General features: G+C 39.2%; 4 protein-coding genes across 4 annotated transcripts in view; 1 reads left to right on the forward strand and 3 right to left on the reverse strand.

The window, feature by feature from the left end:
* Positions 1–68,878, reverse strand: part of snd1 (staphylococcal nuclease and tudor domain containing 1) — a 219,096-nt gene extending 150,218 nt beyond the window's left edge. Inside the window, exons 1-13 of the mRNA XM_079817701.1 lie at positions 68,604–68,878; positions 65,494–65,643; positions 62,334–62,454; positions 62,080–62,161; positions 58,216–58,376; positions 51,523–51,614; positions 50,939–51,097; positions 48,787–48,893; positions 48,347–48,437; positions 39,629–39,733; positions 20,926–21,027; positions 5,524–5,630; positions 24–134 (exon numbers count right to left, since the gene is read on the reverse strand). Coding sequence (XP_079673827.1) covers positions 24–134; positions 5,524–5,630; positions 20,926–21,027; positions 39,629–39,733; positions 48,347–48,437; positions 48,787–48,893; positions 50,939–51,097; positions 51,523–51,614; positions 58,216–58,376; positions 62,080–62,161; positions 62,334–62,454; positions 65,494–65,643; positions 68,604–68,681 — 1,466 coding nt within the window. The 5' untranslated portion in view covers positions 68,682–68,878. The remainder of the gene's footprint in view (positions 1–23; positions 135–5,523; positions 5,631–20,925; positions 21,028–39,628; positions 39,734–48,346; positions 48,438–48,786; positions 48,894–50,938; positions 51,098–51,522; positions 51,615–58,215; positions 58,377–62,079; positions 62,162–62,333; positions 62,455–65,493; positions 65,644–68,603) is intronic.
* Positions 68,879–73,913: 5,035 nt separating this feature from the next.
* On the forward strand, positions 73,914–77,022 carry pax4 (paired box 4; the record flags this gene model as incomplete). Its single annotated transcript, XM_079817454.1, has 7 exons — positions 73,914–73,947; positions 74,372–74,505; positions 74,589–74,804; positions 75,239–75,329; positions 76,521–76,637; positions 76,732–76,814; positions 76,939–77,022. 7 exons carry the CDS (start codon positions 73,914–73,916, stop codon positions 77,020–77,022), a joined length of 759 nt encoding a protein of 252 aa, XP_079673580.1.
* Positions 77,023–82,826: 5,804 nt separating this feature from the next.
* Positions 82,827–110,017, reverse strand: hgfa (hepatocyte growth factor a). The gene is made up of 18 exons (XM_079816960.1): positions 109,860–110,017; positions 102,320–102,464; positions 101,881–101,993; positions 101,336–101,450; positions 97,466–97,608; positions 97,196–97,316; positions 97,004–97,122; positions 96,416–96,581; positions 94,905–95,038; positions 94,075–94,168; positions 91,231–91,367; positions 88,159–88,191; positions 87,535–87,643; positions 87,065–87,139; positions 86,236–86,373; positions 86,044–86,150; positions 84,604–84,746; positions 82,827–84,509 (listed from the first exon to the last, which is right to left on the reverse strand). Exons 1-18 carry the CDS (start codon positions 109,921–109,923, stop codon positions 84,327–84,329), a joined length of 2,139 nt encoding a protein of 712 aa, XP_079673086.1. The 5' UTR covers positions 109,924–110,017; the 3' UTR covers positions 82,827–84,326.
* Positions 110,018–135,552: 25,535 nt separating this feature from the next.
* Positions 135,553–237,265, reverse strand: cacna2d1a (calcium channel, voltage-dependent, alpha 2/delta subunit 1a). Its single transcript, XM_079817221.1, has 38 exons — positions 236,879–237,265; positions 212,004–212,085; positions 210,817–210,933; positions 187,839–187,898; positions 182,559–182,594; positions 182,322–182,451; positions 177,373–177,504; positions 175,991–176,060; positions 175,814–175,864; positions 174,060–174,159; positions 173,235–173,393; positions 172,578–172,682; positions 165,382–165,460; positions 165,251–165,300; positions 165,080–165,166; positions 164,921–164,992; positions 164,718–164,798; positions 164,109–164,183; positions 163,592–163,663; positions 161,796–161,867; positions 161,220–161,281; positions 160,772–160,848; positions 155,663–155,723; positions 155,459–155,559; positions 152,734–152,815; positions 152,193–152,258; positions 152,004–152,113; positions 151,858–151,929; positions 150,528–150,595; positions 149,942–149,980; positions 149,377–149,448; positions 147,539–147,691; positions 146,737–146,789; positions 146,302–146,357; positions 145,844–145,970; positions 145,338–145,450; positions 142,819–142,901; positions 135,553–140,415 (listed from the first exon to the last, which is right to left on the reverse strand). Exons 1-38 carry the CDS (start codon positions 236,974–236,976, stop codon positions 140,299–140,301), a joined length of 3,240 nt encoding a protein of 1,079 aa, XP_079673347.1. The 5' UTR covers positions 236,977–237,265; the 3' UTR covers positions 135,553–140,298.
* Positions 237,266–268,875: the final 31,610 nt, after the last annotated feature.

Here is a 268,875-nt window from a genome sequence, read left to right on the forward strand (position 1 = left end):
TTTATTTTAGTGTTCTGGCTTACCTTGCCTCTGCCGCCAGAAGCTCATCATAATGGGAAGATCTTTGATCGTCGTCCTGTCTGTATCTGATCACTGTGGCAAGACCTTTACTGACCAGAGCCTCAGCAATGTTTCTATAGAGAGATCAAAACAGAATCGGATATTGGTATGAAATTAATCATTAAGAAAGGGCACATTAAATCAAATCAAATGACAGTGAAGATATGATAGTCACACAAATGCTGTTCTTTTGAACCTTTTATTCAAAGACTATATAACAACCAATAACAACAACATCATATCAAATAAATAAATAAATAGAATAACTAACCAACCAACTAACTATATACATTTACACAAATAAATATCTAAGGTGAAAAATAAAATAAGCAAAAATATTTATAAAACTACATTAGTCAAACTATTTAATTAAAGCAAGCGACAGGGGATGTGATGCAGTGACTGTTATGCCAGTGTATGAATAGCTAAGGCTGGATAAAAATATTGATAATGTAATTTTCAGTTTGTTTGAATAGTTTGTTCATCCTGCAGATATCATTGTGTTCTGCTGAAATCATATTTTACTTCAGTTATGAGTTCACTGACTGGTTGAACATTTGAAATTAACATTTCAAAAAGATGAGTTACCGATGAGTTAAATACTGCCATGTATAATGTACAGAATATTTTTTCTTGTGTAAACAAAATGGATGTAATAACTGAAATGCATCCATACAAATCAATCAAATCGAAAGCTCACTCAGATTCAATGTGGGACTGGTTGTGCTAAGGGTCCCAACACACACGTTTGCGTTTTTTGGGGACCCTTAGCACAACCAGTCCCACACACATACATACATACATACATATATATATACAGGGAGTGCAGAATTAATAGGCACGTTGATTTTCTGATCATATTTTTTTTCCAGGCACATTTGACCAATTCCAAACCACAGTAATCCTAATAACTACTATTGATTTAGTATTTTATAATGTATAAGTGATATATAATTGTTCATGAAGGCTGGAAATGAAAATCACCTTATATTCAGGTGTGCAGAATTATTAGGCATGTTTTCTTTTACAGATAAATTGAGCCAAAAAAGAGATTTAACTCAGACTGAAAAGTCAAAAAGTATTAAATGCCCATGAGAAGGATGCAATACTAATGCAATACTAGACATTGCAGTTAAGGCATGACCATTGGACAGTGAAATGCTCGTTGGGTCAGCAGGATCTGACAAAAACAGGTGGTGAAGAAAAGACACCTGTCAACTGCAAAAGAATTAAGAATTAAGGTGAAGAATTAAGGGTGAAACCATCAGGAACCCTTTAGTCTCCAGCGCCATCATTTTCCAGAGCTGCAACCTACCTGGAGTCTCCAGAAGTGCAAGGTGTCAGGATCTCAGAGACTTCAGTTAGGTAAAGAATCCTAAAAAATGACCCCCACTAGATAAGAATCACAAGCTGAAGTGTTGTAAAATACATGAAGGTTTTTTTATAGGCTTTATGGACAGATAGGTTGAGAGTGACTCTTGAAGGACTAGCACCACATCCTCTAGTACCACTGTTTGAAGAATTCATCTTCCAGAATCTGGCAGTACGTTTTGGGAGTTCATTTTTAGTCCATCTCTGCAAAACGGACTTCAGGATGGACTAAAATGAACTCCCAAAACGTACTGCCAGATTCTGGAAGATGAATTCTTCAAACAGTGGTACTAGAGGATGTGGTGCTGGTCCTTCAAGAGTCATTCTCAACCTATAAAACCTATAAAGCCTATAAAAAAGCAGGCTTCATGTATTTTACAACACTTCAGCTTATGATTCTTATCTAGTGGGGGTCATTTTTTAGGATTCTTTACCTAACTGAAGTCTCTGAGATCCTGACACCTTGCACTTCTGGAGACTCCAGGTAGGTTGCAGCTCTGGAAAATGGTGGCGCTGGAGACTAAAGGGTTCCTGATGGTTTCACCCTTAATTCTTCACCTTAATTCTTAATTCTTTTGCAGTTAACAGGTGTCTTTTCTTCACCACCTGTTTTTGTCAGATCCTGCTGACCCAACGAGCATTTCACTGTCCAATGGTCATGCCTTAACTGCAATGTCTAGTATTGCATTAGTATTGCATCCTTCTCATGGGCATTTAATACTTTTTGACTTTTCAGTCTGAGTTAAATCTCTTTTTTGGCTCAATTTATCTGTAAAAGAAAACATGCCTAATAATTCTGCACACCTGAATATAAGGTGATTTTCATTTCCAGCCTTCATGAACAATTATATATCACTTATACATTATTAAATACTAAATTAATAGTAGTTATTAGGATTACTGTGGTTTGGAATTGGTCAAATGTGCCTGGAAAAAAATATGATCAGAAAATCAACGTGCCTAATAATTCTGCACTCCCTGTACATATACACATACATATACACATACATATTTATTTAGAAACTGGTTGAGACTTATTTCTAATCGTATTAACTCCCTTAGTTGAAAATTGAGCTAGTGCATATTTTTCTTTTTGAGGGAGATAGTCTATATTATATAGATTGTAATTTGCACATTGTTTGAAGGAGAGCGTTGAGTAAGATTGAGTAAGGCCTAATTTGCAGAAGTGAACCATAATTGATGACAACAAACGAGACTGGTGCCCTGCAAGCAAAGTGGCAAATGCATTTCTCATTGCCATTTTTCAACACAGATATTGCCTTCGGCGAGCAGCTCCCATTCCCATATTGCAGGGCAAAGCAAACATGCAACAGCCATTGTGTTTCAAGTTTTGGTAATAAAACCAAAAGGGCAAGACATGAATAAAAAAGTGGTGCCTTTTCTGGAGTTGTAGGAGAGTGGTAAACAATTTCTGCTATTACTCAATAGGGTCCTCAGTTTGATAACACAAACGTACCACAGTTCAGAGGCTAAAAACACAATGAGAAAAAAAAAAAAAACACTAACAATGGCTGTTTAGGTCAAGTATAAAAACCAAAAAACATGTACACTTACAAAACAAAACACTAAAACGGCAAGCCATTATAAACATACTTTGAACGTTAGTCCTATTTCACCAAGCTCTCAAAAATCAAATGTTTACTAAAAAGTAACCTATTGCATCAGGCCAACAGACTGTGTGCTGCCATGAATTTTTACAGATCTACGACCAGTTCAGGCTCCTAAAATATTAATGGCACTATGGGAAAATCTGGAAAGAGCCGATTCCAAATCAGCGAATAGTCAAGAAGCGGCAAAGCAGCTGAGCCCTCAGGCGATATGACCACCTGTTACCCACAATGCTCTAACGCCAAGCACTGGGGCACGGTTGGGTAATCACAGCCTGAGGCGCAGTACCACCCCAGATTCATGTGCCTGGCCTCACTTACCCTAACAAGGGACAATGTGCTCACACATCCACATCACATGGGTGAACAAGAATCATTTGAGATCATAGAAGAGTCATAAAGAGTAATAAAGCATACGTCAGTCCTGATTTTGAAGGTGAATGTGATTGTTAGAGAGAGTTTAGAAACATACAGCTTTCATTTGTTTCCTTTTCTCTCTTTTTTTTTCTTGGCAACACTATTTTACAGTGTCCTGTACTGTACTGTAGTAATAACAGTAAATTATGCATAATTACATGCAACTAACCTCACTCAAACCCTAATCCTACCATAACCCTATAGTAAGTACATGTAGTTAGTTATTTAAAATTACTCAGTATTAAATGTATAAATTATATAATTACACTAACAATGACACCTTAAAATAAAGTATAACTCATGTTTCTTTTGCTGTTGGTTGTTGAAAAAGACAGCGCACATTTGAAAAGCAACAGCAACTGTGTGAGGAATAGACTGACATTTAAAGTCATTATTTAATCAGTCTGAATGATTAATGAACAGATCAGACTGATTTGGTTCTCAAGTTCAACTCAAAAGACTATATCCAGACGCAGCAGTTTACAGCTCACTGGAGGGGAAGATATTCAGTGAATAATGACTTAATTTTTGGTTAGTTCCCACACAATCATCTTCATATTACTTGAAATGTAGCACATGAGTTACATTAGCATTAAAAGGTTTGGGGTCAGTACGTTTTTTTATGAACTTTCCACAAAAATGAGCAGCACAACCGTTTTCAACATTGATAAGAATTGTTTCTTGAGCAGCATTCAGCATATTAGAATGATTTCTGAAGGATCATGTGACACTGAAGACTGCAGTAATGATGCTGAAAATTCAGCTTCGCAATTACAGGAATGAAAACTACATATTAAAACAAAAGTTGATTTTAATGGTATTTAACTATTTTTGATTTTAAAAATGCAGTTTTGGTGAATAGTAGTGCATATGGACCAATTTAAGATGCTTTATCAAGTTCTATAAAAGGTACAGTGTTTTCAAAAATAGGTCAAAAAGCAGACTTTGGTATTGTAGGGCTGGGCAATATGACCAAAATCTCAAATCAAGGTATAAGTCATCTCATATCCCGATAACAATATATATCACAATATAGTACCGTTTCAGTAAATTCAATCAATTAATAGTTTAGATGGCTATATATTGACCACATGGAAAGGACTATTTCTGTTTTTACATTTTTAAAGGATATACTCAAAAATGTACCCATTCATATGTGATCATTTTTCTCCCTTTATTTAGAAGTGTTTGTCACTGAATCATTCATTTTATAAGATTTATTCACAAACGCTGATTCATCCAATAACGAAACAAGTCGTGATGAATGAGACATTATCTTCGCGAGTCTTGGTTATATGTAGTGCCGCAGGCAAAAGCCTGCTGTAACGTTTTACTCTATGGTTTATTTTTAGCATTTTTGACGATTTTTTTATCGAAACCGAAATTCATAACCTCTAACTGACGTAATTTTCCCATGTCGGTTGTTACGGCTTTTAATCCTGTTAATACTTTCCCCTTAAAAACATACCGCACGTGTGGTTACATGACTCCGCACCGTCCATTCAATGGCAAGGAAGCAATAGAGGCGAACTCAAACACTGAGTCAACACACGCAGACAGCGTCCTCACGAAAGTGTCAACTGTATGCGTTTAAAGGCTTGCCAGTTCGAACATTCAAGTGATTTTACAACATTTATTAACATCGATATGAAAAAGTGTTTTCTGTGACACAGAGAGCCGAGTCACGTTGCGTCTCTGACAATGCACAAGCCCTGAAGCAAGATCACTTTTACTTGCGTCTTCACTAAACTGTGTCAATTGTATACGTTTTAAGGCTTGCCAGTTTGGACATTCAAGTGATTTTAGACCATCGGATGTGTATTATATCGAGCTACTGTGCTGATGTACTGTGACACACAAACACAGACTCTCACGTTTTTTGCCTGCATCCTCGTCATTGTGAGTAAGATTGCAGTCATCCAAATGATGACAAAAGTATTGCCGTAAACAATATGAAACGGTATACTTTTTATTTCGACCATCCGATTTATATCGTCATATCACACAAACCTATTGTATAGATTTAGTAACTGGCTAGTGTACTCACATTCCTCCAATGGTGACTGTAGCACAGGTGCGCTCTGGGAAAGCCGGGACGCCGCCCGTTTCCAAGGCAGTAGTGGCAGCTCTGATGTAATCGACTGTGACATTAACCTGCAAATATACAAAACAAAATGGTTAAATCTTTTTGTCAATGTAGGGCCAAGAAACACTGCCTACATACACACACAAACTTTTATAAGGCTATCAAGGGCTCGGCTATTGAGATAAATTGACCACTGAAGCTACACGTGAGGACACGGAGAACTGCACTGTAACCCTGTTTTATGATGTCGCATTAAACATGACAGAATTACGCCAAGAAAGAGCAACACATCAAATTCTGAATTTGATATCTTTGTACAGGATTGCAAATCAAGCGAAAAGCTGGCTGTAAAGGGAAAAAAAATGGATTACAGGCCTTTCAGGGTGGACAAATTGTGTTAGGGCATCTAGCGAGGGGTTTGTGTGTGCGCGTGTACAAGCATGACTGTGGGCTACTTTCCAAGGTCACCCTGAGTCAGTGTGAATCATGTCAGGCTTGACCATAGATCTCCCCAGAGGAAGCCAGACCAAACAAGGAAACTGTTTATCACGAAGTGAGAAAGAGGCGGGGACCGGTAACTATTTCGCTCGACGGCAATAAGTGGAAAAGGAGAGGATAACGAAACCTGATTATTTCACACCAAACTGCTTTAGGTTAAGAAAATCGACTCCATTTGTGTCAAACTCTCTCTCTCTCTGAGGTCATGGGATCAACCCGGAGGGGCCAGCGTATGCGGTGTATCCTTGTTAGCTTTGAGCAAATAAAGAAGCCGCGTTGAGATATTCAGAGATGGGAGACTGTGATCCAGCCAATTCAGTTCAATCAGTTCAGAGCAAACAGAGGGTTGGAAGCTAATCTGAAATAGTAAGCCGGATCTCCCATCTGTCTTGACATGCAGGGGGGAAGATCAGTCATTAATCGGGATGGCACCAATAACAACTCAAGGACGAAGACTTCACATGACTGACTGCCCTACCCATGGTCCTCTTGGAGTGTGTGGATTGATTGCATACTGTTACAGAATACACGACCATAATTCATTAGTGCATGTGTGTTAAGTTGTCCTACAGAAGTTGAGCACCACTAATGTGTCAAAGCACTTTCCTACAACCTAAAGGTCCCCATATAGAGGATGAAGAGAGTGAAGAAAGTTAAGGCCCTGATATACTTCAAGTGAAATCGAACAAACCAGTGTGACTTTTCAAACAAAATCTGGCCAAAAGAACTTTGGCAAGCTGGTTTGAACTCCCAAAGCAAACAAAGCGAATTGTCCGGAAAAAAAAGTTACGGAAAGTCATAAAAAGTCAGAGTTACGAAAAAGAATGTGAATCTCAAATCTTACATATTTGAGATATTCAACACACATCACATGAAACTAAACCATACCCAATCAGAAAGCGAGCTGATGGAAGTCTCAAGCCCTATTCACACTGCCAGCGACTCTGTTGCTGTATGTCACTAGTGTCTGTACTATGAGACACTTGTGGGCGTTCCCAGTGCTGTCACTCTAATGTTATTGGTAGACTGCACATCTTGCCATATCTATAGAAAATGCAATCACAAGTGATATATAAAGCCAAGATATCATTCTAATTTGACAAGGAATTAGACTTAAAAGAATTAAAAGTAACATTCTACTGTTGGAGAGTAGTGTTATATAAACCACAGCAGTGCTCTGCTCAGTGCATTAAATCTTTAACTATATTAACAAATTAAAGGTGCACTATGTAACTTTTCCGTCCACTAGAGGTCGCCTATTCAAAACAAAAGGCGTAGCTTGATGACGCTAAGTTTGAGCGCAGAATCTTGGGAGTTTTAGTCTTCACCCTCACAGTCGGTGGAAAAGAATCGGGATAATCATGTTCATGGATGCGATTATTAACGTTACTGTAGTATGAAGCAGAGCAGGACCGAGTGTTGTGGAAGCTGAGCAAGGCCGCTGGAGCGATTGTTGATAGGATGAAGGTAACACACGCCTCGGCGAGCAGTGGGACTTTTATTATGCCACAGTCGCCATTTCCTCTTTTCCGATCATGAGTATGAGAATGCAGCTCTGTTTATCATATTAGATACATTTGAGTGTGTTGAAAATGATGCTATGACATTAATATGACACGTGTTGCACACTGCAGTAAGAAAAGCCAAGGGTAACGCAGATATGACGCACTTGACAGGCGACAGGAATTCGCACAATTTACAAATAGTTGGAAACATTTGGGATATTTTACTGCAAAAATTTTACATATTACAGTTTTAAACTCACTCATACCAGTCAAAAATGACTAAAACATCATTCGAATTTGACAATTAATTATCTTCTCCCTAATAATCATATACATTTTATAACAATGAGGGGAAAACTGTAATATGAACTGCAGCAGTGCTAAACTGCTCACTGCATCATAATTAACAGCACAAACTATCAATGTATGAATCAAACTCACTAAGACTGCCGTCAGTTTCTTTTCCACGCATTATTTTATTATATCCCTTTATGTGGGTGCAGTCAAATCATATAAATCATTAAATCATATATGAAATCGCTCCGGAACTGTCCTGTCTGTCTTGCCTGCACTCGAGACGGTGACATGAGCTCCACTGACAGTCTTCACTCCTATTGGTTGTCACTCACAAAATGCACTTCTAATTTGCATAAAGTTGACATTTTTGAACTTTTTGTCACGTCTCCCGCCACTTGACACACCTAGATACTGCCACTCGTGTCGGCAGAAATCACTAGCGCTCCATTGAAATGATGGGATCATGCCGCTTTGTGGTCCAACATTGTTTGTTTACTTTAAAGTCACATTTGATGCAAGATATTTTTGCAAAATTTCCTGTGTTCACAGGTGGTACAAGTGAATGGAATCGGTTAGTGTGTGGTATGTTTCTGATCACATCGCGGCACTCCACAAACTAGAGGAACAAAACGGCTAAATCTATGATTTCTTATCGTCATATTTGTGGCCTCACATTTTGAAAATCTTTTAGTGTGGCCCCAGCTTAATCGATTGACAGCACTAATCTACATTTATTTATATATGCACATGTGTGTGTGCGCGTTACAGTTTGTATAAGTTACCCCAAATTTTCAATTAGTTCCCTTTAATACCCATAATTCCTGGAATAGACTGATAATCGGCCTGACAAATTTTTTTACCATTATTCACGCTTGTCACTTTAAATTAGTAATAGATTCTTGAATACTGACTAACGCTAAATTGCAGCCTTTAGTTTGGCAATTGCATTCTATGCAGTAATTTTCCATCATGAAAATTCAGCTTTTTCCATTCTCATAAATCGAAATAGACCTTCAGACCAAGCACACAAAAAAATGGAATTTAATTTGATTAGTCTCGAATAACAAACAAATTTGACGGCAAGCAAGGCTGATGAGTGTATTTTTGCAACTCTTTAATGCTTTCAAACCAAACTGTGTTTTAGAACAAGCATGACCTGAGGGTACCTGGTCAGGAGATGTGAAAAACATCTATTTTGCTTATACAACTTCAAAACACTTTGGTCAAAAATAATGAGACTGGTCTCTTTTAATGTGGCATCCAGAGTGTTAAGTAAAGCAACTCTCCATGTACTATTTGAAATGACTCCATATACAGTGAGGAAAATAAGTATTTGAACACCCTGCTATTTTGCAAGTTCTCCACCTTAGAAATCATGGAGGGGTCTGAAATTGTCATCGTAGGTGCATGTCCACTGTGAAAGACAATCTAAAAAAAAAAAAAAAAGAAAAAAAAGAAAAAAAAAAAAAAGAGAGAAATCACAATGTATGATTTTTTAACTATTTATTTGTATGATACAGCTGCAAATAAGTATTTGAACACCTGAGAAAATCAATGTTAATATTTGGTACAGTAGCCTTTGTTTGCAATTACAGAGGTCAAACGTTTCCTGTAGTTTTTCACCAGGTTTGCACACACTGCAGGAGGGATTTTGGCCCACTCCTCCACACAGATCTTCTCTAGATCAGTCAGGTTTCTGGCCTGTCGCTGAGAAACACGGAGTTTGAGCTCCCTCCAAAGATTCTCTATTGGGTTTAGGTCTGGAGACTGGCTAGGCCACACCAGAACCTTGATATGCTTCTTACAGAACCACTCCTTGGTTATCCTGGCTGTGTGCTTCGGGTCGTTGTCATGTTGGAAGACCCAGCCTCGACCCATCTTCAATGCTCTGAGGGAAGGAGGTTGTTCCCCAAAATCTCGCAATACATGGCCCCGGTCATCCTCTCCTTCATACAGTGCAGTTGCCCTGTCCCATGTGCAAAAAAAAACCCCCAAAGCATGATGCTACCACCCCCATGCTTCACAGTAGGGATGGTACTCAACTTTATTTATATAGCGCTTTTATCCTAAATCATTCTACTCATCATTCTTCTTCCTCCAAACACGTTTAGTGGAATGACCAAAAAGTTCTATTTTGGTCTCATCTGACCACATGACTTTCTCCCATGGCTCCTCTGGATCATCCAAATGGTCATTGGCAAACTTAAGACGGGCCTGGACACGTGCTGGTTTAAGTAGGTGAACCTTCCGTGCCATGCATGATTTCAAACCATGACGTCTTATTGTATTACCAACAGTAACCTTGGAAACGGTGGTCCCAGCTCTTTTCAGGTCATTGACCAGCTCCTCCCGTGTAGTTCTCGGCTGATTTCTCACCTTTCTTAGGATCATTGAGACCTCACGAGGTGAGATCTTGCATGGAGCCCCAGTCTGAGGGAGATTGACAGTCATGTTTAGCTTCTTCCATTTTCTAATGATTGCTCCAACAGTGGACCTTTTTTCACCAAGCTGCTTGGCAATTTCCCCGTAGCCCTTTCCAGCCTTGTGGAGGTGTACAATTTTGTCTCTAGTGTCTTTGGACAGCTCTTTGGTCTTGGCCATGTTAGTAGTGGGATTCTTACTGATTGTATGGTGTGGACAGGTGTCTTTATGCAGCTAACAACCTCAAACAGGTGCATCTAATTTAGGATAATAAATGGAGTGGAGGTGGACATTTTAAAGGCAGACTAACAGGTCTTTGAGGGTCAGAATTCTAGCTGATAGACGGGTGTTCAAATACTTATTTGCAGCTGTATCATACAAATAAATAGTTAAAAAAAATCATACATTGTGATTTCTGGATTTTTTTTTTTTGATTATGTCTCTCACAGTGGACATGCACCTACGATGACAATTTCCGAACCCTCCATGATTTCTAAGTGGGAGAACTTGCAAAATAGCAGGGTGTTCAAATACTTATTTTCCTCACTGTATATATTTGTATTGCAGTAGTATATTGATTATATTATAATAAAACAATTACTAATTCTGCATAACGTTATAGGACACTTAAACATTTAATATGTTGCTGAAAGTGCTATTCTTTAAAGCTTAGCTAGCAAAACTAAAGTTAACTTTTCTGAATTCTTACCCAGCTACAAATGGTAAACAGCTGCCACTAGCAGCAACGGTGGTGCTCACATTAAGACAAATGCATTGTGGTTCTGTTCTACATAATATAATGTGAATGTAGAGTCACCAAAACAGAAGGAAGAGCAACTGCACAGCAATACTAAACTGTTGAAATAAGATAATTGTTTCAAGTTACAAGCTCTGAACTAATTCCTAAAGTTGTACATCTCCACTTCTGGAATTCAATCCATTTATCCCTCCTATTCATTTGCCTCAAAATGACAATGCAACTCAGTCTAATGGACATAATGGAAGTTCATTAGGTGGGGAAAACCTGTGGACACTCATTTTCTTACCCCGGGAGTTTAGTGCTTCATCAACAAATAAAGCACAAAATAATTGCATTCATCCCCTACTTCTACTTTCTCCGGTTCCCTCTCTGAACGGCAGAGACAGCTCTGCACCATTGGGCAGGAGTAATGAGCTTGGTTGAACGACAACATGCCCTTCTTAAGAAACACAAAGCGCAAACGATTCCCGCTCATTCAGAGGAGCAAAAGTGCTTATTTAGAAACAAAATGAATGAGGGAAGAAAGAAGTGGCCATTTGGGAAGCAGATGACAGATTAAATGGGCTTTTAGAGTCATGCCTGAGTAGAAAGATCTGACCAAAGGACAACAGCAATGAAGGGTTTGAAAGAAGCCCAGACAGAACCAGGAGGAAGAGGATGAAGAAGACAGAAATGGTGCTAATGGCAAAGCATCCGTCAAAACAAGAGACAGATCCACTGAAACATCTCAGGGAAACGCAAAGAGATTGAGCTGGTCCGTGTACAGCAAATGAACAGATGCTTTCACACTTGGTTTGACTGCTTTGTCCAAACCAGAGATGGATTCGCCCCCTCCCCTAATGGACTCTTTACACATTGTACTTTAGGGTCCAAACGGTGAAATGTTTGAATCATCAGCGGGAATACCACAGTGAGTAATTCAATCATGACTCAGGAAGAGGAGAAGCAATCTTCACTGGGTTTTTATTTTTGTCAGATTGATTTATTAGTATGATTTTGAAAGTCAGATTTATCATCAAAACATAAATAGAAAAGCATGCATGTTTGTCTGCCACATATGCATATTGCACATATTGCAAGAAACGCAAAGCATGTGAACTGCTCTCTGAACGCAGATTTTCTGAAGACAAGCAGGTATGACTGTGTGTGACTTGGAATATGTAAAAGATGCACTAATAACTAAGAAATTCAGAACTGGTTATATATAAATAAAAAATAAATTAAAAAAAACATTCTGCAACCAATGTCATCCAGAATGAATGACAATGAGTCGGTTCTTCAAATAAAATGACGACGATGACGATAAAAATGTACACATTTTATTTTCAAATATTTTTATTATCAGCATTATTGTAGCATTAAATATTATATAGCAAGTGTATTATACAGTTGCTTATTTCACAATTGTATTGTTATTGAATATAAAAAATGCATCATTGTCATTATCAGTATCATTAGTAAATAAATGTATTGATGTTTATTATATTAATTCTATTACTACAACAACACAATTGATTATATTACTGTTATTAAATGATTATTAATAATGAATCATTAATCATTGCTATTATTTTATCATTGTATATACATTTTGCATTTTTATTGTTGTGGTATAATGATCATTTATTATGTCAAAGTAAAACTAAAACAATGAATAAAATATTATATTCTATATCTATTTATTAAAATAACATTTTAAAAATCCTACATGTACTGTGCTAGGCAAACTGGAACTGGTCACAACACTTGGATATTGTTGCCCTACTGTTTCTTCTATTGCCTTCTTCATTTGTAAGTCGCTTTGGATAAAAGCGTCTGCTAAATGATTAAATGTAAATGCATGCTTGACAATTGTTATAAATGCCAAAAAAGCTTTTATACCAACCAAACTTGGATCGCAAACGGACAGTTCCACACCAAAAGCTCTAGTGTGAATGCATCTAAAGTGTACATTCGCATCTGAGATGTGCACAGTCAAACCTGCTCTCTGCAAGCTTAAGTCCCTGTGAGTGGAATCTAATGCGGTGAAGGTAGGTGTAGTCAGGAAACTCTGTAATACATATTTAATGGATTAAAAGTGAGCTGCTAGTCTCACATGCCACTGTAATTCCCTCTAAAGCAGAAGCCAAAGTGGAGAGAAAAAAAAAAAAAGACGAACGAAGTCTGCACAGCTCTGCATCAATGTGCATCAGGGAAACATGTGAAAACTCAGCACGTCCTCTTGTATACAAATTAATAAACTAATAAACGAAACAGAACTTATGAAACACACCTGCATAAACACAGGCAAACACTTAACACTGACATTCCACACAGTCACTGCCTCTTGTTCACACCTCACACATACAAAAACTCACAACACGCACACATAACAGGAGGCACTTTGAGCGGGCAGGATTATCCAAACGTGCTCTTTCCTGATAAGTGGATTAATGCAACATTTTCATTTGACTTTTTCGCTGAGGCAGAGACCCTCTACAGAGGCGCTACTTAGAAAGTTAGCCAAATCTAGCTTTGGATTATGTCACAGGGAAGTTCTGTTTCAATACCGAGGAGAGAAAATGCACTTCTGCGCAGATTTTCTTCCATTACCCACTGCTAGTGAATGCCACTCATTCTCTCCCTCCTTTCAAAAGAGAACACGATCTGAAATGGACGCCTCGCTCCAAGTTTTTCTGTTGTGACTCGCAGGGGCTTGGATGGAGCTTCTCTACCTCCTTTCCTTTCATCTTCTATTGTTCACTGCACTGTTGAACTCCGATATTGATCACATACTGGCTGAGAGTTTAAAAAGTTGACCTTTTCGAGGGCCTCTTTTTGAAGACTACAGTCATGTTAAAGTGACGGAAGATAAAAGCAACATTGACAAATCCATCAGAATCAGCTCAAGCTCTCAAACAAAAGTCAGGTACTACTTAACCCTCGTGACAAGCTGCCCTCTCAGAAACAAAATGGTACAAAAGTTGTCACTGGGATGGTACCCTTTCAAAAATGTGAACTCTTTGGGTACCAATATGTATCTTTAAATGTACTAATATGCACCCTTTATGGTTAAATAATGTACAACATTGTACCTTTTGATAGGGTGCCCCAGTGACAGATTTTGTACCATTTTTTTCTGTGAGTGTGGGATGCAGCATGTGGAGAACAAATGGCATCTTAAATGCCAGAAAAACTGAAAATTAAAAGGTTCTGTGCATAAAATCGTCCCTGCTGCCCTGATCTGGCATATATGAGCCATTAGATTTCTATTTTTCCAGCAACAAACAATCAGTCTTTAACAGTGGCCCTATTTTATAGTTATGAACTTCTATAATTGCACAGATTTCATTTCTCTTTTAAACAGTTGGAACATAAAATTTTCCACGGCGGTTGCCAGGGCAGCAGGGGAGATGCTAAAACATGGCATGCCTCAGTACAAGGCCTCATTCTCACACCACATTGTGTCCTAGCAACAAGTAAAGAAAGCAGACAAAATCCTGTTAACGGGTGAATGCGTTATTTAAAAATGCATTGCTGTAACCACTATCAAACCATTATTCACAATAGTGATCAATATGCGTTTCGATGACCACTGCTTCTGCATCTGGTTTCAACCTCAATTTCATCTAATAAAACAGGAATATTTACTTTACAGAAATACGTAGATGCTACTTTTGACTCTGAAGATCAAAGATGATTAATTCTATACACTATTAATTTAAGTCAAAGCACTTCTGTGACACTTAATGAGCCAAAATTGAATAATTGCCACACTCATATCTTCTTGAGCTGGATCAATTCTGAATGAATTCAAACATTCCCACACTGTTTGCATTAATATGCAAGCAAGCATCTTATCACACAGAGCGCTGTATAAATCCAACTATCTGTTGACTACCGCTGAGTGCATACACGGGAAATGCAAAAATCTGATCTGAGATTAAACTCGTTGCTTTCCATTTCCCATCTCTAGTGTCAGAATATTTGAAGGATTCCAGGTCAGTGAACCAGACTTCTGTAAAAAGAACAGGCAATAAAAAATTGGTTTCTAGGAGCTGCCTTATGATCATGCAAGGACAATATAAAGCTGCATTAGTAATCCACGCATCTGGTGATCATTTATGAGAAAATGGCTGTGTGTGAAATGTGCTGTCATATTTCTTTTGTGTTAAATCAAATGGGCCTAGCAGGCTTTTACGTTATTCTGCAAAAACACTGAATTGTTTGGGTGAGAAAAGTCATGGACAGACAATGTGCAGCAACACAATCTCTATCATACTTTAATGAGTCCCAATATTGCCCATTTTCAGAACATACCACACCAGTTTATAGCCTGCTGTTCCAATTAAAACTGCAACTTGTGATACAAAATATTATTTTTATGAGTGACAGATGTAAACACTGTTTTAGTTACTTCAAAATATTTGTATATATATATATATATCCTGCTTTTGTGTGAGTGATTCATTAATGCATGTTTGTCCAGTGGCATCATGAACTACCAGCTTTTTAGTGCATTCAATCTAGGTTTAATTTGAATCCAAAAATATTCTATTTTTCATTGTTTCTTCATAACGCTGATTCAAAAATTTCCATAAAAATGATATACATGTATATTTTATTAAAAACTATAATTATCAGATACAAAATAGTTTAATGATACGTCATGCATTAACTAATTGAACATTAAGTGATAATCAAAATAAATACAGTATATGCAATTAATTATCGATTGCCAACTACATAGAGTCAAACCAAAATGTATTCAGACACCTTCAACATTCTCACATTATCAGTTTATTCGCTATAGTTTAGAAAATGGTAATAAAATGTGACAAGTACTCAAATTCAAATTCATCTTTATAATGTCAAATAACTTTGATAGAAAGGTATGTAATGGATTACAATCAACCAATCAGCTGTCAGCTGTTAAGTACACAATTCAACCATACCAATTTAGGTCAACCAATTACCAAGCAATGCTTCTTTTTGCTCAGTCTTTTTGCTTCTTCATATCAGCTCGTTCCTTAGGTTGTTTTCTTCAAAATGAGACTATTTTCACATGTCTATGTGCAAGCATGGCCAAACGACACTGTAATGTCATCGATGTCCAGATCAAAACATGTGATGCAGACAAATACGCTTATCATCCTTAGTTTTATCATCTTTGTTAGCCGCGTCATCACGTATGTCGTCATCCCGTATTGCGTCATACATCAAAAAAGCTGAGTATCTCAGCTCTCTATAGACATGTCGATCATGCTTCTAGACCAATCAGAGCCCGAGATCTCCCTTTACAAAGTTGAGGAGGCGGAGTCTTTCTTTTGGATTTCCCAGCAGCAGGCTTAAATCAATGCAGATGAGTAGGAGGTTATTGGATAGTTTGGACAGATTCATCTCGTTAACTTTTTTTTGGGAGGAGATAAAGAAAATTATTTTTCCCCTGTTTAATGCCAACTAGTGGAATCAACAGAATTTGATTCAGAACTTTCTGAAGGGATGTAGACCAAACTGAAAAAAATGATAGATTTTCAAATAACAAATTATAAAATAAATCAAAATATGACTTTATATACGTTTATCATAAAATTGTGAAATGTATGTGGGTTGCGAACGTCTTGGCGAGAATCCTAGTAAACATAGTTGGTTATATCTTAAAGGTCCCGTTCTTCGTGTTTTTTTGAAGCTTTGATTGTGTTTACAGTGTGCAATATAACATGTGTTCATGTTTCGCGTGTAAAAAACACAGTATTTTTCACACAATGTACTTATCTGTGTACCGCTGTTTTCACTGTCCTAAAAACGGCTGGTGATTTCCCTGTTCTATAAAGTCCCTCCTTCAGAAATACGTAACGAGTTCTGATTGTGCCAGCGCTTACCGTGTTGTAATTCGACCACAGCTTAGCGCACGTGCCAGCAGTTCCTGTGTTGTGATTCGACAGCAGCTTAGCGCACGTTGGAAAGGTCACGCCTCTTAACGTAGAGATGTATGCGTTCAATAATCTCTACAGCGTCCCTGGGAAAGCCAAACAAAGGTGATTTGACTCCTGGATGAAAATAACAGCGTCTCGACGACATGGCGATAAACACACTCAACGCAACAGTTCCTTTTCTCCACGCGACCGTCCGCTTCTCCACGTGGGACAGCAACAAGACCACGCCCCCTTTTTCGCGTTTCTTTGTGGGCGGAGGTTAGTCTGTTCTACTGCTCTACTGACGTAATTATAGCAGGAAGTACCAGGATGTAGTCCAAGCCAGCCGTTCGCTGTAGGCTTTGAAAGGGAACTTCTGTTAAATAAAATATCTCGCTTGGCATTGAACTTTGAGCTTTATAATTTTACAGGTATTATTTATGCTCTAACAGCAACATTACACACTAACTAAAGTTTGAACAATGGGATCATGCGGAATGGGACCTTTAAGTGAATGTAGACAGTTGAGAAGAAATAAAAATTGACCAGAAAACTACTGTTAGACTTATCTGGCTATGACCAGACCAAGCTCAATTTAATATTGAACACTGATCTGGGGAGTCTGCTCTGTATTTTCTACTGCACAAGAGGCGTGATAAACGAGCATAATTCAAATGACTGTACACAATTGGATAGTCCTTCAACCAATCAGACCACAAGAGGCGTGATCAATGGGCAACGACCCATCGCTTCTCTCTCCGTAATAGTGTCAAACCTGCCAATAGCGCGCCAGGATAAGCCAGTCTGTGATTGGTTCCCGCAAAAGTGTAAAAGCAGCAGTAGAATTGAATGTACAGGTTTCCAGACTGAGTTGCAGGGTGAAATCAAATCGCCGGCAGATCAGCCTGGGTCTACCCAGTCTACGGTTAGACCTAACCGATGGTATCATACGGTATCAGACTCGTGCTGGAAAAAGTTGTATCGCTGCAGTCTTAATGTATACACTGCCCAGCTGTTTGGATTTAAATAGGCAAACGCTTAAGAGTTAGGGCTGCAGCTATCGATTCTTTTTGTAACCGATTAATCTAGCACTTAATCGATCGATTAATCGGATAAAAAAATTCCTTGTTTTTAAACAACCAAAACAAATAATGCATAACGAAAATGAAGAGGAAAAGCAAATTAATTTATTAATATGCACAACAGGTTTCATACTGTAATCTAGCCCTGACATCAAAGTAAATATCTTATGTAGATTTCTACACCTGCAGCATTTACCATTAGGCTACTAACAAATAATATATCATTTCTGGGGTGAGCCTATGCGCTATGGTAACCTAGCAACCTGTGTGTTTGTGTGTGTGTGTGCGTGAGGCTTCATTGCAGTTTGGTACAGCAGAAATACATGCATTCATTTTCAATAGAACGCTGCATTTGGCTTGCATCACTTGCATAGCTGTGTATTTTAGGTGAAGCATCCGTTCGAAAAATCGCGTCACAACATCACGTCCTGGTGTATAAAGTGAACGCATGCTGAAATTATTGTTGCGTGGCTACATAAAAGTGATGCATTGCCACGATTGGTCTGACTGGCGCGAGACAGAGGAGGGTGCATGTGTGTGTGTGTGTGTTACTGATTTTCTACTATTAAAGTTGTAATTTTTCCAACAAATGCAAAAAGTGCATTTCTTTGTGATTTTAAAATACTTGAAGGAAACGGTTCACTTTCAGCTGTTATTGTCTATGGAGCAGATTTATGTTTGTTGTACATCAGATACAGATACATTAACACAGTAGTAGACCTACATTACATTTATTTGGATGCATTAATGAGAGAGTGATTGTGTGTGAATTACTCATTCCGTCTCTATTCATTATGAAGCTGTGGTTTGTAATTACTTCAAATGTATTCAAATGTATGCCTATAACGGTTGAGTTGAGTTTCTAAGCTACTTTAGTGACTTTACTTTAGTCACAGGACGGCGTTGACACTGCGATCTTCCCGCGAAAAGAGGCCAGCCTTCAGGGCGCGTGCTCGTTGTCAAAGACGCGACACGGCTCAACTCTCCGTGTCACAGAAAAAAGCTGAGCACTGAACGGATAAGTTTTCCGTATTGTTGTTTTTGAATAGTGCACAATCGCTTCAATGTTCAAACTGGCAAGGCTTTAAAAGCATTTACTTGACAAACTTTATGAGGACTAAAGTGAAAGCGATCTGGCTTCGGGGCTTGCGCGCGCCGTGTGAGAGTGTGTGTGTGAGAGTGTGTGTGTGAGAGTGTGTGTGTGAGAGTGTGTGTGTGAGAGTGTGTGTGTGAGAGTGTGTGTGTGAGAGTGTGTGTGTGAGAGTGTGTGTGTGAGAGTGTGTGTGTGAGAGTGTGTGTGTGAGAGTGTGTGTGTGAGAGTGTGTGTGTGAGAGTGTGTGTGTGAGAGTGTGTGTGTGAGAGTGTGTGTGTGAGAGTGTGTGTGTGAGAGTGTGTGTGTGAGAGTGTGTGTGTGAGAGTGTGTGTGTGAGAGTGTGTGTGTGAGAGTGTGTGTGTGAGAGTGTGTGTGTGAGAGTGTGTGTGTGAGAGTGTGTGTGTGAGAGTGTGTGTGTGAGAGTGTGTGTGTGAGAGTGTGTGTGTGAGAGTGTGTGTGTGAGAGTGTGTGTGTGAGAGTGTGTGTGTGAGAGTGTGTGTGTGAGAGTGTGTGTGTGAGAGTGTGTGTGTGAGAGTGTGTGTGTGAGAGTGTGTGTGTGAGAGTGTGTGTGTGAGAGTGTGTGTGTGTGAGAGTGTGTGTGTGAGAGTGTGTGTGTGTGAGAGTGTGTGTGTGAGAGTGTGTGTGTGTGTGTGAGAGTGTGTGTGTGAGAGTGTGTGTGTGTGAGAGTGTGTGTGTGAGAGTGTGTGTGTGAGAGTGTGTGTGTGAGAGTGTGTGTGTGAGAGTGTGTGTGTGGCAGCTATAAGAACGGTAATCAACTTACATAGCGTAAAACATGCAGTTACTATAGTTTATATTCTAGATGCCCAGAATCACTAAATTCAAAATGTATCACGCGCTATGGTGTGCTTCCTGAACACACAGTATAGTGCGCGTCATAGGAATTTAACAAGGCTTCGAGGCAGAATTTTTGCCTCGAGTAATTTTTGTAATCGAGTTAATCGAGTAACTCGATGAATCGTTTCAGCCCTATTAAGAGTCTATGCTTGGTTCATTATTGCAGTGATTATGATGTTTCTAGCATGTTATATGTTTGGTAACAGTTCTTCTAACCATAATTGATGAAGTGTTCATTTCTTAAACAACCATGTAAGAAGCATGGCCATATTCCAGAATGACAATGTCAAGCCGCATCAGGCTTCACATGGTTGGTTGGGTGGGAGGGAGCATGAAGAATCATTTTCACACATGAACTGGCACCTCTGAGTCCAGACCTTAAATTCATTGAAAGTCTTTGGGATGTGCTGGAGAATTTACAGAGCGCTGGACTCTTGCATTGTCAATACAAGAATCTTGACCAAAATTTGATGCACCTCTTGATGCAAACAAATGTTGTGATATTTCCATCCAGAAAAGCATCGATTTTTGCTGCTTTAACCAACAGTTCTTTAAGATTTTCAGGTAGGTCTAACAGGTAAATATACAGAGACTGGATACTGATAGAATATTGTGGTGAATAAGTATTGCAAATATATTGTATGACTGCAACAGCCCTAGTGTGCACATTTGTGTGTAAATGCGTAAAAACAAATCTCATGTCAATGCCCTGTGTTTTGCCATTCTTTGTTTTCCTCCAAAAAAAAAAAAATCTTTTGTGGTTCTATGAATACAGTTGATATGTTCAAGGTCGGCGTGTTCAATGTGCTTAGTGACTCCAAACAGAATACAGAACCTCAGAAAGAAAACAACTCCGCTTCCATATGCAATGGACAGAAAAACACATGGAAATAACATTTTTATTCAGAAAGCATGAGGCATAAATGTCTGTTTGGGCAAGAATGTCACGGTCTCTTACCTTTTTGCCAATGAGCTTCTTTCTTAAGAATTCCCGTGCCTCAAACATGTAAGGAATGTCGTAGAGTGGACGGAAACGCTTGTCTTTGTCCTTGTTCTTCTCCTGTAGAGTCAGATAGAATAGGCAAAGAGAGAGAGAGAGAAGGACAGACAGACAAAGAAAAGTCAATATCACATAACAAATGAAAAATAGCCTTTCGTCCCAAACTGGCACAACATTTAATCACTTCCTCAGAGTCTCATATAATTCCTTCCAAAATGAGGTTCAGAGCTTCCTGTCTTCCTCCCCCTCACCATCTCTTTCCAATTTTACCATTCTCTTAATACCTAATATCCTTCCTTTTCCTATATACCCAAGCTAATGTGTCAGGATTGGTAGATGACACGTCTCATTGTCTAGATCTCTTGGTGTGCCAGGTATGTGACTCCACAAGCTATACGAGATGCTCTCACTGCCACACACATTGATATACTAGAAATAGAACCTCATTTACATTTTTCATAAGAATGGAAAAAAAGGCTTATTTTCCCAGAGAAATGCCAAAGAACACTCAATAATCCAGCCTCCTGTATCGCAGCTGAGGCCATGACAGCATGAATTAACACACAACACTACATTCAGAGCCACTCTGCATAAAATAGGTGAAAAAAAAAAAGTGTTGTGAGTAGGGCTGGGCGATATGGCTGAAAACTGTATCACAATACAAGTTTCATAACGGTCAATATCGATAATTATTGATATTTTAATTACCCATTTAAAATAAGGTCCAGGAGAAGTATATTACATTTAAACATTTTTATTTTAAACTTAACCTTCCTCTGATTATAGTCCCCTCAGTTATAAAGGCAGAAATGTGAACACAACCATGGAAAACACTAAAATAATTAAAATGTAAACATAAGTCTAATATCACAATGAACACTTAATTATCTCTTAACATTAAGGTGCAGTGCCTCCGTTATTTCTTTGTACCGTTTAGATGCTGTCATAAGGCACTGATGCAGAGTACCTCTCCATATCGTTTCAAAGAATAGCACAGCGGCGATCGCGTTGAGAATAAACATGTCCCCAAACGGACGAGGCTCGTGCGCAGTCAGCCGGAGGCTCGCGCTGCAGAGCCAGACGAAAGTGTAAAGACTTAAATAAGTTTGGTCTGACTAAGGTCAGACTTAAAAAATCCAAAAAACTGCCATACTGGCAAACTGACTTGTTTTCCTGTTTTATCAACAATTTCCTCGCTCGCTGCGGCACTCATTTTCCACTTATCACTCCACCTCGGTTCTGTTACTGAAGAATCCAACATGAGACAACGATATGGCGCAACCAAAATGATAGTTACATGATTGGCTGTTAGTGTGTCACTCCCTACATTGCTAGGTTACCAGAGTGTGAGTGCCTTTGTTCATGCAACCAAACTTGCTTCGCAACCTCTGGTTTCTTCCGACCAAAAAAAAAAAAAATAATAATAAAACATTTTTTATTGATAGCAATTATCACGATACATATCGTTATCATTTTATCGCCCAGCCCTAGTTGTGGGAAGGAAACCTAAAATGGCTCCATCTTTTTTTCTTTTTTTTTATTAATCAGTAACAAAACCAGTGTTTCGCTCATGCTTTGGACTGATTCAGTTCTCAACTTGAAATGACTGATTCAATGATCAAGTCACAACTGTTAACAGCCTATTTGAGAGAAGTTTTGGTCAAACAAACAATACGGTTTTGTTTTGGTCGAACAAACCATTTCATTGCTTTGAAAGTCGTTTGGGACACTGAAAGCTCTGCTTCCATTTATTGTAACTAGGGATGTAACTATCCCCTCATGTCATGATTCGATACATATGATACTGAACTCACAATACAATATTATTGTGATACACCAAGACATAAGTTAAAAGTTTAACAAAAAATGTACTGTTGATTAAAATGCTAAATTTAGTATTACATTGTGGGTGTTTATGGGTGGAAATAGGCTTGGACTTGGTGCTGGTAACATTGCACAGGACAATGGTGACCCCAGAATAAAATTCTGAAGCTAAAAATACAGAATTATTTTAGAATATGCTTGCACTCTGTCACTGACTAGATATATTTAAAATAATGTAGGCCACTTTTTACTGCTAACAAGACATTTGGTATTATCAGGACCCACAAATATTCCCCTGTTGCATTATAATACATTATATTCAACAATATATAGTAGTTTAATGTAGTACTGACACAAACTCTGTAAACTTAAATTTTCCTCACATAGTAACTATTCACAATACATAGTCACCATCCATGATAGAAACCACTGGATGAATCAAAATATCTTATGTCTGACTGAGTTTTGTGGGGCATAAAATAAGAGGGTGAACAATTTACAATTTTATTTTTCAGTGAACTATCCCTTTAAAAATCATGTGTTGATATTGCTCTACGGCTACTGAATTTTTCGGAATTGGCTCAATCCAGGCAATAACTTGCTTGAAGGAAAAACATAAGAGCAGAAATAAACTAGAGAGAGACTACTAACAACACAGCCCGGATGAGGCATAGCTTGTGGGGAAGATGGGAGAGATCGTATTGTTAACCTCAAGGACCAAATCTTACGGCAAATAAAAGCATATTGACTTTAAAAAGCATAAATCTCAGCGACTTTTAAATCCTCACGCTCTGATTCCAGCGAACAGTTTTCTGTGCTGCAAATAACTCACCTAAAACCACATCATCTGCACCCACGTGGTCTAATATTTGGTATAAAATAAAACCGTATCGACCACCCACTTCTAAAAGCTAGACGTCGCATTTAATGCGCAGAGACATCTTTCAGGACGGCTAAAGAACTGTGCCGATGGAATATAATACAGACAGAAACCCCTGACGGTGAAAGAGAGGACAACCCATTTTGAGCCTGTCTATAAATATCCACAGCAATTCCTCCCCCAAGCAAAAAAAGCAGAGGGAGGCCATGCAGTCGTGTGTTAAGAGTGTTTTTGTGTAAGTGTTGGTAAGAGCGAGCGTTCAGGGTTTTGCTAGTTGATCATGAATGTCAGCAAGCATGTTACATACACAAATACAGCAATCTGTGCAGAGCAGACTGAAATCGTACAATATTTGACCCGTGTGATGGGGTTAATGTACTTTAAGCTGTAACCTGCAAACACCGTATGTCACTGATAACACTCAGAATTTTAAAAAAAAAATGACCCTGGGAGTCTTAAACTATGAACAAGTTCAATGTATTCATCTCATTATGTCCACTAGGCAGCTGTAACGCTGATGAATAGCAAAATCAGCAAACGACAAAAAGCTCTGTGTCGATAGTCAAGATAAAAAGCCTTTGTCATTGTATCGAGCAACTGAAGTGCGTTCTGCGAAGACACGGAAGGCTGGTTACTGAACCGTGTGAGGAGAAATGAGGATTTCTGTGCCTGGCTGACATGCCGATGTTTGCCTGTTACAGGCTCCTAAAAATGACGGTTTGGCTGCATGCAGTGAGCGCAAGAACGGTTTCATTCTGCAAAGGCTAACAGGACAGAACATGACCTGTGCAACCATCAGTCAGGTTCAATAAGCAAAACAATCATCTGTTGCTACATTAGGGCAAACTGACAAACTGAACTAGTACTACACTTAAAAGTTTAGTTACTCACCCTAATGTTGTTTAAAATCTTTTCAGACCTCTTTCAGATTGTCTTTTCAAAATTTAGACTGGTGCTGTTGATCTATAAAAATAGCTACAGGTCCGCACAAAGTTGAAGGGGTACTTCAGTGCAGGGAAGATGAATGTGTATTTAAACTGGGTCATTTATGTGGTAGAAATGTGAAATTATTTTTGAATTTGGTTCCTTCTAGACTGAGAAAAGACAGAAAATGTATTTGTCTCATGTGGATGAAAGACAACAACTCCCAGAATGCACATGCTTCGCTGCCCTATGAGGCCACTCCCAAAGCCACGGCTACCGGTGATCCCTTTCCCCACCATTACACCACCACCACCGTCGTTTTGATTTTCATGCTAATACAAAAATTTCGTTCAGTTAGAGAATAAACACTACATTTAAAAACTGAATGTGTCTTTTCAATAAAGTGTGAGTGATCCGAACGAAAGTCACGGCACAGACGCAGTAGGAGTCAGATTTCATTCATCACGAGAGCTGAGGTAAGTGCGGCAGACATTCTCGGTGCGTGTCCAGTCTGGCGCATTTTCAGATCATGCCTATGGAAGCTAAACTTTCATAGGAATTAATTGAAAAGTTGAAACACTCGCCTTGCTCCGCACCGCTCCGTTATTAATGCCCGAGCAGAGCAGCCGGGCGCATTTACATTCTGAGTGTGAGATCCCTCCCCTGTGGGCGGGTTGATAACATGCAGAACCAGCTCCTTCAACTGGCTGTAGTCTATAGCCTCTGGACAAAAAATCCTCAGATGATGCAAAATGACAATATTTGCGTCATCGGAGGATTTTTTCCAGAAATAAAATGCATAATTATCTCGTCTCAGCGGGATATGAGGGGGAAAAGTACCATAATTTGAATATACCACGGGTTTCTACTGATACAAAGCCTAATGCTAATTGCTGAAGTAACCCTTTAAGTCTGACAATCTTCTCTCAAAAATCAATGACGCATAAAAATCACTGACACAAATCTTGACCTGAATATGTGTAAATGAAGCAGTGAAGCGGTTTTAAAATATGACTGTCACAATCATTAAGTCTCTTAAATTACCAGATTTACGACATCACATTTAGTTTAGGTTGTAAAATATCATATGGTACAACGGTGCAAAAAATGTACATTTATGAGTTAAAGTTGCAGGATATTCATTATAAAATTATAGTTATAAATATTAATTATAAAAAAATATATTTAAAAGAATCTTATTGACCCTAGCACTGCTTCAGAAGACTTATAGAATATAGTGCACACATCATATAAATATACTTTTATGGTGCTTTTTTTAACTGTACAATTCCAGTATCCATTAAAAAAAAAGTAGCATGTGGAATGACTGCAATGATGTGTTATCTAAGAGCGGCTTGTCATTCAACACACCTTAGCTCCTGATGTTTAAATCACACACAGCTCTCTCACACATTTCTTTGTCTCGTACCTATATGCACCACTCGCACTTTTATTCCTGATTCTCTCTCTCTTTTTCTCATCAGCCAATCTCATTATCTTCAGGTGATAAATGGCCCAAGGATTGGATGTGACTGTGAAGCAGAGAGAGAGTGAAGAGCTCTCTCCACCGTCAGGCCTGACAGTCCCGAGTCCTCATAGAAGCTCCTCTATCAGGAAACAACCAATTACAACCTCAACAAATACAGTGGTGGGTTGACATATAAGGCCAAAACCTGGAAATGAGCATTAGCACTTTCAGTTCCATTGTCCTGAAGTCAATGGGTTTTTGGTTAAACGCTTGAAATAAGGTCTGTGGTGAACACAAACTCAAGATATTTTCACTTTTATTCTACTTTTTTTTTTTTTTTTAACAAGAGGGTATTCAATTTGATAAAGTTTTACTTGTCTTTTAAAAGGCAGTTACTAACAAGCGGCTAAATGGGACTACAGAGGTTGTCTTGGGCATAAAATGTCATCAGCCAAAGACGTAAACTCTCACTAGTCCGCTTTCACAGCCTTGATGTGTTTATAGATCACGCTGTAGCAAACAATTATAACTGGAACTTTCAAGACTGAAAGAGTTGCCGGAAGCTTAGCGATGATGACGTTCGATTATAACCCAGGTTAGTTTGTGACTTCTGCCGATTGTATTTATGCTTCAAAACTTCATAAAAGTTGTTCTTTTGTGAAGATTATAACGATGAACAAAATGTGTAAGAATCATAAACTAATTGTTCATCACAGACCTTATTTTCTTCAATAACCCAAAAGCTAATGGAACAATCCTATTGGGTTTTGTCAAGGAAACCAGGGTGATGCTAACTTTCGGGTTGGCTTACCAAAAAAATTCTGCAGCACACTATACTGCTTAACGAGAAGCCAGCTACTGCTTGCCACAGGGAACTAAAACACACATTAAAATGATTTTTTTTACGCAAAAAAGTAAATGGTCAATTTACTTATATTTCATTATATTCTGATATTCTGATATTTTGTTTTACCCATTTCTGTCAATATAATAAAAGTTAAAAGGAATCTTGTGGGAAAAAAATCAAATAAAAATTGGTTAACTAGCTTTTTAACAAAAACACAGCCCCTTTAAATAATTTTTAAATGATTCATGATCATTTCATGTTTTTAGACAATTAAGTCTTTGTTCAGAATGATATGCAAGCACATCCATTTACGCAATTAGGAAATATTAAATGTGGGAGCAGTTATGTAAAAAACTAAAGTGGAAAAATAAAGCGTTAAAGCTCCATTTTGCACTTAATTTGTTTATTTTGATGTTCTAGATGTCATTTTGCACATGTAAATTGTTAATTAAGCACACCCTTTTAGATTTCCATTTGATTGCCATTAACGCCAGATAAGACTCAGAGAACTTCACTTAAGTAAAAGATGTGTTGTTCAATTTAAGCATTAGAGAAGTTTGAGTGACACCTTATTTACTAAGAACGAACAGGGAGCCTGCATATTGAATGTGTCATTTTCTGGCTTTAAATTGATGTGAAAATAATTACAATATATGTCACTCATTAATCTTAGGTTTATTGTAATGCATTTCAATGTATTCATTGAAAACAACTGATTAATTGTCAATAACAAATTAGGCATGGAGAGTACAGTTTTGGGGTTGCCGTACCTGTCGATGGTAGTGTAGTAACGCTGACCAGCAGAGCCCAACATACCATAGTTAGGTTTGGGATCATTTTACTTTAAACACAATAGGGTTAATTGCAAACATTGCGATTGTGTTTTAAAATACAAAACAATGAGCACCATGATAGGCTACCATTTAAAAAAGACGCAGTCAGCGGTCTATGAGAGAGTATATGAAACTATACAGCCAACAATAACCACCATTTAAAATAAAATGATCCCACTCACTGCACTCGCTTTATTTTATCAAATTATCAATCACATCGATTCATTTTACAACCCAACTCCTAGCCTTTTATTTAGACTAACAAAAACATTTAATTTGGGTGAGGAAGCTGGCATTTTGAGTGGCTTTTGCACATCCTGGCATGCGAGTGATTATAGTTTGTCCCAGGTACCTTTTTTCCCAGGAACTCTTTTCCCCCACAGACCTGCTGCTGTCTGGGTTTCTATCGTGGTCTAAAGTACCGTGAAGATTAGTCCGGTGACGTAGGACTGTGCGCGACTTTCCAAAGCCCACTGGATTTCGTCCTCCACAAATACATTTTATAAAGCCTGAACCTCGTCGTCGGTCGTATTTTTTAAACTCCATTGTTGATTTGAATAGCAAATGACTCTTACTTTTAGGTGGAAATAAAATGCTGCGTGAGCTCAACCAATCAGCATGTTCAGCGCCCAAGTCCCACCCCTGAAAGTTCCTGAACTTTGAAAAAGTACTTCCTCCCAAGCAGGGCCGTTTTGAGGGGGAAATCTGTACCTGGAACTTTTAGACACCGGTTCCTGCGGTCGAAACACAGAGTACCACCCTCAAAGTCCCTAGTTCCTGGGGAAAGTTCCCACGGTGTAAACGTGGCTTATGTGTCACTGCAGCAGACACGTCTTAAAGTATTAGGTTAATGATTAATGGATTAATTGATCGCTAATTTAAAATGATGATCGAACATGGGAATTGTCGTAAATTGAAAACCCAAATTCCTTTAACTTCAACCATACTAAACTAAACAAGTAAAACATCAGAACAGATAAAGCGGTCCTATTCAGCTATGAAAAATTGCATGAAAAGCAAAAGCCTACTTTTAAACATGAGTCAAACATTTCTTTATTGTCAAGACACAAGGACCTTGGACGACGCAAAAAAACGTGGTAACAATTATTGACTGGTACACATCAAGAGCATAACTGAAGAGAAAACCTTTCAGCCTCTCGCATAATAGCGCATAAGTCTAGCACGAGAGTTGGAATTGGCGTATTATGACCCTCAGCAGTAGTCACGGAAGTCACAATGAGCAATTTAAACTCATGCAACTGTGTCAGAGATGCCTTAGGAAAGAAAAAAAATTCAGCATTTAAGACTGAAATTACAATGACCTCTTAAAATAAATTAGCGGTGACGAACAACAGTGACGCATGGAGAAACAGAATGAAATGAGTGAGGACACAAAGAGGGAAAAAAAAAATGGGACAACCAACAATAGAGATGATCTTTGGAAGCACATGTATTAAAATATAGTTAGGTAAGCTCTGGGCTATTGTGAAATGTTATCATATATATATAAAAAACATTTCCGCTGCAATACATTTTAAAATTTTATTTAATCCTGTAAAGACAAAGCTGAATTTTCAGCATTACTCCAGTCAGAAATCACTCCAACATACTGATTTAACTTTTTTCAGGTTTCTTCTAAAAGAACAGATATATAGTATTTAATTATTTATTTTTTTGTTTTTGGTGCATGGTACTTCATGTCTGACCTTGCCCTAGGGCACCCATGTGAGTCACGCTTAACTTGTATTGAACCCAGAACATTCCATTTAAAAAAAATAAAATTTTGGTTTACAACATCCATGGGTCATTACTCTCAAATGATTGGAAGGAACTTCGCTAGAATTCCAAGAGTCAAGTGATCCTGAGGCAAAGCAGAGTTGTCTGCGAGAAAAAGCCTGACCAACCATGTGTGAGATGAGCCATGGAACCATACAGTGACCCCAGACAGAGGCCACAGGACACACATACACACACAAACACATGCTTTCAGCATGCAGGCACACACACACACTATGAAAAGACACAATGTGGCATTCAAACGCACTCAGAGCACAAACACACTGAGCAAGGTGACAGCAAATGACACGGAAGAGTCATTCAATGACCGATACATTGTATATTGCTATTCCTGTAGGGAACACAGGGGTATGGCGGCTTTGGTTTTAAACCCAGATGTCAACATTTTCCCAGCAGTCCCCTCACACACACACACATACATACAATGGGAGTGAGGATGACTCATTGAGCTGCTCTGACATAACTCCTCCCCCTCCACATCCTTGTGAGTGCTCCTAAAACGGCTGACACCACCACGCAGCTGGAAATAGCTCGCCATGGCGCAAAAAATAAGCCTCCATCTGGCCAAGAGAGGAAGGGGGGAAATGAATGAGGAAAAGAAATTAGGCATGGCACATGAAGTCACATTTCTCTCAAAGGGATAGTTCACCAAGTCAAAAATGGCGTGATGACGTAAATGCAAAAACACTAATGGTTCGGCGTAGTAACCAAATGCGGTATTGCTTGAATGCAAATATTAGTGAATAATAGGAACAATATGACCAGACTCTTACTTCATTAAATAAGAAACTATTTCATCATAACGATACATCACAAAAGTTTTGTATTTTATTTTTGTTATTAAAAATAAGAACAAAAGCAGCCAATCACAAACAATAGGACAAATATAATTAAAGTCACCATTAAATCAAAAATAACAATTCTTAAAATTTTTATGGAATATTGCAGTGTTTATTATAAATTATTATATATCATCTGCACACATTATTTCTTAGAAATGTACACTATATTGCCAAAAGTATTTGGACACCCCTCCAAATCATTGAATTCAGGTGTTCCAATCACTTCCATGACCACAGGTGTATAAAAATCAAGCACCTAGGCATGCAGACTGCTTCTACAAACATTTGTGAAAGAATGAGTCGCTCTCAGGAGGTCAGTGAATTTAAGCGTGGTACTGTGATAGGTTGCCACCTGTGCAATAAGACAATACCTGAAATTTCCTCACTTCAAATCAGCAATGTAAAAATAAAAAATAAACAGCAGGGGTCAGAGCATGCTGAGGCGTACAGTGCGCAGAAGTATTCAACTTTCTGCAGTCAACAGCTACAGACCCCCAAACTTTGTGTGGCCTTCAGATTAGCTCAAGAACAGTGCGTAGAGAGCTTCATGGAATGGGTTTCCATGGCTGAGCAGGTGCATCCAAGCCTTATATCAAGTGCAATGCAAAGCATCAGATGCAGTGGTGTAAAGCACGCCGCCACTGGACTCTAGAGCGAGAGTCTGGGTTTGGCGGTTGCCAGGAGAACGGTACTTGTCTGACTGCATTGTGCCAAGTGTAAAGTTTGGTGGAGGGGGGTTATGGTGTGGGGTTGTTTTTCAGGGGTTGGGCTTGGCCCCCTAGTTCCAGTGAAAGGAACTCTTAATGCTTCAGCATACCAAGACATTTTGGACAATTTCATGCTCTCAACTTTGTGGAAACGTTTGGGGACGACCCCTTACCGTTCCAACATGGCCTGTAAAGTCATGGATGAGCGAGTGTGGTGTGGAGGAACTTGACTGGCCTGCACAGAGTCCTGACCTCAACCCAATAGAACACCTTGGGATGAATTAGAGCGGAGACTGTGAGCCAGGCCTCCTCGTCCAACATCAGTGCCTGACCTCACAAATGCGCTTCTAGATGTTAGAGCTGCAAAGGGTGGGCCAACTCCATATTAAATCCTACGGATTAAGAATGGGATGTCATTAAAGTTCATGTGCATGTAAAGTCAGGCGCCCCAAAACTTGCCAATAGTGTATGTGCCTTCGTAATATTTATTCAAAATAACTTCACCTCCAACTTGCAGCAACATCTTTTCTCTTTGTCTTTTGCCGTTTGATTAACATTAAATGACAGACAGCAGCAGGTATATTAGACTGCTGTCAATTTAAAAATTAATGCATGGCTCTATATGTATACTGACACACATTTCATTTTCACCCAACTGTTTACATTCACTGAAGACATAACTGACCATTTACGTGAATATTCTGTACTATGGGCATTTTGACAATCGAGTGTGCGTGCAATTGACTATTTAAGAGCAATAAGCCACGATCAAGATCATATGCTGTCTGAAAGAGGCGCCTTTCTGTGTGTACCAGATTCTTTTCGTCACACGGTTTTTATGCATCTTCAACGACCATATACATGTTCTATTGCAAAACGCTTTTGCTGCTATTGAGGTGTGATGCGGGTAAGGTTAGGGACAGGTTTGGTGGTATGATTCGGTTTAAGAGTGATATAAACTCAATTGCGTGAAAAAAAGTCAGAACATTTTTAAACTTTCGACAGTCATATGTGAAATATTATAGGTTTAAATAGTTCACGCTGAAACTGTAGATGTAATGAATTATGTAATGAGAATGTTCATTCTCTTATTCCATAGATTTTGCCCGTTTTCCTCCACTTACCACTGTTTTTCATACCACAATGCGCGCGCATCTGCAAGTGATGCAACTGTGACGTCTGCTCCCAAATGGTCAATAGGATAAAGCAATTACGTAGCCACAGGAAGGTCCCAACATTAAGTGACAAGAGCGAGAGTGAGCGAGAGAGCGAGAGAGAGAAACACTAGGCAGCAGCTGTCAGAGTTCATCTTCGTGTTGGTCAACACATCTGGCCCTAAATCCCCCCAAAGCCCTCACAGCAAGAGAAAGAGAGAGAGAACAGTACAGACAAATACACACAGATCCCCGGGCTGGCCTGAGGTCAGGTTTGTCTCTTTGAGTTGAAGTATTTGTACGGCATGGCGCCCTGCGCTGAACTGAGGAATAGAGAGTGTTTAAAAATCAGGACAAGAGAGAGCGTGAGAAACAGATGGCTAGAAAGAAGGTAGAACTGCCACACCGTGACACCAGACGTGATGCGATAAAGCGACAAGCAATGAAAGCTCTTTCATGTTAATGTGAGTTTTTGTCCTAAGCAAGCGGAAAGCAACAGGACATTTTGTCAGTTACTTGGTTTCTATTTATGTAACGTTGGCTGGGCGGCCCTGTGTATATTGTATATTAAACTTCAAATATGTTCTGATTGGCCATTAGGTGCCTACACACTAGAGGAAGCTTTGACGGAGTATTTGATGGATGAGAATGTGCAAGAGCCGGGGCAATTTTGAAACCGAGCGGGAATAAGGTGAACTGAAAATTTAGATGCACAAATGGACCCAGACTTTGGTTTGCAGCTGACAATGTCACTTTGGCAAACCCTTGCATTTGTCCTCTGCATGAGATGCACAATCCCTGTTAAAATAAATGGATTTGGTACAACAAAAGGTACACACAATTAGCATAAAATGGCTAACAGATACAATCGATCACATTTACTATTGCTCTGTTATATTTCACGGGCGAAATCCAGTCACTCTGATAGGAATCTGCACAATCGGGAGTCTCGTCTGAGAGCGGAAACACAGATTTTGCTCATGTTCAAGTTGGTCATGCGAATTCACTGAAAGGCTGCTTGGTTTGAAAGTGACTTCTGTGTGAGCGTTGCTTCATACATCGCTACACAATTGACAATGGACCTTTTTTTACCTGAGAAATTTTGCTAATGTGACCGCACCCTTAAAGTGGGCATGTAATGTATATAAACATGTTGTGAACTGTCAAAACTCTTACATTTGCCTCTGAATGTGTGTGAGAAGCCCACAGAGGGCTGACAATGTGCACGTGCACAAACAAAGTCATTACGGAGAACCATTTTGATAAACGCAATCAAAAGAGTAACTGATAAAAATGACTGCAGCTGTTCTGAAACCATCGTACAGCTGTTGTTTGAACATACGCAGTTTAAATTAATTACGATACCAATTTAAAAGTTGTTGCGTGCTAAACTATTGGAGACTTGTGTGCCAAAATTGATTTGTTTGATGAAAAGATTACCAGAGATCTCGTTAGTTAGGTAACATCATGTCAAGGTTAATGTAGCATTAGATTAGGAAGGAAAAATATAGGTAGCCGTCCCTTTTCGATTGCAAAGAAACAGATCTTGAATGACTATCGACACATTTGCAGAGGGTCATCATGTTAAATGAGGTGAATAAAACAAAACACGAGCATTACCAACTTCATTTTAACCCTAGGATGATTCCTCAGAACACTACATAAACCATTTGCAGAATTTAATAGAAACAATCATAACCTGATCTCCATCAGGCCCCTTAGAACCAAGATTACACTAGACTATTAAAGAAGTTGAATTGTTTGATACACAACTAGTGTTGTCACGCCACTGGAATTTTTAACTTTGATATGATGCCTTGAAATGTTTTTTATATTTGATATCAAAATTGCCATAGACCTTTTTATCATCATCATCTCATTGTTTTTTTTTTTAATCTGGGTAACTGTTGCAATAGCTTTCAAACAGCACAGGGAGGCTTTATTTGAAACTTTGAACTAAATTTACAAAGTAAAATAATTGCAAACGATAGCACAAATAAATAGAATAGAATAAAGAGAAATGAAATAAACATTAACAGTTTTTCAGTTGTGTCTAACAGTAGTATTCTGAAAAGACATACTACAGAAATTAAAGGAATCAAATGTAAAACAACAAGTAAGAATCAAATACAGATTAACACTTACAATTAAAGTTACAAGTTATTCAATCAAGAGCAGTGAGGGATTTTCTGTCTTATTCTTTGATTAACATGACAGACAGCAGCAGGTATATTAGGATGCTGTCACTTTAAGAGCTTATGCACAAATGCAATATACTGTCATATGTTTACTTTCCCAACTATTTACGTTCCAAAACTGACTGTGTTTGCCTGAATACTCGTCAACATTTACAATTTTGAGTGTACTTTAAGCGCAATAAGCCATGAAAAACAACTCAATTTGGTACTCGCGAGCTGTTTGAGAGGTGGCTTTATATGTGCGGCACTTGTATGGTGCGCATGCTTTTGGTGTGAGCGCAAAACCTGCTGGAATGAGTAAAATAATGTTTAATACAAGAACTATTCAACTGGTGCAAATGAGACAAGTGAGTGACAGAGTGCATGTGTTGTTGGAAAGAATAGAGATTAGTGTATTAATACTGCAGAAAAGGAGTAATGGAAGAGTTTCAGAATCGATACATATTGAAATATCAATATTTTTAACAACACTACTCCTTACTGACTTTTATTCAGACCATAGAAATAAAGGGTCAAAGGTCAGATTTGCCATGCCAGCATCAATATTGATGAAACCTCACATTCAAGGGCAGCATGACCACAATGACAGTAATGCTTTACTAGAGGCACAACTTTGCACTCCTCTCTCTCCCTCGCTCTTTCACCCTCGTCAAAGTGCGCAGCCGAGCAGGGAAAACATACTGCAAGAACATCTGGTGCAGAGTTGCACTACAGAAGATACAGTCAGTAAACTGAACAGGAGTGCTTGTTTCAAAAGAGGAAGTACCTCCAACACATCAATACCTTTACAACATGGCTGTGCCCGGAAAAATGCTACCATCGCAGAGAGTATAAAAGGGAGAAGGCAACATCCGAATCCTTTCTACCAAGATGCCTTTATCTGGTCGGTTTTTAAAGGATAAATGTATCCTCTCAGCTGCCTATGGTAAAACTGCATCTGATTGAGAAGTTGAAATGAGTGCATTTCTATCCATTTAAAAGTAAAAAAAAAAAAAAAAAATACATAACACTTATTTTATAACTGGAAATAAGCAATATAGTCACTACATATAAGGGCTGGGCGGTATATCGAGTTTGTGCGTAATATCGTTTTTTTTTTTTAAACTATATGGAAGGAGGCAATCGTTTATATCGATATACAGTAGTTTGATAGGAGCACATCTGAAATATAGAAGAGGACGCCGAGTGAGGTGCTGCGCGGAAAAAAGCATTATCCACTTTGTCCTAAACATAACACATGCTTCATATTAAGGACTACAAAATAACTGGCAAGATATAGTTAACGCGTATAGGTTTAAAGTGGCTTGCCCCGTCCGATGCTCTGACAAAGATCCTTGTGGTGTTTAAAGCACTTGAGACGTTTCACAGGTATATTCTCCATCTCCATCAGAAAGTAAATGTTAGTAAATATTTAAATTTTTCTGTCAGGAGAGGTGAATCTCCGCTACAGTTCACAGACTTCCGTGAACAAGCACCTCCACGCGCAAGCGCGCCAAACAGGGAGCGTAACAAAGAATAGGAGTGAAATAATTCCGACTAAAATATATACATTGTGAAAATATTTGTTGCTGGACAACAAATGTGCCATATGTAGGGTTTTAAACCTACAAGTAAGTGTATTTTTATGATAGCAGTAACTGTGGTGAATGTAGTAATGGGGTAATCGAATGCTGCTAATATAATAGTCAGTCCTTTTTACTTTTATTTATTTTCATTTTTAGTTTAGTGAATGTAAAAAAAAATCATTATTTATGCTTTTAAATTGTAATGTTACAATGTTAGAGTGTAATGTGATTTTATTTTATTGCACATAATGGCTATATAACATTGCCTGCATGGTTACATTCACTGTATTTATTTTCATAGACTTCAATATTAACATTGTTTGTAGGACAATTTTTTTAAAGGCCCCCTGAAATCCAAATGGAAGGTTTTTAGCTTTTAGTATGACTATGTTAGCCTTAAGGTTATGAATAAGCTGGTGTGTTCCAAAACAATGACAAAATTCCCATTTACGAAATATAAGCATTAAAAACGTACAGTCTCTCACTTCTGTTAAAATGGATCACAGATTTTGATGACATCATCGCAGACCTCACCATCTCATCAAATCTTCTGTCCAATCAAATGGTCATTAGAATCTGAAGCACCCGCCCCCTACACTATAAATAGATGCTGAAGCAGTGGCTGAAATCGGTCAGCTGTTCACACATTTACTATTTTCTATATGGTGAATGGCACATAGCGCACTATACATGCGATAGGAAACGATTCAGACATTGTAAATATGCTTTCAGTTGAGGCGAATGAATGAATCTGGTTTCACGTTAGTTTCACGTGCACCGCCGCAGTGCACAGTCTAGACCAGAGCCGTTGACTAGAGACACAAGACGAGAGAGCAGCGCGGATCATATGCGCGAGTTGGCGCATACAACAAAACATATCGAACCCATTTAAATTCTGCACAGAATGCTGCATTTCAAAGCGATATGGAGGAGATTATGATAAATGGTTCGAGATTAGGGGGGAAACTCTGGCTTTACCAAACAGAAAGGCTCTAGTCAAACTGTGATGCTAACGAAACGCTATTGGCGGTTTCAAAAAAGGGGAGGAGCTGCTAACAGCTTGAGCCGTTTCAGTGGAAATTACGTCAACACATTGAATAATGCTGCGCGCTTCAAGGCACTTCAGTGGGCCTTTAAATACAGATTTTTTTCCAATACCGATATATATACCGTATTTTGCCACTCAACCAAGAAATACAGAGATATGATTGTTTTGGCAATATCGCCTAGCCTACTACACATGCTTAAATATCTTTAAAGCTTAAATTAATTTAGTTTTTAGATCATTCAATATGTTATGCCATTGTGGAAGCTGGTCTGAAACTAGTTCCGTTAAGAGATGCACAAAATGCTGCTGTTAAGTCACTGACTACCTGTGGAGCGAGGCAGATGCCATAGGTGCCAGACACATGCATGCAACCAAACACTGCCGTTTGATTACCACGGCATTATGATAATTACATCATGCTGCTTGATACACTAGCACACCACCATCTGATCTGCCTTCTGTAGAACGAAAAGACTAATAAAACAGGATTTACATTCTCAGAGGGAAATGTAAATGGTGCTCTGTCTGTGCCAAACTCACCACTAAATAAAATGATGCGTGGAAAAGAAACTATCGGCAGTCTTAGTGCGTTTGATTCATACATTGATAGTTGGTGTTGTTAATTATATGACGAAGTGAGCAATTTAGCACTGCTGCAGTTCATATTACAGTTTCCCCTGTATTACGTTGATTATTAAGAACAAGAATATTGATTATTTGTTAAACTTAAATTACGTTTTAGTCATTTGACAGTATGAGTGAGTTTAATTTGTTGATCAATCGTTAATATAGTTAATGATTTAATGCACTGCTGTGGTTTATATAACAATACTCTCCAACAGCAGAATGTTCCTTTTAATTATTTTATTTCTAATTAGAATAATATCCTAGTTTTATATATCACTTGCATTTTCTAAAGAAATGGCCAGACGTGCAGCCTACCAATAACATTAGAGTGACAGCACTGGGAACGCCCACAAGCGTCTCACAGCACAGAGACTAGCGACATACAATGAAAAAGTCGCTGGCGGTGTGAATGGGGCTGTTCATCTTCAAAACCCAAACATTTTATCTTTTGAAGAATGTTGGTAATCAAACAAATTTGGTTACCATTGACTATCATTGTATCAAGAAAAAAAAAATAATAATTTCTCAAAACATTTGTACGTTCTACAGAAGTTACATAGGTTTAGAACAACATCAGAGTGAGCACTGCACAATTTTCATTTTTGAACCATCCCTTTAAAACAATAGTGATATTTGCCTTAAACACATTTAAAAGAGATTATGAAAGCAGAAATGCTGAAAACTGAACAAAGAAACCGTCTGAAATGGCACTAACATTTGGTTGACACAGAAGATACTATAAACCCAAAAGATAATTTTTCGGTCTCTGTCTAAATCAAGCTTTCAGGATTCTCTTTTCGAGAAAAATTAACTTGTCAAAATATTAAAAATCTAAAGAAATCCATTTTTAAAAGCTCTCTGGTTCGTCTCATGCCTCCGAAGCACGTATGAGATCTAAATACATCCGTAATCTTTATTGTTTTGTAATCATCTCTGATCTGATTAAAGCCATCTTTAAGCTGCCAGGATAGAAACACGCTGTGATCCGAATGCTCGCAGCAGCCCCGTATCCATAGATACAGACCCACAGCGCCGCATTCCAGCTCCCTGTTTACATGTGCATGACAAATTGCGACTCTCTGAAAGCCTCCTTTAAAAATAATCACAAACTTCATAAAAGATTTCAAACATATTGCCGCATCTATCAAAAGTACAAGAACACAACAAAAACGTGCATGCAACTGTAGTGTGCTATTTAAAGTCCTCCCTAATAAACCGCATGTCTAATTTGCTAAATCAACACCGAGGCTCTTTTTTTTACCAACATGGTGAATCATCGCGTCTTATTACAGGAGGTCAGGGGTCAGGAAGAGTGTGGCTAATTGCAGCGAGATCTTTACTCTCCAATTTTAACCGCTTTTAGTTGAACAAACAAGCTTTCTGATATGCACACACTTAGCCTAGACAAAGCACCCATTACACATCAACTCTCATTAACAGCATTAATGGGCGTTTCTGAACGTTTGATAACTGCAAAAATGTGCACGCATATGCAGCCCCGCCAGATGATGCTTCCATATTAATTTGTTAACATCCAGCAAATCAAAAGTGAGCATTTGAGAATTGCATTGGATTGAGTGGACGCGCATGACGTTAATAGATGAGGAAGAGAGATTCGGCGAGAGTGTGTGCTCATTATGGGAGTAGATCTATAGGGCTTTTGGCTGCAGTGCAGCACTGGTGTGTCAGATCAAGTGGAGGGGAGGAAGGCCGGTGGGCTTCTGTCTCTCTAGCTCCCCCTGGTGTCCAATAAAGACATTGCTCTGAGATCTGAGTGTGAAAGATGCATGAAGGGAGGAGATTGGCGCTTTTAAGAAATGGAGGAGAAAGCAAAAAACCATCACATCAGCACTTTGCAAACAGCGCAACAGACAGCCGGCACCCTGTGGATTCAGTAATGGCCTTAGTGACAGGGATATCCAAGGACAGACATGCATTAACTCGTACCTCGCCTTCTAGCCTTGGGGGCCTGATACTGGACAGGTGGATGGTCTTACACTCCCCAGAGTTCAACTTCACCACGATGGCATCTGCGTTCACGATTTGCATGACCTGTACAGAAGAGGGCAAAAAGAAAATTAAATAATGCAGAGAAAGAGAAAGACAAAGGTCAAGTTAGCAATGAAAATTCTGGCAAGTTTGACATTGATATTTTCAAGAACCAACAACGTTTGATACTACCGATGTTCAACCTCCACTATTGACCTCATATTTGAATATTTTATATTTTATTCTCCATATTTTATGTATTTGTCCATTTTGAAGCATGCCAGGCATGGCAAACTATTTTAGGAACAAAAAAAAAAAAAAAACATGAGAACACTGCCATTTTGGAACCACTGATTGTTCAAAGTCTTGCGCAACCGTGACTTTACTCCAAGTTTGAACACACTTTGTATAAAGTGGCCTTAACTACTACGTGCTAACATTTAATAATTTTAATAAATTACCTGCATGTAATTATATCTGTAATTAATTTCTGTAGTTACATTAATAAAGACACTTCCCTGAAAACAAACCCTACCCTTAAACTTACCCATACCACCACACCTGACCCTAACTTTACACGTATCCCACCACAATACCAGCAAAAGTGTTTAGCAATACAATATGAACACAGTAAGTACATTGCATGTACATGGTAGTTAATGCCGCCTAATATAAAGTGGGACCCATAGTTTCTACGGACACTACGACAGTTGTAAAATAACGTCACACTCTCGCTAAGCTGAACAGCCAATCAGATCGCTTTCTCTCACCAGTGTGCTCCGCCATTGATTCAACATGCTCAAATCTGCCGAAAAGCCAACAATAGGGGGCTGAATATAGTGCCAATGTTTTAGAACACAATACAAAAACTGGGGTCCGTTCTTGGTACGTGGATTACTCAGTTTACTCGGGATTTCATTGTTGACGATTTGACATGATCCAGGATTGGGTTCTTCAAAGTTCATCCTGGAGTTGCTGTCATAGCAACAGGTCAGTAATCTCAAACCTGCTTGGGAGCAGGCTTATTTCATGTAAATAGAATTAGATTGCATCTTTAAGCGGAGGTGATTGGCTACTTAAAGTCGTCTGTCCCAGCCACTGCTACTTTCTTACTAGAGTATCTTAATAAAACGGGGAAATTTTTTTTAAATAAAAATGATTTAAAAATAAATGTGCAAATAATATTATAATGTTGTGTAGTCTATCATAATATAGACACAGACAGCTTTACTTGAGAGATTTATACGTGAGGGAATAATTACCTAATATGTTTTATTGGAGTCTTACACACAATTACAGTAAGTTAGTCTAAGCCGTGCATTAATTGCCAGCTATCATGGGAGTGACTTGATGGAGTGTAGGAGATGCAGATAATTTGTACAAAAACAACATGCTGCCTGCTGTGCCATTAGAAAAATGTTCTTGACCCTTAAACTAATGCTGTTACGTATAAAAAAAACTATTATAACTTTGTCATTTTGGTTGCTTAACCGTTTCCTTATAAAGATCCTAAAATTTGTCACGTTTTTCGTCAGGTATGCGATTTAATATAATGTCATTACGAAAAAAATAAATAAAATAATGATAATAATAAATGATGTCATTACGTTGTTGTCTTGGCGCCAGCCAATCACTGCATTGCTGATAATGTTTGAGTATCGATATATCTGACCTTACCAATTGAACAAGAACGCGCAGTAATCTCTGAAAACTTTATCCAGATATTTGAATTAGGGGTGTTCGATTACAGGTTTTTTGGAGTCGACTCCGATTCCCACTGCAGGAGTCTATGGAATCGACTCCATTTACTTTATATCAAAAAAGGGTCACAAATATGACAATTACAGTTGATACACACTAAATTTATTTCCACCCCAATATGAAGCCTTAAAATCCCCTTATTAAAACCGCACACTTTTAGCATGATCGTCCAAATTAGTCCAATTTAGTGATGACTTGAGTGGTTAGCAATGTTGCTACCTAGCTGTTGCCGATACCTAATTTTACAATAAGTCACAAAAAAAAGCTGTTATCAAGTGATGCCATTAAACGCACGTGATCATTATCTTAAAAGGTGAGTTAGATACTAAAATACATAAAATAATGTACACATTGTTGATGTGTTTATTCTTGATGCAAGGTTTTTTTTATGATTTATGGTTACTTTAATGATTATGAACACAAGGTTAACCATGGAAAACCAAATCTATATTTATTGCATTAATATACCATTAATTAAACTAAAGCTGGCATGGAGGAAGCCTATGTATAATTACAAACTAAAGTCACTCTGACTGTTATCTATTTCTAAAGTAAGCTACATGTAGGATAAATGTGTGAAAGTTTCTGCGACAGCTCTCTGACGCGGTGTATTACGTCAGTGTCCGAATTCCCTGCTTCATTTAATTCACTCCTTGCTTATATAGTGCACTCAACTGTCATGCACTTTATAGGCAATTAGAAAATCAGTAAACAAGTGAGCATTTTCGGACACAGCAACAGAGTCGACACAGAGAATCGATTCCTGTGCTGGAGTCGACCCCGACTCTGGGGCTATTCAGAGTCGAGGAATCGACTCTTTTGGAGTCGACTCCCTATCACTCATTTGAATTAAATCCACAAATCCGTTTGAAGAACCAAATTAGCCAGAGATCAGTTATGACGATTAGAAGATCTGGCATCTGTCAAACCATCTCCGATGTATTAAGCGAGGTATGAAGAATGGACCCCTGGGCTGAAAGAAAGATGCTCAATGACAGCCTGCCATTGGCTGACTTGGTGGACTTAAAAACAACTGCCAGCCAAAACTGAAAAAGACTTTGAAACATTGCAATGGCACATCGGCAGCAATTAAAGCAGTGCATTTGTAACATTCACCACCTCCTTTTTCACACTCAAACTGCCTGCAGTGCTCGATAGTCTTTACAAAAATTATTTAAAATGGGACTATGATGTTTCCCCAGGCTGTTTATTCATCAAATATTTGTCAGCCACCCTAATATTCAGGAGTGTTATCGAGAGAGCGCACGAGTAGGTGTAAAAAAGAACGAGAGGTGGCGACCAAGCTCCGCTTGGAGGACGGGAGAGACTCACTTGTTGCCAGAGAAACGTTACTGTACCCCGCCACGAGCCTTCTGCGGTACAAAAGCAAACAGCTGCAAACAAAACACTTCTCCCACACTCTGTTCTCAAAAGAACATCCCTCCTCTCTCTGATTCTCTCATCCTGCCACCATTACTTCACCATTTCACTCACATAAGACAATGAAAGCGAGCCGACAGGGAAGACAATGGAGCTGAGAGAAAGAGGATGGGAACTGTCCATTATTTTGTTTAGAGGAAAATGGACAGGAAGAGGATTAAATCGAGCCCAATTTACAATTAAATTGGGCATATGAGCATTCCCCTAAAATAAGAAGAAAGTGATGCGCGACCGAACAGAAGTTGGCTCCAAGATGCTAGGGTCCATCCAAAAGAAGGGCAACATGATTGATGAAAAAATTATACAAATTATTCAGAAACATCCATGTGATTCTCTCCCCAAAGTGAGGTGAAGAGACTCCTGAGGTTAAAACTGGCATGTGCCACCTTTGACATCCAGGTTGTGTGACAGAATCATGTTACAATACATCTGAGAGGAATCATGTGTTACATGTGCAGGCTGCATCCGTTGCATACGTGGACTATCCGAAAATGTCACAGAAGCTCTGATGTTTAGAATCACATCTGAGTATATATCCGATGTCATTTTATATGATCATCAAGAGTTATTTAATAGCGGAGTCAGTGATGTGGAAGACGACGGGGTAATGGATCATATATAACCAGACCTGAACAGGCAGAGGAATGACTCGAAAACACATGCATTATCTGATCTGAGCAAATGAAGACAAAATTACAGTCTTCAGAGGGACATGAACAGGGGGGGAAAATGATATGAGCAGATTTATGGCACAGACTGACAGATAGTCAGGCTTTGAACTGACTCTTCAGCGTGGAAATTAAACAGATCATTTGCAAAGGCAATCGGCTCGGCAGTGATACGGAAGAGAATGTCACAGTCTATGTATGTCTGTGCTGCTTATGTGTTCCTTATTTTTCTGTGTGGTAGTAGTTGAGCTGAACTGGAAACAGTAAGGAGAACATTTTGCCGTTTCATTAGCAGTCACACATGCAAGGCACTTCACCGCAAGCTGCCAACAGGGATCTACAGCCCAGATTCATGACTCACTCTGGTACTGCAGCCCATTGACCATGACAGGGAGCCACTGCCACCTACAGATCATGACTAGAACTACATAAGGAGACTAGTAACCAGTAAACATTGCTACAAATGTGTTTTATTTTCTTCACAGTGCTTCTTTGTACTGCATTTTGCCTATACTGCTCATTTATTTAACATTTTCAACATCAAACCGTCAAAAAATAAATGGTATTTTTGATAAATGACATATGCATACATGCGTACTGAATGATTATAAACTAGTGTTCAAAAGTTGAGTCGGAAAATATGTTTTTGGAAGAATTCTCTTATGCTGATCAAGGCAATAACTTTTCTATTTTAATACATTCAAAAATGCAAAGCTGAATTTTCAGCATCATTACTCCAGTCTTCAGTGTCACATGATCCTTCAGAAATCATGGTTATTTGCTACTCAAGAAACATTAAAAAACTGTTTGGCTGATTAATGTTTTTTTAAACCGTAATACTCTGAGGATTCTTTGATAAATAGAAAGTGAATTTTTTTTTTTATCTTTTGTGACATTATAAAAGTCTTTAGTCACTTTTGATCAATTTAATGCAGTCAACATAAATAAAAGTATTGCTTTCTATAAAAAAAACTATTTTACTGACACTTAACCTTTGAATGGTAGTGTACATGCTATTTACAATGGAGCTCTATGGAATGGATGGGTAACATGGTAATACTGCATTTAAAAAAATATTATTTGGTATTATTTTGGGCTGAAAATATTATCATAAATTGCAATTTTTGTAAATAAAACTACATATGGTTAAAGGTGACAGTTTCAAATGTAACAATTCTTTTAATAGAAAAATATAACAAATATTATTGTTAATTATTATTATATATATTATTATTATTAAACTCTTTCTGAAATCAGAGGGACAGGAAATGCAAACCAATTACAACTAGACCTGTATACAAATTCAGAAACAGCTTACAAACACTTGCCATTCTGCCTTTGTCAGTAGCTTTTCTGTTGTCTCTCTCTCCCTCTCTCTCTCTCTCTCTCACACACACACACACACACACACACACACACACACACACACACACACACACACACACACACACACACACACTTAAACACACACTCGCACACAATTTCAAAGTAGATCTTCTTTCTCTCCCGGCTCAGAGAGATCTGAGGCAAGCTAAAGCTCATATAAATGTTTTATTCCTCACTTCTGGTATTTTCTGACTCAGGCAAAAACACACTTTTGTGTCTGCGGATTTTGAAACTAATTCTGTAAGCAGATTGGAGAGCAACACCTTTACATAACCAAAAGGCCAAGCATGAATATTTTAAAGGTCTTGAAGTTCAGTGAAACAACCTTACTTTAAGGAGAATGAAGAAACTTTCAGCAAAAGCACAGTTGCTGACTTAGGAGAGAGAGCGCACAGTGTCAACATTTCAATTAAGTCCAGATGGCAGCGGTTTAAACGAAGTAAACAAACCTTACTGATGTGTAATATCAGTTACTGCAAAAGATAACCTTATACATTCTTCTTTGATCTTAAATGTCAACATGAAACGGCATTCATAACCAATTTTACCGGCATAACGCGATGTATTTCCAAATTAAACAGAACATTCAAAAGGGTTTGACTTTATCCATTGGGAATTGATTAGATTGTGAGATTTGAGCATATTTTCTTTTAAACAGCAAATTCCAAATAGTATTATTGTAGTCTACTAACACTTTTTTTGCCACCTGCATGACATAAGAGTAAAAAACATTTTTGACCGCAAAATTTTGAAAGGTAATCTATTAAGAAAGAAAAGCGGGTCAATTTCATGTTCAATTTAGAGTCTCTTTCAGGCTCAACTGTTTTTTTAACAATCAAAACTTGAAAAAAGCAAATAACCCTTAAAGTTATCATCATGCCTTATTATTTCCTTGCGCATTCTATGCCAGGGATGCGAAAGCAGATATTCAGCTGTAATTTAGCAGGGGAGCGCTGAAGACTGCAGCTGAACAGAACCGCTGAGACGGCCCAAGGCTGACTTTACAGAGTATGCAAAATGAAATGAAACACCTGAGACCTGAAAGGCCTGCCTCGCTGACAGACACAATAGAGAACAGGGCGTCAGGGAGACGAGTGTGTCAACCGCACTCAGCACTTTAAGAGACTGCGGTGCTCAAATATTCTTCAGATGCCCTGTTATAAAGGAGTTTGTAGAACAGATGGAGACGGTCATTTGTTATGTTGGGACTCAGCTGGTGAAATGTCAAGCTTTGCTGGTGTGGAATCGTCAACCTAAACTCTGCAGACTTCTCACGTTATATTTAGACGCTCCAAGCGAAACAAGCCTATGTCTAGAGATCAAGAGTTTGGCTGGAGAGCCCGAGGGCTGATTTTAGATCAACAGGTTTCAGTGACCTTCAGCGAGAAACATCAGAAGCACTTTTGAAGAGTTCAGAACTGCAACACCATCTATACGAGAAATTAGCAGTGTAATGTTCAGATCAGATTTGTTAAGATCCATCACGGCTTGTTTTGTGGGTCAATGGCAAGAAAAGGTAAAGAATAGTTCAAATGTAGGTTAAAACACGAGCCAAGTTCTTAGAATTGTACTCTTTGTATTTATGTCAGTTTCATATGGTTTTGAAAAAATAGCTTCAATTTCATGACTTAAATCTCATGTGTAGCCATCAAGTAAAAAGTAATTATGAATTATTAATAAACAAACATGCAAATTAAATTTTTTACAACTAAAACTAACCTTGCTCTGTCAAAAAAAAAACATCACTTTTTCACATATATTTGAAGAGACTTATTGACCCTGACAGTCGTAAGGGTCTGCAGGGATGATTTTTTTCCTGAACATGTATGCATTTTGGTTACTCCACATGACTTTGATTTGATTTCAATATTTTAAAGCAGTGTTTCCCAACCAGGGTGCCGTCTGACGGGACCCGGGGTGCCGTGTAAAAGTCCTTCAAATATTTGTTTTTTTTTTTCTTCAAATTTTTCAAATAGTTCTCTCTTTTGTAAACTTTGTTCAATGCATGCGAGTGCTGCCGTATGTTCGAATATGCCCAGTCATTTTCGCCGTCATCACCCGGGTGTAGTGCCAGAAGACGCGAATGAGAAGTCGCGCGTTCTGTGAGAAAATGTGTCTCTGTGCACTCATCCGAAAGCGCGCACACGTCTCACAGCGCGTCTCACTCATCCGAAAGCGCGCACACGTCTCACAGCGCGCAAATATTGAGTTCTCTTTCAAGTCTTGCTCTTGAACAGACAAATTCAGACAAAAAGTATGTCAACATGTCCATCTTTATTCTAGCAGACATAGTCTGTATATGCCTTAAGTAAACTTAATATAGTCGAGAAAGGCGACGGATATCCGAGCATTAGGTCTTAAAGGGGCAGTAGCCTTTACTGCTGTCTGTTTCATGTCAAACAACAAAAGACAAGGACATCACTCACTGCTCTTGATTGAACAGCTTTTGAAAGTTTAATAGGATTAATCTTTATTTATACACTCAAATATGCAATGTTATTTTGCATTTGATCAATTTCTGTACCTGAAAACTAATGTTAGACGTACCTGAAAAACATAGTTTATTTTATTAGTATCTTTGCTCTATAGTATTTATTTGTGCTACTGCTAGTATTTAAATTATTTGTTCTTATTATTTTCTTTATTTTTATTTGACAGTACTCCTTTTTTCCCTGAACATAGCAAATACTGAACCGTACCGAAACTGTGAACCTAAAACCGAACCGTGAGCAATCTGTACCGTTACACCCCTAGCATAACGTATACAAGGGGGTGCCACAAAATGGAGAACATTTTCAAAGGGTGCCATGACTGAAAAAAGGTTGGGAAACACTGTTTTAAAGGGTTACTTCATCCAAAATAATTACAATTCTGTCATCATTCTTACCCTCATGTCGTTCCAACCCCATAAGACTTCCGTTCATCTTCGGAACACAAGTGAAGATATTTTTAATAAAATCTGAGCCATTTCTGTACTCTCCTTTGATAGCTATGCAACTACCACTTAGATGCTTCAAAAAGCTCAGAGATCGTAAAACTAATCCATATGAATTGAGCAGTTAAGTCCAAGTTTTCTGAAGAGACACGATCACTTTATATGATGAACAGCTTGAATTTAGGCTTTAATTCACATATAAACAAAGTCTTACGGGTTTGGAATAATATGAGGGTGAGCCATATTTTGGCTTACATCCAAGTGTAATGGATGTATCGAAAAAAGAAAAACGAAGGGCTTTCAATTAGCTTTTTGTCTTCATTTTGATTTCCATTATTTTGATGTCATGAATTTTAAAATGATCAATAATCTGGACATATAAAAAAGGGGCATTGTGTCATTGGTCCTTGTATCGTGATTCTGAGGTTTGTTATCAAGTTTGCACAGATCGAAATACTTCCAAACTAAATGAGAACAAAATCTTACCTTTGCTACAAACTGTCTGTCCTTCTGGTCCAGATTGGCTGTGGGAGCAACATAGTCTTTCCATATTCTCACTTTACGCTCTTTCGCTGATCTGCAGGGTTTTAGAGAGACAGAGAGAGATAAGGCATTTCAACAAAATGAAGCACTGCACTTAATTGGAATAAAGACAAAACCTTGTATGCTCCTGTTATATTTCATTGTGATTGTGTCTTACGCTTCAGTAAGCTAGCAGGTGGGCATAAGGGCAGGTGTTCTTGAACGGCTGTGATAAGTTGCCACATTTGCTAAACTATTCTGCTGAAACATGAAGTAAGAGCAGCCCGAGACGGTCTAAAGCATTTAACAAGCTGCTCTGTCTGATCCAGCAGCCGAAAATGTCAGGCGTATTTGAAATGTATAGCAAACTAGGGCAGACAACTGTCCAACTGAGAGGCACTGACCGTTCTGCTGCTCGGAGTTTCTCAGCACCCTGCGTGTACACAGCCATGGACCAGTCCACGCAACGTGCAAAGCCTTCCTTCAACAGCAACTCTGTGATGTTCCCATTCTGTAATGACCACACACAAACACAGGAATACAAATTACAAAGAAATATTAGAAACCGAGAAAAGAGAAAGAGAGGGGGGAGGGAACACAGACTGACAGAGTGAAGCTTGTGCGCTATTTACTGATGTTATTTTGTAGTTTATTGCTCATGAGTAAAATATCCTTACACATTGTGTGAAATATACCACAGATTGTGTCTGATACTTTGATCAAGAAGAACTATGACATGAAGATGCTTTATATCTGGGGAACTGATGTATCGCATTAAAATTAATTACATGAAAGACCATTCTTGGCATTGAAGGCCCCTCACAACAAAGGTGCATATATTAAGTCTAGACCTGTAGATACATAGTATTTACTGATTACAGCCTTTGTAGAGCTGCACGATTAATCGTTAAAAGATCGCAATCTCGATTCAAACACCCATGCGATCTTATTTCTAAATGACAATGATTCTGCCATGTCCATTACCATGGCTGTTTCATGCAAGTGCGCATATTTTTCCGCTGCCCATGTTAACGAATAAGAGAGTTGGCTGTCACGCTTCCAATGTAAACACTCGTATTCATTGATATGGGTTGTGAAAACACGCGGCTCATGCTCCGCTGATGCTTGTGACGTGAAACAGGCTTTTAAAAAAAAAGGCTTTAGGGACTTTGGTTTACCATTTAAAGAACTATCATTGCACTGCAACATTCAAATCTACGTTTGTGCTACCGCTGATCCAGGGAGAGAGCAGCTGCCATTTAAAATGTACAGATAAGCAGCTTCACAGTCTTCTCAACCACACATTTGGTTATTTATGCGTTACTTACATTTAAATAGCAGGGGGACAAATGTGTACTGGGATAAAAGTTTATGGTTTGGGTATGAACATTGATATCTAGCGATCAAAATAGAGAAAATCACCTTTTTGAAAGTGTTTTGACACTTGTATGTACACTGTAAAAAAAAAATCAGGTCTCCAATTTTAGTTGGCCAAATTGAATTTCAATTAGGCCAACTGAAAAATTTAGATGTGATCGGTCACCAAAAAATTTTCAATTGGAGACCTGAATTTTTTCTCATCGTCATCGCTTATTACGCCAGGAGGTGGTGACGAGACGGTTTTAAAAAAGTGTCATTAAATCATTCATTCAAGAGATTCATTCACAAACGCTGATTCATCCAATAATGAATGAGTCATGACTCCATTCAATTTTTTTTTTTTATCATTTCTTTCAAGTTAATGTATTTTTTTTAATCGACTGAAGCAATGACCATTTTGTCAGAACCTCTAGTAAATTATGTTATTTCGTTTAGTTGTCTAAAGTTGTTTCTTCAGAATTGTGGGAGAATCACAATCTCAATTTGAAACAAAATATCATGATTCTCAATTTATCCAGAATCGTGCAGCTCTATGTTTACTGTATTATTTACATGGAAAAAAAGTATTGGTATTTTTGTTCATTTTCAAAAGTTCAAAAAGCCTTATATTGTTGTTAGATATCTGTTTTGATCCATTTTTATTTTGTTATTTTGCTTGTAATGTTTCTAGTTTTTTAATGTTCTAACTGACTTGTCTTGAACAATTACTTAAGAACTTGAACCAATGTTTACTTAGCATTTACTTTTTTAATTGGTATTACTTATGCTGCTGTATCAAAATTGGTACGCATCCTTTCCCTTAATTACTTAGTTTTGACAGTCACTGTCATTGCAGTTTGTGTGTGGAATGTTAAAAAACTGTATGCTGGCTGAAAACCTTAAAATATTGATTGCATTTATATCAGGTAATGTCCTGAAAGCAAAAAGCAACAGAGTGAAGGCAAAACTAACATGTACCCACAAAACAAAGCAACCCAAAAAAACAAATACAAAACAACCTCTCTCTGTATTGTGTGCATGAGTTTTCCACCTGCAATAAGATGTCCATCTCACACATTTTAAATTTTGGATCTAGCATAAATGAACGCCAACAAAGCTCTATGGTCTATGCTAGGGTTCAACCGCAGTTATTAAAAATCTATCAAAAAGCTGGTCTGGGATGACGTGGCTTCATACCGGATGCAGGATGGTACCCAGGATGACCTGGTTGGGGCAGGACTCCAAAATGATCTGCACGTCTCTCTGTAGAAGTCGTGACTCCGTGAAGAACTTTGCCTCTGCTGCGAAGGGCTCAGGGATCTCACTGCCATCTGCCTCCCGTTTAAACGTAGGACACTGGTGATACAGATTTTTTCTCATATGCATTACAGGAATTATACATCGTCTGAAATCTATTGGGACATTAAAAAAAACCCAGAAAACAATGTACAATCATACTTTACAAAGGAGGCAAACCCTTTCTTGAAAAGCCACTGAGTGGAAACTCTAGTTCTACCACTAACACACTTAATTTAGCACAGCTATGGAGTTCATTTTTTCATGATTAGTGAGATTAAACAGTAAGATGGTCTACTGAATTCATGGAACAGGTCTGGTAAAAAAAAAGCCTAGAGGGAATCGCTTAGGGCTAACCATCAAGAGATACATAGAGAAGAAGTAATGAGAAAATGAAAAATCCTGGGATATAGTGGTCTCAGGGGTGCTGCCTAAAGAAATTGGCTCTTATTCATAGCGTTACATATAGAAGGATTGAAGCTCACCTTGACTCCAGACAGCATGACTGTCACCAGATAGTGGTCGGGAAGAAGTAGTGCTCGAACCATGCAGCCATCACGCACATGTTCAATAATGGCTGTGGGTTTAAGAAAGAGGGAGAAAGAGAGTTAATTAAGGAAAAAACTTTAAATGACCATGGTTCCCGCTGCTGTTTTACACAAAATGAAAACCGTTTCAAAGGGCTCAGTAATATATTTTGAATGGTTTTGAGTCTATTATACCCACCAAGGCTGCATGCCTTTGATCAAAAATCCAGTAAAACAGTAATATTTAGATATATTGAAATTTAAAATATAAAATAACTTTTCACATGATATGGCATTACATGGTTTTGCTGGGCACCATGGTAAGGACTTTATCTACTGGCCCGGTCAGGATGAGGCCAGTGGTTAAAATTTTTACTTGCCCTGCCAAAATTTTCAAAAAAAAATAAAATAATTATAAATAGGCCTAGTTATTGTCTTCATGGTTTTTGACCCATAACCTTAATAAATAAGGTTGTGACACCAACAACTATTAGCCTAACTCACTGTCCATAATAAAATAAGAACAAATAATCAAATTATTAACAATAGCACAAATAAATTAGAACAAACATACAAATAAAATAAACACTACTTTTCATGTTTTTCAGGTAAGGCTAACAGTAATTTTCAGGTAGAGAAAATTAATAATCAAATGTAAAATAGCAATGCATAGCCCTCACTGTATAAATTAAATATAGATTAATCCTTAATAAAGTTGCAACATTTATTCAGTCAAGAGCAGAGCGATTTTTTTGTATTGTCCTTTGTAGTTTGATTAACATTAAAACAAAAGCTGCGTTTCCACGGCAGGAACTTTCCCCAGGAACTAGGGACTTTGGGGTGGTACTCTTTGTTTCTCTGTGCATTTTAAGGACAGCAGTTCTAGGACCCTAGCAATGATTTAGTTGTTTAATTGATTAAGTTTAAATGATATATTGTCCTAACCAACCACTAGCCCTAAACCTACCCATTGGTAACCCTGTTGAAATATTTAAACTAATTTAAGTAATTAAGTTTAAAATGGCCGTGCCTGATGTTTTGTTAAAAATAAGTTATAAAAAGTTTTAATCAGGTCTCCTCTGTTGGAGTACAGTTGGCTAGATGGTGCTGTCACAAAAATCTAGGGGCCTAGAAAAAAAAATCCTGAAACTGCGGCAGTCCTAAAAGTGCAGCCTCCGGTATTGCAGACAGATGATATTGGTTTCGACCGCAGGGACCAGGGTCTAAATGAAGTTCCAGGTAAAAATTTCTCCCTAAGAAAGTCCCTGCTCGTACTTTTTCAAAGTTCAGGAACGTTTGGGGGTGGGACTTGGGTGCTGAACAGGCTAATTGGTTGAGATCATGCAGCATTTTAATTGGTTGACTCCACGCAGCATTTTATTTTAACCACCATTTTAAGTCTGTTGCGGTGCGTGTAGTAAGAATTGTTTGCCATTCGAATCAACAATGGAGTTTAAAAAATATAAGACAGATGGACCAACGACGAGGTTCAGGCTTTATTAAGCTTATATACGGAGGACGAAATCCAGCAGGAACTGGAAAGTCAACTTTAGAGTAGATTGCGATGGAAACACAGACAGCAACTGGGGGTGTGCACAAATAGTCAAATATTTTATCTGTAATTAATATTCAAAAAATGTAAATACTATTGAAATTACACTACGCTGCTTTGCTAGCCATAAATACTGAAACGCACAGCTATAACTAAATCCACTTGGTGGCGCTGTAGAGCATTTTAACAAGTTAATTGTATTTGATCACAATCTGTCGTCTGTCGTCTGCCTCGCACTGGAATTACTAGTTTGGAATTACTTCGATTAAAATTCTCAAACAAAATGGAGTTACTTTTGATCAAATGAATTAACGAAACTGAGCTATCATATCACCACCACCACACACACTGAGAAAATCCAAACACTAGGTGAATGAGGAAAGACAGCTGTCCATCACTGCATTCACGAGTGCAGGTAAGGAGTGAGCCGAGAAGGTACCTTATCAGATAGCAAAATGATTGAGACATGCTTCCTTCGAGTTTCGTAGAGGGAGACGAGAAGCACCGTAAGAAACTTTTCTTAGCACACCGTTATCTTTGTGTCTCTGCTACGTCTGTCAGCAGAGCACGTTCTCTCACCCCAAGCATGTGGATATTATTGATTTTCTCATCATGAACATGCGAAACAATATAAAATACAATAACCACATGCTGACGGGAGTGTATACAGGTGCTGGTCATATACAGGGAGTGCAGAATTATTAGGCACGTTGATTTTCTGATCATATTTTTTTTCCAGGCACATTTGACCAATTCCAAACCACAGTAATCCTAATAACTACTATTGATTTAGTATTTAATAATGTATAAGTGATATATAATTGTTCATGAAGGCTGGAAATGAAAATCACCTTATATTCAGGTGTGCAGAATTATTAGGCATGTTTTCTTTTACAGATAAATTGAGCCAAAAAAGATTTAACTTTTTTAATTTTAGTCCATCCTGAAGTCCGTTTTGCAGAGATGGACTAAAATGAACTCCCAAAACGTACTGCCAGATTCTGGAAGATGAATTCTTCAAACAGTGGTACTAGAGGATGTGGTGCTGGTCCTTCAAGAGTCATTCTCAACCTATCTGTCCATAAAGCCTATAAAAAAAACCTTTGTGTATTTTACAACACTTCAGCTTATGATTCTTATCTAGTGGGGGTCATTTTTTAGGATTCTTTACCTAACTGAAGTCTCTGAGATCCTGACACCTTGCACTTCTGGAGACTCCAGGTAGGTTGCAGCTCTGTAAAATGGTGGCGCTGGAGACTAAAGGGTTCCTGATGGTTTCACCCTTAATTCTTCACCTTAATTCTTAATTCTTTTGCAGTTAACAGGTGTCTTTTCTTCACCACCTGTTTTTATCAGATCCTGCTGACCCAACGAGCATTTCACTGTCCAATGGTCACGCCTTAACTGCAATGTCTAGTATTGCATCCTTCTCATGGGCATTTAATACTTTTTGACTTTTCAGTCTGAGTTAAATCTCTTTTTTGGCTCAATTTATCTGTAAAAGAAAACATGCCTAATAATTCTGCACACCTGAATATAAGGTGATTTTCATTTCCAGCCTTCATGAACAATTATATATCACTTATACATTATTAAATACTAAATCAATAGTAGTTATTAGGATTACTGTGGTTTGGAATTGGTCAAATGTGCCTGGAAAAAAAATATGATCAGAAAATCAACGTGCCTAATAATTCTGCACTCCCTGTAATTAGAATATCATCAAAAAGTTTATTTATTACACTAATTCCATTCAAAAAGTGAAACTTGTATATTATATTCATTCATTACACACAGACTGATATATTTCAAATGTTTATTTCTTTTAATTTTGACGATCATAACTGACAACTAAGGAAAATCCCAAATTCAGTATCTCAGAAAATTAGAATATTACTTAAGGCCAATACAAAGAAAGGATTTTTAGAAATCTTGGCCAACTGAAAAGTATGAACATGAAAAGTATGAGCATGTACAGCACTCAATACTTAGTTGGGGCTCCTTTTGCCTGAATTACTGCAGCAATGCGGCGTGGCATGGAGTCGATCAGTCTGTGGCACTGCTCAGGTGTTACGAGAGCCCAGGTTGCTCTGATAGTGGCCTTCAGCTCTTCTGCATTGTTATGTCTGGCCTATCGCATCTTCCTCTTCACAATACCCCATAGATTTTCTATGGGGTTAAGGTCAGGCGAGTTTGCTGGCCAATTAAGAACAGGGATACCATGGTCCTTAAACCAGGTACTGGTTGCTTTGGCACTGTGTGCAGGTGCCAAGTCCTGTTGGAAAACGAAATCTGCATCTCCATAAAGTTGGTCAGCAGCAGGAAGCATGAAGTGCTCTAAAACTTCCTGGTATACGGCTGCGTTGACCTTGGACCTCAGAAAACACAGTGGACCAACACCAGATGATGACATGGCACCCCAAACCATCACTGACTGTGGTAACTTTACACTGGACCTCAAGCAACGTGGACTGTGCCTCTCCTCTCTTCCTCCAGACTCTGGGACCCTGATTTCCAAAGGAAATGCAAAGTTTACTTTAATCAGAGAACATAACTTTGGACCACTCAGCAGCAGTCCAGTCCTTTTGGTCTTTAGCCCAGGCGAGACGCTTCTGACATTGTCTGTTGTTCAAGAGCTTGACACAAGGAATGCGACAGCTGAAACCCATGTCTTGAATACTTCCGTGCGTAGTGGTTCTTGAAGCACTGACTCCAGCCCACTCTTTGTGAATCTCCCCCACATTTTTGAATGGGTTTTGTTTCACAATCCTCTCCAGGGTGCGGTTATCCCTATTGCTTGTACACTTTTTTCTACCACATCTTTTCCTTCCCTTCACCTCTCTATTAATGTGCTTGGACACAGAGCTCTGTGAACAGCCAGCCTTTTTTGCAATGACCTTTTGTGTCTTGCCCTCCTTGTGCAAGGTGTCAATGGTCGTCTTTTGGACAACTGTCAAGTCAGCAGTCTTCCCCATGATTGTGTAGCCTACAGAACTAGACTGAGAGACCATTTAAAAGGCCTTTGCAGGTGTTTTTAGTTAATTAGCTGATTAGAGTGTGGCACCAGGTGTCAATATTTAACCTTTTCACAATATTCTAATTTTATGAGAGACTGAATTTGGGATTTTCCTTAGTTGTCAGTTATAATCATCAAATTAAAAAGAAATAAACAATTGAAATATATCAGTCTGTGTGTAATGAATGAATATAATATACAAGTTTCACTTTTTGAATGGAATTGAAGTGAAATAAATCAACTTTTTGATGATATTCTAATTATATGACCAGCACCTGTATGTACGTTCTGTACGATAACTGCCGCGCTCTGCTTTATTAGCGTTTTTTCCTGTAAGCACTTCTTGAGCTTATAATGCTTTTGTTCTTTATATTTTTTGTTTACAATTATTGTTTAATGTTTTGAACTAAAAGAAAACCTTAAGATATAAAAGTTAACTTCTTGTGTATATTACCTAATCATAAGCTGGTTCAGAAATGGTGTTAAACATCATTTAAAAAAAAAATGTTTGAATATGTTTATGAGCCCAAATATTTGAATACAATATTTTTGAAAAATGCCCATCCCTAACAGCAACAGGTCTGGGGGGGGGGGGGGGGGGGGGGGGGGAATACTGGGACAAATTGTTCCCGGGTAATTTCGGTGGAAACACATCAAAAGAAAGCAGCAGGTTTATTAGACTACGGTCACTTTAAGAGCTAATGCACGGATCCAATATACTGTCACACGCGTTTTATTTATCAATTGTTTGTTCACTGAAGATATAACAGATATATATATATATATATATATATATATATATTTTGTGCCGCCTTGCACTTGAATATTTAAATTGGCAAGGCATAAAAAAAACATGCAAATGATAAACTTTCATGATGCAGTACTGTCCTGATCAGGTAAGCGACAGTTGCGTCAACTCTCCCAAGTGACGTTTATGTTGGCATCGGGCCATCGGGTAGTCCTTATTGTCGAGCCCTGTTTTTACAATAACTGTCACATGACCCTCCGGAAATCATTCTAATATAGAAAATATTTTTCATTGAAAACAATAATTTTACAAACAAACAAATATTTTAAATGTCCTCAATGTCTCTTTTGGTCAATTTAATACATCCCTACTGAACAAAAGTAGGCTATACATTTGGGCCTGAAAAACACCATTATGAACTATTCTAATATTTAAAACCAAGACAACTCATCATGTTAATGATTTGATTGTTGATTCTAACTTCGTTTTTTCCAATTCAAATTGTCAGCCCACTTCACAGAAAGTTCACGTGGTGTCACGGCATGTGGGAAGCTGACAGTATGTAAACAGGCCTCTCTAGTTCTGCATAGTCTCTTGAAGAGAACAACAAATTGGCACATTTAAAACTCACTTGGCATTACTGCACAGCGAGGGCCGTGAAACAATTCACTAAGAAGGTGGATCACAACCACTCTGGAACGGGTCATGTGGCCAAGTGTGTTTAAATTCAATATTACGAACAATGTTGCAACTTTGACTTCTGATTAGCATCTAATAAGCTTGTTAGTGGCAAGGGGAAATGGTGCACATTTCTATAGCATTTAATGACTCAGTTGTTCATTTGCAGCGAGCTGGCTAGCCCTCTAATGGAGGTTAACTCTCATCAGGGTTAGTATTCATTTTAAATAGGAGAAAAGAGCTGTGTGCAGGGCTGTGAAGAGAAAAAAAGGCATCTGGAAGAGACAATCCAGAAAGCATTGTTAGAGTTTTTAATTTTAGCTTTTGTCTGAAACCGTTAAACTGTTGCCATAATTGCCAAAATAAATAAATGACAAAAAAGTAATCTGATTATGTAACTTGTGTTACTTGTAATGCTTCTAATATATACTTTTGGTAACCCTTTACAAAGTTGTATTAGTTAACAAAGATACAGCTGTACGACCTTGCTTCACTCATTCAAATCAGTTTGAGGGGGGTTTTATTAGTAAATCTGCATTTTTGAATTTAAAATTGGAACTTGATCTTGAACACTAGTGATGTTTGCCCCAGCATTTGTGTGTACTGGCCTTCAAGAGCACAATATGGAATCTGCAAACCAAGCTTAGCACATCTTACCATTGACTGGTTTCTGGTGGAGGGAGTCGACAAAGTTGCGAGGGTTTTCGATGGTATACTTCAAATCTCGAATGGTGTGTGAGCCTCCACCCTCAGACCACAGACCCTTTTTAGCAGACTTGGCTTGGTCCTCCAAATCACATAGTCTTGCCTGGTCAGGACTGAAACAGAGAAGCGCGCAAAGTCCAGTAAATATCAAATTACAGCCCACAGAGTTTACCACAAGAGTTTGGAGAACTAAAAATAAGACGAGATCATTTTAGTCGGCCTTTCTTTCCTCTCTGGACTTCAATGCCCAGAGCAACAGATGCAGAGGTCTTTCACGGAGAGCAGCCCCTTTCCGAGGCCTTGATAAGCGCTTCAAATGAGTTTGTTCATTATCAAAAGCCAACACATGTTTCAATTAATCCCTCTGTTGTTCTAAAAGCCATCATTATCTTTAAGGGGAATTAAACAGTTTGACCATGGTAGACACTCATCAGTTTTTTTAATAAGGCTCTATCAGTTTAAGTAGTGCTGGCCTTAATAATGAACAGACTTAAAGAGGTAAGACAGACAGACAGACAGAACAAGAGAGGGATGAATCAGAATCTATGATGAAAACAAGGGGTTTTTTAGTGGACGAAAAAATGTGGGTGGTGAAAGTCAATTAATTAAAGGCTCAGTTTGACCAGAGACTGTGTCAATGATGTATCAGCTCCTGCTTTAATGTCTTGGCTCAGACAACAAACTATGAAATTAACGAGTTTTGATGTCAAGATTGCAGACGCTGAATATTAAAACATACAATGATGATTTAGTCTCCAATTTATTCATGTCTTACTGAAACTAGATGAAAAGGCAAGATTCAAAGTGCCTTTTATATATATCAGACATGCTGAAGAGCATGCTTGCTGAATTTGTAATAGGCGTTTCGCTGTAGTGAGATTATTTTAATGCATGCAAGCTTAGAATTTTCCTAAAAAACCACCTACACTTAATATAGGATATGGATACGCAATGCCGTCTCTCTGCATACCTTTGGAAAAGAACTTGGATCTTTGACTTTGTAAGAGTGGTTGTATAGGCCTTTATATTATGCCACTTCTCTACTGCATGGTACGGCTCACTTTTTGGCACTTCTCCACTGTATCCACGATACTAAAATGTGACGTGTAGATCACTGCAGATCACTGATTGGTCAGACAGAATCGTCACTACCAGCGTCATTTGCGACGAGACACCCGCTAAAACCGAACTTCGTCTAGCAGTGTAAAACATTCACATGCCGAGAATGAAGAACACCATTCAATCTATATGCTCCATTGCTCCCGTGTTGTGCGTTCGTTTGTGTCGCATTTATGATGCCACGGCAGTAGAGACGGTGAAACTATAACAATCAGTCTATAATTCCACCTACTTTGAAGCATACTAAACTGCAGTGGAAAAGCAAACCGAGCCAAAATAAAGATGTTGCCAGTATTGTCACTGTGTAGATAAATGAAGATCTGCTCAATTTACTCAAAAACCTGGTCTAAAGTCAATAGTGTGGTGTTTTTTTTGTTATTTAAAGGGTGTGTTTGTAATATGCACCTATAGGTGGGTGCACAACACGCGTACACTCGGCTTATTACACATAGTATTACAAATAACAGGATTCCCCTCTGGAGAAGCGTTCAGTCTTTCCGCTCGCAAATGTGTAAATAGTGAATCCGCCATGGTGCCAGAGCAACTGGCTTTTAAAGGGAATGGGAGATGAGACTCTGATTGGTTTAATGCACGTTATGCCCAAAAAACACCCATGACTCAATACGAGACTAGGTACAACCCTTTTGGGCATGCACCTGGCGCGCCTACTGTTTTTCCGTCGTTAAACTAGCAAAAGTGGATTCAGACATGCCCTAAGTGCACCTGCACCATGCGCTTCAGACCATGCCCTCAGATCGTTCAAACAAGGGCCTCTAATGTGAGCAAGCGTTTACTAATCTCACTAGCTACATGTTTTTATTGAAGTAAGTGTTAAAGAATTGCATTTCATTCTGGTGCGAAAGGGCCTTTACATTTGTCCCAAAAAAATTTAACTTTGTCATTACTTTTTTTTTTTTTTAAATGCCCTGTCCAGGTGAGAAAAAGTTACACAACGCATTACTTTTCTTAAAAAGTAAACAAGTAACGCAATTAGTTACTTTTTTACCGGAGTAACGCAATATTGCAATGCATTACTTTACAAAGTAACTTTCCCCAACACTGTTGTCTACAATATAATACTATCCACTCATTACACTCAAGCCCAGAGGATGTGACATGTTTAAGATATAAAAATCTACTTGGGCCTGGAAATATTCCTTTATTTAAAAAACTTCAGCTTCTGATACATTCATCAAGTATAAGAACAAATTGAAGTAAGTGTATGAAAGCAATGTGATCATTAATTTGTACACTCTGTACTCGCAATTGATATTTAATGGGATGTATAAACTTCTAATTCAAATGCTCTTTAAAGTGGTGTTTGTATTCTATTCAAGCATTTCTTTAATAAAAAAGGTGGTCAGACTCTGAAGTATACAAATACAGTAGGCTTGCACACTCCCCTTTAAATCATGAAATATGCCGGAATACATATTTGCTAAACGTCCTTTAAATATGTAAATTTCTCACACAATTGATTTGCTCTTCATCTAATAAGTTATAATAGTCAACCCAGTTCCTTTCAAACTATTTAGTTTCCAGGCAGACTGATAAAAAACCTGTAGACACCAACTCCAGGAAGTTGTGTTGCAGTCAGGCAATTTCATTGGACCTGGTGAAAACGTTTCCGTTTTTATGTGCAATATGCACAGCAAATGGTTACTATACAGACTGCGAGCAGCCCATAGGAGACTAGGACACTGCCACGTCTAATGGACACAAACACAAATCTAACAAGATTCAAACCAGACATCTGGGTCCGTCATCCTGCTTTTTCTGATATGCAAAACGACGATCCACAGGACAGATGTTAATAGCAGACTCTTGTTTAAAACCTCACTCATGTAGTAACAGGCAAGGCTGGTAGAGCAAATGTCAAAGAAAAGTCGCCTTCTGCCTACTAAATGACAAGCCCAGAGCTCCAATTATCCAAGCCTTCATAAATTTTAACTAGGAGAAATAAGAGGCTGCCAAATCTTAGCAGCCATCTTGAGCGGTCTTTGTCTTGGAAAGTTTTATTTTCTTTCATCTTTTCAAAAGAGAAAGTAAGAACGTGTCAGAGGGAAAGGAGTGGGCATCCTTCCCAGCTCAGCTGTGCCTAATTGAGTGCTGGTGGGCAGAGCACGGCCCAGGTTTAAACACGACTCCTTTGGAGATTATGATAGCCGATCCAGTGGGCTGTGATGGGCCACAGCAGGCCTGGCTAATGAGAAGGCTGTTCAGGGGCTGTGGAGAGACCAGCGGGGCTAACACCACCGTCTCCTGCGGGGAAAATGAGGCTAAAGCAAACCGATTCCACTGGCAATTGTTCAGGGCCATTTCACAGAGTGGCCCGCATACGCATCATTAAGTCCCAAAAGCTTAGGACAATATTACATCGCAGCTAGCCAGAGGGAGAAGGGCAGATAGACGAGACGTGTAAAGAGCAGGTGTGACCAGAAGAGGGAGTGAGAGATCAAATGGAGAAATATCAAAAGGGTTTGATAAAGCCAGAGAGTGTCTAATGCCACTTCATTAAAGGCAAACACTGCCCCCTGCAGGACTAATAAGGACAAATAAACCACTGTGACAACACAAACGATCTCAGCCAAAGGGGAAAACACAGCTAGCCTTGTGAAGGCTTTGACAATAGGTGCAAGAACCGTACTGACACCAGTAGTTTGACGCATGGGGAAAGAAAGTACGCAGGTGTCTTACTTGTTTCCTCTGATGCCTTCTCTGCGAACTGTGGCAAGACCCTCGGTCACCAGGGACTCTGCGATATTTTCTCCTGATGGGTCTTTGGAGAGATCAAACCCAGAAGAGACATGTTACTATAACAATGCTACAGTCAACACATCAAGGCAATTCAAGTATACCAAACGCTCTCGTAATTTGGAAAAATCACAATACATTTTTAGATCAGCACTGCTGCAGTGAGATTCTTCATTGTTAACAAGCACACTACTCACCTTTTCCCAGGTACACCATGCCGTATTCTCTGCCTTGAGGGGTTTTATTCTCCACGGTGAAGCAGACTTCTTTGCCGATTACCTTTTTACGCATAAACTCTCGTGCCTGGAAAGCCCATGGCTGCAAAGAACACACACACAAAGCTATTTACAGACATTCAGCACTGGAGGACGTGCATTAGCAACTAAAGAGTCGCTTTTCACTCTAGCAGGAATTTTAACAAATTTATAAATCACCTACGGGGGAAAAAAGTGGGATATAATGAAGTGTATAATGGACTTACTAAGGAAAAATGTCACTTCAGTGATTTTATGCACAGCATGAAGCGGAACGCACATACTAATAAAAGCATTGGTTGAAAACATCAAGTGACAAATACAAATGTATTTGAAATGGGCAAAAGAATAAACATACACTTGTCTGATGCACGTTCTTATGACAATCTGCGCACACCCTTTTCTTTAAAAGTCTGGGGTCGGTGAAACTCACAATGGTTGCATTTATTTGCTCAAAGTATACGGGGGGGGAAAAAGTAATTTTGTGACTTTTTTATTTTTCCTGTGATGGCAAAGCTGAATTTTCAGCATCAGTGTCACATGATCCTTCAGAAATCATTCTGATATGCTGATTTGGTGCTTAAACATTTATCATCAATTTATTTTTAAGGAAAAAATACTTTTTCAGCATTCTTTGACAAATAGAACAGCCTTTATTTGAAACAGAACATTTACATTATAAATGTCTTTAGTGTTTCTTTTTGTCAATTTCATGTATCCTTGCTGAATAAAAGTTCATTTATTTTCTTTTTTTTACTTGTTACTACATTTACTAAATCAAGGGTCCACAGCCGTTCTTCCAATTAATGTTTGATCACAAATACTTTGTTAAAAAGTTAAAACATGGGTAAAAACATTAACGCCAAGCACCCTTAAACGAAATCAGGTGCACTTTCACTTGATATTGTAATATCAAAACGGATTTGGCAAAAGCTCTAGTGTATTTGTTTCTCCACTCTGGAGAACGTCAAATGTTTATTTACAGTGCGTTTTTGCAGTGATGAGAAGTGTAGCCAATCACAGACATGTTTGTTGATCTCTTGAATGCAATGGTGTAAAGTGTAGTCACGATGCAAATAAGAGATTCATTGTGAAATGCAGTCAGCTTTATTGATAACAGAACTTTGTGAGATTGCGATGAACTGAGATGTGTGACATCTCTCTAGTGATTATAAAGGAAGCCATCATTGCATGCTTTCGAGGATATATATAATCCATTGAATAAAAGTTTTGTTTTGCTGCTAAGGAGGACCGACGGCCAATTACATGCTGCAAAATTTCTGAAGTGACAGTGATAACCAAAACACGGGACAAAAAAATGGCATGTCAAAAGAGATACGCATTAAGCACTGTAAATTAAGAGTAATAGATAAATAATAAATAAAAATAAAAAAATAAATAAATAAATAAATAAATAATATATATATATATATATGTTTGAAATTATATTACAATATTTTGTAAAAGTAATGACTTGTAAATTATCTTAAATATCTCACTGTACATTGCTATACTTGTTTATACATTCAGTGATTTTATTCACAATGTCCATCTGACAGTAAAATTAAAATGTGAATTTTTAGTAAACTTGAAACTAAATTCAGGAGGTAAATATTTAATAATCCATCCGACAGTAAAATTAATGTATGAGGACTCTGCAAAGCCATTAACATAACGGATTAAAACATGCAGAAATCTCTTTTAACAATGAAAAGTCATATATTCTGTAAAAAATAAAAAAATTCTGCCAGGACATTATCCAGTAATTTTACGGAAATTTCCGTTAACCCTTAAAGCACAAACGAATGCAAAGTGTAATTCAAAATACAGGTAAAACACCTGCAAAAAAACAATCCGCCAAATTCCTTCATATTTAAAGAGTACATTGTGCCCTATTTTTACTAACTTTTTTTTTTTTTTACAGTTTAGACAAATATGCATGTGCAACCACAACGCACATAGCTCTAATCTAATATAAACATCAAAATGTAGTAGGTTTCTATTAACATCGAAGGCGATGCGTTTAATATGTAGCTCTGTTTGACATTTTGTATCGGGGGTCCCTGCTCCATGTGTCGATCTCTTAAGGAGTCCTTGTCCAGAAAAACATTGAAGACCCCTGTACTAAATTAATTCCTAAATGCATTTCCAAAGTCATGAGACTTGACTTTGCCTCATAATTCACTCAACAAAACAAAAAAACTGATTTGTGCTTGTCATTCTAAAAAGCAGTCAAAACTTGTCATTAAAATAATTTTAATAATAAAAATAGCCACGGTGGCTTTAACTTGCAATTTACATAAATTTCCCCAAAAGCTATGATTTATTTATTTATGATGTAACGCTATATCAACAGCAATGGCTATATTCATGCCAAACAAAAGAATTATGATTACAATATCACTTCAATGCATTGTTTACAATAATTTAACCATTTTTTCTTAAAAACAATCAACATACAAAAACATGCATGTATGCCAATAACAACAACAGTAATAATAACATAACATGGAATCTTTCAATTTAACATATGATAGAAATTCTAAAACTATTCCAGGAGAAACCTTTTCTAAAATGTCCATTAATATATTTTGTGAATAAACACTGTCTAAAATCATTTAAAAATGGACATTCTATTAAAATGTGTTTTACACTCAAGACTTGATTACACCCAAAAAAAAAAAAAAAAAAAAAAAAACGTTTCTCTTCCCCTTTCAATAAATATGAATGAGTGAGTTTTAAGTGACCAATTCGACATCTCGTGTATATACAACCTGGTCATATCTATTTACAAAATAATTAACTCCTTGATTTAGCATTCGTTCCATTCCATTTCACAAAGATGTGATTGTTTTTGTTTTTTGTGTGTGCGCTCTTGAACTCAATGTAAGGTTGCACGAAAAATTGTTTTCACAATTTAATTTTGTGTAGGAAACATAGCTAATAAATTAGCATACTGGGAAACATTTTTATTTGGTTCACTGCATAGCCAAAACTTCCCTATATGAGAAAAAATAAATAAGCAAAACAACTATGTATCGACACGTTAAAATAAAAAAATTCAAAATTAAGGCCAGCCGCTTTGTGCAGGGATGAGGTTTACCTCATCTGGTGTGTCCTTGGTGTCTGGTTGTCCCTGAATGGCGCGACGGGCCATAGCTCCGGCTCGGACGTTACTCAGGTTGATCTGCCGTTCTGGAGGGGGTCCTCCTCGTGGCTGACCCCTAACAATGACAGCACAACCAGACAAGACCTGCCAAGGAAATGCATCAATGTGAGTACATACATTTTTCATAAATAGTTTATCATTGCAGACATGTCAATGATGATGAGAGTTGTAATTGTGCATTCATTGGCCATGCATGATACAAACAATCAATCCGCGAGTCAAACACTGAACACCTGAGGGATCTGATCAAGGCCCCAATTCCTGCTTGTTTGTGTTTGGCCAACAGTTGCCCAACCATTATTACACCCACAAAACAAAGATAACATCAGTAAAACAATCACCACTGTGTTAATCACAACATGACGCCTCAGCTTTAGCAGCACCAAATACAACTTAAAAACGAATGGCCCCCAGAGGAGAACAATCACTTGTGTATTCACATTAGCATTTGAATCAGTGCTTGCCTCATCACGCTTACTTTTTGCCTTAAAGGAGTAGTTCAATTTAAAATGTACTCACCCTCAAGCCATCCTAGGTCTGATGAACACAATAGGAGTTAGGCCTATATTAATAAATATTCTGACACTTCCAAGCTTAATAAATGGCAATGACGGGGGTCCATTGAGTTAGATATTTTACTTAAAAGTTTTAAAAATTGATATTTTTCTTACAAAACCCAATCGATTCACTTCAGAAGGCCTTTATTAACCCCCGGGAGCCGTGTGGAGTATGTTTATTATGAATGGATGTGCTTTTTTTTTGGCTTCAAAGTTTGTTTGTGTTCATCAGAAAGAAGAAAGTCATATACACCTAGGATGTCTTGAGGGTGAGTAAATCATGGGGGTAATTTTCATTTTAAAGTGAACTAATCCTATAAGAAACAGTTTCCAGATATCTTGGAGTGGCTTATCCAATCAGATGTCAGATCACTGGCATTCCCCCAAACTCCTGAGACACAAATGCACCATTACGAAATTATTACATTAAGTGACTAAAGATGACATTGATTTTGTATCCATTTTTTGGCCCTCATTTAAATAGCCAATAGCAACCTCCGGCCTCCGGCCTCCGACGACCCTGAAAATATCTAAGTGATTGTTCGGCTCACACATCGATTCAAACCCAAAGCCACGTGTCACAAACACTGATTGTTATCATCAATGATATGATGATTGTGCAACCCAGTGGTGTTCTGAGCTTTACTTAAACGTATGAAACCTCTAATAAATCAAGAAAGTGGGGAAAAAACAGAAGAGTTATTTTTTTTCCTCTTGAGAGGCCCTGAGAGCAGAGCTCCTGCCTAATTACTGACTGTATGGAGGGATACGCAGTGCTGTGTCACCACAGACAGGGTCGGAAAATATCCATGAATTTCCCAAATCCACCACCATCTGATTTAACAAGGGGTTGAGCAAGAGTGGGAAGTCATTTGAATGTTAAAAGTGTTATTTGATGTTTAGGCTAAATCAATCTACACAAGACAGGTCATGATATTTCACGATTAAACATTTCAACAAAGTGCCAGAAATTAACTATTACGGGGCTATATTTGCTCTCTGGAAATGACTATATTGATGTAAAGTATTCATCTGAAACAATAAAAATACTTGATTTGAATTGTATCCGTAAAAAAGCATCAAATAGAGGTAAATGATGCACAACACATCAACAACAACCCCATATTTAAATTTTTACATATTTGTTTCCAAAAACATGAACTTAAAGAGGCGTTTGAGAGGCTATAACAACTAAAAACATGAAAAGAAAAGAAAAGCTAATTTCACGGATAATTAGGTTAAATAAAGGCTTTGTCAGTTTGATTTCATGCAGTGTTTATAGGTTAACACGTTATTGTCGTGTGTCTCCATGGACAAATCTTGGTTGGCTAAGACCTACGTGTCAGTTTGCCATATCTGCTCCCCCTTCATTCACCAGAGCAGATAAAGTAAACAGTCCAAAACTGCGGCGCCTTGCCTGGTCAGTCCTGAATGAATGAGTCTATAACAACAACACAGAAACACTGTAACGCACTAGCGCCCGCACGAAACTCAACGAATCTCTTGGCACCCGAGAATTTCCTCGAGCACACACGAGATCTCACACACAAGACTAACTGAAAGAATCTGAACTTTGAACTTAAGTTCAAATAAAAGTGTAGTAACACTAATCATGTAGTAAGTCATTCTAGAATATCACCATGACGGTGTTTGACTCCTGAGGGAATAATTGATTTTGAACGATTTATACGATTCATTAAACAGACTCTTATTTTAATTATCTTATTTTAGTGTGAGAAGAACGAATAAAAAAATAAGTGCTGTTTTGTCATCATTTGTAGAAATCGGTTGAGCGAGTGAATGATTCAATAAACTCTAATATAACGCACAAATTAGTCACGTGACGCCACCTACTGGCGTATCGAGGCAACCTAAACGAATCTGCAAATGGATCTTTAGGTGAACCGAGTCACTAGAGTCAAAAGTCACTAGAGTCAAAAGTCCGTTAGACCCGACAATTAAATCAAATGCAACCCACAAATCTGCACAAACAACAGTTTGCTCTAGATGTTGCGTTAATATAAACGCTAGAATTGTTTAAAAAAGCTAAGCTTAGATAAAAAAAATGCTGTTTAACAAACTATCAAGAGTTTGTTATGAAATCTGTGCCTCTTTGCAAACATTGAGCTGTAGCTGCAAAATATTTGGACTTAGCGACTGGTATATAATAATGTTTGAATTCATTTATAACAGCAAATAAAAGACATCAAATGTTTAAGGAAACTTTAAATATAACGTTGCATATGTGGCCATCTGGATCACAGCTGAAGACCGCTCAACTTCTCTCAATCTCAGCTGATCATGGAAACTACTGAAAGATTCGCCAAAACTCAAGAGAACTAGAGGGAACCCCGACAGGCTGCATAACGCATGCCTGACACGAAAGATCCGAACTTTTGAAGTCTTTGCTATCACTTCTTCTCCCATGAGCATTAGTGAGTTAGCCAGCCCCCCAGACCAACACTTGTGCCCCGTGAGTTCTCCTACCATCTTCACTATTCCCCTCTGCAGCTGCGGGGCTGAAGTTGGGTTGGACTGAACTTGTGCCGGTACTGCAGATGCCATGTCCGCTGAGCTGGATGAGTATTCCGTTAGGGAGGGAAGAAAGAGAGAGGTGAAGGAACCGGGAGAGTCCTATGAGACGCCTCTACTGTGAGCCGAGAAAGGGAAGAGAGACTGAGCACGATTGATCACGCTTTGCTTAACCGGAAGCACAGCGTGAGGATGTACACGTCGAAATGTTGCACTTCCTCGGTCACAGCGTCACACTCGCGCTCTGAATGGGGCGATTTGGTTGTGACGTTAGACACGAGTGATGACATCCGGTAAAATGGGGAGGTGCGACACGTCAGCACAGATTTTAAAAAGCGTGTGCACATATTTACATGCCCAACACACACCCATTTCAAGTTTAAGAGTTGAAATGGTTATTATTATTATTATTATTATTATTATTATTATTATTATTATTATTATTATTATTATTATTATTATTATTTTCTTTTATTTACATTTTTACTTTGCTACTGTTTCCTTTAGTATCTTTAGTATATGAGTCTGAGTAAGCATATGTACATTAATGATAGATACATTACTTGAGATTTAAATATGAAAGAGAGAGAGAGAGAGAGAGAGAGAGAAAGAAAGAGAGAAAGAAAGAAAGAAAGAAAGAGAGATTTTTTTACAACTCTTTATTTAAACATGTACTAAACCACTAAAATATATCACCCATGCAGACGCAATGTACATATGCGAAACAAATCTCAAAATAATATTAATAATAATAATAATAATAATAACAATGAAAGAAAGAAAGAAAGAAAGAAAGAAAGAAAGAAAGAAAGAAAGAAAGAAAGAAAGAAAGAAAGAAAGAAAGAAAGAAAGAAAGAAAGAAAGAAAGGGAAAACAAATAAAGGAATAAACTACTTTATAAAATAAATGCAATTCATTTTACATTTAAATGTAATCCTGAATTTATTTTGTATTCTCCTAATTTTTTCCCTTTATTTACTATAGACCTTTATTTATTATAGACCTTTTATTTATTTATTTATTTATTTATTTATTTATTTATTTATTTATTTATTTGTTTATTTATTTATTTATTTATTTATTTATTTATTTATTTATGCATTCGTTTATGCATTCGTTTATTTTTATGCATGTATTAATTACACACATGTATTTATTTTCTATTTATTTGTTTGTTTGTTTGTTTGCTTGTTTATTTATATGCCTACATTTATTTTATTTTTATTTTTTATTTATCTATTTGTTTATTTTTATGTATTTATTAATTACACACATGTATTTATTTTCTATTTATTTGTTTGTTTGTTTGTTTGCTTGTTTATTTATATGCCTACGTTTATTTATTTATTTATTTATTTATGCATTCGTTTATTTTTATGTATTTTTTTATTACACACATGTATTTATTTTATATTTATTTGTTTGCTTGTTTATTTATATGCCTACATTTATTTATTTATTTATGTATTTATTTATTTATGCAATTTAATGTTCCCTACTTGAGTTTGTAAATTTGAATTGTTCAATAAAAAAATCTCCATTATCCCAATATGCTCAGCATTAACATGTAGAGCTTTAAAATATATATTAATTAAAAAAGGGAATTACTGTCAATCCCTAAAACGAAAAAACAAAAATAGTAAGATGTATTAATTTGTTAATTGTGTAATTAAATCTACGACCGCCCCGCAAATACATGCCTTTTGGAAAGGATTACAGAGAGTGTACCATTCCGAGACCATTCCTACTTGTTGAATGAGTCGAACTGTCGTGGTGATACCGAAACTGAAAGTACTTCACTAAAAACCTCTATGATTTTACGTTCGTTTGTAATTCGATGGGTTTCGTAATTGTGCATGCCCCATGGCTGTCAAAATATGACATACATGTTTTGACATTCACGAGAAGACTTCATATTGAGATGGGAGATCAATTAATCTGTGGACTGCTAGCTGTGCAGGTGCTTATGCTGACCACTAGATGACACCATTTGACAAATATAGCTATTGCCTTGACTCATAACTCAATATACGCTTTTTAGAATAAATGCTAAATGTCTCTGTTGACAGCGACTTTTTTCCCCGATTGATTAAGAAGATCATATTGAACATATGTTAAAACAGAAGAAGCTACATGCATTGGAATCGTTCTGTTGGAATAAATACAAATGTGCGTGCCCTGCACCCAAATGATCTTATAGTAGATTATTTTACAATGCTCATTTTTATCTCATACAAAAATCCTAAACGTGGTCATATGAATGGGAAGGCAGATTGAACATGTATTCACTCACGCAACCATACAACTATAGCTCACCCTCTTGATTGTCCTATTAATATACTTGATTAATAAAAGGACCAGTCGCATCTCTTAATGCGTCAAGGGGATTATTGAAACATTAGTCGTGTTGATTCAAAATATTCCGATCAGGACAAACCTAAAATATGCTTTCCTTGACATAAGCCTAACCATAAAGAAAGAGTAAGTGCATGATTTAATCACTGCTATATGATATGGTCATATTGGCACACTGTGTAAGTAATTAAACGTTTACTTCATTTCGGACTGTTCCCAGCTGAGCTCTAACAATGTTGGGTACATGTAACCAAGAGCATTGGATACCATTAGGTGGTGTAGCGTTTTGGACAGTTAATTCAGTGACAGATTTGGGGAGGAAATTTAAAAGATTAGATATTTACCTGCATTGGCACAGAAGTGCATTTTCTCATTTGTAAGCTATTCATGAGCTTTGGTGCGAACAGCGAAAACTAGAATATAAAAAGAAAAGATGCAATGGTTTCCTTGACTTTAAAGCTTGTGTCAAAAAAGTGTTCGTGTTCACTTAATTTTAAAGATGCATCCGCAGTGTTTAAATGGATATTTTAATGCTACTCAACTGTGGGCTACACGTGTGCGCGTTTGGAGAGCTCCATGTACACATTTACGCGGGTGCAATATCAGCGTTCAAGTGCTATAATTTAGAGCACAACATGGCAAGATGAATCATTTTGGTGGCTTCCTTGATTTCTGATGGCACAAGATCCGCGAATATATCTAAATCGTATTGATTTAAATGTTCAAATTGTAAACATCCCCAAAGTGCCGGACAGATTTGCGCACACAGAGTGGTTCGTCCTTTTTTATCTAATTTTTGAAGCATTGACACATTTAATGATCTATTTTCGTTTAATAAAATGAGCAAAAAAAGAACGTAAAGCTCTCTGAAGTAATAAATAAATATGTTATTTGTCTTTTCATCTCGTTGGCAAGGAGATGCTGGCGTTCAAACCGGTCGTCGCGTTTATATGTGCATCGTTCAGTCCTGCAGATATTATTATGCTGTAAGGGGTGGTTAATATGTAATTTGCACCATATGGCATTTTAAAATCCAACCTTATTTCCACAATCTTCGATCTGTGTGGATTTACCTAATGATGCCCAATTAGTCATTGAGCAGGACCAAAGATGAGGCTTGTGTGGATACTCTCTCGCTAATATTTGCTCTCCAAATATTTCCTTTGAAACGTTTACAACACATTTTATCTGCTGGCCAGACAAGGGACATCTGGGAGGGTTTTCACCTCTCTATTTTTATAAATAAAACCACAATTGGTTCACATTTGCCCCTCGGACTCTATTTGTTCATGCTTGAAAGAAAATGTAATAAAAGGGGCTCCATGATGGATTTATGATTTATCAAAAGCACTTTACCATATGGCAGTCGTCTTTGGAGCAGGTTTTCAAATGTTTGCTTTAAAAGAACTAAATCTGATTAACATGCAGCTACAGTCGTCGCGTGGAAGGATGAAAGATGCGCCAGTCACGTGACAGCCGGAGAGCCACAATCTCCAGTCGTTTGAGAATCACAGAAGTAAAACAGGGCTTGCGGGCTCATAAATGAGTATAACATTTCAGAAGTATCGTTTGGAAGCTAACTACTTTCATATGTGGGCGAGCATACTTTCATTCGCTCACTCAGGACATCATGGGACCTGTTCAGCACTGGGTGGTGCTGAAATCAGACCAAACACTTGCTGCTTTTCGCGCAGTAATCATACGCATTTTTTATGCAAACGAGGTTTTGTTAAATGAACATACATCTAAGTAAAAAAAAACTTTCTCTAAATATTCGTGCCCCTCATATGTGCGCAGGAACCTGTAAGTCTAACCAATGCATTTGTCCAATTGGTGCACACAGTGTGTGAATTACACAGTGATATATTTGGAGTCGACTGTTTTTTTTTTTTTTTTTTTTTTTTTTTCATTATTTTTGAAGATTCTTTTTTCGTAGGCGTAATGTCTTGGACACTAAAGCCACTGAGTGCCATTATAAACTTAAATTATCCCAAATTCTTTTCAGACTAATAACTAAATTCAGTATGGAATGGTAAGCGTGCGAACATCATTGAATATTGACTGATTTAGCCAAACAACACCTTCAGCGTCAGGTGAAAATACGCACTATGAAACATTTCAAAAAATGTGTTGCATCCCTTTACTAAAGTAACTAAAGCTGTCCATCTTTGGACAGCATACATCTTTGTACCTAAAGAGGGCATATTAGTACCTCAAATGTATATGTTGCTACCAAAAATGTACATATTAGTACCTTAATGGTACACATTAGAACCATTTTGGGTACCGTCCCAGTGACAACTTAGTAGGCCTACCATTTTTCCTGAAAGTGTGAACACACTCAGGGTGCACTCTAAAACAATCCCTAAAAATATTATGGCACAATGTAGGCTTCTGTACTAATATGAAGACATTTTCCGAATATATATTTTTTTTTCACAGGTGTTTTACCTGTATTTTGATTGTTTCACTGCATTGCGTTGTGCTTCAGGGTTAACGGACATGTCCGAACAATTATTGGAAAAGGTCATGGCAGAAAATTACCAATAGCCTATATTTTCCGCGTCTCTTTTTATAGTGTGAACACTGTGACTACATTGTCATCATGGAGTGTCTATATTTACTTTTTTCCTATGTGCACAGCACGTCATCTTGATAAGGGCACTGGGTTAGCTATATATAAGAAGTCGCGTGAGAGGGGTCCACGCGCAAGGACGCATCTCCTTCAATAAGAACGGCACAGAAAAAGACCATCTTCGCTGTAAGAAAAAGGATTATCTGGCTTTCACTCTTTGTGTATTTCTTCTCGCGTTAGATTTCAGGCTAATTCAATGCTTTAAATATGTACTAAAATATAATTTGTGTGATATTTTTTTTTTTTTTTTGCAAGGCTACCAGGTGCCCATTGGGATGTGCAGCACAAACTCTGTTCTGGGAAATGAAGGTCGGCATTTAATCGTTATTCCAAAGGTTTTCAACCCCTGATTGCTGCACTTATTTTTATAAGTAAAATAAGTGCATGGTGCCAAAGTTATAACCTATTGTTCCTTTAACATTTTCTACCACTTTGAGTGAATATTACGGCTTCAGAAACTGAGTTGAAACTCTGAAAACGTATACAATCGACCAGCCTATAAATAGAGCAATTAAATGGATGGAAATTATGAAAAGCTTTAGGCTATATAGCCGAATTTATGCCGCAAAGGCGCAGAAAACTTGACGCGTGCTAATTGTCATGACAACGGAGAACCGAGCATAAATTTGCCTAAACTTTTCAAGCTGTTCAGCTGCTTATAAAAAATAAATTCCACTGCTTTATAAATGCGAAAACCTGCAGTAATGTAGCTTTATCTGGATATATGTATCAGGAGAAGAAGGGAGTGTGAATCAGCTGGGCGGTGTGTTTCTGAACGGCCGTCCTCTACCCGTCTGTAAACGGAGATTGATGGTTGAGCTCGCGACCGAGGGCGTGAGGCCGTGTGAGATCTCCAGAATACTTAAGGTAGGCCTATTGACTAAAATTCTCACTTTTACCATGTGTTTATGTGATTATCTACATGCTGGAGAAACCGTGTGCTCTGCCAGGTCTCCAACGGCTGCGTTAGTAAGATTTTGGGCAGGTTTCAGCGCACAGGGGTCATTGGTCCTAAAGCAACGGGAGGCAGCAGACCCAGACTCCTGACTCCCGACGTCATCTCCATCATAGCGCATCACAAGCGGCAGAACCCCACAATGTTCGCCTGGGAGATCCGACAAAAACTGGCGACAGATCCAGTCTGCAGAAGGGATAAAGTACCTAGTGTAGGTTAAAACACTTACATGCATATTCCATAAAGCTGGGGTTTAAAGCCAATTTCTGCATAGACAATCTTAAAAAAATAAAGGTTCCAAAAAATGTTTTTTCACAGTGATGCCATAGAATAGGTTAACCTTTGTTGGTTCCCCTAAGAACCTTTAGGTGAACAATTTTCTTAACTTGAAGAACATTTAAATAATCTAAAGAGACTTTTTCCCACTATAAAGAACCTTTATTTTTAAGAAAGTACCCTAAAAATTGTAATTTTGACATTTACTTACCTCATGTTGCTCCAAACCTGCATGACTTTCCTTCTTCAACATGAGGCTAAGTAAATGACTTTCCCTGTTTGGGTGAACTATACCTTTAAACTCACAAATCCAGCTTACAAAATGCTATTGAACTAAAATGTATGACTCATCGAATCAATGTGCATCAGGTGTCATCCATAAACCGGATTCTTAAGAAGATTCATCTAGATGTGGACATGATGGGCAGTGCATATCCCAGTGTCAAACACGTTTACACAGGTAATCTTTTTCATTCAAATTTCAAATAGGGTGAGTGAAATTAGACATTTGTCACTGGTGTAATTTTAAAATGTCCTCTGATTGTCAGTGTTGTTCCAAATTTTAACCTGTAAATGATTTCTGTGCTCTAATATTATATCATCATTCAAAAAGTTTGGAGTCATTAAGATTTTTTAAATGTTTTTTTTGGAAGAAATCTCTTATGCTCACCAAGGCTGCACTTATTTAATTAATATTGGCAAAATTATTCACAAATAATGTTTTTTTTTCACCCAAAAAGTGATCAATGAGGCCTACGATTAATCAGTTATTTATATAAAAAAAAGAAGTCCTGATTGAAAGAAGTTGACAAAAAGATTGAATCCAATATTTGGTGATAAAATAGCATAAGTCATTTATAAGCAATTTTTTGTAGGCAGGTCATTTTTGACAGGGATCACCACAAGTTTGATAGAGTTTTCAACACAACACAAAGGGTTAAAAATACAGTAAAAACAGTAATATTGTGACATATTATTACAATTTTAAAATAATTGTTTTCTATTTTAATATATTTTAAAATATGATTCATTCCTAATAAATAAAGCTGAATTTTGGCAGCCATTACCCCAGTCTTCAGAGTTACATGATCCTTCAAAAATCATTCTAATATGATAATTTGCTGCTCAAGAAACATTTAATATTAATAACAGTGTTGAAAATGCTGGTGCTGCTTAATTGTTATTGGAAACGGTTTCTTTTTGCAGGATTTTTTAATGAATATAAAGTTCAAAAGAACAGCATTTATATATTATTATAATAATATTATACTTATTATAATGAAACTGAAACATTACATTATAAATGTCTTTACTGTAATATTTGACCGATTTCATGCATTCTTTCTAAATAATACAATTCTTTTAAGAAAAAAAAATAGTAGTATTAAATGGTAGTGTATTAAAAAAACACCAAATCACATTTTTCCAGGTGCTATACTTTTTAAGATGATCACATACAAAAAGAAGTCTTTATTGTTTTGCTTATACTGTACAGTTTAGGTTAGATGAACTTGCTTATGTTTACTAATAGAAGAATATGCCCATATTGATAAAGATGATTATAAGTATCTAAAATATCCTTGAAATATCCCTGGTCTTGAAACAAATATGTCTACTAACCTTTCCCCGTTCACTTCCTGCCACTCACAAGTGGATGAGCAGAGGAGTTTACACACAACAGCTCAACAAATGGACCCAAACCTGCGAGGCACCTCTCCTCGCAGCAGAACAGCTTTCACACCAAACCAGAGTGAGAGGTTAGAGAAAGGTGAATCACTTTCGGTCTGTCTGCTCAGATTCATCTGTGTGCTGTTATACTGGCATTATACTGACATCTCCTCTTCTGATTTCTGGCCATTCAGAGTTCATCCGTGGGCTTTATCCAGACCTGCTGACCAGAGAAAAGCTGTCTGAGGAGACAAACCTTCCACAAGACACTATAAAGGCAATTCAGATTTAAAGTTTCAATTAACATTTTCTAATGAAAAATATGATTTCAGAGTTGGCACTCATATATTTAAAGGGGCTTGTGTTAGATGTTTGACCTGATCTTGATCCCCCATCTGAAGGTTTGGTTTTCCAATCGTAGAGCGAGGATGAGGAGGGAACGAAAGGAAGGCTGTAGTGACTGTGGATCACTGGGTAAGTACTGATGTCTTTTCATTGTAGAATCACATAGTCTTCATTTATTAAGGATGTCTCTTTCTCAGGTGTAACTAGTCCCGGGTTTCTGAGAAGTAGGAATGCTTTGATTTCTCTGCCAGCGACCTCTGCCAGCTCATTGGACGGTTACTTGGCGCATTACACACAAACCACTGTTCCATTGGCCCATCACAGAGACAAAAACACTTTACCATTGGCTCATTTGAACTCTAATGCAATGTCAACATGCCCATTGGATCGCACAGAGAGTTTGATGCCATCATGTCACCAATATGGCAACATGGAATCAGATTACCGATTGGTTCCTTTGAACACAGAGGAAAGGATTATAATGGCTAACCGCTCACAGTGGGCTTCTCATCAATCTCTGATTGGACAGAATGTTTCAATGTTTTGAATTTCAAGAGCATTCTTGAACGTTGGTGTTGTGGACAGTAGAGGGCAGCAAAGGAAAGAAAAGTGGCATTTGATTTTGGAATGTACGTTTTTGGAAAAAAAAATTGACTAATAAAAAACTAATTAGATTTTTGATATTTTTAATATCATATTTAATATTTTTATTTTAAATTACATGCTGGAAGCTTAAAGACTATCTGACTGATTGTCTGCCTAAAATTGTCTGTCTGTCAAATCATTGGGAATAAATAATAAAGAGATAAACCTACAATGCAAAAACAAAATGTCTCTAATTAGTTTTTTTTCCACTTATTGTCTAATAAAATAACAAACAAAAAAAAGTTACACGTGTATTTATAATTTATCTTTAAATCAACATTTTTATATAAATTTTATGTTTGTATTTATTCATTTTTTATATTGTTTAAAATACTTACAAGTGAAAAATATATGCATATTCTCTTTTTTCAAGGATTTATATAAATTTTAGCTGAAAAATAAAATTTTGCAGCATTAAAATGTGTCAGAGCCTCTTTATTCTACATTTAGCAACAAAAGCGATTTAGCTAAACAAATGAGGAAATGGGTGTTTTTCTAGACAAATACATATCATAAAATAAAAGTCCTAGTGGACAGCTTGCAATACATGCACCAAAGGCCCTGCTATTCAGGCCAAATTGTGATGGCTAGTCGACTGGGTCAGAGCATCTCCAAAACATGCAAGTCTTGTGGGGTGCTTCCAGTATGCTGTGGTTACCAAAAGTGGAGCAAGGAAGGACAACTGGTGAACTGAAGTCAGGGTCATGGGCGGCCAAAGCTTATTGAAGCACGTGGGGAGCAAAGGCTCGCCCGTCTGGTTCAATCACATGAACAGAAGAGCTACTGTAGCTCAAATAGCTGAAAAATGTAATGTTGCCCATAATAGAAAGGTGTCAGAACACACAGTGCATCCCAGTTTGCTGTGTATGGAGCTACATAGACCGGTCAGAGTGCCCATGATGGCACCTGTCCACCACTGAAAGGACCTACACTCTAAAAAAAAAAAGGTTCTATATGGCACCAAAAATGGCTCTTGGCTCGTAATCATATAGGGGAACCTTTTTAAGTGCTTCTTCAGCGGTTCTTCAGAGGTGTTATATAGCACCTTAGTCAAAGAACCGGTGAAGAACCTCTGAAGAACCGCTGAAGAACCACTGAAGCACCAAAATTGGTGATGTATAGCACTTAAAAAGGTTCCCCTATGATTACAAGCCAAAAAAAATGTTTGGTGCCATATAGAACCTTTTTATTTAGAGTGTACAATGGGCATTTGAGCATCAGAATGGGACCATGGAGCAATGGAAGAAGGCTTCCTGGTGATTGTGCGTCGTTTACCTGGGGAAGAGATGGCAGCAGGATGCCCTATAGGAAAAAGACAGGCCAGCAGAGGCAGTGTTATGCTCTGGGCAATGTTCTGCTGGGTAACCTTAAGGTCCTGGCATTCATGTGGATGTTACTTTGACACAGACCACCTATTTGTTGCACACCATGTACACCCCTTGGTGTTCCCTGATGGCAGTGGCCTCTTTCAGCAGGATAATGCACCCTTTCACACAGCAAAATTATTCAGGAATGGTTTGAGGAGCATGGCAGAGAGTTCAAGGTGTTGCCTTGGCCTCCAATTTCCCAAGATCTCAATCTGACTGAGCATCTATGGGATGTGCTGGTGCTGGACTAACAAATCCAATCAATGGAGGCAACTTGCAGGACTTAAAGGATCTTCTGCTAATGTCTTGGTGTCAGATACAGAGGTATTGTGGCGTTCAATCCTTTGATGCATCAGAGCTGTTTAGCAGCTCGTGGGGAAACTACAGTACACAATATTAGACAGGTGGTTTTAATGTTGCGGCTGATCAGTGTACAGTGTGCGTTCTCTCTCTCGCAGACCACCTCTGTCAGCGCAGGTTCATCTGGTAAGAAATCTCTCCTGTGAGCTTTGGACTGGACTCACATACTTCTACACGGTGAGTGAACGAGATCAACACTTGGACACAAACCAGAATGCTTCAAGCGCTAACAGGGAGTCTGGGCTACTCTGATAAACACTCAGAGGTCAAACTCACAGCCTTCTTTCTAATATAAATGCCATTAATCTAAAATTGTTAGTATTTATTTCCAACATTAGAAAGATCAAATGCATAAACCCTTTTCTACATGCAGTAGAAGAGTCTATAAAGGAAATATGTACCACTCTGTACGAACATTTGTACTAGATGCTCAAAAATAAATAAAAGATTGAAGAGAGCCATTATACGAGCAGTTAACAAAGCACTGAAGCAGAAAAATGACTTCAAATGATTACTCTCAGAGAGGTTCGGGTGGAAATGTGGTTTTCTCTTGATTTAAACACAAAACCTCTGTGTTTTACTGTACATTGGAGTCCTATAGAAGATCAGACGTCTCGTGTCTGTTCCAGTGGTTTTCAACTCTTGTCCTCTGGGACCCTACGACAGCATAATTTGTTCCAGCCTTGAACTAACACATCTGATTCAACAATAATCAGTCATCGCTGGATTAATTGAATCAAGTGTATTAGTTTAACCTCACATGGCGGCAAAAATCCATCATGGAGCTGGAGCTGGAGCTGAAACGGCTTATTCATGAGAGCTCTCCTGAATATCATCCATGATTGCTTCAACATACTGTCTGCCTGCTCCCGTTTGACTGAAGTAACTGCTTTATAAATTCAGTTCACTTTTCAACAGTTTGAACCCTGACCTTTGACCCCTGCTGATTTAAGTGCCCTGGAGGAAACAGGAAACTATTGGTTTTGGTCTGCATGACCTTTCTTCTCACACGTCCATCAGCTGTGGGTTGCCTGAACACACGACCTGCTGAAAGTGAACCGACACACACGTACGATGGGTTGAAACATCAGACTTGAGTGCATGGAAACCATCAGGCCATGGGTCTCAGAGCAGCAGAGAAAGAAACCATACATTAGCATATTAATGGTCAGTCAAGGTATGAACTCCATTAGACCCCTGAAGGTATGGTGTGGTATCTGGCGCTAATATGTTAGCAACAGATCCTTTAAGTCCTGTGAGTTGGGAGGTGGGGCCTCCATGGATCGGACTTTTAGGTTTAGCATCCCACAGATGCTCGATTGGATTGAGATCTGGGAAATTCGGAGGCCAAGTCAACACCTCAAACTCTGTGCTCCTCAAACCATTCCTGAACCATTTTTGCTTTGTGGCAGGGTGCATTATCCTGCTGAAAGAGGCCACAGCCACCAGGGAATACCGTTTCCATGAAAGGATGTTCATGGTCTGCAACAATGCTTAGGTAGGTGGTACGTGTCAAAGTAACATCCACATGGATGGCAGGACCTAAGGTTTCCCAGCAGAACATTGCACAAACCATCACACTGCCTCCACCAGCTTGCCTTCTTCCCATAGTGCATACTGATGCTCACGCGCCAATTGTTGGCGCTTTCGGCAGTGGACAGGGGTCAGCATGGGCACCCTGACTGGTCTGCGGCTAAGCAGCCCCATACGCAACAAACTGCGATGCATTGTGTATTCTGACACCTTTCAATCAGAACCAGCATTAACTTCTTGAGCAATTTGAGCTACAGTAGCTCGTCTGTTTGATCGGACCACACGGGCCAGCCTTCGCGCCCCACGTGCATCAAAGAGCCTTGGCCGCCCATGACCCTGTCGCCGGTTCACCACTGTTTCTTCCCCGGACCACTTTTGATAGATACTGACCACTGCAGACCGGGAACACCCCACAAGAGATGCTTTTTATGGAGTTTTGGAGATGCTCTGACCCAGTTGCCATCACTATTTGGCCCTTGTCAAACTTGTTAAAATCCTAAAGCTTGCCCATTTTTCCTGCTTCTAAAACATCAACTTTGACGACAAAATGTTTGCTTGCTGCCTGATATATTCCACCCACTAACAGGTGCTGTGATGAAGAGATGATCAGTGTTATTCACTGCACCTGTCAGTAATAATTTGTTACATTTATATAGCACTTTTCTCGGAACTCAAAACGCTTTACAGAAGGGGGGAATCTCCTCAACCACCACCTATGTGCAGCATCCACCTGGATGATGCGACAGCAGCCATATTGCGCCAGAACGTCCACCACACACCAGCTTATTGGTGGAGAGAAGACAGTATGATGAAGCCAATCAATAAATGGGGATGATTAGGAGGCCATGATGGACAGAGGCCAATGGGCAAATTTGGGCAGGATGCCTACTCTTTTTTACAAAGGACATTCTGGGATTTTTAATGACCACAGAGAGTCAGGAACTCGGTTTAACGTCTCATCCGAAGGATGGATATAATGTTGTCATAATGTTATGCCTGATCGGTATATACACTCACCTAAAGGATTATTAGGAACACCTGTTCAATTTCTCATTATTGCAATTATCTAATCCACTAATCACATGGCAGTTGCTTCAATGCATTTAGGGGTGTGGTCCTGGAGTGAAAAGGGAAAAACATCTAGTATGCGGCAGTCCTGTGGGCGAAAACGCCTTGTTGATGCTAGAGGTCAGAGGAGAATGGGCCGACTGATTCAAGCTGATAGAAGAGCAACTTTGACTGAAATAACCACTCGTTACAACCGAGGTATGCAGCAAAGAATTTGTGAAGCCACAACACGCACAACCTTGAGGCGGATGGGCTACAACAGCAGAAGACCCCACCGGGTACCACTCATCTCCACTACAGATAGGAAAAAGAGGCTACAATTTGCACGAGCTCACCAAAATTGGACAGTTGAAGACTGGAAAAATGTTGCCTGGTCTGATGAGTCTCGATTTCTGTTGAGACATTCAGATGGTAGAGTCAAAATTTGGCGTAAACAGAATGAGAACATGGATCCATCATGCCTTGTTACCACTGTGCAGGCTGGTGGTGGTGGTGTAATGGTGTGGGGGATGTTTTCTTGGCACACTTTAGGCCCCTTAGTGCCAATTGGGCATGGTTTAAATGCCACAGCCTACCTGAGCATTGTTTCTGACCATGTCCATCCCTTTATGACCACAATGTACCCATCCTCTGATGGCTACTTCCAGCAGGATAATGCACCATGTCACAAAGCTCGAATAATTTCAAAGTGGTTTCTTGGACATGACAATGAGTTCACTGTATTAAAATGGCACTGTACTAAAAAGTCACCAGATCTCAACCCAATAGAGCATCTTTGGGATGTGGTGGAACGGGAGCTTCGTTATATATCGTTACCATATATATATATATACGTATATATATTTTTTCCTTATTTCCATTTTAGTCCTTATCCAGATCTATTTCATTTAACAAAAATTATTTTTAATAGTTTTACTTAACAATATAACAATACTGTTTAGGAATTGAAATATTACAAATGATCAAAAAATAACTTTTTAAAAGGTTTTAATTACTTACAAATAAAACAAAAAAGGTCACATGTATATTTACTTACATTTTAAAAGTTGAAAATACAAAACAGTTTTTGTATCGTTAAAAAACAACAGCAGCCTAGATATTAAATATTAAGACCACTGATGGCAGCAGCGCAAAGAGGAAATCACAAAACCGATGTGTTAACAATACAAAACAAGTGTGAAAATGGATAAAATGTTAAAATACAGGCACCTTATATACATAGCGAGCATATTATTTACAATAAAATACATTTTCGTATTAAAAACATTACCCTGCCTGTTCTCGACTGCGTTACTCTATTCAGTACTGCAGTTTTTTGCACTCTTGGCTAAATTTGGATTTAAAAGACCCTCCACATGGAGTCGCACACATGTGTGGCTTATAAACCCTCAGGGAGCCGTCTTTGAGTCGAAACGTTCTGTTATGACCCAATATTTTCCTTTAAAGACATATCGTCCTTTTGTTTTGTTTACAAATGTTATGTTTCAAATCTACACGCCAGATTAAACACAATAAACACTTCTGGAGGATGAAGTGCCATGACTTCGGTCCATCTATAAAAGACATAAATAAATACTTTGCGAACTGCGTATAAAATTTAGACAGATATATTACACCATGTGAAAGGAAAGACCTTCAGATGTTTGTAATTTCAGATCTATAAGACCTACGGATGCACAGAGTGACATTAGCACACTCTTTGGAGTGCAGTACACGAAACAGCCCCAAAGGGGCCACAGAACGCTCCAAACTGGAGTAAGGCAAGGTGCGAAACATTAGAAAGTCACTGAACCTTTCTGGAAATGTGTGATAACATCCCATTCAGCCATGTATACCGGCCACGGTGCAGACTGCCGCTCCAAATCTGATCTGTGAAGGGGTTGATGTTGAAAATGGTGTTTTGGAAAAGGTGATACAAACGTCCTCTTAAGTTGCACCTGATATGTCTTTAAAATGATGTACATTAAGTGATAACACCTGGAAAAATGCACCCCAGTGAAAACAAAAGTCTGAAAATGTTGGGTTACTGCCATCTTCAAGTATCTCCAGGGAATGACATTTAGAACAACATCTGCTCTGGTCTGTGTTCATATGGATGAACACCACAATTTCTTCTAATTGCTTTTATTTCCTCATTTATCCATCTGTCCTTGATTTTTGAGTTAACTCACCAGCCACAACAATCTCCTAAAAAAAAGAGTTCAAAAGTCGTAATTTCCTTCATTTTGTCGGTTTAAAAAAAAAAAAAGTCTGATGTCTGATTTTTGCAGTTTGTTTGTGAGAACATCAGATATTCTTGTCTTGCACCTCTTCCGTACCAGTGGTTTTAATTTAATATATTTAAAGAAAAAACTCTGGCCTCCAAGTTGTTTGTACACCAATCGTACAGCAACCATGGTCTTCACGTTGTAGATGCTAAAAACCATAACGTGCCATGAGTATATTTTCCCCACATTGGAAAATATAACAGTCTAGTAACTTATTTCCATGTCCGAATAGTATTTGAAGACTTTGCGGATCCATTCAGAGTAGAATGCCACATTGACGAAGACAGCAGGACGCCTGGCAACGGCACACCCACGGCCGTTGATGCTCACACCCACTATGACCTTGCTTTCTCGTTCCTGGCACACCAATGGGCCACCGTAGTCTTTCTGTAAAAGGTGAGTAGAGAAGAATAGATGTCACAATCACAGAATAAACACCATCCTTTGAAACAATATCCTTCAAAGACCATCTGACTTGTACCTCACAAACACCCTGGTCTCTCTTGCCTCCGGCACAGATTTTGGTTTCTGTGATGGGCAGAATACCTTTGTGGCTTTGGGAACACCTTTTGTTGCTGACAATGGGAAGCCCCACCATTTTCAGACTGCCCTCATATCCCGTACCTAACAGAGAGGTCAAAGGGTCAGTTTTAATAGAAATGTAAAAAACTCTGGAAAGTTTGCATGCAAGTTCAATAAGCTTCTTTTATTTGGCTTTGTGTCTAAATAACTCATCACGGGTTTGGAAAAATAGGTTAAATACGAGCAAAGAATGTTTATTTTTGTTCTAGTGTGTATTTTAATGATGCTGAGTCACATTAAATATTTATTTGTGTACCTTGTTCTTTTTCCACAAGATACAAACACGAACAAAAGATGTCATAAGTCATTGTGATTATTATTATAAGACCATCTGAATCCATTCTAGAGCTGTGTTTTAAAGTAAACACCAATTAAATCAGATCAGGGGTGTTCAGATTTTTATATATTTTACCATGTATTATAAAATGTTTTATTATATATATATATATATATATATATATATATATATATATATATATATATATATATATATATATATATATATATATATAGTGCAAAGAACACGGTACACAAATAAATATATAAAAATCTCAACACACAAATATATATATATATATATATATATATATATATATATATATATATATATATATATATATATATATATATATATATATATATATATATATATATATATATATATATAAACATATATTAAAAAAATATATATATATAAAAATATTATATATTTAATAAAGAAAATTTGTGTGTGGAAAATATTCTAATTATTAAGGTGACAATGTAGTATATTACATAATCATTATATTATTTTTTATATAATGTTATATTAATTATATAATATAATTTAAAATGATAAAATAATATTACTATTAGTTTATCCTATCACTAGTTGGAAGGAAAAAACTAATTTATTACACATATCACACATTTATAGTATATCTGTAACATCTGTTTTATATATATAGATAATAGCCTATCTTTTGAAATCAGAATGAAATAATAACATTATCAAATTTAGTGCAAGTGAAAAAAAAAATGTTTTACTTTGAAAGCCCTTAAAATAAATATTAGGGCAGTTTTGAGAGGGGCAAAGAGCAAATAGAATAGAATATATCACAGTACAATAAAATAGAGTTTTATTGAATGGAACAAGTAAAGAATAATTAACAATGGACCATTACATCTTGAATATAAATCAATTTAAAAGTCCTCCGACTCAATTATTTTGCACATAATAACCAGAGGAACATGTAGTAATTATTTGAAAGGCATTTTCAGGTTTTCAACCCCAAAAATAAAATCGAAAGCAATAAATCAACAATGTTGCTGTATTGAAAAGAATAGAACACAATAGTACCTTTAGTGTCTCCCCAGCCATACATGAGGCAGTAAGTGCCTTCTGCAACTGCACACCCTGCGACAGGAAGCTGCACAGTTCGCACATGCTCAGAGAGAGGGGCAGGCCTGGGCATAAAGACTATGAGTTACCATAAGGATGGATGGATGGATGAGAAGATGAATGGGTGGACAGATGGATAAATGCACTTACGTAGTGAGTTTGAGAAGGGCCAAGTTGGATCCCTCGGGCCCGCAGACCACATGTGCGATCCGGAGATCCTCTGTGTCGGCGGACGCGTTGAGATGAAGAAGCCCCACCTGCACAGTGTACTCCGAGAGGTCAGGAACACTGAGGAACGTATAAGCATATATGTCAAACACAGAAGTTTCACGACAACTAAAATTTGCCACTAAAGCATCCGAGTAGAACGGTGATAAGTCATTTTAGCCTATATAATCTGGATCACAGACGTAGCGGAGCAGTCTTTATACAAGCATGAGATATGTATTTTGGCGAACGTTCCTGGTAAACTCATCTCCAGTTCTGATCAAGGTGCAGAGGTCAGTTCTAGCGTCCAGCCCGGTCTGTGTCTTCATGCAAAGCACAAGATAGCTGAACCCGCCAGGGAGCGGATCTGGGAAATGTAGAGATGATCTAAAAGCCAGACCAGCTCACTCTCGTTCTCCTTCTGTCCCCCTTTCCCCGCTATACTAAACTAAACAGAGCCAGCAGGTTTTCACTCAAGTGTCACTGAAGCAGATCCACAGGCATATATCATGCAGCCGAACGCCGAGTCTAAACAGATGCACCACTGAAAGAGCAGAGAGCCATCAGTCACAGCCCGAGCGGATCTGTCACTACTCTCTCTTAAACCGGAAACTCGGGATCCGCATGTCTCGTAGAAAACATCAACTGACAGATGGGAACACAAGGCTGGGACAGGCCGGAATCTTGCATGCTCAAGAATGAGGAAAACTCAAATGTGGTTTGCATTGATAAGAGAGAGTGGCTAGTTATTAGAGGATGTGAGATGGATTACCAGGTTGAGAAGCACTGTTGATCCGTCAGAACCCAATCCTCTCTTATGAGTGAACCTCCGCACCAGTGTCTGTTCCTGCGAGAGGAGAACCAATCAGAATGTGTCGTTAGGGCTACAGGAATTACCACCCCCCGTGCCATACGTGTTATGTCATGTTACAGTTTTTCTGAATTTTCTAGATACCAAAATCAATTGTATTAGCCAAATATTCTTAATCATAATGCCAAAAAGACCTGATTTAACTCATAAAAATGAGTTGTGTTGGAAAAATTAATGTATTTAAGTTCATTCAGTGATTTTATGTAATATTTTTGATCAGTTAATTTAGATGTCACCATCCTTTTTCAGTGTATATTGAATATTCATCTATCACAGTCTTATCTGCATCTTTGCCGTATATTATGTAGATTAATGTAAGTTGAATTAGATTAAAATAATACTTCATAGGTGATCAAATATGAAGTGTGTACCCTTTTTGAATGCTGACCACCCAGCTCCCATCCTCTGCTCGCTGCACCTGCATCCCCCCAACGATCCGGGTGGTTTTGTGTATAAAACAAGATGGTTTCTGTACTCCACCTGTTGATATGGAAAGCGGGAACTGTCAGAGAAGACTTCATGAGAGAAGATAATACATTTAAACGTATATATATATATATATATATATATATATATATATATATATATATATATATATATATATATATATATATATATATATATATATATATATATATATATATATATATATATATATATATATATATATATATATATATATATATATATATTGGATATGCAGTAAACAGTATCATAGTGCAGTGTTTCTCAAGGGGTTTTTCCAGATTTTACACTAGACATAACAACAAAACTACACTGGCCCAATAATATGTTAAATTAATAACAGGCTGACCACAAAGAAATGGATAGGAAATTAATCATAGTCTGTACGAATCAATAGGATACTTGTGGATATGGCTTAATTTTGTCCAGTGCATAAATGTTTTATTTACTTATTTGTTTATTTTTTGTTTTCATTTCATTCTCATGGATTTTCTTTTTATTATCTGCTAAGGAATTTGCTCTGAACTTACTCTTTTGATGGTCCTCAAATGACATTGATTTGCCTAAATAATAAAAAAGACAAGAAATGTTAGTTTGCCAACTGAAAAAACAGACAGCATGCATAATCTCAATAAAACTTTTCATCAAATGAAATTGTGATGTTGCTGAAACCTAAAAAGAATCGAATGTAATTTGGATAAACCTAAATATAATCATGGAACTATCCTCAGAACGTGTTTCCTATTACAATGACGAGTGCCAAGCCTACACAAACACCATCTTGTTCATCAACATGCACCAGCAGACCATCACAGACGTGCCTGAATAAAAATCCAGCTGCAGTGACACAGCTGCATGGGCACAACGATAAATTGCATCTGTCTGGCATTATAGTGTGACGCCTCGTTCAAGGAGACAAAAACCACAGACACAAACTCTGTCCATAACATCCAAGTCTTTGCAAGCTACAAATAATGACAAAGCACCCCTGCCGTGTAGGTCAGAGACCCTGTCTGTCATCACAACCATTCAGAATTACAGTTTTTCTCCATTGGTTTGGCTCATTTCTTGAAACAGAAATTACATTCTCAAAATTGTAAGATCATTTGGCAAAACAGTCTTACAGTTCAGCACAACACTATAGCTCACTTGCAAAAGCTAATATCTCTCCCAAAACTGTTCACTCATGCTTCAGAACTAAATTCCTTTCCCATATAAATAGTCAGTGCCCCCAAAATGGCAAAGATCCTTCTCAATTGCTTTGGCTCATTTCTTGAAACAGACCGGACGTTCTCAACACTCTTGGTGCTTTTGCCAAAATAATGTGGATGGTTCGGCACAACACCATGGTTCACCTGCAAAAGCTCATACCTCTCCCAAAACAGTTCACTCACGTGTCAAAACTAAATTTCCTTCTCATTTAAACAGTCAGTGCTCCCAAAATGCTTCGTCCCTTTAGCATTGTGTAAGCACTGCAAGTCTAAATGTTTAGATGTTTTGTCACAATGGCAGAGGACCATTGAAATATGCCTCATGTCCACCTTTCAGTCTTAGCCCAGTCCTTCATTGACAACGTTTTTTGTCTAGCTAACAGAATACAATTGTGTATAAAACTGAAAAAAAGAAATAGGATTTTAGGGTAAGAGTAGCCTCCAAGGTTTGACATCACATATTGCACTCATTCACACACATAAAGTAACTTCCATACATCAGAGTAAAAATAAAATGTATACAGCATAATGACACACAAACAAAAAAACTATGAAAATGACCGTCCTCACCCTCCTGGCCATCCACACGCTGCTGTTCTCAATCTTACTGTAAACACTTGTAAAATTTCTACTTTTCTAATGATAATCTGCGTTGGATTTTTTTTCAGAGATATTGTTAGAGTAAAGTATATGAATATATTGACCAAACAGTACACACAAGACCAGTACTGCATATTGATGAAAATATTTATTTCTCTCCACATGTGTAAAATCATTCGATTCATTCATGCATATTCAAAGGTTTGTTTTTTATATCTGCTGAAGGGCTGATGTCTCTGTCCAGCCTCTCACAATGTCAACCCATGGGTACTCCATCGTATCTGATAAATTTTGTCCACATCCTACTCCAGGTCTACCTCTTCTTATCCCCCTCTTCCCCTCTCATCCCCCCTTCCCCTTTCTACCCCTCTCATGCCCCCTTCCCCTCTCTACCCCTCTTCCTCCACGGGCTCCCCCTCTCATCCTCACTCTTCCTCTTCCTCAAGCAGGCAGTTGCCCTTGTTCATTTACTTGGCCATGCAGGTGCCTCCATGTTCAGAAATTGTACTGGTCCTGTATGGTCAAGCTCTTTACACATATGTTTGGCAGCTTCATGGACAGCACCTGTCAGGTAACTAAACTGTTTGATTGGTCATCTGAGATGTGTGAAAGTCCTCCTTCATTAGTCAAGTTCTAGTTTCACCTGACTGTCAGTTGCTGTAATACATTTATCAAATGTTCCAAGGGATTCATATATGGTATTCATGGTATTATGTTCTTGAATAATTTTGACAATTGAACAGACTATTGTGCATGTGATGACTTATGCAATGAAATGACGCTGATACGTTTTGGAGCGAACGACCATTAGACTGAGAATCAAACAATCTGTTTAGATCAACAAGATCTATTCACTTGGAAATTGTGCTAAATGTAGGCTACCTGCACTTAATCATTTGCAAAGATTTACTGAGACATTGAGACATGTACATAGACATTTGCAATTTGATGAAATGAATGAGAAATGCTATTCTGTTGTGAACAATTGCCAAGTGGTTTGGAGATTTGTCCATGTTGTTTTGAGAATGTAATTTCTGTTTCAAGAAATGAGCCAAACCAATGGAGAAAAACTGTAAACTGAGAATGAACATTCCAACTGAATTTCTGAATTTGAATTGAGGTTGTAGAATGTAGAATTGCAAGGGACTGATGTGATAGTAGAACATTTTAACTAACTGATAAGTGTAGTTTTTTAACTAGAAAAGGAAAAAGTCCAAACAGAAAGATAGAACAATAAATAAAAGTTAGACAGACAGACAGACAGATATATAGACAGACAGACAGACAGACAATACCGATAGATAGATAGATAGATAGATAGATAGATAGATAGATAGATAGATAGATAGATAGATAGATAGATAGATAGATAGATAGATAGATAGATAGATAGATAGATAGATAGATAGATAGATAGATAGATAGATAGATAGATAGATAGATCGCAATACACACAGACAGACAGACAGACAGACAGACAGACAGACAGACAGATAGATAGATAGATAGATAGACAGACAGACAGACAGACAGACAGACAGACAGACAGACAGACAGACAGACAGACAGACAGACAGACAGACAGACAGACAGACAGACAGACAGACAGACAGACAGACAGACAGACAGACAGACAGACAGATAGATAGATAGATAGATAGATAGATAGATAGATAGATAGATAGATAGATAGATAGATAGATAGATAGATAGATAGATAGATAGATAGATAGATAGATAGATAGATAGATAGATAGATAGATAGATAGATAGATAGATAGATAGACTCACAGCGCTCCAATCCGCAGTAGTCCCAGGGAATGGAGGAGTTGGACGTGTAGCACCATGGCCCGTGCTTATCTCGGTCTGGATTCCTACACAAGTTCAACTCTAAGCCCGCGCTGGCCTCTGCTGACCGCGTGTCTCTCCTTCACACACATAAAAACAAAGAACAGGAAATCAGCTACTCAGCTCAGAGAAACAGGCCAGCTCAAGAGGGATGGAAATGTTGACTCGTATGTCACTGTGTGACAAGATGTTCAAAGAAGGAATCATATTCATATCCTCCCTCCAGCGACCATAAAAGTATGAAAGTATGAACTCAGAACAGTCACTGTGGCTCTGCGTATTACACCACCTGTCCTCATGGCTACACACAATCCAGCCAGAAACTGCATGCCAAGCGTCTTCTAGAGTTGAATTACAAAGAAAATAAATCCTAGAGAGAGACAGACAGCCCTCCGATCGCAGGGGCCGAAAACCCAGAATGAAAAATGTGTAGGAAACAGAGAGTGATAAAGTGGAGAGGTAATTTTTCGTCCCTGGTGACCGCTGAACAAGCCAACGTTGAGTTTTCTCAGAGACAACCTTTCGACCCCGTGTGAGGCAGACTCACTGGCTGGACGCCATTTGAAGAAGCTGATTGGCTTTGATCTGCCCGTGTTTTGAGAGCGGGGGACAGCACTTCCTGGGGTCAGAGGTCACTCCTGCAACATGTCCATCTGTCTGTGCCATTTTGGCTTTTAAAATTCCTGTAAATTAAGTGATGTTAACAGCTTAGCCTGAGATGAGGGGCTACAGGACGCTGAGCGAGTTGCTTTATGGGGCATTTGTCTCCCGAAGAACAGTGTGTGGTATTTTCTCTCCTCGGTGTATCAGTGATGAATATGAGCGGCCCGGCTCTCCCTCTTCTGTTTGTTATCACTGCCTCGGTCCTTTTTCAATGTTGTAATACTGCCTGATAACCGCCTTTCAAAACAAACTCAACATCAGTGCTAATATATGATTTCTGCATGGAAAACCGGTTCCAAGAGTCAACAGGAACCCACGAGAGAGCAAAAGAGCAAAAAAGCTCGGAAAATTTCAAAACCGAGTGAGATGCCTCACTGACTACATGGACAACTGCCTTCTAAGACAGCATCATATCTAGAATGGAACCTCATAAGTGACAGATTTGGATTTTTCTACATAGTCAAGTGCCATACAAATAGGGCTCTGCATGTAAAGGCCGTGAAACGACAAGCCGTCAAAAAAGAACTAGCCGCAACGAAAGCTGATTGTGATCGGACAAAAAGCAGCGCTTGAACACACCAAAAGGACTACAGGTGACTGTCAACTAGCATGTGCTTTCTGCACCTGCGTGTAAGGAAATAACTGCATGTCAGAAAGTATCAATAGTCTATATTCATCATTCAAAAGGGGAAACCTAAACTAGGACTGAAGATATGCAGTGCTTGCTTACTGTACCATTTTGAAAATCAATCATGCTGATCACTTTCTTCATTCCAGGTGGAATGCTCAGGTAAGATGCTGTAAAATTAGAACAGCCTTCTGTCTTTGCATGCTTTCAATCACTTTCGCTTTTATTCTTGTGCACTGACTAAGCTAAACAGCCAATCAGAGTTCTCGATTCAACATGCTCAATCGGCCAAAAAGCCCCTGACTAGTGCCGACAGTGCACACATTGCAAAAACTGGGCTGACTGATGCTCAAAAAACCCACAAAAGACTCGCAAAAGAAACGACAGTATACTTGATATACAATATCTAATACAATTTTGGGTAAAATAAACAGATTTCAATTAGGTGAAGTGAATAACACTGATTATCTCTTCATCACGGCACCTGTTAGTGGGTGGGATATATTAGGCAGCAAGTGAACATTTTGTCCTTAAAGTTGATGTGTTAGAAGCAGGAAAAATGGGCAAGCGTAAGGATTTGAGCGATTTTGACAAAGGCCAAATTGGGATTGCTAGACGACAGAGCATCTTCATCTCTTGTGGGGTGTTCCCGGTCAGCAGTGGTCAGTATCTATCAAAAATGGTCCAAGGAATGAACAGTGGTGAACCGGTGACAGGGTCATGGGTGGCCAAGGATCATTGATGTACGTGGGGAGCAAAGACTGGCCCGTGTGGTCTGAATAAACAGACGAGCTACTGTAGCTCAAATTGCTCAAGAAGTTAATGCTGGTTCTGATAGAAAGGTGTCAGAATACACAGTGCATCACAGTTTGTTGCGTACGAGGATGCATAGCCGCAGACCAGACGGGGTGCCCATGCTGACCCCTGTCCACAGCCAACGCCAACAAGCAAAAGGAGGACCAACACAATATACATCATATACATAATTCACCCACTATATTGCTAAATGTACCTGATTTTTCATATCAGCAGAAAGATATATCGGGATAACCTGGCTTCTCTTGATACTCCCCTGCTTCGCAGCATAGTTAATGATATGCTAAAGCCCGCCCACACGTTGACGTGATTGGTTACAAGGTAGTCTGTGACGTAAGAAACACCCATGACTTTAAACCGTTTTTGAGTTTTAAGGAGAAAATACTCAGCAATGGTGTTGACATGAATTTGCACATGGTTTGTCTTAAAGCATATTAAAAACACCATGTAGATAAACAACATCAAAAACTTGATTTTCACCACAGGGGGTCTTTAAGCGGTTTAAATGTACAGTAGGTACGTATTTAAACAGAAGTACCGAGAATGCGATTTTGGACAGAGCCATTGTTTTACTTCTCGTCTCAGAACATTACTTTGGAATCGGAACGCATTTTAACACAGGAAAAAAAATGGCACACAGCAGCTTTAAATTGTTTCAGTGATTTCATGGAAACATTTACCTGAATGTGTGGTCGGACCACAGCCCACAAGGAATACCAGATCTTGTTTTCGACAAATTGCCACGGTAACTCTCCCCGTTGTCTTCATAACATTCTAGAAGACAGATAAAACAGACATAAAGATAACATAAACAGTGTTAACATGCCTAAACACGTGCATGTACAGTACCTTCAGTAAAAGCCATGCTTATTCAAAGCTCCATGTTTAGAGTATTTATGGATTTGCTGATTGTATCCATGCTGTCATGAAGTAAGCATGTTTGAAATAGTTTTTTACAAGTGGGGGTGGGCCGATTTCACGTCAGGGACCACTTTACAATTGGTGGTTGGCAAACAAGTAGGGGAAAAAAGCTTTTGTCTGTGCCAAGATCTGACTGAAGTTTGAGTGAATCCAGAGAGGCACTGCCCTGTCTCTCTGACCTGAAACCTCAAAGGGACTCTTCTGGTGAGAAATGTGTCTTTTGAAACACAAAGCTGGAACAGGATTTTGAAACAGACTACACGATTTGTGCAGAAGAATCTTTTTCTTTCAGCGCTTGTGTGACACAGACCAAGGGGAATGTGAGGGTACCCAGAACAAAACCACACTCGAGCTGGGTGCCAGATCTTTACAGGCAGTCTCCAAACGTCCATGATGGCGCCTCTGTGCAAAACATCTTTGTCTTTCATCATTAAAATTCTTGTAAATTATGATGAGCTAAGCGTTTTGGAACAACACAATTCATTATGTGGCTAATATGGTTCACGGTGCTTAGCCATGCTGTGCAGTACACGTGTGAGAATGGCTGTAAGCGTGTAAGAAGTGTGTGTGTGTGTGTGTCTGGGCTTACCTGTGCTGTCAGAGATCTCTGACTCACATCTAGGGATGTTGGTACAGAAAGCTTTGCGTACTTTTGGGTCTATGGTGAAACACCAGGGAATTTCAGAGCCATCAGGGTTTCTGCAATAGTTCTCCCTGAGATCCCTGAGTAGGACACACACACAAAAAATTTAGTAAAATAATTTTTGCATGTATATATATTTTTAGCATTTTCTTTTCTAGAATGATTAAGGATCATTCAAATTTGAACAAACCCCTAATCCTGGGATCGTCCCATAACTGTTTGATTTTTGTCAGTAAGCTACCACCCAGCAACTAGGGCAATATTTCAAATGTTTACAATATATTTCGAATGTTTTTTGCTGGCGATATGAAATTAAGCAACATTGTGAATATTCCAATAATTTGAATGCGCTTTTTATTTGGTCAATAAAGGCATAACATGTTATTTTCGCCGCTAGACGTTGCTTATTCAAAACAAAGGCGTAGCTTGATGACGTCTCTACAGCCGGTGGAAAAGAATCTGACGGGACTCGGGCAGAGATCTTATATTCATGGATGAGCTAATGTATTAAAGATTTATTAACGTTACTGTAGTATGAAGCAGGGTGGGGCTGAAAGCAGTTGGAGCGGAATGAGGCCGTAGGAGAGATTGCTAATAAGAGACAAGTGCGACACACAGTTTGAGAGCAGTGGAGCTTTTATTATGACGACCGCTTCCGCCTCTTCCGGTCAAGTGTATGTGGGCGCATGTGCTGTTTTATCATATGAATGCATCCAAATCGATGAATGTATCCAAACAGTTGCTCACCTGTCTAATAAAACACATAATATATTAAAGCGTCTTTGGTGTTTCCATGGTTTCTACAAAATAAAACCAGAAATCGAGGGTAACGCGGGTATGATGTCATTGATAGACGACGCACGGACATGGACAAAATGTCTTATTTTTTATCTGGATTTAAACATTCTTGGAAGCATTTGGGATAATGTAAGTACACAATTCAACAAAATATATAACATTGTTCTGGTGGATATTTTAATCCAAAAATCTTACATATTGTGCCTTTAAGTTTTCTAAAGAGTGCGTAATTAGTAACTGTAAAGCACAAATGTTTAAATAATGTGTCTGATTTAAAAGCAGTATGTTTTATTCACTACTGTAAATCGGTTTAAACTGTCAATGAATCAATTCAAAACTCAAATTATTTTTTTCTCCATGTGACATGTTTTGTGGCAATATCATTAGTGCTTTCTTTCATTGGCAAAAACCTTGTGTGGAAACATGTCTTCTAAATGTTTTGTTGTATTTTACTTAATTTCTTTAAATATTTTGAAACTATTTGTTTACAGTAGCTATTTGGTGGTAATTAAGGTTCCACCCTTTTATAATATCAAGATATATAATGAATATCAACAATATCAAAATATATATTTTGCATTGGCAAACACGCTCATATTTTCTTCAAAAAGTGTATTGTAATTCTGAAAAAAAAAAAGCAGTAGTGTAGAATGACTCACTTGCATTTATAGTTGTGTGGTGTGTATGAATGGTTGTGAGGAAATAGGGCGTCCCAGCGTTGACAGGTCACACCTCCAGGGGTCACACTGACTGTACCCCTGTAGCCCTCTCCCTGACCCCGAAAGCAAGAGGTGGTCACCTCCACTTCCACATCATTATCCGAGTCTGAAACAGAGAAGGGGAGAGAGAATGTCAGGAATTCCAAGATCCAGCATTTGAAAAATGTTTCCACTGGAAAGACGCCATGGATGAAATACAGGAGTAACCACAAGATTTACAACAAGCCAGTGCACCTGTACACAATCCCTGGGCTAAACTAAATATCCCGCACACGCAACTATCTGTGATAGGAAAGGAGTTTCCTCCACATGCATTACAAACTTTTAGCTTGAATTAAATTCAACAATAATATAATTAATATAATATAATAATATTTAGTCATTGCACAAAATGGAGAGATGTTTTGATCACAGCATAACACAACACAACACAATATCAAATCAAAACCAAACCAGAAACATATCTAAAACCCCACAGCATGCACATTTTATAGATAGAAAGATGAAGATGAAGAAAAGTGAACAGACCACACACACTGATGTTACAGTACTCCCATGGTGTGTTTTTGTCCATTGTGTAACACCATGGATGCACATCGTTATTGGGATTGCGGCAGTAGTTGTCATCCAGGCCTTTACCTACATGTCTATAAATACAGATACGCATAAATCACACAGTTGTGTGTGTATGTGGGTATGTGGGTACATGTGAATGTGTACCTGTGAGGCTGGTAGGTGTGTTTATGAGGTTTCTGTGAGTCCCATCTCTGGCACTCTTTCCCACTCTCTGTGTGATCCATGGGCCCCCTGTATGTTTCCCCATTACATCTCATGCACTCCACTACAAACACACAGAAACAAATGCACACATAACAATAGTGCACTATCCCGCAGACGATGCAACCGACCCAAACACACTCACGTACTGTACTCTCATATCACAAATAACACAAAAGCACATATTATAGTATAGATGAGGTCATCTCTAACCGTCTGAACACTGGGGCAGCCCACATTCCTGGTGCCGAGTCTCAGTGAGTTCAGTGAAGCACCAGGGTCCACTTGGATCATTGTCCGGGTTTCGGCAAAAGTTCTGGCGCAGGTCAAACTTTTTGTGTCTGGCAGGCTTGAAACTGATAAATAAATATATAGATAAAAAGAGAGGGAAAACAGAGTTAAAAATTCAGTTAATGTGATCAACCAGCTCAAATGGACTTTTGTCCAATCCTACTCCTGGAGAGCCACTGTCCTGCTGAGTTTAGCTCCAACCCTAATTAAACAAACCTGAACCAGCTAATCAAGCGCTGCGTCTGAAACCACATACTGTATAGTAGGTACTACATTTGGTTTGAAACTTACTTCGTGACCGTTAAAAAAAAAATTTCTATATAGTATCAATGAAATTCGGATGATCTATATCCGCCATGTTATCATTGTCATGTGACCTCCAGCGCTTCACCGGCATTCACAGGCACCAACTCCTCTCCCGGAAGTAGTAGGTCATCCAGGTACTTTTTGCCTAATGTTTTTTAAATACTATGTATTTGGACAAACTACTTTATTGACGTATTTAGTAGGGAAGTATTTGATTTTGGACACAGAAAAGATCTTTAGGATTACTACAAACTTTAAAACTTCCAGGCAGGTGTGTTGGAGCAGAATGATGCAGAAGGTTGGCCCTCCAAGAGCAGGATTGAATACTCCATGTCTTTTGGAACACTGATTGAGTAAATTAGCTCAATCAGCCTAAAAGGTCAGCTTAGACAAGTATGAATTTCTAGTTAGAACTAGTTTGGTGCTGGTTCACCTTGAGAACTGGCATAGCCACGTTGTTCATCAGCAAAACTTAGCAGGTGAAACTGGTTGATCAGAATAAACAGCTGGTTGATGATGGAAGTCTCTCTGATTGAGCTAGTTAAGAAGCATGTAGGTTAAGGATGTGACGGTGAGGAAAATATTCCCACCGGTTAATTGACGTGTAACAACACAGGTATCACCGACGCAGGCTTTTAAATCGATAATTCTAAACCGAAAGTAAAATGTGCCCGGACGCTCGGGCATTCATAATGGAGCGGAGCAAAGCGAGTGTTTACAATGGAAGTTGAGCTTCCATAGGAATGAACTGAATGAACGTGCGCGTTTTATATAACGTGCGTCTGTTTAGAATTAGCGCCAATTCGGGGGCGGGTTGCTTGAATGGTGGGTTGATTAGCCTATTATTCTTATTGAAAAACACAACAACAAAACCGTACAATGACAAACTCAATTATATAGGCGCTTTTACATTCCGCGTTGACACCAAAACTTCCACCATCATCTTGTTAGTCAGCTCCTCACTCTCTTGATGAATGAAATCTCCTGCTATTAGTTTGTGCTGCGACTCTTAGTCAGCTCACGCTTTATTAAGCAGACATGTTCAGTTTTTGATTGTAGAGTCGGCTTTCTAACTGAACTAAATGATTTTATTGTTATTAAAAAAATCTAAACGGCGGTGGGGGGGTGTCTAGAGTTTAGCTCAAACCTCAATTAAAAACACCTAAACCATTTGATTAAGGATTTTGAGATTAATAGGCAATTCCAAACAGGCAGGTTGGAGCTCAACTCTCAGGAAAGTGGCCCTGAGGACCACTGCCCTGAAGAGTTTAGCAAAAACCCTGATCAAATTTACCTACCTGTAATTTTCAAGTAACTCTTAAGACCTTGATTAGCTTGCTAAGGTGTCTTTGATTAGGGTTGAAGCTAAACTATCGAGGTTAGTGTCCCTCCAAGGCCAGATTTGAGGAACCCTGGTTTACCAGATTGACCTGAATATCACTTAAACCAGCATGGACCACCTGACAACAACCATAAATGACCAGCTTTAACCATGTAAAACCAGCTCATTGTATCTCAACAGATGCTACAGCATCTGAATCTAATTGAACCTAAACTTTGAATTGATCAGGAAAGCCAAATCCAGTACTAGATCTTAAGGTATGTTGCCTCGAAAATATAAAAATTAAGTTAAAAGGACACCAGATAAGTAGGACACCATCTAAACAAAAGCCATACAGCACATATGACTTGCTTAAACAACTGGGCTACGAATGGCGTGTGGTGCTGGAATGGACTGTGTTCCTGCATCTGGATCTTGTGGCAGGTTCCACATGAGGCCTGAGATTGCTACAGCTAATGATGTTGTGCTAACAGATGTTAGCCAGCTATTCTTCTATGGCTGCCAACAAGACGCTCTTGCACTCTGAATGCAATCCAAACAGAAACTTTAAACTTTTCCTAATCACACTTGCAACACCAGGAGGTCATAAGAGTCGGAAATGGGTAATTTATTGGAAACTATCCATTTGTGTACATACGAAAAGTTTTCGTCGCAACAAAGTGACATTTCATTTCAGCACGTCGTCATTGGCTGGCCACCTGCTCTGAAACCAGGACCAGCGCCTTATTAAATAGGGGCTTGCATGTTTTGTCTTGTCAGAGTAGATTCACTTGGTTCTTATCACATTCTTTCTGATCATTATCTGCTGTCTTCCCTTTTGGTTTGGCCAAATGTATGGGGCAGGTGGACACATTGTGCTGGTAGATAGATTGAGACGCTGGAGTCTGAGAGGAAGAAAGATCTTATCACATGGAAAAGGGTTCGAAGGGAATCGAAGTCGGAAAGTACTGTTATCCATAGGGAGGAGAGGGTCTGGATTAGCATCTGTGCACTAGTCTCAAATGCTGCTCGTATTTTAATGTGTCTGCGGCTTTGTGAGCTCAGCTGGAGGGCAGACAGAACATGACTTCAGTCCATAAATCCTCCTTCTCTCGTTCTTTCTCTATCTTTCTTTCATTCTCTCACCTCTAAAATCTTTATACAGCTTGTAAGCAGTGTAGCTCGAAGAGCTAATAACATCTTGGCTAACAAGGACCTGGCAACAATTGACCACATTAACCAGATTGGCTCGTGTTCGCTCAGTCAAGGCATCACTCCGTATAGTCTCACTTAACTTCTGTTGTGAGAAAGACGACTCTCAAACGACCGGGCCTGAAAGCAATCTCATCTGCAGTCTAGACTAATCAGTGATTGTTGGCAGACAGCAAACTGACGGCAATTAACGGCTAACGGCTAAGTCCACGCTAGGAACAGTTAGGAACAGTAAGGACTATTGCGAAAATTGCTGGCTGTCAGAGACCATATGAAAGCTGCAAATGAGAAGCTTACTGAAAGAAGGAGTTACAGAGCAATGAGTGGTTTAAAAGATAGAGGCAAGAATTCACTATGAAGCATAGCGTTGTTTAATAGCTGTCGCTATTTATTCGGAGTGTAAAAAAGGTTGATGCTATTTACACAAAGTGTAACAGAACTTAAATTCTATTTATACTGAGTGTAAATACGTTTAGATAATGTTTGCACAAAGTGTAAATCACAATAATTAGCATCTTGTTTACGAGTGCGATAGATGCTATCCACACAACGTGTAAATAGAAGTGATATGCTATTTAAACTTGGGTAAATTGTTTGTGTTTTATTTAAATGCAACGTCTCCATTGTTGTAAAACAATTCACTAAGAACCAAGAGGCGTCACAATGTTGTATGTCCTGTCCCTTCCCAAAACATTTCTATTGGCTGAGACAATTATTTAGGGGTACTGTATTTTTTCTGGTGTTACATGTATTTACCATTACAGCTTTTACTAGGGGATGATAGTGCAGCGTAAAAATGCCATTCACTTATAATTAGCCTTATTTGCATTTAAATAAGGTCTATGGATGACTATGTCTTAATCCACCAGCGCACATTGAAGTGGCACTACAGTTTAGTAAATCATCCCAGAGTCAAAAAAGAGAGAAAGCAAAACAAGAGAGTGGCTTTTTACTTGTGCTCATGAGGGACGGACATATTCCAGGATTGACACGTAATTCCAGTCTTTGTGAACGTCCTTCTCCCCTTGTAGTGGACACCTGACCCAATGATGCACTCCCTCACATAGTCTGTGGAAAACATACGGCACACAGATATACATATAATCTGGTACGATGAACGTTGTTTACAGATTACACATTTCACTGACATCCTGATATGATTTAAGTCTCCAAACAAGAGTTTTACTGACGATTATGGCATAAATCTAAAGTTTTAACTCCAGCTTTTGCTGAAAGCATAAACATACGGCATCTTGTTACCGTCAACAGTCATGCTTTCTTATACTCTGTTTGCTGCCAAATCTCTTAAGCATGTGTTGTTTACAATGACAGAGGTGATTTTATACATAGGAAGGAGTGATTTTACACTTAGAGTCAGCTATCTAAACAAACACGACTGGCATTTGCGCAGTTTTACAACAAAATATTTCCAGGCAACTTCAGGAGGAATAAAAGTAAAAAGTCAAGTGCGAGTGAACTTCTTCTGAAAAATATTTACCTTTCTTCTCAAAAAGGTCACAATTGGGTTTTCGCTCTCTCTTCGCGCCTTCGGAGTAACGGTCGAAGGGAAGCAAGTGACATTTCCTGTTTATCTGGTCAAAGTAGAATGCCCTGTAAGGAAGCAAGGAGAGAAAACGAAGAAAACGAAAGACAATTGTTGGGTCAGAGAACCACCACGATCAGATGAAGGTCTCACATGAGCTTCTTGAATCAATAGTTCAACCAAAAATGAAAATTCTGTCCACATTTACTCACCTTCATGATGTTCCAAACCTGAAAAAGAAGATATTCTGAAGAATGTCCAACATTTCCCATTGACTTTAATTGTATGGACAAAAACCACTGAGAAATTCTTGTCATGAGTAAACAATGACAGAATTTCCATTTTTGGTTGAACTATCCCTTTAAACTTGTGTGATTACATGTGCGTGTGTCACCTGCATGACTTCTTGCTCTTGCTGCATTTGCGTGCACAGTCATCCACCGAGAGGTTTCTAATTCGAGGAGATTCTGGACAGTCTGCACAAAGCAGCCGGCTGTTTTCACTTTTCTGATACCTCTGCAGTGTCTGTTTCCTGCACTCTGAACAAAAGAGACAAGGAGATTAAACCCAAACACACATGCAGATACTTAAAACACACACATGCATGTACACTCGTAATCTCATACATGTGAGAGCTGTCACACACATTATCAGAAGGGTCATTCTCAGGAAACAGTCCCATTTGTGCCAAATTTGTGTCTCTGTAACTTAAAACTAATATCATTTGACAGATTTTACACTCTTTGGCGTGCAATGAAAAGAACTTTTGAAATAAAACATTTTTAAATGCTTTTTTTGACATGTGATCTATTTTTAAAATTACACTGAAATATTTTACAATATACACACTGCTATTCAAAAGTTTTAAAGTCTCCCAGGTGAAAAAGACATACTATTAAAGGGGCTATATGCGTTTTTCTGAAATTTAAACTCGCGACTGACACCTGTGGCCAAAAAATAGAACTGCTCTTATTTTCTGCTCGCTCTCGCAGCGGTGGTGACGTCACATCCGCAGACAGCGCGGGAAAAACCTACCCGCCAGAAAATAGGAAAAATAGGATACAGGCTTATAGGTGCACCCACTGTGAGCGGACAAGGTGTCAGTATGCTCATCAGGAGATGTTTGCGTCATAAATGGTAAAATAAAAAGGCTATTGTTACGTTTATTTTGGGGAAAAAGTTGCATATAGCCCCTTTAAATGTATTAAAAATGCATTATAGTATATTTGTATTGTACTAAAAACATACTCAAGTACATTTTTAATGCATTTAATAGTACATTTTTCTCACATGGGCTCTTATGCTCACCAAGGCTATATTCATTAGATAAACCACTAATATTGTGAAATATTATTCGAATTTAAAATAACTGTTTTATATTTCAATATGTTTTAAAATGTAATTTATTCCTGTTATGGCAAAGCTGAATTTTCAGCATCATTACTCCAGTCTTCAGTGTCACATGATCCTTCAGAAATCTGTCTAATATGCTGAATTACTGCTGATGTTAAAAACACTTGTGCTAATTAATATTTTTGTGGAAACCATGATAAAATATTTTCATTATTTGGTGTGTAAATGTCTTTAATGAACAAAAACAAGCAGAGTAAACATACATGGACTCATCAGCGTTTACATTCTTTCACATTAGTAAAATCAGATTTCTGTTTGCTATTTTATGACTGTCTCTTCTGCAGAAATGAATGAGAGGCCAGTGAAAGGGGCCCAGACTCTCACTTACAACCCACACACACACACACACACACACACACACACACACACACACACCCACATGATTGTGTCATGATTAACTGCAGTGCTAGATTTATTTGCTAATCTGCACTCTTAAATGTGATAGTTCACCCAAAACTTGCACTGATATCATTTTTGTCTCATAAAAACAGAGATTGCCTCATAAAAATAGAGATTTCTCACAAGATTCAAAGAGAGCTGGGGTATAAAGTCCCCAGTGCTCTTTGGAAGCGGGATAGTTCAACTTGCAAAAATCATATATAGGCCGAATCTTTACAATTAATTCACAGTATTTCAAGTCTTCTGAATCTGATGATAGCTTTGCGTGAGGAACACAATGAAATAAATCATTATTGACTGATAATCTACCATGAAATCAAAATGGACAATTCTTGTTTTATGCAATATTGCAGTATTTATTATCCTTGATTTGATTTTTTTTTTTAAATTCATGTACCCTCTAGTCTCAAAATAATTTCCCCTCCCTCTTGCAGCGATAGTTCTTATATTTTCTGATGACATGTTGAGATCAAGACAACCTGTCACATGACATGACATCACAGCAATAGCAAACCACAACCAGCCAATCAATTCTCCAAGGACAAAATCAATTCCCGCTCAACCTTTTTTCTTGTTAGAGTAGCCATTTAACTCGGATATACGTCACAATAGGGAAGAAAAAACTGTTCCGTCCTGAATTTAAACTGGAGAACCGCAGCAACCAGATCACTGAGTGGGAGAGTTTGCACACTTGATATGTACTTGCAGTTTTGCGGACTTCTGATAGTCGTCTCATGCACATGCTTGCGATTTCAACAAGAGTGTTGCATTTTTATGTTTGAGTGTGCTCACAAGGGCAATAAGGGCAGCATCTGGGACAGGTTTGATCTTGACTGAACATTCTTTTGAGTCATTTCAATAGCTCACAAATTGGAATAAACAATATGTTTTAAAGGGGTCATGAACTGAGAAATCTAATTGTCCTTGAGCTTTTGACATTTAAGTGGTCATCTAGAACAATATCCTGTAAGTTTCAGAACTGAAAACTTCCTTGTTAGTCCCAAAACAGCTTTTATTGTAACCAAGCCCAGTGAATGACTTGCTGTGGAATGTGCCTATCAAGTAAAAAAATACCAGGTGAAAGAGAAAATCAACGCCTACTTCATCATCGCAACTTTGGCCCTGCCCACTGGTGTGTTAGTGAGATGACAAGGAGAGAAGAGCGATACAGGATTACTGGACTAAAAATCACATTACCTTCCAAAGGATCCTAATGCTATTCGTTATTCATCCTAATCCTATTGTTATTCATTTTCAACAATGTGAATGTCTAAGTTGAACATTATTATTTGTATTCGGTACATTCCACTGTGGATTCTTTGGTAAATCAAATGTCGGCGCAGGCTTTGCAAACAGACTTTTACGATATGGACTTGACAGTAATACTACAACATGTAAGTAACTGTGTTCATTCTAATGTCTGATCTGTGACCAGTGATTTCATGATTCATGTACAGTCAGATGTTCTTTGGTTATGCGTCAGTAAATCAAACCAGTGACTAAATGATCAACTTCACATTGTTTCTCTTAGTAGGATGAAAATAATCTGTTATTTAAACTGTGATTAAATGATATATAGAAAACTACCAAAGAAAGCTTTCTTTACAATAGCTGGAGCTGTCAATCAAACAGCGTGAGATTATCAGGGACTGAGTTCTGGACTCTCACCAAAACTCCCATTATAATAATCTCTCAAACATTGTGTTTGCACTGTTAGTTATGGTGAAAGCATTCATTAGTATGCAGATATTGAGTTGCAATGACGAGATCACTGCATCCATGCGCTCAACATGCTCAACCTTTCATGCCACGATCTAAATAAAATGCCATTGATCTAAATATAATGCTATAATCAACATTTTTCACTATTAGTTAACCTTGAGAGCTGTAATGGTAAACACGTCCTAAAAGTTTTCAAGAGATTTAAACATGTAATACTTAGCTATTTCATATGCAAAGATGTTGGCCAATCACAGCAGTGGACATTTACACTGAAATCTCACAGCAGACACGCCCACTTCAAACAGACCATTCAAATCAGAGGGCTAAAATCAGGTAGGAAAAATGCAATTTTTGAAGTAAAAATCATACTAACTTTATAAGTGCATCCCAGGAAACATTAAAAAAACAATAAAACAATGCAGTTCATGACCCCTTTAAAGGTGCACTCTGTAACATTATCGTAAAACTCTGATATAGTAAAATATCCAAAAACCACAAGGCCAGTGTTATATATTTTGTTCAGTTGAGTACTTGCAATATCCCAAATGCTTCCAACTATTTGTAAATCGTGAGAAAATTGCTATTTTAACCAAGGAACCGGGACGTGTGCTGTCAATTGCGTCATATCTGCGTTACCCTCGTTTCCGGTTATTTTGTAAAAACGCTTTTCTTACTGCAGTGTACAACAAGTGTCATAGCAGCCGCCAAGCGAACGCACAGAGTAATGTCATAATTTCATTTTCAACACACTCAAATGTATCTAATATGATAAACAGAGCTTCGTGACCAGAAAAGCGGAAATGGCACCGGCGACTGTGGCATAATAAAAGTCCCGCCAGCGACTATGCCATAATAAAGGTCCCACTGCTGGCTTGTGTTGCACTCTTTTTATTAACAATCGCTCCTGCTTCTGATTCATACTACAGTGACGTTAATAATCACATCCATGAACATGATTTCTGCCCGAGTCCTTTCCCGATTCTTTTCCACCGGCTGTGAGGTGGAGACCACATGATTCTGCGCTCAAACTTGGCGTCATCAAACTACGCCTTTGTTTTGAATAGGCGACCTCTAGTGGACGGAAAAGTTACATTGTGTAGCTTTAAAGGTCTCATGAACTGGCTTTTTAAAAAAAATGTATACTGTTGTCTGAGGTCAACTTATGACGTTTGCATGGTTTTTACATTCAAAAACATCATAATGAATAAGTAATAGGCTATTTTCTGCCTTGGTTTTGAGGCTCTCTGAAATACGATCGGTTTTGATGGGCGTGCCGCACTGAAGACTTGGAAGTAAATGCCCACGGCTAGGATTGGATAAGATTTGCATATTTAATGAGCTTCTGCTCCCCTGTCAGTGACAGCGTGTGGCAAACGGCAACCGGAATGAATCACCCAGCCCACAGCCAGGGTTCGCAAAATGTCTTTATCAAACAAACACAATGATTCATCTCTCATCCACTCGAGATTGATTGGAATGTTATTTCTGTATCATTTCGCTCGATCATCAGTGATCATCGGATCCAATATAGAAGGCACAGCATTGTGCTTTAATCTCAATATGTCTGCAAATCCAGTCTCGACCTCTATCTTGTTTACAATCGATTCCGCATCGTTTATCTCCACGAGTCGGTGGGCGGGCTTGAGGTGGTGCTTCTGCATCCTACTACGTCAGTGGTCGACATATTCTGAGATCTCTCGTTTTCTGGGCCTGGTGTCTATAAAAGCTTTTCTTTGACTAACAAGGACGTTTTCAGCTCTGAAACTTACAGGACATTCTTACATCACGATGAACTTTTATATACCAAAGGCTCAAAGGAAAGTTGATTTCTCAATTCATCACCCCTTTAAGACTCATTGGATCTCAAATATTACCTGTGAATATTAACTTAAAGGAACACGCTGACTATTTGGGACTTTAGCTTATTCACGGTATCCCCCAGAGTTAGATAAGTCCATACATACCATTCTCATCTCTGTGCGTGCCATAACTCTGTCTGACGCAGCCACCGCTAGCCTAGCTTAGCACAAAGACTGGAGGTAAACGGCTCCAGCTAGCCTACTGCTCAATAACAATTCCTAGTTACATGTTGTGATGTGTATAGTTACATCGTGTACTAAGACCGATGGAAAATGAAAAGTTGCGATTTTGGCCGATATGGCTAGGAACTATACTCTCATTCCTGCGTAGGAACTTTGCTGCCGTACCATGGGTGCAGCGGCGCAATGATATTTTACGCAGCGCCTGAAAATAGGCTAACTTCCGTCAACATAACCAACGTGACAACCTGCTTGCACAGAGTATGTTGGGTACTATTTTCAGGCGCTGCGTAATATCATTGTGCTGCTGCACCCATGGTACCCATGTTCCTTTAAAATTCAGTCTGATCTTCACACAAATCTATCGAATGACTTGGAATAAAGCATACAGGTCATATGGACTCATTTTATGACAGTTTTATGGTGCTTTTCGAGGCTTGACAGACATGCTCACTTCATTTTGGGGGAACTATCCTATAATAATATAGCTGATAACAGAACTGTACATACTCTCCCATAGGCTGTCATCTCACTCAGCGTGGGCATGAACTTGCATCTGCTCTGTGCAGTAGCCCTGGGCCCGGTGCCCTGATTATCAAGTGATTCAGTAAACTGTTGAAAATCAGGGGTGTAAGGTAACACTCCTCAGTTTGATTCAGGCACGCGTAGTGCTGCGCAGTCCTGCATCTCTCGCCGAACTCCTGTGGCTGAAGCGGTTTTGGTGAGAACACATTATTAATGTTTGGGCCGCATCTGAACACATCTGGATTTCATCAAGCTGCTCTTCAAACATTGATCTTTTCCTTCAGCGCCCCAATTAGACTCCTTTAAATTCCTCTTTCTGGCCTGTCGGGGGCATCTTTATCTCCCAGCCTGCTTATTAGATTTGGCTAAATCTCTTCCTTAAATAACAACGGGATAATGTTTATGGTAGCAATGAGGATGGGCATCAGTGAAACATCAGCATTAATGGTTTCAGTCTGACTCACTAATGTCCTTTCCTTTCCTAGAGCTTCAGTGAAAGTTTGAAGAACCTCTCGTTCTGTGTTTACGCAGCACATCTGGTCTGGTGAATATTTGCAATGGTGAAATATGGGAGAAACGGCTCTGTCCAGATGTTGCACAGCACATCGATAACGCCCGCTTTAGAGAGTCCATTCACCCCACATGTGCGTTTGCCCATTGCTGGAAATGTGCACTCTGGGAAGGGTTTGTTGCTTTGGTATAGCGCATCTAATCATGCATGTCACTGATATTGAGCATCAGTTTCTCCAGTGGAACTGGAGTGAAAGTAACATATATGTTGGCGCTTTTATACACTTTCTACAGTTTCAGACCCATTGAAGATGATACTGCAGAAAATTGTCTTGTTAAAAGACACAATGGTGATAATTAATCGATTAAATCTTGTTGGGTTTGAACTTACAACCTACTGTTCCATCCCAGAACTTTGACCATTAGGCCACACAACCCCATATCCTCTGCACTACGTGATGCATGCAACATCTCCGGCATTGAGTTTATGAGACTGAAACATGAGGAAATCCAAACTAAATATACATTATTGTAAACGAGGACAGTTTGAAAACTGTGGCCCCCTATAAAAACCCAGCTTGATTGTTTATTCCCTTCAAATTGCAGTTTTAGTTTTCCACCCCAAAAAGATTTTATTTTATTAAATTGAATTTAAAATGTATTTAAACCCACATGAACCCTTCAGTCACTCTGTATGGAGAAAAGCGTTGGAGAAAAAAATGAGCCCCTTCTTCAGCAATCCTTAACATTCCAACTATTTACCATGGTGACCATCGTTTCTACCATATACTGTAAAACAAAAAAGTAATCTTTATAACAATATCTTGCATTTCCACCTGTTTGTATGAGTTAGAGTTTCAACTCAAGTTTCTTCATCGGTGTAAAGTGCAATGAACTTACAGCTGCAGGTTGTAACTTTGGCACCACTTTGTAGCAATTAACTAAAGATAATAAAGTTTAATTAAACCCAATTTTAGAGCATTGAGAGTGAGAGTTTACAGATCTTCAGACAGTGCTAGAATTTCATTTTGTTTCATTTCTAGGCAGGACACTGATGGCTAGTCGTTTTACACTAGTATCAATAACTGCAGTAAATATGGTAGGCTATTTGGTCACCATGGTAATTTTGTTTGCAAGGAAAAGAGACTTTCACTTACTTTTCTAAGACAACACAAAATAGTTATGGATACATTACTTGAATAACTTTTTTTAAGATGCATGAACATTTATCGACGTCATATTTCTCAGACAGTGGCATCTTTGAGATCAACACGATCAGTTAATCGATAACGCGCTTCACGTGCGCATTACGCGCTGGTCACTCACCCGCATCCAGGGACAGTAAGACCCACAGAAGAGTTTGATAAATCCACATTATGTCCGATTTCATAATTCTCGATTTGATATTCCAGGATTTGGGATGGAGAGTTTATAAGGTCCGAGCTGGTGCTGCTGCTGGTGTGAGTGATGATCAGGAACAGATCGCAGCGATCTTTCGCTCTCTCTCTCTCTCTCTCTCTCTCTCTCTCTCTCTCTCTCTCTCTCTCTCTCTCTCTCTCTCTCTCTCTCTCTCTCTCTCTCTCTCTCTCTCTCTCTCTCTCTCTCTCTCTCACACACACACACACACACACACACACACATACACGCACGCACGCACGCACGCGCCGCGGACGTCAGCGTTTATTGGGGAGTTTAATCTTTGGATGTGGGATTTATCAGAACACGGATGGATGAATGCATCATTTCCTAAAACTCTGACTGATAACCACTTTAGAGACAAGCAGATATAGTCTAGTCTTGCCAAATGCTGCTAATAAAAATGAATGTGAATAACCTTTTTGTTTGTGGAGCTTGAAATTAGAATATGTGTTTATCATGAGTGAGATAGGCACAATACGAAAACAAATATTTAAATATAAAATTAATATTAAACAGTTATAAATAAATAATGCACTAAAAATAATAAATAAACACACTACAATACACAAATGTACAATACAAATAAAACCTGTCTATTGGTTTTGGTTATGATTACACAGTGTTATTAAAGGAATAGTTCACCCCCAAGTTATTTTTCATTCACTTTACAACTGAATTATGTTCTTTGGTGGAACACAAAGGGAGACATTTTGAACAATTGTAGATGTTTTTCATGCAATACAGGAATAGGGACTGGAGCTTTTAAGTTAGGCTTTTAAAGGATACAACAGCACCATAAAAGTATAAGTGGTAATTTTGACTGTTCAAATGGTCTCAAATTTAGAATCAATAAATATTAGAAAAATAGCAATATAGTAGCCTACAAAAATGTGGAAACATTTTTTCTCGATTTTGCCGAAATGGGTTTTAGTGGTCAACTGTCTTTAATGTTATACACACATCAGAACTTCATAGATCATAGATTAATATCTGGCCTTAATTAAACTGTGCATAAGACAACAGCTCTGAGATGACCATACTAAAAATGTAACCATCTTGCCTACCGGGAAGGTTTTTTATAAGCAACTGACCATTCTAAAATATGCATTTTCACATCATTTATAGGACGTTCAAGAAAGTCATTGTAATTATAATGTTAATGGGGGCAGGGGATAATACATCATCAATATCAACGCTTGGACAGATGGTTAAATTAAACAGTCCATAAAAAGTGCTACCCTTGGGCTTTTTAGCATTAGTACCGTTTCACTAAACGTATTCATCAGAAGCAAACAATAGAACCAATTCAAAGAAAATCCCAAGGACGAAGTGAACTTTTGAGGAATTACAACACAGTCCTCCGCCATGAAACTAAGCTATCCAAGAAATTAAAGCAGTCATCTGCCAGGTCACCTCCAGGCACAGAGTTAGATTGCAATCTGTAAGTGAAATCATGGTAGGAGGGGGATTTGGGGTAAGTGAATTTCTGACCACTTCACACCCACCCCGTTATTATTACACAGCGCAGCCAATATATGCAATATATGCCACGGCATCAATAAAGAAAGACTTCTGATGGATCTCTCCCACTCTGGAAGCTGGTCGGAGTGGCACAGCTGGAAGCAATCCCATTCCGATTGCTGAACGCCGGGCTTCATGTTTAACTAAGTGTTCTTGAGTATTTAGACGCGAACCATGTGGAGGGCACAATCGTTATTTCACAGGAAATCCACACTTTGGCCGTTAATGGGCAGTTCTAAATGCCCTCTAGAGAGCGAGAGAGAGAGACATAGAAAGAGGTGAAACGCAGACCTCGGATTCTTTCTCATTAAGTCGCGTGGAGCTTTTAAAGTCGACCTAACTGTTGAAATGTTTGCTTTGCGGTATGTGTGGCGAGCAGGTGGGCCCAAGCGGCATGCCGGCCAGCCGGCAGCGGTGGAGCCCAGGTGTCAGCGTGTCAGTCGGAGGGAGCGCGCTGTGCCTGGCGGGGTTGTTGGGGAGAATGTGGCCAGAGTAAATGCCTTGACTTAAATACATCAGGCTGGGCTTTGACCACCACACAATCCCCAAGGGCGGCCCGGGCTGGTGAAGCCCATTTCAATTGAACTCCCCTCTTTTCCACTGCAGCTTTTACTGTGAAAAAAAAACTAGTTTCACAATGAGATGAAAGAGTCTTTATTGAGCAACTGATAATGATACAGTCCCATTTGTCAGAACATCTGTCCATGTCAGGTATCACACTCCAGAGTGACAGCTGTTCTGTGGGATGTGTCTGCTGAGGGCAAGGCTTTCCTTGGAAAGGAAAGTATCACTATACATTTTCTGATGCATTTCAATCATACTCAAGTTTAAAGTCCCCCTGAAATCAAAATTGAAGTTTTTCGGCTTTTAGTATGAATATGTTAGTCGTACTGTTCTATAAGCTGGTGTGCTCCAAAACAATGACAACATTTACATTTAGAAGATATGAGCATTCAAAACTTACTTCCACCAATATGGATCAATGATTTTGATGACATCAGATTTTTTTGTCCAATCAAATGCTCTCTTGAATCTGAAGCGTCCCACCCCCTAAATAGGCACTGACGCTTCGGATGAAATCGGTCACTTCACACATTTACTATTATCTACATGGTGACTGGCACACAGTGCACTATAAATGGGATAGGGAACAATTCCGACAGTGTAAATATGCATTCAATTGGGGTGAATGAAGTCTGGTTTCAAGTTAGTTTCACGTGCATCGCCACAGCGCACACACAGTCTGCTCCGTTCGAGAGACAAGATAGCACAGAGTGGATCATATGCGCGAGTCGGCGCAAACCACAAAACGTACCGGACCCATTTGAATTCTGCACAGAATGCCGTATTTCAAAGCGATATGGAGGAGAAACTGCGGCTTTACCAAGCTGAAAGGCTCTAGTCAAGCTGTGGTATAAACAAAACGCTATTGGCTGTTTTAAGAAAGGGGAGGAGCTGTTTGATACGTCCCGCCCTGGTTTCAGGGGAAATTACATCAACACATTGAATGCTGCTGAGGTGCGGTCACATTAGCATAGGTGAAATTTCACAGGCAGAAAAAAGTCCATTGTGTATTGTTAATAGCTTTGCGATGTTTAAAGCACAACTCACATCGAAGTCACTTTCAAACCAAGCATCTTTCTGTTTGTTAGCATGGCAAACCTATATGAACTGGTTGTGATTCCTCTAGAAAAGACTAGATTTAGCCAATGAAATTCCCACAGAGCAACAACAAATGTGATCGCACCTTCAGTATTTGGCATGTTACTCGCCCCACAGCATTTGTGCTACAGACATGAATGATACTTCAAATAATTTGACTTATTGAAGTGAGGTGTGCTTTCACCTTGTGGATGGAAGGACAATGACATTGTAATTGGCCCACATAACCTCCTCCACATAACTGTACCTTAAAGTTGCAATTTAAAAGAAGTAGCGACAGATAATTATGTTTTTGAAATATATATCTAAATAAAACAAATTAACAAAAAAAAGAAAAGGTAGGGTGGGACTTGGTTCTATCCATCAATTATTGATTGGATAGAGGGACGCAGATCTAAATGCAAGCCTGCAGTCGCGTGTAAGAAAGGGGCGGGTTTAAACAGACTAAATGATAAAGTCTGGTATATGTCACCAGAGAGAAGTCTGTGGTTTCACCAGGAGATTCAGTTATGACATTTTGATTAAAAATTAGTTGCCAAAAAAAAAGAAGTAAAAAATGAAATATATGCATGGATAAAGTGTTCGCAGTAAGATTGATAACATTTCCATTTCTTGCCAATTTCTTTAATTATCAAATATCTTCACTGTAAAAAAAAAAATCAAGTCTCCAATTGAAAATTTTCTAGTGAGCGATCACATCTAAAATTTTCAGTTGGCCAAATTGAATTTCTTGAATTTTAATTGAATTAAATTGCATCAATTCACAGAAATTCAATTTGGCCAACTGAAAAATTTAGATGTGATCGCTCACTAGAAAATTTTCATTTGAAGACCTGATTTTTTTTTTTTACAGTGTTCTGAGTGGCTGTGATTTATGTCATGGTGCAGTTTTGTGTTCAGTATAGTCACACAAATTGCTTGTCACATGGAAACTTAAGACCATTTTACACTAATATTTGATATTAATGCTCAGGTGAAAACTTAAAAGCTAAATTTCTGTTCTATATTCATTGAAATATTTCAAATCATTAAATCTACAATAATTAAATAATAAATTATAATAATATTGCCATAATGAAATACAATAATATTTCACTGTACAAATGACTTTCGTTAAATGCGTCATTGGTTTAATGTGTGTAAATGTGTGGTCACATCAAGTTCCATTGTCTATTTTCTATAGTGCAGTGATATATGAAGCACAGTTCACACAGAAGTCACTTTATTGTTGGTCAATGCAGAACATTTGCGTGACCAACTTGAACCCGATGCAAAATCTGTGTGGGGAAATCTTTCGCCCTCATGCAAAATTCCTAATCTCATGGCATCCTATTAAAATTACTGGATTTCAACCAGGGACTTTTTTCGAACAACAGTAAATGTCACCACACCTTAATATTGTGGTAGGGATGGCCACCTAGTAAGCTTAAACCACATAGCAATACCCTGGGAAGGCACCACTCACATTTTCTTCATTCTAGTTTTGTGTTCTTTCTTTATCTTGCTGATCTCAATTGTGGCTATAACGGCCTGGCTCGGTACCAGCACAGTCATTGAGTCAATGAGGTTATGTGTGTGATCTTGCTCCAAAAAACGCTTGTTCCTTTTAGAGAGCACTTCATTAAAGTACCATCAGAACTCCCGTCTGAACCTCAGCCACTCCTCCAATCTCTGTCTCTCGCTGTCTCATTCATTAATTGCCATTCTTATTCTTTCTGATTGTATCTGTTTGTCACACTCCCAGAAAGTCTCTATGGCTATCACTGCCTTTGCTCAAACTCTCCTCATCAGTGTGAGCGCTGTTGCCTCTGAGGAGAGCGCCTGCTTCGGCTTCAAGCGTTATATAGCAGCTGGACAGAGAAAAAGCTCAGATGTCAAGGGAGGAAAAGCAAACCATGAGCACAGGTCTCAGAGTCACTTTAGGACAACACAGGCCTCTAAAAACACTGGAGAGAGATTAGGACAAGACCGAGGTTTAGGTAAAATATGGATTTGTGTTTTGTGTCTGGTACCCGTGAATTAGCACCAAGGGGTCATGTTTTGGCAGGCTAAAATGGACCAGTTTGCCCCTACTGGTAGAAGTCTTCAAAAAGCATATTTTTCCATTTACAGCCATTGAAATGTAGCCATGTGTTCTGATGGAATACATTTTTTTGCAAGCAACATATAAATCTCAAGTATTTCATTGTGTTAATGCTAGTACATGTTTTGTTGGTGTTTTTAATGTGACGCTGTGCTGCCACTTTTTATTGTAAAACAATTGTAAAAAGCTCACTCCCGCCCACCACTATCGCTCACATATCTCTCGTCCCCCCATTAGGGCCCTTTAAATGTATATTTTCTTTCCCTTTTCAATTCCAATTATACTAAATATATATATACTGTATACTTACATACTAAAGAACATATAGGCCCAGTTTTATAGACAGGGCTTAGATTAAGCCAGGATTAGGCCTTAGTTCAAGTAAGTCATTTAAGTAGCTTGTACAGAAGTGTCTTAGAAAAAACACTGGCATTGACATATTTTAAGACATACCAGTGCAAGCTATGCATGCATTTTAGTCTGCATGGGACTAGGTTAAGCCTTGTCTGTAAAACCAGGGGTTAAAGTACTAATTTATAATTACCGTAGTGTGTTATTCTGTGTTAATATATCACTAAATTGTAACTTCATCATTACAAATATATTTAAATACGCTCTCAGAAAAAAAGTTCAAAAGCTGTCACTGGGACGGTACCCATTAAAAAGGTTCTAATATGTACCATTTAGTTACTAATATATACAATTTTGGTACCAATATGTGCCTTTGAGGTACTTATAGGCACTCTTTAGGTACAAAGGTGTACCTTTTTGAAAGGGTACCGCCCCAGTGACAGCTTTTCTGAGAGTGTATTTAAATATATAGAGAGTGTACATGACATGCAGGTTTCCATAGAAATTACAGTAAAATATATTTGTTTGACATAAATGCTTGTCAGTACATTCAAACTTAAGTCCTACTTAAGTGGCTCAAAAAAGCAATCTATAATACATTTTCCTTTAATTGCAAATTACATGCAAATACGTGTCCAAATACATTACTGTACCTAAGCTTGATCATTGTGTTGTGGGCTTTGCCTCATCTTATTTTACATATGCACACACACACACACACACACACACACACACACACACACACACACACACACACACACACACACACACACACACACACACACACACACACACACACACACACACACACACACACACACACACACACACACACACACACACACACACACACACACACACACACACACACACACACACACACACACGTTGGTATAGGTGGTTTACAGGGACATTACATAAGTCTAGCAATACGGACTGACTCTGAAACTAGCGAGAGGGAAGGGTGTGTCTCTCACTTCTGGAACACTTACTGTCCAAAGCCTGGGGTCTGTCATACTGCTGTGTGTGTACTTTCACCCATACAAACACACATGCGCAAGTACCATTCCCTTGTGGGACTTAAGTTTTAACCCTCACCGAGGGGCTTAATCGCTAGTGTGATCTCCTTTCAGTGACCTTTGACATAAGTTTGTCAAAGTCTCTCTAGCCAGTTAAAAAAATATATACTCTCGTTCTCAGCGCTTAATTGTGTTCATGGTGGTTAGGTTTAAGGGTAGGGTACTAAGGGAAGGGTGAACAGTGTAATTATAGATACAATTACAGAAATTAATGACAGCTGCATTACATGCAGGTATTTTTTACATATAAGAACAATGTAAAATAAGTAAAGACACTTAATATAAAGTGCAACCGAATGCCGCTTTGTGGTTGCTGAAGTGTTCTGAGTCGTTGTTAGCATGTTAGCATTTGTATCACTGCTAGCATGTTGGCATAGACTTTATGCACCAGAGAAACAAGCGGGCAGCTATCTTTAGAATTGTGTGTGCGTTCATGTGTTTAGCCCTGTATATTTCTATGGCATTGCTGTCGAAGAGTAGCCGGTGAAGTGGATTTACTTATAGTAAAGTTAACAAAGGTTATTATGAGCAATGTCAAAATGAGTGGTTCATTCATAAATCCTTAAGATCTTACCTTCATGCTGTGAAAATCAAAACCGGAAGACAGAACTCAGGCAGGGCTACAGAAGTTCTAAATAGTTGCTAGTGTTTGTTAGACTTTTTCTATGCAGCTAAGGTGTTCCGGGTGGTTGCTAATTTGTTGTATACAGGCCCAAGTCAAAATAATCTCAATATTTCTGATATTCTCGTTCCTAGAAATGGCTTATATCCCTTATTCAGTCATACAATACCCATTTTACTGCCCTCCAAAAAAAGTCTAAGTTTGACTGCTTTGAAACCTAGCACATGTAACGCATCATGCAGGACATCTTACATGCCGAAGTTTAATACTTAGGGTAGGGGGTTTTGTAAAAAGTGTTAGCGATAGTAATGATGCTTGCCTTTTAGCAAGCACCACTAAAATATAGCTAGGAATAAAACAGTGATAGATGTGGGACAGAAATACTCTTTGGAAGGAAACTGACAATGGAAAGTTAAGAGTTTCTCACTGAAAATGGTTCAGAGAGTCTAGTAAGAACAACCTAGCAGAGCAAACGCATTGACAGAACAGCCAATCATGGCATCCACATTCTGGAACCACAGTTCTCCCTTGTGTGGTAATAAAGCGGCCCTCCAGCACTATGAATCTACACGTCTGGGGCTTTCCTTGCTTGTTGTGTAGCGATCGTTGGTCCCGCGCTCTAATAGGGAGCAGATGGCGTGCTATTTCACAAGTCGCGTCTTGGAAAAACATTCCTGCACATAAATCCAATTACAAACGAGCAGGTTTCTTAACCCTGGTGCGCGTGCGACCGGCCACAGATCACATCGGTACAGCTTGCGCTTTCCCCAGATAACAGTGTTATGGATGGAAACAAAGGAAAGTGGACTGACCACACTTTTGTAACTTGACGTCAGTGAGGAGGACACAAATGAACAAGTTTTACTGAAGCAAAAATAAACAATTAGGCTGGAATAAACAATGTTAAGCGGATAGTTTGCTTTGTGTTCACGTCTCATTCGAGAATTTCCAGGGTAAACTTCTGCTGTATCTTAACTTTCTTAAGTAAGTTTGTCTTCTGCTCTCAAAATGAGTCTTTACAAATGCTTATTACATCATAGTCTCGCATAGCCAAACCTTCAGACTGACGGCAGAAGGTCTGGACTCTATCGCAGCTTTCATTGGTCAAGGACCGCTCAAGAGGACGTTTGACTGACAAGTAACGCAACCAATCACAGTTCTTTTTGTTCCCTGTCATGTTTAGGGGCGTGAATATGTAAAGTCGATGTCCCTGAAAACAGACCACCATGCATCTATATATATTCATTCAAGAATGTCATGTAAGTTTACTGCAACAATGGAGCCACGAACTTCACATACGTTTGAAAACCCAGCATTTAGTTGATCCTGGTAAGATTGGAGATTGGCGTCACAGCATTTGTTTCCAGGCGGACTGTTAAAGAATGCAACACACACATCTCGCGGACATCCTGTAGAATTCAACTAATCAGATGATGACTTCGAAACTCCTGAAGTTTTTCCAGATAAGTGTGCCATATGCATCAGACGTTCAGCCAACAGTCTGTGGGTGTAACATCTGAGGCTGGGACTAATTACATCATATCTTCCTATTGAAATGGCAAGTTGGGGCGGGACATATTAAAGGCTTTTTTTTCCCCCCAAATAGACAATAATGTTTAGTTACATCATAAGCATGATCTACAATTCGTTATTTGCTATTGCTAGTTTGAAACGGGTGATATTAGGGGGAGGGGCATTCTAATTCTAGAGAGCATTTGATTGGGAAAACATTTGTAGTACAAGATGAGTCATCAACATTTGTGCCCTGTTTCCATAACAAAATAAGTAATGAAATGTTGTTATAATGAAGCTTAAATCAGTATAGATAACAGATCCAATGAAAATGTTTGACAGAAACCAAATCAAATTAAGTTGTGAAAACGATTTATATTCTCAGTAGTGTTGACTGACTCAGTCCGTTTTGCTTATTGGTTGTCTTCCAGTTCCTGGTTTATGGTTTTGAAATCAAGCCCAAAGTAAAGCCCCTGCCCTGGCCTGGAAAGGGTGGAGGGCTGGAGCCCTGGTGCTGTGGCAGCTGTGAGATTGTCTGGCACCTCATTGCTTACTAAGTGGCTCCACGTGTGAGGGAACAAGCCCAAATAAATTGCTTTACCCTTCCAGACACTCAGCCATACGGCCACCCCTAGCACCCTGCTGAGACCGCTCAAGACCGGACTCAGAGTGACTGCTGTGTCTTAAGTGGAGTTATTAGCGAGGAAGAGAGAGAGCAGAGGGAGAAGGCATGCGACAGAAGAAAGCAGGAGACAGGTGTTAATAGATGTCCTGCAGCTCTCATAAGCCCCTCATGCAGGTCTGGGTGCTGGACTTCAGTTTCACAGGCAGCAAATTACCTGGACCGCAGTATGACCCCCTTGCCTTTCAAGTACACGCACCACCCCAACCAAAGAGAATGTTTGGCATGTGAGTTTGGACACTAAGGGTGTAAAGTTTGTGAAATACAAGCAGATTTTCATTGTTAGTCTCACTGACTAAAAAGAGAAAATTCTGAAAATCTTGGCCAAAAATATAAACAGAAATCGCAACTTTAACAAGTCTAATAACAGAAAATCGCACCTGAAGGATATTGCAATTAAAAGGGATTACAAATTCGGTTTACATTTGCTTTTCCTAATGGTACACACAGAATTTTACATAATCCAAATACAAGTATAGATTATTTGTAATATATCATAATGTACTGTTTGAAATAGAGTTTGTTAAAAGTCAACATTGCATTGATCGACAAAAAAAGTTGTTGCTGGAGTCTACACTCACCTAAAGGATTATTAGGAACACCTGTTCAATTTCTCATTAATGCAATTATCTAATCAACCAATCACATGGCAGTTGCTTCAATGCATTTAGGGGTGTGGTCCTGGTCAAGACAATCTCCTGAACTCCAAACTGAATGTCAGAATGGGAAAGAACGGTGATTTAAGCAATTTTGAGCGTGGCATGGTTGTTGGTGCCAGACGGGCCGGTCTGAGTATTTCACAATCTGCTCAGTTACTGGGATTTTCACGCACAACCATTTCCAGGGTTTACAAAGAATGGTGTGAAAAGGGAAAAACATCTAGTATGCGGCAGTCCTGTGGGCAAAAATGCCTTGTTGATGCTAGAGGTCAGAGGAGAATGGGCCGACTGATTCAAGCTGATAGAAGAGCAACTTTGACTGAAATAACCACTCGCTACAACCGAGGTATGCAGCAAAGCATTTGTGAAGCCACAACACGCACAACCTTGAGGCGGATGGGCTACAACAGCAGAAGACCCCACCGGGTACAACTCATCTCCACTACAAATAGGAAAAAGAGGATACAATATGCACAAGCTCACCAAAATTGGACAGTTGAAGACTGGAAAAATGTTGCCTGGTCTGATGAGTCTCAATTTCTGTTGAGACATTCAGATGGTAGAGTCAGAATTTGGCGTAAACAGAATGAAAACATGGATCCATCATGCCTTGTTACCACTGTGCAGGCTGGTGGTGGTGTAATGGTGTGGGGGATGTTTTCTTGGCACACTTTAGGCCCCTAAGTGCCAATTGGGCATCGTTTAAATGTCACGGCCTACCTGAGCATTGTTTCTGACCATGTCCATTCCTTTATGACCACCATGTACCCATCCTCTGATGGCTACTTCCAGCAGGATAATGCACCATGTCACAAAGTTTGAATCATTTCAAATTGGTTTCTTGAACATGACAATGAGTTCACTGGACTAAAATGGCCCGCACAGTCACCAGATCTCAACCCAATAGAGCATCTTTGGGATGTGGTGGAACGGGAGCTTCGTGCCCTGGATGTGCATCCCACAAATCTCCATCAACTGCAAGATGCTATCCTATCAATATGGGCCAACATTTCTAAAGAATGCTTTCAGCACCTTGTAGAATCAATGCCACGTAGAATTAAGGCAGTTCTGAAGGCGAAAGGGGGTCAAACACAGTATTGGTATGGTGTTCCTAATAATCCTTTAGGTGAGTGTATATGTTATTTTTTAACAGTCCCACTTTAAAGGTGATGATACATGGGGCAACTTTTTTGAGCAATGTTGCTTGGCCACTTTCCCACTGGGAATGGGTAACCAATTTCTATCTGGATACTTTAGATCGGTCATGGGGTCTTACCTGGTTGCCCGTTGACAGCAACATTGCCTTGTAACATTGCTCAAAAAGTTGCCCTGTGTATCATCACCATAAGGCTTCTGAGAGCAATGAAGTGTTATGGGTGTGTTCTCTTGGTTCTTTACGTCCAGACCAAAACATAAAATGATACATTTAGACCTGATTCGCTTAGCATTCAAACTGTCATTTTTGATGTGCGCACATATGGTGGCTAATGAGTCAAAACAGCACCAGGAATTCCTCTGTTGGACATACAAATGAAGATCTGCTGCGAGTTGGCGGTTCAGACGCCTATATCGAACTGTAAGGGGCAACGTAACTATGATGAGAAGTACCAGGAATCCTTTTTAGGGTCATATCTTGTGACATCACATCCTATTTTTGATTAATTTAGGGTATGTTTACATGACAACGCTGTAATGAAAGCAGACGACAATGCTGTCAAAATAATCCCTGTTCACACGGATCAGCGAAAATAACTAAAAAAGCTGTATTATGCATGCCAGGCCAGTAGTTGGAGATGTCGCTTTGTCAAGAAACACCCAACAAACACGTAATGAGCATGCGTAAACGCATGTGCATGACGTCACTGTTTTCACAAATTCACATTTTTGTTGTTTATATGGAGATGGTAAAGGCATCTTTTTCAAAAGCTTGCGTTTTCAGGCCCCCAAAACACATATTTCCCCCCCCGTGGATGTGTTTGGTCTGTGTTGCATTCATATTTCAGTCGAGCCACACCATCTTTCATTTGGAATTGGGTGTAAACTTATTTAAATGAACCAAACTAACAAAAAAATCGCACCAGAGTATGTTTCAATCTAACCAAATCTGCCAAGTGTGAACACACCCTATAACTTCTTTGTGGTCGGTTGGCTTGTTCTCATAGATTTGGTGACCAATGGGTCAGCATGAATCTCCTTCTCATCTCCAACAAGCTACAAACTTCTCATCGAATCATCTTAAGTCCCGTTTCCACCGAAATTACCCGGAACAATTTGTACCAGGAACTTTTTTTACAGGAACTTTTTTTCCCCCAGACCTGCTACTGTCTGCGTTTCCACTGCGGTCTAAAGAACCGTAAAGATTAGGTAAATTAGTCCAGAGACATGGGACTGCGTGTGGCTGCTCCTCCCAGTCAGCAACGGACAATAATCATTTTTGTGCGATACTGTCTGCAACAATAACAAGTATGGAGGAGATGAAAGCAGCGCTGCTTTTGCTAGTTATGTGGTTTACTAAATATGTAATGAACAAAACGGCGGAAAAGAAACGAGCCCTGATACTAAAGCGTATTCTAATAGCTTTAAAATAAGAGAACGTATGTTATTATCAGCTATTACAGACATTGACCGTGCGATTGCTGAGACAACGGACAGAAAGAGCAAGACTGATATTTACTGAACGCAGAACGAACCTCGCAAAAGACTTTTAAAAATGCTGGTTGAAATAAAATGCTGCATTCGCTCAACCGATCAGCATGTTCAGCGCCCAAGTCCCACCCCCGAAAGTTCCGGAACTTTGAAAAAGTACTGCCTCGTGAGCAGGGCCGTTTGGAGGGGGAAATATTTACCCGGAACTTCATTTAGACCCTGGTTCCTGCGGTCGAAACACACCGAGTACCACCCCAAAGTTCCTAGTTCCTGGGGAAAGTTCCTGCGGTGGAAACGCACCGAGTACCACCCCAAAGTTCCTAGTTCCTGGGGAAAGTTCCTGTGGTGGAAACGCGGCTTTATTTGTCTTTGCCTCGGCAAATATTGCTAATGCTAGCTACTAACTCTGCACAATGTATCTTGGCTCTATTGTTGAGGTCAAGGTAAACGAGCAACCCCAGCAAGTAAAATCTGAGCTCCAAAGAACATCTTTTTCTACATTGCATACCTGGACTTTTGTTGGGGATAGGAACTTGGATGGATGATGAAGACCACCAGATGTTCCTCTCCCTTAGTGCTTTGGGAAATGAACCATGGCAAATAAAAAATGGCCATTTAAAGTCTGGAGAAGAAGTGTTGCAGGACTAGGTCAGTGTTGAGAGCCTTCTATAGTGATAAACCATGTTTTTGGGCTGATCTTTGGACAAGAGAAGTTGGCCATCATAAGATGCATCCCAAATGAGAAAATTGATTCCAGACAGCTTCTTCCTCCTTCTGTTATGACTTTATAAATCTAGGCCTGTCTGGATTCTTTAGTACACCTCCAAAATACCCATATACCATTTCTAAGGTGAAGCATTGGGTCAGCTGAATTAAGTGTGGGCAAAAAACAGATTGGCGCCAACACACACACACCAGCGCTTCGTCAGCCACACACACTGAATTCCAGTTGCTGGAACACCAAGAGAAGATGCCACTGAGACGCAGAACTTAAAAGAGGATAAAAGAGCATCTGTGTGCATAAATAAAGCAACCCCCGGGGCAGAGTGACTTTACAGCTGAAACATAAAGCACAGACAGATTAAACACTCAGGCAGCTGCCTGGCATCTCACATCGTGCAGACGCTTTTAATAACCCTATCATGTCCCAAGATCATTATCACAATCACTGTTTCCTGCTACAAAACACATTGTGTTATTGTGAGTCAAGAGGTTGTGCTCAGAAATGTTGATTCTACAGAGACTCTATATCACACACCTGCAGATTCAAAAAGAAAATCTGTGCCCACACCTTCTGAGATGCTTTGGTCCAAATCTGAGCACAACACACCAGCAAAGAAGTATAAAGCATCAGTCACAATTAGCATTTCAATAGGAATGTAAAGGGTCAGAGATTTCACATCGGGTTCAGTTGGTCATGCAAATTCTATACGATGTGCAACAGACAGCTGCTTGGTTTGAAAGTGACACAGCCCGGTGTGATATATACTTAATATATTGCTACAGTATTGACAATGGATATTAGACAATATATCATTTACATTTTTAGAGTTCAATAAACTTGGATATTTAAGTAATTTCAAATGTAATCACATTAAACTTAAAAAATAAGTTGAATCTTAAAACCTTTTTTATAAGCTGAAAATTGTTTGATTTATTTTAATGTTGTCAACTTATTGATCATATCATTTTTACAGTGTAGATAATAATTTTGCTAAATTGACTGCACCTTAAAGGAACACGCCAACTTTTTGGGACTTTAGTTTATTCACGGTATCCCTCAGAGTTAGATAAGTCCATACATACCTCTGTCTGACACACCCACCGCTAGCCTAGCTTAGCACAAAGACTGGAAGTAAATGGCACCAGCTAGCCTACTGCTCAATAAGTGACAAAATAACAGCAACATTTTCCTATTTACATGTTGTGATGTGTATAGTTACATCGTGTACTAAGACCAATGGAAAATGAAAAGATGCGATTTTCTAGACCGATATGGCTAGGAACTATACTCTCATTGGCACAAATATCGATTTCGATCTTGATTCAGTATTCATATGTATATAGCCTACTGTACAAAACGAAAAATACTTTTGCCTTAGCACTATTTTAAACGTTTCTTGGGTTAAATTATATGTGCTTGAATTCATTAGTATTCACTTGTGTGTGCTTATATAAGTATCATTAAAAATATTAGGTTATTAACGTTAAAGAAATCTAGCGTTTGATCATATCTAAATATTTATTAAAATGCAAAACCTAAAAATAAGTAAGCAGTTATGATCTGCAATACTTTTTTGAGCAACTAGACTAGATACATGTATATTTATGATAATTATTAATACAGGCACCTGGTGGGTAATGGCATTACAGATGAAAATTATTATTTTTCTAGCCACAAAATGACTCTAATTTGCCTCTTTGATTTGGAATTCTCTATTTTAACCTTAATTACTACACTAATTGTAATATAAATAATAAAAATATTAGAAGAAAAATATTTTAAGTGGTCATTAATTGAAAATAATTATTGTACAAATAGTATTTAGTACCAAAAGATCTCCTCAAAATATTCAATAAATATTATTGAACTAAAATATAGAATATTAATTGAAAAATAGTTAATGTGTATGGTCACATTTGACCACCAATGAGTATGAGTGTGACCAATTAGTAAGGAATACCTGAGGGCTAAATACAAGAAAAACATTAACATTAATGTTAACAATGTTGCATCTCCATAACTCTCCATAATAAAATGATACTGTAAATATGGTTGACGTAATAATCCATGCACACTATGCTGTACTACCAAAACTTGCTGCAAACACCTGTATAGTGAAGCTGTTGTATATCCGCTTAAGCCATTCAAATGTATTGACACAGTGCTAGAAGTATTGAGAGCTCCATAAACCACGTGACCGTGCGCGCCGCTATGAGATGAAAGCATGTCGCAACATATATATAGAGAGAGAGCCTGGAAGTGTGTGTTGGTAACCCTGGTCTAACTTCCGTCAACATAAGCAATGTGACAACCTGCTAGCACAGAGAGTGTGCACAGAGATTTTCAGGTGCTGCGTAATATCATTGCACCGCTGCACCCATGGCACGGCACAAAGTTTCTTTATTACTACGCAGGAATGAGAGAATAGTTCCTAGTCATATCGGTCTTGAAAATCGAAAATCGTCTTTTCATTTTCCGTTGGTCTTAGTACACGATGTAACTATACACGTCACAACATGTAAATAAGAAAATGTTGCCGTTATTTTGTCACTTATTGAGCAGTAGGCTAGATGGAGCCGTTTACCTCCAGTCTTTGTGCTAAGCTAGGCTAGCGGTGGGTGCGTCAGACAGAGTTATGGCACGCACAGAGATGAGAATGGTATGTATGGACTTATCTAACTCTGAGGGATACGGTGAATAAGATAAAGTCCCAAAAAGTCGGCGTGTTCCTTTAAGAAAGTAAAATGGTGTTACAATGGAAAAACTGAATTTGGAATACAATCAGCATACTATTTCTGACTACTATCTCTATATTGCAGAAATAGCAAGATGAACATGCTAGTATGCTATTCCAAATTCAGCCTATGCTCCATCGCAGTACAGTGCTCTAATAATACCATAAAGTATGAATATGATAAACCTTCATTACCATAGTAATAACATTTATTTGCATTAGCAAGGTGGTGGACAGAGCTCAACGATACATAAATTTGTTTTTTCAACCAATAGTGAGCTTATCAAATTGTTAGATTAGCTATGTCAAAAATCTGTGAGGACCAAAACTATTTCATGGCAATTCATAATTTTTACCTATAATTTTAGCTTTTGCTGGTGGCAAATTATTATGAATTTGTACAATCTCATCTGTAGGCCTGTTTATCTGCTCACGCCCTATTGGCGGTTAGGTTTAGGGGTGAACCTTCATGCTTGCATTTTTCCTAAAAATCATTTAGCTTACAAATTAATCGCCACCTCATAAAATAATGTTTCTCATGCGATTAGATTGGTGAGGGCTGTTGGACGAGTATTTTGTTTGGATCGCTTTTCTCGTTCTCCGTGCAAATATTCAATAATGAATTTACTCAAAATCGGTTATTCATGAGGTTTATTTTGGTTGAGGTGCTGTTTATTGAGACGGCTGCAATAAGAGAGCCAGTGTACTAAGTATCGAGACACAGGCCATATTTAGCATTACAGCATTCGTAGGTTCACTGACGGTTGAAAACTTTGCTTCCCCTCTCTTTCCCCCCCTTTTGGCTTCGTGGTGGGGTTCAGCCGGACATTACACACATCTGTGACAAGTTATTGTGTTTGGCTGTGCTGCGTGCAGCGGCCAAATCACTTTCACAACAGACAGCTAGACATGAAAGGACATGAAAAGCAAGAGCGCTACCAGACTCCCGCTTTCAGAGCGCGTGTCTCAAATGAGTCGCAGGTGAGTCAGTCATACAGTTCAGGGGGTCTGAGGAGTTTACAGCTGCTGGTATGGACCCTGTGTGCTGGGGAGGGGAGGATATCAAAAAGCAGCCTTATTTCCAGTGACCAACACCCTGAAGAAAGACTTGGCATCTAAACATACGTGATTGTAGTGGTTTTCTCTACAGAACTGTTTACAGCACCTGGAATTTCCTGTACACCCTCTGCTGAGCATCTGTATCCAGCCAGCTTATGGGTGATTCTCACAAAATCTTGGTTTCAAAGATTTCAAACATGACTCGCATCAACAAAGTTACTTTTTTTTTTTAGCAATTAACAACAACGGCAGTGTTTGTGAGCATTAATTTAAAAGCATTTACTTACAATTTAATTCCTTAAAAAGTCTGAAAACGTCAATCGAGCTAATACATTTTCATATTTTTAAAATGGTTATTACTTAATAACATATATTTTTAAATTAACATTGAATAAAATTGATTATGTCTGATTTCTCTCATTACCACAACACCTTCCGCAATTGGCAACCAATATTTTTTTACATTTCATTGAAACTGGCATATTTTCAGAATGATGTGTCAAGCCTGAAAGAATATAAATATAGATTATGCACATATTAATGCATAGATAATGTATGGATCAAACAAGTATTATTTTTCCATTTTATAAATTAAGATTAAATGAACACCTGTTGCAGCAATGATACACGTGTTATGGAAAGAGGTTGATGATTTCGGTAATAAGTATACTATGATTTTGGTATTGTTAAAAACATAAAATTGAATGTGGAAAAAGTAGATAATACCGGAACAATAATGGTTTTGATATATATACACACACCCCGATCAGGCATAACATTATCACCTAATATTGTGTTGGTCCTGTGGCATGGCGCACTATCCTGCTGAAAGAGGTCACAGCCACCAGGGAATACTGTTTCCATTAAAAATGGAGGTAGGTGGTACGAGTCAAAGTAACATCCACATGGATGGCAGGACCCAAGGTTTCCCAGCAGAACATAGCCCAAAAGCATCACACTGCCTCCACCGGCTTGCCTTCTTCCCATAGTGCATCCTGGTGCCATGTGTTCCCCAGGTATGTGATGCACACGCACCCGGCAATCCACGTGATGTAAAGGAAAACGTGATTCATCAGTCCAGGCCACCTTCTTCCATTGCTCCGTGGTCCAGTTCTGATGCTCACGTGCCAATTGTTGGCGCTTTCGGCAGTGGAAAGGGGTCAGCATGGGCACCCTGACTGGTCTGCGGCTATGCAGCCCCATACACAACAAACTGCGATGCACTGTGTATTCTGACACCTTTCTATCAGAACCAGCATTAACTTCTTGAGCAATTTGAGCTACAGTAGCTCGTCTGTTTGAACGGACCACATGGGCCAGCCTTCGCTCCCCACGTGCATCAATGAGCCTTGGCCGCCCATGAACTTGTCGCCGGTTCACCACTGTTCCTTCCTTGGACCACTTTTGATAGATACTGACCACTGCAGTCTGGGAACACCCCACATATGTAACCCCTCCTGTTGGAACCGCCCCACTCCAAGCGAGACTCGAACCCGGGTCCGCCGGCATGAGAGTCAGATGCTCTAACAAGGAGACTAAAGGCTGCAACCTCTAGCGTCAGTCGCTAGAGCATCTCTTGAGATCAGAGGAGTGAGGCTTACTCACATAGCAACTTCTAGCTGGCCCCCGTTACACTCACCCCCCTAAACCTCACTCCCATCCAGGTCACAGCACCAATGTAACCCCTCCTGTTCAAACCGCCCCGCTCTAAGCGGGACTCGAACCCGGGTCCGTCGGCATGAGAGTAGGACGCTCTAACAAGGAGACTAAAGGCTGCAACCTCTAGCGTCAGTCGCTAGAGCATCTCTTGAGATCAGAGGAGTGAGGTTTACTCGCACAGCAACTACTAGCTGGACCCCGTTAAACTCACCCCCCTAAATCTCACTCCCATCCGGGTCACAGCACTAATGTAACCCCTCCTGTTCGATTCGCCCCGCTCCAAATGGGACTCGAACCCGGGTCTGCCAGCATGAGAGTCGGACGCTCTAACAAAGAGGCTAAGGCTGCAACCTCTATTGTCAGTCACTAGAGCGTTTCTTGAGATCAGAGGAGTGAGGTTTACTCACACAGCAACTTCTAGCTGGCCCCCGTTACACTCACCCCCCTAAACATCACTCCCATCCAGGTCACAGCACCAATGTAACCCCTCCTGTTCAAACCGCCCCGCTCCAAGCGGAACTCGAACCCGGGTCCGTCGGCATGAGAGTCGGACGCTCTAAGGAGGCTAAATGCTGCAACCTCTAGTGACAGTCAGGAGATCAGAGGAGTGAGGTTTACTCACACAGCAACTACTAGCTGGCCCCAGTTACACTCACCCCCCTAAACCTCAATCCCATCCAGGAAGACCCCCGAAGGTGTTCGATTAATGTTGTGCTTTCCTTTCTGCAGGATGGGTTGGAGCGAAGGCTGTCTCCCTCCACCCTCAAAGTGTACATCACAGCAATAGCCTTAAATATACCAAAAATCCTAAAAAAAATAAAAATAAGTAAGCTCGACTTAATCGTCAGGTTCCTCAGAGGTGCGAGGAAACTGAGTCCTCCTCGTTCAACCTTGTTACCCTCTTGGGACTTAGCCCTGGTGCTCAGAGCACTGCAGGGTCCTCCATTTGAGCCTTTGCAGTCTGTTGAGCTAAAAATTCTGTCCATGAAGACAGTACTCCTGACGGCATTGGCCTCAATCAAGAGGGTAGGGGACCTGCATGCACTTTCGGTCGACGAATCATGCCTAGAATTCGGGCCGGCCAACTCTCACGTTGTCCTGAGACCCCGGCCTGGATACGTGCCAAAGGTTCCCACCACTCCCTTCCGGGACCAGGTGGTGAACCTGCAAGCACTGCCTTCGGAGGAGGCAGACCCAGCCCTAGCTTTATGTCCGTCCGCGCTCTTCGCGCTTACGTTGACAGGACTCAAAGCTTCAGAACCTCACAGCAGCTCTTCATCTGTTACGGAGGCCAGCAGAAGGGAAAGGCTGTCTCCAAGCAGAGGTTAGCCCACTGGATAGTGGATGCTATCGTCTTGGCTTACCAGTTCCAAGACGTGCCTTGCCCGTTCAGGTTGCGAGTGCACTCCACAAGGAGTGTAGCTTCCTCCTGGGTGTTAGCTCGAGGCGCCTCGCTGACAGATATATGTAGAGCCGCGGGCTGGGCGGCACCTAACACATTCACTAGATTTTATAGCCTCTGTGTAGAGCCGGTATCTTCCCGCATCCTCGCCCCCAGTGGCCAGTAGCGCTAAGTACCTGTTCTAGTGCCGGCTTGCAACGCCACTCCCGCCCTCTGGGCCGGATACGTGCGTCTATTTTGCTCCAGTTGAGTTCCCCGGAAACGGCTAACCCTGTGAGTTCCTCCGCCACCCCTTCGATGTCAGACGTTGCGGCCGTCTGACGCCAGGCCTGCACCCGTATGCTTGTGGAACGTGTGTGTAGGCTGGGTTCCATATGTAGGGGTCCCCTAATGGCTACCCCATATGTGTATTCTCCACGGTACCAGCTACCCTACTCGGCTAGCCTCGTGTCTTTCCCTTGACAGAGCTCTCTCTGTCGTCTCTGGGCATGTTCTTCCCCCCTGGGACCAGGTTGGATCCACCCCAGAGACTGCCATAGGTAGCACTACCCTGATAGGTTAGTCCTTATGTGTATTTCGCCACCTCTCCTTCCATTGAAGGACGTGGCTCCGCAGCGTGCATGCTTTCCCAGCATGCTTTCCCAGCGTTATCCAATAGTCACGCTGAGTGGGTCTTGCAGGAACAGCAGTGACTGTCCTTTCCTGCCGGGAGCCCTGACTCCCACTCCAACATAGGAGTGGTCCAGCGAGCTCAGGCAGGGCGCTGGAAGGGCCAGCATCCCTGGCGTGTTGGTAGGGATCTCAATTCGTTGGTCAGTTCCAACGTACGTCGAACGTGACTGACTGAAAGGGAACGTCTCGGTTACGTATGTAACCCTCATTCCCTGCAGGAGGGAACGGAGACGTACGTCCCGTGCTGTGCTTCAGCTGAAGGCCCGAGTCACTTATCTCAGCTCCTCAGTTGAAAAGCAATGATGCGGTATTCCACTTCCATATTTATACCCGCGCAGCGGGGCGGTGCGTGGAATGCGTGAACCGCATGCCAATGTCCATTGGCTCGTTTTTAATCACTCGAAGTAAATTGGTCTCTGAAAACAGATCCCAATTCGTCGGTAAGTTCCGACGTACGTCTCCGTTCCCTCCTTCAGGGAACGAGGGTTACATACGTAACCGAGACGTTATACTGTAATGTAACGTCATTAATGTTTCAAAGAGACATTAGTATCAGTGATACTGGAGATGTACATAAAAGATACATAAAAAGATGCCATTACAACACATATTTAAAATATGCAGTCTTTAAATTGTTTATACATTCATTTGGAGAGTAACTGAAATTATTACAATATCAAAATATTAAAAACTTAAAATATTAAAAACTTGTGATTAATCGCAATTAATAACAGAAAAAAATGCGATTACTTAGTTAATTTTTTATAAAAAATTTTTTAATCAATTCCCAGCACTAATATATATATATATATATATATATATATATATATATATATATATATATATATATATATATATATATATATATATATATATATATATATATATATATATATATATATATATATATATATATATATATATATATATATCTATATAAATGTGCAGTGAAACAGACAGCTTTCTTGGGTATCTTTCTTCAGATTGTTTGGGTATCTGGAATCTGTCTGGAGGCGTTCTGGAAAAATAGCAACCACTGCCATTTCATGAAGCATCAGTGAGCCTTTATAATGTAAATAAAGTGGCATCCCATCTAATAACCAGATGAGATACAAACAGAGGAGTTTATTCAGCAATCAACATTTAACCCGAATTCCAGCCACAAAGACCACTTGCAAAAATGAGACAACCTCATCTGATTCATGAGGTTCGGTCTCTTGCTACGTCTTCAGTTGTAGATCAGAAAACACTGAGTCCCCACAAAAACCAACAGACCAACATCAACCTTCCGGAAATAAATGTCAGGCTAATATCAGTTCTGGAGCAAAGCCCTGCAGTCAGACATGTTGTTCTTGCATGCTAGTCTGTCTGATTTGGCTGCGACCACTAAGATGTTTTGGACTCTGTAATGCATCCTTACTTAAAAATGCACATCAAATGTGTAACAGCTAGAATGTCTAGAGAGGAAACATGCTGTTTTAATACAAACAACTAAACCATGTTTTTGTCAAAATCCCTGGAAGGAGATAGAGGAGGGCTGTAGATGGCACTTGTGAAATATGTCCGTTTGAAATATGTGCAGAGTGAGCATGTTTAGTCTTTAGTGTGCACTGTCAACTTTTGTTTATGAGTTCAGGGTCGACACAGTGACTAGGGAGGAAAAACATAAGAACACGTTCCATTCGAGAGCCACCACGTCTCCAGCGCATTGTGAAATAAGGCCTTGTAAAGAGTCTAGAATGTCTAAAATGAATGACTTACTAACTAAATTATTCAAAGCAACTTACAGACAAAACAGTCAATAAATAATAGTAATATAAAAAATTTACGAACGGTACAAGGATGCTTACTCTACGATCACTTAGTCACTTCATGCGTCATTATAAAACAGATTGCAATTTATGCATAATTGCATTTACAATTGGCCACATAATTGTGACTCTAGAAATCTGTTACAACTATTTCCATCCATGATTTTGCCAGACAGCAAATCAATATTTAATATACGCATTTAAAGATAAATAAAACATTGAATTATAAATTAAATATTTAATTTAATTTAAATTTAGTTAATTTTGAATTAAATTAGAATAACATTTTGAATTAAATTACATATTTAATTACATTAAAACATCAAATTAAATGTAAAATAAAATGGAATATTAAACAATAGAATTAATATAATTAAATTATAATAGATTGAATATTAATAAATATTGAATTTAATTAAATATTAATACAATATATAAATTAAATGATAAAGGAAATCAAATAAAACAGTTTTTAAAAAAAAAATTAAAGTAAACTTTGAGAGCATTTCTGAGGAATCCTAATAGAAAGGCATTTGCTATTATTGTCATAACCTGCCATTAAATTACTTGCCAACTCTTGGCACATTTTTGAAAGGCAGCATTATAACAATAGCCAAAAAAAAACCAAATATTGCTAATTGGCTATTGAATAACAAAAACAAATATTTGTTGAAAGATCATTCACAATAAAGCATCAACGTGTATCAAGAAAGTAATTTAAGCCAATGGTGATTTCATGAAGTCCTTCTCCATATCTGGCACCCCTTTCGTTTTCATCCATCCATTTAATGGCATCTTGTGAGACAAATACGAACATGAATCACATAAGCAAAGTTGTTTGTGTTGAAAGTAACTTATGAGATGCAAAATGTTGACCAGCACCTGCTCATAGATACTGCATTTTCACATCAATTCCGAAGCACAATCAAATATTTACAGCACTGCTTACAGTCCACAACATATTTTACATTTCCCCTGCAGGCAGCATTAGAAGACTGACAGCTTTAATAATACCTCAGCCGTTAATATTACAGCTTATTTCCTCCCTCCAGTCTTTAAAATATGTAATTTTATATCGTACGTGTCCTTTTAGGGCTTCCCCCAGCTGTTTTGCAAATATAAATGGGCCTTTCATTAAACAAAAACACTGTGGGGACTGTAATTGAACTTATTTGAAATGTCCCCGGGCACTGAAGTACCATACGCGAGCTTTAACGGTCTCGAAGTATATCACACATCGCAGGAGAGCGTTTAATATCGGCAATAAACGCAGGAACGACCTTGTGTATCTGAGTGCTGCTGGTTTCACCTTCAAACTCAAGGTGAAATGCTACAGAGGCCTTCAACGTCAAATCACAGTAAAAAGCAAAGCAGAGCATTTGGCGATGGAGCAACAGAAAAGCGATGGCAGTCAGATAACATTGTGTGAAAATATCGATGGCTTTCAATGATTCGAGGGCCGTGTTGTGGTTGGCTCGGTCCGAGTCCTCGCTGATGACAGAAGAATGTCACATGAGAGCAGAGAAACTGCAGACTCCCAACTTCCCTCTGACATACATGGGGAAAAATGTTTTGGCACCAGGACAAATAAAAGTAGAAGTGATTTTGGAAAAGAAGAAAAACAGAAATCTGCCACGGTCAAAACAGTCAAGGCAAAGGACACAGCAACACTCCATTGATGACAAAGTTTTTATTCTGAATATACTTGAACATGAGGATTATAAACAGTGGGATTTTTTTGTATCATTTTTGTTGTGGATCTTTTTTTTTTTTTTAAACAAGTATACACACTGTTTGACTCTTTGACTGTTCGAGTGTTACGTATTAAATCAGTGGTTCTCAACTGGCGGGCCGCAGGTCACGGAATCAAAAAATAAAATTCAGTTAAGCATAAAATCATGCATGAACCTTAGGGTCAATGCCATATTCAATTTTATGGAAAGAAAAACAACGACATGAGGGATGTACATACAGTTGCTTGTACTTTTGTATACCTTGGTGTCAATCATTCATCTGAAAACACACACACACACACACACACACTGAATTAAAATAATTAAAAACTTTAAAAAGTAGACGTGACCTACCTTAGACATGACGCATTTAACAGAATTTAATCAGAATCAACGTCTATCAATAAAAAGTCTATAGTTATAGCAAAATAAATCAACTTTTAAAAGGAAGGAGAAAACACTTCCTATATCTTTTGTAGTCGACGTCAAAAGCTTTGCCGTAATGTCAGTTGTCATTTGATAGAAGCAATTTGGCCAAATTAGGGAGATGACAACATGGTTACTTGAAAAACGGTCAGAATCCTCAATTACCATAAACAAAACTATGCATGGTAAAAGAAAATACAACCCAGATTACATTAAATACAGGTTACGTTTGATATTGTTTGGGTCGGCCCTTAAAATCTAGTTCCTGAAGCAAAACCAGATGGGAACCACTGGATGAAAGTACAATTGAGGGGGACTGAAAATAAGCCCACAGATAAGTCCTCCTAAACGCTGACTGAGGCAGACGGACGGTCAGCCAAGAGGCAAGTGGAGGCAGCAGGATCTGACTGACCACTTAAAACACACATCACACTATTCCAGAGATCAAAACCCACACAGTCCAGATAGACAGAGAACCGAAACGCCAGCTTCAAAAAGTCACATTTTGTAAATATTCTATTCCTGAGGTGACAGCATCTAAACTTCTTTTTTTTTTTCATCCCGGTTTGCTCGAAGAACAAACTTTGCCAAATCTAATTTTGGAGTAATTTGAATTGATCTCATATTTCCACCGAACATCTGTCTTTTTGATATCCTAGAAAACACTTTCACCTCTATTAAGGTGTCCTGTAAACAATTTCTGTCAGAAGCTGGAGACCCTTAATTCTTTCAAATACTGGTCCCAAATCAGTTTTGACATTTAAGGTTAAGGTTAGCTTGGACCGTCAGGATTGGGATACGTCTCGGTTCAGCAGCTGTCGCCCCCAAGAAAAAGGCAGTGAAAGTTAAGGTGCGGTCACACTAGCAAAATTTCGACGAGATTTCACGAGCAAAAAAAGGCTCATTGTCTATTGTGTAGCGATCAATCGGCAACCTCCTGCTGTTTCTCTTGAAGCCAAACTGCAATTCATCGACTGGCCGCTAGGGACAGGCTCCAAAAGGGAGACGAATTTCATTGAGCCCCATGTTAAAATGCCCAACTTTACAGCAGAATAAAACATGTTTACAGCCTGGTACAAATTGTGTTTTTTGTCTATACGGCTCATTTTGCCCTTCATGACAACTGTGAGGAGGCTGATTTTTTTTATAACTCATTCGTTTACATTATATAAAGCCTTAGTATAAGGTTCTATATATAAAGTTCTGCATAATTAAGGGCGTGGCCACTTTGAGTGACAGGTGGATAGCCATTTATCTGCTGTCTGTTAATCATCACGTCACGTCAGCTCCACCCACGTCCCGCCTCTTTGCCAATTTTCAGTTATCCGGGAGTGACGCGCTGCCAAGATGGCAACGGCCAGCTCGTCCCTATTTTACGCTTCAAAACTGCTCTTCAGAAACCTATGGGTGACGTCACGGACACTACGTCCATATTTTTTTACAGTCTATGGTAGCGATGTATGAAGCGCAGCTCACACAGATTTCACTTTCAAACCAAGCAGTTCTTCCGTTGGCGACTTGAATGCGAGCGAAACCTGCATGGGGAAGTTTTTCGCCCTCATGCGAAACTACCGATCGCAAGATTCCTATTGAAATGACTGGATTTCGTCCACTAAATTTTGCAGAGGAACCGCAACTTTAAGGCTGCGTTCTGAATAGAATATTAGCATACTACTTACTGAATACTGTATCTCTTTAAAGGAGACATTATTCCACGTTAAACATTCCCAACTGTAGAATGCTACATTGTGACACCATCACATGGCGTCCAGTTAGGCCGCGTGTCCACCAAAGCGTTTTTTCACGCGGCTGGCTGGCGTATTCAATTGTTTTCAATGGGAGTGCCACGTTTTTAGAACACCATGAGCGTAACGATGCACTGAGCGAGTATTTTTTTTTACAACCAGTAAAAAACCACGTTTTTTACTGGTTGCAGAGAGTTGAAGAATGCTCAACTTTGAGCAAAACGCAGCGCTCACTACTGTCACTTATCACCCAGCTGTCCAATCACAGTGGTGGAGGGGTGGGAAAAAATACAACACCGACCAACCGCCACATTCAGTAGGCTACTGTACAATGTCAACAGATGATAACAAGCAGTATAATAACGGAACAAAATAATTTAAAACAAGAGCCAGAGCAAATACTTTACATTGTATCAGCATTTTTATATAGAATCAATACAGAAACAAACTATATGTGAAATGAGATACTAGTAACACTTCCGCGGATGTTCCGTATCATAAGCAAAGAGTCTCAACTGAAAAAAACGCTGTGCTGCCAAAACGCTCTCAAGCGCCCACAGCGAGGCGTTTTCAGCCGGAAAAAAACGCTTTGGTGGACACGCTTGGCCTTATCTGGGTGTAAATATGTACATTTTTGCAGTCACACTGGAAAGAAAAGGTCAAGTCGGGGGCAATGCATTGTGGGATGCAGTATTCACTCTTAAAAATAAAGGTTCTTCAGCGGGGTGTATGATTCCATGAAGAACCTTTCCATTGCGCAAAAGGTTCTTTGTAGCGCAGAAAGGTTCTTTAGACTATAAAATGGTTAGAAAAAAATGGTTCTTTAAAGAACCTTTCACAAAAGGGTTCTCGGGGAACCAAAAACAGTTCTTCTATGGCATCGCCGTGAAAACCCCTTTTTGGTTCTTCCTGGCACCTTTATTTTTAAGGGTGTTCAATCCAGTGTGCTGCTGATTATTTGCATATTGAAAATGTGCATACTGTCCACAGTATACATACTACATACTGCAAATATAGTAGTAGTATTCTAGTATGCTATTCCGAACAGACCTGTAATCTGTTACTTTACACACTCCGGCACCTACAGAAGCAAATATTCCAGCATCACACATACAGAAGCAGATGTTTACATGCACACAACAAAGCTTAGTTTTCACTTCCAGTGCAATACATGCCAACTAAACAGGGCATAAGGAAGAGATATGAATATATTAAAGGTTTGAATACCCTCACTGGCCGCTTTCCGTTTTTTTGAAGACAAATAGGTCTGAATATGGCACTTACAGGTACAGGAAAAACATGTATTTCAGTACATTATACTTAGTATACATTAGTTTTGCTGGGAATTAACATGGGTAATTCGTCGAGTTAATGGTCTGGAACTGGAGATGTTTTCAATAATTTCTCATTTGGACAGCCAATTAACTAACTATAATGTTTATGGGGAATATATTGATTTAATGCACGTCACTACTAGAATGCTTTTCTGATTTCAGTGACGTGATGAAGAAAGATTTCGAGAAAAATGGCTTTTCAACGCGAGCCAATTCCACGTGGTCCAATCATGTTGTTTTCAGGTGCATTAACAAAGCCGCTTCCTGAGTACAGAGGAAATGATGCGTAAAGTAACAGTGGCATTGCTCACTGGAATTCACTTTCCATCCCAGATTTTGGATGTCTTTTAATTTCCTGTTTTTCTAAGCTTCTAAAATCAGATAGAACACAATGCCGGTAATCTGCTGATTGAGACCTACTTTGTACATGTTTACACTAAGCCAAAAACAATGCAAATACGGTTCAGTGGCCATTAATAACTCTCAGAAATCACATGTCTGCTATTAACTGAGCATTCCTATTACATCTTATAATCAATACAATATTGAATAAACTGTCTAAGCATCAGGCATCCCTCCTTCTCTTCAAAACAAAAATAACTAAATGCTTAAAAAGAAAAAAAAGAAGAAAAAAAAGAAGAAAATCATATTTCGCCTTGCTTTTCTTTTTCACAGGCTTCCATAATTATCCTTGTCTCCTCTCGGAATCTTAATTATTCCATACATTTTGGATTCGGGACCAGATTTCATTGAGGCACAAAGATTGAGTCAGGATCTCTTAAAGGGACGGAAGTTTCGTTTGTCAGATCAGAATGACGATATTATGCATTTCTCTGCAGAGCAACCAGGGTCAGATTGCACATTTTGATATTCCTTCAATAATTTTTTGTATGTATCCATTTACATCAAGGCACGTTGACAGGAAAGAAAGGCTGACAGAGCTCTGCCTCTGACATTAAAGTGAAAAATGACACATCAGTGACCCGAAAGACAGCTCAACCAGGGGCGACATTTCTTATAAAAACTTACGAGTGTCTCAAAATATCTGTAAACATTAGATGATTTTCTTTCCACCTTTTCGAGTTCTCCAGATGATATTAAAGTGTGGGAAAGAGCAACTGTCATAAATGCCTTTTCACCCTTCTGCATATCCACACACGCATTAAATATAGCACAGAAAACATTAAACATACAGCAAATTTTTAAATAACTTAAAAAAAATCTTAAAAGATCTCAAATAAACAGGTAATGCATCAAAAAAACAAAAACAAAACACACACATGCAACAGCATTTTTTTTCTTCATATTCACAACCGGGACACATAACTTTGCAAGCTTTTAGGTCGGTACGAATTGGCAGTCGTTTAAAAAGCCCTAAATAAGAACGACAGGGCTGTTTGGCCACACGACCTGCTTGGCATCAAGTGCAAAGAACAGCAAGACCACACACACACACACACAGGGTAACGTTTGGCAGCAGTGCACGTTTGAATGCACTATGGGCGGATAAAAATCGCTGTGTGATAGCGAATACGGGCAAATGGAGGGAGGGATTGTTTTCGGTCGGAAATGAAATCGATATTCCCGAGGCACAGAGGTGGACACCACTGGGAAATACAAGAGACTTTTGCTATTGGGTCACTCGCTCATTTGTCCTTTTTTTCCAGTAATGGGCTGCAGACCACAAACAAGGCTGGATTCTGACCTGACCCTGAGGGGTCCATTAAATATCTCAGCAGGGCAAACGTGACGAGGCCATAAAAGTCACATATAAACAGTTTGTAATACTGAGCAACTAGTCGCTGTAAATAAGTTAAAGGACAAATAGGTTTAAAAAAGGCATCACACTGGTAAAGAGCGAAACTTTGGTTGGCAGTGTTGTGATTGGATCATTTTTTCATTATTACGCTGGGACGTAGTACATCTCCATGGGCAAAGTGAAGATGAAGTGTCAAGGTCTGCCCACCCAGTTAAGTCTGCCCACCCCGTTGCTCATGTGGAGAGAGTCCGACCTCAGAGGTCAAATGTTAAAGGTCGTCGCTCATTTATCATCTCCGACCTACTTTGACCTCAAGGGCTGTGAGTGATCACTGCATCGGTTTTGTACTTCCTGGGTCAGAGCCTCTCCCTCCATGTGCTGGGCTGTAGCGTGGGAGTCCGGATGAACGTTCATATGTGATGTGGTTCGTGTTTTGGCATCGTAGAGGGGTGTGGTGTCTCTATGCTGAGGTCACGAGAGGCAGTGTTCTCGTCCAATCAGAAGCCAGAGAAGCGGCAACTGGAGGATGACCATGGACACGATAGACGGAGTCAGACCTGATGCCCCACCACAATCCTCATTCTGCTCCTGTTATCATGCCGACAAGAGAAAGCCGATAAGTCCGGTAGGGGATTAATGGGAAGATTGTGTAGGAATTACCGTAATGACGAGAAGTAAAACAATTTTATATATACTGTATGTCAAACTTGTAATAAATTGGGGTTCTGAAAGTTTCTCCATATAGAATATGGAATATATCAAAAGTTTATTGCAATATATACAGTATATATTAAAAAAACTGTGCTGTCAAATCGATTAATCACGATTAATCGCATCTACCATAAACGTGAATGTGTGTGTATTATAAATATATATATATATATATATATATATATATATATATATATATATATATATATATATATATATATATATATATATATATATATATATATATATATATATATATATAAATATATATATATATATATATATATATATATATAAATATATATATATATATATATATAAATATATATATATATATATATATAAATATATATATCTCAAATAAATCTCAAATAAAATTTTGAGTTTACATGATATGCGTGTACTGTGTATAATTATTATGTATATATAAATACACACTCATCCATTAATATATTTAAGTATATAAATATAACAAATGTTTCTTAAATATATACATGCATGTGTGTGTATTTATATATTCACAATAATAAGACATAACACACACATATAACACTTTAATTTTAGATGTGATTAATCGATTTGACAGCACTATATATATATATATATATATATATATATATATATATATATATATATATATATATATATATATATATATATATATATATATATATATATATATATATATATATATATATATATATATATATATATATAAAATATACACAGACATATATTGTGTAAATAAAAACGGATGTTAGATGTGATTAATCGTGATTAATCGATTTGACAGCAACAAAAAGATGAATAAAAATATTAAAGCATACAAATTTGATTACTTTTAATTAAACACTGTAATCTCATAATTACGGTAATTGTGACAGTCACAATTAATCTATTAATATGTTGTTGATAATTTATTCATGAGAGTGAAGAGTTGGTGAATTAGTCAAGAATGGGAGTTACATTAGCAGTTTAAGAAGATGCAAGAAGCAACAGCTAAGCTAATTAGGTTGACTCGTGCAAAAATTAAATGTATGAGAGAAAGCGATATTAATCTGAATTAGACAGAAATAAACAAACAAATTAATGAGAGAGGCAAGAAAGAAACAAGAAGATAAAAAGACAGAAGTGTTCTGGCTGATAGCCTTGCTTATTCGACAAACTGCCTGATTCTGTTTTAGCTGCACATTCATGTAATGCATCAAATTAGCATGGAAAGGTGTGTTTGCTCTGAAAAGAAAGATGAAATTAAATTAATTATTTAAATACTCATGGTACTCTTGGCTCAGAGCTGAACCACTGCTGTTTGAAATAGAAACTGGAAACTGAATAAAATGAGATGGATCAACAGTGACGGAACTCTTTAGTGAATGTACTTCTCATTTGGCAGAGAAAAAAAATATAAGAGAGAGAGAGAGAGAGAGAGAGAGAGAGAGAGTGAGAGAGATAGAGAGATGGACTGACCCGAGACAGCACATGAACACTGGCAGCAGTAACATGAGCAGAGAGGAGAGCAGAGGAGAGCCTGCATTTCTCCTACACATGGCCTCATCCTAACATATATTATACAGCCAAATACACAGCAGGAGAGAGAGAAAGAGAGGAAGAGAGTCATGCAGAAAAATGTTTGACAGTCAGAAGTTTAAGCAACACACGAACCAAAAAGCGTTAATACTGTAAGTACAAAGACAGAATCCAGAGCAGGAAGTAAATATGTGTTTAGATAAAGATGCACTGGTCAAAAGTATGTGGACACCTGAACACCCCACTCATATGGGCTTGCTGAACGTGTAAATTCAATGTCATGGACATTGATAGGAAGTTCAGCTTATTCCAATTCATTGTGTTCAGTGGGGTTCCACACAAGACTCTTCATTTCTTTATTGCATAATCATATGCTTGATTTTATGCATCTTTTAGTCACCCATCTTAAACACCCAAACCAGTTCCTTAAAAGAGGGTGTCCACATTCTTTAGGCCATGAAATGCACGTTTGTGTGAGATTACAACATGTCAAACAAAGCCAGTCTCTCCTAAACCAAGATCTATCACACAGAGACTAATATCAGAGTTGATTTACATTGATCATGTCTCAAAAAGTCTCAGTGTGGTAGATGTCAGTTAATGACTGAAATGAGAGCAGGTAAAACCAGCCATTTTAGAAGAATAGGGCGACACGTGAGATCCAGGCCTGATGCACATCAAGTCATGCTGATTGCTAGTCTGGTCTCAATCTGTCATAGGATCTTGCGGGAAGAAGGTGTGTGGGTGACTTACACTTTCGTTGTTGTCAAAGCACTCTTTCGGACCTTTCCGATACCGTGGGTTCTGGGCTATCTTGCAGGGATCTGGACCCGGAGCTGTGAGTCCAAGTTCAGGAAAAACAACATGCTAATATTCTAAGTGAGATTTAAGATAAACTCAATTTGATCTCATGGGTAAAGGTAACTATTTTACGAGGTGGTGATTTCATATGAATTCGGACAATGCGATTCGTACGGAAATGATTTTTAGAAGACAAGCATGGAGGTTTACCTCAACTCCACCTCTAAAACTAACTGTCAATGGAACATAAGCAGATCATATGGATTCATATGAATAAGCCACCAATTCATCAAAATGTATTTAAGACACCCCTGCTGTCCATTCCAGTTTATGCAGGAACTCCAAGGCTGTGTCCGAAATCGCGTTCTATGTGAGTAGGCATTACATTGGAATTTTAACGTACTTTGCGACCGTTAGAAAACTATGTTCTATATAGAATGAATGTGTGTAGTATGAATGTAATCCGGACGTGCTACATTTGCCATGTTGTCATTATCACAAGACTTACCAGCGTCTAGCGTCAGTTGCGTCCCTTAACCTCCATTCATAAATCCTCTCCCGTGGCCACATGGGATAGTAAAGTGTCCATCGTATGCGCACTTCAGAATCTCGCCGGAAGTAGTAGGTCATCTGGGGACTTTTCGCCAACTGTTTTTCGAATACTATGAATTCGGACATACTACTCTGTTGGCGTACTGTTTTTCTCTTACTGCATAGTAGGGAAATATTCGATTTCGGACGCAGTGCAAGTCTTGCTGGTTTAGCTAGCAATGTAACCTGATGGAGACACTAGAATATAAGCATCCAATTATTTAAAGTCCAGATAAAACTTTGCAACCCATTTTACCTCTATATTTGTAGTATTTCCAAGTAAAATAGGGCATTCGTAGCATAGAAATCTAGACACACCTTAGCGGCAGCAAATGTAATTTGCAGCCAGGGTGGTCTAGCAACTCTCCGTTGGCTTGCGAGCTGGAAAAACCAAACTCTGGTCAGGCCAATTACATTGTGTATAGAGTCGGTGGGCGGGCTTAACATAATGACGGCAGAGTGGCGGCGGTTCCGCGTGCTACTTGTAAACAAAGAAGATGGCGAACAGCGGTCTTTCGAATCGGCTTTGGCCGCGACTCTGGAAGACTTGGAGTTAAGCTTTTCTTTGAGAAAAGAACAAAGAACAGCACTGAAGTCATTCTTAAGAAAGGAAGAGGTGTTCCGAGTTTTGCCGAGCGGATACGGCGGAAGTTTAATCTATCAACTAGCTCCGCTTCACCTTCTTCGTTGCTCAGGTTGGTTGTAGCGTCAGTTGCGCTACAAATTCCCGCATCAGAGGGAATTTGAAAGACAACCGTTTACCCCGCCCCAAGGATTGAGCCCTGCCAATGGTGTGTTCCCAGACCCAACATCTTGATGTGGGTCTGGCTTGTCAGGCTAGGGCATTCAATGAGATAAACATCAATTGGATACAGACACAGTCGTTGGGTAATGACTGGTCAACCATTTTTCCAGTTCACTGAAATCAGCTGTTTGGAAAAAACGGATTAAAGGGTTAGTTCACCCAAAAATGAAAATTCTGTCATTAATTACTTACCCTCATGTCGTTCGACACCCGCAAGACCTCTGTTCATCTTCGGAACACAAATGAAGATATTTTAGTTGTAATCCGATCACTCAGAAAGGCCTCCATTGGCACAATGCACGGTACACTCTCAAGACCCATAAAAGGTACTAAAGACGTTGTTACAAAGTCCATCTCACTACAGTGGTTCTACAATAACTTTATAAAGCGACGAGAATAGTTTTAGCAAAAAAAAACTAAATAACGACTTATATAGTGATGACCGATTTTAAAATAATGCATCATGAAGCTTCAAAGCGATATGAATCAGCGAGTCGAATCATGATTCGGATCGCGTGTCAAACCTCCAAACAGCTGAAATCAGTTGACTTTGGCGATTCAAACCGCTGAATCGACTCACTGATTCATAGCGCTTCGAAGCTTCATGATGCCTTGTTTTGAAATCGGTCATCATGATATAAGTCGTTATTTAGGGTTTTTTTGCGCACAAAAACTATTCTCGTCACTCTATAAAGTTATTGTAGAACCACTGTAATGAGATGGACTTTGTAACAACGTCTTTAGTACCTTTTATGGGTCTTGAGAGTGTAAAGTGCATTGTGCCAATGGATGCCTTTCTGAGCGATCGGATTTTAACTAAAATATCTTCATTTGTGTTCTGAAGATGAACGGAGGTCTTACGGGTGTCGAACGACATGAGGGTAAGTAATTAATGACAGAATTTTAATTTTTGGGTGAACTAACCCTTTAACTAAAATTAATCAGACAGAGTTTCTGGAAAAGCTACTTCGAGTTAGTTCTGAACTTCCTTCCCAACACTGACATTGACCTAATGAGTTGTCATCATTGTATGTTTCAATACTAAATGGTAAGTTTGTATGTGTATGAAGGATACAAGGCTTTTCTTCCTGGGAAAATGGCTTTTCATCACATATCTGGTTACTCATCTGTGCATCAGCAACAATAAGCACCAGATTTGTCTTTGGAAGCTTTTCAGCTATGAATTGCCTGAAAATGAACAAAATAAAGATACTAAACTAATGTTTGTGAAATAAAAATCCCCTTAAGAATTGGAATCATTAATATTTGGGCAGACAATCAATTAAACAAGTGATATAATTACATAATAAAATATTCTGTTTAATTTATTCATTGTTATATGATATGCCATCTAAGTAAATAAATACATAAATAATTCATTTCATTTATTTAGTGTTACATGATTTACCATTTAGTTCATCAATTTAATCTTAATCGATATTTGTTTGAAAAAATGCTCTCAAATGAAGATATTTTGCTTTGTTTGTAGGATAATTTATTTGTTACATATTCTTATTAATCACAAAAACTTAACTCATAAAATTGACAACCCATCCTTCCAAATTGGTCACCAGTTCTTACCTAGAGCTGTTTAGACACTCAATAGTCCCCTTAAAAGCGGTCTCGTTGTTCTCAAAGAAATACTGTGTCTGCTCTTTAATGCAACTCTCTTTAGATGGTGTGTCAGACGAGCCTTCATCTTGCTCCGCTGTGAACAAAACACAATCGCAATTCAATTACCACGAGCAATACTTTCAGGGTTTATTTGAATTAATGTTGATTCAGCGCCTAAATAACACCCACTGACCAGTCAATGAGCCAAAAATTGTTTTAAAAAATTATATTTCCCAAGTACACAGAATACAGTCAAAAAAAGAAAAAAAAGAAAAGAATATGTGGTCATATTTGCACAGGAATTTAGCTTTAGCACTCATAAGCGTTGTAGTTTTGGAAGTACACCAGACGATAAGACAAACTGTCAAATTGCAATGGCTTTATCATTGTTTCACAGCAATGAATTACTAATGTCAGGCTCTTACCTGCCTCAAGGAAATTAGGAAATGTGATGCTGACAAACAACTGCTGCAGTATTGACCTGAGAAATAAAACCAGTTGGGTTCAAAACAACATTCGACCCCTATCGACTAAAACAGTTTTTCTATCTAGTTTTTAGATTTTCTAATTATTTCACTTTATTAAAGGCGACATAGTTACATTGTACTTACTCATATAAGTACTGAGTAATATTAATTAACTACATGTACTTACTATTGAGTTACAGTTAGGGTTTGGTTTAGAGTTAGTTACTTGTAATCATGCATAATTTACTGTTATTACTATAGTAAGCACATGCGGTAATGTGTAACTATGTCACCTTAAAATAAAGTGTTACTGTAAATTGTGACAGAATTCCATTTTTGTATAAACTAAGAAAGTTAAATAGGGCATCATTTCAAAAACACTTTTTCGCTCACCAGGCTGCTGCGGAAGCCCACCAACCAATGTTCAGGATGTCAGCTATGGTGGGCTAAAAGGGACAAACAACATGTTAATAAACCTATACACAACAAGTCCTTGTGGCATACCATCCCCAATTCAATCAATGGATTGGCTGTCTGACAACATAAACTCTGAGATGTTGGCACCTTAAACTCTTATTCTCTCAGCCATTCTTCTCTAACTTTGCAAGTTGCATATCCGGAGCTAAGAAGCACCAAAACATCCTGATTTTATTGGCACGGGCCTCTATTACGACCCTGCCAGACAGAAAGGACCCGGTGCCAAACAATACGGGAGATAACAGACGAAAGCTCAGCAGATGCAAGAATAAATCCACAAACAAGGCTAAAGGAATGAGCTCAGGGGACGATTAGCTGCCGCACACGCTGCTCTGATTATCATGAGAGAGGAAGTGTCTCTTTGTGATGATTCATGGTTGACTGTGCGTGTTTTGAGAGATTTAGTCAGCATGTAAGACAAGGTCGTAATCGTTCAAGTCACACAGATCAGAGAGTGTATCGTGAGGCTAACTTATCAGTGTGATATGGAACAATAACACGAAGTTCACTAACCGCATGACTAAACTTTATATTCAGAGGAAAATGTGCTACATAAGCAAATCCTTATTTACAAGTGATAACTTGGCCAAAACAGATTTAAGACAACACGCAAACCACTACGGGACAGACTTTCATTGTGAGTGTGATTACTGTAAACAAAAACGTAAACTATTTTTGGTCATTAAGGAACTGAAATGAATTCAAAGATGAAACTCACCACGTAGACTGATCTGAGACCAGCGGCAGCTTTCGATTCTTTGGTGGGTTCACAGAGGGCCTGGTAGTCATAGGTTTTGTTGACTGAGTACAGGGATGCGTTCATCAGATTTCTCATTAGGTTGGGGTCAATCATACCGAAAAACTGTCCGATCTGAAAACACAGAAAATGCACGAAAAATATGTTTACTTAAAAATAGGGGACATACCATAGACTTCTATTGTTTTTAAACTGGAATAATTATAATTACTAAAGAATAAAACTGCAGGCACATTAGCGAAATTTTGCTGAATTTTGTGGGCAGGTTTATTACCAAAAGTGTAGCATTGCAAAGCTTTCAAATTAGGCAGCTTTCTGTTGGTCAACATGGCGAATCTACCTAATCTGTGTGGGGAAATGTTTCGCCCTTATGTGAAATTCCCAATTATGTGAATTCCTATTGAATTGACTTGATTTCATCCACGAAATTTGCCACAAACGTGACCACACATACACAAATCGTTGAATTGTTTTTCTAATTGGAGATATTCCCGGACATCTGAAGAGGAAGGTTTTGTCAGATTTACCTTACTTCTGGGGAAAATGTTATGCCCCTCATTAACCTTTATTTTAAAAAGAAACAGGCACAGACTGTGAAGAATTACCACTGAAAAAAAAAAGTATACAAAGGCTATTTTTGTTTTCAATTAACATCATTTAAACCCGCAATGAAATGTTTATTTATTCGCCATTTGGTCTGCAGATGTCCTGAGATGAGCTACAAACGGTATTAGGAATCAAGCTCTGAATACACATACATCTGCTCCTGAAGAGTGAGTCGTCAACTATTAGCAGTTTTCTACAGGACAGAGTGTGACTTTCTGAAGTCAGTGAAGCTTCTTTTTTGGTAAAAAAATAAAATGGTAAAGCACGTAGTATCCGTCTACTTTTTTCATATTTTCCACACTGATTGTTTGGGGAAAATGTGCATAATTCAGCAGAATTTGTTACAATATAAATGTAAAGAAATAAAATGGAAAAATATTTCTGCACAGCTTTCTGCTGAATTTAGCAAAGCCAAAATTTCACAACATTGTCCTATAGTTTTATAGCAGTCACTATGGGGATGAGGATGTCTGTCTGTACTTATCTGTAGAATACGTTCACGCTGTGAACTACATGCTGTGTGTTTAAAGAGTGTGGAGCCCACCGTGCTCGGGGGGCCGATAGGATCTCTTCTAATCTTATTAGGACAACCTACTGCATGACCATAATTTAAACCATAGAAAGAGTTGTCTGTGAGCCCAGAACATTTCTGAGGTGTTATACCGACCACGAGTATGCGAGGAATAAAAAAAAAAAAAAAAAAACTCGTCCCTGTTCTGGTTACTGTTACGAACACACACAGCTTAGCTTCCAGCTTCGTATTAGACGTAAAAATGTACGAGCGTGTTCGTCCGAGACTATAAGTCAGTCCAAAGGTGATATAAATCCTTGAATGTACAGAACGGCCGCCGCTCCCTGTGCAATAACAGCTGTAATGAATGTGCGGTCTGCCCAGCGGTCTTAGCCGACCCCTGGAGAGTCTGCCCACATGGAGGGGAGGAGACGGGATTTAGGGCACAATCGGTCCCCTTGGCTTCAGTCCTGCTGCCAAACACTCCGACCGTGATTTATCCCGCACACACTCCGCCCTGATTGGTTTCCCTCGCTGAGCCTAACTTTAAACATTTACTCTACTGCTGTTGCCGGCGGGGTGCAGGTGGGGTTGGGTGGGTGCTCTCCAGGGGTCAAAGAAGGGGAATGTGGAATGGAAGCAAAATGGAGAGGTTCTGATTGAGTAAGAGAGAGAGGCCCACCATATTCATGTACTCGTCCTGATTGGCCATGACAAGGAAGCCTCCATCGTCCAGAAGAACACAGTCCAGAAACTTTGAGAGAAAAAGATTTAGAGTAATATACACTACTGTTCAAAAGTTTGAGATTTTTATTTTAAGAAACTAATACTTTTCATGCAGCAATGTATCCCGTTGATCAAAAGCGACATTTATAATATAACATAAAAAATTCATCAAAGAATCCTGAAAAAAGTTTCTACAAAAATATTAAGCTGCAGAACCATTTTCAACAGGGATAAAAATAAGAAATGATTCTTGAGCAGCAAATCCTCATACTAGAATGATTTCTGAAGGATAATGCGACACTGAAGAGTAATGATGCTAAAAATTCAGCTTTTCCATTACAGGAATAAATTACATTTTAAAATAAAATACATAAAAAAGAAAACAGTTATTTTCAATTGTAACAATATTTCACAATATTACTGTTTTTACTGTATTTTGTGATCTTACCAATGCCAAACGGTATTGTATATAATATAGATAGTATCATCTTGTCATATCTAACATATAAATATGATCTTACCGCATCATTTCTCCGGCACCCACAGATTTCACCAACACACTGTGCAGGAAGAGTTACAAATTGACAGATTCATAATAGAGTTACACAAAAATATAAATACAATATCGGTTTTCAGTCAATATTAAGGATTTTTTTTTTCTCGGTGGACATTGAGCATATTGGCTCATATTGGATATTTAATTGTGCATGCTCATTTTTACATTTAGATTAACTTAACACATAATAACAGTGTTATTGACACTCTTAGTAATGCTGTTAAATGTAAATGCAAATCCCAAAATGAATATCAGTTTTGTTCACACTGTACATTATAATGTTGTGATGCCTAAGGTCACCTGTAGCATTTAGATGGCTGATTTTAGTTTACATTTTTTATTTTCTTCTTTTTTTTAGGCAAAATAGCACATATTGTCTGCCATTTATCATCTTATTGGTATCGGACAGAACTCCATATCAGTTCATCCTTAGCTGATACAAATGCCAAACTGACACTATTAGGATAAATCAAACGGACAATAGTCCCAATCATCCTTCTATCTTGCACTACAGTTAACAGAAACAGAGGTAGTTGAGTTTTTGCACTCACTTTGGGCGTAATTGTAGTGTTCATGAAGCTTTCCATCCAGGCCTGTATATCCAGTTTTACACCGACAACTGAAACATATAACAAAAATGAGTATAGTTTAAAATTTTGCATCAGTTCACGTTCTTAAATAAACACAACAACTCAAACCAATAGAGATTAATTTGATTATTACTAGTAGTCTATTTTTAGTATATTATTAGCTCTACTGATAATGCTGATGCCAATATATAGGGAGCAGGATGGCCAATGTCCAACGAGTGTATACACTATATTGCCAACAGTTTTGGGATGTCTGCCTTTACATGTACATGAACTTTAATGAGATCCCATTCTTAATCCGTAGGGTTTAATATGGAGTTGGCCCACCCTTTGCAGCTATAAACGCTTCAACTCGGCTTTACACAAGGTTTAGGAGTGTGTTGTTTATGGGAATTTTTGACCATTCTTCTAGAAGCGCATTTGTGAGGTCAGGCACTGATGTTGGACGAGAAGGGCTGGCTCGCAGTCTCCGCTCTAATTCATCCCAAAGGTGTTCTATCGGGTTGAGGTCAGGACTCTGTGCAGGCCAGTCAAGTTCCTCCACACCAAGCTCACTCATCCATGTCTTTATGGACCTTGCTTTATGCACTGGTGTGCAGTCATGTTGGAACAGGTAGGGGCCATCCCCAAACTGTTCCCACAAAGTTGGGAGTATGAAATAGTCCAAAATGTCTTGTTATGCTGAAGCATTAAGAGTTCCTTTCACTGGAACTAAGGGGCCAAGTCCAACCCATGAAAAACAGCCCCACACCATAATCCCCCCTCCACCAAACGTTACACTTGGCACAATGCAGTCTCCTGGCAACTGCCAAACCCTCAGCATCCCCTACCACTTCGTGGCTGAGTTGCTGTTGTTCCCAATTGCTTCCACTTTGTTATAATACCACTAATTGTTGACCGTGGAATATTTAGTAGTGAGGAAATATCACAAATGGACTTATTGCACAGGTGGCAACCTATCACGGTACCGAGCTTGAATTCACTGAGCTCCTGAGAGTGACCCATTCTTTCACAGATGTTTGTAGAAGCAGTCTGCATGCCTAGGTGCTTGATTTCATACACCTGTGGCCATGGAGGTGATTGGAACAACTACATTTAATAATTTGGAGGGATGTCCCAATACTTTTGGCAATATAGTGTATATAAATGGAACTTAAAATATTGTCAGATTACTTGACCAGGCTTTAATATTGGTTGATCACTTCATATCTTGTTGTATCTTTCTATGCCAGTGACTATCTACAATATATTCCCATGCTAAATACGGAAACTATAAATGTCAGACTCTTACCTGCTGGTTTCAGCATGAATTCATCGATTCTCAGGTCCATCGCTCTGCTCACTAAAACTGAATCTTGAGTTTCTGACAAGAACATTTTCATTAATATATAGCAAAAGTGGGATATGCTTGTATAATGCTAACAAACACATACTTACTATTATTTGTGTATGGCGCTGATGTAAATACATAAACATCATTGTCCAGACTTCTCTTGTAGATACTGGACTCATATGTTTCTGCCTTTTCGGTCCATTCTGGACCAGCACTGCAAAACACACAAACAGAGACAATTTTAGTCCTATGGGCTTGCCTGGTATTCCTGAAGCTTAAAGATCTAATAGTACCTTGCAGGATAGACTCTAGTGACACCGCCATCTGTCGCCACAAACTTAGCCTTGATTCTGTCATTCCTGAAAAATCACAAAAATAAATAGACTAAATTAGAATGAAAGATGTGTACTCACACCAATCAGTGTTTAAATTAATTATGAAGTTCACCAAAAAAATTCTGCTTCTCATGTGACTTTCTTCCGTGGAACACAAAAGGAGATGCTTAGCAGAATGTTCATGATGCTCTTTTCCATACAATAAAAGCATACAGTGGCCAAACTTCTAAAAGGACAAAATAGCACCATAAAATACTATTTTTGTCCATTTTGGAACTTGACAGCCCCTGATCACTATATGCTTTCATTGTATGGAAAAGAGCAGAGTGAACATATTTCAAAACCTTTTGTGTTCCACAAAAAAAGAAGGTCATACAGGTTTGGAACAAAATTAGGAGAGTAAATGATGATGGAAATTTTATTTTTAAATGCTCTGTCCTAAGTTAAGGTTAAATTAATGAGGTCTTGTTTTTTGCATTTATAATTCGGTGCAACTCACAGTCCTTGTTCACTCCAGAGTTTGGTCAGTTCAGCGGTGATGCCAGCATCCAGCAGCAGTCTGTTTATTAGGTCCATATTACCTGAGGAACCATACACAAATTAAAAGGTCTCAGTTGAAATTCCGCCATCACTATACCATCGGCGTATCAAAATGACTCTCACACTACAGGAGCAAAATCTAACAGAGGATCAATACACACAAAACAAAGCTTTACGTCATTATAAGTTTCACCTTTGACTTGATAAATGCATAAACACCTGTTGGTCATGAGTAAGAACAGGCTCCACATTCTGACCTCTGAGGCAACCGATGCCAAAGTCATAAAGAAGTAGAACTTCATAAAAAGAGAACGAGACAGCGACGCAAAAGCGGGGCGGTGAGACGCGTCGGGAAAGTAACACGCAGATTAATTTTCCGAGACGAGAAACACGATTGTATTCTTCGGCCGTTTGAAACGGCAGTAAGTGTTCAAAGGTTTTTAGTTTTTTTTGGTGCGGGCACCTTCAGAACATTAGTGTGTTTTATAACATTGCACTGTAGTTCATTACCGCAAAGACTTTACGACAAAACACACACACACTTCAGAAAGAGCAGCTGGTGTACAACTTTATTCCGTCCCCTTCCGCACGCAGCATGCTTTTCATTAGGACCTGATTGAGAGCAGCGCAAGAACACAAGTCAACTGATCTGCCTGTGTTTGACAGCAAGGAAATCTTGGACTTAAAATACCAGGCCTCTGTGACAAATAGCCACAAAAATTAGCATTTACAGTGCTATGTTTTGCCGGTTGCAAAATTGTATTGTCTGTGCTCACGATGAAGTTTCATTCTTTGACCAAAAAAAAAAAAAAATTTAACATTATCTTTTGTTGAATGTAAGTGAATTTTTGTTTTATTGGATTTCTCCATCTGAAATAGAGATCAGCTTTTGGAGCATTAATAAACATTAATATACTACAAATTTAAATATTTAAGTTAAGTTGTTAAGTTAAGTGTTAAGTTAATTTCCTTGACCCTACACCAATGTGCCGGTACACATCCCTTCTCTCTCTCTCTCTCTCTCTCTCTCTCTCTCTCTCTCTCTCTCTCTCTCTCTCTCTCTCTCTCTCTCTCTCTCTCTCTCTCCGTGACATGTCCTGCTTTTCCTCTTTCACACAAGGTAATTGGTGCAGAATTTGGGGGTGGGCTCGTAGGTATAAATTATTACAGCCAAACCTACACATTCAACACATGTGCACCAAACCAAGTGATTACCGCAGCACCGACAGATCCCGATGAGATCAAAGCGGCCTGTGGAGAGGAAGGTGAGGGGAGGGAGGTGTCTGTGTGTGGGGGTAAAGGGAGGAGGTTTACTTAGCATTAACACGGTCAACAAGAGAACAATAAATATAATTACATTGAAACTGAAACACACCAAACCCCCTAATTTAATCAAGAAAAGGTGTACGAGAACAGCTTTTGATGTAGAAAGTGCTGCCATGTTTTTAAACACAGCCAAAATAGTTGATTGTAAATAAAAGTTCTCATCTATGCAAGAACTTAAATTGATTCCAATTGATTTTTTGAAGTTTATTTAATTCTGTAATGCTACTGAATTAAAATAGGGCTATTACTTGTTATTTTGTTCACTATTTAGGCATTATTTAGTAATATTTTAATATAATATTGTGTTAAAACTGTTTAAAAGTTATTACAGTGTATTAAATTAATGTCTAATGGCATTATTAGCAATGCAAGGTTGTAGTATTTATAGCACTGTGTTAAGAAAAGTTTTAAAATATAAAAAATGTATAATGTGCAATGTTTAGTAATACTGTGATGTAGTAATACTTTTAGTACTGTATTAGGACAAGGACAAGTATTAAACAATGTAGTGAGATAATATATATGTATATAAAGATAATTGTAGTAATTATTTTAGTGCTGTCAAATCGATTAATCACGATTAATCACATCCAAAATAAAAGTTTGTGTTTACATAATATATGTGTACTATATATTGTGTATAATTGTATATGTGTATAATTATTATGTATTTATATATAAATACACACTCATTAATGTATATATTTAAGAAATATTTGCATGTACTGTATATATTTATAATATATATATATATATAATATTAAAAAAATCTTAAATGTATACATGCATGCATGCATGCGTGTGTGTGTGTGTGTGTGTATTTATATATACATAATAATTATATTTCAGATGTGATTAATCGATTTGACAGCACTAGTAATAATATAATACTGTGCATCTAAAAAAAAAATACATATAGTACAAAATACATAAAAATATGCATTAAAATGTATAATTGAAATATTAAGTAATAATGTTAAAATCTATATCTACAAATTACAATAAAAGTACCAGTATTAAATGTGTAATGGTATAATTAGTAATATAATGTGTTAATTTATAGGTGCTATTTTATAGTGCAGCCAGTCTGAATTCTTATGAAATGAAACAAAATTAGTTATGAAACATATACATTTATTAGCTAATAGTAGCTACTACTTTAAAGTAAAGTTGGTTGATTAAAAGACCTACATATTTTAATCAAGATTGTGACTTCATAAATTACTTCCTGAGCAGCCCTGGCAAGAACTTTGAACTAGCGGTATGAATCTCTTCAAGCTATGGTACCACCACACTCCCTGTCACAGCACAGTTCTGGATTTGAACCAGCAGCCCAGAACACTACAGAAGATACTCACACAGCGGGTTGTTGGGGGTCTTTGTGTCAATGTATTGATTGAAGTCGATGAGAAATTGTGTGATGTTGTCACTCTGAGCTTTCAGGTCTGTGCAGTAATCTCTAAAACATGGAAGAGGAACATTTCTCAGAATCAGTTGGAGTTCAGAACAACATGAAGGTAAGAAAACAGCGACAGGGTGAACTATCCCTTTAAGAAACTGACCTGGGTGCTATTAAAGTATATCCATACTCTTCAAATTTGTCCACCTGCAGGCTTTCAGAAACTGAAAGAAAATATATCCGGAATCCGTAAGATCAAAGATCATTTCAATAAGTTCCGTCATTACAGAGCGGTAAAATAATACAATACAGATATATACGGAATAAAAACAGACCCCAGAACTTACAGGTACATTCAAATTGCCTGATAGTGAAACACAACTCTACAGTCAGCAGGCCGCTGCACAACAGCTTGTAAAAATATGTCTCTGAGCTTCTGTCTAGTAATGCAGTTATCTGCTGTGACACCCTGCTGTTCAGGCACACGACCTCACATACGGGGTGGTCCAGAGAGAAAGTCAGCCCAATGCATTTGATAGAAATAAGCAGAAAATAAAACGGGAATGGTGAAAGTTTGAGGATTTACGATTAAGCACTAATAAATGTTTTTTACAATAACGTAGCACCACTGAAACAATCAACATACATTTATATCTATATTTAGAATTATATATCAAAACTAATCTTTATGGGATAAATCAGGTAAAAAAATAGCTTTTTAATGTATAAAATTGCAGTGTATTGTTCATAGTTATGCATGTGGCTGTTTGTTTTTTCTGAAACCAGATGATGGACTCGAACATGAGAGAGGTCAGATGTTACATCCAGAGGGTTCAAACATGAAGGAAAAGACAAAAGGGAGAGAAAAACAGTACTTGCCCGTTTCTTCTGAAGGGTCAAATGCGGCAAAGAGGATAAGGAGGGAACGATTTACCAAGGAGAGGAGGGAAAGAGAGGCAGAGAAACAGGGTAAAACCACAGGGGCCAAAGGTCACCAATATTTTATTCACAGAACAAGCCTTGAATAAAAATATTGCATTCTGATCTAAGGTTTTCTGCTCATTGTAAATTGAAAGACAAGAAAAGTTAATGAATTATGCATTCACATGTGCCAAGAGAGATGACAGATGGAGGAGGGCAAAATTTAATGCGGAACATAATTATACGTCACTTTAAAAGTGAAATTCTTTCAAATAAACGTCATTTGATTCGATATTTTGTTAATGCGATGACATTCAGACATGGTTTAACTGGTTAAACTGTCCAAATAATTTTTGAGGCCACTGTATTTCCAATTGATTGACATTAAAACTCTTCTTATTCAATCGCTGTGATGTATCAGGTTTGAAAGGATGTATCATGGTAAAATATGGATTGAGGGGTGTAAAATATAGCTTGGCGGATGTGCTGTCATAGGAAAAGCCGAGATCTGGGGGCAGATGAGTGATTAGTATAGACTGTTATTGGGGAACAGTAAAGTTAGAAGCCTTGAAGTTGCACTGTCCTGTTAAAGTTAAAAAGGGACACACACATACCACATCCGCACCTGGACATGAACATGTGGACCCAACACACATACGGAGGAGGTGCTTTCTAAAGAGTGAGGCCTGTATTTTGTTAAACCGCCCCTTTATGAGGCTTTGAAAGCATCCAGATGATTCAGAGAGCGAAGGGGCGGAGATAAAAGTACCGGTTCAGAGCACAAAGAGTCACACTCATGTCCTCTGCGGTTTCACCTTCCAAACCTCCAGGAAAACATCCACTAAACATCTCCCGATGCTCTCACACATACACACACATTCACAAAAATCTCAGGCCCAGTAAAGAAATGTAATAGTCGCACTTTATGACACTCATACCGTTGACATACACAGTGAAGTTGCAAGGACTTTACTTTACTCAGCTGGGATACATTTACACATGCAAAGCAGACACGGTGAGCGTGTATGTGTTTGTGCATTATTTTCGATGGTGACTGTAATACTGTACTGTAAGTGTAGAGCAGGTGTTAGTATTAGAGATAGACCGATAAGGAAAAATCTAGTTTAGTTCAAAACACATGTGCGAAATTCTTAGGAATGTACTCTTTGTATGCATACACATATATTGGACGCATCACATGACTTTGATTATAGATAAAAAAATTTCAAATATTTCAAATAATTAACAAAAGTGCACCACTCATTTTCTTAAAGAAATATTAACATTAGCAGTACAAATTATGCCAAATCATTTAATATTTTTTTCTTTTAAAGAATGTCATCCTGTATTTTTTCCCCATTATAATATCAGGACAGTTGTAACACCCTGATTTATTTATTTTTACTTTAAAAATTAATTTTAATGTAGTATCGTAAAATCGTAAAAGATGTGTAGTCACTGTGTACTGCATTTTGTAAATAAACGAATACGCAAATAAATACAACCACAAATCAGAAAAAGTTGGGACAGTATGGAAAACGCAAAAAAAAAAAAAAAAAAGTGATTTCAAAATTTACTTTGACTTGTATTTCATTGCAGACAATATGAACACAAAATATTTCATGTTTTGTCTGGTCAACTTCATGTCATTTGTAAATATGTATCCTTTCCTGTCATTCAGACCTGCAACACATTTCGAAAAAAGTTGGGACAGTAAAGCATTTACCACTTTGTAATGTTGCCATTCCTTTTCACAACACTTAAAAGACGTTTAGGGACTGAAGACACCAAGTGATGAAGTGTTTCAGTGTAATTTTGTCCCATTCTTGTCCCATTCTTGAATGCGCCACACATTCTCTATTGGAGACAGGTCGGGACTGCAGGAAGGCCAGTCAAGTACCCGTACCCTCTTCCTCCGCAGCCAGGACTTTGTAATGTGTGCAGAATGTGGTTTTGCATTGTCTTGTTGAAATATGGATGGACGTCCCTGGAAAAGATGTCTTCTTGAAGGCAGCATATTATGCTCCAAAATCTCTATGTACTTTTCAGCATTAATGGTGCCTTCACAGAAGTGCAAGTTACCTTTGCCAAGGGCACTGACACAACCCCATACCATGACAGACCCTGGCTTTTGGACTTGTTGCTGGTAACAGTCTGGATGATCCTTTTCTTTTTTGGTCCGGAGCACACGGCATCCATTCCTCCCAAAAAATACCTGAAATACTGATTCATCAGACCACAGTACACGTTTCCACTGTGTGATGGTCCATCCCAGATGCCTCCGAGCCCAGAGAAGTCGACAGCGCTTCTGGACACTGTTAACATAGGGCTTCCTTTTGGCACAGTACAGTTTTAACTGACATTTGTGGATGTAACTACGTATTGTGGTACTTGACAAAGGTTTGCCAAAGTAGTCCTGAGCCCATGTGGTGATATCACTTATAGATGAATGACGATTCTTGATGCAGTGCCGCCTGAGGGATCGGAGATCACGGTTGTTCAGCTTAGGCTTGCGCCCTTGTCCTTTACGCACTGAAATTCCTCCAGATTCCTTGAACCTTTTAATTATGTTATGCACTGTTGAATGTGAAATATCCAAATCTCTTCCTATCTTTCTTTGAGGAACATTGTTTTTAAACATTTCAATAATTTTCTCACGTATTTGTTGGCAAACTGACGATCCTCTGCCCATCTTTGCTCCTAAAGGATTAGACCTTTCTTGGATGCTGCTTTTGTACCAAATCATAATTACAATCACCTGTTGACATCACCCGTTTCACATCACATCATTATTTAACCATTTTACCTCATTACTAGCCCTAAATTGCTCCTGTCCCAATTTTTTTTTAAATGTGTTGCAGGTCTGAATGACAGGAAAGGATGCATATTTACAAATGACATGAAGTTGACCAGACAAAACATGAAATATTTTGTGTTCATATTGTCTGCAATGAAATACAAGTCAAAGTAAATTTAGAAATCACTTCGTTTTTTTTTATTTGCGTTTTCCATACTGTCCCAACTTTTTCTGATTTGGGGTTGTAAATAAATAAATAAATAAACAAATCCACAAAATTCTAAATAAATAAATAAATAAGCATATAAATGCATAAATAAATCCATAAATCCACATATTCCTGCATAAATAAATGTATAAATAATGAAATGTGCGATGAGATAAATAATTGAGTAAATAAAACAAATATTGGGGGAAAATAAAGAAAAATGTTAAAGGAAATGCTAAACTGAAAGTTGAGCTACCTTCAAAAATGAATAAATGGTTAAAAAGAAAAAAGTTTAAGTTTAGCATTTCCTTTAACTTTTTTTTAAAATTTCCCCCAACATTTATTTTATTATTTATCTCCTCGCACATTTGATTATTAACACATTTATTTATGTAGATTTTTGTGGATGCATTTGTTTGTTTGTTTATTTATTTGCATGTTTATTTATTTACTTTTGTAATTTTATTTTGCAGGTTTTGTTCTCCATACCCTCCCTCCCCCCAAAAAAAGTGTGCATGTAGTGTGTTTCTGTCCCCAATTTTAAAATATAAAAGGGTTACATTAACTCAAGTGTCATGGACAAGCGCGCACTATCAATAAATGGGTTAAAATTGGATCAAAATATTGACAGTGAACAGTGCCGAAAATGTGAAAGACTGGATATCGTCACAAAAAACATCGGCCGATCTCTAGTGAGTATCACTGAACACTGTGAGAAGGAAATACAGAAGGAAAATACTTGCCGGAATTTTCTGAGGGTCTCCAAGCTATAGACAGACAGGGAAAAGAGGAAAGGAGGTGAGATGGAGAGAAAAAACAGAGAGAGAGAGAAAGAGAGAATGAAAAGGGTGTGGTAGGGGCAAAATAAAGGAAAGAACATGAGGGATTTCACAATATTTTATTCAACTCCAGAAGCTTTGAATAAGAATATTGTACAGGAACTGTGAGGGCTCTCCTGAAAGGAGGGGCATTTGAGATTTGCTTTCCTCTCCCAAAAGCCACATGAGAGAGGACGAGAGGGTAAACACGCGCACAGAGGTGCATCTGGAAGAAAAACAGGGTGTAATATGCTCAAGGTGAGGTGCATTTGCCGTTAAGGGGGTCGTCGTCCCGTCTGGCGAACGCTCTCGAAGACAGACCACAACTGAGGAACCACGCTGTTACATCTCCAGAGGAGGTGATGGTGTCAAAAACAGAGATGTGAAATGAACGGAGGGCGCAGGGTTGAGCTCCCTGGATAAAAACCAGGAGCTCACGCTACAGCTTCTCATCTCTGAGGCCGGGGGATTGCCATTGCACTGAGTTCGATAAAGGTGAGTGATGGGCCGGTGGCGGTGGGTACTTACATTTTGCCTGAGTGATGGTATCTCCTATAGTTGCCTTGATGTAGCTCACACTGTAATCAGGTAGAACTAAAGCAAGACTACAGAGAGAAGACACAAAAAATAAATGACGATCAAAATCAGTCTTCCTGACATTAATTGAATTGAAAAAATTAACAACCAATGGAATCAAAATTGCTGTTTTGTAACTTTTGGTTCATGTAGGTTGAAATGTATAGATTCAAACTCAAATGTAGGAGATTTCATCCTCATCCTATACATAAAATACTCTATTTTCTTTCATCTGTGTCCTTATCGAAATACGTCCATTGTGACTTTGAACAGTGCCCTCTAGTGGCAAATAAGAAACATTCATATGTTCACTTACTTGTACCCCACAGAAACAAACACACCTCCACAACACAAAACCATATAATAAAGAGCATAACATTTAAAAAAGAGATTCTCAGACCTGTAGTCTGTCTCATTGACTGGAGCCCAAGTGTAGGTTCGGATGCCCCTGTCTATGTAACGCTGCAATGAGAATAAAACAACACTAAGTGGTTCAATGGACCATTAATTTCTGTTTTACTTCTAAAAAAACTAGCGTTGTAGCCCAGTGGTTCTCAACTGGTGGGTTGCAAACCCCCCCCCCAAAACAAAACACATTTAGAAGGGAGGTGAAAATGCTTTTCATATATTTTTGTTCTTGATGTCAAAGGATGGTGGCCAATCAAACTCTGTACCAATTAAGCGCAATTTCATCAGTAATTTTTTTAAAGAAAAATATGATCTATTTAACATTAATATGACTAGGATAAACTTGGTTTTTACTGACAACAATGTGTTCTGTGCTGTGAATTATTACCTGTGATATTTATAAACCAACTACATTTTTATGTTTGATTTTAAGGCCATTTTGTTTGCTTTTGTACAATTGTTACCACTTTAATGTTTTATGTTGTTTCCATTTGAGCTCTGATGTAAAATCTGGGTTCTGATGTAAAACCAGCTGAGAAGCACTGCTTGTTTACAGTATGCACATTACCTCATCTTGTGACTTTATAAGTGTGTGGAATCCCTTTTTATCTTTGCGACCATCTATCATGCTTCTTCTGATCTAAAGACAGACAGAAAGTCAGACAGACAGGTGTGTCATTGATTGCTGTAAATATGTCACTGGATTTTTAAAAGCTGACACAGAGTATTACATTCAACTAAAACGGGTCATTGTTTTCATTTACAATTGTAATCTAATGCCCTGTTAGTCACTCTCAAGTGAGAAAACTAGTCATTTTGGCTGTGAAGTGAGAACATTTTATTTTTATATTCAACATATTGTTCTGAAATCACACAGGACCGAGAATCAACTTCTCTGTTAGTTGATGCTTCGATAATTGTTTTGTTATGACTTCAACAGCTGTACAACAGAGCACAAGGGATGCTACAAAATCATCCACAAGCTTTGAATCTGAATGCTAATATCAGATTTTTGAGCTTAAAGGGATAGTTTACCCAAAAATTCAAATTCTGTTATTATTTACTCATGTAAAGAAGATACACTATATCGCCAAAAGTATTGGGACACCATCCAAATCATTGAATTCAGGTGTTCCAATCACTTCCATTGTCACAGGTGTATAAAATCAAGCACCTACGCATGCAGACTGCTTCTACAAACATTTGTGAAAGAATGAGTCGCTCTCAGGAGCTCACTGTTAGTGGTATCATAAAGTGGAAGCCACTGGGAACAACAGCAACTCAGCCACGAAGTGGTAGGCCACGTAAAATCACAGAGCGGAGTCAGCTCATGCTGAGGCGCACAGAGTGCAGACGTCGTCAACTTTCTGCAGAGTCAATAGCTACAGACCTCCAAACTTCGTGTGGCCTTCAGATTAGCTCAAGAACAGTGAGTAGAGAGCTTCATGGAATGGGTTTCCAAGGCTGAGCAGCTGCATCCAGGCCTTACATCAAGTGCAATGCAAATCGACAAATGCAGTGGTGTAAAGCACGCCGTCACTGGACTCTAGAGCAGTGGGGACGTGTTCTCTGGAGTGACGAATCACGCTTCTCTGTCTGGCTATCCGATGGACGAATCTTTTGGCAGTTGCCAGGAGAACGGTACATGCCCTACTGTATTGTGCCAAGTGTAAAGTTTGGTGGAGGGGAAATTATGGTGTTGGGTTGTTTTTCAGGGGTTGGGCTTGGCCCCTTAGTTCCAGTGAAAGGCACTCTTAATGCTTCAGCATACCAAGACATTTTCGACAATTTCATGCTGCCAACTTTGTGGGAACATTTTGGGGATGGCCCCTTTCTGTTCCAACATGACTGCTCGCCAGTGCACAAAGCAAGGTCCATAAAGACATGGATGAGTGAGCTTGGTGTGGAGGAACTTGACTGGTCTGCACAGAGTCCTGACCTCAACCCGATAGAACACCATTGGGATGAATTAGAGCGGAGACTGCGAGTCAGGCCTTCTCGTCCAACATCAGTGCCTGACCTCACAAATGCGCTTCTAGAAGAATGGTCGAAAATTCCCATAAACAACACACTCCTAAACATTGTGGAAAGCCTTCCCAGAAGATTTGAAGCTGTTAGAGCTGCAAAAGGTGGGCCAACTCCATATTAAACCATACAGATTAAGAATGGGATGTCATTAAAGTTCATGTGCATGTAAAGGCAGACATCCCAAAACTTTTGGCAATATAGTGTATTTTTAAAAAAAAAATTTTTTTTTGGTTGTTTTGTTCATACAATCCAAGTCAATTGGGTCCATTGTACAGACAAAAAAATATTGTTTTTGCTGTCCCGCAGACAAAAGATCGCATACAGGTTTGCTTTCACCTCTACTTTCATTTCATCCTCTAGTTCTGCATCGAGGAAGTCCAACGTCACGGGTTCCTGAGACTTGAGATCCTGCCGACAAACAACAACAACTTTCAAAGTAATACCATAAATCAATACTGGTCAACACACCATATTTGTGTGTAAAAATATTTACCAATGAGTCACTTTTTCCTCAAAGAAGCGCCTAACAAGGAACCGTTTCTCATCATTCCTATTTTGTTCCATACAAAGTGTTCGCTAATCCCATGGATCACTGACTAAACATTTACTAATTGTCATGCATGTGTTTTGAATAAATGTCGTTTCATCTGTGAACTAAACAGAACGATTGTGTTTGGATTGCACAAATGATATTCATTACAAAGGACAGATGACCTCTGCAGATGTGGGTGGCCTGGATTATTTCATTATAACCTGTAGTGAAGGTTCTTCAGCCATGCACAACTGATCATACACATGCTTATGGGCAGCTAGTGTCTAAGAAGAGAGAAAGAAATATGAGTGAGAGCCGTACCTTTGGCTGAAGGTTGGGATGAAGCAGCACATAGCCGTTGGGGTCAATGGCGAAGTAATATCCATTTGGCCCGAGCTTTATAGAACAAAAGACAAGAGTGATGAAGATTATGTAGCATTTGATAGGCTGTTTTTGTACCTTTAAGACTGCAAAATGACATTTGTTATTATTGTATATTTTTATTAATATCAATTACTATATATTACTGTGTTTTAAAGTCTTAAAGTCATTGTTTAAGTTCATTGTTAAAACAATGAAACTTTATTACATACAAACTAATCAAATAAGTATATTTAGGACATCAACCATTAACTCAAACAAGAGGTCAAAATCAGGCACAAAATGTCTGATTTCCTTGTTTTCATTGAGTATGTATGTCTGTATTTAAGGTTTATCTTTTATTTCAAAAGAGTTGTGAGAATGGTTTGACCTATTTAAATTTATTTGGCATAAAAAAAAAAGATTTACTAAACACAAGGAATGCAGCAGCACTGAACGTGACCCAGCTGCTACAGTTCAATGCAATGGTTGTGCAAGTTCTTCGATGTTGCAAACCAACAGTCGTAAATAAAGAAGTGCAGATTGCGCCCACACGCTCTCACGCCTTACAGTGTAATGTGGAGTCAGTCTCTTGATGTCGTCCAGAGACACGTCTATGGCCATCACCCCCAGAATCAACTGGCTCTGGCCCTGCAATTGATAACAAGGACTTTAAATAAAAGTTGATAACAGATCTGGTTCCACTTCAGTTCATCTGATTCATAAGACAAACATGAATTAACTGAGAACGCGAATGTGCCACAAAATATTACCTTAGTCTTGCCTTGATTGTTCTTGGTTATATTGAACACCGGCAGAGTGCCTGTAATCACAAGGCCCAGTTCCTGCAACACAACCAAGAGCCATTTAGTATTTTTGAATCAGTCGAATTGAACAAATCTACTGATACAGATATATAAGAGTCGACGTACCAGTGCATCCACGTAAACGTTGGTCCACTGCACAGTTTTTGCTTTCGTGCCTTTCACCATTGGTCTCCCCAACACATCCAGGTACTCCTGTATGTAAAGTAGTTTGGTTACTTTTAAATATGATGCTGGACAGAAGTCATGTTTATGCACAAGAGTGATGCTGTCATATACCTGTGTGTTGATCCTGATGGCTCCAATGGATGGAATCTCATAATAATAACCTGCAGGAAATGATATATATAAACACATATTAGGAAAGAAGTCTCTCAAATTGAATGTAATTCAATTTCAGTAAGTTTTACCTTTGTTATGGCATGCCATCCACTGAATTGGTGTCTTATCATAGTTATGCTGGCCCACAGAAAAGGTGAAGATTCGAACCTGAGAGAAGAGAGAAGCAAATGGATATTGGCATGATTATAGTGAAAAAGTAGGTGTATGTCTGTACATCTTAGCTGTACTTTGGGGGCACAAGATATTAACAAAACGTCTCGGGTTATGACTATAACCCTTGTTCCCCGAGAAGGGAACGAGACACTGCGTCATCGTGATGACACTTCGGGGAACGCCCCTCGCGTAAAGCGTCTGAAGAAACCGTAGAATCAGCCCAATCCGATTGGTGTTGCGTGATGACGTAGTATGTGACGGCATACCCGGAAGATACAAAGAGACGTCTGAACGCAACAGAGATAGCGTTCTTTGCGATGAAGCGAGCGCTCTGATGATTGGGTGGACACGAGACGCAGTGTCTCGTTCCCTTCTCGGGGAACAAGGGTTATAGTCATAACCCGAGACGTTCCCCTTCGAGGGAACTCGAACTGCGTCATCGTGATGACACTTCGGGGAACGAGTACCAACTATCCCGCACCAATCATACCCATCCCAGTGTGAAGCTGGAACCCAGGCACAACTAGGGGGCGAGCACTCTCGCGCCAGGCGTCTCAGGGAGATGCAGACTGTAAAAACGAATGAAGGTGTGAGGTGTGGCCCACCCAGCTGCCTCGCAGATGTCTTGCATAGAGGCCCCAGAAAGGAGGGCTACCGAGGAGGCCATGCTCCTGGTAGAATGGGCCCTCACGGCTAAAGGCCCTGTTATACTCGCGCCTGGCTCCGCAGCACGAGCTCCGCAAACTGCGCGCGCTCCTCCCCCAAACGGACGAGGCGTTTATAGTCGACGCGCGCGCCGTTGTAGTATTCTGTGAAACGACAGGGGGCGACTTGGAGTAATTGTTCTTAAATCCGTCAAAAGCAGGAGCGAAGAAGAAGTTTACCGGAACAGGTGAACATGGCGTCCCGCAAGCCGTTCGTGGAACATAAACGAACCCACATGAGCCCCGTAACTTTACAAGAGAGACTGGCCGTCACACTACGTGTTCTTGCGTCTGGCAGTAACCAAAAATGTGTTGCCTCCAGTTACAAGTTGGGCTCGACCACAGTTTCGTTGATCGCAGTACAAGTACAGGACTGTCATCAGAAGGGGATGTATACAGTAATGTTGCCAATCAAAGTAAAAAAAAAAAAAAAGTGTTAAATCTTGTGTGTTTGCTTTGTGCTTTAAAATATATTTTTCACTTTCATGTATAAGTTATCACAGTGTTTGTAATAAAACCATAAAACTGAAAGCGTGGCATTGGTCGACATTAGAACAAAATAGATGGATGTGAAAACATGCACACACTATATTGATATTTTTATACTATATATATATATATATATATATATATATATATATATATATATATATATATATATATATATATATATATATACTGGGTGCTTAATGCAAATGTATTCTAAAGTCCTATTCACAAAAGGAATGGATGGTTGGACGGATGGATGGCCATCAATGCAAACTTTCCATGAATTCTGTGCCATCTGGCTGTCGCGATGATCCCTCATGGAATGGTCATAAATGTGCCGGTACTGACGCACCAGCTCGGACAAAGTCGCCTCAAAATCGTAGATCTTCGGATGCGGAGGTGCGCGCGGAGTTACAAAAAATGCGCTGCGCACCGCCAGGCGAAATGGGGTCTTGCGGAGCCAACGCGCGAGACCGCCCCCTCCGTGTTGACGTCATTTTTGCCGCGCGCACCCTCGCGCTCTTGCGGCCGCGGCGAGTATAAACAAGGCTTAAGGGTGAAGGCAGGTTGCGCACCCGATAAGCCATGGCTATAGCCTGGACAATCCAGTTACTGATCGTCTGCTTTGACGCAGGCAGCCCCTTCTTGGGTGAACCAAAACACACCAACAGCTGGTCTGACTTTCTCCACTGAGCCGACTTCTCCAAATAAATCCTCAATGCCCGCACGGGGCAGAGGAGGTGAAGTCGGCTCTCTTCCGCAGTCACGTGAGGTGGAGGATGGAATGCCTGGAGAACCACTGACCGTGCCCTGTTGGATGGCACCTTGGGAACGTAGCCCTGACTGGGATGCAAGATGGCTTTTACCATGCCAGGGGCAAACTCCAGGCAGGTCGGCGTGATCGGCAAGGCCTGGAGGTCCCCCACTCTCCTCAGAGAAGTGATGGCAAGGAGAAAAGCCACCTTGAAGGTCAGTATTCTCGCCTCGGCCGACTCCAGCGTCTCAAAGGGGGCCTCAGCCAACCCCTCGAGCACCACTGCCAGGTCCCAGGTTGGGACCCTGGAATGAGCCGCAGGCCTCATCCTCCGAGCCCCGCGGAGGAATCGTACAACCAGATGGTGCCTTCCCAGTGTCCCATCACCTAAAGGTGCGTGGAAAGCCCCAATGGCAGCCACATACACCTTAAGTGTGGACGGGGAAAGACCGGCGGAGAAGCGGTCTTGAAGGAACTCCAGCACTGAAGCCACCGGGCAGTTAACTGGGTTCACCTTCCACTTTAGTCTGTACAACTTCCTGGTGGATGGAGCTCTGGAACTGAGTAGGGTCTCCACAACACCCGCCAACAGGCCCTCTCCTAGGTACTGGGCCCCCTCAGGGGCCAGACCCAGAGATCCCACACCTCTGGCCGAGGGTAGAAAATCGAACCCCTGGCCCGAGACAGCAGGTCCCTCCTCAGAGGGACCTGCCACGGGGGGCCGTCCAGCAGGTCGATGATGTCGGAGAACCATACTCGAGTGGGCCACCGGGGTGCTACTAAGAGAAGGCTGACACCCTCCCGGCGGACACGTTCCAGAACTCCCGGGAGCAGAGCGATCGGGGGAAAAGCGTACAGACGCAGCCGCGGCCACGTCTGTGCCATGGCATCCAGCCCCAGTGGGGCCGGATGAGTGAGGGAGAACCACAGCGGGCAGTGGGACGTCTCTTGAGACGCAAACAGATCCACTTCCACCGGGCCCAACCGCTCGCACATAGCCTCCACCACCTCGGGGTGGAGTCGCCATTCCCCGGGCCTCAGCCCCTGCCTCGACAGGATGTCTGCTCCCTGATTTTGGTCCCTGGGGATGTACATTGCCCTGAGGGAAGATAACTTCCCCTGGGACCACAGAAGGACCTGATGCGCCAGTCTGCAAAGAGGGCGCAATCTCAGGCCCCCCTGGTGGTTCAGATACGATACTGCCGACATGCTGTCGGAACGTATCAGGACATGGTGGCCGCGGAGGTCCGGGAGAAAGCTCCTCAGAGCTTTGTAGACCGCCAGTATCTCCAGGCAATTGATATGCCAGGAAGAATGCCGGGTCCCCCACAGACCTCTGGAAAAGCGACCTTCCATGACCGCGCCCCAACCAGTGAGGGAAGCGACTGTTGAAATGGACTTCCGGCAACAAGACGCTCCCAGCACTGGCCCCTGGGACAGGAACCAAGGTTTCTTCTACATGACGAGGGAACGAAGGCCTCTGCGCGTTACCCTGATCATGCGGAAAGGATTTCCCCTGAGGGAAAACCCCTTGGTTCTCAGCCACCACTGGAGGGGTCTCATGTAAAGCAGGCCAAACGGAATCACGTTGGACGCTGCTGCCATGAGACCCAGAAGTCTCTGAAACTGCTTCACAGTGAGGCTGCGGCCCAGTTTCACCCTCGAGACCATCGCCAGTATGGACTCCACGCGTGCAGGGGACAGCCGTGCCCGCATCAGTGTTGAATCCCATACAACCCCCAGGAACGTAGGGCGTCAACACGCTCTTCTTCGTGTTGAGTCTCAGACCCAAGCACCCTATGTGGGCTAGAACGACATCTCGATGTCGAACCGCCATATCGCGCGACTGAGCCAAAATAAGCCAGTCGTCGATATAATTGAGTATACGGATGCCCTGGAGTCTCAACGGAGCCAGTGCTGCATCCATACACTTCGTGAAGGTGCGAGGGGAGAGAGCTAGGCCGAATGGAAGAACCCGATACTGGTACGCTTCCCCCCCGAAAGCGAACCGCAGGAACCTCCTGTGAGCTGGAAGGATGGAGATATGGAAGTATGCGTCCTTTAGATCTATCGTGACGAACCAGTCCTCGAACTGGATCTGACTCACGATGGCTGGAATTGTGAGCATTCTGAACCTGTATCTCCTCAGAGACCGGTTCAGATGCCTGAGATCTAGTATTGGACGCAACCCCCCATCCTTCTTGGGAACTATGAAGTACCGGCTGTAGAACCCGGTCTCCCTGTCTGGCGGAGGAATACGTTCTATAGCCTCCTTGACCAGCAGGGAGCGTACTTCCTGCTCCATTACCCGCACCTGCTCGGGGCCGACCACAGTCCGGACCACCCCGTTGAATTTCGGGGGAGGAAAACCGAACTGCAGTCTGTAACCCCGTTCCACAGTACACAGGGCCCACGTAGAAACGCCCGGAAGGCATGACCATGCGCCGAGATAATCTACTAAGGGAACTAGCCTCTCGAGGCCAGCCTCGGGTGTTAATCGAGCCTCTTCCCCAACCCCCTGAAGCGGCTGACCGGCAGGGCGCAGTTGGGGAAGGGGTCCGGAGGGCGCACGCGACTGCTGAACCATCGCAGGTCCTATTAGAGGCGACTGGTTCAGTGCGCGCGCGCAGGGAATCGATGCGGCCCGAAGCGTACTGGACGGCGGGAACGCAGCATCGATTCCCCGAGAGCCCCAGGGTGGGAACGACCTCGATCGTTCCACCCTGTGGGGGACGACTCTCAGCGGCCCTGCCGAAGCTAGGACCGCTTGGGAGCCTTCTTGGCCTGGATGACGTCCCTCAGGTCGCTCTTAGGCTGAGAAGGCTTCCTGCGAGAGCGCCGTCTCCTTTGCCAAGCTCCCTCAGGAGGGGCGTGGGAGGCGACACTCTGCCTTTGCACATCGCGGTGCGATGAGCTGGATGAAGGTCCGGGCTGCCCACCCGGGCCTGCTCTGACTGCAGAGCCCGAGCGGCGAGGGATGAACCTCTGGAAGGCGGCCGACTGCTTCCTCGCCTCCTGAAACCTCTCGACGACAGTATCAACTGCACCGCCGAAGAGGCCAGAAGGCGAGATTGGGGCATCAAGGAGAAAATGTTTCTCTCTCTCCTTGATTCCCGACAGCGTCAGCCAGAGATGTCTCTCAACGCACACCATACCAGCCATAGAGCGGCCCACAGCGCGGGCCGTCTCCTTAGTAATGCGGAGAGACAAATCCGTTGCCTTCCTGAGCTCAGTGACGTCATCCGGAGATGGTCCCTCGCCCTCATCCAGCTCTTTGAGGAGGTCGGCTTGGTATGCCTGCAGGACCGCAATGGTGTGCAGACAACCAGCAGCACGACCTGCCGCACTAAAAGCCCTGCTGACTAACTTAGACGTATCGCGGCAGGGTTTAGTGGGCAGCGACGGAGCCTTCAATGATGCAGCGGCCCCGGGTGAGAGGTGGCCCGCAAGCGCCTCTTCCACCTGTGGCAACGCTGCATACCCCAACTCAGCCGTCCCCAGCACATTAGCAAAGTCGAGTACTGGGGGATTTGATATACGGGCTGAGAAGGGTTTTTCCCACGATCTACACAACTCGTTATGTAGATCGGGGTAAAAAGGAAGGCCCCGCCGTGGAGGTTGAACCCGACGCCTGAAAAAGCGTTCATCCAGCTTAGATGGTGGCTGGATGTCCACTATTTCTTGTGGCCAATCCAAACTCAGCTTGGCCACAGCGTGGGTTAAAACCTCGACCAGCTCCTCCATAGTGGGCGTGTGGGGTGGCGAAAGCCCCACATCATCCACCTCGATCCTCAAAGTGTCTGACTCCTCAGAGTCAGACAGCCTGAGAACCGGATCCTCCGCCCCGCGGGAAGAAGCCGCATCGCGGGCTTCCACACGGGGCGGGAGGATATCAAAATCGTCAGAGGAGGATAGGGAAGATGCCTCAGCAGTCCCATATCCTCTTGACAGATCCCGCTGTGAGCCCCACGATCTACGGCGCCGCGCTGCCTCAACAGACGCAGGCCCAGAACCGCGGGGCTCACGAGGCTGACCGGTCTCCTCAAAGACGGCCAGCCGCGAGCGCAGCACCCTCAGCGGCAGCAGTTCACAATCACCGCAAGCCGCCCCCTCAAGAGCGGCCTGGGCGTGCTGCACGCCGAGACACTGCACACAAAGCTGATGTGTGTCCGTGCCCGTAATGTAGTGCGGACACGGGTACACACACAGCCTGAAACGCTCGCTCGCCATAATATACTTTCTTTTCACACTGTAACAACACCTTCAGACTGAACAAACAGAGCGCTCACGCTGAAGAGCAAAAAAGCTATCTCTGTTGCGTTCAGACGTCTCTTTGTATCTTCCGGGTATGCCGTCACATACTACGTCATCATGCAACACCAATCGGATTGGGCTGATTCTACGGTTTCTTCAGACGCTTTACGCGAGGGGCGTTCCCCGAAGTGTCATCACGATGACGCAGTTCGAGTTCCCTCGAAGGGGAACCTCCATTTGGGACATCCGAGAATACATATTCATATATATTATATATATTAATTTAATTATATATAATTTTTACGAATGAATGCGTATACTCTGATGTTTTTTTTTTTTTAAAGAAAGAGACGGGATGCATTTATTTGATCAATAATTCAGTACAAACAGTTATACTGTAAAATATTATTACAACTTAAAATACGTTTTCTATTTAATTATATTTTAAAATGTAATTCATTCCTGTGAAGGCACAGCAGATTTTTCAGCATCATTACTCCAGTCTTCAGTGTCACATGAAGAAATAATTCGAATATACTGATTTGTGCTGCTTAAAATATTTGTGGAAACCATGCTGATACATTTTTTATGAGATTTAATGAATTGAAGAATAGTATTTATTTGAAATATTTATCTTGATCAATTTAATGCATCTTTGATGAAGAAACAAAATATTAAAAAACGTTTTTTGAATGGAAGTGTATTTTTTTTAAATGAAAAAAGTTAGGGTTAGTGTATAGTATGTATTATCAGCTGTACACAAAGCAGTAGAAGTCTATGGTGTGCCCCAATTAATATAGCTATGTGTGTGTGTGTGTGTGTGTGTGTGTGTGTGTGTGTGTGTGTGTGTGTGTGTGTGTGTGTGTGTGTGTGTGTGTGTGTGTGTGTGTGTGCGTATGTGTATCCTCACCTTCTTGTCAGTGTTGTACTCGGCAAAGATCTCTGAAGCTCTGTCCTCCCCTCCATCAGTGAACAGCATGATGATCTTATTACAGTTTGCTCTTGAAATATTAACCTATGACATTAACATAAACATTAAACATATGAATGGAACAAATCGATTTGTAAGTTAGTGCAAAGATTCTGGCCAGCATTACAATAACAGTCCAAGAAAAACAAGACAATAAACTACCATGATGCCTCTAATATTCACTGCCGCTGTTAATAAAATCAAAATCTCAAATGCTCTGAAAATGTTATTAGTGGAGTTTTGTTGATTATAACTAGCACAACTGGCCACAAGATGGTGCAATAAACTAAAAACTTGTCTTTAAACATTAAACTTGTTATCTGGCCGGAAGTTCTGTAATGCACTAAACCATAATGTTTGTATATCTCAATACACAATATATTATATAACTTGTGGGTCACACATACTTATATATTAAGACACACAAAAAAATCCACCATCACCATCACTTTTGTCTCATTGACAAAAGAGTAGGCTATAGGCTTTGTTGTGAAGGTAAATCCGTTACCTTGGAAGGGGTAAAAACTATTATTAGTAATATTTTGGCCCCCATAATGTCTTTTGGTTACTTATTTAAGCTACATTATATATTCTTACTGCGGAGAGCTGGTCAAAAGCCTCCTTGAAGCCGATTTTATAGTCAGTGGTGCCGTTCGCTGTGATCTTCTGTACCGCTTCCTTCAGAATCTTCTTATTGCGGACATTTGCTTGCACCAGGTTTTCAAAGCAGGCAACCGACTTGGCTGAATTGTTGAACTGAAACCATATAAAAAGCATTGTGGTTAGATGGTAAGTTATCAGTAAAAATCTATGAATATTGTGCGATACAGTAAGGCTCACTCGCAATGCAAGGACAGTTATGAAATCATTTTACATCATTCAGATTCAAGGCTTTGTTCGTTTCCTCTACACAAGTCCCATGGCCCAGTGCCAGCAATACACTTAGAGCACTGTTGCCTAATTTCATTAACATCAAGCTAACGTCACACAGCTGGAGTCAGGCCATAAAATACAAGCGCAAAGCTATTAAAGGAAAAGAGGAAGAAAGTTAATTGAAAATATACAAAACCACTCACTTACTTGAAAGCAGAATACAGTGTTTGTGATTTTTATCCCTGTCAGTCGTCTCACAAACAAAATAAAATAAACTATGCATTTCATAAATGAATTGCACATCGTCTGAAGCAGAAGGCAATGGAAAATATAAATAATTCTTTGGCCTGCCGCCTCAGCGGTGCCTAACTGAAACCGCAAAAAAATAACTATGACGTTATGGATGCTTGGAGGCTCGATGCCTCTGTTTCTAGCCAAATTTCTTTTCCTACTCAGCAGGAATCCAGATTTTTTTGAGGAGCGTCAGAGGAGTTCATCATTCAAACAGACTCTCCCCAACACACACACACACACACACACTATACTCACAGAGACGATGTTGACGTAATCATCATCAGAGAGGGTTTCCAGCATCTCACTGACGGAAGTGCGAATGAGCTTCAACGTCAGGCCTGACACACTTCCACTCCTACAGAAAAGCAAAGCATAGTTATAACATGTTTATTACTATATAATTACTACACTTGCTGCTAAATATTAGGTTTATAAAAGTTTTCAGTCATTTTGTTTGATTTAGCTGACATTGATACAATGAATACAAACATACAAAAGGGAAAGGTTACAGATAAAAAAATATGGAGAGAGCTTAAGGACAAGAAAATAACTGAATCACTCAAGCTTGAATGCTAGCCTGAACAACAACAACAAAAGTCATAATAAATACAACCGAAATCACAAGTACAGAGAAGACTAAAGCACATTTAGGCTTTTAACGGCTCCAGAACTGACATGCAGGATCAGGTTTTTATGGGTTAATAATCACTCTGTGATTCCAATGGGAGGCGTGTGGGCTTCACTGTTTAGTCATTAAGCTAAACTACATTGATTGGCTAAAGCTGATCTACACTAATGGGCTCAATGCCCAGACAGCACAACACCATAATCATTACAGCTAAACAATAACAGAATAAACTCTACAAGGCCATATTTTCTAAATACGAGGCTAAATACACTTGTAACCAAAAGAAGGCCCCCTGAGTTTTTAGCTTGTTAGCCTTAAGGTTAAGAATAAGGAGGTGTGTTCCAAAACAATGGCACACAGTGCACTATACAGGGGATAGGGAACGATTCAGACAGTGTAAATATGCGTTCAGTTGAGGCGAATGAAGTCTGGTTTCACGTTAGTTTCACGCGCACTGCGGCAGCGCACACACACTCCAGTCCAGAGACACGAGAGCGCAGAGCGGATCACACGCCACAGACAACAAAACGTATCGGACCCATTTGAATTCTGCACAGAATGCCGTATTTCAAAGCGATACGGAGGAGATCATGATGATATATGGTTATAGAGAAAACTGCGGCTTTACCAAACAGAAAGGCTCTAGTCAAACAGTGATATAAACAAAACGCTGTTGGCTGTTTTAAAAAAGGGGAGGAGCCGCTTACAGATGGAGCTGTTTCAGGGGAAATTACGTCAACACATTGAATAATGCTGCGTGTTTCAAGGCACTTCAGTGGGCCTTTAAGTATGATACAATATAGGATATTAATTAATACTAATAATTCTGGATCATATATGTAGTAACTGACTTTTCAGTTTAACAGTTTAAGGTGTATAATTGGAAGGTGCTTTTTTAGCTTTTACTCGAAAAAAATCCAATGTTTAATATTCATAAACTGCTTCATTTAATAAAACAACTATGTTATTTAACAGGCTTTTTTCAGCCTTTTGCTTTTTTAGCTTTTACTCGAAAAAATCCAATGTTTAATATTCATAAACTGCTTCATTTAATAAAACAACTATGTTATTTAACAGCCTGCCAAAGATGCCAATTTTTTTTTTTTCATGTTTATTAATCTCAATTTACATTGGCTTATGGCCAAATTGCTTTACTCTTTAATAAGCATCTCTCTCTCTTTCTAAGATTGATAAATGACTAACGCAGAACTAACATGAGCTCTTTAAGTGGATATTGTGGAATCTGTCACACGCAATGAAAAATTATACTCTGCTGATCAACCAATTACTCAAAGTGCACAACCGAAACAGGATTCGGCTGAGTGGCTTTGAGTCAGTGAGTGTATGTACTGTAACAGTAAATCATAGAGACTTCACTCACGCGTCCACTAGGATCAACATGTCTTTAGGTGAAGCTGCACCTTGGATATACCTGCAAACACACACAGGAGAAAACTCATCAGCCATAACAACTGAGAGACAAAAGGAAGAAAATAGCACTTGTTATCTCCATCGCATGCAGACATGTATGGGGATAAAACAACACAGGTTTGCTCACCAGGGCCTTCGGCGTACATCATACAGGTCGATCTTGTTCGGTGCATTCTTCATGTCAACCCAAGGAGAAGCTATAGCAGATGGGATTATGGGATACTGGGTTTATTACGATTATTATTTTTCCAACTTTCCACACTCACTTCTAATAATGGAAATAAAACATTTTCATGCAACAATTGGTTATTTAACGCAAGTAGAAATAGATGTTTGGTATGTTTGATATATGAATAAAATACGAAATAAATAAATAAATAAATCCACAGTATTTACTACTAAATATTTAATTGTATTTAACATTGAATTAAAATAAACATATTTTGGTTTAATGTTTACTGATCATTTAATAAAACCAAATAATTTAATATAAATATTATACTAGTTTGATACTAAAGAAAAAAATGAAACAGCAGCTAAGAAGTGATCAGTTACTTTACTGTTCAAGCTTCTATAATCAATAAACAATTTAATCAAGTCGCTTTGGATAAAAGCGTCTGCTAAATGCATAAATGTAAATGTTACATCTTAACATACAGTGGTCTAAATACACAATTTTGGTGTCATTTTACAGGAAACCCTTTAAGTTACTGTACATAAAACACTGCTAAAAGTGATAAACATGTAAGTATGTGTTGTCCCCCCAAAAAACAGGCGCTTTTTGGCGCATTTTTTTGGCTATAAATTCATTTTTGAAAGTGTATAAAAAATTATAAAAAAACGCCTCATTTTTGGTGGTTTATTACAGCTTAGCCAACATATACTTACATGTTTATCACTTTTAGCAGTGTTAAGTGTAAGTAACTCCAAAGGGTTTCCTGTAAAATGACACCAAAATTGTGTATTTAGACCACTGTATGTGGGTATGGGAAGCTTTTCAATTTGGGTAGGCGAATGCAGGCGGAAATGGTCCCAGAGTAATTTAGTGTAAATAAGTTACTTTGTGTAAAACAAATGCCAAAGTGATGCATATCTCCAGAAAGTAGACATTCTAAACTTTCAAATGGTATCACATATGAGGGCAGAGCTCCTCCACAGATATTTAAAATGTAAAGTATATACTTGATGACGTCATTACGGACTAACTAACTTACCAGTTTGAAACCAGCGCAGCAACCAAAGTATTTAATACTTAGACCTGCATGAGGTTGTCTATTGTTCAGTGTGCTTATTTTTGTTTTCCTGTTCTTGTATTCTTGGCCTCGTTCATTGTTCACCAGCACTTTTGCTCATTAGTCTATGGCCTTATTCCAAATGTCACACTCGAAAACCACTATCAGCTATGAAATACTGTACGGCACCATACTGTATGGCTGCATATATAGTGTCAATGTGCTTTCCATAGAAAGTGAATGACTGTAAATATTCTGATTCATTCCAGTGCTTTACCTGGGAAGTATCGAGCCAGGCCAGTTGCACTGCCAAACACCTGCCAGAGGAGGGACGGGTCGTCCACCTTGTTCTTCTTGAATACTTCATCCAGAGCATCAGTCCAGTTGAGCTCATTCAGGATTATAGTGGCTGTTACAAACATATAAATATACAGGATAAATCCCATTTGATGATTGTAACTTGCTGATATGAAGCATCTCTACGGAGTGTATTTTAACTCAAGCTGACATGTATTCTGAGAGCTTTGTTCTAACAAACACTCAAATTAATCCCAATTCAGCAATAAATCAATAAACTGGCTCTCAAAATTTCAGACACCATCATGTTAAGCTAAACTCAAAGTGGACTTGGAGAAGCTGCGGTAGAGGAAACAACAAAGTGAACTATTAGCTAATGCAGTTCTAATGGAATTAGAGGAAAATTGGGCCGTTTTTCCAGAGAATGTCATAAATGGACACTATGTCCGCTGTAAGTGAGAGTGATGCTAACATTTTAAAATGAACATAAATGAACGCCCTAGCAAAGATATGACATCATTCCCCATGATGCCACATGATTCATTCTTTAAAAAAAAAAAAAAGCCTTTACTATCTCTTTCTTCTATTGGTTAATGATACTAAATTATTATTAGAATCATTACTGCCTTGACAATCGAATTCTAAGAAGGAGCTTTTGTGTTTGATCCCATGGGACATCTTTTATTACCCCTAATGTCACCCACTTCCTCTTTCCATCAAAACTCCTCCCACTCTAGGTGTGTAAATCAATGCAGGCTTCTCCATCACTGTCCAGACCCTATATTGATCATCTTTAAGAGGGTCCATCAGCAGCCAAATGCCATCTTCTCAATTTTAGCTTGCTCTGTTTCTATCACTCAGTCCTTCCTAATACTCACTCATGGCTCTAGTATAAAAAAAGGTATAAAAAAATATAAAACATATTGCGGAAATCAGTACATACTCAGTTAATTGTACTCAGTACATAGTCAAGCATTGTGTCCTCAGGCTCAAGTTATCTCTCCCATACATTTTTTGTTGTTGTTGCCCTAACCAGCCATTTTAGTCTCGCCCACTGTGAAATCTTGTTGGTTCAAAATCCTGTTCTTCATAATTATCCATTAAACATCAAATATGTTATGATTGGCTGAGACTGTGTAGTGTCGTTCAGCATTTTTGCTTTTAGTGTGGACAGACAAATTACTTGTCACTAGAAACTGCCATGTCACACCTGGTTAGGACATTTACGGTGAGTAGAAGAACAGCATCACTTACGCACACACACACACATGTATTCATACATACTTTTGCTGGAAATTGCTGGAATTAATTGGTTCCCTTTCAAAGTGGAACTTTGACGCTGCGTCTTGGTGCTGACACTATGGGAAACGCCTTCGGAACGCACTCACTGTGAAAAGTTTGCAGTGAAAAAGTTCTGCTAACGCTTGTCTCTTTTCACGAGGGAAAAGGGTCTGTACCCTGCGGTTCATTCCCTGCCGGCTCTGTTCGGGTGGGTTGCAGGTTGAGCCTGGGGATGAGTTTGGGACGGGGGTGTTGATTTCCCAATTTCCTATTGCCAGTTCAGGTGATCTTCTGGATTCAGAAGCCCACTCTGTGGTTTCCCCGTGCCAGCTGAGAGCATGTTGTTGGCGCCATCTAAGGAGCTAGATGTGGTGGGAGTAGGACATGATAGTGAAATTACTGAGCCTACTCCCTCCGCCAGCCCCGCATTCGTGGAGATGCTTGATGTAATGACCCGCGCTACGGTCAGTTTGAATTTGACTTGGACGTGAGAGAAGTAGGAAGTCACTTGCAGCCAATTGGATAAGCTTAGACACCGGTCACTCTGAGGGCGTTCCCCATAGTGTCAACACCAAGAAGCATAAAAATATGGCAAGCTATCAACTAGCTCCAAACTCTCTCACACCGGCCCAGGAAAAAAGCATTATACTGGTGTTGTGGAATCAAGAAAGCCTGCAATCATCCCATGAGAGGATATCCCTTCTGGACACACACAAACTTAATACACACATCATCTCTTTACATACAGACTGTGTAAGAGATCAACAGTGCAAGGAGCGGCTGATACATATTTCTCCATAAGACTAGTCCATGAAGGTATCATAATTTACTGTTTCTAAAGGAAGTGCATTAGTGAATGAGAGTGTAGCTGATCACATTGAAATGAGGCGTATCTATTTGTGTGTGTGTGTGTGTGTGTGTGTGTGTTTTAGTAGGATCAAATGTGGTTTCACACCCCTTCCTGTTGTTCATCCATCAGGCTGTCAGTCTGCAGGGTTAGACACCACACACATCCTCATTAGCTAACACCCATACAACCAGATATCTATCTCTGTCTCTCTCTATTTGCTTCTGTCTGGAAAGTTAGCACAAATAACTTCCCTCAAGATCAAACTCCCCTTACAAAAAATTCATTTAAAATTGGAAGCGCTATGCTATGACTGTACAACTATACTTCGGTCCAAAATGAACACTCGCCAAGTAGCAAATGTGTGGTTAAAAAATGGAAATGACATTTATTTGGCCAGTGATTAGGGGCTATTAGGAGCTGTGACCTAATATATGTGTACTTAAATCAAAATACATGAATCATGTAAGTGACTTGCACAAATAAAAAAATAAAAAACATATGGCACATCTTTTAACAGCTTTTTGTTCTGTAGAACTCTATGTGGTGACTAATACATTAAATATCCGTCACATTATGTGACCAAAAATAATATATTAGGAACAAACGCATAATGTGTTCTCAGGACTTTTTACAGAGAGACAGATATTATAAATAATATTTGAAAATAAAAATAACTAATTAAATAATAATAAATAATTATTTGACCAAAATTCTCTGCCATAATATAATTTTTTTTATAAATATAAGAATGTGAAACTGCAATAACAGATGCAGGTAGAAATTGTCTTTAAGAGTAGCGGCCGACTGTGCAGTAGTCTATTTTGTTTCTGACATTCTGATTGCGACAAACAAAAATAATTTATAGCTCAATTCAATGAGAGCGAGAAGGAGAGAGAGAGAGAGAGAAGGAGAGAGGGAGAGAAAGTGAGAGAGTATGTGGAGGAAGATTTGACGCAAACTTTCATTGGTTTAAATGAATCAGGGCAGATAGTCAACAGAAAAACCAATCTGAGCACTATGCGCAAAGCCAGAGGGATCCGTGTGACATACACACGTCATTGTGCTCTCTCTCTCTCTCTCTCACACACACACACACACACACACACACACACACACACACACACACACACACACACACACACACACACACACACACACACACACACACACACACACACACACACACACACACACACACACACACACACACACACACACACACACACACACACACACACACACACACACACACACACTATGAGCATGTCTATGTCCATCTTGAGATTGTGGTGACAGATGACACGGTGTGTTGAGGCAAAAAGTACAGATTCATGTCTTAATAAGATACACATACAGACAGCCCAGAGCCTCTAATAACACACACATAAAACTACACAAACGCTTCAATAATCAGCCACATTATTACATAATAAACTAGTATTAAATATAGAGAGTTAAAAAAGATAATAAAAAATAAAGAATATTGCCTGAAATATTCGCCCAGTGGCTGTCGCAGAGCAGGGGGTTATGGGTAAGCACTAACCAAGAAAATCAGGCGGAAAGCACAAGGTACTGAGAGTAATTTGAAGTGAGTAAAAGTAGATAAAGAGAGACAGCGGGACAGAGTGAGATGAGTCACATGATGAACGCGGCTGCTTCAGTCCTCATCTAGAACACAAATATCCCATCCAACTCATTTGCCTGTGAAACACTCACAAATGGTAAGCCACAGTGAGCCGACAGCTGAGGACAACAGATTTCTGCCAACACAGAGAATATAATACATCTTGTCTAAAGAAGGTGCTAGCCATTTTGACTATTTAATAATGAGTTGCAAAATCACAGCCAACATACACATTTGATGTTTATTAACATAGTCATAAGGGACCCATGAGTGGGCGGGGGTTAACTCTTTCCCTGCCAGCGTTTTTGAAAAAGTTGTCAGCCACTGTCAACGTTTTTGATATTTTTCACAAAATTTTCATCGCCCCCAGAATATTGAATATTGGTAATGGGAAATACATTTGAGATAGGAAGAAAATTTATATTTGAATGGCCTTGCATTCAAATTGCAAATGTGTTGGGTTCCTCCATGAAACTTTGAATTCTCTTATGCTTGCCAAGGCAATACAATGAACGGTAATATTGTGAAATATTATTACAATTTAAAATAACTGTTTTCAATTTTAACATATCTTAAAATGTGCTTATTGATGGCAAAGCTGACTTTTCAGCATCATTGCTCTTCAGTGTCACATGATCCTTCAGAAATCATTCTAATATGCTGATTTGGTGCTCAAGAAACATTTCTTTTTATTATTCTCACTGTTGAAATAAAAATTACAATATTTTGAAACATTAAAAATGTTCCCACTGTCACTTTTGATCATTTTAAAGCACCCTTGCTGAATAAAACAATCCTTTTTTTAATACTACAGGCTACAAGCTACTCATTATCTACTAGCTTCCTCAACACTGGTAGTAACCTGAAGACGTTCATAACCCATAACCTTTTAAAGCAATAGACAGAGAGTGAGAGTTATTCTCTTGCTGGAAGATATTAGGGGGTTGTGGGGTCACTCGGGGGCCAGGCGTGCTGCGTTAGAATTGGACTGCTCTCTAAATTTAGTCTGCCGTCTTTCCACAAGCCTCTGCCTGTCCACACCTGACACACAGCAATAAAGCTGAGCTGTCACTGAAAGATTGATTTTATAAACAGATATTTTAGTTACCACGCAAAGTCGTAAAAAAAAAAAAACAGAACACAGGTTCAGATGAGAGTGTGTGTGTGTACTCACAGCCCTCGTAGATATCCGTGGGAATGTGCACTGCTGCTGTATTGTATGAAACGAGGCGTTTAAAAGTAGGATCCTCTTTGAATTCTGGCTTGAGCCGGTTCTGGCGTATTTCCGTGTCATTAATGTCATACTAGGAAGATAAGCAAAATCTCTTAAATAACAAAAACAATTCTTTAATGTACATGTCTCTGTTGTTTAGTACTTATCATAATCTGCATTTGAAAAGTGAAATCTTACCTTGTCCTTGGCATTGTAGTAGATGGTGTCATTCACCTGTTTGATAAAGAGTGACAGAAGTTAGTGTTTCTATTTATCTTCTATATTTTTCAAAAGTTTAAATATTCATTAGGGTAGTGTATCCTAAAATAAATGTATGCTTTACATAGGTTTTTGTTTTTTAATAAATCATTCATAAACATTCCCAGAAGGTTGCATGGAAGATTTTGTGCAACAACTAGGTCTAATATTTCATAGTCACAAATTTTTATTATAAAATTTATTTTCACAAATAAACATTCCTAAAATGTTCTCACAATCAGGTCTTTCATTTATTTTGGTAATAGTTTTCTATATAGTGCAGGTTAATTTGATATATTATTTGTCTTTTAAAAAAAATCTTACAACGCCTGAAAATTTTGGTGCCTAATAAAATCATTATTATTATTATTATTATTATTATTATTATTATTATTATTATTAAGGGGGGGGGGGTGAAATGCTGCTGAGCTTGCATATGAGCTTTTTACACTGTTAAAGGCTTGGATTCCCATGCTAAACATGGACAAAGTTTCAAAAAATAAGTTGGACGTTTGATGGAGTATTTCTGTGCCAAAAATACTCCTTCTGGTTTCTCATAAGTTTCGGAAAGATTTTTTCACGTATGGTCCAAAGTGACGTCAACAAGGGCGAAATGTCCTTGTACGGACCGCACGGGCTCTACTCCCGGAAGGGCGCGTGCCACTAGAGCGAGAGAGCAACCGCGCTCTGCTCAGCTTTAGGGAAGTCATCGGCTGCGTGCAGTCACAGGACTTCACGAAATCAACAATGTCACCAAAGAAGTGTGTTTTTGGTTGTCAGGGCAAGACAACCCTGCACAGCTTCCCAAAGAACCCAGCGTTAATGGGACAGTGGATGGAGTTTGTTTTTCTGGAGCAGCTGTGCAAATGTGTTTGTTTGTTCCCTGAATTTCGCAGACCATGGTTTATGAACAAGCCCCAGTTCAACTCCGGATTTGTAGCTTGTGCAATGCTGAAAGATGGAGCAGTCCCAGCGATTAGGGTTCACGGTCGTGCGTTGGAAGCAGGCGGTGAGTAAAACTGCTTCAAATGTCTTTGTGTTGTTAGCTCCATTGTTTTTCTATGTAAACACGCACTAGTCTGACGTGCAAAACCGTTCCGCTTGCTACTGCTAACATTAAATTGCATACAATAATCCATAAACCCAATCATGTCCTCATAAACCACAAGTAAACACGCAAAAATTTTGTAAAACTTGTGCATGACAAGCCGCTAAGTAAGTATATAAGTTACAGTTACAGTACATACCATCCAGTTGTTAAGTCTGACGTCATGTGGCAGCGCTTCCGGGTCCAAACACTCTATCTCATACCACAAGAAAAACAACGGTGCTAATGTACACACACAATGTGGTGTAATACTACAAAAAATATTTAATCATAACCTTTATCTCCATACCAAAATTCCAGATTGCCAGACAGTGATTCATCTTTTATAAATAGTTAAAATATTAACGTCTGCGACGCTGTGAGCACAGAGACTGTTGTGTAGACTGTAAGTATTTAAAATGTTTAACTTTTTTAAATGTTTGATGTTTAATATGAATAAATAGCGCTCATAAACGGCCGTCGATGGCATTCTCAAGTGAAACGAGTTGAGGCTTGGACCCAGAAACGGCGTTCCTTTGGGCGTTTTCACACCTACCTTGTTTGGTCCGGATTTACGGACTTTTCAGTTTGGTCTGAATCAAAATTACAGGTGTGAAACCTCCCCCGTTCCACAGTACGGACCAAACAAACGAAATTTGGTCAGATGAAAAGAAGTAGTCTCGGTCCGGATCAAACTGAACAAAGGTTCGGTTCGTTTCTAGTGTGAAAGCATTTTCTGTATGGTTCGGACTTTCAGACCATTTATAGGAATTTCCTGTTTATGTTTAAATATTATAATGTTATTTTTAAATTCAATCTAGGCTACATTGATTATGAAAAGTGAAAAGATGCGCAATATGTCAGAAGACAGAAGGTCACAAATGATTTTGAACGAAATTTTGTATGATTTTAATTAGAAAGCCTTTCTTTAATGTGAATTTCGTTTTGTATAAATTGTATCTTAATTTTAATCAACGTTTAATCAGATAATTGCCTGGATTTAATAAATAAGAAGCAAACAGTCTATAGCAGACAATAATCGCGGGAGCGATCACATGCTTGGTACATGAACTGGAGCGGGTCTCAAATAAACCGAAAATCAGTATAGCTACTTTTCTCACAAACATGAGAAATATGTGTATATAAAGCTTGAAATGTTCACTTTTAAACTTAACGAATAAAAAATAGTCAAGCAATATGCGCACTGTTCAATAGTGGCAACGATATGCGTCCGTTCATTCATTCTTGTCAAAGACGCTGACGTCAGACGCACGTCCGTTTACAAATCAATCAATGTCCAGATGCAGCCCACATAGATGATGACGGGTGGACGCAAGTGTGTCAAGTAAAGTTCTTTAGTGCGCTCACATAATTGCAATGTGAAACCAAACCAAAACTAACCGAATGTATCAAATGTATCAAAACGTGAACTTCGGTTCGGACCTTGGTGCAGACTTTCAGGTGTGAAAACGCCCTTACTTAACAAGCGGATTAATATTAGCTGTGCGCGCTCATAATTCTTTAGCTCCGCCCACACGATACGCCTCCAGCCGCTCTGTTTTTTTCCGGAAAGACTCTGTACAGCCTATCTTTCTCTTATAAATATAATAAAACTAAAGACTTTTCGGAGATATGAAGGATGCAATACTACTCTATAGGCACTCAAGATTGACATGAGATTGACTGAAACTGAGTGTTTCACCCCCCCTTTAAGGAAATTAATTTATCCTTAAATCATGCAAAAAAAAAGTCTTTAAAAGGCTTTACTTGAACCACAATATTATTCCATGCTATTGTTTTTTTTTTTTATCAATCACCAATTTGTTTTATTTAAATGATTTTTGGGACATTTTCCATCTCTGGCAGTATGTTTTATCTGAATGGGTCTAACTGTTTTTATATAGCTCTCAATCTCTATGCATTCACGAGTTGTTCAATTTCTGTACTCTCTTTCCCAGAAGGAATATTGCTTTAGGTGTGTGTGTGTGTGTGTGTGTGTGTATGTGTGGACGCGTGTCCTGGTAAACCCTATGTTTTGTGGACAAAATGTCCCAACAAAGATGCCAATATCCGAAATCTTTGTCCTTGTGGGGATATTTTTGGTACCCCCGAAGAAAACGGCTTATAAATCATATAGAATATAGAACAGTATAGATACAGTTTTTTACAGTATAAAAATCATTATGTCTATTGAATGTTCCCATAAAATGTGTGTGTATGTGTGTGTGTGTCTTCTCTCAGGGTTGTTCTCCTCACAGTGTGAGGGCGCTGTCAGGACTAGCATTAGAGGGGCGTTAACAAGCAAGCTCACTATCTGACATACAGTTGCCTTGGAGACATAGGAGTGGATCATCACCGGCTGCCACCACCTGTCCTACTTGCTTGCTAATCATGTGGCAGACACTCTTTTTAGGTTATAGTACACTAACTGCTGAGACATCCGCGTACAGGTCACCTCTGCATCAAATTCTTGACCTTCTAGGTTGTGTGTTTAACACGGTTTGTACCAGCATCCCATCAATAATTCAAAAGAAAAACTGTCAGTCTGTCACCGGTAACACAGCAATTGTGTCTATAACAAACACTTGAAGAGAAGCACCTGCTGTGACAGCTGCAGGCAGGATGGACTTTTGAATATAAAGGCGCCCACACATGTTTTGCCTCAAATGGCCCTGAGTGTAACATTTTAAGTAGAAAAAAGTGAAACGTAAATTAAAAATGTGCAATAATAAAATTATACTATACTATTCAATACTATTGTGTGTAAAAACTAAAAGTCATTCATTTTAAGTGCTACTTAGTGATACTTGTGTACTATTGTAGTATTTATTAATATTTTTAATTTGTTTTTATTTTTATAATTTTATTTTTAAATTTAGTTTTAGTAATTTTGTTATGTGTTTTTGTTATTTTTATTATTTTTGGTAATATTTCTATTTAGCTTTCATTAATTTTTTTAATTCGACTTACTTAATTCAGTTAGTTGCCAAGTCAACATGTTTGTGCAAGTTTTTATATCTAATATTTGTATAACTTATCTCAGCTTCATTTCAATTACTGAAAATGATTTTGAGTTTTAGTTAAGAATAATAACACTGATCACAACATAAAAAATTTACAGAATGAAACATTTTAAATAATTTAAAGATTTGCTAAAACAGTGTTATTACATTTAACAGTGTTGTTAAATTATTAATGTTTTAAAAATGAACTTTAAGTGAATGTTAGATGATATAGTAAAGGTGATCTATAAATGAACAGGGTTTCTCTAGAGTTTTTATGATCAAATTTAAGACTTTAAGACCTTTTTTTAAGAGCTGCATAAATCATATGAAGTCCACACAATCTCAAAATATATAATTGATCTCAGATTCTATAACTTAATTATTCAGGCTGGAGAGCACATTCAAGACAGGTTTAAATATATACATGTTGAAATTATATGTACTAATTTATCAGTAGTACATCCGAATTAGAGGTTGATCGATAGGATTTTGCTAATATGAAAAATATATGAAAAATATAATTGTGCCAATCCTAGTCTATATATTAAACGTGTTAAATAATGTTCTTAGTCTTTTCTTCCTGTATCAGAATCAAAAGTCTCCACCAATAACTCGCACGCTATCTCTCAATGTCAAAATGGACTGACATCATTGGCAGATCATCTCTGGTCGTGATGCTGTAAGGTGATTAAAACTTCTGAATAAATAAGTGTTGAGCTAAAACGTAACTTTTTTGTTTGTTTGTTAAAAACATGTTAAATAATGAATCTCCCCTGCGGTCTAAATCAGAAATGAAATATTGCTATGATACCAATTTTGATGACTCATTCGGACAATACTGACGAATCTATAACAGACAACTAGACATCACATCCATTCCTCTGCAAATTAGAATTGATATTTCAGTCCGTGGGAACCTGATTTGCATCAATAAAACAGACGCAAGGGCTGAGATCAGGATGCCAACATTTTACAGTCCTATTGATTATCTCCTAATTGAGGTGATGGCGAGTCTAAATGTGAGAACTGAATAATAACATACCCAGGCAAAAGTTTCACAGCCTTATTTTTTCCACCTTTGTGTTTTGTTTCTGAGTGGTTATAAAATGTGTATGTGTGAAGCATTACGTCAAGATCATCCTTCCACTGGTGTTTCTTCTGCAGTTTCTCCGCTTCATCCGCCAGCGCCTACAAACATAAGGAACAAGATGAAAGTATACGTATAGGCCCAAACATACACAACCGCACAAAAGTTTGGGGTGAGTTTTAAAATTGATCAAACGTGATCAATTGTGTACATTAGCATATTAGAATGAATTCTGAAGGATCATGTGACACTGAAGACTGGAGTAATGATGCTGAAAATTCAGTTTTGGATTTCCGATTCCACAATATTACTGTTTTCACTTTAGTTTTGATCAAAAAAAAGCAGCTCTGGTGATTCAGATTCAGACTGTTTTATTTAAAGGGTTACTTATATAAAGCTTTTTGTATTATATACATTTGAAATGTCATTAAATTTTAACTTTTGTTTAGATTTTTAGCTTTAAAGCCACAATATGTAATTTTTCACTGCTAGAGGTCGCTTATTTAAAACATTTTTATTAAGCTTTTATTATGCACAGACGATTGCTTCCTGTTTTATCATATTAGATGCATTGTTTGAGTGTGTTGAAAGTTATGTTATAATGCTTCTCTCTGCATTCGCTCTGTGGCTACTATAAGACACTTGTTGCACAGTGCAGTAAGCTAGATCTATAGGCATGGTACTCGCGGTAAATCAAGAAACTGAGATTTAAACAAAAAGATTAACTGTATTGAGCTATAACAATGGTTAGCTTTCTGTCGATGAATGTATCCAAATGGTTGCTCATCTGTCTAATAAAACACATAATATATTAAAGCGTCATTGGTGTTCCCATGGTTTCTATAAAATATTTGGAAATCGAGGGTAACGCAGGTATGATGTCATTGATAGGCGATCCTGGTTAAAATTGTTTATTTTTCTGGATTTAAACATTCTTGGAAACATTTGGGATAATGTAACTACACAAGTCAACAAAATATATAACCTTGTTCTACTGTTTTTTGGACATTTTAATCCAAAAATCGTACATATTGTGCCTTTAGTGAAGCATTAATGAAACAAAATGACTATGGAGTATAGTGTTTAGGTCTGCATCCACAACATGTTATTACGAGATGATAATCTACTCTGAGCTGTTTACATCCTCAAACTCAAAATTATGCATTTCTATGGCAACACTATCAACGGCAAAATGAATCTGCAGTGGTTAGGTGGCACTAGCAGTCACACAGTACAAGTCGAAAATTCTGTTATAAATGAAACTAAAAAGTTGTAATTATGAGTTCTACAAGGACTTGAACACTGTTTACAAGTTGAAATCTGATAATTACAGTAGCTAATTATGACATGGCGTGAACGGACCTACAGTATGCCACAAAGTCAGTCAAATCTTAAACGCCTAAATGAGTAGAATTTATCAGCAAACTTATAATTATTCTTTATCAGCAAAATTAAAATTTGTAAAAAAAAAAAAAATTGGTTTTAATTAAATTTACACAACCCAACTGAAAACATCAGGGCTTAAAGAAAATCTTATGTATCCCTTGAGTTATCATCACATGCCAATATTTTGCCATTCATGTGACCTTCATAAGGCAGCATTAAAACTCTTTTTAGCTTTCCAATGAACAGAAGAATTGATATCACTGCTGCCAGGAAAAAAAAAAACTTTGTCCGGAAGAACATGCATGCCAGTAAAGCAAACTAAAGCCAACACATGCACATCATGCATAACCTTGAGACATTTGAAGGCTTTTTATGCTGTAAGCACAAAATGTAGTACAATTTCAAGGTTTTGTGATGTTAATCCAAACAAAATATCCACCGGAGTATCGCCATTATTATTAGATTAAAAGTACAGGGTTGTTTTCAATCACTTGGTCCTCCAGGGGAAAAGAATGAACAAGTGTAATGCATGGCTAGATGATGAAACCTCTCCTCCCACTTCAGACATCCCATAATAACTCGTTGACCCCAGGGTCTACGCACTCCGATGAGCTGTTGCCATAACAACCCCAGCGGTGTGGTCTCAGACTCATTAGGACTGGGGTGTGTGTTGGTCTTAGTGCCAGCCCCTGCTGGCACACAATCCAGAGAGGATGGGTAGTTTGTGGTTCTCAAGTGACACTGCAATGTGCATGGCAAGAGCTTTTGTGATTTTCAGCACACAGATCCTGCATCAGCATTCAAACATCTCTCATCTCAGATTGCCCAGGGTCGTTGCCAAATTTCACTGGGTCTGGAAGCCCCCTCTTCTCTGTAAGCATAGGCTATATAGAGGCACAGTCCAAGGTCCACTAGGAGGCTTCGGACGGACGGAGAGACTTCTTTTTTTTTCATTCACGGGCTATCCATCGCTTTAAGATACATACACATAATAAAACATGGGACCCACTTTGTATTAGGTGGCCTTAACTACTATGTACTAACATTTTATTTAATAATTTGATACCATGCACTTATTGTGTACATACATGTTTTTATATTGTACTTACATTTAAAAAATACCTGCGTGTAATTACATCTGTAATTAATTTCTGTAGTTACATTTGTAATTACACAGTTGGCACTTCCCCTACACCTAGCCCTACCCTTAAACTTACCCATACCACCACACCTGTCCCTAACCCTCCCCGTATCCCACCTCAATATCAGCAAAGGTGTTTTGCAATACAATTTGAACACAGTAAGTACATTGTACTTATTTTTTGATGTAAGTACATAGTAGTTAAGGCCACCTAATATAAAGTGGGGCCAAATTTTTTTTTATGATAGATGCAATTAATCACAATTAATCGATTTAACAGCACTAATACAAAAAGACATTTATTTTTGCTGTTTTAAAATAATTAATGTTTATATTTATTCACTAATTAAATATAACTTAAAATGAAAGAAATGCATTTTAAAAATATTTAAAAAAGTAAAAAAAATAAATAAACTGACATCATATATCTTATTATAATTTATCTTATCAAGATTCGTTTTTTTAATCAAAGAACATACAGTTATTAAAATTCCGCTATTAAAGGGGTCACTAACTGGCTTTTAAAAATTTTTTATACTGTTGTCTGAGGTCATCTTATGACGTTTTCGTGGTTTTTACATTCAGAAACATCATAATGAATAAGTAATAGACTATTTCTGCCCTGATTTTGAGGCTCTCTCAAGACACGCTCGGTTTTGTTGGGCGTGCCGCACTGAAGACTTGGAAGTAAACGCCCACGGCTAGGATTGGATAAGATTTGCATATTTAATGAGCTTCAGCTCCCCTCAGCACACGTGGGAATTGTTTTGAAAGTGTGTGGACAAACGCACTGATTTGCCTTTATCAAATGCCTTTATCAAACAAACACAATGATGCATCTCACATCCACCCGCGATTGATTGGAATGTTATTTTTTTATTACTTGGCTTTTTGTTACAAGTCCGAGTCTGATCACGAATGAACCAATAACACCTCAAATAAAGGATTCTCCAGCCTGTGACAGCGTGCTAAGGTATGATAAGTTAGACACGTACACATAATCAATACGGTCGGTAACAATGCAATACTATCACATATAAAAAACACGTTTAACTCAGTTAAACTCAGTTCGTTTAACTCAGTTAAACTCAGTTCGATGATAGTTTGATGTTCGATGAAATGATTTTTTTATCATTACAGCACAATGAAAACAGTAAGACATTCATCTGACATATACTGTATGTGCATAGAAGCCATATCCCAACACAATTTATCAGTCCAGCACATGATTCAAAAGATGTCGCATGCCCCATAATTGCTTACAGTAATTCTATAAGCTGTTTAAGGTCAAAGGTCAGACTGGTATCAGCCTATAATACAATCATAATGCAAAATCCCAGAAGACGGTCCTGCTAATGTGTGCAGAGAAAAACAGGAGATACAATCTCTTACAGCACTTTGTCAGCAATGTACAAACTCACATTATGCATCAGATAATTATTCACTCTTGTACCGCAGCTCTCAGGTCCAAACACCTGATGAGCAGAGCATCACTGTACATGCTGAGAACACAAACATCTGCTGCTCCTGTGTATCTACACTTTAATTCCCTGAATACTTCGCGAAAAACAAATAGAAATCAAAGAAAAGCTAAATAAATAAATCAACAAAGGACGAATGCACACACATTCATTCATGAACAAAACGGTTATATGTGCCCTCTGGCCAACCGACTTACATGACTAACTAAAGCAATAATTAAATAATATATATGTAGATTCTCCTTTGATGAGAGAATTTTAACATTAAAGCAGTGAAACTCCATTAAAAATTACCCAGCTTATGTGTCTCTGTAATACAGCACTACATTCAGCATAAAAAAGCCACATTTTGTTGGGAATTGACAAGCTCTTCAAAAATCAGCCAATTACCCTATGAATACTGCCACAGTGTTGAAGAATGATGGAAGAAATGGCGTGAAATGCTGCAGGGTGGATTTGTCACGTCTCCCTGCTGTTGTGAATGTGTGTCATTTAGCTCAGTTAGTTTAACAGGATCTCTATTTTGTCTCATTTGTGTTTTGTATTTTCTTGTTTCAACAGCTGCCGATAATAATGTATACAGTATTCACTGTACATTCATCAAAACATGAAAGGTAAATCATAAAAGATGTGCATGTGTGTCAATCCTACTCTTTGTATCACAACAAAGAGGCAAAGGCAGTGTGTGACAGCTGTGTGAAACACAATGAACCCATGAAACCCATAAACACAAAATCTGCATTATAATAAAAACACATGGAGTATGTCTCTTACTAAAAAGTAAACTAATGTTCAGTAAGTTTTTTTATCTGCATGTTATAGCGATCTCAAGAAGCTTTGTTTATGTCAGGGAGTTCCTGGTGTCACATGGTATTTATCTTCTTCGTCTGTATCATATATGTCCTACATGTGCACGGAGCGCCCTCTGGCTGCCAGTATGAACTGAAAACACAACACATCAGAGTATCCAGCGCTCATAATGATTACATCTGCGCATTTTGGGTAAAGATTAAATAAATAATACTTCTCTGTATAGAAATTTGACATAGACATATGAGATTTATCAATATTCCTCCTCATCTGCACACTTTTGAACTAAAAGCCCTGAGGGATGTTGTTTTGTCGCGAGTCTTCATGACGAGCATAGAGGAGTTTTTTATGAATGAGAGCAGCTGACGCTCATATTACAATCAAAAGGTATCAACGCAGGTTTTCATATTCATAACTCCTGACACATATTAACAAATTACGTTCACTATAAGACTTTGAGAATAAAACAGAGGTAAAAAAATGTAAGCTTGAGCCTTAGATCTTTTTAATGATGTATAGTTTGTCAAGGTAATTACTTACATCTGACAGTAATTTTGAGCTAATTTAAACAAAGAAAGCTTCAGTGCGTCTTCGCGCAGGTTTTTGCGCTTAATATTCACAGATGCTAACAGAATAAACTTAGCCTACCTTACACTCAGCGGCAGAATCCGTTGCTCTCAGAAATGAACAGCTTTTCATGAGGAGAATGATTCCAGGATTATTCAACACGTCTCAAAACTATGTAGCTGAAGTAACGGTATAACTGTGCGTTCACACCGCCGCCGGCGAGAGCGTCAAAGTGGACGGAAGTCATTCATTTTCAATGGGAGCCCGGCGGCGAGCTCTGGCGAGAGCGGAGCGGCGCGTTTTGGACGATTTGGGCGTCGAGGAAAGTTGAAATCAGGTCAACTTTATGGTAATGAGCTATGACGCGGTTCGGCGGCAGCCGGCGGCAACCAATGGGAATGTACAAGTGCTCCGCTTGAGAGGATTCCAGAGAACGCAGTGCTGTAAACTTTGGTTCTGACCACATTAGTTCCCAAGCAAAATAGAGGAGAGGTTGATCACTGCTGGTGCGGCGGGTTTGATAAGAAGACGCGCAACATTATTTTTACACCACACAAATGGCTTTTAATTGGTTTATTTCGTTAGCAAACATGTAACTATAATTGTTAAGTTCTTTCCATCGATCTGCTTCTTTTTAACTTTCACATTTAAATGATTTCATGAGGTTATATTATACGGTTATACCCTACCTGTGGTTAGTCTGCACAAACGCTTATCAACATGAGTGTTTGCTTTGCAGTCCCTTTAAATGCCGTTTTAAAAAAGACCAAGCATTCGATCTACGTCAGAGCGGCAGCGCGTCCACAAATCTTTCTACAGCGTCGATGGCAGAGCAGCCAGAGCGAAGTTTGACGCTCTCGCGCGGTGTGAACGCACAGTAACGCTTCACTTGATGTGTTTATTTGAGTTGATGTGTGGGCCTTGACGCATGGATCGTCAGTATTTGAATCTCAATAGAACGCTCCGTGGGTGTGGTCGCATTAGCGGATAATGAAGAGGCTCGCGAACGACTGACATCTCTCTGTTTTCAAACAGATTACATAAACACAGAATATTTGTTTTCGATTTGGTTTACATTATTTAAAACCTGACATTTCAACGTTTCTTTAGACATATGTCTCATGTGATGATACATTTTCACTAAGCTAGAGTTCCTTTTCTGAAGACTATCAGATTAGATATCATTGAGAGAGAGGCTGCAGATCGCGCATAATGTTTGTTTTCTTTATTTTGCAGAAAGCACAACATTTTGTTTTTATTGTGACTGTACACAAAAAATAGAACAGAGTTATTTGAGTCTCTTTGGCACTGATCAGGCACAGACTCGAGGGGGTTAAGAATTTAAAACTTTTATTCAGTAAGGATGCTTTTAATTGATTAAAAACATTTATAATGTTACATTCGATTTCTATTTCAAATGAATGCTTTTCTTGAACCTTTTATTTATATATAACACATTTAAAAAAGTGTAATTGGTGGTACATTTAGTATCAAATGGTAATGCCATGGTACTTTGATAGCCTATATGGGCTAGTTGTCACTTTTACACCAGTGAATATTTCTCTGGCTGTATTTTTTTTAATTTTCCCTCCAATTTAGGGTCTGAATTTGAACAGTGAAACACAAACACAAAAATGGCCAGCACAAATTAATTACATTTTTTTATACATTTAAAACACAATGACAGCTTGCCCCAACCTAAAATACCCTTGACCTTCAACTTTCTTCATAGATTTGACCTCCCAGGGACTGTCACTAGAAACGCTTCCGTCCATCGTACTGAATAAAGTAAAAAAAAAAAATTACCATATTCACATACTATGGTATTTTTACGGGACTCCTACGCACTTCAAAATGCCATAGTAGTATTACAGTGCATGTGACAAAAGTGTTGTACAGCTCAAAGTTTGGGACAACACAGAGCCACAATGAATAAGAGAAGGTAAAATATGGTTTTAAATGATCAAGTAATTAAAAGAAACAAAAAAATATGTGTTTTTCCTTGAATAAATATATATATATTTTATGCTAAAATCTTAATGCATCCCCAGCTTGGACCAGTAACAAGTAACATGACTGCCAGCCAAATAAAAATGAGATGAATAGGGTCCATTTATCACTTAGCAAGCTAAAGTCTGAAGCTGATGTCTTTATTACAGTTGCTGGAAAGCGTCCATATTGTGAGCGGCACTCTTAACCTTTCGATGTGACTCAACATGGAGAGAATGAACTTCTCCACCAATACACCAATTTGACACCAATGCTCTGGCTACAAGAGCACGTGGAAATATGTTTGTGGAAATCGAGTAGTTTTCACACCTCTCAGCACAGTGTAAACACAGATTATAAAAAAGAAGACTATGATCCCAATAACATTCATCATGTTCAGCCTGGCAAAAGCTGATGGGAGCTGGAGCCATGTTGGCTTGAGGCAGGGTAAACTCTACTGGCTTTCCAGAATTCAACAGGAGCCATTTCGGCTCAAGGTTGGTAAAGTGCGATGCTTATTGGGGGATCCACCACCTGTCAATGTTCCAAGCCCAATGTGAGGAAACTGGCATCTAGCACTACCTCTTCAACATACTGAAGACCAGCCTGAGGCCAAGGGATCTGAACCACACCACCACAACATGCTTTGAAACAGATGGCTCCATGCGTGTGTGTGTGTGTGTATGGATAAAGTTCTTATTTCAAAATGCCTCCACTTGGATAGTAAAACCAGAAAATACTTACATTGTTAGGACATTGTTTTGATAAAACAAAACAAAACATTAAACTTTCGCCGTATCCGGTCAGCAAAACTCCGAACACCTCTTCCTTTCTTAAGAATGACTTCAGTGCTGTTCTTTGTTCTTTTCTCAAAGAAAAGCTTAACTCCAAGTCTTCCAGAGTTGCGGCCAAAGCCGATTCGAAAGACCGCTGTTCGCCATCTTCTTTGTTTACAAGTAGCACGTGGAACCTCCGCAACTCTGCCGTCATTATGTTAAGCCCGCCCACCGACTCTATACATGATGTGATTGGCCTGACCAGAGTTTGGTATTTCCAGCTCGCAAGCCAATGGAGAGTTGCTAGACGACCCTGGCTGCAAATTACATTTGCTGCCGCTAAGGTGCATCTAGATTTCTACTCTTGAGGCCCATTCACACCAAGAACAATAACTATAAATATAGCTATAAAGATAACTAGCATCCACACCAGCCGACGTAATCGTCCTGTTTATTCTAAGAGCGTGCTTGTCTGCCGCTTTAAATGCTTGAGTTTGTTACAGCAGGAGGGATTCTGATGGGCTGTCAATGTTTTTATCATTCATCAGTTGGGAAAAAATGGTTCAACGTGATTCCAACGATGTTTTTCTCTGTGCCGTTATCGTTATAGTTATGGTTTAAAATCTGCGATTCTTTAAGGGGGGGGTCTAATGCTATTTCATGCATCCGGACTTATTTACACTGTTAAAGATTTGGATTTTCATGATAAACATGGCTAAAATTTAAAAAAAAAACGAGTTGGACATATGCCCAAGTATTTTTGTGCCAAATACACTCCCTCAGGATTCAAATAAGTTTCAAATTGTGTTTTTTTCTTTTCGAGTATGGCCTTGTATGACTTCATAAAGGGCAGAATTGCATATATGGGCACTTCTCCTGGATGAGCACATGCCGTGCACACATCAACCAGAGTGAGAGCAAGAGCCATCAACGAGCTTCATTCGGGTTACGGAAGCCGTCGGCAGCGCTGTCATTTAGTTTTTAGACCAACAATGTCACTAAAGAAGTGTGTTTTTGGTTGTGAGGAAAAGATAACCTTGTTCAGCTTCCCAAATAACCCAACGTTAAGGAAACAGTGGATGCAGTTTGTTTTCCGGAGCAGCAACGGAGTTCTGTAAGTGTGTTTGTTTGTTCCCTGTCGAAACTGCAGGCGGTGAGTGAAACTGCATCAAATATCTGTGTTTTGTTGGCAATCGCTACATTAGTGCATATAATGTAAACAACACAAACGTATAGTGAATGGAAAGTTATCCAGGGATAATGCCATGATGTATTTAGTGTGTGTGTGTGTGTGTGTGTGTGTGTGTGTGTGTGTGTGTGTGTGTGTGTGGTGTGCGTGCCCGTGTCTCTTTAGCTCCGCCCACTGCACGCCTTCACAAGCTTGGCTGTTTGGTACAGCGTATCTGTCTTTTATAAATATGATAAAATAAAGACTCTTCGGAGATATGAATGATGCAATACTACTCTATAGGTACTCAAGATTAGCATGAGACTGGCAGAAACTGTGATGTACCCTTTAATATTGAGAATGATTTGTAGAACTATATCTTTATCGTTATAGTTATAGCCCTTTGTTAACGTGCCTTTAATCTCTCATTTGTGTACAGTATATCTAGCCAAACAACGACACTTGGAGACCCATCAGCGTCTCCAGTCTAAGTCTCTCACTAAAAAAGATCAGTGAATCAACTGTAAGATTACCCATCCTCGTAACATCCCATTAAAGTTCCCAGTACAGGGTGTTTAAGCAGAAGTGAAAATATATCCTGGTACAGTCACAATGTGGGTGGACAACACTGTAATTATGCAGCTCTGCATTGCTTAAGATGAGAGTTTAACTACTGCCAGCTCTCACACTAGTGCTTCATTATGTCTCATATTAGGTTGGTGGAGTTTGCAGAAAGTTAGTGTGAGCCTTCTATCATTTGTTTCCAACATTTGTTGTTTAGAGACAGGCGGTACAGCTAAGTTTAGCAGTGCCTGTATATGGAGCCAAGGTACCGTAGCAACCAGGCATCATCGCAACCAGCAGCTGATCTGTTTATGCAAACCGGTGATGATGCTTCAGGTTCTGTAACACAGCACACTCCGATGTTTTACTATGAATGTTTTGCTAGTGACCGATATGAGAGTTCCAACAGACAGTACATATGCTATTGAGAACATCAAGACAAAAAAGGGCTCTTCCCATTTCCTGAGTTGTTATGGAAGTCACAGTCATTTATGCTGCTCAATTAGTTCAGTTATTTGACATGTGGCACCTCTGACAGCTGTTCGTCCTCTGAGAAGCACTGGATTCTTATGGGTATTGTAGTCTGACGTCATACCCTTTGTCTGTCCTTCAAGTCCTCACTCTACCCCATTACAATGAGGGACTAATTCAGTACATTTCCCAAGGTGCCGTTCTCCTTCCTAAAATCTAATCAGTCAGTCTAGACTTTCACAGATATTGAGTAAGACTACAACCATTGTTGGGATGGAAGAATAGGTTACATTAGGTGCTACAATACAATGCGACGTATATTCTTTTATATACAGTATATATATATAAATATCGAGGTGAAAATTGTCTCGCGATATCGCCATGAATATGCCACCGCTGCCTATAAAAACCATTTAATTCAGTTGGATAACAGTCACTTCCATTGTAAACTGCAGACAGAGTCGCACACAGTGCAGTATGAATCACAATTCACTGATTACGCGACGAGAGTAAGGCGAGATGATTGACAAGACCATGGCGGAGGATTCACTGCGCATAAGAGCCTGACACCTGTTTCACACGTACTCTGCAATGCGTATTTTTTCCGTACGGTACCCATGCCACTGATAAATGTCTTATCTTATGTAGAATTCACACTCAGCACCACCGCTTTCCATACACAGAGAACATGCAATCGCGAATTCTAAAGCTAAAGTAAACTGCAAATTAGGCTACATACAATAGCCTGTCTCCTAATATCAAAGCTATCTTAGGCTGGGCTGTTGTAACCACCTCTTAGCTTTTGTCTCTGTTTGCACTTTGAATATTGAGAGAGAACTTTGATTTTGGTTGCACTTATTGCTTGCAGTTATAAAACGTATAATTATTTATTTATTTGACGTTATTTATTTGTGTTATTTATACTGTTTCTATGTTCAATTTGTGAATAGGAGTTCAATTAGGAGGTCACACACAGCCTCAATCAGAAGTTCTGGAAGCTCATCATTTCTGTACAGTAAGGTCTGAAGAGAGTCGTGTGAAATCATACAGGGGAGAAGCCAGTCAGTTAAGTTTGTAGCAAAACCTTTTACAGTGCGTGTATATTGTTGTCCTTAAATGCATATGATAATTCATACTCAGAAAGTATAACTGAAATGAAATTCACTACAAGATTACTTATTAAAACATTTTTAAAATGCACCTGCAGACAATTTTTTCAGTCATGAATTTTGTCATTGAGGATTTTTAAAAATCTTTTTTGCCTTTAAAATACAATCTCATGACTCGCCTCGTGAGCAAAGTGTCTCGTCACACCCCTAATATAAAGTATATATATACTGTATGTATACACACACACACACTGATCAGGAATAACATTATGACTAATATTGTGTTGGTCACCCTTTTACTAGCAAAACAGCTCTTACCCGTCAAGGCATGGACTCCACTAGACCCCTGAAGGTGTGCTGTGGTATCTGGGACTAAGATGTTAGCAGCAAATCTTTAAGGTCCTGTAAGTTGCAACGTGGGGCCTCCATGGATCAGACTTGTTTGTTCATCAAGTCAACACCTCAAACTCGTTGTTGTGCTTCTCAAACCATTCCAGAACCACTTTTGCTTTGTGGCAGGGCGCAGTATCCTGCTGAAAGAGGCCACAGCAACCAGGGAATACTGTTTCCATGAAAGGGTGTTCATGGTCTGCAACAATTCTTAGGTAGGTGGTATGTGTGCAGCCCCATTCGTGCAGCCCCATACACAACAAACTGCGATGCACTGTGTATTCTGACACCTTTCTATCAGAACCAGCATTAACTTTGAGCTACAGTAGCTCGTCTTTTTGATTGGACCACACGGGCCAGCCCTTCGTTCCCCACGTGCATCATGTGAGCCTTGGCCGCCCATGACCCTGTCACCGGTTCACCACTCAGACCACTTTTGATAGATACTGACCACTGCAGACCGTGAACACCCCACAAGAGCTGCAGTTTTAGAGAGGCTCTGACCCAGTCGTCTAGCCATCACAATTTGGCCCTTGTCAAACTCGTTCAAATCCTTACGCTTGCCCATTTTTCCTGCTTCGAACACGTCAACTTTGAGGACAAAATGTTCACTTGCTGTCTAATATATCCTACCCACCCCAGGTGCCGTGATGAAGAGATAATCAGTGTTATTCACTTCACCTCTCAGTGGTCATAATGTTATGCCTGATCGGTGTATTTATGCTGTATATATATATATATATATATATATATATATATATATATATATATATATATATATATATATATATATATATATATATATATATATATATATATATATATATATATATATATATATATAGATGGCCTCCATCAAGAGAAATAGAAGGCAAAAAGCTGAATAATTTATTACTTAAACAACAACAGTAGGAAGGGGGTAGTTCTATAAAGAAAGACCTCTCATTGCTTAATAGCACACCTTTTCTCAGTACTGGAGTGAACTGTACATCATTAAAAACTGTGCAAAACAACCAAGTGCTGTTTACTGATGTTATCGTGACGCTCTCTGGCCCTTCACTGCATGTCATCGAAAGACTGATAGGATAAGAAACGAGTGCAGAGAGGAGAGGGAAAGGGCTCCTGGAGATAAATATAGTGTGTACAGTATTGGCCCATGAGAGTCTGCAATCTAGTTTCCAGATGCTCTAATGATATTTAGCTGTCTAAGAATCAGCGCATAGAACGACTGAGCTGGATGGTGCTGTTTTATCTGCAACATCAAACAGAGAGCAAACAAACACCCTTCCTTTCCATCTGTTCTTTCCCTTTTGATGGATGCAAGTGGCTCTTTCCTCAGTGTGTATCTCTCTGTCATGCTTTTCATTTTTCTTTCTTTTGATGCAGCATTTAGCAGAAGGGCTCTCAGATCATGGTGAAATAACCTCTTTCTTTCTAAAAAGACAAGCAGATACTTTGAATTACCATACACACAGTACACACACTGGATCGGTTCCAAAATGTTGAGCTCCCCACCTAGACAGAACTTTAAAGCACCGTAGACACATTCATGACAAAAAGTAGGTGTTGAGGGGAAAAAAAAGATCAATGAAACTAAAATGGACTGTATATAAAGTATATATTAGTGCTGTCAAAATTAGTGCATTAACGTTAGCATGCTTTAAACGCAAAAATATTTAACACAATTAATGCACCATCTGTTTTTTTCTGTCATCCTTTGGCTAGCATTACATTATATTATCACGCTCTTATTCATGCAAATGCTTTTAAACGATTTAAGCTTGATAAGACAAAAGAGAATGCACTGCTGTGAATATCCTGTCTATGTGACACACACACAACACAAGATGCACGCCAGTATCGTGCACAGACAGCGCACCAGAATGGAGTTCTCTTTCTCGCTTGAAGGAACAATAACACACACACAAGTATGCCAAAATGCACGTTTTGTCGAGTATTCTTATAAGAGCAGTCTTAAATTAGTTAAATACCGTCTTAAATGAACTTAAAGAGTTGTGAGAAAATGAGATGCGCGTCAGATCCGTGTTATGTTGGGCAGTGTCAGATCTTAAAGTCACAGCAGCCTAATAAACCAGTTGCTGTGATCAGGGCCGGATTAACCATTAGGGCAACTGGTCACTTGCCCAGGGGCACAGGACATCTAAGGGGCCCTGGGCACTGTCAAATATTATGTTAGATCATGTTATAAACGCAATCCTTACTTTCCTAATTATATTTTTGCAACCCGTTCGATCAACATATGTTAAATCACGTAAAAAAACAGTGTCTGTAGCTTCTTGCGCTGCTGTGCAGCGAGCGAGGACGAGCTGTCAAGTCGAATCACGTGACTTGACACTCTGAAATCAGTGTTGCCAGATTGGGCGGTTTTGAATTTTATTGTGCGGTTAAAAACGGGTTTGGGCAGGTGGACAAAATTTTGGGTTGGTTTGGGGTCAGTTTGGTGGTTTTCAAACATCTAAATTGTATAGTCTAATTGGTTAATAACAAACTCAAGTGTGCATCATCATGACACACACCGGTTCAGCGTAGAGTCAAGCTGGCGTTGGTGTTGACGTCGCTGACGAGCACGCACTTTCAGCCAATCAGCGATCAGCAGCGAGTCGCGACTCGCGCTCATTCATGACAGGTTTTCAGCGCGAAATTGTCGCTGGATATCAAATGATCGCTATGCCAAAGTGGCATAAATATACAGTAAGTTATCTACAGTAATGAGTGGGAGAGGGTTGCAACTCTCAAAACGTGGATTACACCTGTGACTCAAAGACTCTTTATACATATAACTAACTCCAAGAGGTTGAATGACTTGAATTGAAATCGAATAGGCTCGTAACTTATATGACTCCTGAGCATCATGGTGTGCACACTGGCCTGATCAGGACATCTGCACCTCTTAAAGCGTCTAGACTGCGCTCTACTCGTCCCAACAGCTGCTGAAGAGGTTTGAATCAACGATTAATCCATTTTGACTGTGTTAAGTTCTGCGTTATGTTCTATTTTCTCGCGTTATCTGCGTTATGTTCTATTTTCTTTTCACAGCTCACATTTTGGCTGTGGTGTGTGCAGTAATGTGTGCGAAATGCCCGCTAATTACATTGTTTATTCTGATTATATTGGGCACTTTTTGCACTTAAATTAGTTTATTCTTACTGTTGACATTTGAAAATGATGCATGTGTTTTTCCATGTCATGCATCACTGTTTTTGAATGCCCTGTTTTGATCCATTTTCCTGGGATTTATTTTTTATTTTTACATCATTATTTTGTTTTAAGGAGATAAAATGGTGCTAATCAGCCTTGATTGACATGGCAATAAAATTATATCAAATTATTTTGGCAGTTCAAATTTTGGGTGTTTTTTTCTTGAATTGGGTGGGTTTTAGTGAGCTTTTGGGCTTGGAATCATCGACCCAATCAGTCAACACTGTCTGAAATTTAAGCAGGAGCGCTAAAAGAAAATGTAAAAGAAAAAAGGAATTGAAATTAGTCGACATTATGAAACATATTCCAAAAATAGCCACAATTTCACATTGTAGCATTTTAGGAATACAAAATCTCTGGTTTTAGGATAAGGCTTCCCTAGCTGTCTGCTTTATTTCACTGTTGCAGTCAAAATATAGGTTGATTGGCTATATTGAAACATTTAATAATTACTCTGGAGCAGCCACTAAGTTCTGTGAAAGATTAATTGTAAAAAGTTATGTTAAACATTAGTGCATCATTAGTGTTCTGTCTCTTGAATGCACTTTATGCTGAGGCTATTACATACATCTCCACTGAGCATTGCAGAAGCCTGATTTGTTAGTATAGAAGTATAGGCTATATGCTCTTGCTGATAGCGACTTTGCGATTGTTGCTTTGGGGCAGGGGCAGGGGGGCCCTTGAGTCTTGTTGCCCAGGGCACAGGAAATTGTTAATCCGGCCCTGGCTGTGGTGATCATTAATGTTAATCAAAGGACAAGATGACAAAGAAAATTGTAGCGTTAATAAGGATTCATCTATATTTAATTTATTATTTATGTTTGATAAATTTATTCCATTTCTCTATATTTCCTACCCGTTAGACACAGGTAAATATGACATTTATTACAATGGGTTTATGTGAAGATTGTTTTAAGTTCACTTAAATTAAAAGTAATTTTTTTAAATTGATATAGCTTTCAATTATACTGTAATGCTGAATGTCTATCATTAATGTTTAAATAAAAATCCATTTCATAGAGACATCAGTATCAGTATCATTGATACTGGCCTTTATTCATAAACAGATGCCATTACAACAAATATTTAAAATATACTGTCTTTAAGTTGTTTCTACATTTTTTTGGAGAGTAACTGTGAAACTATTACAGTATAAAAATATTAAAGTCCCCCTGAAATCAAAATGGAAGTTTTTTAGCTTTTATTATGACTATGTTAGCCTTAAGGTTATGAATAAGCTGGTGTGTTCCAAAACAATTACAAAATTCGCATTTAGGAGATATAAGCATTAAAAACTTACAGTCTCTCACTTCCGTTAAAATGGATCACAGATTTTGATGACATCATCGCAGACTTCACTTTCTCATCAAATCTTCTGTCCAATCAAATGGTCTCTAGAATCTGAAGCGCCCGCCCCCTACACTATAAATAGACGCTGAAGCTGCGGCTTAAATCGGTCAGCTGTTCACACATTTACTAATTTCTACATGGTGAATGGCGCATAGTGCACTATACATGCGATATGAAACGATTCAGACAGTGTAAATATTCTTTCAGTTGAGGATAAATGATGATAAACGGTTAGAGATTAGGAGGAAACTCTGGCTTAACCAAACAGAAAGGCTCTAGTCAAACTGGGATATTAACGAAACGCTATTGGCTGTTTCAAAAGTCAGTGGGCCTTTAAAAACAGTTTTTAATCAAAATTAAATTGTGATTAATTACAGAAAAATGTGAGATGAATTTGTCAATTTTGAAGGATATATGGATAGAGATATAGTCCACTTTAGTTTGATTGATATATACTGTACATATATAGAAGGTACTTAACATTCAAAAAATCAACATCAAGAGGGCAAAATAAATATTTTATTAGCGGTTTATTCGTTTTATTTTCTATTAATTTATATCAGGTTTGCAATATTTGCAACCCTGTTATCAAAATTTTAGACATCCAAATGTAGTTTAAAACCACACTTTGTGTGATAAAGGTCAAAATAAAATAGAAACTATTAGAGATTGTATAAATTATATGAAATACATAGATAAATAAACAAACAAATTCATTAATTAATAAAAAAAATAAAGGTGCGCTAGAAAGTTTAGACCTAAATGCTGATTTGTATTTACTGATTTACTGGTAACAGTGTTGAATGCTTGAGTTTAACGACACTACAATGTCCAAAACGAACATTTTAAGGCCAAATGTACCGACATTTCACGATAGGTAAATGTTATGTTGTATAATATTGTGTACTTCATTTGTGTAAAGGGAGGTCAGCAGGATAAAAAAAAAGTGTTGGATTTCCAACAAAGTCCAGAAAACAGCTGGAGAGAGAGAGAGAGTGCGATAGTGAGATAGAGATAGAGAAAGAGACAGAGAGAGTGAGGGAGCGGGAAGAAACAAGTGACTGACAAGGAGACAAGGTTCATTTTAATAGGTTCAATTGCTGTAATTGGAATAAAGTCAAGGGAGAGAGAGAGAGAGAATGGCAAGAGTGAGACATTTTTGCTGTTTACATGATTTGATTGACGTTAAAGAAAACACTGTATCCATCAGCAGCCACCACCTTCAGTTTCCTGTTAGACAACACGGCATCCCGGCCGCACGTCAAGCAACCTCCGTTAACTCGCATCGACTACGCAGACAGCTGCTGATGGATGGCTCCAAATTAAAGACACCCGCTGATCAACTTAACTGAGCTGCCAATCAATCAATCAGTCTAATCCAACCACAGCATCCCACAGTCACGTTTGGCCTCGAGATCAGTCAAATCTGATCCAGCAGATATTGATTAGCACAAGGCATGATCCGTGGTCATCCTGTGCCCGAGGGGGTCACTCAGGAAAAAACAACAGGAACCTGAACAGCACCACATGATCGGCAAGATATGCTCATCGTCACAGTGACAGCTGACTTCCTGTGGTGGAATAAGAGGCCAATCCGCAGTTCTCTGGGAAAAGCACTTATTTAGTAGAAAGTTTCTTGGAGGCAACAGCCGAGCAATGAGTTGGGGATGATTCAGCTCAGTTAGACAAGAAGAGACCGTCGACTGATGTGCAATGCAACCAATTAGAGTGCGTCTTGTTTTACCTGCCATTTAGAAGCAGATGCCACAATAACAAACTGATTCATTTACTGTACATAAAGCACAGTAGATACAAGAAACGGTTGTCAGAAAAGGGAACACAAGTCAAGATTTGACATAGGTGTGTGTGCTGACTGGCGAGAGAGGGATTATCTGACAAAAAAAGTCTAGATCTGCTCTTCTCCCTGGCAACAGGTTCACACACTGTTATGCAATTTACTGAAATATGAGCTACTCCATACATTTTTTTTTCCCAAAGCTGAATGAATTAAAGGCTAAACACCTGCTAAAAAAGCCTGCTAAGATGAGATGCTGTCCATCTATAAAAAAAAAATATTATAATAATAATATCTCATTTAATTATTTGTACTCTTAAGCTTTTAAGAAACTATGTTGTGTGTCTAACCTATTTGAACATGCACGGCCATGAATCAGTGTGGACAAAAATTTGCGAATTGATGCGTTTGTGCTAGAAAAATATCCATATTTAAAACTTTATCAAGTAAAGTTCCAGCCGATTGCCTTCCATGGAAAAGTGTTGAAAGTTGAAAGTGAAACTCAAGATGCGTACATGACGTCATGACGAGCGTACCTGGTCGAGTTTTTCGATCGGCAGAGGACCTTTCAACACTTTTTCCATAAATTGAACACGGAAGGCGGTCGGCCCAAAATTTACTTTATAAAGTTTTAACAACAAACACATCGATTCGCTTTAGAAGGCCTTTATTAACACCCCGGAGCCGGACAGATGCATTTTTTTATGGACTTCAAAAACAGAACAACTATTACTGCTATAATGGCTTGAGAGGGTAAGTAAATCATGGGCTAATTTTCATTTTTGGGTGAACTATACCTTTAAGCACTGTTTTCAACAATGATAATACAAGAAATGTTTCTTAAGTAAGTAAGGAAGGAAGGAAGGAAGGAAGGAAGGAAGGAAGGAAGGAAGGAAGGAAGGAAGGAAGGAAGGAAGGAAGGAAGGAAGGAAGGAAGGAAGGAAGGAAGGAAGGAAGGAAGGAAGGAAGGAAGGAAGGAAGGAAGGAAGGAAGGAAGGAAGGAAGGAAGGAAGGAAGGAAGGAAGGAAGGAAGGAAGGAAGGAAGGAAGGAAGGAAGGAAGGAAGGAAGGAAGGAAGGAAGGAAGGAAGGAAGGAAGGAAGGAAGGAAGGAAGGAAGGAAGGAAGGAAGGAAGGAAGGAAGGAAGGAAGGAAGGAAGAAGTTAGTACACAAATATAAAATCAATATACTCTACAGAAAATCTGAAACATTTTAAACAGATGCACTTCAATGTTTAACGACAAAATTGGAAGCCTGCATTTAATAATTAAATTAAATGTAATGCTTTTGGTTCTTGATTCACCAGAGTTGCCGAACTTGATGCACTTGTGAATTTTCTAATTATAAGCAGGGTGCAAAAAAAATGTGACCAGCACAATTCTGACTCACACAAATCTTTTCTTCTGACTGTGATGATAAAAGATGAGGAGAGAAAAGCACAAAAACAAGCAAGATGGTCTTTGTGTTTGTGCTGGTGGACAACAGAGGGAAAACACTGAATAAAGACTATGAGGTGACATGAGGACAGTGTCCAGCTTGGGCATTGTGACTGGAGGTAAACAATCAGCCAAACACACACACACACACACACACACACACACACACACACACACACACACACACACACACACACACACACACACACACACACACACACACACACACACACACACACACACACACACACACACACACACACACACACACACACACACACACACACACACACACACACACACACACACACACACACACACACACACACACACACACACACAAATGGACAGAGAAGCAAACAGCCAAACTGTCCTCGACCACAACCAGCTATTACAGATCCAATGACCTAAGAGCAGTTATTTCCATCATATGAGGCACACTAATGCTTTCATATCCATTAAAACAAGAACACTTAATTCGGACCAATTAAGCATGACAGTAGAAAGCCAGCAGGAGGAAAAAAGGAAAGGGACAGTGAGAAAGAAAGGGAGTGAGAGGTCAATACTTTCATTTAGTCATCAGAGTGAGCTGTCAGCGATGTGTTTAATGCTCAGCAATAAAAGCAGCTCCACACAGTACATATACATCACCTGCACTTCAGGGGCAAGAGTTAAACATTTATAACACCGACTGACCCTGCTTGAGCACACACAACATTTGGTATTTCTCCACTGTCTGGGAAAATGAGCCAGCATAATCATATCTAATGATTTCTATTCATACAATAATGGAAAATGCTCTTGAAACATACCTTCCAGGGCATACAGCGTACAGTTTATCAAGAAAGAAAATCAAAAGGACAGAGCGCATTGGCAAACGAATTAACTTTCAGCTTGAAGCAGCCCTGCCAACATTCTGGACTCGGTTTTATCAGAGCTAGATCAATGCAAATCGATCCAAGCTGGATCTTTCTGCCAGATCTAATTTACTAACAATATAAAATGTTGGAAGGGTTTGGCCCGAGCAGAAAAAAAACAATGGCTTTGTTTGGAACACTAGCTTAGTACATACTACACACTGTTAAATAAAAAGGTTCAGTGGAGTGCTATATAGAACCCGTGTTCTTGAGTCAATTTTAAAGAACACAATGCCAAAAAGGTTCTGTATAAGGAGAAATGTCAAATGATTACATAATACCTTAATGCTTAATTATCTTGATTTTTTTCATAGTGATTGGTTTGTATACTGTTCATTTTGGCTAATTTAATCTGGGTATTTTACATATACACAATTTATACAGTAAATATACTGCTGATATAGCTAGAGCTTTATGTTAGTATGATACCCGGAATACACATCAACAAGTAGAAATCCACATGATTAAATATTGTAGCATCAAATCAAACACATGTGCTATGTGTTTTCCTGCATTGAAAATTTTTTGCCGACCGCCTAAATGAATATTTGACCCACCAAAGGTTTGAACATTTAATGTGACGAAAATGCTTGTTGAGCGTTTAAGTAAGCAATCTATGATCCTTCTATTTATGTGTTTTTGCAGCTTTGTAGCCAATCACAGACATACAGTATCTGTTGACCGCATGAACGCAATGGGCAATCAGATGTGTTTAAGTTAGTTCCGTGCGCACGCAAATCCTTTCATTATAACCAAAGTATAAACACAATGTCGATAAGAGATTCGTTGCACAGCGCAGACAGCTTCATTTATTATAATATCATACACCCGGTGCAATGCGATGCCAGGCGTGGCGCAAGTGTTTTTTGCTAGTTATTATTTTCACGTCCAGCGCAGCGTTGTTAAAATAGCAAATGCACTCACACCCATCTGTTTGCCCATGGATGTGCTGGTATGAAAACGAGGTGTGTTCAGGAACATTGTTGACGACTGCACCAGTGACTAACAAAAACCTGCTGGTCATAAGTCAATAGCGCAGTATTTTTTGTGTTATTTAAAGGGCCCATTAATAATATGCGCATATAGGCAGTGATGCCTGTAACGCGTTACTTTTTTCCAGTAAAGAGTAATCTAACGCGTTACTATTTCCAAACCAGTAATCAGATTAAAATAATTTATCCAAGTCACTGTCAGTTACTATTTTAGTCATTTTCCTTAGTACAAATATATATTTTTGCTTTCTTCTTGCGTCTCGGGAGAGTATTTATATTAAGTGAAGTTAAGAAAGACTGTCTTTACTAAATTTTTTATTATATTTAATTTTTTTTTTTCAGGAAATATTTTTTAATTTCAACTTAAAATGTCAGGAGATACATTGTTGACGTTACTGTTAAAGATTCCAATAAAGTGAGTGTTGGTAAAAACGGTTGTCATTTCTATGTTGAGGCGGCAGGGGTGTTGTCGGCAACTGCTGAATGTAACTAATAAAGTAACTTGTAATCTAACGTAGTTACTTTTAAAATCAAGTAATCTGTAAAGTAACTAAGTTAATTTTTAAAGGAGTAATCAGTAATCAGATTACTTTTTCAAAGTAACTGTGACAACACTGCATATAGGCAGGTGCACAACGAGTGTACACTCTGCTTATTACACACACAGGGACGCGCAGCAGCACACAAACATGCCAAATATTAAAAATAAAACTTTTCAAAAAATTTTAAAATTCCTCTCTTTCGTTCAGTCTCAGGAAGCGTTCAGTCTTTCCGTTAGAAAATTCCGCCATGTAAATAGCGAATCCGCCATGGTGCCAGCACAACTGGCTTTTAAAGGGAATGGGAGACAAAAGCGCTTTTTCCGTCGTTAAACTAGCAAAAGTGGATTCGGACACGCCCTAAGTGCACCTGCGCCATGCGCTTAAGACCATGCGCTCAGATCATTAAAATAGGGCCCTAGTGTACCTCATGTTGAACTGAAGTAGTTGACAGCTTCAGTAATTACAATGGAAGTGATCTTTGCTTGCTTTCTGTATATATAGTTCATGCTGCTAATTACACATTGCAAAGATTCTGGATTGACTACTGTATTTAAATGAGCCACTAAATCCGATTGACTGTGATAGTAACCATAGCAAGGGATGTAACAAAACAATCTAATTCTGTATTTTAAACGATCTCATTAAGTCTTGGAGTGTAAATGCAAAATATTAGACCTGCCACTTTTTCAATGTAATGTTTAATGTGTTACTTGGTTGTTGATTTTATTACTAACTTTTCAAATCAGTGACTTAATTTTTTCCACGCAGATTTTTAAAACACAGATGGACGTGTTAGCCCGCCACCACCGAAGACCTTTTTTTTTTTACCCATGCAGGAAAAACCCTGGAAAGATGCCTTAAAAGTGAGACACTTTTTGAACATTAGGTTGATAAAGTGTCATAATACTTGATACTTACTTCTAGAGCTTTGGAGCGCTTGGCAAGAAGTTTTTCAATTTCAAACGCAGCTTTTGCCACCAGCTGTTGAGCGTTGTTTTGCTTCACAACATAGTGTCTCTGAAGCTGCAGGAAAATCTGAGAAAGAGAGAGGTTTAAGGTTTCAGGTTTACTTGCTGAAATTTGTCTAAAAAGCCATTACTTATGAGGACATAGAAAGAAAAGGCAGAATTCTTGTTGTGTCATTGCCTTGACAGACAGCATAGCATTCACTAAAAATGTACCTGCAAATCTTAATTAGTCAAATATATAAAAAAAAAACCAAGACAAAACTGTGTAAAAAGAGTAAAGCTGGTAAGAACGTATATGAATTATAGAATATTTTCAGAATAGTTTCAGATTCTGCTAAACCAAACAGGCAATTATTTAGTGGTTTGAAGGTCCCCTGTAAAACATCAGTACTGATGTCTTGAGAATACTGGCATATAATTTAAATAATAAATACAATTTGTTAAAAAAATATAATAAGTTCTATTAATATTAACGGTTCCTGTATTTTATCTGACAGTTACAATAAATACTGTAAATAAAAAAGATACAGTATACAGTATGTATACTTTGAACTCTGCTTTTCAGAACATCCCATGTAGGTTTGAGGATGTTAGTATCTGAACTTTTAGGATATTCACTCTAAAGTTTGTTTAGCAGTAAAAAAAAATACACCATAAAGGATTGTGATTGGACCTGCACTAGTGTGTACCTGGTCATGTAAAACAAAATGTCCATATTTCTTAGCCCTGTATATATCACAAAAATCTTTGGACCAAAGGAATCATTGGACCTCATGACCCCCATTAGATGACCACATGTATCATTGCAGATCGGAAATTCTTTGGCTTTCTCCCACTGTAAACCTATCTGACCACATTAAATATTCTTTGCCCACTGGCCTTGGACATAAGAGCTTTTTAGAATGGCAAACCGTATTGCATACAGTACAAGTTTTTGATGAGACTGGATCACAGAGATGCTGATCTTTTGCTACTTTTGAAGCTGTGTATATGGAAAGTTCAGCCAAAATTTTAATTTTGTTATCATTTAGTCACGTTCATGCCATTCTAAACCTGTATGAAATAGATTTTTCAGGGTAGAATAGCAAATATTCATATGCATGTTTAGCGTGCTGAAAGACAGTTGTGTGATCTTACTTCTTTGAGTTTTTGTATGCCGCTCTCAGCATCGATCAACTGCACTAGCTCCTCCTGCATCTGTTCCGCCCATTTGTGGGCCCTGCGAACACAAAGAACCAATAAGATTTAGTTGTTTTTAAACAATGATCTGTGATGTTTAACATACAAGCACATTTCCCAGTTATTTTGTTTATTGGTTGTATTTACAGTAAAAACACAAAAATTAGAAAAAAATTAATAATTGCAATATGACTCATGGTGGTGATGATACTGAAAAGCACACAAAGTCTACATGAAATCGAAAGCGAATATTTCCCATATTTTTACGGAATGTTGGGAGTGTTTATTATATTATAAATTATTTATTCTCAATTGATAAAATCAAGTACCATCCTAAAATTTTTTCCAAGTTTGATATGTTTTCTCTCTTAGATACTGTATATGTCACAACAGGAAAGAAAAGATGGTCTCAATTTCAGTTTAATGTAATATTTGGGTAAGATTAGTCATAAATGCTTCCCTTTATATGTGTGTTTGTGTGGGTGTAAACATAGTACCACTGATGTCCCCGAAAGATTTAACAAGTGGAAGTGTGAAGTGTAGCATTCAGCTGGACCAGGGAAAAACTCGATGTAACTGATAAACTTTTATTTGTAGACGAATAGTTCACACACACACACACACACACACACACACACACACACACACACACACACACACACACACACACACACACACACACACACACACACACACACACACACACACACACACACACACACACACACACACACACACACACACACACACACACACACACACACACACACACACACACACACACACACACACACAAACGGAAATTGTCATAATTCGCTTACCCTCATTTTGTTCCAGTACTGTATGATTTCAAATTCCATGTGTGTGAACATATGTACAGTATGAATATTGTGACGAACATTCCATTTAAATTTGAAATTTTTATAATTATTCACTGAAAATCATGCTCTTTGCAGTACCTCTAAATATTAATATTCAAACTTGTGATCTAAATGACATAAAAATAGCATTGGTTCTCAAATTTAAGCATGCAGATGAGTATGCAAATAAGATTTGACAGCTAATGTGATTTTTCAACTTAAAATTCTCTTAAATTTCCAAACGACTTTTCATAATATTTTTATTAGAGCGCAAAAGTCATATCAACTGCAATTATGGTACTTTTTTAAGGTGCTTTTTTTTTGGTCCGTTCTGGAGGATTTTATATGGGTTATGTGGAAAATACAGGTTTTGAACATCATGATGGTAAGTCAAAATCAAGTGTGTCATTCTTAATTCGTTATGATATTAAAGGTGTCCTATTATATATTTTTTGTTTTCTTTAGTGTGTAATGTTGCTGTTTGAGCATGAAAAAGGTCTGCAAAGTCCACGCCAAAGGGAGTTATTCTCTATATCAGTAAGCACTGATTATGAACTGATAGATTTTCTTCCGGGAATGTACACATCACAATTTAAATAATTCCCGCCCAAGGCATATGCATAAAAAGGGGGGCGAGGACTGACCTTGACTGTCACTATCTGACTACACTAGTTATACTAGCGCCTCCAGAGCTGATACTCGCCAGTTGTGGTCAGGGGTGTTACTTTTCTGACACACACTCTAAGCGGTAAACCAATCACAACAGTCTGGAGCTGGCGGACCAATCTGAGCAGACTGTGCTTTTTGGAAGGCGGGTTTTAATGAAACCAAAACTCAAACCGATCGTTCAGACAGAGGATGAGTACAGGTGCTGCAACAATGTAAATTACAAGAAATTTTTATTTTTTGGAACATTAAATTATGTAAACTTATTCTAGTAGAACCCATAAACAAAATTATGAACTTGAAATGAGCATGATAGGATCCCTTAACCAAAGACAGATGAAGGGGGCTTAATATAAGATCAATGTTTATTCATTTTTAACCCCGCCTACAGTCTCAAATTAGCCCCCTGCTGACCAGCCATCTTCTGTTTTAAATACTCAACATAAATTTAAAACTGTTGAGCAGACACCATGCATGGAGCCTCCATCTAAGGGCACTATAGCTATATTGGAGCCCTGTAAAGCAAAGCAGAACAAGTGCAGTAGGGGTAGAGGGTATGAAAAAGAGGTGTGAAGGGTGGGATATGGTGTCATGTAAGTGAAGGTTCTTATCTTGTCACTACCACCACTATCAATCTCAACAGTGTGACTCAAAGCCACGGCAGCAGAGTGCGTTGAATGTATGCGAGATGTCCGGCATCATTAAGCAGACACTACCGCACACACAAAATAAGGGCCGCAGAAAAGTCCCTCTTGCTGGAGGGCGATGAGTTTGGCTGGTTCTAGTGGGAAAATGTCCTTATTGAAAAAAAGCAGTGTAATCTGAGAAGTGAAACCACATGTGGAGCAGTATATTTAGCCATGAGAGCCAACCACCAGAGGCCTCTGCTTCAGGCAAGACTGGCATGAGCATATTTATGCCATATGAAGATATCAAAGAATAGCACTGCCTGGATATGTGTCACTCATACACTCTCACGCTGATCTACCAGTCACATGTTACTGAATTTGTGCCTAAATATTGTACATAAATATAAACATAAATATGAATTGCTTCAATACGGTTTAAAAGCATCCTAAGAAGAAATGCTGTACATAATTCACATTCTTCCATTTGTGTTAATTTATAGTTATGACTTTATTTTTGCAATAAAATGCGGATCAATTATGAATTATTGATCCTTGATGGTGTATCTAGAAGATCAGTCGTCCCATTTTTTTCATAACTGAAAAACAATGTAGATAAATGTGAAATTTATTGAAGTGGTTTAATGTAACTACACTAAATGCCAGGTTGTTTTAACCCATGTTTGGGTCAAATATAGACAAACCCAAACATTGGCTTATATTTTTTATTACATTTTTAAACCTAGCTGTTAGGTTTGTCCTTATTTGACCCAAACATGGGCTAAAACAACCCAGCATGTTTGTGTGTTTTATAAATTGTATATTCATTATAATTAATTAAAAATAAAAATATTTATATAACCGATAATTAATTATAAATAAATTAAATATACCAATTATATGAATAATTATGCATTTATTTCAGTTAAAAAGTTTGAATAATGAATAAATGATAAATAACAACAGAAATGTAATAATTTTCAGCTAAATTATTACCTATAATATCTTCCAATATCTCAAAAAAGGTACCTTAAAAGTAAGTGCTATTGGATCGGAAAAGAGACAAGGTATTGCCCATAGCTAACAACTTGAAAGTAAAATATCACATCTGATTTGTAACAGCAGCTCCTGTACTAAAATGCTCTTCTGTCCAAAAAAAACAGACCAAACCCAAACAAGCATTATGCCAAATCAATTCCTCTCTCCAATCCCTTCTGATGAGATGAATCTTTGCAGCTAATCACTGTTATGGATCACGAGTGCCAGAATATGGCTCATTCAACAACGCAAGACAACGGGAAAAAGGCTGCCAGCCCCGTTTAGTTTAGCTGATGAAATTCAAATGAAACTCTCTTTATGAAATTACAACAGCAGTATGATCATAACCAATGCAGTAGCCATAAAAACAGAGCACATACATTCTAAGTATAGTGCTAAGGCTTGGGGGGGAAATGGATGTGGTGAAAAAAAAGAGTAACGGAAACTTGGAGCAGGGAATGGAAAATTGAGATAAGATCGCCTTTGATCCCTCCCCCTACAAGTCCTCTGGAGAGGGAAACGGGGGGCAGGGCGACCCAGCGAGCTGTAAAACATTACGTACTGCAAATAGTTTATGGAAACACTTTGACTCGTTTAAGAATCCAAACTTCATTTCCTTGTGAAATTGCGTACTCAGAGTCGGTTCAAGATATATTTGTAAATTACATTAGGAAACAGGTTAAAACATCAGTTCCTGTGATCTCTGCTTAGAGGGAACTTAAGCGCATTTAGGCCATAACAAGCTGCTTTTGTTACAACAATCAGAATATAATCAGAAAATATAGGGTCTGTATAAGATGATTTTTAAAGGCGTCTCTTATACTCAACAATTCTGCATTTAATTAGTCAAAAATACGATCAGACGGTAATACATATTACAATTTATAATAAATATTTTCTATTTTAATATATTCTAAACTGTCATTTATTCCTGTGATGGCAAAGCTGAATTTTCAGCATCATTAACTCCAGTCTTCAGTGTCACATGATCCTTCAGAAATTATTCTAATATGCTGATTTGGAGCTCAAGAAACATTTCTTATTATCAATGTTGAAAACAGTTGTGTTGACCCCATACTGACCCTAAACCTTTGACTGGTAGAGTATATTTTTATGTTAATATATAATATCTTTGCAATCAGTGAATACAATTATTTTATAATTGACGCATAGGGAAATAAAGTGGCTTGAACAGCTAACATAGTCTGTCAAATGAATGTAAGCTTAGACTGTACTACACAAAACACAAGCTTTCTCTTGCCCTCTTTCTCTATTTTAACTATCCTCCCTGAGGAAGTCAGGGGTGTTTCTGTATTCAGGGCCATATTAGACCGACATGTCCCCAATATATGACTTTATAAGACTGTAATATAAACATTTAGAGCGGTGACAACACAATTGTTCCCTGTAAAAACAGTATTTACAGTTCTGACCTTTACGGAGCGCTGCATAAACTGTCAACCAATTTAGAGTAAAAATAGTTTGTTTACAGCAAAGCCAGGAAAGAGCGAACATTCCAATGTTCCATTTTATGCCACAATGTCATCGCTTGACCAGCTGTCTGAAACCATGTGGGTTGTTAAAATCTGAGCCTAATGGCCTCTTGATGGACCCCTCAAAGATCAAATTTGTCCACAACTTTAGGTCACAGATCAGGGGTCAGAGCAACAGGTGCTGTTGGTTTAAAGCACAGAATAAACATCATCAGGTGGGACAAAAATGAAGGCACATTTTAGTGACAAAAGGCAATCACAGCGAATTGTTGTCTGGCTATCACCAGACCAAGCTCAATTTAAGATTGAACATTGGTCTGGGGAGTCTGCTATGTATTTTCAACTGCACAAGAGGCGTGAAAAAACAGCATAAATTAAATGACTCTACGCAATTTGTTAGTCCTTCAACCAATCAGACCACAAGAGGCCTGATAAACGAGCATAATTCAAATGACTCTGTATGCAATTGGATAGTCCTTCAACCAATCAGACCACAAGAGGCGTGATCAACGGGCAACGACCCATCGCTTCTCTATCCGTCATCTTGTTAAACCCGCCAATAGCGTGCCAGGTGGATAAGCCAGTCTGTGATTGGTTCCCGCAAAAGTGTAACAGAAGCAGTATTAATGTACAGGTTTCCAGACTGAGTTGCAGGGCGAAATCAAATCGCCGGCAGATCAGGCTGGGTTTACCCAGTCTAAGCAAATTGCACATTGGGAACAAATATACAAAGTAAACATCCTACGAGATAAGACGCATGAACAACCAATAATCAGGCTCAACACACAACACATACTGTATCCATCCAATCAGAATGAGTGACACACCAAGCAGCCCTAAAATAGAGTACATGAGTCAAGTTTATAGGGCTGGATCTTGACCTCTGGCTGCAGTTCCCCTCCCTCCTACAAAAACACACATGGACAAACACACACACACACACACACACACACACACACACACACACACACACACACACACACACACACACACACACACACACACACACACACACACACACACACACACACACACACACACAAACATATTAGGTTTCCAATCCATGTTTGGATAACCGTAATGGTTTTTATACTGTACAAACTGTATATTCTATCCCCTTACATTAACCCTACCCCAAAACATACCCATCACAAAAAACGTTCTGCATTTTTACAGATGTTTTTCTCATGGTGACCAAAAAAGATTTCCTCACAAGGACTAGGATTTTGGATATTGCCATCTTTGTGGGGACATCTTGTCCTCATAACGTAGGGTATATCTGAACCACACACACACACATAATATTCAGATCACAAATGTAGTTAAATGTGCCATGAAACAATACCAATGAATCACTTTTCAAATGGCATTTAACTTGATTAGCAACTGGATAAAGAAAAGCAGCTGGCTCTTGCTTTTTTTAAACACTAATTCAAATGTATTGTTCATAATAACTATTTTACTGACACACATTATTTTTATTGTGATTTATCAGTTAATTATCGCTACTTAACTACCATTTAAAACATGAATTACTTTATTTTATTATTTGACAAATTGTTTTAACTCTTTCCCTGCCAACGTTTTTAAGTTGCCAGTCAGCGGCAGGATTTTTTATCACATTCACAAATCTTTCATGGCCGCAGAATATTTTGTTGTACGAGTATGTAAAATAAGTCAATATATAAAACGAACAAAGAACAGAGCTTCTGCTTTTAAACCACCACAACAAAATAATTATATTCTAGCTTCATTTAATTTTTTTAATCAAAACTTGAATGTGTGTAAGTTTCATAAAAAAATTAATAAATAAATAAAAACCATTACGAACAAAAAGCTGAGAAATCGCATTTTTGTCAAAGACTTTCTAGGGATCAACACCCCCGAAGCTTGCACAGTCGTAAACTTGTTTGTGGCTTCAACATATTAACATATATATTAATATAATACATTAATTATTGGGGGGGTGGAGGCTCCATGCTGTTGGTCTTATAGTGTACGTAATGTTTTCGCTTTGATTTGGTATTCTTGCGTTGAAAGTAGACACACCTGAGGTCTTCATGAATGTAGATTTGTGAATTCACCTCTGCTACAGTGCAAACATTGGTCCCATTTACACCTGCCATTAAGATGCGTTTTGGTCAATCGGATCACAAGTGGACGACACAATGTGTAAACGGAGTCTAAAGCGTTTTGTGCTTGTCCACTTTCGACCACTTCCAGAAGTAGTCGATTAGACCGTATTGCTTTTGTAGTGTAGACGCTCATATGATTGAATGCATTTGAACAGCCACAAAAGACTGCGTACTCTCCTCCGCCTACTGACCTAACACGTGATCCTTATGGGACGTGTTGAGAGAAAGCACACCAAAACAAAGTATTCATACATCGTTGCGTTGTACCAAAACATGGATTACGATCGAAATTGCAGTTTCCATCCGCATCCTTTTTATTAGCTTGCTGTCCCGCTCGCTCATAAGCTGTGTAACATGGATTCGTTCATTCAATAGTATTTGTGCTGCGAACTTGGCGCTCCCGTGAAAGATATGTAGCGTGACGAAATAAGAGGGAAGGTCTCAACGAAATCTAAAGTGGTGTTCATCTAACGCATGTTAGGCCCAATCCCAATTCTATTGTATACCCCTTTGCCTTCCCCTACACCTACCCGTTCCCCTTGGCTCATGAAACAGAGTGCCAAGGCGTAGGGGTGAAAATATTCCCCTAAGAAATGGGACACCACTACTATACCATTACACGTCATCATACCCCGTTTATTTTATTAGTGTCCTGTGACATTTAACCAGTATAAACAGCAATGAAGTGCGTAGGCTATATCTAACAGAAATCAGGTGCAAGCACATTTAACAAATTACTCACTCCCAGTCCCAACAGAGTTTTGCACTGTATTTGGACTTAATAAAACGGCCCTCGTTTTCAGTTCAAAAACGTATGAGCCAAACGTATGATCACTTGTGATCTGATCACTGAAAGTGCATCTTAGGTGGAAACAGGGCCTGTGTTGCTATGGGGATCGACACGTGTCAAAACAGTCCCAAACAAACACGTTTCTATACAGTCTTCACACCCACAAACAGATGCTCCTGGGATCCTCGTGAAAACGCCATCAACACTGCTGACAACAAGCAACAGGTCCGTACACTGTCAGTGACTTAACCTGAGCTCAATTCACACAATCACAGCACAGCATTAGGTTTTCAGGGCTGATTCCAGAGCTGTTCCACCTCTCAAAAAAGGCCATATCAGGCCATTTACGTATAACCAGTGCTCAACATTAATTAGAAAGCTTTTTAGGGTGCTTTCACACTAGCACTTTTGGTGCGCGCCCGAGTTCGATTGGAGTCTGGATGATGTGAACGCTGTCGGATGCACACCCGCGAACCGTACCTGAGTCCGCTTAAAAAGGTGGTCTGGGGTTCGGTTAATGTGAAATCCGGTACGGTTCGCTGCTGACGTGAACGCAATCGTACTAAATCACGGAAGTGAACTGCTATTAATGACGTATGATTTGATAAAAATGTGTGTTTGTATGGGCAGGAGGAGGGGGGAGCATTCGAACTGGGGTTTAGTCCAAGCAATCGAACCAAGTGTGAAAGCACCCTTAAACTCATTACCACCTTTACTAGAATTGATCACGTTCTATTGTATTTATTGTGGTAAATTTCGACTTTGAACTTGTTGTAGAATTTATAATAGAGAATCTTTTAGGGGGATAGATTTTTATTTTAGCCTACGACTGTTTCATGTGTTAATGTGTAGGTTGCTATTTTTCATATATGCTATAAAAATTTTACCTTGGCCTAAGCATGGTAATGAGGAGCCATCAATGGTCTTACCTGTAATTATATCCTTATTGTAACAAATGCTATAGTTAAACAATTACAAGATCTATGTTACTTTTTCATAAGGTCAAGTACAAGTTAGAATCAAGAGCTTTAAAGTATGGACCAAACAATTGACTAAACAATTGGTTTTCCCCATGTGTAAAATGTGTTCTGCTAATAATGACCGATAGGAAAAACCTGGATTTCAGATATTCCAAAAGATGACAGGACATTTTTTATTACTGTTATGTTATCAACCAACTTTGCATGTGTGGACCATTTTGCAAAAACAAACAAACAAACAAACAAGCAAACGAATAAACCTCACAAGGGAGTATGCCATGGGTTTAAATCCAAATTACGCCCTTGCAACTGAGGAAGACAACCAATCCGCCCGAACCCCCCCCCCACCGGACCCCATCTCGACCCCTTTGGGGAGTACCGGCATTTAATTTTGTTCATGTCAAGCACTGCTATAACTGACCTTTATAAATTAATTGCTACTTCAATCTCCGCTCATCTGTCAAACCTCTTCAATCAGATGTCATTCAGTCTTCTAAAACATTCTGCAAGTATTTAAGTAGAGCACAAAGCAATAGGGTGGGATTTAATTATGTTTCTGGGGAACAACTAGTAGTAAACCTGACACAAGAGAGCAGAAATAAACAAGCCACCTCCCTCTGCTGTTTCTCTCTCACTTCATCGGTTTAGCGCTTTCTCAGCTCCATTTCTGCCACTCTCACTCTCCTGTCTGTCAGTCTCTATCTTGCTCTCTCTGAGGTGATGTTTGTAATTTGTAAATGGAAAAACAAGGCGGATGACTACATAGTACACTGTTATTTGGTGAGATGTAGAGGACAATGATCAAAAGACACCGTAAGCTTTACCGTGGAGTTGAGTTATTTTTAGATATATATTATCATGTATAAAGAGACAATATGAAGACCCATTTATTCAGTGAAGAATAAAAATTTTACATGTAAAAAATTACACTATATATATATAATATAATTAATATATATGTATCTATCTATGTATCTATCTATCTATCTATCTATCTATCTATCTATCTATCTATCTATCTATCTATCTATCTATCTATCTATCTATCTATCTATCTATCTATCTATCTATCTATCTATCTATCTATCTATCTATCTATCTATCTATCTATCACTAAACACCATCTTGGTCACACACATGAAATTTAAAAAATGCAATAAGCATTAATTTAACAACAATAAATGTAACATAAAATCCTAATGTACAGAACTGATTAGAAAAACACTAAGAAAAACTAAGAAGAAACAGTTACTTCAACAAAAATACATCAAATGTGAAGTATCACACTGGGAAGAAGGTCAATTTACGGTTTTTCACTGTAAATTACACAACGACTTGTTCTTTTTCACTTCCAAAAACTGTAAATTTAACGGTATTTTACTGTCAAATTACATTAAATGTAAGGTTAGATCTATTACGGAAACTTTCTGTTAACCAGTTGACTGTTTTTAACCATAGCATTTTTACAGTCTCTTACCGTTAAAATCACAATATTTTTTTACAGTCTATCTATCTATCTATCTATCTATCTATCTATCTATCTATCTATCTATCTATCTATCTATCTATCTATCTATCTATCTATCTATCTATCTATCTATCTATCTATCTATCTATCTATCTATCTATCTATCTATCTATCTATCTATCTATCTATCTATCTATCTATCTATCTATCTATCGTTCTATCGTTCTATCTATCGTTCTATCTATCGTTCTATCTATCAGATGAAACTGTAACTTTCTTGTCATATCTATCTTCCTATCTATCTATGGCGGTCAATATATAAATTAAATAAATTATTTCTGAAGTTAATAAAATAGCAATAACAAATAATTTTTATTTATTGAATTGCAGTCAATAGACAAATTAAATGTGAAATAGTTGTTATTAATCGGTTTTTTTTTTATTTTAAACATTAATATTTGGAAAAAAAAATGTATTTAGTAACAAAAATAATGCAAAGAGCATGTGCAAATGAGCTGCTGCAATTCATTCTTAGAATATTCTTTTATGTTTCTGCCTAACTGTCAGTACATGACGGAGAGTCTTAAACAGAAGATGTTTGATTCAATCACACTCAGTAAGATACGAGAGCTGTAAATCATGTTCTCTCTGTGTGTCTATGTGAGATATGTGTGAAAGAGAGAGAGAGGGGAGGGAGAGAGGGAGGGAGAGAGGGAGGTAAGCCTTCTGAAAAATTGCAATGACAAAAGAGAATAATTTTGTATTTTCACAATTTTATAACATGTAATTAACACTGCATATGAATATTTCATATGAACTCATTCATTACCGGCAACTGATCGGAGCAGGACTATTTCTGGACTGTGCAAAATGCATATTAGGAACTTTAATCTGAGGTAACCCAGTATGTGTTGTATTTGCATGCTCTGTTAACCAGCGATGTCACCCAAGATCAAAGAACACTGGAGAATGTTCAGATGGGCGCTGTGACCCACCTGCAACCCAAATTCTATTCACCCGCTATATTCAGCACAGTACCGTCGGCACGACTTTCGCAGCTCGCATTCCCACTGTGCCGAGGTGGGAAGGGCAAGAGCCAGACAAAGTCGCAGTGACATTGTGAACGACCAGGGATGTTTTTCTAATACAGACTGTTGTATTATTAGAAACTGTTGAAATGGAGCCAGCCTGCATAGCCATGCATGCCAGGCACTCATTTCATGCACACAAAGAGATATGTTTGAGTTAAAGGGCAGTTAAAGGAATAGTTCACCAAAAAACAACACTTCATTGAAACACAAAAAGGAGATATTATCCAGTATGTCAAAAGCTGCTGTTTTCCAAAGAAAGTGGACGTTGATTATTATGCCAAGCTACAAAAAGAAGAAAACGCCCTGTAAAAGTATCATAAAAGTGTTCCATATGACCACTGTATTCCAAGTCTCGAAGCCATTCAATAGATTTATGTAAGGAAAATACCTTTCTCTTTCATTACATGGAAAAGAGCAACTTGGGCATTCTTTGGGAAGTATATATTAAAGGATTAGTTCAATTTTAAATACATTTTAACTGATAAGTTACTCACCCCCATGTCATCCAAGATGTCCATGTCTTTCTTTCTTCCGTCAAAAAGAAATTAAGGTTTTTGATGAAAACATTCCAGGACTTCAAGCGGTTCACGGTCCAAATGACAGTTTCAGTGCAGCTTCAAAGGGCTTTAAACGATACCAGACGATGAATAAGGGTCTTATCTAGCGAAACGATCGGTCATTTAAAAAAATTATAAAAAAAGTTTAAGTTTTATAAGCACAAATGCTCGCCTTGCTCTGTTCTGTGATGCGCGTTCGTGACGTCATCCAAGTGCAGTGCGAGCAACCACAGTTTCAATCGCTCAGGATTGTATAGGAAATCTATGAAAAGTCACGAAAATTTTCTTTAAGGCTTTCTAATATTAAAACACCCAGGATACGCACATGAAAGGGACATTTTAAAAGATAAACTGACACAAAGACATTTGAATATGTGTATATGGTCCTCCTTCCACTCATTTGTAAACACTGACTCGGTACTTCCGCCTACGTCAAGCGTGACCTTTTCAACGTAATTGCGTATTATGTGACGTCACGAACGCACATCACAGAACAGAGCAAGGTGAGCATTTGTGCTTATAAAACGTAAACTTTTTTTTCTTTTTCTAGAGAAGACCCTTATTCATCGTCTGGTATCGTTTGAAGCCCTTTGAAGCAGTACTGAAACTGTAATTTGGACCTTGAACCGTTTGGTGCCCATTGAAATCCTGCAATGTTTTCATAAAAAACCTTAATTTCTTTTCGCCTAAAGAAAGAAAGACATGGATGGCATGGGAGTGAGTAAATTATCAGCAAAAGTTTATTTAAAAGTGAACTAATTCTTTAAGCGTTTAGGAACAACTTGAGGGTGAGTACAGTACATGACGACAAAACAATACCTTTAAAGTTTACAACCCCAAAATGTAAATATCATATCATTTTCGAAACACAAATTTTGAAACCTGAAAGACCTGAGAAAGTCTTTTCCACCAAAACGTTCAAGTTTCAAAAAGTTCACAAAGGCAATGTTGATTACTGTTTATAAAAGCTTAAAATTCATCTCTGTTCATCATATAAAATGATTGTGTCTTTTTAGAAGATGGATACAACTGTTTGATTCATTTAAAAATGTTTTTATGAAAGTTTAAAATAGATTTTAATGGAAGGGCAGAAATCTCTCGGGGGTTTCGTTAAAAATGTAATTTGTGTTTCAAAGTTGAACATCTTATGCCGAGTTCACATTGCACAATTTTCAAAGTGGTCAGATCACTGTTCTTTTCCTTTCAAGTGCAAATTTCACGACGGATCGACGACCGGGGGTTACACATTGCATGGCTTTACAATAGGAAAAATTGCTGGCAACTCTGTCTGGTCCACAAACCACATTTCACAACCAAACACACACGAAGTAATAAGGAAATAATGCAAGAGACCGGAGTTCTCGCATGAGTCTGCGACTGTTATTAAAAATGATAGCCCGCAAGAAGCTTGCGATCCTAATTGTCTGTGTGCTGATTTGCAGCGAAAAGAAAAATTATGATTATGGAGGAGGAAATGTTGGGGAGACGTGGGGAGAAAGGATTGTGTGTTCTGCAAAGAGAGTTGGAGGTAAATAAATCATTTTGCAATGTGCTGCTGTTGCGGCTGGTCAAGCAAATGTTTGTGTTTTGATTCTGTTTGATATAATTGTAAAGCTGTGTACACTAATTCATTCTGATATTCTGGTCTAAAACTCCCAAGTATAGGTCTCTGCAGGATTGTAATAGGAGTTAGATCAGTGGGCGAGGCCATAAACAAAGGGGCGTTTTTCACTGAGTTACCTGATTTGCTCACGTCACAGTGTGGGTAGGGTTTATGGGTGGAGTCGGGTCGGGTGAAGGGGATCATTTTCATTGCATGGTTTATAAACACCCACCAGTTTGAAAACACCCAGAAATTCAGAAACGCCCAATTTTGTTCGGCAGAGACTCCATACTCATAACTGCTCCCCGAACTTTCTGCTGCCTTGAATCTTGTTCTCTTCATTGGCTGTAGGTCAATTCTTAGTCAGAACACATTTCACACAGCACTGACAGCAAGATTTTAAATCGCAGACAGGTCCAGATATTTAGCATGCCAAATATCTCACGGGTGTCGGCGACGCATCGCCAATTCTCTCAGATCGCGTCTTTGATAATACACACTGCGTGAATGACACTCGCCTGAACAAGCACCGATTTGCTTCTGATTTTGGGCATTTGTCTGCGATTCTGCGAAATCTGTCAGCGAGTGAAAATCAGGGCTAAAATCGTGCTATGTGAACTCGGCATAAGGTGTGTAATTGGGAGCAGAATTTACATTTTTCAATTAACTATCCTATATGGATTTTCTAACAAAGCAAAGGGGAAAGTTTAAAAAATATTTTCCCTTTTTTTTATGTAATATTTTAATATTTGCTACGCCTGTCTGGTTGAGCTCATACAATCTGCATCTTTCTTCCCCCGGGACTGAGCTTCCCTTAGGTTATGATATTGAAATTTCTGATTAAAACTGATTTATGTCAGAATGAATTGCAAAATGTGGGGCTGAAATCCAAATATGCTCTTTGTGCATCCTGGGAGAACGGGGATGGAGTGTGTATGTGCGCGAGCGAGTCCATCAAGGAGAGTGTAGGGTTTCTTTACACATTAGTAATCTCCTCTGGCAACCGTGGCTGTCTCTACAAATATATCTCTCCTCCTTTCTGTCCCTCTTGTTCTCCTTCCTTCACTCATGGTCAGGACATCTGTCTGTCTCACTAGCACATGTCTTAGAAACAGACATCACATGAGTCCAGAGAGTATCAAGTTCAAAAATGCAAGTTTACATACAGTATAATATTCCAACCTTAACTGAACTTAACCTCAACCATGACACACTGATATGTACATTTACTCTTATTCAATAACTATATCACTTTATCAACCTGACAGCCAGAAAATGCTTTTGGGAATTCCTTATGACCATAACCAAGGTCAAGGATTTCAGATATTGCCATCTTTGTGAGAACATATTTTCCCCATTAAGTAGGGTTTACACAAAAAAAAAACACAAAAAAATCAAGTCTTTACTTTCACTTTTGATCAATTTAATGCGTTCTTGCTGAATAAAACGATTAATTGATTTAAATAAAAAAACATCTTACCTCAAACGTGTGAACGATAGGGTATATATAGAAAAAAAACATTGATATTTCTGATGCAATAGGACTAACTAGCTGCAGGACATCAATACACAATCTTACTGCCTGTTTTTAAAGCCACAAGCTCTCACAAAAAGCCTGAAGAAACCACTGATCAGTTATTTAGAGTAGCTATAATGGATTCACTCATCAGCTCACAAGAAGAAGGATGCTGGGATAATAGCCCACAAACAAGTTTCCATTAACACTCTTAGAAACAGCACACTAACTGTAAACGCATATGTACTGTATGGCATTCTCCACCTGTGGAGTTCAGCAATGTACATTCATAGTAATATTAGGAGTGGGAAGCAGATGTGCTTCCTCAGAAGGGGGTGAACATTCAACCAGCTGTGAGCAATCCACAAAGTTTCCAGTTAGTTCATTGGGGAAGTCAGAGAAGATTGGAGCGAGGGGAAAAAAGTCTTCCACGTGGTCAAATATCTCAGGGTTGAACAAAGAACTTTAAGCCAGCATACAGTTTTTTTCTATTTCTCTTTCTTTAAAACATCAAGCATTATTGAGTAGATTCAACATTTTGCGATACTACTAAAATCCTCTAAAAGCCAACAATTATGAGAGTCAAATGAGTCGACCAAGGAAACCATAATATGGTTATTGACCATATTATTCTTGTAGCCAAACTGAAATAGTATGTTTTTTCACTTACAGCCCTTGACTAGATCATAAGTTTTCTTTCCAATAGAAAAAAGAATGTATTTTATAATGGATCTTTTTCTGAAACCAAAAATACTTTTTGTATACTGTTCAGTGGTTTAGGTCCACTTTTATATTTCTATTTTTATAAATGATTTACCGTGTTTTGTTGATAATGCTAGTTTAGTTATGTATGCAGATGATTCAACATCGGCTGAGCTTCAGAAGAATTTAAGTGAGGAGTTGCAAACAATTACGAACTGGGTTAGAACTAATAAATTCATTTTAAACATAGAAAAAACTAAATGTATCATTTTTAGTAACAAAAATTATATTACTATGGTTGCTGACTTGAATCTATTTATTGACGGAACTCCAGTGGAACAAGTAACAAGTGGGAATTTTAAGTTGCTGGGTGTGAAACTTGACAATATGCTGTTTTGGTCTGAACATATATATATATATTATATAGTAAGCAATATGGGAAAAGGTATAGCTGTGGCCAGGAAATGTTCTGTGTTTCTTCCACCTTTAGTTTTAAAAGATGTGTTGCAATCGTTAGTGTGGCAAGCAGCAAGCCTGAGGTACCATGATAGCGGGACGTGACTCGTGTCTCACGGAGGAGCTCGTCGCATAAATGGAGGAGCGACGACAGTGAAGGACGAGAGAGGACCAGGCCTGGATTTTACGTTGTGTTTTGTTTACGTTTTGTTATGTGTGTGCACGGCAGTCGTCCGTGAGGGGCTGTCATTTTTACTTAATTTTGTTTATTTATTTGATTAAAGTATTTTGAATGTTTGCCGGTTCCTGCCTTCTTCTTCCCATAACAACGAACTTCATTACATTGGTGCCGAAAACCCGGGAGGAAGGAGGGACATGCTGTTGGTGAGCCCTTGCTGCTGAGGGGGATCGCGGTGCTGAGGAGATCAGGCAGCGCGTAAGAAAGAAGACCGTGAGTGGCTACCCGAGGCGGTGGTGCTGGAGCGAGTGAAGACCGGTGGGACGGAGAGCTTGCTACCTTGTTCCTGGGTCGAGGTGGGGTGGCTGACATCCTAGAGGCAGTGGGGGTTTGTGGGGTGGGTGGGGGTAGAGCGTAGTCGCGGGTGTACCTCCCTGGCCTGCGAGGGGTGATGGGGGTATGTGGCAAGCAGTAAGTAAGTAAGTAAAAGTAAGTAAAATTTATTTATATAGCACTTATCACAGATAAAGATCACAAAGTGCTTTACAATGTATATACAATTTAACACATCAGAACAAAAACAAAACAAAACATGAAAGCCCGAGAATTAACTAAAAGCTTGTCTAAATAAAAGTGTCTTCAGCTGCTTTTTAAATGAGTCAACAGATTCTGCCACACGCAAAGCGGGGAGAAGAGCATTCCATAATTTAGGGGCAGCTGCTTGAAAGGACAGGTCTCCCCGTGTTTTAAGACGGGTTTTGGGGACACTCAGGAGATTTTGACCAGAAGAACGAAGAGTACGAGAGGAAGAAGCAGCAAGGCAGAGGGACCGTGAGAGTGGGACGAGACCAATCGTGAGTGATAATGGAGGAGCTTGGTCGCATAAAAGGAGGAGCGACAACAGTGAAGGATGAGAGAGGTTCAGGCCTGGATTTTATGCTGTGTTTTGTTTACGTTTTGTTATGTTTGTGCACTGCAGTCGTTCGTGAGGGGCTGCCGCTTTTACTTTCAGTTTGTTTGTTTATTTGATTAAAGTTGTAAGGCCGCCGAATTCGCTCCAATGATCGGTAACGAACCGCGGTGAAGGTGGCTGCACGTTCTGTGTTTCCAGCTGGGTAGAATGGATTTAAAACTAATATATCTTTAATCTGACTCCATTTATCATATTGTCGAATTTAGGATAGAATGCCAATTGGTTGTTTGGTCATTTATATTTGATAGTTAGTCACACATTTAATAATTTCGTTTTAACCTTTTGTTGCAATTATATCGTTCCGTTCTGGAGATAGTTAATAATTACAGAGTAATTCAGAAAGGATCAAAATGTAACAATTTTATTAACAGTCAGACAGTTATACATTAAATGTATAATGCCAATTACATAATCAATTCAAAGATAATTTGTACATAACATCAAATACTCTGTAGCAAAGAATAAGATATCGATACCTGACTTCTGAATATTACGCAACGTAGAAATGTTCGCCGGTTCTCGCCTCCATCTTCCCTGAACAAAGAACTTCATTATAGTTAGTATTATCACATCTTGAGTACTGCCCAATGATATGGTCAAGTGCATCTGAGAAAAACTTTAGATGGCTCAGAACAGAGCTGCTCGGTTAGTGCTTCATTGTCCATTTCAGGCCAATATTATTGCTATGCATAGAAAACGATCATGGCTGTTAGTGAAGGATAAACTACATTTACGACTGCTGGTATATTTCTATAAGGTAATCATGTACCACAGACCCTGTTTCTTCTGGGAAAAACTTGACGCATCAAGTGAGTAAGGCTCTTTTAGATTGTCTCCACACAAATTTTATGGAAAAAAATCACGGTGCTTTATCGAGGTTCTGTTGCATTGAATATGGTTCCAATTAACGTACGAAAGAGTAAAAGCACATATGTATTTAGAAGACTATGTAAAAATATGCTTACAAATATGTAGATGTATGTTGTATGTTTGATGTGCTGCTACTGCTAAGATGTATAGTTTGATGATTTGATTAGTGAAATTGTATTTTTGGTTTTATTTTATTTGCATATTTTTTGTCTTGTGTGGCTGTGTGGACCCCAGGAAGATTAGAAACCACTTTGTGGAAGCTAATGGGGATCCAAATAAAGAATAAAACAAAATTAGACTTAGTATATTATATGTGGGCATGGGAACAGGAAGACGGCCACTGTGTGGGTTTACTTTAGCTGTCCTCTGGGGACAAATTTGTCCAAACCGGTCTAATTCTGTCAAAACTCCATTTGGACACATCATCATTGATTATAAAAATGATTCATAGCACAACACAACACAACCAACACACACATATTATATATTGCACACAAGGAGAGATTCTAGTCCACTACCATTCACCCTGAATCTGACTGAGCTTTAACTTTGCCTGAGTATTTGAGTGACAAAAATAGCTCCCAGCTGTTTTCAAAGGGCTCAGCAAATACCTACAAAAAGGCTCCCTGCTGAACTAAGGTGTTTAAAAAACTGCCCCCAAACACATAAGCACAGCACAAGAACATAATATACTAGCAAAACCTTTCTTTCCGGGAAGATCTAAAACTCTGGAGCCGTAGTTCAAAGTTAAACCCACGCCATAAAGACTATGAGCTGGCTGATTTCCAAAGGGCAAATAATGCTTATTCTGCACTCTGTGGCGGGAGGAATAAGGCTAGTAACGGGAAAGGCCCATGTATTGAACTGCTTAAGCATGAAATTTGATTATGCTTGTAGTCAAAGTGCAAAATGGTGAGGACACTGACGCAAATGTTGTAGATGTGCGATTCGAAAGTGAGGAGAGGCTAACTGATCCAGTAGCATCCTCCCAGAGGCCCAGAAATGTGAGACACGAGACTCCAGGTCCAAAAAAACATGACAGGGAGCATCACTCATGCTTGACGGATACAGAATCCATCACATGAGCTGGGAAACACCCTCAAATGTTCTGAACCAATGTCCAAAAGGACATTATTCTTAGATCTAATAATGCTGAAAAAAAAGTAATGCATCTCAATAAAGTTTTTCGGACCCACTTTACATTAGGTGGCCTTAACTACTATGTACTTACATTTTCATTAATCATTTGATACAATGCACTTTTTGTGTACATACATGTTTTTACATTGTACTTAAATTTTAGAAATTCCCTGCATGTAATTATATCTGTAATTAATTTCTGTAGTTGATGACAATTCCCTCACACCTAACCCTATAACCTTAAACTTACCCATACCACCACACCTGACCCTAACTTTACCCGTATCCCACCTCAATATCAGCAAAAGTGTTTTGCAATACAATATGAACGCAATAAGTACAATAGACCTCGTTCATGAAACGTTCGTAAATACAGTAGTGAGCAAATTCTGAGTAATTTGCGTGTAAAGTGGACCTTTACGAAAACTCTCCTCCAGATTCACAAACGCTTCGTATACCACAGATTCAGAAGTTAAACGTGTGTATATTAATGAATTCCAAACATTGGTAGATAGGATGCATGTGCACGCTCATTCATAATTAGCATAATCCCCGTCCCGCCTACAACTGCAAATGACGTGGCCAGGAACGCTTTGGAATCTTCTGGAATTCTTTCTCAGGTTTGGCTCTAGTTTTTTGCATAAATGACCATATGCCTAGCAATAAATATTAAATTATCGTGTGTCCACCAAAGCATTTTTAGCCAGCCAAAAAACAGCTGGTGCTCCTCTGAAAACGGCCAGCGATTTTCCAGCTGAGATACTTTGATTGCTATGATACAGAATATCCATGGCAGTAATGTGTTACTAGTGTCTTATTTTGAAGAATATTACTGAATATAAAAAAATGCAGTAAAAAGCAGTATTAACTACTTCATTATTGTTGTTCAGTCGGTGTACCAGTAGGATGATTGGTCGGTGTAGTTTTTGTCCCGCCCTTCCTCCACTGTGATTGGACGGCTTGGTAAAAAGTGACAGTGACGAGCGCTGTCTATTACCCAACGCTGAACAGTTTAAAAAAAATGATAATAAAAAAGACAGGGCAAATCAAGTCTATGGTACATTGTGCATCAAAATGCAATGTCATCAGTTTGCCTAAATTCGAACATAGAATGTTCAAATGTTTTACGCACCATTTACACGTGGTAGTGTGTAGCAAGTGTACATTTATTTTGTACCAACTAACATTTTGAAAATACAAAAATTTTCGTGAATCCGAAATTTTACGTCAGATCCGCTTTACGAAGGATTTACACACAATTTTGTTCTGCTCGTGTTTCATGAATGAGGCCCAACCTACTTGATGTAAGTACATAGTAGTTAAAGCCACCTAATATAAAGTGGGGCCAGTTTTTCTATTATGATATGCTCCAGTTTTCTAAGTCAAACAAACAACCAAATCATATCATTCAAATAGGCCTACACAAAGATCCCAATCGCCCTCTTCCCAGTATACATTTACATTTACATTTAGTCATTTAGCAGACGCTTTTATCCAAAGCGACTTAAAAATGAGGGCAATAGAAGCAGGTAGAGCAGTCGAAGGGCAACAATATCAGCAATATGCAAGTGCTGTAACAAGTCTCAGTTAGTCTAGCACAGAACAGAATTTTTTTTTTTTTTTTTTATAAATTAGACAGACAGACAATGAATAGAATGATAAGTGCTATTCTCGATCGGTCAGGTGTTGCTGGAAAAGATGTGTCTTTAGACGTTTTTTGAAAATGGCCACAGACTCGGCCGCACGAATTGAGATAGGCAGGTCATTCCACCAGGTGGGAACGGTCCAGGAAAAGGTCCGTGACAGCGATTTCATGCCTCTTTGGTATGGCACCACAAGGCGCCGTTCACTGGCAGAACGCAAGTTCCTGGAGGGTGTGTAAGTCTGAACGAGCGAGTTTAGGTATATTGGTGCAGAGCCAGTGGATGTTTTGAAGGCGAGCACCAGTGTCTTGAATTTAATGCGAGCGGCTATTGGCAGCCAGTGCAGACTGATGAGGAGAGGCGTGACGTGTGCTCTCTTCGGCTCACCAAAGACCAACCTCGCCGCTGTATTCTGGATCAGTTGCAAGGGTTTGGTAGTGCATGCCGGAAGGCCCGCAAGAAGAGCATTGAAGTAGTCCAGTCTGGAGAGAACGAGAGCTTGGACCAGTAGTTGTGTGGCATGATCTGATAGGAAGGGTCTAACCTTCCTAATGTTGAATAGTGCAAATCTGCAGGACTGGGTTGTTGCAGTGATGTGGTCAGTGAATTTTAGCTGATCATCAATCACAACCCCAAGGTTCCTGGCTGTCCTGGACGGAGTTATGGTTGATGATCCTAGCTGAATGGAGAGATTGTGATGCAGTGCTGGTTTGGCTGAGACCACAAGCAGTTCTGTCTTTGCAAGGTTGAGTTGCAGGTGATGTTCCTTCATCCAGGCTGAAATGTCTGTTAGGCAGGCAGCGATACGAACACCAACCGATGGATCATCAGGTTGAAATGAGAAGTAGAGTTGAGTGTCGTCGGCATAGCAGTGATAGGAAAAGCCATGTTTCTGACTGACCGATCCCAATGATGACATGTAGATGGAGAAGAGAAGTGGTCCAAGCACTGAGCCCTGGGGAACTCCAGGAGCTAGATGATGTGACTTAGACACTTCACCTCTCCATGACACCCTGAAGGACCTACCTGAGAGGTAAGACTTGAACCACTGGAGAGCGGTTCCTGAGATGCCCATCTTCATGAGAGTTGCCAGGAGGATCTGGTGATTAATCTGGTGGATCTGGTGATAAAGTATACACTGTATTCTTTGACCATTTGTTGAATTGCACAGTTATTGTTGATTTTGTCACTTTTAGTGTTGTCATCTACTCAAAATGATCACTTTTTATAAGCACTTTGTTCTCCATGAACACTACTCAAAGATTTGGGGTCAGTACAATTTTTTCTTACTTTTTTTTTTTTATTCAAAAACTTTTATTCAGCAAGGATGCAATCAAAAGTGACAGCAAAGACAATTATAATATGTGAATAAATAAGCTTTCTATTGATGTATGGTTTGTTAGGATAGGACAATATTTTGCCATGATACAACTATTTGAAAATCTGGAATCTGAGGTTGCAAAAAATGATCTTTACTTAATATCCTAATGATTTTGGCATAAAAGAAAAATCGATAATTTTGACCCATACAATGTATTGTTGGCTATTGCCACAAATATACTCGTGTGACTTATGACTGGTTTTGTGGTCCAGGGTCACATATTAGAAATACTTTTGTTTCAAATAAATGTTGTTCTTTGAACTTTCTATTCAACAAAGAATTTGGGGGGAAATGATCATGGATTACACAAACATATTAATCAGCACAACTGTTTTCAAAATTGATAAGACATTTTAGATGGCATTTTAGAATGATTTCCAAAGGATCATGCCGCTGGACTTAAATCATGTGACTTAAAATATATGAAAATAGAAAATAAATATTTTAAATTGTAATAATACTGTAACAATATTTCCCAATATTGCTGTTTTTACTGTATTTTAATCAAATAAATGCAGCCTTGGTGAGCAAAAAATAGTTTTTTTTACCAAAACATTTCTTACCACCCCAAAAACTTTTGAACAGTATGAAAATATGAAAAAGATTAATTCAATTCAAAATAACCCATGCAAACTGTTTACTTAAATTCTATGAACACTTATTTTCACAGCTAAAAGTCTGTTTATTAAAACAAAAGGCACAGAAGTTGAAATAAAAAGAGGAGGACAGGTCCCAAGCCCTCACCGAAGTGAAGATGACATTTCATAACATCTAAACAATGGCAAAAGTGCACAGATGCGCTAACTCCTTTGCACTTCTCTCACAAAGTGTTCATGGGTGGAACGGGTGACATCAGACTCAGATCTGAGGACATTAATCATTTGCCTCACAGCACAGCAAAAGCCACAAGACACTAAGAAGGGGTGGGGGAGATTGGGGAGGAGAGTCACAGAGCATCTGAAGCAGACAGGCTCTGGCATTAGGAGGTTAGGGTTTGGTCACAAAGATGCAGTCACGCAGATCAGGAGGAAGAGGGGCTCACAACGACAAAAAAGACGGGCAGAGGAACCGTAGCAAAGATAATTTTTTTCCTTGTTCGAAACCCATTTTACTTCCGCAAAGTGAAATATTGCTCACGATATAAGTCGGAATGTATGGCAGGACGTCAGTTTATTTATTAGGTCTTGATTTTTTGGATGGAAAAATGGATGTTCAATATGGACCATAATTCATGATTTAGAATAACAAACCAACAAATAATTCCTAATAAGAACATGCAATAAGAACGCTAATTGACACATTTTTTAATCTAATGTCGACTTTAAATTCACAACACAGATCAGACACAAGCCTGAGGACATCAGACTGTGATTTACATATTACCAAATTCTGTCTAAACCCAAAACAATCTCAAGCAAAGAGTGGATTCGGATTGGTCGCATTTGACAGCCGATTGCTTCTATGCCTTGAGCTGTTCTTGTGTCCAATCTGTCATAGAGAGAGTTTATATCAGTTTGAAGACGTTGTGAAACACACCACACCTGACAACTGTAGTTTAAGGCCAGCAAATGAGACTATATTTATTCGATGGCGAACATGATCTTTGAGCAGCTCTCGCAAGGTTGCTACTGTCAGCATCTGAGGTAAGCTTCAATACATAATATTACAGTAAAAAGGCAAGGTTTCACATGTTTGAGTTTGAAATTATATGGACATGTGACAGGCTCTGCTCAACTAAAAATAACTCGCAGGGCACAGGCGGCGCAACAGGTTTTGATGACCACTCGTCTAGCACCAGCAGCCTTGGTGCTTTAAAACCACACAAAAATGCCGTAAATTGATTTGTTAAAGAGCTACACTAAAAGTTTATCATTTATAATTTTAAATGAAAAATTTAAAGGGACAGTTCACCCAAAACTCACCTTGTCTGTCCAAACACGAGTTAGCCTTCCTTCTTCTGCAGTACTTTAAAGAAGATTGAAGGTTGACATCCATTATATGGCCTGAGGCATTTCTCAAAATAGGCCTACCTTATTTTATGGTCCGCAGCAGAAATAAAGTCGTACAGATTTGGAACAAAATTACAATTTTCATTTTTGGGTGCACTATCCCTTTAAGGGATTTACATTGAGCATTTTAAAATTAGTATAGGCTATATGATCTCACCCATTTAGCTACTTTTAAAGAATCAAGTTCCCCTCCAGAGTATTGAGATGGTGAGTTAAACTTGAGAACCGATTTGTTTTATATTTTGAGGCTTGACTTCTTTAGTAGTGTTGTTATTGAATAGTAAAGACATTTTCCAAAATGTCTCTTTTATTCAGAAGAAAGAAAATACCAAACGACATTTGTGAGTAAATGGGGAGGGGAATGAACTATCCCTTTAACTTCACAGGCTGCCGTAGAAACGCGACGCAACGACCAAAGACGTCTCACGCGTGTGTACATAGACCGACTGTAATAAAAATAGCGCAGACGCAACGCGTCCCGTGTGAACGCGTCCTGTTTTTAAATGCAACTTGTGGTTGGAAGAGTACCAGTCTGTCAACCTCTCTTGAAATACTTAAACTTCAAAGTATTTTGCTATTAGAAACAACAGTAATTGTTGATAACAACATCTGCACAACTCGGTAATAATAGCATGCAAGTTTTGTGCTGCCTACTTACTGTTGGGGTTCGGGAAACATAGCGCTTCCACAGCTGAATAAAGACAGAAGTAGAAGAGCTGCGGACAATCTGAGCGTATCCATTATTCTGTCGGACATCACTTAGTTTCTCCAACTAAAATCCACTGAAGTAACCCTCCTAAAGCAGCCGAGTCTGCGCCATGAGCGCGCGCTACTTCCACAAACAAATCACAGATGCTTTTGGTCCCTCCAGCTACTTTTGCCTTTGCCCTGTTGAATTAGTTCAGATCTTTCTGTGGACGCTGTTAGGGGGAGTCAGGTGTGGGGCGTTTCCGTGTCTCTCCGGTTTGCCAGTACATTAAAGAGTCAGTTTTTAGACCGTGCGCGCCGTGGCGGATCAGTTTCCACACGCCCCCCACCCATCTGCGCGCGATCATCATCACGCGTGTCGCTCCATACAAGGAGCCCGAGCCGCACAGTTGATACGAGCTGCGAGGCATCAATGAGCTCATATCTTTGAATGACAAGAAAGTTACAGTTTCATCAGATTAGATAGATAGATAGATAGATAGATAGATAGATAGATAGATAGATAGATAGATAGATAGATAGATAGATAGATAGATAGATAGATAGATAGATAGATAGATAGATAGATAGATAGATAGATGATAGATAGATAGATAGATAGATAGATAGATAGATAGATAGATAGATAGATAGATAGATAGATAGATAGATAGATAGATAGAGTAAAAATTATTTCATTGAAAAATTACATTTCAGATAGAACTAAATATGTTTTTGACTTTTTATACAATTTTGTATTTATCATAGGGAAGTGAATATTTCTCAAGGTATATTTTTTTTTATTTTTTTTATTAAAGTTTTTTTGAACACTGGCTGAAATTGTGACAACGTGTTCCCACTACATCTTTTCTCAATGAAACGTGCCATTAAGCAAAATAAAAACATTGAAACAATTATAGAATTAAAATTGTGTAATAGATTGTATACAGTATGTATATAGCCTCAGCCTCACTTATTGCTAATTGAGAGTGAATGTTTGAGGCACAGATGGATGGATGGATGGTTGGATGGATAAATAAGATACAGTACAAATTATTTCATTGAACAATAATATTTCAGATAGAAATATTTTTGACTTTTTATGCAATTTTGGATTTATCGTAGGGAAGTGAATATTTGTCAAGGTAGGTTTTTTTTCCCTTTCTTTCAACACTTGCTGAAATTAAATACCTTCATGTTTAATGGGTTATTTCGATACTGATATGTTTACAAGTGGTTTAGTTCATAAAATGTATTTAAAATAAAAAATTAATTAAAACAAAATTAATTCTCTAAAAAAATAATGAATTACTAGTTACTAATTACATCTTTAATAGGGTTATTAGATTACTGTACAAATTACTCTCTCCAAAAAGTATTTAAAGGGGTCATGAACTGGCTTTTTTCATTTTCTTATACTGTTGTCTGAGGTCAACTTATTGCGTTCGCGTTATTTTTACATTCAAAAACATCATAATGAATAAGCAATAGGCTTTTTTTCTGACCTGGTTTTGAGGCTCTCTCAAGACACAGCCACAGACTCAGTCACAGCCAAGGCTCGCAAAATGTCTTTATCAAACAAACACAATGATTCATCTCTCATCCACCCGCGGTTGATTAGAATTATATTTTTTTATTAACGTTACTTGGCCTGCCCGATCGATGAATATAACCACGAACCGTACACACACACAAACACAAACGTGCGCGGGCGCCCTTCAAATATCGGGTCAAGAGAGTGAACAACGCACATCAAGACAGTAATGAACCAAGAACACCACAAATAAAGTATTCTCCAGCCTGTGACAGCGTGCTAAGGTATGTTCTGTTAGACACATACACATAATCGTCTCGGTTACGTATGTAACCCTCATTCCCTGAAGGAGGGAACGGAGACGTACGTCGGAACTGACCGACGAATTGGGATCTGTCTTCAGAGACCAGTCTACTTCGAGTGTATTAGAAACGAGCCAATTGTATTGGCATGCGGTCCACGCACCGCCCCGCACCGCGGGTATAAACACGGAAGTGGAGTACCGCATATTGCTTTTCCAACTGAGGAGCCGAATAAGTGACTCGGTCCTTCAGCGGAAGCACAGCACCTGGCGACGGGACGTACGTCTCCGTTCCCTCCTTCAGGGAACGAGGGTTACATACGTAACCGAGACGTTCCCTTTCAGTTGGTCACGTTCGACGTACGTTGGGATCCCTACCAACCAGAGATGCTGGCCCTTCCAGCGCCCTGCCTGAGCTCACTGGACCACTCCTATGTTGGAGTGGGAGTTAGGGCTCCCGGCAGGGAAGGTCAGTCACTGCTGTTCCTGCAAGACCCACTCTGCGTGACTACTGGATAACGCTGGGAAGCGTGCCAGTCTCAGGGAGATGGAACGCTGCGGAGCCACGTCCTCCAAGGGAGGAGAGGTGGAATACTCATAAGGACTAACCTGTCAGGGTAGTGCAACATATGGCAGTCTCTGGGGTGGATCCAACCTGGTCCCAGGGGGGAAAGAACACACCCAGAGACGACAGAGCGGGGCTCTGTCAAGGGAAAGACACGGGGCTAGCCGAGTAGGGTAGCAGGTACCGTGGAAATACACATATGGGGTCGCCGTGAGGGGACCAACACATATGGAACCCAGCCTACACACACGTTCCACAAGCATACGGGTGCAGGCCTGGCGTCAGACGGCCGCAACGTCTGACACCGAAGGGGTGATGGAGGAGCTCGACAGGGTTCACCATTTCTGGGGAACACAACTGGAGAAGATAAACGCACGAATCCGGCCATAGGCGGGAGTGGCGTAGCAAGCCGACACAGGAACGGGCACTTCAAGCCACACAAACAATAACTATAACGTCCTTCCCTAATCAGAAACCGTGGGTGGACAGTTCAATCCGCACTGCAGTTAACACGCGCACTATCGCGTACAATGCCGGTCTCCAAACGGGGGATATGAGGGAGTACAAAGCTTCATGTTACGCCCTCCGGCGCGCCGTTAAAGCCGCAAAACTCCGCTATAAAGACCGAGTGGAATCTCATTTCCAACTCAACGACTCCCGGCGGATGTGGCAGGGACTGAGGACCATCTGTGCTTTTGGAACTAAATCCTCTGCAGAGGTGAGAGCTGATCCGTTGCTGGTGAACGAGTTAAACTCTTTCTACGCTCGCTTTGATGGTAATCGCGGCAGCGCGACTCCGGCGAGTGACGCGTCAGAGAGAGTCCCTCAGAGCAGCAACGGTCACGTGATCTCTGTCTCGGAGGACGAGGTTCGGAGGGCACTCAAACGTGTGGATGTCAGGAAAGCTGCTGGGCCGGATGGTATTTCAGGTCGTGTTCTGCGGTCCTGTGCTGATCAGCTCGCAGGGCTCTTTACATCCATATTTAACGAGTCCCTTGCTACATCTGTTGTCCCCACCTCCTTCAAACGATCCTCCATCATCCCTGTACCTAAGATCAGTAAACCCTCTTGCCTAAATGACTATCGTCCAGTGGCTCTCACATCTTTAGTCATGAAGGTCTTTGAGAGACTCATTAAAAACAACATTTGCTCCTCCATTCCTGACACTTTGGACCCTCTTCAGTTTGCCTATCGTCCCAATAGATCGACTGAAGATGCCATCTCTCACGTCCTTCACTCCTGCCTCACTCACATCGACAGCAAAAGTGGGAACTATGTCAGGCTGCTATTTATTGACTATAGCTCAGCCTTTAACACCATAGTTCCCATTAAGCTAACACACAAACTCCTGGATCTAGGCCTGAATTCTTCTCTCTGCCTCTGGATTGAAGATTTCCTCACTGGCAGACCCCAGGCGGTGAGAGTTGGGCCAGTTCACCTCCACCTCCATCACCCTGAGTGTTGGAGCTCCACAGGGCTGTGTGCTGAGTCCCCTGCTCTACTCTCTCTACACCCATGACTGTTTGTCCACACACAGCTCCACCTCGATCATCAAGTTTGCTGATGATACTGTTGTCCTGGGTCTCATCTCCAACAACAATGAGACGGCATACTTGGACGAAGTGGAGCAACTGACATCATGGTGCCAGGACAACTGTCTCTCTCTGAATGTTAACAAGACCAAAGAACTGATTGTGGACTTCAGGAAGAGACAGCATCGGTCATACTCCCCTCTCATGATCAGCGGGACACCGGTAGAGAGAGTGAGCAGCTTCAAATACCTGGGTGTGAACATCTCCGAGGATCTGACCTGGACTACACACATCCAGACACAGGTGAAAAAAGCCAGGCAAAGACTGTACCACCTGCGCCAGCTGAGGAAATTCAGGGTTTCATCGAGGGGCGATAGAAAGTGTCCTGACTCAGTGCATCACAGCGTGGTACGGGAACAGCACCAGTCACGACTGCAAAGCCCTGCAAAGAGTGGTGCGCTTATCCGAGCGCATCTCAGGCTCAGCTCTCCCGTCTCTGCAGGACACCTACACCAAACGCTGCAGAGGTAGAGCTACTAAAATCATCAGAGACATTAATCACCCTGCAAACTCTCACTTCACCCTGCTGCCATCTGGTAAGCGCTTCCGTAGCCTGATGGCAAAGACTGAAAGACTCAGGAGGAGTTTCTTCCCCCAGGCCATCAGACTCCTGAACTCAGTCACGTGACTTCACTTCACCCCCGCACACACATAAACATCCAGTTTAAACATTAACATCCACATACTGCCATTGCACTGCACTTTACTTTCCTATTGTTACTGCGTAACAACCTGTATTAAACCTTGCACATTATACTTCTTTATATATACATATATATATATTTATGTTAACCACTTATTTCTAAGTCTACAGTTTATCTCACTTATCATATCCACTTATTTTTTTATATTTTCATATTTTAATTTTTATATTTTTATTTTTATCTTATTTCCTATTTTTATCTTTTACTTGATTTATTTATAATTCTACTTATGTTAATACTTTTTATTCTAATTTTATTCTATTTCTATTTTAATTTCTTGTAACTGCTATTTGCACTGTCCATGGAGCGGACCTGTTTACATTTCACTGCCAGTTGTATATTGTGTATATAACTGTGTATGTGACAAATAAAACTCTTGAATCTTGAATGAATCTTGAATTCACGTCTACCGGCCGTTGGAGGCGAGTACACGGGAAGAAACCGGCTCCACACGGAGGCTATAGAATCTAGCGAACGTGTTAGGTGTCGCCCAGCCCGCAGCTCTACAGATGTCTGTCAGCGAGGCACCTTGAGCCAGCGCCCAGGAGGAGGCAACACTCCTTGTGGAGTGCGCTCGCAACCCGAACGGGCAAGGCACGTCTTGCGATTGGTACGCTAAAGACGATAGCATCCACTATCCAGTGGGCTAACCTCTGCTTGGAGACAGCCTTCCCCTTCTGCTGCCTCCATAACAGACGAAGAGCTGCTCTGAGGTCCTAAAGCTTTGTGTCCGGTCAACGTAAGCGCGAAGAGCGCGGACGGGACATAACAAAGCCAGGGCTGGGTCTGCCTCCTCCGAGGGCAGCGCTTGCAGGTTCACCACCTGGTCCCGAAAGGGAGTGGTAGGAACCTTGGGCATGTATCCGGGCCGGGGTCTCAGGATGACGTGAGAGTTACCGGGCCCGAATTCTAAAGCGCATGCAGGTCCCCCACCCTCTTGATTGAGGCCAATGCAGTCAGGAGTACCGTCTTCATAGACAGGATTTTTAACTCAACGGACTGCAAAGGCTCAAAAGGAGGGCCCTGAAGTGCTCTGAAACACCAGGGCTAAGTCCCAAGAGGGTAGCGAGATAGAACGAGGAGGATTTAGCCTCCTCGCACCTCTGAGGAACCTGACGATTAAGTCGTGCTTCCCTAAGGTTTTACCTTCAACTACATCGTGATACGCCGCTATTGCTGCGACGTACACTTTCAGGGTGGAGGGAGACAGCCTTCGCTCCAACCCATCTTGTAGGAAAGAAAGCACAACATTAATCGAACACTTCCGGGGGTCTTCTGGCGAGAAGAACACCACTCAACGAACAGGTTCCACTTCAGGGCCTCGTAGAGCTGAAGTGATGGTGTCTACCACTGCCTGTGGCAGGCCACCTAGAACCTCCGCGTCCCGTCCATGGACCAGACATGGAGTTTCCAGAGGTCTGGACGCAGGTGCCATAGAATGCCCCCTCCCTGAGAAAGAAGGTCCTTCCTCAGGGGAATCGGCCAGGGTGGGGCTGTCGCGAGGAGTGTAAGTTCGGGGAACCAGGTCAGGTTGGGCCAGTAGGGCGCAACTAGCAAGACCTGCTCCTCGTCCTCCCTGACCTTGCACAGAGTCTGTGCTAGAAGGCTCACTGGGGGAAACGCATATTTGCGTAGGTCCCGGGGCCAGCTGTGCGCCAGTGCATCTGTGCCAAGGGTACCCCCGTTCAGGGAATAGTACCACTGGCAATGGGACGAGTCCGGAGTGGCAAACAGGTCTACCTGTGCGGCTCCGAAAAGGTCTCATATCAGCTGGACGCTCCGGGGGTGGAGTCGCCACTCTCCCGGAAGTGGACACTGACGAGAGAGCTTGTCGGCTGTCTGGTTAAGCACACCTGGGATGTGAATGGCACGAAGCGACCTCAGATGCTTCTGACTCCACAGGAGGAGGTGGCGGGCGAGTTGGAGCATGCGACGGGAGCGCAGACCACCCTGACGGTTGATGTACGCAACGGCCGGAGTGCTGTCCGTGCGGACCAGTACGTGTTTGTGCTGAAGCAGCTTCTTGAAGCGACTTAGCGCAAGACGTACTGCCATTAACTCCAGGCAATTGATATGCCAATGCAGCTGGGGCCCCGTCCACAGACCCGAGACTGCATGCCCGTTGTACGTGGCCCCCCAACCTGTGGCTGAGGCATCTGTGAATACCACAACATGCCTGGACACCTGTCTTAAGGGCACTCCGGCCCGTAAGAACGAGGGGTCGGACCAAGGGTTGAAGGTTTGGCGACAGTACGGGGTAACTGGGACCCGATACTGGCCGCTCTGCCACGCCCACCTCGGGACTCGGTCGTGTAGCCAGTGGCAACCCAGCCGCTGAACGCTCGAGCCCAAACAACGCGCCGACGTGACCACGTTCTCCTGGGAGAACGCGGATCACCCACGAACGCAATCTCACATGTTTATATGCGAGAGAGATTGTGGCCGTCAAATGAGGACAGGAAACAACCGCATCCAGAAGCACACGGTTTGAATGACATCTTGAAAAAGATGCAGGGTCAAACCGTGTTGCTCTTTTTAGAAGGAAATGCTCTTTTAGAAGTGCTGAAGCGCTCAGGGAGATGACCGCGGCTCACAGCAGTCCGATTGCAAGCCTGCATGTGAGCATTCAAGAACGGAAACGCCCAGCCAACCAATACAGGAACAAGTGTATGTTGCAGCGGCCGCTCGCTGACTCGCGCCGTCACACCAGCACCCAGGTAAGAGAGCGATCCTCCTCGAGACTCGTTTAAACACTCTTCGCAGAAACAGCTTGATACAGCAAACCGTTCGGCTCCGAAGTTAAAAGCAATATGCGGTACTACACTTCCGTGTTTATACCCGCGGTGCGGGGCGGTGCGTGGACCGCATGCCAATACAATTGGCTCGTTTCTAATACACTCAAAGTAGACTGGTCTCTGAAGACAGATCCCAATTCGTCGGTCAGTTCCGACGTACATCGAACGTGACCGACTGAAAGGGAACCATAGATATCAAACGATCTGTCACAATGCAATACTATCACATATAAAAAAACATGTTTTACTCACATTAGTGTGTTGCTTCATTCGTTCATGTAATCTCATCCTGTCTGCAAATCCAGTCTTTTGTTTACAAATGAATCTGTGGTTAAATGAACATACGTGCAATGTCTTCCCCACGTGAGCTGGATATTTATTAAAAATATACAGTTCATGCATTCATAATATTGGAATCCGAATGAAGCTTATGTGGTATGTTTACTGCTCAGAAATTCGATGCTGTTTAGCTCTATGCTGCTCTTAGCGGTCATATTAGTGGTTGGTGGGCGGGGCTACAGAATCAGGCGTTGTCCTTCTTCTCTTGAGGCGGTGCTTCACTATACTCTAAAAAAAAAAGGTTCTATATGGCACCTAAAATGGTTCTTCGTCGAAATCATAGATCTTCAATCAATCTTAACATGTTCTGTATATGGTGCTATATTGCACCTTAGTCAAAGAAACTGTGAAGAACCTCTGAAGAACCGCTGAAGAACCACTGAAGCACCAAAATTGGTAGCACTTCAAAAGGTTCCCCTATGATTACGAGCCAAGAACCATTTTTGGTGCCATATAGAACCTTTTTTTTTTTAGAGTGTAGTGAAGCACTGCCTCAACAGAAGAAGAACAACACCTGATTCTGTAGCCCCACCCCTAAACTATGAATCATCTGACAGAACCCTTCTTTTGAAGGTTCTTCTAAGAGTGTAGATCTAAAGAAAAATGTATGCTTTTGAACTTTTGAAGATTGACACTGTTAGGCAAATATCTCAGTTCTTAAAAAGGTGTCTATCATTAAATGGCGAAGAGGAAATAAATCTTCTATGACAATATAAATAGAACTTTAATAACTTTTTGCAGGTTAGATTGCTCCCTGAGGTTATGATTTCTATGTTAGGAAAAGATATGCAGTGTTTGCTGTCTGGATGCAGCGGAGGGGAGGTGAGCTCACTGAGCAAATGAGCAGCTAACTCTGATCTCAGCAAATATGAGGATTTACACTTGGGCTTATTTGAAGAACTGTATGTGTGTGTGTTAGTACCTTGAATACAGTATGTGAGCTGGTGTGTTCATTCTGAACCAAAGCAGGGGATATGGAGCGACCACATAATGCAGCTGTGGGACAAATGGAAAATGATACTTCAAAGACATCTAATAGATATATGATTATGTACAAGGCTAGATGGCAAATATGACTTTCAATCAAATTAATTTATCAGCAACGCTTTTTTGTGAAGTGTTTTGCACTCACCTTTTAAAGTGTTTTTCTTTTCTCAATGTGAGACGCTCGGTGGCAGCTGTACATAAGACAGAACTCATTCTCATAAAAGCATCCTCACGGATCCAGCAGCACCCTCATAACCTCATTTTAAGTGGATTACAGGGCTTTAGTTAGATTAGGTGGTATTAGCAAGAAGCAACATCCAACACAAATGCAACCAAAACAGCAGAATGACATTGAGAGCAGCTTCAAGAACCACTGCTTGCACTTTAGCTGAATACATAAATGACAATTGACATTGAACATGAAAAAATGCAGAAGTAAAACACAAAACAGAAATAGAAAATAGATGTAATGAAGATCGAGTTCAAGTGAAATATCTTCACCGTCCTTCCATGATGCTTTTATGTGTGTCATCATTATGTGTGTACTTTGGTGTAAATACAGTTTCTCTCTGATTTGACAGCTGGATCTCTTTTATTTGTTAATTTAAAAAGTAAAAACAATTAAATTAAATGAAAAATGAAAATAAAGGCCAATATATAAAAAATGGTAAACCGTACGTGAGCCATGTTAAAAATAAAAAGTGATATAAAGTCATGGAATTGCTTTATTGTGTTTTTTTGTTTTTTTTGTTTGTGTGACTGGGCATAAACCCAAGTAATATTTAAGAAAATGGAACAATATGGATCATAAATTCAATAAAAGAGGAGAGAAGTACACTGTAAATAAATATTGTGATTTTAACGGTAAAAGACTGTAAAAATGCTACGGTTAAAAACAGTCAACTTTAACAGAAAGTTTCCGTAATAGATCTAATCTTACATTTAGTGTCATTTTACAGTAAAATACCGTTAAATTTACAGTTTTTGGAAGTGAAAAAGAACAAGTCGTTGTGTAATTTACAGTGAAAAAACGTAAATTGACATTCCCAGAATTCCCTGCGTGATAAGTATTTTATTTTGATGAGTAAAGTGATTTAACAGTTTAATTCAATTGATGTAAAAAGTAATCAAAATGAAGAAAAAAAACAACAATGCACAATAGTCAATATGGTACAGATGTGCCATTCAAAATAGCATTTTTTTTTTTGTCCTATGTGCATGGGGTCATCAGCAGTTCATTCACCCCCCAGGATGTGAGCTACAGAGCGGGCAGGTATAGGGTAAACGCTGTACACACTATCCACAGATTTACTGATCTCAGACGTCGCCTAGCAACACAACACTATCTATTCACAGCCACGGAGTCGCCCGAGTTAGCCCAACTCTGAAGCTGAAGAGGACATGCTCTTTAAAAGGCAGAAGATGAATGAGTAAGTCAGCAAAAGAGAGAAAGAGCAAGGGAAGCACAGAGAGTCAAAAGGAGGATGAGGATTGGCTTTTTTGTGAGCGGGGAAAAGAAAGGAAAAAGGTAACATGCCCTGTCAGTGAGGTTAGTCTACACAACTTGCACTAAATGAGCTCATACAACCTAGCAGGCGATGCCAGAGAGAGCACTGTTAAGCATTTACTGACATCAGGGTGTGCTGTGCTGTTATGGATCCCTCTGTTGGGATTACACTGAGTGATGCTGGTGGGTTTTATTGCATTTGGGAATGGCACAATTGGGGGAGGTAGAGGTTATGGGAGTAAAATATGAGCAAAAAGTTTTTTTCTCTCTGTGGTTTCCCTAATGCAAGATGTCTGTTAGATGGATGAGTATGATAGAAAAGTGAAAGTATTGTAATTCATACTCTTTATAATAATCTATATTAGACTCTTAACTTCACACAATCCTGCAGGGTTGGGTAAAATTAATAATTGAAATGTATTTAAATCAGCTGGAATATGAATTGAACCACGCCCTACAGGAGGTTGAAATTGGATTTTATTGAATTGCAATATTGCAATATTGAAAAAGGAATTCATGAAATTACAAGTCACAGAAAGGAGGGTTCTTCCAAGGAAGATTTTAAGCATCATATCAATAAATAATTATTTTATTAAAAGCACAAATAAATACATCAATGTCAAATGTAAGAAATATGGAACTCTAATCCTTCCTTACGTGAAATCTCCCTCTTCTGTTTCAGTTTATACAAACCCTTATCTATTACAACTGTTTGGGCCAAGGATCTTAATGAAGATGTAGATGTTGTATTTTCGGATCAGGTATGGAGGATGTTTAAGCTGTCTTCAAAGAACCCCAATCATCAAATGATACACTGGAACTTCATAGGGTTTACCTGACTCCTATGAAATGTTTCTTTATGAATCTGTCCTCTTTTCCCAAGTGTAATCTTTGTTCACAAGGATCTCTAGGCACATCAATGCATTTCTTCTGGGACTGTCCTTCTCTCTCACCTTTTTGGACCCAGCTCTCACAGGACTTATCATATCTGTTGGGCACTGATATATGTCTGACCCCACGTCACCTCTTTCTGAATGATTTTTGCGATCTTACCTTATCCATTCAGCAAAGATATTTACTGTTAGCCGCGCTCACAGCGGCAAAAAAAATTCTAGTTAACCGCTGGAACCCTCCTCACACAATGGTAAGACGAACATGGACAGTGTTTTTCTTGGACATTATATCGATGGAACTTTCAACTGCTCATATGCATGGCGCCAATACCAAGACTTAAAATTTATGGTATGCTGCTTTGGATACTGTCAACCTTTTTAATATCTTTCTAAAACATATATTATTTTTATTGTTTGTGTTTAATTATTATTATTATTATTAAAATGATTCTTTCTTCCTACATTTTATGTTTGTATTTTATTTGTATTATTGAAGTCTACCAGGGATGGGACGGGGTGGGTTCAAGTATGATTGCTTTTTGCTCTGTATTTCTTGGCAAAAAAAGAGAGAAAAAATAACTCAATAAACAGTTGTTAAAAAAAAGAAATATGGAACTCTGTCCTTTAAATTCTTCCACCATGTTCCATAAAAGTGAATTCATTAATTATTGTGAAATATACACTATGGGTTCAAAAGTTTGGGGTCGGTAAGATTTTATGTTGTAAGTCTCAAGGCTGTATTTGTTTGATTAAAAATACAGTAAAACAGTAATATTGTGACATATTATTACAATTTAAAACAACCATTTTCTATTTTATTTTATGTATTCCTGAGATGGCAAAGCTGATTTTTTTTATAGCATCATTACTCCAGTCTTCAGTGTCACATGATTCTTCAAAAATCATTCTAATATGCTGATTTGCTGCTCAGGAAACATTTCTTAATATTGTCAATGTTGAAAACAGTTGTGATTAAATTGCTATGTTCTTTCATTTAATCCATCGCTGTCAAATTTCATACATACAAATTTTGCCTTTATGGCGAAAAATTACATTATTTTAATTGACTATCTTTACATTCAGAATCACATAGGAATTAATTTGCTTCTGTTTGCTACCTCAATTCAAATTCAGAAACTAAACTGCAATTTAAAAGTCAGTCTCAATTTAGAATTTTAGTGCACAACTGAGCCTCCTCAGTGGATGGCAGCTGCAGTACATTTCGGTTCATTGTTCAGATTGTTGCAATACTATCAGAGTCATAAATTATAAATGCAGACATGGAAAGAATAAACAGGACTTTGAGCTGACATTGTTCATCATAACCTGAATAGTGATTCTGATGATAATAATAAGTACAGTATATATTTAGACCTGGAGTGTTGCTTTAATTTTTAATACAGTCATTTGGCAGGCCAGATCAGCCTTATGCTCTGTCTCTGTCCTAGTAACTAATGATTGTGTGTTAATATTTAATATTGGCCTAACAATTTCTTTTATTAGCTCTTAAAGGTATGGGTAGATCCATTTGGGAACAGTTTTGAAGGAAGAACGTTGAATTTATTATATAAAATGACGCAGTTTTGTTTTAGATCTTATAGCCTCAGCCGCAGACATAACGCCCCACGGACAGCTGACTGATCGTCTGATGCATGTGGCACACAAAATAGGAAACACTTTGGGAGTTTTGAAGTCGTCATCTGATATTATTACGCCTGGAAATAAAGCCCCTCATGGAAGCCGTCGTGTTTACAACCGTGACTTTTAGCTCTTATCAGGATCAACTAAACGCTGGATTTTCAAAAGTATGTGAAGTTCGTGGCGCCATTGTTGCAGAAAATTTGTACAGCGTTCTTGAATTAATATTTTTTGATGCACATCGGCCTGTTTTCTAGGGTCATCATTTTCACATCCATAAACATGACGCAGAGCAAAATGAAGTGTAATTGGTTGCTTTACATGTCAGTCAGAAGTCCTTTTGGGTGGTCCTTGGCCAATGAAAGCTGCCCTAGCCTAGATCTTTCCCCAAAATAATATCAATTGTGGCCATCTATATGGGGCACATGTGTCACCCCAAATAACTTTTATCCCCTCCTGAATCAAGACCCCAATCTGATTCTGTAAGCAGGTCTGCACTAACTGGGTTGCACACCAACACTTTCATTTTGTTGTTAAAATGTTGAATATCAGAAGAAATTAAATCTGCTTTTTGGTGCTTCCTATTTTTTCTTTGCATGGCAGAAAAAAGAAAATCTGAAAATGTATTAAACATTTTTGTCCAAAGGCAATGTCAATGTTTGGACATGAACTGACTTGCGTGCCAGAAACACATGAGTTGGGTATGATGACGGGCATCTCTGTCCTTTTACTTGGCCGCCCTTTTTGCAGTTTCAGGCCTCAGGATTGTAGTATAATCTGTCAAATATATCCTTGTGAAAAAAGTTTAAATGAATTAGTTTGCATTTCACAATATTTATAATCACAGGATACTGTGTTTATGCAGCAACACATTTTCTCTTAATTCAATTTAAGATTAAAAGAACATTAAAGGAATGATGTGCAAAAATCACGCCTTTCCTCCACTCATGGTTTGCCAAGTGTAATTTATTAATTAATCTCTCCCATGGAGATTGTTTCCAAGGCAACTAAGGACATCTACTGTACATTTTAACTGAGTCCCATAAGTTACATAAGAGTTTTGGTGTGTTTTGCCAGATATGCATGTAAAACACAAATGCACGGTTACCTCAACATGCAATCTTTTCATCCATGAGATCCTAATGACGTCAAACGTTTCCAAGACTGATCAAAAAAATATTCACAAATTTTGCTAAAAAAACACACAAAAAAAACTATTTGCAATTTTTGGCAGCGCAGCCATCCGTTGGTTTCCATTGTTAGGCCGGATCGTGTTTCTGAGAATACAGATGGAGCCACATAATGAAGACAATCTAGCAGAAATGAAGCTGGCTACTCTGATGTGACCTGGTTGCAGTCACACAGCTCTAACCACAACCAGGACACCAGAAAAAGAGATTCAGCAGCAGGGCATGAAAGAATATCAAATCTTCCTGGCTAACGCAGTGCTGATTCCCTTCTGCTTTTGATCCATTTACAATTCACCACAAAGATGGTAAATGCTGGGGAAATAATATTCGTACTGAAGGAAAAGGCACTTAATAATACTTTACACTTAAATAACACAGTATGAATTAAATTGTCACTACAATATTTCTCTCATTTATCTCAGAAAGAAGAAGAAAAAACAAGATAAGCTTCTTGTACTCCAAAATCTGGTGTCTGAATCATACAGCTATTCTTAAGCAGTGACTTTCCAACACATGACAGGTGCCATTACTGCCACTTCGCCAATATGTGACATTTTCTGGGTTTCAGAAGATCTTAGTAACAAGAATCACACATTTTAAGGATTCAGACCTGGAGAAAGTGATCCGTCAGCATTGCCATTCTAATCATGTTAAATTGTACTTTGTGTATGATTGACACCACAGACCTAGGGCCCTATTTTAACAATCTGAGTGCATGGTCTGAAGCGCATGGCACAGGTACACTTAGGGCGTGTCCGAATACACTTTTGCTAGTTTAACGACGAAAAAAAAAAACAGTCGGCGTGCCAGGCGCATGATCCAAAAGGGTTGAACCTAGTCTCTTAATGAGTCATGGGTGCGTTTTAGGCATAACCAGTGGTTAAAGTGGGATTTGGCAGGTGGGGGAACCCTCACATTTTGTGTAGGCGACACAGGGAAAAATGACTCACCATGGGGCAACATATTGAGTATCGTGGTATAGCAATACTTTTTGGGATAAGTATCACAATACTTATTTATCAACAAAACAACAATGTACGGTGGCTATTCTCACATCCAGTCAAAATAGCTCCCATATTGACTGGTACTGTGATTTGATTTGTCCTTTTAACTCCACTGCAACCAGGCCCGGATTAAGAACATGTAGGGCCCTGGGGCTATAACAAACCTAAGGGCCATAGTAGCTTATCTTAGTGCCACAACATTTTCTACCACAGAAATAATTTGTATTTTTAAAAAACAAAAGCGTCAAAGCACAGAGATACAATGAGTATATACTGTCTGAATATTCCAGACTGCAATACATTAACTCCAGATATGAGGTCAAATCAAACAGGTTTCCAGAAACAGCAACAACTTTTGAGCATACAACTGCCTTAAGGAGTTTTAAAACCACAGAGGTCCCAAATTAGAGGGGTTCGGGGGGCATGGTCCCCCAAGAAATTATTTTACAAAAAAATGTATATACACCTCTGAAAAATACAGAGATCTAGACCACGGCGACCTCATAGCTGACTACAGCCATGATTACAGTCGTGTAGGCAGCCTATAGCCTCACTTACCTCAACACTTCCGTTCACATGGTCGGAGCTAGAGGTCTGGTTCAGCTAGTTTCGCCACAGAGCCTTTACTGTACCGTGATGTTGCGCTTGTATCAAATTCAAATGCATAAAGCGGATGCCTGGCCCTCATTATCACTTCAATACAGCGGCGAAAGCGCCAATAGAGTTTGTCAGCGCTGTGTGTGAGACGGCCCAGCTGCTCTCACGCTGCGGCTGCTGGATCTATTTATTTATTACTTTATCTGAAGTGCCGGAATTTCAGACAAGCACGTCCATGGGTGAACAGATGGGCGCGAGTGCATTTACTATTTAAACAACGTGGCACTAGACGTGAAAATGATAACTGCATCGGGCTGAAACTAGCAAAAAACACTTGCATCGCACCTGGCGTCGCATGTAAGATAGGGCCCCTATTCTGTTTAGGTTCACCTGGCATATTTCAAAACTGATAAAACAGCTTTAAACATCACTCAAGTCAATCAGAGTGAAACAATCTTATTTTGAAATTTGATTTGCAATGTCTGACATTCCCAAACTTCGTTTTAAAAAGCACAAATCTCACTGTATCTGACCACTGCTCATGTAAGACTGACTTCATCTGTAAACATCAGTAAAGGTCTGCTTATTCAATAACAGCCCAGATTGGCCGGCTGTTTATCCAAGCATCTGAGGTGTAATTGTGTTACTATGTCTAATGGCTCACTTCATACGGAGAGTCACATGCCAAGGAAGAAAGAGAGCAGCTGGACATGCAAGGGAGTGGCAAGCCAGATAAACATAGGTTTAAAATCAGATCCAGCCAGCATGGATCTTCATACGGATATAAACTTTATTTTTTTAAGCAGAGACAACCTCTATCGCCTCTATTTGAACGTTCCTCAGCTAATGAGATTCAGGGTTGTTGACCGTGGAGAAACATATTGGCCATAAACAAAGGAACAACACGCCTTTAATTGTCAGCAGCATGAGGTTTGTGTGTGTGACTCATCAAAGCCAAAGTGAAGAGCATCAATGCAGATCTTTGAAAAACAAACAGCTCTTCAGATGTCCACATCTGAACCTTTGAAGAGAGACACACAACGCTAATGAAAGAAAGAGACAGACAGGTGTCCCCTGATCAAGGTGGACACCCTCAAAATCTCCTTCGTCCTCTGTTGTCTCTCTCGCCGTCTCTCTCGCCGCCTCTGACAAATCTATTACGTTGTGTAACGAAATGGGAATAAATCAAGAGTCTACTGTCCTTCATTGAGTCACAGCCCTGAATCTGCCCCGCGAGAACACTAGATAAACACAAGATAAAAGAATTAAATAGCAGTATAATCCAAAATGTACCGTGTCAAGTGAAGCATCAAGTGAGTCAGTTTTCATATAATCAATCGAACAACCATTAAGATATCAAAACAAACAGGATTCTCATCAATGGTAGCTAAAAAATGTCAAATTAAATGGCAACAAATAATAATAGCAATAACTGAAAATACACCCTTTTCCTGAATATATACAAAAGCAATAAACTTTGCACTGTTCCATGGGAAATCAGTTGCCTCATCTGATGCCACAATACTTTGCTGAATTCAGAAGCGTTAGTAAAGGCCTATATATATTTACCACATCGTTATATAACATAAATTGTATGAATATTAAGCTAGTATGCGATTCTGACTTCAGCATATCCCTGTATACCCGACTATATAGCAGGCGAAAATAGTATGTCTGAATTCATAAAACAGTAGATGAAAAGTTCCTGGATGTCCTATTACTTCTGGCGAGATTCTGAAATGTGCATCTGATGGTCACTTTACTATCCCATGAGGCCACGGGAGAGACGTTGTGAATGGCAGCGAAGCTTTACAACTGACGCTGTAGGTTACGTGACAATTTCATTTGTAGTAGGCTACACATATTCGTGCTGTATAGAACATACTTTTTTAACGTTTGTGAAGTTCATGGGTCAAATGTTGTACCTCAGGCAGTTTGCAATTTCTGACGCACCTTATGTATGTAAATGCTAATGCTTCTAGCTACATGGTCGTGTAGTTCCATTCAAAAATGTGACAGAACGCAATTTATCACAATGAAAATACTCTCACCATTGCCACAAAGTGCACTAGCTGACATTTGCATAAAATGTATTTTTCTGACGCTGCGTCCCAATTCGCCTACTTATACTACGTCCTAAAAGTATGTACTCTTTTTGTGAAGAAAAAGTACATACTTTTGAGTGTGTAGCAGAAGAGTATGCAAGCTTTGGGACATAGGCCTACTACTTCGTCATCTTTAACGGACTCTGTTACGTGCGTCCCGTCACCGTTTAAACTGTCAATCATCGTCACAGTTAAAATCCCCCACTTTAAATTTAATTTCCTACCGTATCGGAGAGAAATGTAGTCGCTCGTTGATCTGCCTTTCGTGGGTCTTTAGACTCCTCTCATGTGTTTGCAAAGTTAATGGCCAAACGTATCATTACAAAAGTTCTCAATGCTGCTGAAGGAGAAATATAATGTGGATAATATTGAATACATATCTTTTCGTCCGGTTAAATACTGATAATTGCTCACTCAAACCACTTTATCTAATCCTCTCCACTTAACCGTCAGACTCGCGTAACCGTCATGTTTGTAGTTTTTTAAACACTTTTTATCCGCGTTTGTAGCAGAGGTGGACAAAGTACACAACTCCATTACTCAAGTAAAAGTAAAAGTACTACTGGTCAAATATTACTCCGTTACAAGTGAAAGTTGTAAAAAACTATTTTTACTTAAGTAAAAGTACAGAAGTACTTGTTTATAAAAGTACTTAAGTATCAAAAGTAAATTTCCTTATTTATGTCAATGCATTATTTTATTATCGTTGCATTGTTGTATGAATGCACGCTATAGTCATCATGGTGGTTTAAGCCAGTCAGTGATGCTCTATCCGACATGCTAGCATACGACTATCTTGAACTCTTTTAAATACTTGTATAAAAGTTACAAAGCTGCTGTCACTTTAAGGCAGAATGCACAAATCCTATACACTGATACACATCCGATATTCCCCCAACTGTTTACGTTCACTTATGACATAATCAACTTTGTTTACGTGAATACTTTCCAAAATGAAAATTTTGACATTTTGTGTGTATTGGTCTTTTTAAGTGCGAAAAAAACACAAAAGAAAGCTCTATTCAGTACTCGTGCTCTGGCATCTTAGAGGCACAAAAAACCAGACTGAACTGAGCTCTTTCATCATCCATATGTCTATGCTTCTCTTTCTCCCAGACATTTACGATTTTTAACATTTTATGAGACATTCATCAAGTGTATGCCAATGAAACTAATCTTTAATCTTTTCAGAAAACTGAAACTTACTTTCTAATATGGCCATGGGTGCACACACTGTGCCGAGGAACCGTCTTCCTCCATTTTGCTATAAACTGATCAGTGTTCAAAAATTTTGGGGAAATGATGACCCTACAAAAGTGATTACTTATAGGCTGTCTGCAAAAAAAATACAAAAAATTCATCCACTGACTTGCAAAGCTGCTAAAGAAACGACTTTCGACTTTGAGGACCTTGATAGAAATGTAGTGGAGTAAAAAGTACGATATTTGTCTTTCAAATGTAGTGAAGTAAAAGTAAAAGTTTCCCTAAAAAATAATACTTCAGTAAAGTACAGATACTCAAAAAGTGTACTTAAGTACAGTACTCAAGTAAATGTACTTAGTTACTGTCCACCTCTGGTTTGTAGTTCTAATCGAATCCTCGTCCATCTCGCAATGGGTTGTGGGCAATATCAGCCGTTAGAGTGCGCATCGATCTGCACTTCGGATTCTGACCGGAAATAGTAAACCATCCGGGAATCTTTGGAATACTTTTTTCAACATACTAAGATTTGGGACATACTAATTCTTTTTTCGAATACTATTTAGTACGGATAGTATGCGAATTGGGACGCAGCATGAGTCTGCTTTCATAACAGAGCAACAGTTCCTGTGAAGAAATCCTTGCAGAGAATATTAGTTAAAGTTAGTTATCTTATCTATAAACATTAAGCCATAAATGTTTATAGCTAGACACCTGAATAATGGCACATTAGGTTTAGTAGCACAGATTAACTCCATCGCCCCCTTTAGTACTGGAGTAATGACCGTACAACTGTGCATTTGCAATGAGTTTCCACTTCCGTAGAGTATGTTTTTTACAGCCTAATATAAAGGATAAACGTCAAACTGGACCGTGTTAATCAAACACTTTGACATTTGATGACATTCATAAAATACAGTTTTAAGACTCCAGTTCTGCTCCTCCAGTCAGAACACACACACAATACGGCTGACTGTTTCAGCTCTTGATTGTAGACAGATGTCTGCATCTCGCAGCTCTCAACAGCAGATGTGCCTCGTCTGGCAGACACCAGCAGAGGAAGCGCAGGATCACAGATCTTACGCTATAAAGATCACAGCATCACAGCGAGATAAATGTCCCATATGACGAGGGACTTGTCGACCGAACATTACACCGGGAAACAGTAGTGGCTATGCAACGCAAACCAATTTTTTGCAGTGACAATGGATGAATATAACATGGAATAAAACGAGATTGGTTTGAGACTGAATCACTGTCTTGCATAAGCAGCGATCTCCCTCTGGCTCTCTCGGGTATGTGTCATAGACACGGGCCTACTGAGACAACACACATACATAAACGCTCATTCACCTCTCTCTCTATCTTTCGATTTAGACCGCTATGGGCAATAACATCTTTAGGGCTGAAAAGAGTTGCTAACTTTTTTAGTTTTATTCAGAAACAAGCCTCATCTGAGGTTAAGGGACAGTTATTAAGTCTTACTTTCGATGAAATGCTCTCAAATGTCATTCCTCATCATGGAAGACTTTGATGGTGACAGATGGCGTCGCACTCCAGCTGTAGACGCAGCATATAAACAAGAGGAGCTCGCTGGGCCGCAGCAGGTGGAGAGAGAGGTGTGATCCATCATGGCGGCCTGGCAGTTCGATGCCCCGCCGAGGTACTCACACACTGCACATCTGTCACAGTTTGGGAACAGAGAGGTAGCTCTTGGCCAAGGCTCACCCAGAGTGCCAACCAACACCTGTCTGCTGGAGAAAACCTCTGTCACCTGTCCTCAGACCTGTGAAACGTTGGCCCTAGGTGCATGGGAACAACAGACCAAATAATCAATGAATTGTCAGGTTTAACTGGTTTACGACCAGTGTTGGGAAAGTTACTTTTAAAAGTAATGCATTACAATATTGTGTTTTCTCCTTAAAAATAAGTAACTAATTGCGGTACTTAGTTACCTTTTCTGGATAGTAATGAGTTACATTACTTTTGCTGTACTTTTTCTCACCTGGGCTAGTTTGTTTGTTCTTTAATAACAACAAAAAGGGGACCCACTTTATATTAGGTGGCCTTAACTACTATGTACTAACATTTTAATTAATCATTTGATACAATGCACTTAATGTGTACATACATGTTTTTACATTGTACTTACATTTAAAAAAATACCTGTATGTAATTACATCTGTAATTAATTTCTGTAGTTACATTTGTAATTACACAGTTGACAATTCTCTTACACCTAACCCTACCCTTAAACTTACCCATACCACCACACCTGTCCCTATCCCTACCCGTATCCCACCTCAATATCAGCAAAGGTGTTTTACAATACAATTTGAACACAGTAAGTACATTGTACTTATTTTTTGATGAAAGTACATAGTATAAGGCCACCTGATTTAAAGTGGGGTCCAAAAAGGACCTATTTTTGGCAAAAGTAGAGGCCCGTTCACACTCAAAATTAAATGAATAAGCTTCAGGTTAAAATAAATGCAAATTCACGTCTCTATAGTAGAGGACGCAGCACAAACAAACCTTTCAGCTGTGCTGAAATTCTGGATTGAAGATGAATAGGATGCAGGAGAAGAAAATTAAACAAATATGATGTTTATCTAAAGTCCTTTTTGCTTATTACAGTATGGTTGGATTGGATCATCGAAGGTCATCAGATTAATAGATATTGGTAGTATATTTGTGTCATTTAATAAACTAGCGTTACTTATTTGAACAAGTAACTTTTTAAAGGAAAAATGTAAAAGTAATTAGTTACTTCACTAGTTACTTGAAAAAGTAATCTGATTTTGTATCTCAAGTTACAGCTAGTTTACATGAGATGGAATACAATGACAAACGTTAATAAACATATAATAAAACTCCTGTTTTTCTTTAGGAAGGATTGTGGGCTAAACTTTATTTTAAGGTGTCATTGTAACAATGTAATTACATATTTAAGTACTGAGTAATATTAATTAATAACATGTACTTTACTATAGGGTTAGTTGCATGTAGCCTAATTATGCATAAATTACTGTTATTGCTATGGTACATGTACATGTAACATATGTAACCAGGACACTATAAAATACATAAATACACATTTTCTCCATTGCATTTGATGTTTATAGAGGTTGTATGTGTATGTATTCAAGTTGTATTAGTTCTTGTGATATTATTAAACAATTTGTTTAATTTTGCATTGATTGCATTTTTCTACATTGCACAGCTTTTGGTACAACATTTATAATGAATATGGTTTATAAATAAACTTAAATTAACTTCAACCAGACTTATTGACATACATATTCAGAATCGCCATTTCGACTTGTCCCTCAGTATGTAAAAACAAGAAAAAAAATGTGTGTACAAGAACATATTTACAGTGGAAGTAAGCCTAAGCTGGTTTGCTGGTTTAAGCTTTGGTTAAGTTTGGTTTGCTGGCTGGATTTAGAGCACTTTTGCTGGAAGAAACCAGGTAAACACCAACTTGGTCAGGCTTGGAAACCATCTTAAACATCTTATTCCGTAGGTATTGCATCTGAATCAACATTAGAATCATGTTGAAATTAAAACTGAATTCTTAAAACTGGACTTGTGTGACAAAATCACTTCCTAACCTTGCCTTTACAAGTTACATTCAATCAAACTCCTGCCATCACTACATCAGTAATGTAGCAAACTAAAAGACCACTTTACAATTCAAATAACACGCTTAAGCATTTCAATAGAATACATTTCCGCTTTTAAACCTTCCATTGACTTCCATTCCTTTAAATTGTATTGTGACGGTATTGTGTTTTTTTGTAAAAATGAATGCACACTGACTCATGGGAACTCGTGTCACTGTGGGGACCTAAATTGAGGTCCCAATGAGGAATCAAGCTTATAAATCATACAGAATGAGGTTTTTGTTGTTGTTTTTTTATGTAAAATGCAGAAGGTTTTGTGTGATATGTAGGTTTAGGGGTAGGGTTAGTGTAAGGGGATACAAGATACCGTTTGTACAGAATGAAAACCATTATGTCTATGGAGAGTCCCCACAAATATAGTGCACAAGACGTGTGTGTGTGTGCGTGCATGCGTGCGTGCGTGCGTGTGTATGTCTGATTCACAGCCTGTTCCGTACTCCCTCACATTAGGCAGCTTTTCTCTCCAGTCTGTCAAAATCCATGTGCATGATAGAATTAAGAGACACAGAGTTTTTCAAGCAAAAATACAGATTCATGCTCTCGTGCACATCATGCATATCCACTATAGCCTACTGTAACTCAGAGTACCTTTTTTAAAAACAAATAGTGCCTTAGGGTTATTGGGTACATTAAGGGGGCTATTTAATGATTTTATATAGCCTACCACAAGGAAAGTGTGTGAGCTGAGAAGTGACCGTATGTTAGCGCATGACTGTATCAAGTCGAGCAATCATGGTCAGCTAAGCAGAACAAACTGGCGATTGAACCTCGAGGAACTAATTGCCTTAACAATACACACACACACACACACACACACACACACACACACACACACACACACACACACACACACACACACACACACACACACACACACACACACACACACACACACACACACACACACACACACACACACACACACACACACACACACACACACACACACACACACACACACACACACACACACAAACATTCACTTTTTTACACTAATTTAACACTGTGACACTTTTCCAAGGCATAATCAAAACAAGTGGTGGTCACTAAAGAGCCAAATGACGTAAAACTCACCCTCTCTGAATGTCATGGGTTGAGCTTGACCTAGTCCAACTCCACCTCTTGGATCTAATGGGTGGAGGGATAGAGCTATGGGTAGGGTTAGGGTGTGGCTGGACCGTCTAGCGATGTCTAGGACGTCCAGAGAGAGGGAGCAGGACTTCTCACTCCACCCATTGCTCTGTGTGCAGCCTCTCAATCAAAATTTTAAATATGTACTGGCTCCTTATAGTGGTCACTGCGGTCATATCAGCAAGCATCACACTATGTATGCTTTTTGAGTGTATTAATTGTCAACACATTACAGTTTTTTTCAATTGTTTACAAGCAATTTTGAAAACAGAGTTCTTTTTGTCAAAATATAATCACAATTATCCAAACACCACACTCAATTAGCAAAATTCCTAGATTGTTTGCAAAATGACACACTTCAGTCAAAACATACACACTTCAGTCAAAACATACACATATTTGTGAAAATGCTATTTGTTTTAATTTAACCAACAGTCATCAATGATCATACACTATTGCAGCCAGTTTCACACTGCTGTGATAAATAAAAAACACATTTGTAAAAAAAAAAAAAAAAAAAGATTTTTAGCCAGACATTCTTACTGTATGTAAGAGATAATTTAGGTGACAAAAAATAGTGAGAAACTCTCAACATTATTCATGATTTGTTTTGAGATAGGAGAATGTAGACAAATACTGTAGGCCTACTATAACCTTACTGCACTGCACAACACTTGATGCTGCAGACTGAATATTTCAAGTATTTATTTCAATGTCTTACAGTATTGTAAGTTACAGTAATCAACCAACAATGATATCAATTACTGTAAACAAATAAAATCTATAGACAAATAAAAATTACTGCATGAATTACAGTACATACACTTTGACTCTGAAGAAAAGTAAAGTAAAAGTAAACAGAAATGAAAGAAAACTCAAAGCAACAAGAATACTGCAACTATACATCTCTCCGTCTGGCTGGATCAGGCCATAAGATTTCATCAACATCACAGGCTATGTCTTCATTGGCAAGGCACCGTTGGAAGAATCGCCTTGTGTGACGAATCCACCCCTGCACTGAAGCTGCTTCAATAAGATCACATGCCTGTTCCATGGCCTGAATGAGGGGCAAACGGTCATAAGGCCGCAGGTCATATACCTTCCACCGCCACGCTGAAAAAAATTATTCTATAGGATTCAGGAAGGGGGAGTATGGGGGAAGGTATAAAACTTCAAAATCAGGGTGATCATGGAACCAGTTCTGGACCAGAGCAGCCCGATGAAAAGAGACATTGGGCCCTATCTTGCACCCAGCGCAATTGACTTTGTAGACCGACGCATGTGTCATTCCTATTTTGCACCCGCGCAAAGCGCGCTTTTCCCTCCACAGAAGCATGTCGCTAAACTAGTGAATGAACTTGCGCTCCCTGGGCGGTTCAGCGCAAAAAAGGAGGCGTGTTCCGGCGCAAACAATCCCTGGTGCTATTTTGCTGTTCCATTAAACAATTGCGCCACTGACCAGAAAAAACCTAGTCTAAAGTCAGTGGCGCGTTGCGTGTTGTTCATTATGCTATTTTAAGGGCGCATGCTTGACCATAATGTATAGCGTGCACAACGCGCATACACTTTGCTCATGTAATCTACACAGATGCAACAGTTATTTTTGCAAATCATAAATTGTTACACTAAAAAAATATTAACACATGACATGACGGAAATCATTGTGGTGTGCCACGAAGATGTGAAAAAATAGGCATAAATCTAGCTTACAAATGATTCAGGCTAATTGTAATAAGGATAAGACCGGTTTGCCCAATAGTGGCAAGACATATATGTAGCCTATATAAGGACATCTGACAAATTGGTTTGTCCGTCAAGAACCAGGAAAAAAAATCGACTGAAAAACTAAAAAAACTGAAAGACTGAAAAAAAAAAGACTGTGAAATCACCTTTACCATAATGTACAACATTACAACTTCACTTCTCTGTCTTTCACTGCTCTTACAAGAACATCAGTCTCCTCGGCTGTGAACCGCTCCTGGCGTGCGCCTGGTAAATACGCCATAATAATAGCAATCCATAATGGAACTTGCGCACCTGCTTTTAAAGGGAATGTTGGATGACGCTCGGATTGGTTTATTCACGTTACGCCCAAACCACACCTATGAATAATGAAGCTACTTCAGACCAACCCATTTTAGATTTGCGCCGGGCGCAAGAGCCATTTATCCCGCCGGGAAAATAGCAACAGCGCCGAGACCCGCCCACAAAGTTACTTGCGCTTCGCGCTTTGAAACTTGCGTTTCAGATCGTTAAAATAGGGCCCATTGTCCCAAACGACAATGTACCACATCTGGTCCACTTGGTGTAATGCTGTGACAATCTCATGCAATCGGTCAAGAAATGCAAGTATCAGATTTGCATTATAGGGTCCCAGATTTGCATGGTGGTGGAGGACCCCATTTTGTGTGATAGCAGCGCAAAGGGTGATGTTACCCCCTCGCTGCCCTGGCACATTGGTGATTGCCCTGTGCCCAATTACATTTCTCCCTCTTCTTCTTGTTTTTGCAAGGTTAAATCCAGCCTCATCCACATATATAAATTCATGTTGAATTTCAGCAGCATCCATTTGCAAGACTCTCTGAAACACATTAAAGAAAATAGGATGCTATTCAATATCTATAGCACAGTATTTTTTTTGTGACAGAACATTATGAGCAGTGCATGATACCACACCATAGTCAGATGAACAATGCATACCTCCACATACTCATTGCGCAGATGTTTCACTCTCTCTGAATTTCTGTCAAATGGTACCCGATGCAGTTGCTTCATGTTTATTTGATTTTTCTTTAGGATTCGACCTAATGTCATCATTGATGATATTGGCTTGGATTTCTCGTAGCCTGATACAATTATTGGCCAAAACCATGTTCACAATGGCGGCCTCTTGTGCATGACTAAACATAGGGCCCCTTCCACCTTGGTGTCCTCGACCCTCAATCCTATGTAAAAAAAAAAAAAAGATATATATATATATAGAGATATATAATCGAATATACTGTCAAATGTCACAGTAAACAATATTGATTATACAAGCTTCAGTTTCAATGTATACTGTGTGGTTAGCTTACCGGTTTTGTCGATGAAATGTCCGAATTACTGACGCAACAGTATTTCTGCTGAGATTTGGTTGAACTCTTTGTCCAGCTTCCATCAGTGTCAGTCCATGGTTGATAACATGGTCAATAAGTGTTGCACGGATTTCTCGAGTCAAATTTGGTCCTCGTCTTCTTTGTTCAGGTTCTATCACCTCTTCAAGTCCTTCTCTACCTCTTCCTCTACCTAGGTGTCCTCCTCTACCTCCTTCTCCTCTTCCTCTTCCTCCTTCTCCTCTTCCTCTACCTTCTTCTCCTCTACCTATGCCTCTTCCTCTACCTCCTTTCTCCTCTTCCTCTACCTCTACCTCTACCTCCTTCATCTCCTCTTTGAGCTCCCCCTCTCATTCTCACTCTTCTTCTTCTTCTAACTCCTTCCATTTTTGTTGAAGACAGGTGAACTCACCTGCTGCCTTTTATAGCACACCTGAGTGCTGCGTTTTCAAATTAGCACATGTGTGCTTCCACACCTGGTAGATGTGTTTATCCAATTCGTTCATTAGTGTGGTAATTGGCAATCCGGTGCTTTGTAATTACAAGGAAGTAACCTCACAATCCTTATCTGTGTCTAAGGTGTGAAAATGTGTGTAGAGTTTTACAAATCACTGTGTGTAATGTTTTGCAAAAAGGGTGAAGCAGACATTGTGTGTAATGTTGTGCAAATCTGTGGAGGTGTTTTGCTCATTGGAGTAAAGTTTTGCTAATTGTGTGGAAATTTTAATTTTAGTGTGTAAACAATCGTAAAAAACTGTAATATGAAACCATAGCATGCTATGAAATCAAATGTTGTGCACTCAAGAAAAAAAAAAAAAAAAAGTTCTGTATGGCACCAAAAATGGTTGGCTCGTAATCATAGGGGAACCTTTTTAAGTGCTATATTAGATTAGATTCAACTTTATTGTCATTACACAAGTACAAGTACAAGGCAACGAAATGCAGTTTAGGTCTAACCAGAAGTGCAATAGCAGCAAGTGCAGGATATACAATGGATGCGTAAGTGCAGGACATGGATATGTACTGAATATGTATAAATATGTATAAATAGAGAGACGTTATTACTATAAACAGAACTGAATTTACAGGTGAATATGTACAGTGAATAAATATACAGATGGCTATTACTATAAACAGAATTTACAGGTGAATATGTACTATGAATACAATATACAGATGGCTATTACTATAAACAGAATTTTACAGATAGAGGTATACAATAATATGTTAGGCTAATATGAGGAATAGCAGTGGATTAGGGTAGTGCAATAAATTATGGACAGAGCTATCCGGAAAAAAAAAAAGTGTAAAGTGCAGTGGAAAGTGGTTGCATATTACAGTTAGAAGTACAGTGCAAAATGCAAATGTAAACATTGGTACTATAAATACAGTCGGCAGTGCAAATGAGCATAATCCAGTTAAGATATGGCAGTGCAAGATGCATGTGTAAACAGTTGTTACTGTGATAAACAGTCGGTAGTGCAAATAACAAAGTGAAGGAAGATGTGAGGTAGGAGAGTTATCAGTTTATGAGGGAAGTGGATCAACGGGGGTTTGAGTTCAATAAAGAGACAGCTCTGGGGAAAAAACTGTTCTTTAGTCTGCTGGTCCTGGTCCGGTGGATCCTGAAACGCCTGCCGGAGGGCAGGAGAGAGAACAGTCTGTGGGCTGGGTGAGAGGAGTCCTTGAGGATGCTGCGAGCTCGATGCAGGCAGCGTTTCCTCTGGATGTGCTCGATGGCAGGTAGTGGAGTCCCTGTGATGCGCTGGGCAGTTTTCACCACCCGCTGCAGTGCCTTGCGCTCCGCAACAGAGCAGCTCCCATACCATACTGCCACACAGTTGGTCAGGATGCTTTCTATTGCGCAGCGATAGAAGTTCACCAGGATAGCCAAGGAGAGCTGATTCTTCCTCAGTGTCCTCAGGAAGAAGAGGCGCTGGTGAGCCTTCTTGACCAGGCTGGAGGTGTTGGTCGTCCACGACATGTCCGCCGAGATGTGGGTCCCCAGGAACTTGAAACTGGAGACACGCTCAACAGCCATTCCATTGATGTGGATGGTGTCGTGTGTGCCTCTTGACTCTTTCCTGAAGTCCACGATGAGCTCCTTCGTTTTGGTGGTGTTGAGGAGCAGGTTATTATCAGCGCACCATGTGGCCAGATGCTGGATCTCCTCCCTGTAGGCAGTCTCATCGTTGTTGCTGATGAGCCCAATCACTGTTGTGTCGTCCGCAAACTTGACGATGGAATTAGATCCATACACAGGCTTGCAGTCGGCGGTGAAGAGGGAGTAGAGAAATGGACTTAGCACACAGCCCTGTGGTACACCAGTGTTGAGTGTGATGGATGTGGAGCAGGTGAATCCTGAACGAACATTCTGGGGTCTGTCAGTTAGGAAGTCCAAAATCCAGTTACACATTGAAGTGTTGATGCCCAGGTCTCCAAGTTTGGCTATTAACTTGGATGGGATGACAGTGTTGAATGCTGAGCTGAAGTCAACAAACAGCATGCGTGCATACGTGTTCTTATGGTCCAGATGGGTGAGCACAGAGTGCAGTGCCATGGAAACGGCATCCTCTGTGCTCCTATTGCTGCGGTAGGCAAACTGGTGTGAGTCCAATGTGGATGGTAGAGAGTCTTTTAGGTGTTCCAGGACCAGCCACTCAAAGCACTTCATAACGATGGGTGTGAGTGCTACAGGGCGGTAGTCATTAGGGCACCTCGGGCTAGAGTGTTTCGGCACTGGCACAATGGAAGTGCGTTTGAAGCATGTCGGTACAGCTGCTTGGGCAAGAGACAGGTTGAAAATGTCTGTAAAAACCCCAGCGAGCTGCTCCGCACATGCCCTGAGAACACGACCAGGGATGTTGTCTGGTCCAGCAGCCTTGTGTGCGCTGATCCGGCTCAGTGCCTTGCAGACATCTGTGGAGGAGAGTGTGATTGGTGGGTGGTCAGCTGAGGGTTTGAGCTTGGTGGCAGTTTCTCTGTTGTCTCTTTCAAAACGAGCATAAAAGTAATTTAGCTCGTTCAGGAAGTTGACATCAGTGGCTGCGGGGGTGGAGTGGGTGGGTTTGTAGTCACTGATGGCCTGGATGCCCTGCCACATGCGTCGAGGGTCAGAGTTGGAAAAGTGACCCTCTATCTTTAGCTTGTAGCAGTGCTTGGCCTTTTTGATGCCCCTCTTCAGGTTAGCTCTGGATGTACTGTAGGCTTGTGCATCACCTGATCTGAAGGCAGTATTGCGTGACTTCAGCAAGAGTCGAACTTCCCTGTTCATCCAAGGCTTCTGATTAGGGTATGTGGTGATCTGTTTCTGGGTTGTAACACTGTCGATGGTGGTATTGATATGATCCAATACAGAGGAAGTGAATGAGTCAATGTCTGTGTGAGCGCCACTGGTGGCTTGAGAAGCAAACATACTCCAGTCTGTGTTTAGAAACCTTTCCTGGAGTGTGGAGTCTGCCCCCGCAGGCCACACCTTGATGGTCTTCACTGATGGCTTCACACGGTTGATGAGGGGTGAATATTTGGGTGATAGAAACAAAGAGAGGTGGTCTGACTGTCCCAGGTGGGGGAGGGGTGTCGCAACGTAAGCGCCAGCCATGTTTGTGTAAACATGGTCTAAGGTTTTGTTTCCTCTGGTGTGGCAGGAAACATGCTGGTGAAACTTGGGTAGCACTGACTTTAGGTTTGAATGATTAAAGTCACCTGCAACAATAAACGCAGCTTCCGGGTGATCAGTCTGTTGTTTACTGATGGCTGCGTGAAGTTCTTTCATAGCAAGCTTGGCATCAGCATCCGGAGGAATATAGGCTGCAGTGATAATAGTGGAGGTGAACTCCCGCAGTAGATAAAACGGTCTACATTTAACCATGAGAAACTCCAGGTTAGCTGAACAATGACTCCCAACAATAGCAGAGTTTGTGCACCAAGCTTTGTTAATATAAATGCACAATCCACCCCCTCTGCTCTTCCCGGAGCCATCTAGTGTTCCATCCGCCCGGAGTGTGTGGCGTCCCGCTAGCTCAATAGCGGTGTCCGGTATTCCGCTGTTTAACCAGGTTTCAGTGAAGATTAGGACGTTACAGTTCAAAAGTTTCTTACTGTGTGTAATGCTGAGTCGAATCTCCTCCATTTTGTTCACTAGCGATCGTACATTGGCAAGGAAAATGCTGGGTAAAGAGAGCCGGTAAGGAGTTAGCCTTAGCTTAGCTCTTAGACCTCCACGCTTACCCCGCCTTTGTTTACGATCACAGCGCCGCCTTCTAGCACTTCCGCCCGGCCGGGCAGAGCGCATCGCCTCGGGCGTCCTAGCGATCTCAGGAAGGAGTTGAAGATTGTCCATAAAACTGTCGGAAATTCGCAAACCAATATCCAAAAGCTCACAACGGGTGTACGATGTAAAAGCACAACTGTTCTGTACGAACAGACCCGAGATGAACAAGAAAAATACCGCAAAATTGCAGAATCTGGAGAGACGCTGAGCCTCGCGATCTACTCGCGCCGCCATCTTGGTCGAGATATATAGCACCAATTTTGGTGCTTCAGTGGTTCTTCAGCGGTTCTTCAGAGGTTCTTCACCGGTTCTTTGACTAAGGTGCTATATAGCACCGCTACCATATACAGAACATGTTAAAGGTCCCATGGCATGGCATTTTTCTATTATATTATAATGTATTCTGAGGCGTACTTATATTGTTAGTATGATTTTTACATCATAAAATATCATAATTTAGAAATAAAAGGCATTTTTTCTATACTGATGTTTGCCCACTGGCTGAATGCCCTGTTTCAAGGGGCGTCTGCTGTGAGACTTCAGTAAAAACGCCCACTGTTGTGATTGGCTGACATCTTTGCATTTGAAATGAGTATCAGATCTTGTAGCGGAGGGGGCGTGGTTTAACGAGGTCCAAGAGGCACAAGCTGCTGCCAGAGAGACGGATGGACCTGAGTTCACTTCTCATCAATTCTCTCAGCACGTCTCAGTTCAGTGAACTGCTGCAGTTACTAGCATATACTTCAGGTTATTAGTTAATTTCTAGGCGGAGGGACTGTCACTCATGTCAGAAAGTTAGTAACTTTAGTAAATTATGGATCAGCGCTGACTCGAG

The sequence above is a fragment of the Gobio gobio genome, assembly GCF_949357685.1.
Source record: "Gobio gobio genome assembly, chromosome: 5".
In the NCBI taxonomy this organism is placed as follows: domain Eukaryota; kingdom Metazoa; phylum Chordata; class Actinopteri; order Cypriniformes; family Gobionidae; genus Gobio; species Gobio gobio.

What these genes read in the sequence shown, in the direction of transcription:
- hgfa (XM_079816960.1), bottom strand. Translation starts at nt 109,923, where the DNA reads ATGAAATCGGACATAATGTGGATTTATCAAACTCTTCTGTGGGTCTTA. An exon ending in TCCGTCCCTCATGAGCACAA is followed by an intron (nt 97,609 to 101,335) that starts GTAAAAAGCCAC and finishes TTTATTTATCAG; the next exon opens with TTTCAAGCCTGCCAGACACA. An exon ending in AGAGATCTCTGACAGCACAG is followed by an intron (nt 94,169 to 94,904) that starts GTAAGCCCAGAC and finishes TCTGTCTTCTAG; the next exon opens with AATGTTATGAAGACAACGGG.
- cacna2d1a (XM_079817221.1), bottom strand. Translation starts at nt 236,976, where the DNA reads ATGTCCGACAGAATAATGGATACGCTCAGATTGTCCGCAGCTCTTCTA. An exon ending in CCATCAGGATCAACACACAG is followed by an intron (nt 165,167 to 165,250) that starts GTATATGACAGC and finishes CTTTACATACAG; the next exon opens with GAGTACCTGGATGTGTTGGG. An exon ending in ACTAGAGTCTATCCTGCAAG is followed by an intron (nt 152,114 to 152,192) that starts GTACTATTAGAT and finishes TGTGTTTTGCAG; the next exon opens with TGCTGGTCCAGAATGGACCG.